The 227,408-nt window shown below is 38.2% G+C and overlaps 2 protein-coding genes across 3 annotated transcripts; one reads left to right on the top strand and one right to left on the bottom strand.

Moving 5' to 3' along the window:
• The first annotated feature begins 90,098 nt into the window (after positions 1-90,098).
• Positions 90,099-109,003, top strand: CSRP2 (cysteine and glycine rich protein 2). The gene is made up of 6 exons (XM_036080847.2): positions 90,099-90,255; positions 100,407-100,519; positions 103,383-103,551; positions 106,791-106,920; positions 107,584-107,677; positions 108,697-109,003. The coding sequence occupies exons 2-6, from the start codon at positions 100,408-100,410 to the stop codon at positions 108,771-108,773; spliced, it is 582 nt and encodes a 193-aa protein (XP_035936740.1). The 5' UTR covers positions 90,099-90,255; position 100,407; the 3' UTR covers positions 108,774-109,003.
• A 5,053-nt stretch (positions 109,004-114,056) lies between these two features.
• On the bottom strand, positions 114,057-206,342 carry ZDHHC17 (zDHHC palmitoyltransferase 17). Of its 2 annotated transcripts, XM_036080845.2 has the most exons (17): positions 206,163-206,342; positions 180,624-180,727; positions 173,925-174,047; positions 166,177-166,254; positions 165,431-165,575; positions 160,200-160,264; positions 159,389-159,551; positions 152,019-152,144; positions 136,847-136,989; positions 135,021-135,121; positions 127,395-127,519; positions 126,246-126,308; positions 123,445-123,538; positions 122,303-122,386; positions 120,733-120,890; positions 119,731-119,825; positions 114,057-116,961 (listed from the first exon to the last, which is right to left on the bottom strand). In XM_036080845.2, the coding sequence occupies exons 1-17, from the start codon at positions 206,253-206,255 to the stop codon at positions 116,823-116,825; spliced, it is 1,899 nt and encodes a 632-aa protein (XP_035936738.1). In that variant the 5' UTR covers positions 206,256-206,342; the 3' UTR covers positions 114,057-116,822. The 2 variants fall into 2 exon arrangements, with proteins under 2 accessions (XP_035936738.1, XP_077932462.1); XM_078076336.1 differs by lacking the exon at positions 180,624-180,727 and having other exon boundaries at positions 206,163-206,334.
• Between the last annotated feature and the right edge of the window lie 21,066 nt (positions 206,343-227,408).

The raw sequence follows: 227,408 nt of genomic DNA, 5'->3' as shown, positions 1-227,408 counted from the left end.
TCCATCCTTGTTTATCCTGATGAGATGACAGCCTTGGGATCAGCCCAACAACCAGAGAGACCATCTCAAAGGGATGAGCCTCCCTGAGATGTCTGCTGCAGGAGGAGATCTTCAAGACTGGCCTGGTCCTAAATTCTACTTTGTGCTAGAATCTTGGGGTGCAGTGGTTGTATAGTAATCTGCCCAATATGTCAGGTGGGTTAATCTTTTATTTATCCCCTTTCAAGTGCCTTTCCCCCTTTGACATACCCCACCAGTGCCACAGATCTTCAGGGTGGTCAGTTGTAGGTATCCTCCCAAAGTAAAAATCCCCTCCTTCTACGTAGCAACCTCACTGGTTAATGTTTAAGTATTTCTACTTTGCTCTACTTTAATATTTCTTATAATAGGCTAAATAGCACAATAAACAGGAGGGCTGATTATTCCTAATTCAATCTTGCCCTTTTTCTTTATTTTCAAATATCCAGCAAAATGCCTTTGGCTTCTCTTGGGTCTAGTCACCATGGTCATAACCAGGCTTCCAAGTTCATGAAAACCTTCTATAATATGTTAAATTGCACTCCAGTGCACTGTTTTTTATTTGACTAAATTGGCTCTACTTGGTTACAGCTGTATGACAGTTACAGTATTTCCTGGAATAACTTCAACATTTACTTTATTGCAAAATACTACAAACCACATTGTGTTCACAGTAACCTTCAGCTAGCACTTCAACTCCAGTGTGCCAGGCACCCCTAAACTTTTTCCTTCTTTTCTTCTTTTTTTTATTTTTTTATTTTTAAAGATTTTATTTATTTGACAGAGAGAAACACAGCGAGAGAGGGAACACAAGCAGGGGGAGTGGGAGAGGGAGAAGCAGGCTTCCCGCGGAGCAGGGAGCCCAATGCGGGGCTCGATCCCAGGACCCTGGGACCATGACCTGAGCCGAAGGCAGACGCTTAACGACTGAGCCACCCAGGCGCCCCTTCCTTCTTTTCTTCTATTGGGATATTCTTCAATATCTGAGTGCAAAGGAAAAGTAGAAGTTATTCAAAGAAGTAGATATAATTCTTTAGAAATTGTTCATTTTTTTCTGAACCACCATTAAATCAAAGTTACTGGAATCTCTACCAAAGTTCAAAGGAATTTGATAGGTAGCTATATATAGTTCTCTCTTTTTTAGCAATTTCTCAGTGCTAGAGATCAGGAGTTGGCAAGCTAACTTTGCCTCAGCAATCCCAGCCTGCAGCCTGTTTTTGTAAATAAAGTTTTATTGAAACACAGCCATGCTCATTTGTTTGTGTATTGCCTATGGTTGCTCTCACAGTACAGCAATAGAGTGATGGCCTGCAAAGCCTAAGATGTTGACTATCTGGTCCTTTACAGAAAAAAAATGTGAACTGAATAAACTAGCATTGGGTTTGAGTAGAGATAAGAAAGTAAGAGAGAGGCGCGCCTGGGTGGCTCAGTGGTTAAGCATTTGTCTTCGGCTCAGCTCATGATCCCAGGGTCCTGGGATCGAGCCCCACATCGGGCTCTCTGTTCAGTGGGAAGCCTGCTCCTCCCTCTCCCACTCCCCCTGCTTGTGTTCCCTCTCTCGCTGTCTCTCTCTGTCAAAATAAATAAATAAAATCTTAAAAAAAAAAGGTAAGAGAGAAAGAATTCTAAAATTCATGCGGGGGTGGATATTAGATAAATGAGAAAGTACATGTTCTCATAATGCTCACATTGCTTACCTTAGCAACAGAAATAGATTTTTCCTTCTAAGAGAAGACTCTTCTTCCTAGCACTTACAGTATTTTGTTTATCGTCATCTCTCTCCATTAGAATGCCAGCTCTGTGAGGTCAGGAACTTATATATCTCCAGTGTGTGTCTGTGAAGCAGGAACATGGGGAGATAGGGTTCATGGCCCGGGTTCAAATTTTGGAACTAGCCTCTACTAGTCATGTACTTTGGGTAAGTTATTCATCTGTCTAAGCCTAACGGGCCTCACCTATGGTGCAGAAGACTGGTGACAGTATATACCCAACACACTGTAGCTGCCGAGACATTATTGTTGGCATGGAAATATGAAACTCTGAAGTACTGTAATTCCAGAGCTCCTGCTCCAGTTTCGGGAGTGTTTAGGGGCAGTGGCGGCTTCACAACTGAGATATATGAAAGTGACCTTTAAAAATAACTTTTCATACCCAGAAATATACAACATAATCAAAATGTCTTTGGCAGATTCATACGAATTCTTAAGGCTCATGAGAACGGATTCATCATTTTCTCTTTGAGAAAGATAAAGGGAAAATTGTTCGGGGCTCCTGGGTGGCTCAGTCGGTTAAGTGTCTGACTCTTGATTTTGGCTCAGGTCATGATCTCAGGGTCGTGAGACTGAGCCCTGCATTGGGTTCCACGCTCAGCACAGAGTCTGCTTGTCCCTCTCCCTCTGCTTCCCCTTGCTCTCTCTCTCTAAAATAAAATCTTTTTTTTTTTTTTAAAGAGAGAAAACTGTTCGATTAAAAGTGGATATTTTAAAATTAGGTAATAACATGACATCCTAGTCAGACAGTGTAGCCAGAACTCAGAAGGGTCTACCTGAGACCAAGAGCTATCAAGAACCAGGGCACCTTCTCCCTTCTCTTCCTCTCTGTCTCTCCTTTCTTCCCCCATCCACCTCTCTCTTTCTGCCTCTTGTCTTTCCATCTCCTTCATGCCAACTTGACTAAAGTTGCAGATTCACTTGTCTCTGCTTTTGCAGGCAGACAATGGTTCCTGAAGTCCTGGCTCCCCATGGCCTCTCCATTGACCTGCCCAACAATAGCCATGTCTCAAAGTGTGATCTGCATCTCAGTCTGATTGCTGAAATGGACATTTCTGGACCCCACCAGAAGTGAAGCACTGGATTCTTCCTTTTTCCCAAGCTCCTCATGATCCTTTTGCCCCTGAAATTTGAGGACCACAAATGAGAATCGTGTTCTAATTCTGAATCACAGGACAGAGAGACTCTGATTGGCCTAGCTAAATATACGCACTGGTCTCTAATCATCTATAGCCAGAAGGGGGCAGAGTCACAGATTCTGTGTGGCCATGGGGACTCATACCTGGAGTAGGACACCATCCTCACAAATAGGAATGGCTTTTGCTAACGTTGCAACTGTCCCTAAACACCTAGGAAGCTGGAGAGTGGACCCTGGAATGCTGCTGTGAGAAAGGTTAACACTTCTAAAATCCTATGTGTCAGGAGGAAGAGTTCAAGAACAATAGGAAGATGGTTTCTCTTACCTCTACCTTTCAGATCTCTCTTGGCAGACTTGAATTCACATCCAGAACCCTAGCTGCAAGGGAGTCTAGGAAATGTAGTTTTAACTTTTCAACCTGTCCAACTGGAAAAATAGAGTTTGGGTGGGGTAATGTATGGCACTAACACAAAGGGCATTCTTTATCATTTGTATAATTTTATAGCATGAAAAGCATCAATTCACCATTTTATCTGTAGATTGTCTCATATTTAGAAGAGGAAAAATAAAGCATATTTAAAAGCATTCTGATATAAAAGTACACTATTAAGATTCTTCAATTTGGCCAATATGCTATTAACCATCAGGTTAAAGACATGCTATTCAAATGTCAGCCAAAAGCCTTCCAACTTCAACACTCAAGTAAAATTGGTCCAAACCTCAACCCTAAATACCAGCCCCCGCACAAGTGTAGAGCCCATCCATAAATTTCTGTGGACTCCACATGGACTTTTATTCCGAATGTCAACTTGACCTTGGGACCCCTACTTTCACATACGTTCTCTCGGTTATATACCTTTTTGATTCAGGTGAGAAATTCAACCCTAATTTCTACAAGATTGCATTCACAAAATAGTAATAAGGTTAATACATTTTACCAACAACAGCACAACACTGCAAACAACTTTGAACAATAGGCATTGTAGTTCTTAAAAGATCCTCTGGCCACTCCAGTCCCATGAGTTTTAATGACCTAGTCTGTATTTGCTTTCAATCATACTTCATCTTGTCAGCCAAATCATCTGTTCTCTAGAGCAGGGGGAAAGCCCTCCTTATCTCACCCAGAATAGCTTAGTCTTTATTAATTGACAGGAATGTATTCATCTTCAAGTAACAGAAATCTAACTACAGAGACTCAAATAGGGGTTAATTATTCTGATATAACAAGGTGTACAGAGGTAGGCCATGCAGGGCTAATATAATTATTCAATGATTATGTCAGTGTCCCAGGTTCTGCCAGTTGTTCTCTTTCACCATGATTAGACATTATAATTTGTTTTCATGCATGTAGTCTGATGGCTACAATATGCTTGTTGCACTTTCAAGCATCAGGGTGTTTTCTAAGTGATTCTAAGGCTCAAAATCAGATCAGTGTTGATTATGGTATCCATTATATATTTTCAAATACCATGAGCCATAATATACACAAAATTTTAGAACTAAAACTGAATTCAAATTTTAATATAAAGTTGCCTGAACATATAACCGACTGACGGTCTACTACAGAGATAACAAAAATTTAAGAAATTATAATAAGAGCTGCTACATCTTGAATGTCTCTGTGTTATGTACCAGATACTGTAATAGGCATTTCACATGCATTATTTTATTAAATCCTCATGACTCATCATTTATCAGATAAAAAGACTGAGTTTCAGAGATGTCAAGTGACTTGCAAAAGGTCACACAAATCCCCCACCTAGTGAGTCTAATTCCAGACTTCATGCTGTACTTTCAGGGCCTTGGAAACTTCCTTCTGTTTTCCACCAAAATTCAAAGGCACCCAAGCCACCGTCCCTGAGGACTTCTAGTATATGTCCGTGCACCGTGATTTTTAACATACATGAAAGAAATTGAATACACTTTATAAATGTTCTACTTCAGGCTATTCTGGTGGTAGTGTAAAAGTTGTTATATTAGTCTTAAAATACATCCACAGCATTTATTTATGATAAGATTGGCTGTGGATCTATTCTTGAACTACATTTCTGTGGCCCAGACATTACACCACAATATTAAGCTATCTCCATTAGAAAGTCCTTTGAAAAAAATTGAGTTTAAGTTCATAAATTATGCAAAAGAGCTGGCTGTGTTTGCAGCTACATGACAAAACTACCTTTCTATAGGACTCCAAAGGGCACCAGGCCAACTGAAAGAACAAAGTCAATCAAAGCTAGACACAGTGTTTAGTTAGTATGCCAGCTTCAGTACTCTTTCTGCACCTTATCCTGTTTCCCCATCCTCATGGATTTCCTTCCTTTGTTTTAGGAATGGTAAGAACCTCCAGTTTCCTTCACTACTTTGCCCTATCAAAACAAGGAAGGATTTATTAAGTGGGTATACGCATTTGTTAAATGGCTGACACATGACATTGCTGAAACACAGTCAAACAAAACATTACCTCATCTAGACATTTGCATTTTTCACATTAAGTTGTAAAGGGAAAGATTTCTTCTAGTAAAGGAAATTGGCATGTGCAAGTACGTAAGGAAATATGGAGAGAGAATGAGCAGAGGGACCCTAATAATAGGTTTTCTTTTGTTAAACCTGAAGGCAAACCTAATGAAATCCTTTTAAGATTTGGAAATGAGAATGAGAGGAATTGGCAGACTTCGCTTTCTTCTCCTTATGCTACCTCTCCCAGAGCAGAAGGTACCAGCATATTGATCACCATCACCATCATCTTCATCATCACTATCATCCTAACGTATGTGTCCCTTTGTCTGCAGTATCTCCTGAGATCTGAGACTATCCCCCACCCCAGCTCTCCTGACTTAGGTCTGCCTTGGTAACACTGAAATAGATAAAAGCTGCCATTTCTATCCACCAATCATGTGCCAGGACTGTGCCCAGTATTTTACAGGCCTGATCTCTCCTCTCCCAGGAGATAGAATTCAGTATTTCCCAAAGTGGGTCTAAAGACAGACTGCATCAAAATGACTTGAGGTGTTTATTTAAAATGCAGATATCTGGACCCTACACAGTTCTACGAAATCACAATCTCTTAGGAATCTTATGCATACTGAATTTGAGGACCAGTTAGATGAAATGATTAGCTCAGTTTTATAGCTCAGAGGAAACAGAAGTTAAGTAACCTACCCAAGGTCACCTGGCTACTAAGTTGTAGGGGTCTGGCTCTATAATCTCTGCCCTAAAATTTTAAGCAGTCCTGCACCTAACACTGCATTACTGAAGATTCTAAGCATTACAGGAACTATTTTCTTCAGACAGCTATCCTACCCCATCCAGGGCCAAATTATGTAATGTTTGAATATATGAACACCACTATCCAGTTGCCTGGGTTCAAATCTTAGCCTCACCCTTTATCAGCTATGTGATCCTTTACTTAACCTTGCTGTATCTCAGTTCCTCTATCTACAAAATGAGGATAATAGTACCTACTACTACAGGAAAAATGCTTAGAACAATGCCTGATATGTTACTCAACGTGTTAGGTAGAAGCATTTCCTGCTTAAGCTTAACTCTAACCTAACCCAACGAAACCCTAACCAGATAGCACCTCTAAGCCAAGGTATATTTTATTCTTTTTTGTTTACTTGACTTTTTTAGTTTATATTTAACTTTTTTAAAAAATGCTACAGCTCTGATCAATCTGATTACAGGAAAGTGTTGCTCTTACATTAATTCTACCCTTGTGATTCTGACTAAGGGGATGATTTGATATTTATAAATTTGGATAATGTCACCATTGAAAAATGATTAATACCCTCAAAAGCCTGACCTTTATGATAGTGTATGCTAGAAATTTGGGAAGAACTTGAAAACATCAAAATACACAAGATAGCCCATTTATTATTGCCTACCAGCATGTCCCAAAAGAAAAAAAAAAAAAGTCCTCTGATGGAACATTTAGACAATGAATATTATTCTTCTTGGTGTCTTCACTTTACTATTCCACTAGACTCTTAGGCTGAATAAATTGATGTAAACAAGATTTAAGAGATTACTAAATTGTGTAGTTAAAGTTTGAGCATGTGAAAAGTTTTAACCACATTAAAGGTAAGATGCCTTAATGCTTTTAGCCAGAAGCATTTGAATGTAAAAGGAAAAAAGGTTTGAAGTTAAATTTCAACTAAAGACTGTCTTTCCTAGTTCCTAACATCACCTGATTTTTCCACATTAGTACAAGAGTTTTCCTGGAGTATGGCAAGGCCAGATTCTTACTTCAGAACCCAGTCATTTCTGCTACTTTAAAAGTTTGACCATAATTATTTAGAGAAAAGTGTTAAGATTATGCCAACTAAGCAACAGCTGGTGGGCTTTCCAATCTCGTGACCAAAACACCATCTTCTCTTCTAACCAACTCATTTTTGTGAAACTTTGCTGTGACCTATTTAAAATAAACTGGGCATGAAGGCAAGCTTTCAAGTTGATTGAGTCTAATCCAATGAATAAACATGAGTTTCATCAAGAGCCACAGTCTTGCTGCTGGATTTACAAGCATCACAGGATAGAACTCTACAAGAACTAAGAATTTCCTAAGGAGATGTTCTACAGTAGAGAGGTAGCCTCCAAGGCCAATCCCTGTACTTCTTTGTAGATCTCTACTACTCTTTAAGCTGTTACCTCACACCTCTTTACCAGTGACCAAGATGACACTAATCAGTGTTTCATATGAAGCAAAATGACATGAACAACTCTGCCTACTTTAAAGCCTAAGGAGGCTAATCTTTTCTTGCTGTCATCACAGCTGTTGACTCTCTAACATCTATTACCTCATATAATCAGCATCAGCCAGTTTGGTAACAGGCATCTAACTTTATCTAACCAATGAGAAGTGAGCAAATATCATGCTGAGGGATTGCAGGGGCCAGTTCTGGTAAAGATGTATCTACTCCTTAAAAAGAAAATTGTATGAGAAAATTCCTCTTCTTCTAGATGTTGTCAAGTCATGAACATCTGAAGATAAAGCTAACAGAATCAGGCAGAGCCCCAAAACCACAGAGAAGCAAAGAAAGTGCCAAGGAATTGATATAATGCACCTGGAGCCCATTCTGGCTTGCACTTTTCATCATATAATGTATTTATTATTGTTTCAGCCAGTTTGAATAAGAGTTGGTCATTGCTTGAAGGTAAAATCTTCCTGATTACAAACTCCTTAGTCTCACAAATTGCTCCAGCTTTGGTTTGCTTATACTCATCCTCTATCTCTATGCTGGGGCAGGAAAACCTAAAGTGTAACTGATCAATTGCTAGAAGCTTAGTGTGGACAAATCTGAGAGAGGAGAACTCAGGCGGGGGAAGGGGGCAGTCAACAGGAGGCCTCCACACTTATGTGAGTTTTACCTTCTGAAACTATACCAGATTCTCAGAGTACATAGCAGAGAAAAATCCGTTCAAGTTTCTGGTAGGGGGAGGGAAAAAGGAATCATTTTTAAATACACAGGAACTACTCTTCTTAAAACTTCTGCACTCAGGAGAAATGACATAAGCAGAACCTAACCTGTTGGAGTATTATTAGAGCCTAACTGACCTGGGGGAAGGGAAATACATAATTCCAACTCTCTCTAGCCTTCCACATGGGAGGAGGGAAGTATTTAACTCTAGCCATTCTGTCCCACCTAAAGGGGGAGGTGGGGGTGGGAAACAACCGAGAAACACTTGCGAAGTTTACAGTCCAGAGGCATAGGTTCACTAAAAGACCTACCTAATCACAGCACTACAGAACACTTCTCCTTCCCCCATGTCTCACAGCCATATTACTAAAAGCCTATTTATAGCAGTTCCTTTTACCTGGTACAAGCCCATCTATCAAGAAAATTTTACAAGGCATACTAAAAGGCAAAAAACAGTTTGAAGAAACAGAAAAAGCATCAAAAGCAGACTCAGGTAGGTATTTATGGCAAGTATTTATAATTATTGGACTGGGAATTTAAAACAACTGATTAATATGCTAAGGGCTTTAATGAATGGAGCAGACAACATGCAAAAACAGATGAGCAATGGTAAACAGAGAGATAGAAATTCAAGCAAACAAGCAAACAAAACAAAATGCTAGAGATTTAAAAAAAACATAAATGAGGAATGCTTTGGATGGACTTACTAGTTGAGTAGACAAAGCTGAAGAAAAGATCTTTAATCTTGAGAATATTTCAATAGAAACCTCCAAAACTGAGAAGCAAATAGAAAAACAAACTAAAAAAGAAAAGAAAAAAGAAAAAAAAAAACAGGACATACAAGATCTGTGGGACATGGCTACAAAAAAGTACAACATATGTGTAATGGGAATACCACAGGAGAAGAAAAAAGAAAGGAACAGAAGAAATGTTTGAACAATAATGACTGAGAATTTTCCCAAATTAATGGCAGACACCAAAGCACAGGTCCAGGAAGCTCAGAGAAGAAAAGACAGGATAAAAAAAAAGACAAGAAAAAAGAACAAACAAAAAAGGTACACCTAGGCATATGAAACTATAGAAAATCAATGATAAAAAAAATCCTGAAAGAAGACAAACAAAACATTTTACCTATAGAAAAGCAAAGGTAAGAATTACATCCAAATTCCCGTCCAAAACCATGCAAGCAAGAGTGGAATGAAACATTTAAAGAATTGAGATGAAAAAATAAAAAGCACTAACATAGAATTCTGTACTCCGTGAAATTATCCTTCATAAGTGAAGGAGCAATGAAGACTTTCTCGGACAAATAAAATTGAGGGAATTTGTTACCAGTAGACTTGCCTGACAAGAAATGTTAAAAGAAGTTCTTTACAGAAAAGGAAAACAATATAAGTCAAAAACTTCAGTCTACATAAAGAAAGGAAGAGTACTGAAGAAAGAATAAGTGAAGGTAAAATAAACACATTTATTTTTCTTATTCTTAATTGACATAACAGATAATTAGTTCAAGATAATAAAAATAATGTATTTGATTACATATGCTAAATAAGAATATATATATACACACACACATACTTATGAAATAGAAATTATACAAGTAATTGGGAGGAGGAATAAAGATTATTTTATTATAAGTGTTATCACACTACCCATAAAATGATATAGTGTTATTTGAGGGTGGACTTGGATTAGTTGTAAATGTATATTGCAAACTCTAGGGCAACCACTAAAAAAAGTAAAAACAGAAGTATAACTGATATGCTAAGAAATGAGAAAAAAGCAGAATCACAGAAAATGCTCAAAATCACATAAGGCATAACTAGTGGAAGACAAAGCAGAAACAAAGAACAAAGGCAACAAATAGAAAACAATGACAAATATAGAAGATATTAATGCAATCATATCAATAATCACTTTGAATGTCAGTGATCTAAATTCACCAACTAAAAGACAGAGATTGTCAGGATAGATCAAAAAACAAGACCCAACTGTATGTTGTCTACAAGAAACATACTTTACACAAAAAGACACATATAGATTAAAAATAAATTGATGGGGAAAGATAAACCATGCTAACACTAATCAAAAGAGATCAAGAGTAGCTATATTAACTTCAGACAGAGCAGCCTTCAGAGCAAGGAAAAATTATCAGGGATAAAAAGTGTCATTACATAATGATAAAGGGGTCAATTCTTCAAGAAGACATAATAACCCTTAACATGAATGTACTTAACAACAGAGTGTCAAAATACATGAAGCAAAAACCAACAGAAGTGCAAGGGGAAACAGTTTAATCTACTATTATAGCTGGGGACTCCAACACCACATTATCAGAAATGGACAGATCCAGTGGGCAGAAAATTAGCAAGGACATAGTTGAACTAAACATTAATCAACTTGATATAATGGACATGTACCGACTACTTCTTCATCCAGCGACAGCAAACTACATATTCTTCTCAAGTTCATATAGAACATTCACCAACATAAACCACATTCTGGGCCATAAAACACCCCTTAACAAATATAAAAGAATGGAAATCATATGATGTCTACTCTCAGACCACAATGGTATTAAGCTAAAACAGAAATCAGTTACAGAAAAGATAATCAATAACAGAAAGGCATAATCAATAACAGAAAGATAGTTGGAAAATACCAAAATACTTGGGAATTAAACAAAACATTTCTAAATAACATATAGGTCAATGGAGAAGTCTTAAGAGAAATTTAAAAATATTTTGAACTAAATAGAAAATTAAAATACCAAGTGTTGCTGAGGATGTGGAGTAACAAGAACTCTCATTCACTGCTGGTGGGAATGCAATATCGTACAGCCACTCTGGAAAGGAGTTTGGCAGTTTCTTACAAGACCAAACATACTCTTACCATACAACGCAGCAGTTACACTCCTTGGTAGTTACCCAAAGAAGCTGCAAATGTACAACCACACAAAAACCTGCACATGGATGTTTATAGAAGCTTTGTTCATATTTGCCCAAACTTGGAAGCAACCAAGAACTCCTTCAGTAGATGAATGAATAAACAAAGTGTGATACATTCAGACAATGAAACATTATCCAGTGCCAAAATAAATAAGCTATTAAGCTATTAAAAGACATGGAAGAAACTTAAATGCATATTATTAAGCGAAAGAAGCCAATCTGAAAAGACTTCTGAATACTGTGTGATTCCAATTATATGACATTCTGGAAAAGACAAAATTATGGCAATAGCAAAAAGATCAGTGGTTGCCGGGGTTGGGGGGGAGGAGAGGTGAGATGAATAGGTGGAGCATAGAGGATTTTTAGGGCAGTGAAAATATTCTGTGTGATGGTAGATACATGTCATTATATATTTATCCAAATCCATACGATACACAACACCAGGAAAGAACTATAATATAAACCATGGACTTTGTGTGATGATGATTTATCAGTATAGGTGCATCCAAGGTAATAAATTTTCCAGTCTGGTGGGGAATGTTGATAATAGGAAGTTTGCATGTGTGGGGACAGAAGATATATGGAAAATCTCTGTAGCTTCCACCCAATTTTGTTGTGAATCAAAAACTTCTAAAAATGAAATACATTTTTTAAAAAAATGTTTCTAATACAGGTTTGTAATTCCTTATCCATAATTACAAAATCAAAAGAGCTCTAAAAACTAAAAGTTTTAAAATAGTTTTTCTGTGGCACAATCTGATCTGAATTAACATGAGGCTATTTATGATAACTTCGTGTGAATGTATTTCACTGCAGAAATACTAATGTAATTTGATTTGGGGGTGCTGGAGATGTTAAGATACAGTATATCTACCTTACTTCTCTTTTGAAGTCTAAAGAATTCTGAATTCCAAAATACATCTGACTCCAAGGGTTTCAGAGAAGCAATTATTGGTCTATATCATAATTAGTATTTACTGAAGACTTAAAATATTCTAGGAGCTATTCTAAGCACTTTATATTTGTTAAACCATTTAATCCAATTAGTATAATTGTGGTGGTTCCAAAACTAGGGCATCTCTAAAAGGGTATACAATCCAAGAATGCTTGAAGAAAAAAAGAATACCAATTATTTTGTGTATACCAGGCCTTTGGAGAACTTGGACCAGTGTCTCCAGGACACCTAGCAGAACTTAGGTCTCAAGGATCCACCTTTAGAAAAGATGTGCTTCAGCTCCCCTGTTGCACGTAGGGACAAGTTGCAAAATCTTCAATCTAGATATTCATTGACTGAAGCTCTGAGAAGAAAGGAAAGATCTTTCCCTACACTAGGTCATTTTTTTTTTTTTCAGCAACCAGCAAATATACACTAGGACTATGAAAATCACTTATGGAAAATGAAATTTTATCTGATGAGAGGATTTAACTTTTCCACATTTAACTTTTCCACAGAGTAATGAATAAATATTTATTGGTTTCTAACAATGAATGATTAAGGAAAGAATCTATAATACTGTAATCCCTTTCTTTAGTTATCCACTTCCTGCTGCATAGAACTAAATCAAATCAATGGGAAATTGATTTTTCTGCTAGGCTTGAATAGTAAAATATCACCAGTTAACCTAATCTCCATTATTACTTTCAATGCCTCCATTATGAAGAAAAGAAAGGCTAAATAGGCCTCAATTAGATGACATATCATCATATTACATTGATTACAAGCTTACAAGCTTGACTTCTATAACCCACATGTCCTCTAATTTCAAGAGCTATGCAAATAAAGATAAATTTAAAAGCAACAAAAACAAGAGCCACTCCCCCTTTCTAACATAAAAGATGAGGCAATTTATCATAACTGAGAGAAGAGGCAGTACTGTCCTATTCATCTAATTCTCTAGAACTTTTTGAAAAAAGTTCAAGATGGAATTCATCTTTGTTATATAGTCCTTAATGGTGATTTGTAGAAGTAAAGCTTCTTTTATCTGGGCTCATCAGACTAATTTATGCACAGGAACCATAATGAGACAGAATTTTCACTTAATCCATCTAGATGCAATCTCAAAATTACTGACTATTGACCCTATGCCTCCATTTATTCACTAATTAACTCGCTTGGTATAAACCATATTTCCAGGTTCTGGAAATGTCTATGCAGAAGACAAGGATATCATGTCATTGAATTCAATTCTGGAAAATCATTAAGAGCCTTTGGAAAGCAAAGCAAACGTTTGACCTATTGTCTGAGTTGAATTTTTTCAGAAGCAGACCCGAGATGAGACTTTATGTGCAAGGAAGTGCTCTCAGAAAAACACTGGTAAGGAAGAGGGAGAAGAATAAAGAATAAAAAGAAACCAAGGAGACTTTGATTTCAGCAAATTCCTAGGAGGGCAGTATCTGCCTGATTCCTCAAGAAATTTCTGGAGTATAAGTTATAGCCTCAAAGGTGTTGTGCCCCCAAGACAAGAGACTGGACCTTCATCTCCCAATGAGATCACTCATTAGACAAGCATCACTCACTCTAGGGGATCATAAACTTCCAGGCCCTTCCAGTTCTCTGTGCCTGTGAACAAAGCTGCTCCAATAGCCTGAGGACAGTCCTTTGAGGAAGAGTGGTGGCTCAAGGGTTGAAAGCAAAAGCACATTAAAGCTGTTTCAGAGGTACAGATCTGTGATCCAACAGTCTTGCACAATTCACAGTGCTCACCATAGCACATACCCTCCCCAGTGTCTATCACCCCGCCACCCCATCCCTCCCCGCCCCACTCCAGCACCCTCAGTTTGTTTCCTGAGATTAAGAATTCCTCAAATCAGTGAGATGATATGATACATGTCTTTCTCTGATTGACTTATTTCGCTCAGCATAACATCCTCCAGTTCTATCCACGTCGTTGCAAATGGCAAGATCTCATTCTTTTTTTTTTTTTTTAAAGATTTTATTTATTTATTTGACAGAGAGAGACACAGCGAGAGAAGGAACACAAGCAGGGGGAGTGGAAGAGGGAGAAGCAGGCTTCCCGCAGAGCAGGGAGCCCGATGCGGGGCTCGATCCCAGGACCCTAGGATCATGACCTGAGCCGAAGGCAGACGCTTAACGACTGAGCCACCCAGGCGCCCCTAGATCTCATTCATTTTAAGGCTGCATAATATTCCATTGTATATATATACCACATCTTCTTTATCCATTCATCTGTCGATGGACATCTTGGCTCTTTCCACAGTTTGGCTCTTGTGGACATTGCTGCTGTAAACATCGGGGTGCACGTACCCCTTCGGATTGCTACATTTGTATCTTTGGGGTAAATACCCAGTAGTGCAATTGCTGGATTATATGGTAGCTCTATTTTCAACTTTTTGAGGAAACTCCATACTGTTTTCCAGAGTGGCTGCACCAGCTTGCATTCCCAGATTTGTACCTCTGAAACAAATAATACATTATATGTTAAAAAAAAAAAAAAAAAAGAAGCAGAAGAAGAAGATAGCAGGAGGGGAAGAATGAAGGGGGGAAGTCGGAGGGGGAGATGAACCATGAGAGACGATGGACTCTGAAAAACAAACTGAGGGTTCTAGAGGGGAGGGGGGCAGGGGGATGGGTTAGACTGGTGATGGGTATTAAAGAGGGCAAGTTCTGCATGGAGCACTGGGTGTTACATGCAAACAATGAATCATGGAACACTACATCAAAAACTAATGATGTAATGTATGGTGATTAACATAACATAATAAAAAAAAGCACATTAAAGCTGGAAGAGGGGTGCACAGAAGAACTAAAAGGAGTCTGAGAGTATCTGTGTGAACAGTGGCAATGTCTACTATCAAGATAGGTGGGAAACAACTTGAAAAAACATTTCCCATGTAATTACCCCAAAAAACATGGGTTGAGTGAGGTATAAGTTAGAAAGAGCAAAACCACATTGCTTCTTGCAGAAAGGTATCTAATACAGAGATCTAGGTCTTTACACCACCACTGGAAGACCTGGAAGAGCAGTTGTAGGGTGGGCTTCCAGGAAGAGTTCCCAGTAGGAAGGCCCTACAGGGAAGAGCTTCTAGCTCAACCAGTCAAAAAGCTGAGAAATGAAAACTACAATTGCAGTTGTTGTGCCACGAACACCTCAGCTGCCATCTAGGGAAGTGCTGAGGCAGCTGTCAGTTCTGGAACTGCCCTACACCTGCTAGGTCCACCCCAGCAAAATATGAGTAAATGAATAAATGAATGAATCCAGGGTGGCTCAGTCGTTAAGCATCTGCCTTCAGCTCAGGTCATGATCCCAGGATCCTGGGATCGAGCCCCGTGTCGGGCTCCCTGCTCAGCGGGAAGCCTGCTTCTCCCTCTCCCACTTCCCCTGCTGGTGTTCCCTCTCTCGCTGTGTCTCTGTCAAATAAATAAATAAAATCTTAAAACATTAAAAAATGAATTAATCGATTGATGAAAGTGTTTTGAGGTTTTTTAAATCACCAAAACAGAATATCTTGTAAGATTTCTATGTTTAAATAGGATCAAATCCTGGGAAAATCATCTAATGCTAAATAGAGAAAAATATTTTGCTCTGTGTGGAAAATAAGCAGCTTTGTTTTATAGCAATCTCCTGGTTTGGTTTGGTTTGACTTCACCAGTTTCTCCCAATCCCCAACCCCCACCCCTGGCAATCACCAATTTGTTCTCTGACTCTTTGAACTTGGTTTAAAAAATTTTTTAATTCCACATGTAAGAGAGACCATATGGATGTCTGACTTATTTCACTTAACATAATGCCCTCAAGGTCCATCCATATTGTCACAGATGGGAAGATTTCCTTCTTTTTTATAGCTGAATGATATTAGTGTGTGTGTGTGTGTGTGTGTGTGTGTATGTACCACAATTTCCTGATCCATTCATGCATCAATGGACACTTAGGGTTTTTTTTCCATATCTCGGCTATTGTAAATAATATTGCAACAAACATAAGGCAATGAATATCTTTCCGAGTTAGTGTTATCTTCTTTTTTTTTTTTTTAAGATTTTATTTATTTGACAGAGAGAATGAGAGAGCACAAGCAGGGGGAGGGGGAGTAGCAGGCTCCCTGCTGAGCAGGGAGTCCAATATGGGGCTCGATCCCAGGACCCTGGGATCACAACCTGAGCCAAAGGCAGGTGCTTAACCAGCTGAGCCACCCAGGTGCCCATAATATTATGTTCTTTGATAAACACCCAGAAGTTGAATGCTGGATCATATGGCAGTCCTATTTTTGATTTTTTGAGGAACCTCTACATCGTTTTCCATAGTGGCAGCACCAATTTACCTTCCCACAAACAGTGCGTGAGGCTTCCCTTTTCTCCACATCCTCACCAACACGTTATTTCTTGTCTTTTTGATAATGGCCATTCTAACAGGTGTGAGGTGATATCTCACTGTGGTTTTGATTTACATTTCCCTGATGATTAATAATGTTGAGCATCTTTTCGTGTTGCTCAACCAATTGGTCATCTGTATGTCTTCTTTGGAAAAATGTCTATTCAGATCTTCTGCCACTTTTTAATTGGACTGTGTTTTTGATGGTAAGTTGTAGGAGTTCTTTATATATCTTGGATATTAGCACCTTATCAAATATTTGTAAATATTTTCTCCCATTCACTGGGTTGCTTTTTCATTTTGTTGATGGTTTCCTTCACTGTGCAAAACCTTTTTAGTTGGATGTAGTCACCCTTATTTTTCATTTTGTTGCTTTTGTTTTTGGTGTCAGATTCTCAAAATCATTGCCAAGACCAATGTCAAAGAGAGCTTGTTGCCTACCTATGTTTTCTTCTAGATTTATGGTATCTGCTCCTTTGATTTTTCAGTGCTCTAAGACTATAATTCTGAATGTATCATGGAATCCACCTTGGAGAATGTGCATGCCTTTCATTGTCTTCATCATTGTAGTTGGATAGCTTTTCTCAACTATGTTTCCCAAACTTCTGAGTTCATGATGATGTTCCTGGGAGCTTGTTTAAAAGTGTAGTAGCAATTGCTTCAATCTTTACATATGAAAACCAATTAAAAAAATCCATTTCTTTGCATTTAAAACTTTACAGTTTAAAAGCTTCCAAATATATAGATAATGAGCATGATAGCAATCAGTGATGATCAGACAAGGAAGTTTATTATTCAGCTAAACACTGTTTGCCACCAGAAAAGGTTGGAATGCTAAGGATTTTCATTGGTTCCAATACCAGGATCTCCACATGCTCCAAGGTCTCCTCAGTTCATCATTATGTATCAAATGAGCAGGCTCTAAAATATCCATCTAAAAGATTACTTTCATGAGAAGTTACTGGAAGTGAAAAGATTTTTAGAATTCTAGGAATATTATTTTAAGAAAAATCTATCTTTTTCCAGATTGGATTTAAATGACATCATCTTCTAAAATACTTTCTAAAATTTTGTTCTCATTGAGACATTCTTTATATAACATTATTTCCAATTTTCTTCTTCCTACATTAAACAAACTGATCCCAAATTGACTACAGTTATATTTGCTGCTACAAATAGGTCTAAAAAATACATTTCCTATTAGATTTTACTTCATTATGAGAAATTCATTTATGAATTTGCATTTTTATTAAAATTATACATGCACACAATAGAAATTTAAAAACAAAAAATGCCCAGAAAAAAAATAAATCACCCAAATCTCATTATCCATAAATAACCACAAATAACATTTCAGTGAATGTCTTCCAAAAGAGAAGGATATAATTTTACATAAATGGAATCACGCTGAGAGCATTTTTCACTTGTTTTTTTCCACTCAACACTATGTCACAAACATCTCTCCATGTCAATAAATATTGAGCTACATCAAGTTTAATGGCTTCAGAATTTTATTGCATTTATGTGCAATAACTTACTTAATCAGTCTCCTATTGATAGGTGTCTGGGATGTTTCCAATTTTTGTACATTAAAAACAGATTTATAAGAAACGTTCATATGCCTACATCTTTTCATTCTTATGTGACATCTCCTTAGAGCAAATGCCTAGAAGTGGGAGTGCTGGGTCAGAGTCTGATATTTTATGAGTTGTTAAATAGTGTTCCAGAATGGACTGTGGATTTACAGCATCCTTCCTCCCATTCAGTGCACAACCCTAAAAGTAACTTTAAAAAAATAATTTCATTCCTTGAGGAATCTAGAGACATTTTTCTTTATTTTCCCAGATGCATTTCTCTTTATTAAAAAAAAACCACAGGAGGCTCCAAGAACTGAAATAAATAATTCCCATAAAACTTGTTCTCAAGTTTTAATTCTATGAGAGTTGTAAGATAATGTGTTTAGGTCTCAAGAAAAGTAAAAGTTGATTGTTTTTCTCACTGGCATTTAAAACTGCTGTTACATAGAAAAGATTTAAAGTGTATTCATTCTGAAAATATCCATTTTTCTGTTATTAAAGAAACTGAAAAATGGATATAAAATACGGCAATAGTAATTTTAGAAAAATGTATAAATCACCAGATATTACTATTCAGGACAAAAGCTGCTTTATTAAAGCAAAAAATAGGGAAGAAATTTCCATTTTTAGTGACAAAATTGAAAGTGATTCTGTCATCTCATTTAAGTTTAATTGAGATAGGAATTTTGCTGTATTAAACAAAGACCCTGAAACTTAATAATTCATACAAATTAGAAAGCATAAGCCCAGAGGGTTTGGAATGGGGAAGATCCTATTTGTGGGAAGAGTAAATAAGAAAGCTTTATTTGCCCTCTAGATATGAAAGACAGATTTATCTTCTACTTATAAGACTGACTTAGAGATAAAATTAATGATTGCTCCTCACTGCTGGACTTCTATTAGTGTCACCCAGATCTGATATCTGGTGTATCTGGGGATCCATATTCTCTAGGAAAATGGTTCACAGCCAATGTTGGTGAGGTTTGCAATGTCTCCATTTCTTCTGAAGGCCAAGAGTGAACATGCACACTAATTGACTCTGTGAGGTTTACAGGAAATGGCGCTTTGGCAGAATAATTCTACAAACAGACATCAAAACCATTAATTTATTTTCTTTTACTATAAAAAATTCATAAGCATTCTCTCTCTTCCTTTGCCCTGTTACACATAGCATATGTCATATTTTTACTCTTTATTTTCCTGCTTAAATTAAATTTCTATTATTCATTTCAATATATATTTATTAGAATACCTACTATAGGCCAGAAATAGTTTCAACCACTGAGGATGTAGCAGTCAATATAACACATTCTCTTTCCTAAAGAAGCTTAAATTCTATTGGAGAGGCAGACAATCATCAAATAAACGTGGTGATGTCAGTTTCTCATGGAAAAATAAAGAGGGACAGAGGATAACAAGGAGGGGTGACAGGGAGTGCTACATCAGATACCATGGTCCAGGGGAGCTTCTCTGAAGAGGTGATATTTGAGCAGAGGCCAGGAAATGAGGAGCAAGTCATACAGCTATATGGAGGAAGAGAGTGACGTTCCAGGGAAAGTGGACAGGAGGTAAGATGAGAAGCTGTAGGTGAGTTAAAAGAATTATTCTGACTGCTATGTAGAGGAACGATTTACTGACCTGAAGAAGACTGTTGGATGAGCAGGACTGGAAGAAGAAATCAAGAAATCGAGGGCTTGGGGTTAAATATGTTGAATTTGAGACATCCAGGTGGAGATGTCAAGTAGGCAGTTTGATATACACTTAGGAAGTATATCTATCATACATGGAGAGGTCCAGAGGAGACATCTAAAGAAGTGTATCATAAAATGAATCATTATGCCTCAGGACTGGCTGAATCCTTTTATTACCCCAAATACCCATCAGATGCTTGAATCTCCTCTATAATATTCCTGCCCATTGATTATATAGCCTAATTCAAACCCTTCCAGTAATGGGTAATTCATTATCCCCACCATCATGAAGCAGCCCCCTCCATGCCAAGACAATTTTTTTTTCAATACGTGCCCTCTTTAATACCCATCACCAGGAAGACAATTTTGACCAGTAGAAAATTCTTCTTGATAATAAAAATTAGTCTGTAAATTCTACCCACCAGCCCTAGCTCCATCCCTTAGAAGCCTATAAAAGGTGTCTAGGCAAACTAGCATCTGACAAAAGATAGAGAAAAGACATTTCAACTTTTTGTGAGAAAAAACTATTCAAGTTTTAAATCTACCCTCAATATAGATTTGGCATCTCAAAAAGCGATGATGTTTACAGAGTTCGGTAATTTAGGGAGAGGTTGGACATAGATTCAGAAGATTCGTGCGTCAGCTAGATTTCTGAGATCCCTTCTGAGGTGGAGGTCCTAAATCGGATAGAGTAAATTATTTATAGAATGTTAAGAAAATATATCATAAGCTATATTTAACATTACTTTGGGTGGATGGATCACTCTATCTGGAAGTGTGGTATGCTTACTTGACAAAGCTCAAATCCATATGTTGAACTCTATTTTTATCATTGACAAATTTTGAAGTCAGAAATAATATCAGCAGCCTGGTCCCCTCCAGAGACATAATCTCTTTACGAGCTGTGTTCCAGCAGTAGACATCTGGAGGGAGGAATTAATTCTCCAGCTTGGCTCCTATTTCAAAGTGGTCATTCCTACAGGAAGGGGGAGGAGAGGATTCTGCCTCCTACTGAGGCAACATAGGGCCTTAAAGGGTTAACCTAAATCAAAAGTAAACACACTTCCAATTGGACAAGTGTAAAAAATTATATAGCAAGCTCAATCTTGCACATTTGCACTAAACTATTTCAGCTTTATCTCTAAGTTTAAACTTCAAGTAGTTTATGGTTCATGCCAAAATAATCCATTCGTTCTTTCACAAATTTAACAGAATCAAAGGGAATACAATTTATGTATACCTCCAGAGTTTTAGAAGTTTGCCAAATTCAGAAAAATAGAATTCTAGTTCAAAAGTACAGAAGTAATGGGCCTCAAATAAGTGCTTCAACCTGCTTGTTTTCAGTGGACTATGAAGTGCCTACATTCATTTATTCATTCAGCAAACACTTCCAGAGTTTACTATGGGGTGTTACAGGGCCAGGCACTGAGAAATTCGTTTTCTACCTCATCAAAGGAAAAAATAGGCTGCAGAACAGAATGATGGTGTCAAAAAAAAAAAAAAGAAAAGAAAAGAAAATGAAGAAACTGGTGGCCAAGTAATTATTGATATCAACTCAGAACCATAAAAGGATCATATGCAAGACGATCCAGCCGTGGGAACAGAATACACTATTAGGAGATAATTTTTCCACTATTACAGATGAAATGTAAGCAAACTTGCTCCAGTGTTTTATGTTCTGAAATATGCTGACATTTCTTTTTTCTAATGTTACATTTTATGCAACACTCACATGGCACCAGGGGAGCTGGTTATTTTAAAATGTAAATAGGTATTTATACACTTGCAGCCCTACATCTTATTCTGGATTCATAAAAGGCTCAGTCTGAAAAGTACTTAGCCAGGTGATAAAATAATTTCAATTTTTATCTGCACATAATTTCTTCCTCTTTAAATACAGGTTTTAAACCAAAGTGGGAATGGGAGAGAAGACTGATGGGAATCATAAGGTGATGTTGCTCTCACAGTTTGGAAAGCACAGCAGCTATTGCAGCAAATTCCACCCCCCCCCACCCCTTGTACACCCTAAATCTACAAGTCCTGGCAAGGCTTCAGACTGAGTCACAATCCCTTTGGCGAATCAGAAGGTCATGTGGCCCCAATAACCGCATAATTGCCCTGTATGGAGATACTTGGGTTTTTTGAACTACCAGTATCAGAAATAGGTATAATTTTTTAAATTTCATTTTTATCCACAGGGAAAAGAGAAGCAATCAAAGACAACAGAAAGAATTTAAAGGAGGGTTTTGTTTATCCTGGGACTTCAAAAGAGAAACCTGAAGAAAACATTTCAAAGGCATCCTTGCCAGGAAGTCAACCTTTGTCCAGAAGGCTGAGGGAAGAGGGCCTCTGTGTTGGTCCTTATCAAAATATACTATCCTTGTTGACAAAATCCCCATGAGGCCATAGCTTGAATTATGTCCTCACTGGACCCCTACACACCCAACCAAAAAAGGGAAGAGGAAGGAACATTAATAATGGCTCTCTGGATTTGGGATTTCATCTCTTTTTTTTGTTTAAGCCCCAGAACACTTTATCAAAAGAAATCATGCCAGGAAGTTCAAATTGTAAAACAAATAAAAGGACATATGTAGAGGTCCTTTCCACCTCGAAGATGGTAGTGAGAGGGAGGGCCTAGGTAGCTGACTTTGTACTTGTTCCCACCCTCTGAGTTGTCTCTTAAAAATAATCATCCTCCAAGGAAGCCAAGGGGACAGGACGCAGGCCCCAATGCAAACTCAAACACAGCAACTCTGCCTTTGTCTGCTTTATGTATTTACATTTTGGATTAAGACAGCATTTGTTATATACAACTGATGAATCACTGAACTCTGCCTCTGAAACTAATAATATGCTGTATGTTAATTAATTTAAATAAAATTTTTACAATTTTTAAAAATATAATCATCCTCATTATTTTAATTTAGATCAGATAGGCAAGGTTTCCCCCATTTTGCTACATGTGATGTCAAACTAATCACAATGTCCAGGTTAGTTCTGATTTTAGCCCAGAGCATGACAGATTTGTTCTCTGGTGCAGCAAATAAAAGTGGGACAAAATTACAGTTAGATTTCTTGACTGAAAACTATATGAACACATTGTGCTTTAAGTGACAAAAAAAAGGTGGAAGAAAGGGTTCTTTCCCACTAAACTAGCATAGTAAGTTGATTCTGGAGACATTAAGTTCATGACTTCTGGAATCCTAATGCCTTGGTTGGAATCCAGCCTCTCTACTTGCTATCTGTATAAAATTGTTAACCCTTTCACAGACCATTATAGCCATCTAGAAAACGTGGATGGTAACAGTGCTCACCTCAAAGAGCTATTATGAGCGTTAAATGAGTAAGTGCTCAACAAATTGCAGTTACTACTATGAACAAATGGTCATGTCGCACTCTGCCCCAGGGGTATGGCACCAGTATAAGTGGTGATTCAGCTCTAGCACAACAACTGGTATGGAGATGGCTCTGATGAATAATAGACAACTTTGGCACAGAAACTGCAAGAACCAAAACTCTGACAGCCTCCTGGCCTCCCACCCACCATCAGACCCTCTGCTTCCACCGCAGCAGGATGCAGTGCTTGATGGTGGGGATTCTAGTGGTAGTGAAGAACTCCTTCATACAGCTTTGAGGGCACTAGAGGCCTCTTGACTCAGGCAAGGCAAGGTGTCTGAGACAGTCAAGAGTTCCGTATGTTGAAAGAACAGCAAGATGACCAGTGTGGCTACAGTGAACAAAGAAAGATGGAAGGAGGTGAAGCAAGAGAGTCAACAGGACCAGATCATAGGGTCTTATAGACTCTTCTACAAATTTTGGCTTTTTTTCTGAATGAGATCAAAAGCCACTGCAGGAATCTGAGAAGCGCAAAATCATTAGCTTGGTTGAAGTAAAGGTCTCAGATAAGATGAAGCCAATTGGGCCATCAGTGCTATGGACCAGGTATCCATACAAGGCCAAATGAAATAGATATGCTTTGATCTTGTTAGTCAAGCAAACTACGAACAGGTTACTCATTGTAATCTCAAGGTAGATTTTACAGGTATTTTATAGTACTCAAACTGATGGTAGGAATCATTAGAAGTATCTAGATAATTGTCACACTTCCTTTAGATGCTATGTTGCTATAATCTTATTTACTGAGTTATTGAGTTGTGAAATACAGGTTAAGCATAATAGCCACAAAGTCTAGTTCAAATCTGAAGCAACTAGCAGTTGGTGTTATATCATCTGTGGGACACTGAAAGTGCTAATCCACAATGGAATAGTCCACATTTTATGAAATCAGAAACAAGGCAAAACTCAAATATGTTAGGAAACATTCAGTGACAACCACTCCCAAAACAGAGATTACGTATATGTACCTCAAATTTATAATAGGCTCAAGCCCTCTGAAAGACAGGGTGCCTCACCACAGTAAATATCTGCTGAATAAGCTTTATTTTCATTTTAATGTAACGTGTCAGCATTTCCTATTCTCTGGATCTCAAGCCAATCCCATCAATCATCTTTAAGGCTAGCTCTGTCATAAACACCCCAGTGAGCTAAGGTAATATTTTCCAAGAACAGGCAGTTACATGCCCCTTTACTCTCTTTGTTGTAGGAATCTGTTCCAATATCTGGTCACTCCACCCAAGAGATGACCTACAGAGTAAATGCTCAGTTGAGGATTAATATATCTGGAATATTCACAGCACCTCATGTGTTAAAACATCAAGTGAAACATCTATAAAAGTGCTTATTTCGATTAGAACATTGTTATTTCTTCATAGTAGTTTCTAACCAATAACAATAGGAGTCATGGAATTAGGCTTTTCAAAACTGAGGCTTCAAGGTTATCTGACCTGCTGCCTTCCTGGATAAGGAAATCAAAGTCCAAAGAGGTTGGGGAATTTCTCCTGGGTTACCAAGCAAGTGAGTTGAAAACTACAACTATAATTCATATTCCATGACTTTTAGCTCAGGGTCTCTTCCACCTCATATGCTTCCTCCCAAGCTGTGTGAATCAGTTAAGGTTCTATGGTAGCAAGCAACAGAAACAATCTTGGCAGAAATAAGTACAAAGGGAAAGATTAGTTGAAGGGATACAGGGGGCCTACAAATTGGAAGGAAGAGATGAAAAACCAGTCTTGAAATAGAACCAGGTGACTCTTGGGCGCAGGAACTGCTGTCAACCTTGCCCAGATGGTGCCATTGCCATTCAGAAGCTCCAATACTTTATTTCAACTTTGTATAATTGAATGATTATGCAAAGTTGCATGAGACTCTAATAATATCATGTGCCTACCCCTTGGTGGTTCTTGAGTAATAAGAAAAAAGGTCTGATAGAAGGAACCTACAGGAATCACGTTATAGTCCATAATGGCAGTACAAATACCTGGGTTTACCACCATACTGAGACAGTACATGATAGAAAGTATTAAGTCCCCTAAATACAATAATAGTGTAAGTAGGAAGGGGTATTGGTGCCGAGTGGTCAACAACTGATAAATATCTACTACAAAGTGAAATACATACATGACAGCTTGCACAACCTAAAAAATTTGATAGTTAAGCACAATGTTCTTCTAAGTTGATAAAATTATATATCAATTCTATGAGTGAGATGAATAGTCCAGGAGTGATTTATTGGCTGATACTATGCTGAATTACAAATACGGTTAAAACACTTAAATTGCTTAATTTTCATAACTCTAGGGCATAAATGGAAGAAATATTGGTAAATTTATAGCCTTTGTTAACTATTTCAACTACTTAAGAGAATTTAGTCACTGCTAACATCTCAAAACAGTAACTGTTTCGAAGATTTACTGATAAAATTAGTAATAGATGGTTGCCTAGAAGTGAGTAGATGTGGAATTATAATGGTCTGTGGAGGGAGTTAATTCATAAAACAAGTGGACTTGTTCTTAGCTGTCAAGATACCTGTTTGATTGCTAAAAATTCCATTAATGTTACTATGATTCAATTCAGTAAATTTTTATTGAGTCCTGACTTTTTGGCAGACATTAATACAACTTGGAATAAAGCCTGATCCTTGCCCTCAAAACTATGATACATTTGTGGTAAAGGCAAAGAAAGAATAAATGATAGAAATGTATTTCACCACTTTCATGGGTAAGTGGGAAAGTTCCAGGTTTTATCTATAGCAACCACTGCCCCTTTGGGGGCAAATGTTCACAGTCCCTACTGCAGCACTTCCAAAGGTCCTGAGATTTTGAGATGGTGGTTGGCTCACTTGGATCAATTGACTGGCTATTGAGCAAAGTCTTGTGCAGATGGATATCACTCAGGCAGATGATCAATAAGTGATTTGCTGGTTCTGACTATTTGGAGGGAGAGTCTCTTCCTTATTCCTAGTGTTTCCTTTAATGTCGAGAGAAGCACAATTGATATAACTCTGGGAGAATAAAGTGGGCATGCTCATATCATCTTTCTTTTCCCTCTTGGGAGCAAACCTGCTTACCAGGATGAGTAATGGTAGTTGCCGAAAACCTCATGGGACATCCCACTATCTCCCAGAGGGAGAGCCTGCCTTCATCGAGCATTGCCTATGGGGAAAGGAGGTACATCTATCTCATCTGGGGTTCTGTAACCCATAATCTATATCTCCAAACTAGGATTTATCAATAAGAAGGGTGATACTGTGGCCCTTGCTTGCTACTTCCTGGTTTTCCTTCTGAATTTGTTCAGGCATATCCCACAACTCCAGATCCCATCTGTCTCTGCCTCCCACCAGGTTATATTCCCTCATCTCCACCTCTTCTCCACATTAACAGACCCCAGTACTAATGAGGAAAACAGTTAAGGTGATATGCAATCCACACTGGAATGAACCACCTAAGGCTGCTAACTCAGCTCTCACGTGATTCCCTGGTACTGGTGCCAAACAGCACTCACTCTAGTAGATGGTCAAGTGTGGGCAAGCTTTCTCTGGAGACTAACTCCAGACTTGTGTGTGTGAACTCTCCAGACCTGGTCCCTCATCCTAGATCCCACTATCTCTGTTTCCCACTAGGCTATGCCTCTCCATCTTCCCTCTGTCCCCGACACTCCAGCTCAGGGAATCCTGGTTATTAGTGAGCTCTTCTCTAACTCATCACTTCCATCAAATCTCTCATCTCAACATGGGTACTTCTTATTCCCACAATGCCCAGGCTTTGGAACTCAAAGGTCAACAATCAACTTCTTTTTTGTCTCTGTAGGTCCACTCTATCACCCCTTTCAGACATAAATTGTTTAGCTGGACAAGGCGGGTGGGGCAGAGAATAAATATGGGAAACAAAAAGCTGATTTGAAAATATTGTTCTACTCCACAGGTAACTAAGCAATTACAACATGGTGTCAAAACAAGAGTAGTAAGCACAGAGCACCACACTAATGCAAATGAAGGCCAGATAATTCAGCACAAGGGCATCAAGAAAGGCTTCGGAGAAGACAGCACTCCTGGTCAGGCTTGAAATTGTCAGAATAGAACTGAGTTCTTACAAAGATCTATGCTTTTGTGTGTTTGTGTTGTGGGATTTTAAAAATTTGCTTGTTTACTTTTACTTTTTTTTTTTTTTTTTAAGAGAGAGAGAGGGAGGATGGGAAAGAGGGAGAAAAAGAATCTTAAGAAGTCTCCACGCCAGCACAGAGACCGATGTCAGGCTCAATCTCACAATCCTCAGATCATGACCTGGACTGAAATCAAGAGTCAGACGCTTAACCAACTGAGCCACCCGGTGCCCCTTGTTTACTTTTGATTTAGGAAAATTCAAATGAAAGTAGAAAAATAGTACAATAGCCCATTATCAAGAGCATTAACTACCAACTCATGGCCAATCCTATTTCATTTAAACCATCTCCCCTTGGCCAAATTATTTTGAAGCAAATTACAAACGGTGAAGATTTCTAAAATATTATTTCCATACCATCACCACACATAAAAAACCATTGATAATTTTTAACATTGTTAATAACCAATCAACATTCAGATTTCCCCAATTATATCCCTTAAAAACAAAAAAACAAAACAGTTGCTATTCAAATTGGACTCCAAACAAGGAGATTCATACATTGTTTTTGTTTGATATTTATTGTCTCCTTTCATCTATAGTTTCCCCCTTTTTTCCCTTGCAATTCATGTGTCAAAGAAACCAGATTGTTTGTCCTATAGAGTTTCTCACATTCTGAATTTTGACGAATAAATCCCCATGGTGTCTTTTTATATATTCCGCTTTCCCTTCTATTCATTATAAATTAGTTAGACCTAAAGTTGATTTGACAAAATTTTGATTTTTTGACAAAAATATTGTATAGGTGGTATTGTAGACTTCCAATAGGACTCACCTAATTTTTTATTGCCTCTCTGAGATTAGCAACCATTAAAGATGATTGCTCACATTATTTCATTAAAGGTTCATATTTGCGTTCTAGAGGTTTATAACAAAACCCACAAAGAGAATTCATGCTTCTCAGTGATTGGGGGGCTGGAGGAATAGTATTTATTACCCTACATTCTCTAGCACTCAGGCTAGAGTCAAGGGAGTGAGGAAGAGACCACACAAGCTTCACCAGCTGGTTTGAAACCAGGCTTTCCGATGTTTCAGGGTACACTAAAAAATCTCACATAACAGCAGGATTGGGACACCCAAAGATCAATGCCCAAATTGAAAATAGAGGGATTTAAATGCAGGTTCCTGAGCAGTTCTACCATGAACCTGAGTTTTCTAGAATCCTGATATCATTTCCTTTGTGTTCCCTATTCAATCACATTTCCTTAGTTTCACTGTAAGAACAATTCATTCCATTTCTAACAATTCTCATTTTCTTCCTTATATCGCACAGATTCCCCTTCCCTGGATGACATTCTCCTTGTCATACATAAAAAAAAAATCAGTTAGATTCATGTATACACAGTCCTGTCAAGAAAAAAAAAAAATCACTAAACATGAAAAGCAAAGACCATACTATGAAACAAAAGAAGCGAAGCCTCTATTTTCCTACCCAGGACATCTGCAAGTAGTTAAGGTGTTATAATAATTCTTTTTCTTTGTGCATCAACTGCTAAGCCACCTGTTAACTTTTCAATACTACTCACTTCACAATGCAGGCTGAGCATTTACACTAAATGAAGAATTGCTCCCAAGACAAGCTCTTTTTAAAATAAGGCTTTGGCTGGATTCATTTCTTATCTAACAAGCAGTAATGAAAAGCAACATTTTTATCTCATTTGTTTCCTAGGTCCTACAAAAAGAAAAGATTTCTTATTTTCTATATACCATATTGAAGGCAAAAATTCAAATGAGATAATCACAATTCTTTAATTGCCCCAGGAATATTAGGATTAGTATTGGGGGAGGTGGGGTGGCAATTGTGAAAGACAGATTTGACCATCATAAATATGAACACCATATGACGTGCTTAAATTCATAGCTTGGCAGTAAACTTACAATGTGTCACACTTCAAAGAAGCCTAGATATGTTTTCAAGTGCAATCTTTTTTTAAAGTTTTAATTTAAATTCCAGTTGGTTGCCATGCAGTGTCAAGTGCAATCTTTAACACTTTCTGTTCTCTTTCAAATTTTGTCACTGTTTCTGAATATGCTTATTTAAGAATGAAAGTCATTACAGCCTTTCGTTTCAGAAATGGGCACAGAAAATAGTGCCATACATGATCACTAACTACTGCCTATTCAAGATGATTTAACACAACTTCTAAGGCCACAAAAAATAAGAAATGAGGGAAAAAAGAGAAAGCAATGAAAATGTAAAACAGAGGTGGGAATGAAGCTAGTCCACAAAAGGTACACCTACTTCCCAGGAGGCTACCGCCTGTGTGTGAAGATTTTTCTAAGATTCAAAGACATTACTGAATAAAGTAAAGTGGGATTAAATTCATGCGGATATTTCTACTGAGGCCTTCACCCTGTCATAACTTTCTCCTACCCTTTCATCTGTTCTATGACTTTAAAACTTTTAGGTTAAAAACAAATGTCATTAAAAGCAGCACAAAACAGCCATAATTTTATCAATTTCAGGTCATCAATGCCTCCAGATTTCTTTAGAAATAATCTACTAATCCTATAGCAAGTACAACTACCAAAGATCATAGTAGGTCCTTTGAACCTTTCTTAGCCCTTTGAAGAGTTTCTAAAAATCAGAGTGGATTATTTCAATCATTTTTTCCTCATTTCAGCATGGAAAATTCTCTGCATCACATTCTGATGCCATCAGTCTTGGAAAGTGTATGACCTAAGAGTGCCCTCAGCAGCTGAAAAGTCATCCATCCATTCTTTTTTTATTCATTCATAAATTTTTCGATTTAACAGATACATATTGAGTATATCTATGCTCTAGAAGTGGCAATGGGTACGGCGAGGAAGGACGGGCCAAGACATGTTCTGTCTTTAAGGAGTGAGGCAAACTGAAGACCTAATCTCAACTCTCTTTCCTCCCTCAAGCTTGGTGTTGCCCTTTGCCACAGTCCACACCAGTGAGATTTAAACAACAACAACAAACTGGAAAAGCTTTCTTGATGAAATGAAAGACTTAATTAAAGCAGAGATTTGGCTCTGCAAAGAGTGAGCTGCTGAACCAATGCCAACAGCTGGGTTCTTTCATCTTAACATTTTGCAGATAAGGAAAACAACCTCTGTTTAAGCACCTTGAGTCAAATTTTCTGTTCCTTGCAGCTGAAAGCATTCCTAACTAAATCAATGAATTCACAGTCAATTTGAAAATTAGACACGGTTAACCATAAAAGACAAAAAGAAGAAAATGCTATTATACAGGCTTCAACAAAATATTATTAGCTTTGAGGAATAAAAATCATTTTTATCTAGGAAATAATTAAGGAAGAAGTGATAGATGGAAGAAGTGATAGATGGAAGAAAAAATGGGGAGAAAGGGGGGAAAAGGTGAAGATTTTTGCTGTTGCATATATTTATTTGTCCCAGCAAAACTGCTTTAGAAATTATTTGAGGCAAGGCCTTCTTATCAAAGCTCAGACAACAGAATTGTCATCCTGCAGGACCCCATAATGTGGCCCTGGGGTAAGGATATTAGGGAGAGAGAACAATGAGGAACAAATATTTGTGGACAGAGTTGGGGTGGCTGCACTGTGAATCATAATTTGGGGGAGAAGAGAATTTTTGGAAGTTTTGATAAATGTTGAATAATGAGATTACTCCTTTATTTCTTTCCTTTCTTTTTTAGACACTTCAGTAATGATTTGTATTATTTCTTAGGATTTTTGAAGTAGATATACGTTCCACTGAATAAAATACTATACAAAGCAGAAACTTCAGGCAATTTAAGAAGGGCAAGAATATTCAAGTTTCACATGCATTATTGTTTTTCATCATTACAACTACTCTAGGAAAAAGGTATTATTTTTTTTTAAACATGAGGAACTGAGGCTCAAGAGACTAATGTATTTGCCCCAGCTTTTACTTTTAGAGAGTTGTACGGTGAAAACTGAATAAACTTTGCCCATTTCCAAAGTCTTTTCTCTTTCTACTATACTATGTGGCCTGGAAAAAAGAGAAGTGGAGAAAAATAGGAAAGAGATACAAACAGGGCTGAGAAAAAAAAAAAAGCCTTAGGAATTTTCCTGAAATTTCATAATGTGTAACTACAAGCCACAAGAAAGTTTTGTTGCTCTGTGTAGTGTAAGGCAAAAAACAAACAAACAAGCCACACAGTTTTTTTGTTAGGTGAAAGGTAACTACACTTCTAACTATCTGGGTGACCTTGGAGAATAAACTTAACATCTCTGAGTCTCAGTTTTCTCATCTGTAAGATGAGTTCCTATGAAGATACAATGAGAGAATGCCTATCAAGTATATAGCTACAGTGTCTGGCATGTTTTAAGTTTCAAAACTGTTAGCTATTGCTATCATCATGATGACTCTAATTTTTTCTCTTTCCTTGCCCCAATCAATGCTTGACTATGAGTGAGAATTTGTTTCATTCCTCTTCTGTTTTTTTTTTAAAGATTTTATTTATTTGTCAGATTGAGAGAGAGAGAAAAAAACACATGAGTAGGGGGAGCGGCGGGCAGAGGGAGAAGCAGGCTCCCTGTTAAGTAAGGAGCCCAATGCGGGACTCGATCCCAGGACCCTGGGATCATGACCTGAGCCAAAAGCAGAAGCTTAACTGACTGAGTCACCCAGGTGCCCCTCCTTTTCTGTTCTTTAAGATTTGTTTCCAAGAGGTCAAAAAAAAAGAAACGAGAGGTGCCTACAGGCAATGGAAAGAGGTCTTCAGAAGGAAAGTCTGCAACATGGATGATCTTGGACCATCACCAAGATCAGCAGGACTTTACTCCATGGCCCGTAAACAACATTCACACCACCCCTACGTGGGGTGAGGCTTCAGGAGTGCCAAGCAGCCAGTCTTCTGTGGTGGGAAGGGAAGTCTTCATGCAGGGCGACTTAAAGCAACACCAGAAGGTCACAAAGGAAAGGGTCTCCCACTCTCTAAGAAAGATGAAATCAGATCATTTACTCCTTTACTTGATGTTTAAAACACTCAATTTTTTAAAAAGCATATGGACTTGCCATGATTTTTTTTTTTTTTTTGCCTGCTGCTACACCTGAAACATTTCCCTAAAAATGTCTAAGCTGGATTTTCTAAAAAGGTCTAAAGATACTTTTTTCCTTAAAATTGCCTAAACTTGCAACAGTTGTAAATAAACCTTTTTTTGGAATCCTAGGAATTCTTACAACATGAATATAGCTGTAGTTAATGGTTTATAGACTGTTGAATAACTAGACCAAAAAGGCCCACTTAAGCAAGCACTGGGCCCAGGAGGGGGAACTGTTGAAGGCACATGCACGGCTTCATCTATCCAGGCTGGGAAAAGGGCCCGAATAAAGTAACTGGAGCCTGAGAGGAAATCCTCAGTGAGTGAAATAGGAGATACAAAGACTCCTGAGAAGAAGATCAGGCTGTTTGAGTGCCTCTGGGCTCCAAGTAAGACTGTGGGGAGCAGGGTGCCTGGGTGGGTCAGTTGGTTAAGCGACTGCCTTCGGCTCAGGTCATGATCCTGGAGTGCCGGGATCGAGTCCCGCATCGGGCTCCCTGCTCAGCAGGGAGTCTGCTTCTCCCTCTGACCCTCCCCCCCCCATGCTCTCTCTATCTCATTCTCTCTCTCAAATAAATAAATAAAATCTTTAAAAAAAAAAAAAAGACTGTGGGGAGCAGACCACCAGTGACAGAAGTAACTACTGGCCACTCATGTTATCTAGCCTTTGATGTGTCCTACTTCTGACCATTGTCCGGTCTTCCCATTTTCTTTCTCACCCTCGGTTTCAGTCTCGAGTCTGGCACTGGAAACTCCACACAGCATGAACACAGCAGTTTATGAATGTAGAAGGACTGCTGACATCAGATAGGATTTCAGAGCTGGAAAGGCCTTGGGGAAGGTTGACTAGATCAGCAGTCTCTTCACTTGGATGCTGAGGCAAAAACCAGGAGTGCCACCCTCCAGCTGTGGGACAGATGGAGAACCAGGAAAACTGGCTGGAAAGGAGAGTCAGAGAAGGAGAAAGAAGTCAGAGGAAGAACAAGAATAGAAAGTGGAGGGGAGTGGCCGCTATAGTTGCCAGTAGACTTTCTCATAGCATCTGTGACTCAGAGTCTGGTCTCCCCCCACGCCCCACCGCCCCCGGCTAGACTTACCCATGCTGTTCCATAGGAGACTGGCTATTAGGGATACAAAAGAAAAACATCAGTTGGAGGGAATCTCAGTCTACCCTTCTTTGAGTCCTACATCCCCAGTGAGTTCTTTGATAACAGATCAAATCCTCCAAGATTCTCAGCCTAGACTTAGGTGACACACATGTGCTGAAGGAAAAAAAAAAAAAGCAAAGCAGAGAAGGGAGATAAGAAGCATTTGGGGGTGGAAGGGGGATGTCATTTTAGATAAGGGGACCAGGGAAGGCTTACTCAGGGATCTCTGAGAAAAGAATGTGAAGAAAGGAGCCATGGAGATGACTGAAAGAAGAGCATGCAGGAAGAAGAACTAGCCAGCATAATGGTCATAGAGGAGGGGACAGGGAAGGTGCAGGAGGCCAGTGGAACTGCATGGAACAACCAAGAGTAAGGCTGGAATACGGTGAGACCAGAGAGGCAACCCAATCACAAACACTTCGTGGAACATGGGGTAGGTTTTGGCTTTTACTCTGGGTAAAATGAGAAGCCACTAGAAAGTTTTGAGCAGAGGAGCGACAAGATCTGACTCAAGTTTCAACAGGATCATTTGCCAGTTGTGACTTAGAATAGACTGAACACAGAGAAGGATGGAAATAGGGAGACTGGTCAGGGATCTATTACAATAATACAGGCAAGAGAGATAATGGCTTTAGTAATCAACATCTCTGTGTGTCTTCTTCCTCATCTATAAAACAGGCCAAGTAATGTTCACTTGTTTTGGATAGTCAGTGAGATGGTGCATTAATAGATGTAAAGCCCTTATGTCAGCGTGTGGCATACAGCAAATATGCAAGGGATAGTTATTAAATGGTCTTGAATCTGTCAATTAGCCCCATGTTATGGATATAGAAAATGAAGCTCAGAGAACTTAAATGACTTGTCTAAAGTCACAGAATCTTGAACATGTTAAGAACTTGAACATGAGGGGCACCTGGGTGGCTCAGTCGGTTGAGCGTCTGCCTTCGGCTCAGGTCCTGATCCCAGGGTCCTGGGATCGAGCCCCACATCGGGCTCCCTGCTCAGTGAGGAGCCTGCTTCTCCCCTGGTGTGTGCTCTCTCATCTCTCTCTCAAATAAATAAAATATTTTAATTAAAAAAAAAAGAACTTGAACATGAGACTTAGGTCTGTGTGCTTTATGGTATGACAATTTGCAGCTACTTTCAGGGAATAACCCACTCAACCTCATTCTAGCCACTAGTGATTGCTCTGACGCTGTCCATCAGATTAATTGGTCACTTAACAAGGTCCTTAGCAAACCCTGGGCCACAGAACAAGTAGGTTTGATTGGGAGAGGTTCAGAGCATAGGTCCCTCCTCTGAGAGCAGGCCTACTCTGAGAATTTAGATAGTGTAGCCATGAGATACTTTAGAAAGAAGGTAAAAAAAAAAAAAAGGAAAAGAAAGAAACGTAGAAAGAAGATGAAACACATGGGCATGTAGGAAAAGCAAAAGAAGAAAAAGTAAAGAAAGAGAAGACTGAATCTTTAGGAGTAAATTTTACCTTCTTCAAAATTCTGTTCAGGGCTGTCCCTGCCTTCCTTTCTGTGTTCTGTCATCTTCTTGAATGTGTTTGCTGTTGATCTGCTCCAAGTTTTCCACATCTGGTTAGCATCAATACCATGTTGATGGCCAATAATATCGGGAAACCATTACGGGGCAGGAGAAACACAGAAGGAAGTATACCTAAAATTACGGCCAATTAAAGAACATGATCATTGTACTTGGGAGCCAATTAAGAATGCAGAGGGATTTCTCCTTGGAATGAGTAATTCATGTTAATATTTTACCAGGAACAGAAGACATTCTTTTCCTTTCAAATCCATCTTCCTTCAAAGGAAAGAGGGCTCTGATTTTTTTTTCAGTGTTCTGAAAAAAACTAAAAACTAGACTAACAGAATTATTCTTAATATAGATGAGCCATCCTTGTGCTGTGAAATATCACAACTTTGTAATTTCTGCTGGCACCTACATGAGCATGCAACCTCCTCTTCATTAGAGAGCTTGATGCATGCTTATATTCATTAACAAAGGTAATCCTGGCTTAATTAGCATCCAAATTTATATGTCCTCTCTTGTAGAGATAAGCCCTCAGAAATTAATAAAAATGTCTTCTAATTTATGCAAATCACCATAATCAGATTTGTCGTTAATTTTATGTGCATTAAGTTTCTATTTAGAAAATGAAGAGTGCCTGGCCAAGGCCAGAACACACACAAATCCAAGCCAGACAAAGAAAACCTTGTTCTAATAAAAATGTGTGGAGTGGGGGTGCTGCACACAGGGATAAGACCTTTTATTAATTTGATAGCATATGAAACTAACAAGACCATTTTCAAGTTATTTCATTTCTTCTCCAGTTAAATTGAATCTGAAAGCTAGAGTCAGACACCTGGGGATGGTAAAAATGTCAGAGGATGTGCCAAAAAGCGAAGCCAGCATTAGTATGGGCAAGATCATTTCAGTTGGACTAAGAAAATTAAAATAGGAACACCCCCTGAAGAACCTTGACACCTAAAGAAGTACAAGAATCATAGTAACGGACATGTAATCATTTTGCCTTCTTCCTTAATGGACTATTAGATAATATCTTCCAAATCTTGACCAATAAAGGAGCAGCCATGCTTTCAAAAAATGATTTGCTTTGGTAAATATAATTAGGGGATTTGAGCAGGGAGCCCCAAACATCCAGACCAATTTTAATTTTGGTAACAGAGGCAATGGCTCTCCAAGGACCTCGCCTCTTAGCAGTTACATCTGCTCACCAAATTGACAATGCAGCAGGGATTTGTTGTAATTTGTTTTCTTTGGACTACATCAAAAATCTATAAAACATTCATGGCATGGTGTCAGCAACAATAACCATATAAATACCTACCAGTTATTCTGGTGAGAATGTAAAGTTTCAAGTAAAAGACTGCCTTTTTCCATGGTACTTACAGTACGCTAATATCTGTAAATCTAAAACATATTCTCATACACTACTTGTCTAAGCAGGTCTGGGAAATCACATCTGTGCTATAGGGAAGCCCCAAGTGGAATAAGTTAGAATGAACAGGCAGGAGGAGGAAAATACATTTTGTTCATTGAGCCTGATGATGAATATCAACCATTCCATCTTGTTCTCAAAGACTATCAAGTATCTAAGAATTATTAAGAACAAAATATTCTCATTTTCTTTTCCATTTGACCAGGAGTTTGTATTAACTTGACAGCCTACTCTACCAAGTTTGGAAAAATAATTAAATTTAGTTCAATAATATTTAAAATAATTTGCACATATAAATGTTAACTTTTCAATCCTCTGTTATGGTCATCTGTTTTATATTTTTAAACCCAGAAGAAGGATAATTAAGTGGAGCTTAATTTAAAGCATATAGCTGGAAAAATCTTACTTCTCTGAATTGTAATGAGAGAAATCAAGAAAATTATTTCAACCAAATCCAAACAATATTCCCTAGGACCATTTCACCAAACAGCTCCCAGAAGTGTCATTTACATCATTAGGTGTGAAAATGGCACCCCCTTGAGTTGTGCAGTGTACAGCCTCTGCAGTCCTAGATGGTGGCTCAGATTTCCCCTAGTCAACTACTGTCAGAATGCAGACTTCATGATCCAATTCCCAAGTCTCCACTCCACATTGTGCAAGGCAAAAGCTTCATTCAGAGACTACCTGCCATTATAAAGTCAAATTAGTCATTTGTTTCATTTTGCCAGATATGATCTATCCCAGTTCCCACCTATGAATAAGAATAATAAATGAGGGTAATGCATTGACCCATTAATGTTTGAGAAACTACTATTTGCTAAGCACTCTGTTATTTTAGTTAATCCTCACAATAAATCTGTGTAATATTATTATCACCATCTCTGTGGGATGATTCAGTTAATAAATTAGAATATGGATTTAAATCCAGATCTATTTAATCCCAAAGTACATGCTATTTCCCTTACATGATTTTACCAGGCTGCTTTTGTAAAAGCAGGCTTTGATAAATGGCTCTGGGAAACTCCCCAAAATGTGATGATCAATTGTCAATGTGAAAAAGAGTTTCAAGGTATTGTCTAGATTTCCTAGGGAAAATGGTGATGCAGTTATTACGAAGTCTATGGAAAATCCCCCAATGGAGATATTGCACAAAGGATAGAATGAACTGAATGCAAATCAGCTGGCACAGAGAATTAGAGGGGTGCGAGAACTATGCAAAGTTATGCAGACTTGGATATGCTAAGTCTGGAATGTGAGAAAATGCAGATTGAAGGCATGAGCTATTATATGAATCTATGACCAAGAGGAAGTGGACCAAGACTAAGGGAATCAATAACGGAGGTTCAGGGGCAATAAAAGTACCATTTAATAAGTACATTAAGAACTTGGCTAAAAGAAAATGAATGGAAACAGGGTTTCACAGGGGCTAGGAGGAGCATTCCAGAGAAATCCTGAGCTAATTGATTCAGGACCTACAACCAGAGGAGGCCCCAAAAGAAAAGTTCTGATTCCTTAACGAGACTTCGGGCCACAGCTGGACGTGGGAGGAAAGGGTCATTCTTTCCTGAAGGACGATGCTGTGTGTTGTTAAAAGATAAACTGAGGTATTAAAACTTCTAAGAATTTATTGAGCAAAAATCAATTCCACTGGGGCAGAACCCAACAGGAAATGGTTAAGAGCATGCTACCAACAGGAGCCACAGGGAAGACAGAGAGAAGTTGTGGAAGCAAAGAAAGGAAATTATTGGATTGGCTATAGATTAAAGCCTTGTTGGCTGTCAGTGATTGGTCGTCCTTAGGGTTTTGATTTCATAACCTCGAAGCAATTACAGACTCAGATTTTTGGTTTGCTTATTTAGGCTGCCAAATATTACAGCCAGCTCAGTCTAATGGCCCCCTTGTTTAATTAATATAACAGTCTTCCCAAATCCCATTTCCTTTTCTCCTGGCTCACAGCTGGACTACTTTCCACATCTCTCTGGCAGTAACAGGTAGCCTAGGTGGTTACATTTGGCCAATGGAAGGAGATTGAATGGAATGGATGGGTGAATGGAAAGAGGATGAAATGGTTAAGATACATGTATGTCAGAACCAAATTTCTAGATGTAGGCAGAGCCACAAATGGAGAAGCGTAGGTCCCTAAATGAGCACATGGAAGTCAATGAATCAGAAATACACATTGCATTATGACATGAGCAAGAAATAAACTTGTATGACCATAAGCCACTGAGAATATGGAGTTTCTTTCTCACAACTGGTAGTGTTACCCTAATACAGGCTACTACAAACGGCTTATAGCCTAGAGAAAGGCTGTGTAGACTGACAAAGTAATGTGTCTCTGAAACCATTTAATGCTTTAAAAGTTGGCCAAGTCCACTGAACAAAGTGAATTTCATCCCACTCAATTCCACCAACCCAACTCTATGGGGAGTCATTTCTGAGCTGAAAATGAAATGGTGAAAAGCAGCCAGTCACACGGAGTTCAGGGGAAGGGGGACACTGCAAGAACAAAAGCCCTGAGGTGAGAAACAAGCTTCGAGAAGAAAGCCACTATTGCTACAGTATGGGGAAGGAGATGGAGGGGAGGTGGGAAAGGTGGACATGGCAAGTCATGGAGGCCCTTGTAGGCCATGCTCTGGAGTTGAGATTTTCTTTTTAAATTTATTCTAAATACAATAGGAAGCAATTAGAAGTGTTTTTTTTAATATTCTAGATTTTAGACTTAGTGTAATGGGATTTAGTTTCGTTGTATAGGATTAGATGCATTCCATGTCTCTACAGGAAATTAAGTTGTACTTTGAACTGAATGAATGGATGAAGAAAAGGAAATTTCCCTGATTTTTTTTTTTTTTTAAGACTTTATTTATTTATTTGACAGAGAGAGAGACAGCTAGAGAGGGAACACAAGCAGGGGGAGTGGGAGAGGGAGAAGCAGGCTTCCCGCTGAGCAGGGAGCCTGATGCGGGGCTCGATCCCAGGACCCTGGGATCATGACCTGAGCCGAAGGCAGACGCTTAACGACTGAGCCACCCAGGCGCCCCATGGAAATTTCCCTGATTTTAAGGTGGGGGGAAGAAGGTCAAGATGGAAAACTCATACACACACACTTTTATCTTAGGTGGCAGTGATTTTGAACTTGACATCTCCAGGGGATGGCATGAAGACATTTGCCATGTTTGTCAATGCCACTATTGTTCCCTGTATTAAAACAACAGCAACAACAACAACAAAAAATCATTAGTCAGATATTGAAAAGTACGTACTATGGGGAATTTGTTCCTAGACTTTCTCAGGGTCACCCTGCAACTCCTTTCATATCACTATTCTTTCCTTTGGAGTGTTATTTTTTTTTTTTTTTTAAGATTTTATTTATTTTTCAACAGAGAGAGAGACAACAAGGGAGGGAACAGAAGCAGGGGGAGTGGGAGAAGGAAAAGCAGGCTTCCCGCTGAGCAGGGAGCCCAATGTGGGACTCGATCCCGGGACCCTGGGATCATGACCTGAGCCGAAGGCAGATGCTTGACGACTGAGCCATCCAGGTGCCCATCCTTTAGAGTGTTATTTTAAAAAGAAAATTCAGAAGCCCTGAAGTTTGTGTGGATGGATGTGAAATACCAGTGTATTTTAAATTGCAAATTTAGAAAAACAAGGTATTTGAGTCCAACAGAAAAATATATTTGTGCCACTCTCCTTTCTTACCAGTCTAATGATTTCGAATGCCAAGGTTATAAGCTTCCCATGGATGGCTCTTAGGGTCAGTTTTCTGCAGCATTTCTTCCTGCATGAGAGAACTGTGATGTAGACATTCATATGCCAACTTATGATCCTGAATTACTAGTGAGTGCACCTGCCGAAATTAGCTTATCACTTTATTCAGTGGTAATCTGAGCTGGGGATGTTTGGTTCAATGTTCTTTGTTGCTTTTGTTTAGACTATAGACATAATGCTTGCATTAAAACTTGAATCAGCAACTACTTCTTTTCCTGTGTAATTTTTTTTAAGATTTTATTTATTTATTTAACAGAGAGAGACACAGCGAGAGAGGGAACACAAGCAGGGGGAATGGGAGAGGGAGAAGCAGACTTCCCGCGGAGCAGGTAGCCCGATGCAGGGCTCGATCCCAGGACCCTGGGACCATGACCTGAGCCGAAGGCAGACGCTTAACGACTGAGCCACCCAGACGCCCCTTTTCCTGTGTAATTGAAACTATGGTGAATAATCAAGTCTGCCTCCGTAATCTAATATTTGTTTGGCTCCATAAAGTTCTGTCATTATGAGGTGATGGGAAAGATTTCTCTTTAATTTGCATGTAAGTGTAAATGAGTGTGTGCTCTCCATTAACATACCTAAACAGCCAAATATCTTGAAAAAATACCAGTGACACTAGCTGATCAACCTATTTCCCAGAGACACCAAGCCACAGTGACTAAGACTCAGGTAGCAGGAACAGAAAGTCTCATTGTAAGCCGATGATTGTCCCCACCGACTTAGCGGCTTTGCGACAGGAAGCAAACTCAGCAGCATAGACCATCCACCTAATATGCTTACTGCATAGCCTGGAAATTTGGCTTACTGCCAGCAGCGCCAGACCCAGAAACCAGAGGTGGGTCTCAGACCATCCAGAGCACTGAGAATGAAAACAGACATCTGAAATGGTTTTTCATATGCTAGGATTACATGTTTACACGGGTGTACATTTATACAATGTGGTTTGTACATTTATAACTATGACTTTACTAGCAGCCCTATTGTCTGGAGCCTAACACACAGGAGACAGAATTATCACCAGAATGTCTTTGTTATAAATTTTCCTAGGACTAACCAAGGTCTGAGAGAGCTGTGAATCAACCCCTGTCAAGAAAGGGGCACCATGCCACTCTACAGCAATTTTCTACACAGTAGGATCGATCATTTAATGCATGTTGAAGGACAGGCTCTCCTAGGTGCCTCTAAAATGTACGTTTTGAAAGGAAAACTTATAAAACCACAAGATTCTTCAAAGCATGCCCCAGTAAATATCCTGCAATACATTTTCCTTTTGGTCCTTGCCCAGTAAGAGCGAAACTCGGGATTCCTGGGTGGCACAGTTGGTTGGGCCAGGGGCTCTTGGTTTCCACATGGTCATGATCTCGGGGCGGTGAGATCAAGCCCCAAGTGGGCTCCGTGCTCAGCACACACTCTGCTTGGGATTCTCTGTCCCTCTCCCTCTGCCCCCCCCCCCCCCGTGTGCGCCAACATGCGTGCAAGCTCTAAGTAAACAAATCTTTAAAAAAAGAAGAGTGAAACTCAAACTTCTTTCAAATTTTTCCAATATCTGCCATTTTTCCTGTTTTGTTCTCTTCAGAATTAAATCACCTCGAAGAAATACGTATTTTAACTCAATATCTACAGCAAATTACCCTACCAAAGAGAAGTGCAAACCATTTGAAAAGACATGCTTCCAAGATATTTATCCTTAATACAATTTATATTTCCTGCAAAAATATATATGGTCCCTATTGCTGCTTTTGGAAATGTGAATAATTTGATTAATATAAAAGAATTTGAAAAAGGAGTCTGGAAGTCTTGATTATTAATTACACCTATCACAAAGTGAATTCTCTCTAATGACTTATTAACTACTGAAGTTAGCCCAAAATGAATTCCTGTAGAAATTGGGTAAACTTACATGGTAAATTACTATTCTGTATAAACTAGATAAATTATCCCTAGGTTGTGTACATGCCCCAATAAATTACACCAAGAAAGCAGCAAGGAAAATAATGTAAATCATCACATTCAACATGGGATTTTGATTTTCATATTTTAATCTAAGGGAGATGATAAACAAAAAAATCTTTTAAAAATTACACTGGGTTTTCATGTAAGTACATCTAATAATTTATTCTATTGAGGGAATGTAGTTTCTTATGTAAGTTTCTAAAAATTCTCTTCATTATCTGAGAATAAAACTTTCCAGCATGAAAAATATAGCCTTTTATTCAAACATTTTTGTGTTTTCCAATTTTCTAATTAGGAAAATGAAGTCTGATTCCATTTACTAAATTTTAAAGAATTGTTTTAAAACCTATTTAAAATGATGTCTATAGCAGATAAAGGGCTAGTATCCAAAATCTATAAAGAACTCATCAAACTCAACACCCAAAGAATAATCCAGTCAAGAAATGGGCAGAAGACATGAACAGACATTTCTCCAAAGAAGACATACAAATGACCAACAGACACATGAAGAGATGTTCAACATCACTCGGCATCAAGGAAATACAGATCAAAACCACAATGAGATACCACTTCACACCAGTCAGAATGGCTAAAATTAACAATTCAGGAAACAAAAGATGTTGGCAAGGATGTGGAGAAAGGGGAACCCTCCTACACTGTTGGTGGGAATGCAAGCTGGTGCAGCCACTCTGGAAAACAGTATGGAGCTTCCTCAAAAAAGTTGAAAATAGAGCTACCCTATGACCCAGCAATTGCACTACTGGGTATTTACCCCAAAGATACAAATGTAGTGATCCAAAGGGGCACCTGCACCCCAATGTTTATAGCAGCAATGTCCACAATAGCCAAACTATGGAAAGAGCCCAGATGTCCATCGACAGATGAATGGATAAAGATGTGGTGTGTATATATATACAATGGAATATTATGCTGCCATCAAAAAATGAAATCTTGTCATTTGCAATGATGTGGATGGAACTAGAGGGTATTATGCTGAGCGAAGTAAGTCAATCAGAGAAAGACAATTATCATATGATCTCATTAATATGTGGAATTTAAGAAACCAAATGGAGGACCATAGGGGAAGAGAGGAAAAAATAAAACAAGACGAGACCAGAGAGGGAGATAAACCATAAGAGACCCTTAATCACAGGAAACAAACTGAGGGTTACTGGAGGGGAGGTGGGTGGGGGGAATGGGGTAACTGGATGATGGACATTAAGGAGGGCATGTGATGTAATGAGCACTGGGTATTATATAAAACTGAGGAATCACAGACCTGTACCTCTTAATTGAATTTAAATTAAAAAAAGATTAAAAAAATAAAAAATAAAATGATGTCTAAATTTGTAGGGAAAGTTAAAGATATTCTGAATGATGGTTTTCTTCTTTTATCAAAAGAACAAAAAAACCGAAAACAAAACAAAACAAAAAAGTTTTTTATACCATGCTAACAAAGTACTTTGCCCACACTATTCATGTGCTATAGAATTTCTTATTGAAAAATTTGCTCTGGTGACAGACAATGCAAAGCAGTGCTATAGACATGCTTCCTACAGATCAAATATCATCAGGATTTATTGTGAAAAAGTATCTATAAATTTGCTTGTCTGCACATTCATTGAATGATTAAAAGAGCCTATCACAGAGATGAAGGAAAGCTTAGGTTATGTAAAGCTATGAATAATAAGGTCCTGAAGTGACAATTAAATTTTAAGCATTCCAAGGCTAAGTTTCACTGTGAAAATAAAATTAAATAAATAAGTGAATTTATCTTGTCAATTATAAAGGTTCTAAATGTTGATTATTTTCTGTCCAACAAAATTTACAGGATTCCTGGGAGGATTAAAATCATCATTAATGTGACCTACCCTTTTTACTTTGGAAGGTGTTAAATGAACACTAAGCTGTCATTATATGTCCCTAATTTCCTCCCCAAATTATTATATCTTCCTTAAAGTGGAATTCGCCAGGAGAAGTTTGGTGGCACTGATTGACCATGTGCAAGTCCACATAAGCCCCCGGTAGTCAGTTTCTACCCAGGCGGAACAGAGAAGCACGGCTCTACCATGCTGACACATGCGCTGTCACTTGCCAAATGAGATCATGAAGGTGAGTCCATTTTGAAAAATCAGTATTAAAATAAAACCAATTATGAATAAATGATGGTTGCATTCGCCCTCTTGATTGAAATAAATCTGGTCCACAGCCTGTGTTGTACGGCCCTCAAGCTGTGAATGGTCCTTACATTTTTAAACTCTAAAAAAAAAAAAAAAAAAAAAAAAGAAGAAAAAGAAAAGAAAGGAAAGAAAAACATGCTACATGGAGGTACCTGGGTGGCTCAGTCAGTTAAGCGTCTGACTGTTGATTTTGGCTCAGGTCATGATCTCAGGGTTGTGAGTCCAAGCCTCGAGTTGGGCTCTATCCTGGGTGTGAAGCCTACTTAAAAATATAAAACAAAATAAAATAAAAATAAAATATATACTACCTGGCTCTTTATAGAAAAGATTTGCAACCTATGATCTAGATACAACAATTACAAAGTTGTTTCCTCAATTTAATAAAGGTGCTAAATAAGTGTGCACTAATGGGTAATTGAAATCTTAACTTTTAATACCTTACAGGGGTATATTTCATGTGCAATAAACCGTACATATTTAAAGTATATGATATAGGAGTTTTCCAATGAAGTTATCATCCTAATCAAGGTATTAAACCCAGTTCTATCCGCTCCACAAGTTTCTTCTTGCTTCCTTGAAATTCATCCCTCCCTCCAGCCCTTCCCTCAGAAAACTACTGATTTATGCTATGATATGTTAATTTGTATTTTATATAAATAAAATCATAGCACAAATTTTTCATCTGGCTTCTTTCACTCAGCATAATTTTGAGATTCATCTATTTGTGGTGTGTATTTCTTTTTTTTTTTCCATTTTATTGCTGAGTAGGATTCCGCTCTGTGGATAAAGCAGAGTTGGTTTACCCATTCACCTTTTGATGGACACTTTTCTCAGGTAAATACATAGAAGCAAAATTTCTCAGTAATATGATAACTACATGCTTAATTTTATAAGAAAATGCCAAACTGTTTTCTAAAATACTTGTACCACTTTACATTCCCTACAGCAAACCCTGCCCCACACCCTTAACACTTGCTATTGTCTTTTTTTTTTTTTTTTGTAAGCTGTTTGGTATGTTATCTCATTGTAGTGCTAATTTGCATTTTCCTAGTGACTGATAAAAAGTCTTTGACCAAACTCCAGTCAGGCTTCTCTGAGCCCTTTCTTGACTAGGCCTCAAACTTGAGTAGACTCTCAGCATAAATGCCTTTGTCCACCTCACCCTAAGAGGTTTGACCAAACACTAGCTTAATCTCTAACATCTCAAGGCCTCATCCCTAGGATGACCTCAGCCCCGCCTTAAGATGGTAATAGGCAGATAGGCCCCTAAAATCTCCTCTTAGAGCAGTTACTTTAGAAACTTTTCTATATATATATATAAATCTTTTCTCTGCCCTTTGAGATATAAATCTATCACCCAAAATGTTTTCTCAAGGACCTGGGAGCCATTTCTTTGAAATGCAAACATTCAGTGCCTGTGGGAAGTTAAGAGCCCGACTTCGCTGGGCTCCTTGCTCAAAATATATTACTGCCTCTTGTTGAAAAGATACAAGAAACCTCTCTTTCAGATAAGCGCCGATGAACAAACCCGGATGGCCTGGTCACGTTAACTAACACCCTCTTACGCATTTCTGTAATTTCTACTTCTGTGACTCTACTTAAGCCCCCACTGTTCTCCTGCCCCCATCCCCCCACTCTCCCTTTAAAACACTCCATTACTGCTCCACAAATCAATGTTGACTTCAAATCACACAGGAACTCTTTTCCCTATTGCAATAGAATTACCAAATAAATCTGTTCTCACCACATTAACTAGTATCTGGCTTTGTTTATTTTGACACTAACAACATTGAGTATTTTTTTACGTGCTATAAGCACACACCTTTTTTTGTGAAGTGCCTGTTAAGATCTTGGTCCTTTATTATTGCCTTCTTATTATTAAGTGCTAAGATTCTTCACATATTCTGAATACAAGTCATCTTTCTCACACACACACACACACACCATATATAGGATATCTGCCCTCTGTGGCATGCCTTTCATTTTCTTCATGGTATCTTTTTCAGAACAAAAGTTTTAATTATGATGAAATTTAATTTATACATTTTTCTTTTATGATTTCATATTAGTCAGCATTCTCCAGATAAACAGAACCAACAGGGTGTGTGTGTGTGTGTGTGTGTGTGTGTGTGTGTGTGTAGAGATATAGATATGGATAGACGTATCTAACCAACAGGATATTTATGTAGATACAGATATAGATAAATATATGGAATCACAGGATGTGTCCCATTGGTTCTATATATCCATATACACATACATCTTGTTGGTTCTATATTTTCTATGTCTATATACCTACATCCCTATCTATATATTTAGATCTATAGATAGATCTATATTTATATGTAGATATATAGGCATAAATTTTATTTTAAGGACTTGACTCCCTCAATTGTGGAGGCTTGAAAAATCCAAAATCTGTAGGGAAGAAAGTAAAATACAAGGTATCTTTAAAAAGTTTAACAGTTATACCAAGTCAGTCAGGTCAAAGTGAATTAATTGGGTGACACGCATAGGTATTTATAATCAGTCTGACTCTATGAAGTTTGCTTTTCTGGAATCTGCACACACGGAGATAAATTAGCCTCTGCTCCCTCATCACCTGACCAAACTCACATTTGGCTGACGACTGACAGCCAAGTCGAGGCATGGGGGACGGGGGGAAGAGAGAGGGACCTGAGGGTTATGATATTTAATGGAGATGCTACATGGCCTTGGATAGAGGCAACAGAAAGTTAAACGTGAAGGAATGAGGAGGAAGGAGCTTTCTATCTGGTGGCATCCAGAGCCCATTTCATCACATAAACACCTCAAGCACATTAACCACTGGCACTACATGAAAGCCCTAGTTTCATTCCTTCAAATAATAGGAGAAAAGGAAAAGTAAGTAACTTCTGGGAAGAAATCCAAAAAGTACATTTCATAAGAGGACTATTTTCTCAAATCATAACCTTAGATATTCCAGAAAAGGAAAATTAATCAAAGACACATCCTTTCAAAATACTTGAAAAGATCTGAGCTGCACAAATGTGGATCATGTGGGTGGTTTTCCTCCTTGAACAGTGGGTCAGTGTTCAACACAGCAGAGTCATCCTGATGGAAATGCAATTCAGTGTTAATAAAATAGAATTTTCTTCCCATGTAATATTGGCTGTCAGCACATACAGGTGAAATATCACTGGACTAGGACACTTTGCATCACGGGTTTAGTTCTAGTTGTGCTATAGATCTAGAGCGAGCTACTGAAGGAGGACGAAACATTTGAATGCCTCTCCAGCCCCCATTCTTAGCTAATCCCTCCACAAGATTCAGGTTACCTTAATAAATTGAGAATAATAAAAACTCGCGAGAGGTTTTTAATAAAGAATAAAAACAGAACTCCTTGGGAGGTAGGTATTAGTATTTCTACTTTATTGACGAGAAATTTTCAGGTAAGCGATTTCCCAAAGCTACACAGCTCATAATGAATCCAGGAGTAGAACCCAAGTCTAATTTCCAAGCTGTGTTGTACAAATTAGATTATTTTTCTTAACACACTCATCCAATTAGCCATTCATTAAAACTCCTATATTCCAAGACTTATGCCAGGGGATAAAGATGTAAGGATGAATTAGACATAAATCCTTGCCCCATAACCCTTGCCCCTTAGGGAGCTCACCATCTAATAAAGAAGCATGAATAAATATAAACCGTGGGTCACTGGTTCTTACCCACATCTACAATTATACCAACAAAGATTCTTGCAAAGTTATCTCCTAAGATCAAGTATTTCTTTGCTTTTTCTTTTTTTTAGAGAGAGAGCGCAAGAGAGAGAGCCAGATGTGTGGCTGGATCTCACAACTCTGAAATTATGACCTGAGCCGAAATCAAGAGTCAGAAGCTTAACTGACTGAGCCACCCAGGTGCCCCAAGATCAAGTATTTCTAAGGCTCTCACAAGTCTTCTAAATAAATCTTATTAGTTCCTGCAGATTTGAGAAATAGTGACCAATGGTCTACAATGACGAAAGGTACTGTTTGACTTGAATGGTGTTGAGCTGCACAGTTATTTTTAATTTGAATTCATTGCTAGCTACTTTTCCCTGAAAATATTGATTTTGAGCTTTCTGGAAAATGTAGACCATACTGGGTTCCACATTCCCACATGGCAGTTAATAGGCTGGAACCAAGTAGTAGTTGCCGATATTGACAAGGTACTTGGTTCCAGTTTTACAATGACCTACCTCTCCTGTTTCACGGACTTAACCTACTTTATTCATTTATATTACTTGCCTGGCCAACAGCCAAATTTTCCTCTCCTCCAGCCCTGACCTTCTCAACTGGTTAGTGCTATATGGAGCTCTAAAACTCTTAGGGATTCCACTGAGTCCCACAAGAGACTTCTCCAGCAGGAGGATCTCAGAAAGATTCTGTGGTCAAATGAAGAGAACATGCTCATTTTTGTGCTGTGCTCTCCAGAAGGAGTAAAAACAACAACAACAACAACAAATACCGTTTTTGCAGAAAATTATTTTTCACTCACATCTCATAGGATTCATATATATGTTGTAAAAATCACAACCTCCGCGGACATAGGCTGGAGGAGGAGACCTCCCAAGCTAAAATGTGACCTTGAGAAGGGGGGCCACCCAGCTGCCACTGGCATGTCTGAGGAGGATTGGTAAGCCCCTGTTGTACTCGGGTGAAGTGCTATTACTTCGACACAGAATAGCGAGCAAACAGAGAAGCAAGTCCCTTTTCTCTTCTGAATTCCCATTTCCCCCTAGGGCTTTCTCTCAGCAGAGCAGACTCCCAGCCCCAGGGTCACAAAGTGTACAGAACACAGATTCGGAGGTGAGGGGCAAGAGCCTAAAAATCATCACATGGTCCTCAGATTGCTCTGCTTTATAACAACTGAGGCTTTGTTATAGGATAACTTACTATTCTTGGCTTTTCTTCCCTCAAGTTCTCTCCCAGAATGGATAAGGGACTGAAGACCAAACACATTTCCAGAAGATCTGCCGCCCCAGATTATCAGACTTGTCTGACTCTCAAAGTACAAACAACCAAATCTCAGGTGGGAGACCCTGCTACACAAGTAATTATAATGTGTGATTAATATTAATCGCAAGTAGATATAGCATGCAGCAGTGACGAACTCAAAGAAGGAGCAACATTTGACCAGCATCTTGAAGGACAGTTAGGGGTCTATCAGAGGAAGAGGGGAAGAGTCTTGTGGGTGAATGAAGCAACCCCCTTCCACTTTTCCCTCCAAGAAGAGCGCATGACCGTGTTGCTGTACATAACCATCGAGCTGTGGTGCACAGCCCGCCTTCATGTTGCCTGGGATGCTCTCCCGTCATCTGCCTCCGGTCGGCTTTCAGATCATCCCTGAGATGTCACCACCTCAAGGAATGTGTCCTGACCCCACACATAGGATGAACCACCCCTCTTTGGGAGTGTTTCTATGGCTCCCACCATTATACTATCCTGCATGTCATAATCATTTGCTTTAATTCTGTCTTCCCTGATCAGCAATGAACCTTTTTGAGGAAAAATTTTAATTTTTAATGACTTCTAGGCTTGACAATTGCTGGCTTTCAGTAAAGTCAGGATTTTGTCAAGTGTTTCACATGCCAAGTTAAGAGTTTGACTTTTTTCCTATGGGGAAAGGGAAATTTTTCTCTCTCCCCCTCTCATCCCTCCTTCCATTCTCCCTACCCAGCCCCCCAAATGGGATAATATAAAAACTTTCAGCAAGAAAAAAAAGTCAGTCCAAAATGCCAATGTTTATTCATATGGCCTTTACAATCTTTAATAATTTATTTAACATTATTTGTTAAAGGAAAAATCTATTATGTGACTCTTCTCTGAAATCCTTTAGCAAAAGCCCAGCCTTTACTTCTCTTGTGCATAGCCCTGTCCAATCTCACTGTTAGTTCCCACCATCTTCTCTCAAAAGCCCCCAGATCCTGCTGTTTTCCCCCTTCCCAAGAAGGTGACAGGAACCTCCCAGTTCTCCTTAAAGTCTCAGCCCATCCACAGCTGCAGGGTCTTCCTTGGTTGGTCCCAGTACAGAGCACATGTCAGAAGGGACAGGAATGCTCACAGGAGATACCTGTTCACCAAATCCCTGATGAACTATGCCCTTGTTCTGTGCTGCTTAGGGCCGTAGCCTTCCAGGGGCCCAGAGAACCGTATCAAAAAGGGGCTACCAGCAAGAAATGCAACAATAAAAATAATGGGATATTTTTGAAAACGGAGGTAAATATGTGAAAAGATCTTTAAAACATAATTTGCACTTAATGAGTTAAGAGTCAGGGGTGCACTCTTGTTAATGGTCCGACTAAATCACTATCTTTGAGAGGAGTTCATGTAGCACTTTGGAAGAGGCACGAACATTTTCCAGCCTTTTAATGGTATGCAGAAAAAAAAGAAATTAGGCAGGTAAATGGTGGAGATAATGGGCCTTCATCTCCTTAGGGGCTCATCTACACCAAGAGAAGTCTAGAATTTCCATTTTAGCCAGGCACTGATCTATTTCGTACTTAACATTCATTTGTAGGGTTCCTACTTCTAAAAAGGCTTACTATAAAAAAAGTGCATTTAAACAGACCTTTTTCACTACGCCCAGATGTCTGCTTAATTTTGCCTTCTCCCCATGGACTGGCAGACTGCTATTCATTTTATTTTAAAAAAATAACTACAAAGGAATTCATGGGTCCTCTAATAAGTAAAAATAAATCACAGGTATATAAAGAAAAACTTAAAGTCTGCCTCTCACCCATTCCAACCCCTGTTGTGTTAACAGCCTGATGGGTGTCCTTCAACACCTACAGTTCCTGGGAGTGGACACCAGTGTGACCACTTTGGAAGGCAATTTGGTAATATCCATAAAATCTGAAATGCACAAACTCTTTAATTCAGCAATTCCACCTCTCAGAATTTGAGAGGTGGAATTGAACATACAGGCTAGTCTCTGTAGTACTGTTTATTGCAGCAACAGTTCAGAAACAGCTTAAAAGTCTGATTAATTACAATGCCTCCCAGGAACCGAATGCTCTAGAGCTCTAAAACATGACCAAGTAGACAGATACAAAATAAAAAACCAATGTCCAGAATAATGGGTATGGCATGTTCCTGTTTGAAATTTATTATATTTTTTTTCACTGTGTACTTGATACACAGAGAATATTTCTGGGAAGATACATAAGTAAACTTCACAGAGGCTGCCCCTAAAAGGTAGAGTGTGGGCGACTAGTGATTTACAACAAGAGGCAGGCTTGCTTCATTCCATTCCTTTTGGCAGCATTTGACTTTTTTACTGTATGGATTTAGTCATTTTTCAATAAAAGAAAAAAGAAAAAATTTGATGATCTGATGAATGAAAATTACACCCCTTTTTGACTTTGAATTCCTCTGACAAAAAGGGAGGTTGACCACTTTTTTACTATGTTTCCTGGTCATTTGATTCTTTCTATGAAATGCTTATTTTTATCTTTTGTCCATTCAAAGAAATTAACTTATTAATTTTAGTAGCTCTCTGAATATAGGATATATTAACCACTTATATATTTTACAAATATTTTTTCCTGGTCTGTAATTTTCTTTTTATATTGTCCATAATGACTTTGGTCCTTTAGAACTTGCATATATAACATATGTTAATATATATATTTTACATACACACATATGTGTACATAAATAATTCCGTATTTTTCTTTATTTCCCCTCTTGATTAAGGCCTCTTTCAACCAAAAGTTATAAAAATGCTGTTCTTACTATTTATAGCTTTAATCCATCTAGAATTTTTTTTTTTTATTATGTGACAAACATTCTATTCCAAGTGGATAGCTGGTGCTGTTTTTTAAAAAGTCCTTTTCCCCTCAATGAATAGAAATGCCAACCATCATATATTAACTGTCCATGTATGCTAGATAGCCTTACTTTACTCCCTCAGGTTCATTCTCTGCCCAGCCCCGCATCCCAGGGAACTACCCCCTAGGGTCTGCATCACCCAGGGCCCCTTGCTTCCTGATTTTATATCCTCTTTGGCCAATGGGAGACACTGGCAAGAGATTAGAGAGAGAGGCTGGAATATTTCTTCCCTGATCCTTTCTTGTTTGGTCACCAAAGCGCCTCAAACTTCCTGTTGGCCCCCTTATTTTACCTGTACCTGTAAAAATAGTCCTCTAAATTCTGTTTCTAGTCTCTTTTGAGTATACCTTCTGTTTTTTTAAATTATTTTATTTTATTTTATTTTATTTTATTTTATTTGACAGCGAGAGAGGGAACACAAGCAGGGGGAGTGGGAGAGGGAGAAGCAGGCTTCCCGCTGAGCAGGGAGCCCGATGTGGGGCTCGATCCCAGGACCCTGGGATCACGACCTGAGCCGAAGGCAGGCGCTTAACGACTGAGCCACCCAGGCGCCCCTACCTTCTGTTTTTAGACACTGCTTTTCTTGTGCCTGTTTTATGCAGTTTGATTATGGCAGTTTGAATGTATTTTAATGCACACCTGATTTTCAACGCTTTCAATATTTTCTTAGAAATTTTAACATGTTTGTTCTTCCACATGAAATAATTAAAATAATCTGGTCAATTAGAAAAAATTTAGCTTCTGATTAAATGTACACTAAATTTGGACACCCACTGGGTAGAGTTTATCAATCTTATGATGCAGATATTCCCATTATTGGATATGGTACTACTCAGAATTTTCAAATGCCTATTACAAATCTTAATATGCACAAAACAGGTCAAACTAATTATTGCCCTTTCAAAATTTGTTTTTACTGTTTAATTCCCTCTCACTAATGGTATTCACACTGCCACACATGCTCAACACCAGTATCATTTTCACTTCTTATTCCCCACAATCAAATGATTGCCAAGTTCTGCTAATGCTAACTGCAACATACCAAATTCTTTCCTCATCCATTTCAAAACTACAGATTCAAGTTCAATCTATTTTTCACACTGCCTCCAGAATTAGAGTTTTAAAATACAGTTGTGAAAAGGTCATTCTTTTGCTGAAAACTTTCAGTGGTTCCAGTGTAATAAAAAATCAGACATTTTTTTTATATTCCTGCCCCGATCTACCTTTCTGGTCTTTTTTCTTCCACTCCTCCCCACCCCCAAACACATACCACACACCCCACACACACCATGCTGAACCATACAGGTTTAGTTGTAGTTTCCCAGATATCCTTTTTCTTTTCTGTCTTTGAAAATGTTCTAGTCCTGGGGTGCCTAGGTGGCTCAGTTGTTAAGCGTCTGCCATCAGTTCAGGTCATGATCCCAGGGTTCTGCGATCGAGCCCCACATCGGGCTCTCTGCTCAGCAGGAAGTCTGCTTCTCCCTCTGCCCTTCTCCCCTCGTATGCATGTGCTCTCTCTCTTGCAAAAAGAAATAAAATCTTTTAAAAAAAAGAAAAAAGAAAATGCTCTCATCCTGCACTGTTCAGTATCGTGGCCACTAGCCACATGTGGCTGTTAAGCTGTAAATATAAAACATACACTGGGGGCGCCTGGGTGGCTCAGTTGGTTAAACGACTGCCTTCCGCTCAGGTCATGATCCTGGAGTCCCGGGATCGAGTCCTGCATCGGGCTCCCTGCTCGGCAGGGAGTCTGCTTCTCCCTCTGACCCTCCCCCCTCTCATGTGCTGTCTTTCTCATTCTCTCTCTCTCAAATAAATAAATAAAATCTTTTAAAAAATAAAATATACACTGGATTTTAAATACTTTGCACCAAAAGGTAATGCCAAATATCACAATGTTTTATTAAAAATGATTACATGTTGATCATATAGATGGTATAGTGGAAACAATAATATAGTGGGTATATTGGGTTGGGTTAAAATGTATTATTAAAATTTATTTTATCAATTTCTTTTTACTTTTAAAATGTGGCTACTAGAAAATGTGAAATTTCCTATGTGGCTTGCATTATGTTTCTATTGGATATCACTGGTGTAGTGTATGTTTTTCTCCTTCTGATAAGATCTCATATGTGCTTAAAATCCTACTTCAGATGTCACCTCCTCTGTGAAGCCTTTCTAGCTCTGCTACTCCAGGTAAAATTAAGCATTTCCATCTACGTCCCTATAATACTTTGCACATACCTCTATCACAGCACTCCCTAACTATAATGTAATTATTTGTTTATATGTCTGTCTTTACCATTTTTAAAATCTTTGTGTTCTTTGTTTCCTTATTCTCCAAATAGGCTTAGTGCTCATCATTTTGTGATGGTTAACTGGGAGGAAGAAGTAGTTCTAGCAAAAACCAGGACCAAAGACAATCACTAAAAATAATCACAAGATTTCCCCCTAAGCTTCTTGCATACAAGACAGGAAAGGAAAATGTCATTTTATATAATAAGAGAAAGCTTTTCATTTGTCAGGAAACCAAACTTTTTCCTAGCACTAACTCCAGGAGGGATTTATTGCATGAAACCTTATATGAAACATTGAGCCACACATTACGTCAGGTCTTTAATGAGGGGACTACAGATAATACAGAAAATTTCCTTATATGGCCATTTCTTATATCAACCAACACTACAAGCAGACAGCATAATATTATAGCTTGGACAAAAGCAGGTATTTTATAAACTAGAGTAAGATAGTCTAAACTGAGCTTTCTAGTGATCTCACTTGATAAGGAGAAAGAATCTAGAAAACACAGTTGGGATTTTTTTAATCCACTCTGACAATCTTCATCTTTTAGTGGGAATGTGAATTATAATTAAAGTTATTGGTGTCATTGGGTTCAAATCTCATACTGTTTGTTTTCTATTCATCCTGTTTGCTCTTTGTTCCTTAATTCTTTTCTTCTTTTGGATCAACTGTTTTTATGATTCCATTTTTCTCCTCTTTTAACTTTTTAGTTATGCATTATCTTTCTTTTCATGATTAACCTCTGAATAGGTAAAATTTATAATGGTTTTAAAATATATGTTGACAAAAGACATTTAAACATAAGAACATAGAAAAATTCAGAGAAAAAGAATTGGGAAAGATATAACAGATACACACTAACCAGAAGAAAGTTGGTGCAGCTATATTAATATCATATTAATGTGATTTTAAGACAAAAATATGACATGACAAAGACAATTTATCTAAAGATAGAATAATCCTGAGCATATAGTTAGCTAACATGGCTAAAATATATGCTAAAATATTGACACAATTATAAGAAATTTATAAATCCATAATCATAGTAGATGATTTTAACATCCCTTACAGCAATTTACAGATAGAGCAAACCTGAAGTAGTAAGAATATTAAGGATTTAAACAAAATAATGGTGAAACTTGATCTAATGGAAACATGTATATGAATCCTGAACCCAATTTTCCAAACACAAATATTTATAAAATCCAACTTTATACTAAGTCATAAAGCAAATCTCAATACTACCCAAAAAAAAAAAAAAAATCAGCATGATACATTATCTAGTCACATGTCATTAAAACTAGAACATATTAAGAAAAATATAACTTCCCAAAACACCTACATTTGAAAATTAAAAAATATAATTGTAAGGAGTCTGTGGATCAAGAATTAAGTCAAAATGGAGGGTCTCTGGGTGGCTCAGTTGGTTAAACTTTTGTCTTCAGCTCAGGTAATGATCCCAGGATTCTGGGATCAAGCCCTGCGTCAGACTCCCTGTTCTGTAGGGAGCCTGCTTCTCCCTTTCCCTCTGCTGCTCCCCGTGCTTGTGCTCTCTCTCTCTCAAATAAATAAAAATATTTTTTTAAAAAAAGAAATCAAAATGGAAATGGGAGAACACTTTAAAACTGAACAGGAGAATATTATATATTAAAACCTATGGGATGAGGGCGCCTGGGTGGCTCAGCTGGTTAAGCGACTGCCTTCGGCTCAGGTCATGATCCCGGGGTCCTGGGATTGAGTCCCACATTGGGCTCCCCACTCTGCGGGGAGCCTGCTTCTCCCTCTCCCACTCCCCCTGCTTGTGTCCCTCTCTCGCTGTGTCTCTCTCTGTCAAATAAATAAATAAAATCTTTTAAAAAATAAATAAATAAATAAAACCTATGGGATGAAGCTAAAGTAGGTTTTAACATAGAAGTGATTAAAAACAAGCACAAAGGAAAAAAGCCAAGGGGTGTACAGAAAAGGAAATGTGTATTATTAGTTTTAATTCTTTGGGGTCATAAAAGATCTAAAAACCAATATAAACTTAAATATTGAATTTTTCAGCTCATTTTACAGTCAAGTCCAGAGATAGACAGGTCTTTAGGTTTAGACTCAACAAGGGTTTAAATTATCTATTATCGTGACCCAAATTTGACCCTATTTCTCTCTGAATTCCACTCTCCATGTTAGTTTCCTTATTATCAGACTTCCCTCCTAGGGCAACATGTCTGAAGACAGTATCTTCCTAACTATACTCTGTAGCAAAAGGGAAAGGATCTCCAATCAAGTAACCATGGCCCAGGGAATGGGATGCTCTGGATGGCAGAGCTTCCTCTTTGTTTCGAGAAGGTAACACCATTGGTAGCACATTAACCAAATTAAGTTAAAGACGTTAAAGATGACTGGTGAATGGGTGCTCTAGGGCAAAAAGGAACAGATGTGTACTATACCACAACTTCAGAAAAATGTTTTATTTTTAATAGGACTTCAACACTATGAGCTCACCAAGATGAGTTAATTGCCAAATGTTCCTTAACATAACAAAATAAACTTGATCTAACACATGGCAAGAGTCCATACTGTATGATCCACCTGAATGTTACAGGCCATTGCCAGAAGGGATTATTTGAGTTTGGGCAAATTTAATACTGATTTGTTCTTTTTGACTGATATCAGCCAACAGGTTCAACAACTTCTGAAGATCAATTCCTAAGCCTGTTGCTCCTTTCAGGTAGGTCTTTAATAAACCAACTACTACAAGGCTCTGTATACAGTTAACTCTGTGTTCATTTGTAGCAGAAATATTTAAGTGTTGACTAGGTTCTAGACATTTCATTTACTGCTAGGGAAACAAGCCAACCACAAAGACCCTGACCCCCTGCCTTCCTGGAACTGACAGTAGTGAGCCTAAGAGGAGAAAACATTCTCAACTGCTACACTCAAGTATAATTGTTCAAGTGTGTGAGTAGCATTTATACCCCTTTTAAGCATTTTGCACTGCAGATTTCACAGGTCATTAATCGGGCCAAGTGAAGAGAACATTCTGTTCTTGTGGCAACATTCCCTGGACACTGGGAACAGGTCACTAGCATTGAGACAGAGCTTTGGATGGAAGAACAAGAGGGGCTGGAACACTTTGCCCAGCCTATAATCTAGACCCCCGTTCCCCTCCCAACAATTTGGTGGACTTCTACAGGTAGAGGGTTTGGAGGAAGGGAGCAGAATAGAAGAAAGGCTCAGAAGCATAAAAAGAGAAACAGAAACTTAGGGAAGAGTGGGGGAGGAGGGGGGAAGTAGGTGAGACAGGTTGAACCGTGCCTTCTGGGGTATGAACAAATATTGGTCCCCTGCTCTGTCAACACTTGTTTATAGTTCTGGGAAAGAGGCCTCCTCTCAAGGATTTGGTGGCTTTACTTCACATAATATTCAAAACTTTGAACAAAAACACTATAGACTAAAGAGCCAGAAAACTAATTTTATGCCATCCTGACTTCATTACGGCAGAGAATAATTGATTCCATATAAAACTGAATGATATATTCATGTCCTACCTCTTAGCTAAAACTGTTCGGTTTAAATTTCACTTACATACTTGGCTAACAAAGTGGTATTTTATTGCAAAACAAAGGAAACAAGATCAAAATGCAAATTCAAATGGGTGGAAACTATGCATTTTCCAACAATGAGAATAATTATGTATACAACATCTTAAGCTAGTCTTCAAAGAATGTAGGCAGTGATTGACAAAGTATTTCTACCAGTAAACAAAAGGTCTCTTTTGAATAAAGGCAACAGCATCCGTAATTTACATGTCTTGCTGAATAAAAATAATTATGTTTCAAAAAGCACTTTTAATAAAGAAATCAAAGAGTATCATACCAATGTTAGGAGTACAGTTTGAGTATCTTTCCAAATAAAAAAATTAGAAGTTTTAAATTTCTGCTTAAAATTGTTTGAAAGCCAGGAGAAAGAACTGGGAGAACTGGTTGCATTCATGGTATCCCCAGTTGGGATAGCTTTCCACATGCAAAGCTTGGTTGTACCTGAGGGTAAAGCAGATCAAGTCACTCTTTTGCAGAAAAATTCGTGTTTCCCCCATAAACATCAAGTCCAGATGGTGCCCTTAATGGTCCTACTAGATCTGGCCTTGCTTCCCTACCTCATCTGCTAGGAGTCTGCCCATGACCACTGCCCTCCAGCCATGCTGGCTCCATGTTACTTCCAGACCAGTCATGGTTTTTCCATTTGTCCTTGTCTTTAATTAGAACCTCTTCTCTCAGGTTTCTCCATGGCTCTCCCCATCCTTCAAGTCTATTCAAGTGAGGCCATTCTTGACATTTTCTTTAAAATTGCAAACTTCGGGGCGCCTGGGTACCGCTGTCAGTTAAGTGTCCAAAGCTTGGTTTCAGCGCAGGTCCTGATCTCAGGGTCGTGAGATCTAGCCCTGTATCTGGCTCACGCTCAACACAGAATCTGTTTAGGATTTTCTCTCCCTTACCTCTGCCCCTCCTGCTCTCGTGCGCTCTAAAATAAAATGTTTTTTTATTTTTTTTATTTTTTATTTCTTTTAAAGATTTTATTTATTTATTTGACAGAGAGAGACATAGCGAGAGAGGGAACACAAGCAGGGGGAGTAGGAGAGGGAGAAGCAGGCTTCCCTGCGGTGCAGGGAGCCCGATGCAGGGCTCGATCCCAGGACCCTAGGATCACGACCTGAGCAGAAGGCAGACGCTTAACGACTGAGCCACCCAGGCGCCCCAATAAAATGTTTTTTAAAAGTTTTTATTTATTTGTCAGAGAGACAGAGAAAGAGAGCACAAGCTGGGGGAGCAGCAGGCTCCCTGCCCAGCAAGGAGCCCGATGCGGGACTCGATTCCAGGACCCTGAGATCATGACCTGAGCCAAAGGCAGACACCGAACTGACTGAGCCACCCGGGCATTCCTAAAATAAATAAATCTTAAAAAAAAAAAAATGCAAACCTCCTCCCACATCCACCTCCTCCCCTGCTTTATTTCTCTCCATAATATTTCTCCTGTGAGCACTACAAAGGCAGGAATTCCTGTGTTTTGTTTCCTATTATTCTGTGCCTGGCACAGAGCAAGCACTCAATGAATATTTGTTGAATGACATGGGATTGCCAGCACGGTTAGGGGTCTAGTTATTCACCAAGTAAAAGAACATCTCCAAGCACTGTACTTAATTAATAGTTAGAATCTGGGTTCTCTTGAAATCAGAGCCTGAGACAAAGGCATACATGTACGTAGTCTATTTGCAAAGTGGTGCCAGGCATCAGGACTGAAGGACAGAGGAGTGAAATAAACAAGAGTTAGTGAAAGGAGGAGGGACAAAAGTCAATACACAAGACTAACTGATAAAGGGGGACAATACACTGCAACCAGGTAGTGTTAGATCAGCAAGGAGAGGTGGTCATAAACCTTGTTGTGGCAGGTCTGAAGAGAGCGGGTGGGGTTGAGGTTAGACAGTGTCACAAAGCCAGGCTGGGCGGTGGAGACGGAGTTGTTCTTTGTTAACTCATCTCTGATTTGGGGGCTGGCGAAATTGCTCAGAAAGGCCCACTTGTCAAGGCCGGCTTCATGGGCACGTAATCTGCACCTTCGCACAGAGCCACACTTGGCTCACTGTTCTGTCCTGCCGCCTTAAAACTTGGACCGTTTTATTCTTGAACGTGGGTTTCAAAGCAAAGTCTAACGAGCCAGCGGAGCACGAGCAGAGAAAGCGGGCAGCCACGTGTGCAAGCGGTTGTGGTGCGCACGCGCGAGGGCTCAGGTCCGCGAGGGCTCAGGTCCACGAGCACAGCTGCGTCAGCCAGTCCGGGGTGCAGGGCCTGAGGGGCGGCGGGGCTGGGAGCTGGGCCCACACGGGCAATGGCAGCAGGAGCCGCAGGAGAGAGAAGGGGCTTGGGTGGAAGGCCAGCTCGCTCATCTGTCCCCAGGGTCTGTCCCTACCCTATCTGCACAAATATTAACTCTCCCTCTGGCTGGACTGATGCGATCATAGCTGCCCGTACTCAGGCAGTAAACTTGGTAAGTTATTACAAAACAGAAGTGTATACTTGGACATGGAAATAAAGCCTATCAGGGAATTATTGTAATTATTCACAGATTTTAGAAACTGCTGTAATATTGTCAAGCAAGTATCTACAGGCTTAAAAATGGAAATAATTTAAAGATGATCACAGTCAATGAAAAAGACCACTATTTTCCTATGAACCTTTGGCTGAACCCAATATTAACAAGGGAAACAATTTTTAAATTGTTTTGTTCTTATAACTGAAGAAACACAATAGTATAATTGAGTATTTAACAATATATAGATCTTAAAGTCTCTTTCAGTTTCTTGAATGACTTCCTCCTCCCCAAATCATGGGAAATTCCAGAGGAAAAATTAAAATGCCATTGTATAAATTTACATTTAAAACAAAATTCAGATTTACACAAAACTTATTTGTATGACTTTTTTAGAAAAACTGTTCCAAGAATCCTCAATTCTAGATGTAGTGAAATTTATTTGTTTGTTTATTTTAAAGATTTATTTATTTATTTGACAGAGAGACAGCTAGAGAGGGAACACAAGCAGGGGGAGTGGAAGAGGGAGAAGCAGGTTTCCTGCCAAGCAGGGAGCCTGATGCAGGGCTCGATCCCAGGACCCCAGGATCATGACCTGAGCTGAAGGCAGACGCTTAATGACTGAGCCACCCAGGTGCCCCTAGAAATAAAATATCTTTAAAGAAAGCTTTACATTTTAGTACTTTTAATGGTCCCTTTCTCTCCTTTTTGAAAAAAAAAGGACCCACATTTTCACTTTGCACTGGACCCTATACATTATGCAGCTGGCCCTGATGGTCATTTGAATCTGGACAGTAATTTGAAACAAAAGGAGATCCTTTCACTAGGAAGAAAATTACAAGTGTGGCAGGTAAGGAGAAACCAGCATCTGGCAGTGGTCCTTTCTGTTTATCTTTTCAGTAATAAAAGATGACTAACTGATAGGAGGGGGAACTCTTTTAATACACATCTTGTGAAGCCAAACTCAAGATATCTTGAAGAAAAAAAATAAAACAGGGGTCACCTGGGTGGATCAGTCTGTTGAGCGCCTGACTCTTGGTTTCCACTCCCGTCATGATCTGACGGTTGGGAGGAGCCCTGTGTTGGGCTCCGAGCTCAGCGGGAGTCGGCTTGAGATTCTTTCGCCCCGACTGCGCCCCCCCACCCCGCCTTGTGCACGCACCCTAATAAATCTTTTTAAAAAACTAAAAAATGAATTAAACAGGAAGTTAAAGTCAAGAATGCATCTGGAAAAGTTTGTCAGTCCCTCCCTATAAAAACCCTGTTATTTTGGCAAGACTAGGGTTAAAGACAAAGCAACAACAACAACAAAAAGATGTGGGGCGCCTGGGTGGCTCAGTTGGTTAAGCGTCTGCCTTCAGGTCATGATTGTGGAGTCCCAGGATCCAGCCCAGCGTGGGGCTCCCTGCTCCGCGGGGAGTCTGCTTCTCCCTCTGGCCTCCCAGTGCTGCTGCTGCTCCTTCTCTCTCGCTCGCTCGCTCTCAAATAAATAAATAAAATCTTAAAAAAAAGAAAAGATGAAATGGCACACTAGAGAGCTACACTGAATATAAACCAAGTGGCAGAATACATATTACAGATAATGAGGATGTTGACAAGAGTAGCCAGTTTCTCACATCAAAAAGGGGCTCCTATGATCTAAGATCCAGGGATCCTTTCGTGTGGCCCAAGACAGAAAGGACCTGGTAGCTGGCACAGAAGGAGGGGATACAAACGGTTATTTTCCTCAAGTATTAAAATGCCAGCTGGTTTGGCCACAGTCACGGCTCCCTTGTTAACGTCAGCACGTAGAGAGCATGGTCAAAAGGCAAACTGGGAGTTAGGGCTCACGGCCGGCCACTCATTACCTACACAACATGGCGAATTTAGCCTTTCTCTGTCCTACTGTGAAAACTGAAAGAATGACACATCATCTTCCCACTCACAGACCGTATAGAGGTATCACGTATGTGAAAGTACCTTGGGAAAAATAAAAAGTAGTAGTCAGAGCCTTAAATTATACATTCTAGTGCTTAGAGGAGTGGTTTCATGTCCAACAAGAACAGTTTCCCATGACTTTAGAAAGACTAATTTCAGGGCAGTGTTCACCAGTCACAAGCACTATCTGCTTAAGTGTTCCTGAAAAGCCAGCTATCAAATGCTGAAAAGCAAAAACCCCAGTAATTACTGAGTTGTCCCCCTCAAGCCGCTCCTAAACGGATCATGGTCACGATAAACAGCTAACAACATAGAAGTGGTTGACCACTGGGAAACTGCAGGTGTGAATGAAATCTGGATTCGAGTCCAAAATAAATACCGAATTGTTTAAAAATAGCTGCAGGATTTCGTAAACACTAAAGCACAAACACACAAAACTCTTGAAGTTTTTGGGTATACTGTGATAAACAAGACAAAAATATCCTGTATTTTAAAATCAGACATGAGCTTTCCCCGAGTTCTAAGTCCTTAGCAAAGTGTCCTTATCCGTAGAATTGAAATGGAACTGTGGAAACTGCACAGTTATATAACATTGTATATATTTCTAGATCTTCCGAGATTCAGTTTAATCATTTGTAAAATAGGGTAATGATTTCTACCCTGCCTGTGGCATGGTTGCTTTAAAAGGACCAAATGTGAAAAGGTCTTTAAAACTGTAAGTGTCTTTACAGTGAGACAGATTCTTTTCATAGTTCTATTTCAGTTTTCACTATGGTCCTTGGTTCTTGAATTTGGTCTGGAAAGAGCCAGAGGTGGTGAGCAGGAGGGAATCTAAAGAATTCTTTATTTAAGGCCACAATCAGTAATAAAAGGACAGAACCCTCTTTGTTCAAAATGAGGCAAAAAGAGAGGGAGGGTCTAGACTGAGATTTTATTCACTTCTCTGTGAAGGAAGTCTGCTAATGGTCCATTCTATACCAAATCAAAACAGGTAAGAAAGCCAAGGATAATTTGGCCATTCTTTCCCACCTGACCCCCTCCATCCACAACCAGTATTATCTGCCAGTTCCTACCCCTACTCACATCTTCATTCTTTGATAAATGTTCTTAGTCTCAAAGTAGTATGCCAATGCTGCTTTAAGCCAGATAGTCTAGCAATTGCTGCCCTTTCTACATAGAAATTATGGGGTTGCCTAAGAAACTCAAAGTTTGAGTGTTTTATTTGGGGCAGGTGTTATGGGCTCACCACCTCTCTATGACTCTCTCCCTTTCCTTCCTCCACCAAGGTCAGGGATCATCCAAAAGGACAAATTAGCCTGGCCCTCATATTCACTAAAATCTGAAATATAGACTTTACATATTATCCCCAGGAGAACTTATACTTATAGTCGTCTTTGGAGGTGGGGCGTTACATTAGAAGAAATGATTTCTCAAATGTAAACCTTTACAATAAACATGATTTTGTTTGGGCATTTTTAAAGGTGGTGGGCGTTTCAAGAAATGGAACTAGCTCAGGCAATTTCAACCCTCAAAAGGTCCTGAATAGGATGGAGAACTCTGGCTTCTAGTTATTTGACCTTGGATATATTTCTATACTTTGGAGACCCAGTTTAATCGTTTGTAAAATGCGATGGTAATTCCTACCCCCTGCCTATTGCATGGTGCTGTTAACGGGACCAAATATGGGAATGCTTTGGAAATTGTGAGCAGCTTTATAGTGAAGTCAAAGTCAAAACATGTGGCATGGGGCTAGTGCCTCCTTTGGCCAGCTGTGTGACCTTGGCCAGGTCACTAACCCACATTGTAAAAACAAGGGCATGCCCAGGTGGGCTTTAATCCCTGCCAGCTATCAAATTCTCTGATGTTAAAAAATACAGAATTACCACCACCACTTCCTTTTCACCTTTGGTAGCTGCTATGTTTATAACAAAAGGGGCTAACATAAACAGGCCTTTTTGATTATTAATTTTATTGTAGGGAATTAAAAGAGTTTTCCATTAACAATCGTCAGGAAACTGAACAGAGGGGGGAGCTGAAAGGATAGTAGCAAGTTTATCAGGAAATGGCATATTGGCAAGTCAGAGGCTAAGCAAATTAAGAGATTCTTTATGCTTCCAGCCACTGTGGATTGCAGGTGACTCATCTTAACACTCTTCAGAACTAGTCAACTGTAGCCAGCCTCTATTACTGTATGTAATTCAAAGCATCTAACACAAAAGGAAATGAAAGCTGAAAGGAGGTAGGGGAAGAAGGTCAGCAACAGTGACTTTGGTCTATAAATGCTTTGCAAATAATAAGCAACAAAGAAAAAAGGAATCTCTGCTTTTGATAGATAATGACTAGAATAAAGCAAGAGATGAAAGTATAAAAATGGATTTCTAAAATTCTTCTATCTTCATCAAAACCTCTTAAGCAAATAATTCCACCAGTTTCCCCTCAAAGAGATATGAATGCAATGTTCCTGGGTTCTCCTCTCGTTCCTCACCTTACACCCTGTCTTTCAATGCTTTTTCTATCTCAAAAGTCACTCTTACCACCATTCCATGATTTCTTCCATAGCCATGGATTAGTCTTAATTCTTTATGGATAGATATGGTCATTAAATAATATATATTAGCTATGCAGAGCATACAAAAAACAGTATTCCAGGCAATGCTATTAACTAATACAGAATTGTTCAATCTTGTGATCATTTTTATCACTAATTCCAGTAATGACTAACATGACTAATGTCCAATCAATGGCCAATGATTTTATCTCTGGGGGTTGCTATCATTCTCATCAAGGCTAGATCCCAAGGACACTTGCCCCTATAAATCCACCATTGTCTCTGCTTGAAACATAGTGGAGGCCAGTATGGCTGAGTATCAATCACATCCATGTTTTGTTTGAATGACACAGTATTTTAAAATTGAGCAAACATTAAGAAGTATATAGACACTTAATAAAAGACATGATTTTGGCTTTGCTTAAAAAAAAAAAAAGAAGAAGATCTGGCAACAATGGGAACCCTGTATTCCCTCTGTTCTGCCCCTCCCTCCCTCCCATTCTCTTTAAAAACACGAGTGCATTTCATTTATTTAGATTTCCTGCCTGACCCCATTGGGACAGGAGTTTTCTACCCCACATCACAAGACACTGGTAGTGTGTCTTTGTTTGGATTTCCTTTATTTACATTATATTTGAAAAGGTTTTCCTGCTTCTGAGTTTTTGTCTTAAGTCAATACAGTATGACCACCTTAGTAGTAAAAAGGCTAGAAAGACATTCTCTAAACATATATAGTGATATAAATAGAGAAGTTACAGAATGAAGGCTTTAGAAGAATTGTGAATAGAAAAAATATATAAGAATTAAGAAAAAAGGAAATTTCATCAATACACTCAGAAATCCAAAACTTGCTAAAATGAATCATGGCTTAAGACAACCTGAATCTCATTAGACTTCTAACTTTGAGGAAGTAAGGTTATGGTGATCCGTCAAAATATTGATTTAAAAAATTGTGTGCTCACGTAACTGTTATATACTATAAACCAGTTAATGCCGGAGATAAAACCACCCCAAATGAGGGTCTGGGTTGTGGATCAAGAGTTCTTAAACTTGGAATCACCTTGGAAGTTTTAAAAAATTACTGTTGTCTAAATCCACTCCAAATCCACTCCAAGCGTTTAGGATTTAATTGGTGTGCACTGTGGCCTGGACATTGGGATTTTTAAAAGTTCCCCATGTGATTCTAAAATGCGACACAATTTTAGAAACACTGCTGGACATTACTTCAGCTATAATTAAATATTAGGGCAGGGCTATTGCTTCTTAAAGCCAATCATAGTTCTTGAGAGTAAAGTAAATCACTTGCTTGTCTCTACAGCTGGAGGGAAGAGGATCTGCATGTAACTCTTCCAAAAGGTATATGCTGTCCTTAAACTAAGGCTCTGAGAGAATAGCAGGCCACACGACAAATCTTATCACAAAGGAAAATCTTATCTGATCCATCAAGGGAACCTCTACAGTTCTACTTGAACTTGAAGCAGTTAATTCCTGGACTGAGCCGTGATACCCTCATTGGTAAAAATAGAAACTATAATCCTTCCCTTTGAAAGTTGTTCTAAAGATTAAACAAGATAATGTATATGAAGCAATCAGTTCTTAATAAGTGGTAACTTTTTTTTTTTTTAAAGATTTTTAAGTAATCTCTACCCCAACGTAGCGCTCGAACTCATGACCCCAAGATCAAGAGTCACATGCTCTACCAACTGAGCCAGCCAGGTGCCCCAATAAGTAGTAACTTTTTTAAAATCCAAAATTCAGTGATTATAGTTTTTCCTCAAAGCTGTAGTCAATAATTCTAACTAATATTAATCTCTCCCCTTCCTTACAGCAATCCAACTTTGAATTCTTCATTTTGTATTGTTCTCTAATTGTTCGATGAATGTGGCCTTGCTGGATAGACAAAAATTATTTGAGAGAAAGGGAAATTAGAGCATTTATCAGCAATGATAAAACCTGCTTGCTTCTCACACAATATAACATGGTAAGTTGAGAGACTGGATCCTCAACTTGTTAGAAAAAACTGGCTATGAATTTTAAAGTGATAGCCAGAAAACTAATGGGTCAGCATCTGGGGAGGGCGTTGTGGAATAGCAGTTTCCTTTTTAAAGGTAGAATAACCGAGGGGTGCCTGGGTGGCTCAGATGGTTAAGCATCTGCCTTTGACTCAGGTCATGATCTCAGCGTCTTCTTAGGATGGAGCCCCGCATTGGTCTCCCTGCTCAGCGGAGAGTTTGCTTCTCCCTCTCCCTCTCCCTCTGCCTCTCCCCTCTACTCATGCTTTCTCTTTCTCTCGCTCAGATGAATAAATCTTTAAAAATAAGTAAATACAGAATAACCCATATTGTATTACTTTTCCACTGCAGCTGTAACAAATTACCACTAACTTAACACTAATTTATTATCTTACAGTTCGGTGTGTTATGAAACATACAGTAGTAGACCTCCACAAAATGTGCGGCTTTGGCATATTGGTTATTTTGAGCTGTAGGCACTTGAAAAAGAGCAGATGTAGGAAGAGGCTCTCTCTGAACTCCCCTTATCTCCCCTTCCTCCAAAAGGAACTCAATTGTTACAAATCCCCTTCCCTGGAGTTTCATTAACCAGGGAAGACCAATTCTTATCTTGGTTGTGTAGAGGAGTGTAGAGGAGACTAGAGGTCAACACCATCCCCGGCCAGACTTTGTCACAAACTATCACACCTACCATTTTAGCTTTCTAAAGGCCCATTTATCTTTCACAAAAATCATTTACCCTCCCCTAAGAGGTATACATCCCCCCTTCCTTTCCCTATTAAGATGGTATTAAATCCCAAATTAAAGCTATCTCTTTGAGTTACTCACCTGGGCATCTGGCCTATATACATGAGGTATGCATGTTAATAAACTTCTGGTTTTTTCTCTCTTGTTAATCTATCTTTTAGTACACAGAGGCTCAGCTATGAACTCAGGAACGTAGAGGGAATATTATTTTTCCTCCCTACGGTTAGAAATAGGACATGGATCCCAATGGGCTAAGATTAAGGTGCTGGCAGAATGCATTGCTCTCCGGGAGCTCAAGAAGAGAACCCTTTACTTGCCTTTTCCAGCCTCTAGAGTCTGCTGTCCTTCACTCCCAACTCCCTGCTCCATCTTCAAAGTCAGCAGTGTGAAGCAGAGTCCTTCGTGTGACCAGCTCTCTGGTTCTCTTTCCACAGTCACCTCTCCCTTTGACCGTGATACTTCCGCCTCTCTCCCACTTTTGAAGACCCTTATGATTAAAATAGATCCACCTGGATAACCCAGAGTAATCTCCCTATTTTAAGGTTAGCTGACCAGTAATGTATTCCGACTGCTCCCTAATTCCCCTTGACTGTAGGACACAATGTATTCCCAAAGCAACAAATTACGGAAAGAGAGGTCTCACTAGACTGCCAATTACGTTGCAATCAGTGATCGTTTTCTCTCTCAACTTAGTCAAAATGGACTGTTATCCCAATTCCAGGGACGAGAATGTGGACATCTTTTGGGGTTATTCAACCTATCACATTTTCAACTGACCATGAGAAGCTAATTAAGATCAAGAGTTTGTAAACAAGTAGGGCCTGACACAGGACAGATTAAGATAGTCACTGACCAAGTCGTGCATTCGCAGGCCCTCACACTGCCCCCCCCCCACACCTGATCCATGGCCGACATTGCTCATCGACTAGGCATCATTGTTACCTGGGGATCCTTCTCCACAGGGCATGCTGGGTCCTCTCCAGAACAGTCAATCCGAGCTGGCACAGAAACTGAAATCTCTTTTCTGTCCTAAATCTGAACAATTGTAGTGGCAAGAGAGACTCTCTCTCAGGGCCTTTTTTGGCATAAGGTGATAATCCTATGGTTTTAAATTGGCAGATGAAATGAATCCCAGCTGAGCTAAATAAAGAGATTACAAGAAGACGGGAACTAATTAATTCAAACCTTGACAGAAATCTGTGTTTCTATGATACCTGTAGAGAATCCATACAATAACTAAGAAAATCTGTACTTATTACTGCCCCTGCCTATACAACACAAAGCCTTCTCTTGAGACTTATTATAATGCCTCTTTTTTCCCAAGAAGATATATTGCTTATAAAAAGATTTGAATATATGTTTATGTGTATTTGAAAGCTTTTATTATTCTAAATAGAATGCCATGACCTTTTACAAGTCATTATATAAGTAATCCATGATCATGGTAGAGAATTTAGGAAAAACAAGAAAACCATACATAATTCTATCTGCCAGAAATAAATTTTGGTGCTCACTCTGTCCAATGTGTTTACATTCATTCATTCAACATAATTTTAGTGAGCCTCCCTGCTTGGCATTATTCTAGGCTTTAAGGGTACAGCATGAGAAAAAAACAACAATAACAACAATAACACAGACAAAATCTATGCCCTCAATGAGTTCAATTATGTACCAAGAAAAAAACCAAAAACCAAAAAACAAAAACAAACAAAAAACCCAAACCAATTTCTTCATACTGTTTGTAATTGGCTTTTTCTATTTGCTAGTTTTTTAAAAATACCCCTCTAATTTTGTCAGGCTTTTGTAGTTTTCCAGTAGTCTTGACTGCACCGAAAGATAAGATGATCACAGATGGCGACACGATTGGCAGTCCTTTCCATTGTCTGATGCTATGTCTTCAGAAGGAAACCTCCCAGAAAAGAGAGAATGCCGTAAATTCTCTTTTCACCACGAAAGACCACTTGGCAAACTGAAAAGAACCTCATTCTATCTTGTTCTAGTTATCTATTGTTGCATAATGTGTAGTCCCTTAAAACAACAACAATCATTTTATTATTATTGACACTCACAAGTCTGAAGGTTTACTTGGCTGGGGGTGGGTGGGTAATTCTCTCTTGGAGTATTTTTTCTTATGCAGTCTAACAGTTTTTGGTACTGAAGTCATCTTGAAGGTTTCTTTTTTTTTTTTTTTAAGGTTTTATTCATTTATTTATTTGAGAGAGAGAGAGGATGAGCAGGGAAGCGGCCTGGGCAGAGGGAGCTCAAAGTGGGACTCAATCCTAGGACCGCAGGATCATGACCTGAGCCGAAGGCAGTCGCCCAACCAGCTGAGCCACCCAGGCGCCCCCATCTTGAAAGTTTCTTTATTCATATAGCCCATGAATTTTGGCTATTGGCAGGAATGTCAGTCAAAGTTGTAATCTGAACACCCACACACAGCCTCGGTCTGTGGCCTGGGCTTCTTCACACATGGTGATTGGGTTCCAAGATCAAGTGACCCAAAAGCACCAGGCAGGAACTATCTTGATTTTTATGCCTAAGCTTCAGAAATCACATAGGGTCTCTTCTACCATAGTCACAGGCCCATCAGATTCAAGGGGAGGAAAGACAGATGCCACCTCTTGGTAGGAGCAGTATCAACATCATGTTGTAAGGGGTGGGATATATTGTGGTGACCATCTTTGGAAAACACAATCTGCCACATATCTCAACCTCCTCAAGCCTTTAATCTGCATGGTTAAAATCGGGGACAGCAAACTTCGAGAGCCACTGTAAGCTTAAGAGAAAAGTTCTATCACTATCCAGACTTTCTAAAAAATACATCTCAAAGATTCATTTTAGTAGGAAAGAACTGATAATTGAATAATGAACTATTCTAATTCCCCCTATATTTATCACATGGATTCACATTTTAAAGTATCGAGAAAAAATAAAAAAAAAAAACTTGGTCAAATTTTTTTCCTCTTTACTTTACAAAACTTGCTTTGAGAGTGTGACACCTAAAGAAACAATCTTCCCTATGTATGAAGCATGGGAAGAACCATGAACTAATTTCGGCATCCAAGGCTATTAAAATGATAATGTAAATTAAGGAGTGCTTAAGTGTAATATTAAGAAGGCTATTAAATGAGCTCTAGACATCTGTGGGATCTCTATGTATATCATTGGGACAGTCTAAACACATTAACTCACAAGGTTACTCTTACCAAAAATTCCACATAAGAATTTAGAGAAACTTTAAAATAAATGCTTGCTAAAACAAATCAACATTTTGCCATTTTCCGTCAACACTTGATGAGCACCTATGAACTATCTGGTACAAACAAATGCTATGTGCTCATGGTATACTAGCTATTAAGGGTATACATTAGGACATACATATTTAAGATATAAGTAAGATTTAAATGATTGACACCTCATCACTTTAATAGCACAAATGAAATCCTATTATAATAAACAGCATTATCAAGAAAGATTCCACAGTGCAGATATATAAATATCATAGCAGAATACCCACAACATCAGTGTGCTATTGATCTGATCACAATGCACTCTTCCTGTTGAACAGCAAATGCTTTTTCATGTCTCTCTCTAAAAAAAATGAGTCACCTTATAGTTTCATAATTGTTTCCTGTAGAAGGGAGAGACAAGCTGGATGGTAGGTGAAAGGCACACATTTCTTTTGTCCTGATGTCAAAGAAGCACTCACTTCTTCCTATGTTGTACAAATTCTCAAATTCTCACTCCAGACTTTCACATAAAGGAGGAAACATTTCCCTCTTTCTAGTCCAGTCTTTCTTGTTAATTCACCACAAAGTGAATGCTAATTGTTTCTTTCAGACCTGTTTTCTAACCATGAGTTCATTACAACGAAAATTACGGTTTTGAAATTTTTTATATTCTCTAGGGCTCATTATAATGCGAGTCAACGCCCACAATTTCCAGAAACATCATGCATTAATTGATAAAATCAACCTAAGAAATCTGAGATTCCTCTGCATTAACTTAATGGGTCATTTCACCTAAGGAGGGGCGGGGGAGAAGGAACCCATGCTCGAAGACTATCAGAAACTAGCAAAGGAAAGCCCTGTTTTGCTCTCCGTTTGTTCTTTGTTTCTGAGGCTCTGGTTTGGCTTGGGTGTGGTCTTGCAGGAGAAGAGGAATGCTTCCACTCACCAGCATTGTCCTGACAAAAAAGATGGCCTGGGCAAAACCACATTTTCCTGGAATCACAGCCTTTTCTCCCCACTACTAAAGACGGTTTAGGGAACTCACACCATCCGTCTTTTCCAGAAAACTGTTTACTTTGTTGAATCATATACAATACTTAAACAGGGAGAGGAAATGATGGAAACTTTTCTTCCTGGTCTTGGAATAGACTCAGTGTTTGCATGACTCCGTGAGTGGGGATTGGAATCACTCGTGGACCTTTTAGGGTCTTCACCGGATATTCATTTCTTTGTCGTTTATAAGTGACAATTTAAAATAATCTAGAAATATCGCTTGTGTAACTTGAACTTTTGCCTTACCTTTTGATACCGTAACTGCTACAGAGTTCCACTTGTTTTTCTCTAGATATTGCAAATGCATAAACTATATGATAATGATATGTTAACCACTATTCTTTTTTAAGTCTTCTACACAAGCTTAGGCCTACTCAGGTCAGAGAAGCATGCATGAAGTAGAAGTTGTCATCCCTTCTGATAATGTAGAAGAGTGGAGAGGTAAGTAAGGTAGTGATGATTGCCTGATTCATTCCCAGTTTTTGAAATCTGTCATAAACACCAAGGTTTCACTTCATAGGCATTAAATATATGTGTCTGGGAAATCAACTTACAAAGACTGAGTTACTTCTTTTCACGATGGGCACTGTAATCCCTTGCTCTGGTTTGAATTTATATCTTTTTCCTGTACTTGTTCATTCATTCTGCCAACATTCGTGGAGCACCTTATATATGCCAAGCCTTGTGCATTAGTCTGAAAGCTCAAGACAAGTGAGAAAAAAAGAAAAATTATATATAAGATTTTTATATTTATAAATATAAATAATTTTATATATTTTATTTACATTTTATATTTTTATATCTTATATATAAATAACTTTATCTAAAAGCATATATAAATTTTATAAATTTTTGTGTAAATATATAAAAAGATTTTCTATATATATATATAAGGATATATATAAGATTTTATATATATATAATTATATAAATATATAACAAAGAAAAAAAAAATATATTATATCCTGGCCCTTAGAGAGCTTAAATCCAGCAGGGAAACAGACAATAACCAGTCACAAAGATGCACTTAATCATTTACCCAACAAATGTTACAGACAGCATACAAGGTGGTAGGGATACAGTAGAGAACAAAAAAGGCCCAGACCCTGCCCTTATGAGGTATAGTCATGGAGACAGGCCTTAATAAAATGTAACACGGATATATAAGTTGAATGCTGTATAATTTAGAACTTTTTCAGTTCCAAGTGGCCAAAAACTCAACTCATACTGCCATAAGCAAAAAAAGAAAATGGGGAGGTATCTATGGGTTCATGCAGTTAAAAAGCTGAGGGCTAGTTGAGGCATGGGGTGGTGAAGGGGCTCCAACAATGTTACCAGGACCTGGTGTCTCCTTACTTCAGCCAGTTCATCTATGGCTCAGTTTCATTCCCATGTTCAAATCCAGTAGTAAAAGAACTGTTTCTCTTCTTCTGGCAAATACCCTGGGCATGACTCTCACTAGTTCAAAAGAGAACTCATGCACACTCCCTATACCCATCCTGGCCAGGGGAATGCGGTATTCTGATTGGCCAGGCCCAAGTCATATGCTCCTCCTTAGACTTGGAGGTAGAACCTAGAGAAGGCTGTGGATTGAGAGTGGGGAAGAGAGTTGGTGCTCAGAAGAAATCGGGTATGCCTTACCAAAAGGGGGGAATGGACATTGGCAGTCAAAGCACACTAGCCACTATACACCCCGTGTGGTCCAGCCTCTCTGTGCCTTCCTATTCCTGGAGACAAATGGAGGTAACCAAAATTCCACTAAAAGCAATTTCTATCCTTAATGGTGCCTCTCAATGATGGTCAAAGGGGATTCAATTCATAGCCACAGACACACATCTTGATATTCTGTTGTCCTTCTCCTCTCACTCTCAGTATCTCGCATGTCCCATGATGTCCTAGTGTCCTTCTGCCAGCCTAGTATCCAGTCCCCACCAAAATTCCTCCCAAGTCCCCCTCACATCCCTGCTGTCCTTCCCTCATTTCGTGCCTTGACTCTCTTTGCCCAAGTCCACTATTATATTACCTCTAGTACTTTTTTCTCCAGCCTGCCTCCTCTAGGCTTACCTGTTTTTCAAGTATTCCCTCCACTGATTACCCCAACCTGCATAATAAAGTTCAGACGTTTCCTTAAAAGGTCGGGGGGAGGGGGTGGCTGGGACTATTTTAATCTGGACAAAAGACTGGACTATTTTAATCTGATGAGCTGAAAAATACAGATATTCATCATTTTTTTCTTCCATCTCTGCCATCCAAATAATCATACTCCACCATATATAATTTCAAAATGTGATAAGAAGCTGGGATGGGGGGGCCCCTAGGTGGCTCAGTCAGTTAAGTATCTGCCTTTGGCTCAGGTCATGATCCCAGGGTCCCAGGATTAAGCCCCGCATTGGACTCCCTGCTAAATGGGGAGTCTTCTTCTCCCTTTGCCTCTCCCCTGGCTTGTGTTCTCTCCCTCACTCACTCTCTCTCTCTCATAAATAAATAAAATCTTAAAAAAAAAAAAATCTGAGATGGGGGTAAGGTGAACAGTGAAGCGCTTTTGAATTGAGATCTAAAGGATGAGCAAGAATGAACAAAGTGGGGGCACCTGGGTGGCTCAGCCGCTTAAGCGGCTGCCTTCGGCTCAGGTCATGATCCCAGGGTCCTGGGATTGAGCCCCGCGCCAGGCTCCCTGCTCCGCGGGGAGCCTGCTTCTCCCTCTCCCTCTGCCTGCTGCTCTGCCTATCTGTACTTTCTATCTCTCTGTCAAATAAATAAAATCTTTTAAAAAAAAAAGGATGAACGACGTGAATCGGTTTGGCGGATGAAAAAGTGTTCTGGGAAGGAGACACTTCCTTGGACAGCCTGGAGGGAAACAGGAACTGAAAAGCAGCAGGTATAATCAGAGCGAGGGAAGAATGACACAGAGGAGGCCGAGGGCAGCAGATACCAGTGACCAAACAAGAGAGTTGGCTCAAAAGGCCTGCAGAGTTTCCTTGAGTCTCAGGGGAACAAAAGAAAGTCCTTTTAATAGCTTTCCTCAGGCCCAGCCTTGTGAGGAAGAAATCCCTTTTGAGCCCTCCACGCCTGGATTGTTACCCTATAGCAATCTGAGTTACGTAAATCTCTGTGAAGCAAGAAATGAAAAGTGCCTTCAGCACAGTGTCTCTTGGCTAAACTTGTTAGACATCTCTTTGTGATATGCTTAAGTTCAAAAAGGAATCACTGCCAAGATCATTTTGCTGTTTGTTACAACCACGATTAGTTCAACTTTCTAATCTTTCACTGCACAACTTTTTGAGAGAAATTTAATGCTGATAGGAGATAAAACTTATTTATTTGCCTAAGACTATATGCAAAAATAAAAAAAAATCTTGTTTGCATGTCCAGGTATTTACTGATATGGTTGGTTTTAAATCTATCATCTTGCAATTTGTTTTTTTTTTTGCCCCACCTGTTATTTGTTCTCTTTTTTTTATTTTTTATTTTTTTGCTCTCTTTTGGGTTATATATTTTTATTATTCCATTTTATTTCCTTTGGTGACTTGTTAGCTATAACTATTTTATTTTGTGTTAGTGTTTGCTTTAGGGTTTATAGTGTACATCCTTAATCTATTACAGTCAACTTTCAGTGATAATATACCACTTCACATAGAGTATGAAAACCTTACAATAGCATACTTCATTTTCCTACCTCCAGGCTTTTGTGCTATTATTGTCATACATTTGACATTTGATTTCTACATTATAAACCCTACAGTACCTTGTATATGTTGCATTTTTTTTCTGTTAAACAGTTATCTTTTTAAGCATATTTTTTTTAAAAAGGCCAAGGTGGGAGGTGGAGTATTTTATATTTACTTATCTTTGTACTATTTCCAGTTTTCTTCATTCCTTAGTACCTCCAGATTTCTTTCTAATATCATTTTCCTTCTGCCTGAAGGACTTCTTTTAAAAATTGATTTTGGTTCAGTCTGTTGTTGTGATGAATTCTTTTACCTTTTATATTCCTGACAGAAACTTTACTTAACCTTCATTTTGAAAGGAATTTTTCAGTATTGCTCCACTGTCCTGCAACTTACATTGTTTCCCATAAGAAATATGCTGCCATTCTTACCTCTGTGTCCACCCCCCACCCCAAACCTCCCCCACATATTCTTGGCACTTTTCCCTGACAGCTTTTAAAATGATCTCGTTATCACTGATTTTAAGCAGTTCAATTATGATATGCCTTGGTATTATTTTCATATTTCTTGCTCTTAGACTTTGCTGAATTTCTTGGATTTGTAGATTGGTCTTCATGAAATTTGGAAAATGTCTGGTCATTATTTTTTCAAATATTCTCTCTGTCCCTCTCTTTCAGGAGCTCTAAGCACATGTATCAGGTCATGTGAAGTTGTTCCACAGTTCATGAATGCTCTACTCATTTTTTCTTCAGTCTTTTTTTCTCTGAGTTTCATTTTGGATAATTTCTGTTGCTGTGTCTTTAAGTTATTTAATTTTTTATTCTGTTGAGTCTAATACATTGCAGTTTTCATCTTAGGCATTGTATCTTTTATCTTGCAAAGTTAAATTTGAGCCTTTTTAATATTTTCCATGTCTTAACATACTCAAGCATTTCTCTACTTTATTATCATATTAACCTACGGAATATAGTTATTACTGTTTTAATGTCCTTATTTACTGATTTTATTGTCTATGTCATTTATGGATCTTCGTCTTCTTCTTTTTTCAGAGACAGGCAGGTTGGGGAGAGGCAGAGGGAGAGAGAGAATCTTAAGCAGGCTCCATGCCAGCGTGGAGCTGACATGGGGCTCGATCTCACAACCCTGAGATCATGACCTGAGCTGAAATCAAGAGTTGGATGCTTAACCAACTGAGCCCCCCAGGCACCCCTGGATCTGTTTCTATTAATGATTTTTTTCTCTTCATTATGGATTGTATTATATACCAGTCATTGTTAAGTTCTCTGATCAATATTCTAGAGTGTTGTTCTGGGACACAGTTATGTTATTTGGAAATAGTTTGATCCTTTCAAGACTTTTAAGTTTTATTAGTCAGGACCAGAACAGCCTTTAGTTGAGAGCCAACTTTGCCCCACTACTGAGGCAATACTCTCTGGGTATTCTACCAGTACTCTGTGAATTAGAAGGTTCTTCCTCCAGATGGTGGGAGCACAACCTATCCCCAGTCCTGTGTGAACTGTAGGGATTGTTTCCTCTGCTCCATTTGGGCAGATCTTTCCCTCAGGTAGTTTCCTCACACTCAAGCTCTGATCAGCAATCAGCAAAGGACTTGAGGGGAGCCCTCTGCAGCTCTCTGGATCTTCTTTCTGTGACTTTTACCTGGAAACTCTCTTTAAGCTGGAGCAGTGATAGGGATCATTTCATTTGTTGTCCATTTCTCAAGGATGACCATCCTGAGCTGCCTGATGTCCCACATCTGAGAACCATTGTTTCATACATTTTGTCCAGTTTTTCAGTTGTTTCAGTTAGGAGGATAAATCTAGTCCCTGTTACCCCTTCTGAGCTGAAAGCAGATGTCTTAAACTGTGTTAAACTGATGGTTCTCAAACTTCAGTGTGTGTCCGAATTAACTGGAAGGCTTGTTAAAACACAGATTGCTTGACCTCCCCGAGAGTTTCTAAGTAAGTAAGTGTGGGACCTGAAAATTTGCATTTCTAATAAGTTCTCAGTTGATGCTGAAGCTTCTGGTCCAGGGACTACACTTTGAGAAGTACTGTGTTAAACTATTCAACTAAGAACATACGGATGTTCATCTCTGAATCAGTAACACAGTGTGAACACATTGATAATCAAGGCAAAGCTTGTCAGTCACAGGAAAACAATAATAAGTAAATATATTCATTCGGAGACACATATATCAAGAACTAAAAAAAACTGTTCATGTCCTCTGATCTCATAAATCCAGGAAATAACCTTCATAGAAACCATGTGGATCAATCTTTCCCAAACAATATTCCTTAGAACATTAGTAATCTGTGAGTTGTTAATAGGTTCTTTGTGAAAGGTTTCTATGGTTAAAAAGGGTTAGGAATCTGTAATATGTTAATGTACTTTATGAATTATCCAAGAGAAAGATAGAATATGAAGGGTTTCCCAGACTTATTTGACCACAAAACCGTTTTATTTTGCAAAACACGCATTAGCAACTTGAACTCTAATGCTCCTTGGAAACCAGTTTCGGAAATACTGGAGCAGACCCTTGGCATTTGTAAACTTACCATTTTCAGAGTTAGCAACTGGTCAGAAGATATTCCATTGCCATAGTAATCTGGGATTCTGCTGAAGCAAGATGGAGCCTGGGGAGTGAGTTACCCAGCTCATGAATGAGCTCAGCCCACTGTCCACAACACAAACCCTAATGTGGCTTTCTAGTTTGCTGCTCTTCAGGCAGTAGATTTTACGGTAATAAAAATCTTTGACTTGTGAAAGTGGCCCTGAGGAAAATGTCAGCTGTTGGTTTTGGCAATGGAAAGAAGTTATTAGGAAAAAAAAAAAGGAGGTGGAGATGGAGGTGATCTTAGAAAGAGGGTCTTAGCAAGAAAATAGATACATTTTAAAGGTGGTCTCCTAAATTTGGCAGGGACTTGAATCTGTATGCAAATGAGCTCATTCTGTAACCTACATGGAAACCATAAAAAATGATTCATGAACTGTTTTAATGAGACACAAAACTTAGCAAGATAAAACATTACACATGTAATTGCTGACAGAAATGTAATTCAAGAGAAAGCCAGAAGCCGGGACAGGTGTTTTGGTGAAGTCACGTGAGGTGAAGACACTTAAACAGTAAATAAAATTTGTTTCTAGATTTTAAAGAGAAGCTTCTCTTTGCATATTATGATGCAAGAAGGGAGGTGTGGCCTTAGCTGACCACATTCCAAGGAAGTGAAATATATTTCATCCTAAGCTAAAGACCTCACAGAAGAAAATATCTGGGAAATAAATCTCGTGGCTCAGCACATGGCAGAAAGCTGTAGAGGAAAAAAGTGCTGCTAATCACCGTGATTCTTTTACAAAACCTGAACTCAAGTTCTCCTATTAACCCATTCATACCCTGCTTAGGCATATTCTCCCGTAATTTGACCAATGTTACCCAGTATCTACTCAGGGCCAGGTGGTATGATAGTTACTGGGGTTTTGAATGTAAAGAAGGCCGTGCCCCACCTGCCAGGAGCTCAGAGCAGTCACCTGACTTCCCGCCTCTTCTCCCAAGGGTGGAGGCCTTGTGACCTGTTGTAGACTGACCTTCTGTAGCTGTGTTGCAACAGCGACTCCTGTTAAACTGTCAACTCCACAGGGCAGGTGTTTGGTCTGTCTTGCTCATCTTCATATTGTACAGAATTCATACTTACTGAGTAAATGAATATTCCTTAGAATAAAGTTTGAAAACAGTCTAGATACAGGCATACCTCATTTATCGCGCTTTGCTTTATAGCGCTTTGTAGATATACATTGTGGTTTTTACAAACTGAAGGTTTGTGGCAACCCTGCTTTCAGCAAGCCTATCAGCGCCATGTTTCCAACAGCATTTGCTCACTTCATGTCTCTGTGTCACATTTTGGTGATTCGCACAATATTTGAAACTTTTTTATTATTATTATATTTGTTATGGCGATCTGTGATCACCACTCGCTGAGAGCTCAAATGATGTTTAGCATTTTTTAGCAACAGACTATTTTTAAATTAAGGTATGAACAATTTTTTAGACATGAAATCCAAGAATTAAATAATGTCAAGGGGAAAAACAAATAAAATAGAGTCATAGCAATTGTATTAGTTACCTAAAGTATCCCATACTTTGCCTCCTCCAGGTGTAGGCTCCAGCTTTCCCCTGAGTTTGGCATGGCTTTTCCCTGCCTATGTCTGTTGACATCCTATCCCTTTAAGGCTCCATTGAAACACCACATCCTCCCTGGAGTATGAAGACTTCCACGTCCCTTCCTCCTCAGAATTAACCTGCTAGAAGATGCTGCTAATTCTCACCCAAATACCTCTAGCTTTACCTTCAGTGTCCACAGGTGCACTTCCAACGGCTAGAAGCAGCATGTCTGTGTTTGAGAATCTCCTCCAAACCGGGAGAAGGCTGCTCTGCCCAGGCTCAGCGGGCCGGAAGTGCTAACGAAGTAACTCGTTCTAGAGAGCCTCTGCTCCAAGACCGATGGAGGCTGTTTTAGTGTGCTCAGCTTGCCATAATCAAATATCATGGACTACTAGGTGGCTTAAGCACAGAAATTTATTTCTCATAGTTGTGGAGGCTGGGAAGTCCAAAATCAAGAGGCCAGCTGCTTTGGTTCCCAGTGAGGCTCTCTTCTTGGTTTGGGTCAGTAGTCTCTTGCTGTGTCCTTAACATGAGGGAGAGAGAGAGCAAGCTCTCTGGTGTCTCTTCCTGTAAGGGCACTAATCCTGTCATGACCTCATCTAAACTTAATTACCTCCCAAAGGCCCTATGTCCCAATACCATCGCATCGGGGATTAAGATTTCAACATATGGGACACCTGGGTGGCTCAGTCCGTTAAGCGTCTGCCTTTGGCTCAGGTCATGATCCCGGGGTCCTGGGTTCAAGTCCCACATCGGGCTCCTTGCTCAGCGGGAGCCTGCTTCTCCCTCTGCCGGCCGCTCCCCCTGCTTGTGTGTGCTCTCTCTCTCTCCGATAAATAAATAAAATCTTTAAAAAAAAAAAAAGATTTCAACATAGGAACTTTGGAAAAAACAACACTCAATCCATAACACTGGTGAATAAGCACCTCATTTCCTTTGTAACTTGGGTGGAACAACTCTGAGGTTGTGTTCGTATCATTTCCTGGTTTCCCCAGGAGGTTAAGCTCCCGTTGCCCACAGTGGTGACTGGCTTGATAAGGCATTTTATGTCTGCTACCCTCTCTTCTCTGTCTCACTTGCCCATTCACCTTCCTTCCTATACCTTCAAAAGAAAAGTCCCTATTCTTGCATCCTTGTATCAGGGCCTGCTCCCCATCTGGGCTCCAGTGTTCCCGTGTTGTAATATGTCTCACATTATGCTCTTTAATGCAGGGTTTTATGAACATCTAGACTCTCATAACTAAACCATAAACTCTTTTGAAAAGAGAAATTTCTTTAAATGCAGTTCCCCCCAAAGCCTAACAAAGTACCTTGCATATAGCAGGTGCTTTAAAAATACCAGATTAAGTAATTACATTAATCAAACTAAGGATTTTTATAAGAAAGGCGCTATAGCCTTCTAACACCGAAATGGTTCACAGCATTTTCTGTAGCACTATATAAATCAAATTATTTAAGCGCCTTTTTATGAATCATAATTATTGATTTAGAAATCTCATAAGCTGTTCCAAGTTCAAAATGAATCCTCAAGTTTAAGCAATAGATTAAATATATTTTAATATTTTCTGGTTGAAAAACTCGGCACTCACTGAGGGAGTCATAGGAGATAAGATTTGAATTGAGTCCCTATTTCTTAACACAGCATTCAAAGACCCACGTGTCCATCCACCCCTCCCCTCCCTTACCAGCTTTATCTCTCCTATTTCACCGCTGCTCTGGGCACAGTTGTGTGATCTTCATGCAAATGACCTCCAGTCAGGTTTATCTTTGTTAACAAAACTGCATAATACCACAGATCTCACGTCCTAAGAAAACTTACCGTTGCTTTAAAATGGAAAAAAGATATATGCTATGAGGAGAAAAAAAACAACTCCTCCAGATAATAATGCTTCCTCAGACCCCACTTTGCTTCCCTGTCATTACCAAATTGTCTATGAGTCTTCATTAAGAAACTGATTCAAAGCTAGAGATTTGTTAACATGATTTGAATTGAAGTAATGTTGTTATGCCCTTCGACGTTATTTCCAAGGTCTAATTCTGTGGCCTGTGTCTTGAAGACAGACATAGACATCTACAAGACACAGAGAGGCAGGGACCTCACCTGTACGTCATGCAGAATCACAGGAACATAAACAATAAGCAACACTTTTTTTGAGTAATAATACAAGGAATACTCATTCATGGTGGAGATACCGGTCGATACAGAGAAGTGAATAGTTACACTTCTGATCAAAGCAAAACACTAACGTTTTAGTGAATACCCTTTCAGACTTTTTATATACTATTTTATACACATCTACAAGAGGCCCGCTCTTTTTGCGCTCAGCGATGTAACGCGATGCGGCCGACACTGCACACAGGCTTACGGAACACCCACTCACACTTCTGACACGGCTTCCTGTACTCCAGAGGCTAGAAAGCTAAACATTTCCAAAACTCCCTTGCAGCTTGGGTTCCACGTGTAACCAAATTTTCATCAAGCCCTGATGGTAGATACACACCCTGAAAACGTATATGGAAGGCAAGTGAGTAACATGAGGTGACGACCATGGTCAGGGACAGCATATCTCCCAGTAGCTGAAGCAGAAAGCCCATTCTCAGACTCTGGCAGAATAGATACTGAGAGGCAGTCCTGGGCAGCAGAGGGGTCTTGTTAAAACTGCACCATGCTGGGGTCAGGCACGGATTCTGGCTCCTACTGCATTGTTTGCTTTCCTGCTTCTCTTGGAAATTCTGTTATCTGCAACTATCTGCCACCTAACTACATGTGAACACCCTTCCACGTCAAAAAAATACATGACTATAATATCATATCATTGCTGCTAGTAGAATCATAGAATTCAGAGCTAAAGGGTCTGTGGTGATCAGCTAGACTTAGAGGAAAATTAAGCTCAAAAAAGTTAAATAACTCACCCATTTCCTCGGGTGGATAGAGGTGGAAGGAAGACCACATGCTTGTTTCCCACGCTGTGTCAAGAATTTATTCCATCCTTGTGCCCCAAAAAGGTAATGGGACAAAAATGGATGTGCCCAAATTAAACTTTGGTGTTTCCACTCTGTCGAACGTGCTCATGCAACATGTGGCAGGCTTGAGCTCAAAGAAGATAGAGTGTGTTGGCTTTTTCATGCACTTGCTTCCTCTCTACACCCACCTCCATTTCTACCCCACCCAGCCCCAGCACATGTCCCGTCCCCAGACCTGCTCCCCAGGTTGAGACCAACGAGGCTTATTCGTGGTGCCACTTCTTGTCATAGCCTTCACACCAGCCAGCTACGGCGTAGAGCATGTCCGCACACTGCAAAGCTTCATGTTTGGTTTGCCTGAATGAAGACTTGCCCCCAAGGAGCTCACAGTCCTTAGTGCTAGCAGGCAGAATTATTGTTTTGCTCTTCTTGTATGAGAGGAAAGACTCATCGGTGAAAGGCCCCATGCGGTAAGGGGAAAGAGTGTGAGGTTTGGATCCAGACTGGATTTGAGTCCGAGCTCTGCCACTTCCTATGTGGCTGTGAGACAAGTTGTTCACTTTCCATGAGTCTCACTTTACTCATCTGTAAAATGGAAAAGAAGATACTGATCTTTTCTTTCTTTTTTTTTTTTTTAAAGACTCCATTTATTTATTTGACAGAGAGAGAGATAGCAAGAGCAGGAACACAAGCAAGGGGAGTGGGAGAGGGAGAAGCAGGCTTCCTGCGGAGCAGGGAGCCCGATGCGGGGCTGGATCCCAGGACCCTGGGATCATGACCTGAGCTGAAGGCAGACCTTAATGACTGAGCCACCCTGGCGCCCTGAAAGATACTGATCTTAAAAGGCTGTTGTTTGGACCAGAAGAAATATTCCTATAATGTTTGACATGCAAGGTTTCATTCAGCAAATGATTATTGTTCAGCAAATGGTTTAGCAAATGGTTATTGTTACTGGGGTTGCTGGATACGCTGTCAGCTTGAAGAACGGCCTATGGTGTGTACTTGGGCTCTTCCTCATTTATGGTTTTACAGCCGAATTTGGACAGGAGACGAAGATCCCTCCAGCATAGCCCAGTGCCCTTTCACGAAGGACTCAGATAGCTTTACAAGTCCATGTAAACATATAGAGTTGAGCTCATACCCAGCCCTTAACAGGCCAGGGGAGTTCGGTTCTGCTTCAGCATGTCAAGTCTTCTGTTGAAGTGAACACAGGGACAAATAAATCAAAAACTTGAGTCTTTTAACACATGGCATTATTTAAGAATTAGCAATGGGAATTGGGTATTCCCACAATCTTTTTTGGAATGGGGTAGGTCAATAATATTTAAAGTAAAATCTAAGTCAGCTTTCCTTATAAACATAGAAATACAGAATTTATAGGAGCTTTTTTAAAAGTATTAACCTTTTGTCTATAGCTCAACACTTCTCTTAATGAGGTGCGAGATGCAGAAACATGACAGTTTTTATTTTCTTTTAGAAGAGAAGTTTCATTTTACAAATGACTTTCAATCCCATATGTGACCATTACAGAAAAAGCCTGGCGGCAAATGCCATAAATAATCAAGTGCCTATCAATTATAGCAATTGTGCATTGTTTCCAAAACGCTATTAACCTTCTTTACATCACTTCCCAAAAAAGTATTATATATGTATATATATTATGTATATACACATATATGTACATATATATGTATATATATGTATACGTATGAATGATGTTTTAAGTGGAAATTTTTATGAGATTTTCCTCTCATGCTTTGTTCAGTGATCAAAATATATGGAAATCTTGTTTAACTACATTTGAAATAAACTATACACCCAAATGCTAATTTTTAAATCCCAAATTAGACTAATTTACTTAGACTTTTTCTGAATGGGGGAAAAAAACCAAAATTCTTCAATAAACCCTACTGCAAATTTTATAAAATTTTCCTTGAAATTTGGTGGATAACTATACATTCATTTTTATGTAATCTGTAGCAAAAAAAAAATTCTGTTAAAAGTTAGAGTATTTATATTTTACTTTCCTGGAAGTGTCTGGTGTTTCTTATCACAAGTGAGATAATATAAAATTATTTAATACATCCCTAGTGTGCTCTGTTCTTCATGGTAAAATTTTTGGAGGGAAGAAATAAGTTTCCTAGTGATTGTGACTTTGAGAATTTATTCTCATCAGAACAATATCTTAAGACAGAAGTTAATATTTGTGGGAAACTTCAGAAGTGTGACCTTTCTTAGAAAATTCCATTCTGTGCATGTATACACAATCATATACTTATTCAATGTTGTCCTATAACCAAGAGGTCAAGTAGCGTAAGAACTGGAAAATGGTAATTGATTTGGCGGCTGGGACCCTCTCTGGCCACAGTGAGAGGCTCAGGGTCCCTCACGAGAGTGTAAAGTGTCAGCCAGGCATTTCAAGGCTGAACAAGCCTGTAGAATTTCCTTCCAAGCTCACCCGTGTTTTTGTTGTCGGGAGGCTTCAGCTCTCTGCAGCTGCTGGCTGGAGGCCTCTGTTCTTCACCATGGGGGCCCTTCAAGGCCACTTGAGTGTCCTCCTGACATGGCAGCTGGCTTCCCAAGAGCAAGTGATGAGAGAAAGAGACAGAGACACAGAGACAGAGATAGAAGGTAGTGAGAGGGATGAAAGAGAACGAAGTCGCCATGCCCTTTTTTACTTAGTCTTAGAATCACACACTTATTCTGTTTTCTAGAAGCAAGACACTAAACCCAGCACACGCTCCAGGGGAGGGGAAGGAAATTCCACCTGATGGAGGGAGGAGTATCACAGAATTTGTGGACATAGTTTTAAACCACCACAATCAATCGGAAGTCCTGATTGCAGGTAACAGAAAATCTATCTCAAAATAAAATTAAAAAAAAAAAAAAATGAAATAAACAACAGTGGGGATTCATTTGCTCCCAAAACGAAAAGATCCTGCAGGTAGACAAACTTCATGAGCCCTTTGTTCAGAGCTCGGCTCCATTTCTCTGCCCTCTCTGTGTTGAATCATTCTCAGGTGGGCTTCCTACCAGCAAAAATGATTGCAGCAACTCTGGGCCTCATGTATGCACACAGAACTTTCCAGAACATGTAAGCATGGCTCTGTGTCAGCATCCCCCAGAGTTCAGAGATTCACTCTGATAGGATGGGTTTAGGTCACACATGACCCCCACCCCCTATCCAAACCAGGGCTGGAAGGCCTTGATGGGCTCCAATAGTCCATCCCTGAACCAGGGCTTATGGAGGCATATCCCTGAAACCACACAGACGCCACACAGAGACCTGGGCCTCTGGGAAAGAGGAACAGATGCTCGAGAGGCCACCTCGAGTACCTACTACGAAAGTCAGGGAAGTTTTGCCAGCTTTTTAAGATATTTTAAAGATAACAGCAGCTTTGTAATGTGAGAGCAAAGGAAGCTGTAGAGACTGAGGAATTGAAGAGCAAGAGAATGTAACTAAGAATGCTAAAAAATGGGATCAAAGGCACCCTCGGAGTGGATATTCTTGGTAAGGGGTTGGAGAACAACCTCTTCCTCTGACATCATCGGGGACAGCAAGTATAAACATGGGAGAAAACACAGCCGGTTAGAGGAGGCAGGCTGAGCATATGTTGGCTGTGGTTGGGAATGTGAATGAAGGAGGGGAGGTCACCAACTGAACATAAGGGAGAAAAGTGAAACAGGGCATTCACGAGGTTGAGAGAAGGTGGATGGAACAGACCATCTTGGAGATTAAGAGTAACCATATTTCTCATACTTGTCCAACTAGGAAAACTCTGCTGTAATAAGAAAGCATAAGCTTAGCTGGAAAAGCTAGAAAGCTCTGAGAGGAAAGAAAACATCAGTAATCCTGTAACAGAAGTGATAGCACTGAAGGAAATAGTTTTTTTGTTTGTTTATTTGTTTGTGGGTTGTTTTTTTTTTGAGAGAGAGAGAGTGTGAGGGGGAGGAGGGGCACAGGGAGAGAATCTTGAATCTTGAATCTTGACTCTTGACATGGGGTTTGATCTCAAGACCCTGAGATCATGACCTGAGCTGAAATCAAGAGTTGGATGCTTAACCGACTGAGCCACCCAGGTGCCCCGGATATTGTATTTTTTGGAGAAAGAAGGGTAAGAAATAATGCAAGTTATAATGAAGTAGGAGTTTCAAATAAGTTTCGAAAAAAGCAACTATGACAAATATCAAGAATAAGATACTCTAATCTACCCTTCAAAATTTAAGCATATGTAACTTACATGATTCTTTTCTCTGACAGAAAATGCATCACAGACTATTAGGCTTGAGTATGAGTAATTTTTAATTCCTACCACTGCTGCTAAATCTTGGCTAAGAAATAAGATGGAACAGCTGCTTCTTTATTATTATTATTATTATTATTATTATTATTATTATCATTAAGCATGTAGATTAGCAAAGTGAGGATTTATATTTTCCTTTATTTCACATATACTAAAAAATTCCTCTTCACTGTAGCCTAGCTGGCTTCTGGGAAGGAATCCTTGCCCTAAAATAAAACAAAGAGGCTCTATGTTTATATTCACACTCATCTGGTTCAGAGTTTTGTTAAGAAAAAGTAGCATGAAATAAAAATAATAAAAATATTTGAAAAATCTGAACTTGAGCACAAGGTCATGAAGAAAAGCAACCTTGGTTCAACTTGCCTTAGGATAGTGACCTTGATGAAAAACTTTCATTTGAAATTGTTTAATGGGTTCCAGAGAATGAAAGAGCTGTTACAAGTATAATGTGCATGTCTTGGGAAAAAGAAACCTCCTGCTGGACACATTTAACCTTTAATTTTGCCTCTTATAAGACTGAAGGGGTCAAACAGACTAGGGCCATATGGAATTCAGAAGGGCTTATTCTTCTCCCACTAGCTCTTCCCCAGGCACACAATTTACTTTCTACTAGAAGGCTCTTAATTATTTTAGAAACACTTAATACTGTCTTACTACCAAACCTTTCAGTAGACAACATAAGATGAATGCTCAGCAAAACACAGTTTCTATTTCTTTCTCAAGGCAGAAAAGGACATCGAGATAGCTTTGCTTAACATAACAACCTACATTTATTGAGAATTTACCACGAGCCAGACACGCATTTTATATACATAATCTGATTTAATCCTCCAAACAATCCTACGAGTTGTGTAGTATCATCATCTCACAGATAAAGAAAAAAGATGTGAAGAAGTCAAGCATTGGGCCAAGCTCCCAGAGCTCCTAGGTGGCAGGGCTGTATGTTGAAACCACATCAGTTTGTTTCCAAAGCTCATACTCTTTCTTTTGGCACCATTCTCTCTAATCATCCGAAATAATTTCTTAATATTTACAAGGAAAAGAGTCAACAGTTTAAAGAAATGTTTAAAGGGAAATAAAATACTTGTTAAAATGTTAATAATTAAATACAAATACAGATTTATTCAAAATCAAATCTTGTACTTTATCCCCAGACTCACTGTAAAATACGCTGAGACAAATACATTCAGGATCAGAGAGCAGAAATACTTCTAGGTTAGAAGTAAGCCAAACTTCAAAGGATAGAATGAGGCTGTGAAATTTAGGGACAACGTGAGCCTCAGAAAGCAAACAGGTCAGGTCCTGAAGACATCAAGAACCCAAGGGTAGGGGAGAATGGACCAATGGTTTGCTGAAAATCAGCACAGCAGTGACGTGCACAGAGTTTCATTCAGTAGAAACACTACAGAAACCTGTGCAAGAAAAAATAAGTATTGTAAGCAACAGAGTTAGAGTGAATGTAGAATCTGAGAACAGAACCGGCCCGTCAGCCCCAGGAGTCCTGTCACTTTTACATTAGCCGATATCATGAAGATATGGATTGCCCATATTTAGAAAAGCTCACAGCAGGCAGGAATACTTCCAGACTCCTGCCACAGTATCAGGACATGTCAGTCACCACTATGTGTTTTTGCACAGTACTTGGTGAGCAGAGACTATAAGGCTGCTATTCTAATGAGTTTAGCCTGGATTAGCCCCAGCATAGTATCAAGTGCTGCAAGTTGTCCTGCAGATGTGGTTCTCAACCGATGCCCTCGGCCCTCTCCCCACGAGGGCATCTGGCAAGGTCAAATTTTGTTTTTGATGATTACAAAGTGGAGGGAAGGGTAATATTGGCATCTGGTGGGGGGAGGCCCCCACGACAAAGAATTACCCAGCCCAAAATGTCAAGTGTCCAGGTTGAGAAGCTCTGCATTTGTGGTTGGAGGAATAGTTTCAGTAACAGCCTTTTTCCAGCTCCCCATTCTCCCATGTATCAATTCTTAGGGATCGTGGCTTCTGGCGCAGATGTCATCAGTAGGCCTAGAATGTGAACCAGATAGAGCCGGCATTGTTCTTTTCATCTCAAACAATAAATCATCCTGCAGCTCAGGTATGAGGTCCCCTGCGTGGTCACTGACATCCTTGGACTCTTCGGTGCCCTGGTTTCTTCTGGCTGGGTTTAGGTTTCTTCCCCCTCGGCAGCGTGTGCCCTCGCGGTGGGAAAAGCGAAACACTTGGGGAATGAGGCGTTTTCGTAACGTCATTTATTTAGTCTAGATGAGATATTTTGCTCTTTAAGAACAGGAAGGTTGCGGATTCCCAGAAGCTGGAAATGGGAGCAGAGACTATTTGTCCACTGGGGAAGTTAATCACGTGAGTTTACTTATAAGGATAAGGCAAGGGAGAGGGTGGCGGAAAGCCCCGATTCGGCCGATTCTCTACTTGTGGGAGCCTCCTCGACCTTGGACTGTTCCCTCCTGAAGGAGAACTGGCGTCCGCGATGGGAATGATACGTTTCAGGGCGGCGGGGGCTATTCCCCGACAGGACAGTCTCCGGGCTCGGTCTCTCTGTAGGTTAAGGAAGTCTCCTTTTTCAACTGCTAATCCTTCTGGAAACTGCCGGGTCCCGTGGGGAGGGAGGAGGGGTAGGGCCGGCGGGAGGGTCTCGGGACGTGGGAAGATGCCAGGCGGGCGGGAAACAGCAGGAAGAGGCGGGATTCTGCCCTTTGTCTCTCGGTCCCTAGCCCGAAGCTGAGCCCCGAGCGGCCCCCGCTCCAGACGCCCCCAGCCCTCCCGAGCGAGTCCAGGAATCCGCCGGGCGGGGCGGGGGCGGGGCTCACAGGCCACGCCCACCGGGGAGTCTTTAAAAGGTGCGGGCGCTCGCTTCGTCGGTGTTCCGGGACTGCCAGCGGGCTCTCTCTGGTGTGGCTCTGCTATCTCCGCCGGCGGTGCGTGGTCTGCCTCCGACTCGAGTGAGTAGTGGCGGGGGGGGTGGGGGGGTAGGGGGGCGCCTCCGCGTACCGAGGGGGAGGGAGGTTCCACAGTCTCCCGGGGTCCTCAGGACGTCCTGCTGGTGGTCCCCCATCTCCTCTGACATCCCCTTGCCAATCTCCACTTGCCGCCCCCCGCCATCCTCCTCACCCCTGCGCCCCGGTCCCCAAACCCCCCTCCACACACCTGTCCGGCTCCCCACAGCCGCCCCGGCCCTGTCCGTCCTCGGATCCCAGGCCCCTAGGGCAGATAAATACTCGCGCGTGACCTCCCTACGGGTTGCTCCGTACCGGTTTCTCTGGGAGAGAGGCGGGGCCGAGAGTTTCGCGTTGCTGCTAATCCGCTTTTTAGTAGCTTTGGGCCCCCTCCTCCAGCAGCCGGTTCTCTCTCCGCGAAGTGGAGGGCGGGATCCGAGTCTCGGGGTCTCCTCTGCCCGGAGTGTGCTGCTCTGAGGGCGACCTTACCAGGGGCTGGTTGGGGGTTCTGGGAGTGAGGTGGGGGCTTCCACAGCCCGCTGAGCCCAGAATCCTTCCCCTGCTGCGGTACAGAGCTTCTGGCATCCCCATTGTTTGGTGGTCTCTGCCCACCAAGCACTGAACCTTAAATGTTGAAGAACGGCAGTGAAACATCAGGTCGATCACTCCCAGCTTTTTCCGGAACTTTCTACTATTCAGGTACAAACAGGAAAGCCAGAATGCTTGGTTGTGAAATTCTGCAACAGGTCCTGAAAATCACATCCTGAGTTCCAAAGCTCCACGTAGGCAGCCCCTGGGGGGAGGGGGTTTTCTAAGCGGGGAGACACTCAACCTTCCTCCCCCTTCCCCAAGCCCGGACGTTTGTTGAAGGATATTTGTTTAAATAGTTACCCAAAATGTTCAACCTGTTTTATTTGCAGGCTGCAGGCTAAGCACATTTTCACTTTATATGTGCTTTCAATATAGAAAATCTTGTAATTTGGGGTAGAAGTTTTTTAACTCAGGCAGTAAAAGCGGTCTCGTTAGTCCTTTTCTAATTAACCTGTTTTCAAGCTCTACTTAGGAAATGCCAAGAATTCAAATAGGACAACCACAAATTTGGCTATAATTTGACTCAGATTTTTCAGGAAAGAGATGGACGATGGATTCTAAAAATGAATCACGTAATTTCAAAACTACATACCAAACCATAACTGATTTTATGAAGTCCACCCTGGTCCACCCTCACTATCCCTGGTCATTGTTCTCTCAGGTTGACTGCTGCTAGTACTTGATCAGTATTTCTCAGTGTTCTTTCTACTCTGGATTCTAGTTTTCTTTACTCTTTTAGAGTGAAATTACAAGAGGCAGGATCTGCATCTCATCAGTCTTTGAGACTCACAGTATTTGCCTGGGTGCCTTAAACACAGCTGGACCAGAGCCAGTATTGGTTAATTGAATGAAGAAAGGAAGGAGTAAGGTTGCAATTGTGGGGGACAAATATTTCATTGGACTCAGGCAATAGATAACATTAGCAGGTTTGATCTAAGGTTTTGATTATAGATTTTTAACAAATTCCTTCAAATGTATTCAAATACTGATTGATACAAATACTGATATGCTAAATACTGTGATAAAGGCAATACTCATTGGAGGTCTGATGAAATTGCCAAATAACTTGGATTTGGGGGAAATTGTATTTTATACTAAAAACAATTTTGTACTAAATACAATACAATAAAATACAGTTTTATACTAAAACAGCAAGAATGTTGGCATAGCATAGAGGGAACGGCAATAAATGAGGAGCTTTAGAAGCCTAGCTCCAGCCTCAGCATTGCCACTACATGGCCACGGAAATGAGGGCCTCTGATTTGGCTTCTCTGCCAAGAATGAGGTAAATCAAATGAGCTGTGGAGAGCCAGCCTCCTAGGGGTTGGTGTCATGGCCTGGTGAAAAGGACAGGAGTCCCCCCGGTCTCTTGCAGCTCCAGCACCCATTGGTTTGATGACCTTGGGCAAGTTACTTTGCTCTCTGGCCTCTGTTACCTCATCTTATAAAATGGATGTAATAGCATGTACACCAGGGTTGTCATAAGGCATATTGATCTTGATCCTTGAACAAAGCCCAGCGCAGCCAGGGAGAGATTCCTTGTCATTAGACACTATGGTGAACTTTGTTGAATCTATGGGGCAATGGCTCTCAGTGGAAGCCTGAACTGAACAGTACCTACTGGCCTCGCCTGAGAGCAGGTTTCTTCCCTTTGCAGATATTCACAGGTTTCCTCCAGGTGCTGTGTCATTTCCTGGGCTGGTATTTGCATGGCGGCCCTGGGGTCCTGTTGGGTGAGGATCTCTAGACTCCCTTGGGGCCTTGATTACCCGGGAAGGTGATACTTAACTGTTTTTGTGTGGTGAACCCTCTGGCCATCCGGTGAAACGTCTGAACCCTTTCTCAAAATGTTTTTAAGTGCATAAAATAAAGTCCGCGGTACCAAGTTCACCAGTTCCCATTATTCCAAGGAAACTGTGGTCCCACTTTAAGAACCCTGACTTGGAGTTTTCTCAGACTAGATTGTGGAGGAACCTGGCACAAGTTCTGATTGTTAAAAAATTTTAAGTTTTGGTGTAAGTCAAGGGGAAGAACCAATAGAATTACACTGTGAATCATTTGCAGAGGATATCAGGTTCCTTGCTTTTTTGTTTACTATCTCGTTGTGCCAACAGTACTACTAATTGTCCTTCACTAATAAAAAGAGGACAGATGCCAGGTAATAAATACATTAGGGCCAAATAGCTTCCCGGTTCACTATAGGAAAGAAGGTTTCATGGTGACTTCACAGTACTTCTGAAAGAGGAAAGTAAAGAGAGAATCGGATCCTTACGTAGTACAAGAAATGCCCAATTTAAAAAGAACCTGCGCCAGAGCCAGAGAAGTCAGTACTATATTTGTGTTGCCAACAGTGGTTTAGCAAAACATCAATGAAACAGGGGCACCTGGGTGGCTCAGCCGTTGGGCGTCTGCCTTCGGCTCGGGTCGTGATTCCAGGGTCCTGGGATCGGGCCCCGCATCGGGCTCCCTGCTCCGCGGGAGGCCTGCTTCTCCCTCTCCCACTCCCCCTTTTTGTGTTCCCTCTCTCGCTGTGTCTCTCTCTGTCAAATAAATAAAATCTTAAAAAAAAAAAAAAAACAATGAAACAAACTCTGTAGCTTATTTGAATTTTATTGGTGTTGATTTTTAAATTGAATTGGTAATTTTGTTTTGGTTTCACAGTTACGAGCCACTCGATGTCTCTATACCTCAGCTTCTCCACCCATAAAATGGGTGTAACGATAACGTCTCCCTTCGTCGTGATAAAGGTTAAATGTTAGTATAAGTAAACTACTTAATATAAGTAACACATATAGTAAGCTTTATATAAGTATTTGTAATTATTATTACCTACCACGTGGCAAGCAGTATTCTAAATGCTTTCCATATATTGTTTAATCTCAGAACTAGTTTATGATATGAATAAGCATTATCTCCATTTCTAAAATGAGAAAACTAGCAGATCAAATAACCAACATCAGATCATTTGGCAAATAAGCAGTAGTCTTGGCATATAAATCTCAGTCTGAGTCCATGTAAAAATCACACAAACGTTAAATTGTTTGAATAATTAAATATCTTGCAGTTCACACAGATTGTGGATTGCTATGGCAGATGCTGGGGGTCATGGTGAACACATTTTTAGCCTAGTTGCACTCTAATTGCAATATGTGATTTGGCAAGTAGTATCCAAATCTGTGTCAAGGATTTTGCTGTACCCCACATTGAAGACAAAAGTGGAAAGAGGAAATAGAATTAGTAATTAATGGTGAGGCTGAGGTGAACACAGGAGAACTTACTGGAGAGAAGGAGGGATTCCTCTGTAGTGAGGATGGACTTAGGGAGGCAGAGAGGAGGGGTAGAGAGCTTTGTGGTTGAGAGTAGCAGACACTCACTCACTGGTAGCTGGATCCATGAAGACTGGTCAGAGAGGAAGGCATTCCCGTGTACAAGGAATTCGGTAACTCGAGGACTGATTGATCATTCTCAGGTGATCGGAGATGGTCTCAACCCTTCCATCAGATATGGGAGTTTGGGGGACAGCTTGTGGTTCTGGAGTCAAACAGGAGTGAGTGGAGCCCGGATCTGCATGTCTAGAGGTCAGTGACCTCAGCGGGTCACCTAACGCCTGAACTTCTGGTAGCCAGATTCAGGCCCCGCAGTGCTGCTGAAGGAAAAGGAAGCCAGCATTTGTGGAGTACCGGCGCTCTGCCAGGTACCTCAGACGTTATCTCATTGAATCCTCCAACCACCCGATGAGAGACCGTTGTCGTCTGTTTCCAAGTATGTATAGCAAGGAAGTTGAGATTAAGGAACTTGGCCAAGATCACAGAGCTGCTGACTGACTTTCAACCTTATACCTAAGTTCCACGCTCTTTCTCTTACACGAGGAATGTCTTAAATCTGGCACACGCACCGCAGCTTCCGTGGCAGACGTTCGTAATCATAGCCATCTTTAATGCGGCATCTTGATGGAACTTCAGAATCTTTTCGAATATAGTTCCAGGAGCCCACTATCAGTAAATCTCCAAGATGAACCGGTTCCTGCCATCCCTGTACAAGTAGCCCCTGCAGACGTTCGAATCCCTTTCTACATGCCTCTGGGTCATGCGTTCTATGGTAGCGCCATTATTTGTTTCCATCGTTCTGCCACCAAAGCAGAATTCCCTGAGGAACTGGCCCCCTTCCTTATAACCAACCATTTCAGCCTCAGTGCCTAACCCAGGAAATGGCTTATGAAATGCTGGATGAATACACTTATGTGAAATCTTCAGACAGGAAAGCATTGTACAGTGTTTCTTAGCTGCCCCTACCCTAGAAGAATTACTTGCAATACAGAAAAGAAGTTAGGATTTAGCTGGATGAGGGAGGGCAGAAAGTCAGTTTCCCTGATGGGGAGGGATTTAGAGGTATCATGAAGGAATGGCTATATGAGATGAGTGGGAGATGAGGATTGGTAACAAAACATTTTACCTTGAGTATATCATTATACATTGAGTGCCTCCTATAAGCATGTTTTCATCTCATTCTCTCAATAACTCTATAAGAAAGGCACATTATCCTCATTTTACATATGAAGGAAATGAGACTGTGTTGACTTCAAAATCCATGCTCTTAATTCACCCTTAGGCTGAGCTGTCTTGAAGATTTGGCTTTAGTAGAAGGAGCCAAATGGAACATGGAGCTGCTCACTAAGACATGAAGTCTATCCTTGGTTCAGTGGTATTCACTTAGATACGGGAAGTAGACTAACCAGATAGTTCGGTTAAGTAGAAGGAAGCATTTTTAGAATGGGCATTGAGTAAAGCTTAATTTCCAATTAACTACAACTCTCAAACTCTGTTAAAAATCATTGTAATTTGGGACAACGCTACTAACTACATATTCTTTCACTAGTGACCCCTCTGGATGTGTCTCAAGATGAAACTGGTTTATAATAAATCTCCCTTTTGGGAAATTGGATTCTAGCCAGGATCTAGGGTAATAACAAAACCCTGGATGTAGTAATAAAATGTCAAAGCTTCTGGAAGTATTTAGAATCTGGGTTTATAGACGGATTCACTCCAAACCTCTAATATCAGAGCAAAAAACTTACACTGCAAGTGGCGACATGTAGACTCTAGACTCATGGATTCAAGACACTTAGATTCTAAAATAAGATGCTAAATGCAGAACAGGTGGTGTGAGAACGATCCATGTGGTCACTCTGTGGCTCTTGTTGATTATCTAGAGAATGAGGTAACTTTACCACAAGGGGACTCAGATTTAGATGATAGTCATTTTCTCCTAGGGGTAAGTCTTAGGAAATTCTGGGTGGTGTCTTTGCCTGGGGAGAAGCAGCAAAGAGAAACTGCATATAGGTGTTCAGATGTAAACCAAGCTTTTTAATCTAACACAGCGGATAAATCCTAGCGTTAGAACTCTTTCAGACATCGAAAAACAAAGAACAGACGGAGAAACAGAGAATAAGCCTGTGTTTGGCCTCTTTCGCGTGGTATGTGCAAAGTGAGATTTCATTCCTCCTCTCACTATTCTGTAAATTAATGCATAGGATTGGGCAAAGGCATGCAGCCCAGATTGCTCAGTGCAAATGCAGTTTGCTACGATTAACGTCAGCCGCTGGGGAGTAGTGCAGCCAAAGGCCTGTAGGAACCGCGAAGCTTTAGAATTTTGTTCTGTGCATAGCCGTGCCCAGAGTGACAGAAATGGAAGATCGTCACACTTCCTCCTGCCAAATTCAGGAAACGTCCATTGGGGTTCACCCTAAAAGTGTAAATTTGAACTTCATTTCTTTGGTACCACAAATGGAACTATCATCACACTTACAGTGTGTTTGAATGTCTCCAAAGAAGGTTTATGAGTGACTCATCAGCTAAGTTTTTTCTTTACTGTGTTTGTGGCTCTGAGCTACGCTCTTCTATAGTGGGTTTCCTTACTGGAGTACTTATAGCAGGATGGACAATATGAGAGGCCCCTTCCATTTTCAAGCTCACAGTTACTAGATGTCTGCCAAAACATTTGCTCACCTTCTTATATCTTCACAATATCTCCATTGGGTAGAGAGAGCTACCTTTCCCTGTTTTACAGATGAGAAAACTAAGCCCAAGTTTGCAGAACCATCTTAACAGTGATGTTAACCCAGATCTACCCAAACCAACCTTCCTCCCTCCCTTCCTCCCTCCCTTCTTTCCATGCTGAAATATTTCAGACACACAAAATAGAGAATCCTATAAGGAACACCCAACTACTCAGTATCCAACATAAAAAATAAAGCATAACTCCAGCTGAAGCTTTGTGAGGATGCTCTTTCTATTATACCGTTTGCTTGGACCACAGAAAGGGTTATGCAGAAATCCTTACGAAAGCCTTGAAACTGGATGGAACTTTTAAAATGTTAATGACTTGGAAATTTTACTTAGAATCCAAAAATGTGACAAAGAGAAGTAGACCAGTGCTACCTTTGTGTTGATCAGCATAAGATCGGACTGAGAACTGTACAGACAGGTTGAAAAAGGGAGAGTTCTTTAAAACAATAGAAGTTATCTTGACATGTGCCAAGTACTCTGGTAGATGGTGGGGAAGACAGAGATGTGGTCCCCACCCTAGAGGGGAAAAGACTTAACACAGAAGGCTGCATGTTGTAGCATTTTGATGGGTATCTCCTGAAAAGTGACTCATTTGGCTCGTGTGGCACGGGCAGTGGAAATCTGACTTGACTTATAAGAAGTGAATTTAAGTAACTGAATTACATAAAATTACATAAAAAATCATTTTTTAAAATCCCTTTTTAAAAATCCAAGCTGCTTTTTAATGGAGAATAACATAAAGTGATGAGTTTGTTTTTGAAAAATGTGCTTTTAAATGCTATTCAAAGATAACCCAAGAGGGCATTAGTCTGGATGGAAATCTGGTACCTTACTGGTGATAGCACCAAAGCAAGTATGTGTGAAAATGTAAAATACACGTTGATAATAACTAGTACACTTTCTCATATGATGAGAAATGCCTTGACAATCACAAAGTATTTCCAAAGCCAGCCGGGCTGTTGATGCTTGGGATCCAATTTTAAGTAATCGTAAGGTCATTACCTGCGGGCCTGGATTTGGTTTTAGGTTTCCTCTGGAATCACGAGGGTACTTCCAGCAGATGTCTGTGGCCTCTATGAGCATTCCAGAACTCTGGTAACTTTGGAGCCGTGGGGCAAAGTCCATGTTACTAAATGCACTCCAGACTCCAGCCAGTGGAAGGCCTTTGGAGCCAGGGCTTTGTGGCTGAGGTTCTACAGTTAGGCTTAAATTTCACTGTGGAGTTAAACAATGGAGCACCTGTCTCCAGGGAAGGGAATAACAGATTTATGCAACTACTAAAGGAAAGCTTGCAGATCTCTTCCCTTGTTGCTAGTTATTGATCCTCTATGGATGCCTTCACAGTAGCCGGTGACATTGGTGGACCCTTGGAATTACCCTGGTCCTGTCTGAATAAGAAGGAGGCGTTTTGCAAGCTGAGGCCAACAGTTTAGTGATATCTAGTCCTATCGGTCAGGTCTCTTTATATGTGTTTGTTTCAAGGAACAGGAGCTCCATCTCCAAATGACTCGAAAAGGCAATTTATTGGCTCTCATAGCACCCAGGATAAGACAAGATGCAGCTGAAAAGTGTCTAAGCCCACTCTCTCCATCTCTTTTCTTCTGTGCTGGCTTCATTCTTAGGTTCTTTTCTTACAATGGCTAGACAGCTGCTAGCACCTCCACCCCTGCATCCACACGGTCCTAAACCAAAGCCCCTGGGCTTAACTTTCCCTGACCTGCCTTAGGGTCATGTGACCATTCCCACATCAATCACTGTGATGGAGGGTGGGGGCCGCAGTGACCTAATTGCCATGACCGAGTCACACGCCTAGCCCTGGAGTTGAGGGTAGAGTCAATACCCTTTAAACAAGTGTTTCTCAAACTATCTGGTAGAGGACCATTTTTTGTTTTGTTTTAATTTCCAAGTGCAGATTGATTCTCTGATTCTATGCTATTCAACAAGATGAGTCCACTGATCATGCTCTTGATTGTTGGGGCATAAAATTGTTTAAAGTTTCTAAATTCTCACCTGAATTTCATCTTGAATTGGTACCAGGAGTGGTGGACCATCACAAGGAGACCACATTTTAATAAAGACTGCCCTAAAGCGTATGGACCTAGAAAGAGACGGTTGCTTCCCCGTGGTGTGACCAGAAGAGGGTCAAGAGAATGCCGTACATCCAGAAATGTGCCCAACACAATGACTGATTCTGTACAACTTGCTTTTAGAAAACCCTCATCTCCGTGTTCAGGGAGTCATTGGGTTCTGGATCATTTAAATGCTATAGGATAGGCAGGAGGATGGGAATTTACCACCTTCCTTTTTAAGGACTGAAGATTCTTCAATGGATTGCGAAGCAGCCCTCCTTTTGCCTTATTTAGCTAGCCACGGCCGAGTTAGGAAGGAGGTCTCTGTTTCTCATCCAGCTACGTCCTACAGAGGCATGCATCTCATCCAAGGACACTTCACCACCAAGGGCTGCCAATACCACTCACAAGAGAGGTCTGAAAATGATGGTGCGGAAGAAAGGAATTCTTTCCCTGTGTGTTTAGACACCTCTCAGGGCAGGGCAGACAAAACACACCGTCCTTGAAGGACTGCAGAGACAGCCGACTGTGCACATGGCCTTGCCGAAGTAGGCATTTTAAACGGTGCCCAGGTGGGCCAGTTCATTGGGGAGGGAGATTAGAACACGTTGGCCCCACATCCTAGCAAGATAGCAGGATTTCGACTTGGAGCTGTCCCACAGAGGCGGGCCACGGCGCTCAGACGGTCTCGCCAGACCCTTCACGTCGCCGGGGAGGGAACTTGGTAGCGCCTTGTGTACGGACTGACAGGCCTATCAAAGGGGGGCCAACAACCCCTGGCTGGGCTGGGGGCCTGGGGATTAGTGAAGCAGAGGAACCTAAATCGTAGCCATCTGGAGGGCTGTCTGTTGTGGTTACAGCAAGGCTGCATGCACGCAGCTGCAGAGGCAGACCCAGCTGCTGATGCTGTAATCTTGCATGACTCCAGCGGACAAACAGAAGACTAGTTCTTGCAGAGCAGCTCGACACTTTCTTCCTCCCTCGAAAGTGTCACAGCTTGTGTACGGTATACGTTAAGAACCCGGTAGTGTTACAGTGAGTTAAACGGGCAATAAAAACCTCTCCCCCGAGTGTGTATTCTTCAGCGGAGTTTTCCGAACCCATCATTAAGATGGGGGTGCGGGGTGGGGGGGACGCCAGTGTTCTCTTCCCACTCCCACTCTCCTTTCTTAGCTCCCGGGACGCTGGTGGCCTCGTCTGGGTTGTGCCGGGCGACCTGTACCGTTCTGAACGCAGCTCCTTTGTCCTGCAGGAGAGCGCTTGTGCCCACAAGCCCGAGCTCGCTAATGGAGCTGCAGTTAGAGGCGGCGGGCCTCTCCAGAGGTGGTCAGAGCAGTGCCTAAAGGAACAGAATCTGCCGCTGGCCCCCTGGGAGCGTGGCAGGCGTCTCGTAGGGTGCGGGGACATTCTCACGAATCCTTTATTCCTTCAGGATGCCCGTCTGGGGAGGTGGCAACAAGTGCGGGGCCTGTGGGAGGACCGTGTACCACGCGGAGGAGGTGCAGTGTGACGGGAGAAGCTTCCACCGCTGCTGCTTTCTGTGCAGTAAGTAGCTCCCGGGGCTCGACCTCTCACGGAACGCGTGTGTCCATAACAAGCCTCCATTTACCTATTTAACCAGACACCGTGCTGATGTTAACGAAGATCATATTGGAAGCGCCGGCGGGTTTTGCCTGCCTGTCCCGGACAGCGTGAAGGCTCAGCGTGGCGGCACGGACGGCGGGGGTGACCGGCCCCACGAGGCCTTGCCGTGTCCCCATCGCTCCTAGCCTCCACTGGGCCCTCACTGGATTTTACTTGTTCTCCCTTCTGTCTCCCCTGCTTGGCGAAGAGCTCAGTGTCGATTTTAGCCTGGCGCTGGGCCCAGCTTCTGGCACAGGGTAAGGGCTGGGCTCTGATTTCTGAATCAGCAGGTCACTCCTCATCCCCCCACCCCCCCAGCTTTCTCCTCCTGGCGGGGCCCCTTCTCTTTGAAACCTCCTCGCTTGTTTCTTGGCACACCACGACTCGTTGAAATCAAAGGTCTAGAAGTGAAATTCCCATCTTCTCTGGTAGTGAAAATTCAGTTATTTCTGGTTATTGATATCCTAATTGAGGGAAGGGAACGTAGGGTATGAAAATCCCATCAAGGCAAGTTGGGAATTACTACTGTTTCTTTCTTTCTTTTTTTTTTTTTTTAAAGATTTTATTTGTTTTTTGACCGAAGGAGACACAGTGAGAGAGGGAACACAAGCAGGGGGAGTGGGAGAGGGAGAAGCAGGCCTCCCACTGAGCAGGGAGCCCGATGCGGGGCTCGATCCCAGGACCCTGGGATCACGACCTGAGCCGAAGGCAGACGCTTAACGACTGAGCCACCCAGGCGCCCCGTGGGAATTACTACTGTTTCTAGATGGGAAATTATCAGCGTCTGATAGGACGGGCAGGAGGGCATGAAGCACATGCGTGTTCGCTGACAGACACAGAAGGAAACACGGGCCCCCTCCCCCTGCGTGCCCTCTCTAGTGACAACTCGGCCTTCAGTTGCAAGCAGGAGAGAAGCCGCTTCGGAAAGCTCTTCGCTAAGCATCATCTTCTGACTCAAAGGACAAAATTTTCTTTGATGAGCGATTTGTTAATGTGAGGAACCCACCCGTACGTGCAGACATATCTGTAGTCCTGTACAGTGAGGATTATTGCTAGAAACTGCTCGCATTAAGTGTGCTTAGTTGTCCTTTTCCCTCTAGGCACCAGCGCTCGACAGGGCGGGAGCTTGTTACAGTGTAGCTGTTTTGCAGGCAACTAGAAACAGACAACAGACAGTCGCAGTTACAAAGAATAAAAATATAACATGTTTACTGTGTAGGCCCCCATAATAGCTACCATGTCTCAGATCTGGTTTAAGCAGTTTTTCTCTTAGAAGTTACTTTTTTGTTTGTTGGGGTTTTTTTTTAGGAATCTGTTTTTCAGCAGGTTTGAAACCGAGAGTATGTGAACAAAGAATACAGATACTTGAGAAATTGTTCTTAGCTTCATCTACATTAAGCCAGGATAGTCTCTCCACCGCAATAAAGTCACTGTTTACTTAATGTCCACTTCTTTACTGGCGATTTTACTACTACTTCTGAGTATTGGTCTCTGCTGACTAAAGCCTGTTATGGATATAATTCGGAGCAGTTGGCAAACCTAGGAGAATTTTACTGTAGAGAGATGAGGACAGAAGGAAGGAAGGATAGTAAGACGGTAAAGTTTTCATGAACTTGCTTTGGTTAATAGATATGTGGCCTTTGAAACAGTTTTTGTATTTTTGCGTATTCTGTTGAGGGTGTTTGTTCTTTAGCAATGTATGCTTTTAGGTGAACGGTGTCTCCCAGCAAATGTATTTCAGTTCTTGAGCCTCAACAGCAAGGTTCCAGAGCAGATGACATCATTCTCTTCTACCAGAGAAGACGATAGTCTTAACAGAAACTGTAATTTTAACTATTTTAGTCGCCTTTCCCTGCCCCCGTCTTTCTGTCCTTCCTTTCTTGCTCCTTGCATTTTCCCCCCACCCTTTGAAATAGGAGGGAAACAATCCCCTTGTGTCCTAATCTTGGATCTCCAGCTGCCCAGCTGCGCTACCAGCAAGTTCCCTCATAGTTTCCTTTTTTTCTCAAGCTTAAGTGAAGTTTTAGAAAGTGAAATAATGTCTGGGTAAAACATGATGACATTTGGCAGTTTTATGAAGTGGGATACGTGGAAATGTCTTGTGGCAAGAAAACCATCAAGAAAGAATGTGTTCTCTTTGGGGACAGAAGGGAAACACAAATGCAGACTTCAAACCACTTTACAATTTTCAGACATACTCATCACTGCTGGAGAAGCCAGTGGCGAGATGAAAAAATAATGCTTTTTCCCTTCTAGGCTTGTGATGAAAACTACAATTCTGGATTGAAAGCCGTTTTTATGCCCGGGGTGCTCTTTAGGGGAGGAGGGGTGCAGAGCCAACTCCCACAGGGCACTCAGCCACCCTTTGGTTCTTTGTTAGGTTGTGATTTCGCAATACTAGGAAGAGGTGGAAAAGATTGTGTTGAGGGTTGGGAGCAACATGTTAATTGTGTTCCTTTTGTTCACGTTAATTATAGCCATCTCCGAACTTCTCTCCCTCCTCTCAGAGAGGCCAAGCCTATAGAAAAGGTTGAGGCTTCGGGCTGTTAAAATTCTGGTATGTTTCTGAAACAACGATCCCATCTGTGGAGAAGGGCAAATCGTCCTCAGCTGTAGCTGACCCAGTCCAGATGCCGTCCCTGGTGTCTGGGAAACCGCGGGAGAAACAGGGATGTGAGAGAGCCTATGCCTTTACCATTTGTACACCATGTGTCAGGGCCACCATTGTTCTAAGGAAAAAGGCATCTCTGGCACGTTTCTAAAGGTCTAACTTATTCCCCCTCAGTGGTTTGCAGGAAAAATTTAGATAGCACAACAGTGGCAATTCATGATGAGGAGATCTACTGCAAATCCTGCTATGGAAAGAAGTATGGGCCCAAAGGCTACGGTTACGGCCAGGGCGCCGGCACGCTCAGCATGGACCGGGGCGAGAGGCTGGGCATCAAGCCAGAGAGGTGAGTTAGGACCCTGTTTGCTACCTTCAGAGAAGAGTCATAACAATTAATGTTCTTGGTGAACAGGAGTCTGGGACAGAACAGATGTTTAGCTTAAAATAATTGAACACAAGATTATTCCAATTTTCTAGTATAAATGAGTAACTATTCTTCAAGCTTGAAATGGACAGTTTGGGACCTAACAAAATTCTTATTGATTATTCCAGTGATTTCTAGCCTTGATTTTGTAGCATTCTTCGGTGTATCATTTTGAGTCATGTTCTCAAAAGCACATGGTTTACATTGACTTCCATCTCAGTGTTTTAGAGATCAGATGTAATGAAATCAAATGATACAGAAACGTAGTATCTGAATCATGAGACGCATTTCTCAGGTGCAATTAAGCAGTCAATGAAAAGTCCTCAGTCACTCCTCCCATGTAAGAATATTTCACCAAGCAATGACTTTTCTCTAACTTACAAATTCTTATTTAAAAATGGAAATTATTTCCTGTTTTTGATTGTTCGAGAGATCAGTATTAAATTTTAAAAGGTTCCAGTACCAAAATAGCAAAGTGCTAACTCTGTTCAACTTTACTTAGTATTTCATGTTCAGGCTACATAATTTTTTCATTTTCATTTCATAATTTCCTCTTAATTCCTATTTTTGGCCCAATAATTCCATCTGAACTTCACATTTTTCACATCCATTTTATACTGAAGAGGCCCAAACCGGTATAATTTTCCAGTAAGATGGCCTTTTGTTGGACAAGACCATTCATCCTGCCCTGTGACCTGGCCACCATGCAATATTAACACGTTACCTCATAAAATCCTCACAACAACCTGACAAGGTAGGGTCTCCCATCTTACTCAACAAACTTAGACAATGAAAATGAAGTGATCTGCCTATAGTCATATTGCTAGTTAATCGTAGAGCCTGGAAATTAACCTAGTGTTAACTCCAGACCTTACAATCCTAAACACGGTGCATTATGGTATGCCTGAAATAATTTGTGTCTATTGTCTGCTGAACATTTATGTTCCTTTTATAGTCCTTACAGTAACTCTGAGTTTAGATATTTTGTCTATATTTTATAGACAGGACACTAAGGCTCAGGGCACACAGTTAAGTGACACAGCCAGGATTTGACTCCATGTCCATTTGGCTCCCACACCTGTGCTCTTTCCACTGCAGTGAGGCCCACCTGTCTGTTCTTTGGTTTTTTCCCACGCTCGGAGTTTCTGCGTCATGCTGCCTCGTGTACAAGGGCTGACTCATTCAACGCTGTGCGCCATCACTTGTGGGAGCCCAGCTTACCTTGGTCTTTGTTGAAGTTCATTGTTCTTGTTCTGCTCTCCTTTTCCAGCTTGTTAAAATCCACTCTTGTTTTCTAAGGTTTTATTTCAAATCTTTCAAAACACATATATCTATATCCCTTCCCCCAGACGAAACCAAATTCATCCATAATCCCAAAAGTCAGTCAGTGATTGTGGCCATAGTTTCAGAGTCACAAAGACCAGTGGACCCTCCTCTTGACCTCCTGACCTCCTCCTGCTTCTCCACCTTCTCTCAATAATTGACAAGCCCTCTGTGCTGGCCTGTCGATCTGTGCCCTTGTCTCTTCCCCATCGTAGCCTGGCCACATACTAGGACCAGATGTAGACTTCCCTTTCCAGAAGCCTCTCTTAGTGATTGAATTCTGGGAGTGCCCGTGGTCTGGAGCACCCTGTGGGACATGGTAATGATAACATATGTGGACCATATATCTTCACAGGGATCTCCCGGGGAGACAGCATTGCATGGGCAGGAACATTTCGTTGGGGCAGAACTGCTTTTTTTTTCAGTTCAGACTCACCAATTTACTATTTCTCTAGCTCTCCAACAAGTTATGTAATATCTTAGCCCCTATTTCTTCATTTGTCATGAGGTTAAACAATTATCCACACCCTGTGATGTTATTAGCAGGGAGGTGGGAGAGGATCTCCATTAAGTTCTTATTTTAACATAATGTGTTGGAAATTTTTCCAGGGAAACTCCTAACTCCAAATGTTGGGTATCATTGTGAATAGCTTTTGAAGATCACTCTTAAAAGAAAGGAAATACAGTCGGTTGTAGAGATTTTTTTTAAAAATATGCATACGTTAGGGACAATTGGAAACACCAATATTGTGAGTCAGTAATGCACTTGTATTTGTTGCTTAGAATAAAATTTCCAGTGGCCGCAGCAAACATGATTCAAAAAATGTATATGAAACCCCTCACGTGGATGTGTAGCAAACTGTGAGATGGCCCAAACATGGATACAGTGGAGATGAATAAATGGAAGATATAGGTGAAGAGTTTGAATACATTGTTTCATGAAAAGGCAGTATTTCTAAATTAACATTTTATTTTAAATATGTATGTAACTTAAACTATAATCAGGAAAAAAAACGTTTTTCCAATGGGAAAAAGGGGGCACTTGTATCATTTGCCGAGCTGTTGTCCTCTTATCTGCTCAACTGACCTGTAAGATTTGAGGGGTCTTTAAATCTCAGAGCCCACAACACTGTTCTGCAGAGTAGATACACCTACATACTGAAGGGGGAAAACATTAGAGAAAGCGAGGAAAACAGTTTACCCAGTGACTTGTAAATAAGTGACAAAAATAACTATCCAGAGAAAAAGTAAACATCATACAGTAATAGGCAAACTTTCTAAAATATTTTTCCATGAAGAAAGCAGTTTATTCACACTTTCCCCTACTTAAGATATATTAGGAAATTAATCTGTAAATCATGCTTAACTTTCTTAATGACTACCTAAGGCCACTGACCTGTCTGCAGAAACTTTTAACTGCTTAGGTTAACAGTGATTTTTCAAACTCTGGTGAAGTAAAAAAAACTAGCTGTGATTCCAGTGGTAATATGAACAGTACTATGAATATAAGGTAAAAATATGTCCACTGTAGGTTTTTATAAAGCAAAGCATAATTGTTTAGTGGAAGGCAAGCACTGGGGATTCAATAAATTCTGAGTTTAGACTCAGATACTTAAGTTTGGGGCCTCGTCTGTCTTTTGGGGCAGAAATGAGCCCATAAATAGGTTAAAGTACCAGCTGACCAGCACCTGAGACTCAGTCCTTTCTTTGACCTGTAAGAAGGCCGCTGGCTATGGGACAGTTGAGCAGTGAAGTCCCTGCTTCCCGTGGCATCTGCCTTGTGGGCTAAAAGATTGCCTTCGGTAAATCTTGCCTAATTTTTTCCCCCTTTCTACAAGTGCTCAACCTCACAGGCCTACAACAAATCCAAACACTTCTAAATTTGCTCAGAAATACGGAGGCGCTGAGAAGTGTTCCAGATGTGGGGATTCTGTGTATGCTGCTGAGAAGATAATTGGAGCTGGAAAGGTAAAGTGCTATCTTGAGTTAGTAGCCGCGAATGACTGCTCTCCGCTCCCTTTCTCCCTTGTCCCCTTCCTGTCCCCTTCAGGTACTCTCTATATAAATAAATAAATGCCTTGGATTCACATTTTTCTTAGATTGCTTCTGAATCATTAAGTTTTTGAAGTGATGCCCTTACTTGACAAATCACATCTATGTTTGAAAGAAACTTGTTTTCATAAGGTTCCTGAAGGTTGTTACGGTTAACACACCTGGACTCTGTGGGTTATTCCAGGTAGTGGGAAACCAGGGTCAGGACACCCAATGCTCATTCGTTGTGTGCATTTGAGAAAGTTACTGAACCACTTCACCTCTTTGAGCTGCAACTGTTCTCAGCCATCAAAGGAGCACGCTGTGCTTGCGGCAAGGTCTGAGACCACTCTTGGGGAAACAGCCCTTGCGTGGTAGGGCTCCCAGCCCATGTCTTCTGTGAACGAGGTTTGAACTCGGCCCTTTTGCAGGTGGCTAGGAACATAGGTATGGGGAGGTCCAGTTCCAGGCTTTTTGTTGGAGCAGAAGCACAGCAGTCAGGAGCTCGCGCTGGCTTGATCTTCGTGAGCCGCTTGCTGCAGCGTCTAAACTGTACTGCAAGAAACCGACCTCTCAAACTGAACTCAGTTTCTCTTCCAGCCCTGGCACAAAAACTGTTTCCGGTGTGCCAAGTGTGGGAAGAGTCTTGAATCCACAACCCTGACTGAGAAAGAAGGTGAAATCTATTGTAAAGGTAAAATGAATTTCTGTTATTACTGTCCATCTGAATATCTCACACTGGTTATTGGTTAAGGAAATGTCACCAGCATTAAAAAGAAAAGATACTCTGACAGTGGGGAAAGGTGGGGTTACCACTGGCTATTTGAAAATAGCAGGAAGGGAAAAATGAAGGGGGGGAAATCGGAGGGGGAGATGAACCATGAGAGACGATGGACTCTGAGAAACAAACTGAGGGTTCTAGATGGGAGAGGGGGTGCGGGGATGGGTCAGCCTGGTGATGCGTATTAAAGAGGGCACATACTGCATGGAGCACTGGGTGTTATATGCAAAAAATCATGGAACACTACATCAAAAACTAATGATGTAATGTATGGTGACTAACATAATAATAAAAAAATAAGAAAGTAAAGGATCTAGAGATGCTTAGAACAGAGAACCACAGAACAATTTGAGATGATGCAATAAAGTTAAGTTCTGGTCATTTCAGATTCCCCAACAAATAAGACAAAAAAACCTCAATATAAAGAGTCTTCTTTCAAATTTATGTTTTCAGCAAAGCATATGAATATATGAAGGTAATAGACAAATATGTCACTTGCCCGGCCCGATTTTTATGCTTATAACTCAGGTGGGACCAGGAGCTGAATACTGTGGCATCAGAATGTTTGGACTTGCCTTTGCAGCTCTAAGATATTTACTACATGGCTCATTTTATTTTAAAGATTTTATTTGAGAGAGAGAGAGCACAAGCAGGGCACAGCAGAGGGAGAAGGAGACTCCCCACTGGGCAGGAAGTCCGACGTGGGGCTCAATCTTAGGACCCTGAGATCATGACCTGAGCCAAAGGCAGCTTCTTAACTAACTGAGCCACCCAGGTGCCCCTATATCGCCCATTTTAGATCTTCAATAGGTTGAACTCTTTTGGGCATGGCAAACTTTTTTTTAACTTAGAGGGGTTTGTTGTTTCGTGGGTCTTAAGCAATGCTAGCAAAGCTTAATGGTCTTCTACTAATTCTTCCTTTTCTTTTATAGGATGCTATGCAAAGAACTTTGGACCCAAGGGATTTGGCTATGGCCAAGGAGCAGGAGCCCTCGTTCATGCTCAGTAAAGTGTAAGCCCAGAACCAAGATCGCACACTGAGAACCTCTACATCCTCTAGGCACAGATAATCTACCACTAAACTACTGTGAAATTCTGCCAGCACTTAAGTACTGTCTGTTGTCCCGTACGTGGAGAGGCTGGCTGACTCGTAGGAAGAGAGCACGGTGTCCTTTTGCTTTATTCATCAGCATTTTCAAGAATTGTTTCTTTTACATTTTAAATAAAACTTCAGCTTGATTTGGTGGTTCAGCATCTTTTCAATTTACCTTTTGGAGAAGCTGCTGTGATTTCAGTCAGTGGAAAATCATTTTAGGTCCCTACCTGCACGTTAGTGGTTAAAGAGAGTCCACCCCATTAAACAGTTGACTTACTAGGCTAATGTATACGTTACGGCTCTTGGAAAAGATCTCTTTTAACCTGGGAAGTATGCCTCAAGAATGGGGGTTGCTAGGCAACGGGTTCTAGCTCTTCAGAGATGGCATTCAGCAGCATCTCCCGCCTGCCTGCCTGCCCTCCCCACTCTGGCTGGTGGTTACTCCTCTCTTTAAAGTATGGCTCCTAGACCACCTGCATTAGAATCACCTGGGAGTATTAAAAGGCGGACTCCTAGACCGTACAGAAGCAGACTCTCTAGAAGTGGGGCCATAGAAGCCCTTCTAACAAGCTCCTCAGAAAGGCACAATGACCCAGGGTGGTAAGCACGCTGTTAAACAAAACACTGAGAAATTCTTTTGATTCATCTAAATCTAAAGATTATTACAAACAGCTACCTATGGACAACTTCAGAATCTGAGGCTTGGTATGACTTAGACTCCATTCTGATCTGATAGATGGTAACTTACTAAATCCTGGAAACTGAAGTGCTTTTCTCAAAAATTTCAATCCTGCATAAGTTGCAAAGAATGTCGCGCTGTCCTGGCACATTTAGCTGGCTCAGGTAGAAAAGGAGTGTTAAGTATACACAGAGTATTTTTATTATTTCCCCAGAAACTCTTAGTTCTTTATCCAAGACTCAATCCAAACTTTTATTTTTCAGGGGTATGGTGTGAAATTGGTCTGTAAATGTGTACTGGTAAAACTGAACCAGCATGATCAATGAGCACATACGAATCTTTCCCAAAGCCTATTTTAACATACTATATTGCTTATTTTGAAAAGCTACAGGGTGTGCTATGTAGGACATTAAAAACATAAGCAGAAACTTAGTGGGAAGAAGTCAATCTTGAGGATGTACTAAGTGAAAGAATTCATGCATCAGCCTTCAGCACCTCATATAGGTCTTATAAGGCAAGTTCCACTGTGGCAGAGGGGAAGGCCTTTTTGTTAAGAAGACTGGGGAAGTTAATCAGCAATAAATGGAGATAGGCTGAATTGAAGAAGAGTTATGGAGTAACTTCTAATTCTCTATGTGGTAGTTTTAAAACCTGGACATGAAGACTAATTCCCCGCCCCACCCCCCACCCCCCGGAATAAAGGCCAACCTTAGTGACTCATTTTTAACTAGCACAATATGATGGACAAGACTAGGTTAGAAAAGACAGTACAGCTTTTGCCTGCCTTTTTCCCTTTAGATGCTTACTCTTGGAACTCAGCCACCATGTTTTGAGGAAGCCCAAACCACACGAAGAGGCTACATGTAGAAATTATAGCCATAGCTTTGGCTGAGATCTCTCCCATTAGCCAGCATCAGCTGACATGAGTAAGCAAGGCTGCAGGTTATTCCAGTCCCCAGTTTTTGAACCATCCCAGCTGACACCCAAGTGGAACAAAGCACGCTATTCCTATTGAGTTCTGACCAAACTAGAGATTTGTGAATAAAAATACTGTTTTAAGCCACTAAATTTTTGAGTGGTTCATTAGGTAGCTATAGATAACCAAAATGTATATATTAAACTGTTCCCCACGCAGAACCAACATTTCCCATACCTACCAAGTTTCCAAAATCAGAGATACACATAGATATCTGAGAGGAAAACACTCTAAATGCCAGGTGCTTAGTCATTTGAGATTTCTACCCAAAAAACAATTGAGACATCCACTCATAATTAAAATTATTCTTAAATTGGGAGCCATGACACAACACCTCCAAAACTGTAAAATTAGTTACCAGTGGTTCCAGGAGTGGAAAAGGGAATTTGGCTTTGAGTAGACTGCTCTGGGAGGAATCACTTTCAACATCTGGATGTAAGTCAATAGGGTAGCCCCAAAGTAATCCAAATGTGATATTAAAGTGCTGTATGGAAATATATACTTTTATTTTTAAAACAACCCATTTGGGATTGTTTTTAGCCCCTTGTGCTGGTTTGGTATATTTGAGGAGGACTGCTGGCAACTCTAGTTCCAAAAAGTTCTTCAAGATCAGTTAAGTTTAGCAAGTACTGCTATCAATCCATATCGATACATACACATACACACACACCCCCCCATGTATGTCACACACCAGCATACTGAAGGCTTTGAGAGCCTGTGGTTGAGAAGTCTGCTTTAACTTGAGAGTCTTACACCAAATTAGTTGTCCATGGAACCACTAACATCTTAAGGAAGCACTGGGAAATGTTGGTCTGGACCACTCGTTCTCAAACTGTTTAATCTCAGGATGCCTTTACATTCTGAAATTATTGAGGACCCCAAGGAGCTTTTGCTTATGACCAATTACATCTACCAATATTTTCCATATTAGAAATTAAAACAAAAATTTAAAAAACATATTAACTCAGACTTCTACTTAAAGCAAAGTGAAAACAACAGGGGCCAGATTTACCCTCTCACTTGAAACAACCAAAACCACAAATTACATGGAAAAAATATGGTTTTCAGGCACTGGACAACAGGCAACAAAGAACAGTTATGGGGAAAATGAGATTAGTCTTAGGATTAGCGAAGTGACTGCTTTGGGAGTTTCTAGGGTATAGCTGGAGTGCAAAGAGGGAGAACACAGGTGGGGTTGGAAGGCATTCCGAGTTGAGACTGAGCCGAGTCCAGAGGGACCAAGGCAACTAGGGTTCAAGGGACTGGAAAGAGCTGCACAGAAAACTCCACAAACATGCACACTATGACCCAACCCCCACTTTGCAAGTCTTCAGCCGAGTGCTGATAGTGCATACATGTAAGGTAACTATCCAAGACCAGAGAAAAAACCAACTGAAAGACTTAGAACACAGACTGGTGCTCATCTGGAGCTGGGAAGAGTCCCTGTTCATTCCCACCAGTGAGATGAGGAAACACGATTCATGGGGCTTTAGATGGAGCACATAGGTCTTACTTGCCTCAACAATGGGGAATCATTAACCCAAACTGAACACTGCTCTGGTCCTACCTAACAAATCTTGCTTAGCAATAAAACCTGAAAGGATTGAAGCTTCTAAACAACTCCATCCCAGAACAAAGTTCTGCACTTTTTGTACGAATATAAAAATATCCAGCACCTAGTTCATAGTGTCTGGAATCCAATCAAAAATTATTAGTCATGCCAAGAAGCAAGCAAATACGATCCATAATAATGAAGAAAAATCAAAACCAACCTAACCTGACCTAGATGTGAAATTGGTAGGTAAGGATATTAAAAGTTAATTGTAAGTATACTCCATATCTCCAAAAAAGTAGAGATACAGAAGATATAAAAAATGGTCTAAATCAAACACTGTAGGTGAAAACATTATATAATGTCAGAGATGAAAAATACACTGAATGGTATTGACAACAGACTAAACAATATAAGTGAAAAAGTTTAAATGAACTTAAAGACATAAAAATGATCCGAAGTAAACACTGGGACAAAAGAATTTAAAAGATGAACTGATCAGTGAGCTGGAGGACAATCCCAAGTGGCCTAATATATGTGTAACTGGAGTTTCCTGAAAAGCAGGGGGGCAGGGAAGGAAAAATATTTGAAGACATAATGACTGAAATTTTTCCAAATTTGATGAAAAACTGTAAACCTACAGATCCAAGCAGCACCAGCAGCAATGAGGCTTTCTGATGCTTTGAATGGAAACAGTTCCTCCTTCTGAGTACTAGAAATACTGCTATCTATTAAAAAGTATTTTTCAACCCAAATAAATGTCTGATGATAGATATTCTTGTAAAATTTATCTGAGTAAAAAATTCATACTCCAAAGGCAAAAAGTTTACTAAAAGGCACATCTGGTTTCCTGGCGCTTGTGACCTAGCTGACCTAGATCAAGGAACATTTTGAATATTCTACTTGGAATTACAGACTTTTCTATTTTATACAACACATAAAGATATTTAATAAATAACTCTTATACCAACAACTTTATGGAACTGAAGATTTACTTTTTGACAAGAAGCTAAGACTTCTTGTCCTGATATGTATCACTTGTTTCCAGTTATCTCTATAAACTCTTAGAACCAAATATCCTTATCATAGGTTAGGTACAATCTACCAACTGGAAAGGGCTAAGGAGGAAGAAAGTACCTGCAATGAAAACTGATGGATTGCTGTAGAATCTGCTTCATTTTTACACTTGTTCAAAATATTGTTACTTGAGTTCTATACAGCTCTGTAGGCATCACTTTAAATATCATAAAATAATTATGAAATGAGTATCAGTCCAATCTGAAAATATTTAATACCACTGGGTTCTCAGTTAAACCGTAACCAATCCTCTGAACAGGCAGGAAAGAGTCCCTTCACAAATTTTGCTTTTTAAATTCCCCAATAAAGAAGTTGTCATGCACAGCTTTTCAAGTAACTGAGATCAATGTTCGATAGGTTTCCTTTTCCAAAATTTCACCACGGTGTCTTTAGACAATACTTATATTTAAAACTTGGAGAGTCATACAATCCCTGAGCATTCTAATTACTCTATGGAATCCAAAATTCTTTTTTTTTTTTTTTAAGATCTTATTTATTTATTCATAAGAGACAGAGACAGAGAGAGAGAGGCAGAGGGAGAAGCAGGATCCCCGCTGAGCAGGGAGCCCGATGGGGGACTCGATCCCAGCATTCTGGGATCATGACCTGAGCCGAAGGCAGACGCTTAACCATCTGAGCCACCCAGGTACCCTGGAATCCAAAATTCTCAAAGAAAAATTTATTCCTTTTATTTAAAAAGTATTAATTATATACACATACATACACACAGAATTGGATATTTTGAAAGAATGCTACCACCTTTTACTTTTGCTAATTTCTAGTCCTGCCATGTGAATCCTAGTTGACCCAGATAAAAATACACAGAATAATCTTTTCATATCACAGGTACCACTGCCAGTGTTTCATCAATTTCTTGAAGTGAACTGAGCGAAATAACAAACAAGCACACACTTAAGAGTCAATATTTATTCTGATTAATATTTTACAAAATTTTGACAGATTTAATTTATGTAAGGAGAGCTAATTTATTAAACACTTTACAGGTTTTTCTTTCCATAGAGTAACATGGTAAGTAGCAAAATAATACTTGGCACAGTTATAAATAAAGAAAATATAAAATAAAAATACCCATAGCTTAAGTATAATGATGCTGTTTTATGCCTATTAGTATTTCAAACAAACTCCTGGGAACAACAAAAAATATGAAGAAAAAAAAAACCTCCAAAGAAGTAATTCATTGAACGTTCAGGGCTGAGAAATAAGTTCCTATTTGCTAAAAGTATCCCATTAAGCTGATATGAACTATTCCCAGAAGGGTCACCTTCATACCAACTTGAGAACCGGGTTAAGCTGGTTCCACACACAAGACTTACAAAATAAGTAAACAGACGGCACAGTGCGCTGCTGCATAGTCGGCTCCCGACCATCCGACCGTCCCTAAGGTACGGATTGCACCGGTACTGTGAGATGGTTAGTACTAAAGCACTGACATTGCTAATATGTTCCATGTACTTAGAGATCTAGAGGATTTTTTCTATTTAACTGAAAGACATCTCTTTTGCACTGAAAAGAATATTGTACCACAAAGAAAGAACATGGTAACAACACTCTCATCCAAACTCTGAGAATACCACCATTGTATTCGACTGTTAATAAAAATGTATTCAATAAAAATTGCAACTGAGTCTTCATGTGAAGTGGCTCAAAATACAAAAAAATTAAAAGAAATTCTAGCCTTTTATAAATAACTTTGAATTTAAAAATTATCTAAAATTTCCCCCAATTAGTAGTCAAAACTAGCAGAGACATTTGTAAAGTTAACCAATTTTTTACATTCTATGACAAAATGGCACAATGCTATTGCCACCCCACACCCATCTCTTCCCTTTTCAAAAATAAAGTACATATGCCAATTTTCTAATATTAAAACACTCAAATACACTAAAGGTAATCTTTTTGAAGTGTGACTTATGGTCAAAGAAACTACTATATAAAAATGGTACTTGGAAATACTGAACATCAACTATATACATTTTCACTGCTCCTCTTACTAAGGCAAGGGGCGGGTATACCACTAGATTGCTTTAATACCTTTAATCTGCATTTTACAGAGAATACGAATTTTACCAAGCATCAGACATGCAGTGAACTTGCAGGGTATAATGCCTATTAACAGCAATATTGAACATCACTAGAAGCTCATTAGTTATCTCCCTTTTCTTTTTGGTTGGATAAAATGAAATGAGCAGCTTTAAATACACTAACACATAGAGACACAAAGAGAAAACTATTTGATAAATTATTTATATACAGATACACAATCTTTACACTGGTCTAGGATCTGTCAGCAGTCTGACCACCCTTCTCCCACCCTCCCCCAAGCCCATTCCCTCTCACAGGTTTGCCACAGGTTGCTCGAACCACAGTTTGCTACAGCACTTAAGAGGACTAAACCAAGTCTCACTCTGTAAACAATATTTATGGAAGCAGTGACTAATAGTTCACCGTGAGAGTATGGAAATGCTGCAACAAAAATTGATCAGTGCATCACATTTAACAATAAGAAAATCTTTCTGAAATTGTTTCAGACAGCATTAACAAATTTTAAAACATTCAATACTGGGAAAATTGAAATAATCTTGAGGATTAAATTCTTTCTGATAGGTCACTTTTTAAAAACCAGAATATACCATTAGCTTTTCTTTTATTCACATGTGCTATATGTACAGAGATCATGCTCCATCTTTAGCTAAACTCCATTATTTTGTCTACAATTTATTTTGCAGCTCAGAATTCTAGAAGTATATCCATTTATCTCTATTACTGAGAATTTTGCATTAACTTATTTGTTCTGCCTTGAAATTACCTCAACTCTTAAAAATTGGACTGTTTGCACATCAAATTAAATTCTAATTTAAGCTTTACTGGATAGTATGTGCTAGTATACATTCTATGAGGTGTATCATGCACTTAGTAGGGCTTTTAAGTTTGAACAAAATAACATGACTTCCTATACTCATGCAAGTGCTTTATTATCAGACCATAAAACCTCAGAGCAAGGTTACTACAAATTATTTCACTGAACTAGAAATATATCAGCTGATATATTGCAACAGCTGATGGCAATAAAATATTGTTAGCACATATTTTTGTGAACATTATTTTCTTGTGCCCTTGAAGACATATTACAGTAGAATCCTAATAAAACCACATGATTTTTATCACAGTATTTACATGTACATTCTAAAATGTACATAATACTAGCCTGAATCAATTTAAGACAACTCTCTTGGAATTAAATGCAATAGTCATAGTAGATTGCATCATAAAATTTAGCTGTATACCATAAATTTAGTGTTAGCTAGAATCGAACATTTCTGATCAGTATACCATGTCTGTCACCAGAATAAGTTCACTCTTTATTCATGAAAAATGTTATGAGAACAAAACCAAAAAGTTGAGTATGTTGTGAATTCCCACATTAAGAACCATTAAAATTCCTTTTATGATCTTTATTCTTCCCAGAAGTGGCAGTGTGCTCTGTCCATGTTTACTTTTGTTAATAAAAGTGTTGGAAAAAAGACTGTAAAATTCACTGTTAGCCCTACATATAGCATGCTATTGTTCAAAAAATGTGGATTCGAGTGTGAGAGAGACACGGACAGACACAATTTTCAGGCACCACTCAGCAATATGCTTCATAGGATAAAGATGTTGCTACACGAGCTGGTACCCAGATCCTGATATTTGGTCATATTCTATTGTATACTGCCTGGTCCAGTCCACGATAACAGGACGAAAGAGGCCACAGCATCGAAATTCAAAGAAGTCTATAATATTCCTTACACATCCATGGCTAAAACACCCCCCCAACAAAAAGAAAAAGAAAAAGTCTATTAGTACAATAATTTAATATATGAATTTAATATAATTTTGGTGTTAAATGTATTTTTTTCTAAACTTAAAAACTCAGCTTACTTGCCAGAAAGAACCTGTTTATAACTCTATAAAATATATATGCAATCGTGTTTCTTCACAGCTCTGCCAACACTAATTTTTCTTCTCTCTTTTGCTAATTTAATGGGTTACACAATGATATTTTAAAGTTATTCAAATCTGCATTTCTTTCATTCCTGTGTCATATGTAATTTTTGATAAAACCTTTCCTTGATGGGTGGCTCTTTGGCAAGGAGACAAACTACATCCAAAATTGAGAAAGTAAAACAAAATAATTATAAATAGCATGAAGCTGGCAATGTATCTAAAAGTAACAATTTAAGAAAAGGTATGTCAAGGATAAGTTCAGGGAATTTTAGGACTTCAAGAACATCTCTGGAAAAGCAGTCACAGTTTTACATTTTATATAATAACTATGCCTATGGGAGAATTCTCAAAATTACCCAACTGACTCCTTTATTTTTGCTTTTATTTAAAAGTTTGTATGCTTTCCAGAAGCATGCAAATAACTAATAGCATTACAAAAGCTTGAAGGTAGTAGGCAAGTAGCTTGATTAAAACTCAAAAGTTTTAAATATTTCATTATTTCATTAGGAAGCTACTACTCAGCATCAAACAAAATGTAAGATTAAATATATATATTTAAAATATGAATGAATAGGACAATCTCTTCAATAAAAGGTGTTGGGAAAACTGGGCAGCCAAGTGCAAGAAAATGAAACTGGACCACTATTCTACACCACACACAAAAATTAATTCAAAATGGATTCAAGACTTGAATGCAAGATTCAAAACCACAGAGCTGTTAGAAGAAAACCTGTGGTAAGCTCCTTGACAGGGGTCCTGGCGGTGAAATTTTTAATATGACACCAAAAACAAAGGCAACAAATGCAAAATAAACAAGTCAGACTATATCAAAATAGAAAGCTTCTGTACAGAAACCATCAACAAAATGAAAAGGCAGCCTACTGAATGGGAAAGAATTTGTGCAGATCATATATCCAATAAGGGATTAATATCCAAAATATATAAAGAACTCATACAACTCAAAAAAACTCAATTAGACAATGGGCAGAAGATGTGAATAGACATTTTTCCAAAGACATACAGATGGCCAACAGATACATGAAAAGATGCTCAATATCACTAATCTTCAAGGAAATGCAAATCAAACTCAAAATGAGATAGCACCTCATACCTGTTAGAATGGCTATTATCAAAAAGACAAAAAATAACAGGTGTTGGTGAGGATGTGGAGAAAAGGGAACCTTGTGCACTACTGGTGGGAGGGTAAACTGGTGCAGCCACTAGGAAAACAGTAAGAAGTCCTCAAAAAAATTAAAGATGGTACTACAGTATCATCCAGCAATTCCAATTCTAGGTATTTATCCAAAAAAAAAAAAAAAAAAACGCTCAAAAAATAAAAAAAGGAACAAACAGAAAAACGCACTCTAACTCGAAAAGATACATGCACTGCACGTTCACTTCAGCATTATTTACAACAGCCAAGACATGGAAACAACCTAAGCGTCCATCAATGGATCAATGGGTAAAGAAAATGTGGTATGTATGTGTATGTGTACACACATACACACACACGAACACACAGAGAGAGACTACTATTCAGCCATAAAAAGGAAATCTTGTCATTTGTTACAACAGGGATCGACTTTGAGGGCATTATGCTAAGTGAAATAAATTAGAAAGATAAAGACAAAAACCATATAATCTAACTTATATATGGAATCTTAACAAAGAAGCAAAACCAAACTCATAGACACAGAGAATAGATTGGTGGTTGCCAGAGGCTGAGGGTTGGGTGTGGGTGAAATGGGTGAAGGGAGTCAAAAAGTACAAGTTTATAAAATTAATAAGTCATGGGGATATAATGAACAGCACTGTGACTATTATTAGTACTACTCTGTTGCATACTTGAAAACTGCCAAGACACATCTTAAAAGTTCTCATCACAAGAAAAAAAAATTCTTTGACTATGGTTGGTGACAAATGTTAATCAGATTTATCATGTGGGTCATTTTGCAATATACACAAATACCGAATCATTATGCTGTACATCTGAAATTAATATAATGTTGTATGTCAATTATACCTCAATTTAAAAAAGGAAAAATAAATCCGTGTTTGGAAATTTTTGTGTCATGCAGAGGGCAAATAAAATAATTCGAACTGAAAAGTAGCTGCCCTAGAGTCTAGAAAATTTCCCTAAATATGAATTTCAATTGACTGTATTTTTAAAATCATATTTTAATTCTGTGGATACATTCATTTATCAACAAAAATTTGTAGAAACTTATGGCAATATTAAAGCTGTATTGTTAATGTATAATAATACATGTTTACACTAAATGTTAGTAGGTCAATAGAGTTTGGATTGTGCAACTAAGAAAAAAGAATGTCATAAATTTATATATAGTTAATGTGATGAATTTTAAAGTTATAGTAAACTAACCAATGCTATGTCTGGCAGAAATCTTAGAATTCAGTAGGATTTATAAGCTATTTTACATTATTGCTAAGCAAAAGAAATATTCCCTGTTTCATATCCTATTGACATACTTAAAGATGGTATTTCTCTTTGATGTATTCACTAGATATTTGCTAAGTTATATGCCAAAATAAAATACTAAATTTATAAACATGTACGTACTTGAATGGGCTTTCAATAGATGTTGTTGTGACTTTAAAGTGCTTGTATCTTCTGGCATTCATTCTTTCATTTGTAGTAATACCTAAACATGATATCTAAAAGGTAAGAGAAAGCAAACCATTAACTCTCTCTGATGTAAAATAAGTATTAATGTAAAATAAGTTAATTCTCAAGAGGACCAGGATGGAGAAAAAAATGATGAAGTTTGTTTTTGCTTTTCCATTAGGAGATCATCAAGCTAGTTTACATGATATCACTTTGAACTCTTGTGAAAAGTAGCCAGTTAAACAGGACAAATGTTTAAAAAACAGGTTATCTGGCATTGTGCATGGGGAGAGATGGACATTATGTACACAGACCACCTCTCCATCAGTCCCTTAAAAATTGAGCTTTTAAAAAAATCCTTAATTAAAAAAAGGTTCCTGAATAAATACTGATATTTGTAGGTAATAAAACATTACTAATAAACACAAAACTAATGGCATCATCGATCTAAGCTCACACCTATATCCAACTGGATATATCTGAATCAGAAACAACAGAAATAAGTTCTGTCAAAAGTAGTACTGAAAATTCAGGGGTGCCTGGGTGGCTCAGTCAGTTAAATGTCTGCCTTTGGCTCAGGTCATGAGCTCAGGATCCTGGGATCGAGCCCCACATGGGGCGGGGAGCCCGCTTCTCCTTCTCCCTCTCCCCCCTGCTTGTGCTCTCTGTCAAATAAAATTTTAAAAGAAAAAAAGAAAATTCATAATGTAAGAACAAAGTTCATATCAAAATGAGAGGAGGAAGGGAAGTGGGAGGTAGAAATGAAAAAAAGAAAGGAAGAGTAAAGGAAACATAAAGAAAGAATAAAGGAAGAGTAAGTAAAGTAAATTGAAAATTTTAATCCTTGAAAAGCAGAAGTGGTTAGAAACAGAATGCATGATTATCTCTTCACAAGGAATGAAGTGCTACGAGGCTTCAGTTAGCGCCCTGAAGAACCGATCCTGTACCTGAACTTACCTGGTACATCTGACACATGAGTAACACAGCCACCCACATGAAATGAAAAACACTGTTCAGAAACATCCAAAACATCCAAGGTGAACATGTAGCAATTTGAGTAATATATGTCCAAAATCCATCCTTGGTGTAAGTGGTCTCACAGTGGAGTCCCCAGTCTAAAACGAGAACAGAAGGTTCACATTTACTCAGTAATCATCCAACCACTTCACAAAGGCATCTGCAGCAGGCACCACTTAGAAGCCATGATCCAAAAGTCTACATTTAGCCAATGACTTTGAATGCAAATTTTTTATACTCTTAAATAACCCCATAATTAGTGAAAAATTAGTATATAATTAGTGAAAAAACACAGCAAAGACAGAAATGGAAAAAGCACCAGCCAATCTTAAAAAAAATACTACTGTACTTTAACAATACACAGTTTTTATCTGGATTGGTCTTGCATACATACGATAGTTAACATTACCTCTATACAATATAATATATGTATATAAGTGAAAATTTTTGGGGTGGTGGGTACGTATAACACAACAAGATCACCTTGGTGAGGGAGGGCTTTTTCCAAAACAAAAATCTCTTCTTTTAGAGCTGCTGCCATAAAAAACTGTTGTTAGTGGGAACTACAGTTGTTAGCGGGAACTACAGTTGTTAGCGAGAACTTCGGCTGTTAGCGGGAACTACGGCTGTTAGCGGGAACTTCGGCTGTTAGCGGGAACTACGGCTGTTAGTGGGAACTACAGCTGTTAGCGGGAACTACTGTTGTTAGCAGGCCCATGTTCTCCCTCAGGTTTGTTGGGCCAGAAACTAACTCAAGATCTGTGACCAAATCTTTCTCTCTCTTAATCTGTATTTGAGAAAGTAGCCTTTTTCATCAGGGCAATAACAGACATTATTTTTAATATGTCTGAAAACAGGAGGACTAGGAAATCATCCTTCCACAACTTATTTTTAAGCCAGGATTTAATACATATTTATGCTAAGTACCACCAAGCCCTGAAGCATAGTAACTAATACCTTCATTTAAACTCTTCATGAGAATCACGTTCTCAATGCAATAAAAACCCATCATTGCCCTTATACCCATATGATCAAGTGAATGACAACTTATTCCTAAAAACGTATCTTCTAACACCTTTTAATATTCTCTAATAGGCAATAATTACACCTTACTTTTTGAAATATTTCAAGTTCTGTGCGAAGTTAACTGCATTTTCCCAGCTGTTTGATACTAAAGAGCAACTAGCATCGTCACAAAATCTGTAAGCTACTAGAGTAAAGCAAGCATGTGATGTGAAAAATGTTGGTGTATTTTACCCAGAAGCATTTCAAAGCCTATTAAACCATCAAAGGACACACATATTAAAACACAGCTAACTGATAATTCTGTTGCTTATACTGTATGTTGAACACATTTATAGTTCTACATCTGTTCTTTTCTTTATGCTTCATTGCAATAAGGTGCCCCAAACCATAATTTTTAGTTTTGTCATTATCATATTTTGTTAATATGGTAAGCTAAAGTACACAAACATTTGTTTTAAGAAAGTAAAAAGCTAACTGTACTCACAAGAAATACAACCATAAATCATCCAGCAGATCATAAAAAGCAAGAAGAATAGGTAGCCCATAAAGTATCTATGGTTGCCTGCACCTAAAGAACAACACAGAAGCAATTTTTTCAGCTAAGAAAAAACAACTGGAAATGCGCCTTTTGGGGATGGGGGTAAAGGAATGCCATGAATGACACAATTTGGACAATAATGATATACATTATTTATTTTACAAAATGTTCTTCAGGAAAATAAATGTTTTAATAAAAGTCTTAAAATAAGGGCGCCTGGGTGGCTCAGTCAGTTAAGCTTCTGCCTTCGGCTCAGATCATGATCTCAGGGTCCTGGAATTGAGTCCCACATCGGGCTCCCTGCTTCTCCCTCTCCCCGCCCCCACTTGTGCTCTCTCTCTCTCTCAAATAAAAAAATCTTTTTAAAAAGAAGTCTTAAAATAAGAATGTTTATAATTACAAAGATGTGATGACTGCATGACATTGATTCTGAAGTTAAGTCTCAATGAACCAAATGAATCACAACTTTTGAGTTTTAACCTACTGTTTGCTTTGTGAGGTTTAAAATAACCTATTTTATCTTTACTTTTATAAACTTTATAATCCAACTTTTTAAAGGCTTCTCCCCAACGGTCATGCAATCTCTGCAATGTTTCCCTGTTGTCACCTCATAAAAACCCAGGGCCATCTCTCAGACCACTTAGTTCACCTCCTCAGACCACATCACTCTTGAACACTGAGGTATATAGTTTTTATCTGTCGTTCCTCTCTGCTTCTGTACACAACATCCTTCCAAATATTTTTACTGCCTTAACTTTTTCCACTTTAACTAAAAAGCAATACTGTCTCTGCATCCTTATCGATTCCACTATTATCCAATAAAGAAAATAGGAAAGAATAGGCACCAGAAAGAATTGATAGAGAAGTATCAATCTTTTCTAGACACTGATTTTATAACTTTTCCCCCCCCTTTCTCACAACTGAGTTGCTGTTTGTCAACCAGAAGATTAACTGGGGGGCAGAGGGGAGCAGGGCTATAGTAGAGTGTAGGAATGAAGTTTCTACCATCTACTTTAATACTGTACTTCATTAGTTATCTAGAATAACTTAAATGAACAATGCACTTAGAAATTATTAATAAAACTTACCTACACAGTTACCCACCCATGGGCAATGATGATCAAATTTTGCTATGCAGCGGTTGCACACACCACAATGTTTGGACCTCACTGGTTTCCGTATCTGTTAACAAGCATTTTAAAAGATTATGAAAGGCACTACACTGAAGAAAGGAAAGCTGAACACTGATTTTCTCAAAATACAATTATGAAGAAAACAAAACTGTATTTCCAGAGGCATAAAATAAAACAAAAACCACTACTGTTTTGTTAAATGAGATTTTAACTGCAACAAAAAAGATAAAAAGGATAAGGCTACTGTGGAATATAAACGCCTAAGAGTGGGGTAGAACCATCACTTTAAAAAAATAATTAAGACTCAAAGACCAATTTGCTGTTATGATGAATGGTACTATATTTAATTCACATCCCTCAAGTTTCTGACTAATAAAAACATCACTCTCCAGACTTCTAAATGAAAAGTTACTGTGATTAATGGTCATGATACTGGTTCTTGTTTAACGAAATGAAATTGTTCCTTAGTAAAAGGAAGGCCAAATTAGAAGTGAATAAAAGCAGCTTTTAAAATTCAAAATCATTAATAAAATGTCTTCCCAAAGTTAACAAATCCAACAAAAACCAGTAAGTGTACACACACCTTTCTTTTTCAGTGGCTCCTGAAATCTCAGATTAAGGTACAACATCTCTGCTGAACTTCATGACCCATCTAAGAAAGTACACCATGCTTAGCAAATTTAGGTAGTCCCTATTACTTCAAAAACATAAAATATATTCATTATTCAGCTCCTGACAGGCAATAAAGAATTCATGTTTATGATGCCTTACTGTTTTAGGTGTTGTGAAATGTTTCACTCTATATTACTCTGAATCAGCCAAGTGAATAAAGAACTCATTATTGATCTTTGAAGGGCTGCTAGTCCTAATGCTGGATACATGACAAGAGCTAGTTATTAACCCATGCCAGAAACAAAATTTATAACATCCTTCATTGGTGTTTCAGAAAAGCATTATCATTTCTCCACCAGTTTGCGTAAGGTTATGTATCATTCTGAGGCACTAAGAAGAAGCACAGGTTGACTATGCAGTCCTTACATGTACTAAAATGATCTGTGGGCTCTTTATAAAGGGTCACTTATTCTTTACCACAGATATGAAACTACATCTATTTAGGAGAAAGAAGACGGATGTATTAAACAAATTTTATCCCCACTTCCAACCCTCAGCTATACTTGCCCTTTGGGCAATACTTGTCAGTGAATTCTAAACAAAGACTGACACAAGGCTCCTGAACATGATAGGCTCCTCGGTTCACTTACAGAGTAATTCATTTTTAGGAAATTCTGATTTACATGTGGCTTCTTAGGGACCTGTCTTTTTATCAAAGGAAAGGATACCCATATAATGACAAATACCTCTGCCAATTTGAATTTTTTTATAATTGGATATGCTCTTTTCTTTACAACACCAAATTATCTATCCAGAAGTACACGGCTTACAATAATATAATAAAACATTTATGCTAGAATGATAAAAAGTCTTGTTCTTGCCATCGGATATTTATTTAACAATGAAACCATACTGAGTGACTCTATAAAGAATTTGTTTGCCACATGGCAAACATATCAGCAATGCATACTTGGCTTTGTGGAATGGAGTAATATGTCCAGAGAACAGGAGAATATAAAAATGTTCTGAACATTAAGGTGCCAGTCCTGTAAATTAACCATTGTAAAGCACAGAAACAAAAACCTTTTTAAAGAATGCTTGAAAATTCAAAAGAATCTAGTCAGCACCTTAAAGTTGCTACCAAAAGTAAAGCACTATACATTTTGAGTATTCAAAATTGTAACTGTTTGGTTAAGGAATGGAATGTCAGGTGGAACAACTTAAAGAATCTGTAGAGTTAGAGCTCCATTTCAAAGACTTATTCCAGGATCCCAAACTAAGTCAATTCTCTTGTTGTTATTGACATGTTAAGACATTAGTTCAGTGACAGTGTGTAACTTAAAAGTATAAAAGGACATTTAGTTTCATGGATGATTTAGGGATTATTTCCATTTCCATGTAGGAAAACATGGTTTAACACTGTGGCAACCTATATATTTTTTCAAGAATTATAAAAATTAGCAGAAAATAATTAAAACACAAAACAGTATTATTCTGTAGAAATTTGATACCTATAATAATAACACAAATAATGTATTACTATACCTGATTCCATAAGTAAATGCTATTTAATTTCATTTATATCTTTATGTCCTGAAGATGACAACTTTTAATATCAATGATAAAATAGTGCTCAAAGTTCCATAAATCCTCTAAGACAAAGAGATAACTACTCAAACCGAACCATTTTAGAGGCCATGCTGTCTTAAGTTAGCTAACAGATTTTCCCAATGTGACCTCTAAATATAAGAATAAATTTTTTCTTAAGATACCTAGGAAAACAATATTAGGGAAGCATAATAAACCTTTGATTTTTTAATATTTTATTACTTAGTTTTTTCTTTGTTGAGTTATATTAAAAAAGAAAAACAGATTAAGGATGAATACGAATGAATGGTACCTTGAATCAGAAGTACAGTCAAGGTCTACCATCGGGGGGAACAAGCACATTGGGAGGAGACATCTTTTTACCATCTTTCTCCTTACACTATGATCTAAAAGGAATGTCGCCACGGAAGGGGGGAGGGAGTGGGGAGGGCACGAAATGTGCTCAGCAGAAGAAACTGTTCTGTTCCCCACCCCTTCTATGCTATGCCATTGCTATGCGAAGAGGAGAGAGGGAAGAATAAAGAAAAAAATACTACCAAACAGGTACTGCAGAATATACTGAGGTCCAGACTTCCTGTCTCTGCAAGTTCAACTATTGTCTGTGAATTAAAAAAATATATATATATTTTATTCAAAACTCAACAATGTTCACCAACTATAGTGCCATCAATATGAATCAATAAACATGATGTTCATTTTTAATTAACCAATACTTTCTGCTCAGAATAAAATCTTTTATTTATTTACTTCTGCTATTATATTATAATATGAATATAGAAATTTTATTTCTTGGGTATATGAAAATGCAACTCTAAACTTAGGGGAATACTCCTCTGAGAACAAAACTAAGTTACCTACCCTAAGAACTGGTCTGTATAGGTTTTGATGACTAAGACATGAAAATAAACTTAAGTTCAGTAAAGAACTTAATCTTCAGAACTGGATTATGACTAAGAAAACCTAGCAAACCAATTAGCAGTAATGTCTGAAGAATACTGTAAACATAAGGATAGCAATCTCTATGCGGGCTAGAAAAGGGGGGATTAGACCCTAAGAACTTGCTACTGTTTTAGTTTATTGTGGACAGTAATAATTCATCAGGATTTGTTTTGTTTTCAGAGAAGATAAAATAGCTCTTAACATAGTTTAACTGCCTCCAGTCTAATCTAATTCTCTACTTCTAGGACACCTTCGGATTGTAAATTTGGTTTCCTAAAGTACCTGGGCTTTAGATAAGGGATGCCCTGGATTTTACATATATATACACACACACATATATTTGTTATTGAACACACACATAAATATACATATGTTATTGAAACATAGTATCTGAACTATCAACCAGTTTACTGACCTTCTAGTTACACAGTCATTTAATAAACATTTACTGAATTCATATTATCTGCTGAGGGTTTTCAGAGATGTTTAAAATGCTGTACTCATCCCTCAAAGCAGTCACAATTCTTATACAGGAGAGAAACATGAAATTTTAAAATGTCATGAAAGTGTAAGGATAGGCATTCAGGAGTACCAAGGGTGAGCAACAACTATGCAGAATCTCAATTTGGTTTGAAACTTCTTTATGTTCTAAAAGATAGTTTCTTTCTTTGTACTCTAATATCTGGTATAAATACTGATAATTTGGCAATTAAACACATACGACTAGTTAGATTCTATCTTGCTACCTTTTTCTTTTGTTCTTCTGTAGCTTTAATAATCCCTGGATCTGATTTCCAAGATTTTCCAAAATTGTAGAAAAGTGCAACACTATTGGCAAGGAATGGAAGATGGATAAATAAAAAGTTGAGATGTGCCTGAAGTTAAGGAATCTAAAGAAGCAATGATAAATGAGTTACTATCATAGTTAAACTTATAATCTGTAAAATTTTACCACACACAAACACACACACACACACACAGGGAACACCAACCAAGAAAAAAATACAAGTTGATTTATCTATTATTACATCAAAATAAATATGCTTCTAAATTATATTCATAACTGAATATAAAAAGTAAAAATGTGATTTCTTTACAAACTTTAAATCATGTAGGATAAGCTTTCTGACACTTTAAAAAAGTCAATAATGCATTAAAAATTCAGTGAATACATTATTTTTAAATGATCATTATTTCTCCTGATCAAAAATGAAGGGACTTCTCATGTTCAAAGTTATTAACATATTACTTTATCTATATGCATTAAAGTCTTTATATTAATCTACCACTTAACATATCATACCCAGGTATTTAAAAGACTGCTTTTAAATTCTCTCCATTGCCTTTCTGAATACATTCAAATTGACCCTAATTTTAGAAAAGTATTCATAAACTTGCTCTAAACAGAAGTTTCTATGTTTACATTTTTTCTACCTAATGAAGATATAAGAAATGTACTAGGCTTTATAAATATAAATGAGGAATCAAAAACTACTTAACACTAAGAAAAATAATGTTGCTAGAGCAACACATTTCTGAGGCACAAAATATCTGAAATACTCAAATACTATTTTCAAGATTTTATGCAGGTACAAGTATCAACAGCTAAAAATCTCTTGAGAATAAAGCTGGGTAAATGTACATGCAAAGAATACTGAACTCTGGTATTTTTCAGGAGCAGGACCTTTATACACTGTAAGTTTCAAAAGGTGCTAACATGTAAATAGCTCAGGCTCTTAAAGCCTGGATTAAATTTGCAAGAGGGCTAAACAGCAGCTCAAGAAATGACTACAGATTTAAAAGGGATAGGATATTCAAGAATTAAATATCAGATGAACTTACAGAATTTCTTTGCTTGATCTTTAAAGGTAAAGAGATTAGATATCTCTAAATGGTAGTTTGAACTTAGCTTTAGTAATAGGTCACACCAGTTAATTTTTTAAATTTACAAACAAAAATTTACAAACTCTCCACAAATGGCATGGTTGTTTTTTGTAAAGGTTTAAAACAACCATTTTTTCCCCTATAAAATCAGAAAATACTAAAAAGTATAAAGGCAAAAACACCTCCACAACCCAGGGACAATTCCTTTTATACTTGGTATTCTGCATTTTTAATAATTGAGATCATAGTGTTTTTATGAACATCAGTAAAACAACACCTATTAATCAACTATATGCCATTTAATCTGCACAAAAACTCTATCCCCATGTTACAGATGACAAACCTGAGACAGAAGTTAACTAAGTAGCCCAAAGTTGCAGACTAAATTAAAGGTAGAGCAGGTATTAAAATCCAGGCTCTTTTTACCTGTGCTATTCTGCCTCTCCAACGCACTCAGCAGAAGATACTGGGTCCTTAGATATTATGAGAACAATATCTTTGGGTATGACCATACTTAAGGCTTGATGTATATTTTTATACTGTCAGATTATTTCCAGAAAGATACACCAACTTAAAATTCCACTAACATCACATACTGCTTGACTACTACATTTTCATCAGCTTTGAGCAAAGAAAAGAGTTGTCAATTTTAGAAGCAAAAGAAACCTTATTTTATTGTCTTAATTTGTATTTGTTTTTATGTTTAAATAGTCCTCCAATTAGATAAAGAAGTATGTGTCATCAATGTTTTCATTTAAATGTTTATGGAATCCTTTTTTACATTTAACTCTTTAATCTACTTGGATGTTATTTTGATGCTTGCTGTGAACTGCAGCTCTAACTTACCATAATACCCAACAAAACAAAACAAAAATAGCAAATCAAATGAATCAACTGTCTGCAAAATACCAGCAACAACTTCAGAAAGGGGACAAGCCACACTATACCATAAAGTTCAACTGGAGGTCAAGAAAAGACAACTCTGGTAAGGCAAGCTGCCTGGGGTAGTTCTTAATCCCACCTCCACTTGTATAAACAGTATGGAAAATGCAGATGAGAAGATAAAGTCAGAATTCTCATCAGTCCCACCTGGCCCTCTGCTGTGGACTGAATCATGTCCCACTCCCTAACCCCCCCACCCAAATTCATATGAAGCTCTAACCTCTAATGTGACTATTTCTGGAAATAGAGTCTCTAGGTGGTAATTAAGGTTAAATGAGGTCATAAGGGTAGGACCCTAATCCAACAGGATTGTGACTGTGTAAGATTTAAGAGGAAGAAAGAAATCTCACTCTCTCCCCCTGCTATGTGGGATACAGGGAGGAGGTGGCTGTAGGCCAGGAAAAGAATCCTCACCTGAACGTTATCATGCTGGCATCCTTATCCAGAACTGTGAGAAAATCAATTTCTTTGTGTAAGCTAACCAGTCTATGTTACTTAGTAATGGCAAAGATCTAAACATCAAATTGTTCTTCAACTTAAATAGAATTTCAGTCAAAATTGCATTAGGCTTTTCATGGAACCTAAAAAGCTGATTCTAAAAAATCTGAACAGAAGAACAAAGTGCCAAAAAAGCTAAAATATTCCTGAGAAACAAAGAAGCTGGAAAACTTGGCCTACCAGATATCATGATTTAAGACTAAAGCTTTAGTGGGGAGGTGGGGCGGGGGGGGGGGGAGGATGGGTGAAATAGGAGAAAGGGATCAAGAGTACACTTATGATAAGCACTGTGTAATATATAGAATTATTGAATCATATTGTACACCTACAACTGATGTAACACTGTATGTTATCTGTACTAGAAGAAAAGGAGGAAGGGGAGGAAGGAAGTTAGGAAATTAAGAAGTTAGGAAGGAAGGACGCAAGGAAGGAAGGAGAAAGCTACAGTAATAAAATAGTACTGACACAGCAGAGATCAATTAACTGAATAGAGTACAGGAAAACTGATAAATATCAAGGTTGATACTGCAACTGAGTGAGGAAAGGGTATGCTGGAGTAATGAGTTCCCTAATAAGCAAAAAAGAAGATAGACAAGCCCACCCGCAAATCATTCATTATACACAGTACTCAAATACGCATGAATTAAGAAATAAATTAGAGATTATCTTTAATGACTTCAGAAACACCTGCATGTGCACATGCACACACACACACACACACACAAATGATATACAAGAATATTTACAGCAATACTTTCAGAATTCACAGAAGTAGTGACTGGATACCTGAAGACAGGTATTAAAAAGCTTAGAGAATATTATAAGAAAACTAGAAAAGATACAAAAAAAACAAAACAAAAAAAACCCTGAAGAAGCCCTAACAGTAAACGGCAGGAAAAAATGCTTAAGAGGAAAATGTATAGGAGAAGATGGTGAAAATGATAATTTAGCAATGTCTTCATTTTTATATACATAATCATCCCAGCTTCCAGAAGTTCTTTATATCCATCTTTAGTTTAAGCTTAATTCAACTTAAAACCTGACTAAAAACTAGTTTATTTTTAGACATAAAATTTCTAATAGCCTAACATCAATATTTTTTCACTTATTACATCTTAAGTATAAGCCCACATTAAATCTTAGAAAAGCATTGTATTGGCTATTTTATCCCATACTACACATAGCTAATTGATAACAACTATTCCCCATTCAGGATGGATACTCAGGTTGTTTCCACTTTTTCCCTACTATAAATAGTACTATGGCAAACAACTTCGTAAATAAATTTTAGATCTTATCTCTGATGATTTATTTATGAATGACTCAGGGTATTTTTAAAGCTTTTTCTACATGTTGCTTTTCAGGAAGGTTTAAAAACTTAAAATTATGTTCAGAGTATAAAATTAGACATTTGAAGATACACTGTTATCAGATCAAAAAGCTGGGCAAGACTCTTGATAATTACCTATCTATGTGACTTTGGGCAAGACATACAACTTCTCTGAACCTCAACGCTTCCATCAGTTAGAAAACAGGATTAGGATTTATGTGGTTTGTTTTTCTAATCTCAAAGAATTGCTTTGAGAACCAAGTCAAACAACAGATCTGAAAGAACTATAAACCAAAAAGCACTGAATAAATGTAAGGTATATACGAGATGATAATTATTTAATGAACAGTAGAAAAGAATAAGAACTTACTTGTTAGGACAAATAATTTATATCAATATAAAATTCATTACACCACAAAACACATAAGTTGGGTATCCTATTATGAGAAACTAAAATGAAGTTTATACAGTTGATCCTCATGCCTACTTGCTAAAATTTATTTGTAACCCCAAAATCAATACTCACGGTGCTTTTACAGTCATCCATGGATATATGCAAAGTAGCAAAAACTATGAGTCACCCTATGTACACAATGCCAGCCGAACTGAACAAGGCAACAGTCAGCCTACTTGTCCTAGCTCTCATACTGTAAACAAGTATCTTTTCATGGTCTATTCTGTGTCACACGTTTTGCCTATTTGTGCTTTTTGTTGGCAATTTTGCTATTTAAAATGGTCTCCTAGGGTAGTGCTGAAGTGTTATCTTAATGTTCCTAAACACAAGAGGGCTGTGATGTGCCTTACAGAGAAAATAGGTGTGTTAGATACGCTTTGTTCAGGCACGGGTTATAATGCAAGCTGGCTTTGAGTTCAATGTCAATCAATCAATGATAAATATTAAATCTGATATTTATACAGAAACACATAGAAAACCAAGGTTATGTACTGATTGGCTGACAAAAATGTTATGACCAGAGGTTTGCATTTCTTTTTCTCCTAGGAGCAACAGGTTTAGTATTTGCTAATTCAATGTTTGCAGCAACTTCATAGAACATAATTACCACATATAATGAAAATTGACTGTAACTCTATTTTTCACAACTGGTCTAATCAGTTTTAATTACATACGTAGTCGTGAGTTGCATGAGGAAAGTGGTAGAATCAACAGCAAAGAGGATGAGGTCAACAAGTGAGACAGTCCCTGACAAGAGCTGCCATTTTTAACTCCATTATCTTAATCATTATCTTATATCATGAACCTTATGACTCTTTCCTGTCTAACATCCTTTGTGCTTCCATTATAAATTATTCTGGGCTCTTTCTGTTCCCTTCCTATATAGGTTTCCTGAGCTCTTATCTCTGGCCTCAAAGTTTAATACTGAAAACAAAAAAATATAGCTCTAAAATCACATACGGCATAGAGATCTGGTTCTTTTATAACATAGAAAAGTGTAAAGCTTTTTTTTATTATCAGAATTTAAAGTTATTTGTGATTTCATTCCACATTCCATGAGCAGCATACACACATACGAATAAAAGAAATCGTAAATGCACACTTAAAGCCTATGTGGACACAATGATCCAAAAAGTCATGCATAAGATAGTAACACACACTTATTTAACATTTTTTACATGTCAGGTGTGTCCTAAGTTTAAATTCATCTTCTCAAGAATTCTGTGAGACAGTACTATGATCATCACTCCTTTACAGACAAGTATAAAAACTTGGTATTCTCATACTACAATTTTTATTTGAAAAATTAAATACATGCAATTTGTTCAGTGCATCTAAAAAATGAACTATATGCCAATCTATTCTAAAGGCATAATTATTCAAATAGGGCAAGTTAAATTGCTTGATTGTGCTGACCTTCCTTTCAAAATCTACTTCTTACATTCTCAACTCGCTTTGGAAACTTGCATAGCTATTTTATTCTATCTCCAAATAAGGAAGAAAGAAAAGGAAAAAATTCAAGTCAGACTACATAAAAACTCTCTGGCATGAAGTTTTCATTATTTGTAATTTACTAATTTTCCTGCTTTTCTCCATTTATATGCACAATAGATTAAGAGAACAGCAACAGTCTAAAATTATTTTGAGATGTGAATCTGACTTTTTTCATGATATAAAATTTACTGTCCAATTTAGGAAACAAAATGAGAAAATATGTCTGGAATACTAATGTCATTTCAGAGGTCAGTGCTTTTTATAAATTTAAAATAGATGAGGTAACAAAAATAAGCAGATCTGTTCTACCTAGACTAAACGTTCCAATAAGACAAATTCTAATGTTTAATAAATCCTTGAAGAACAATTTTTATGTCAAAGTTTAGTACAAGGCAGAATGAGCTAGCAAAAACTGCCACATGGAAATATTTCAAAAGAAACTTATGCTAAGGAAATATTTTTTAAGCACTATACTTTCTGAAAGTAATCATATAATGATATAAAAATATAAGAATGACAAGTATAGCCACAATTCTGTGCCTGTCTCAAAATAAGCATTTTTGTTTTTCAATACTTTTTGTTTAAAACACAAGACAATAAGAAGAACACAGTGCTATAACATGCAAGACTGTGAAGTGAAACTAGGTATTAATTAAAATTGTTCAGAACAGTCATAAGTCAACAAAAACTGTATTCCATTTAAAACCTATCATATTTTTTATGGTAATGTTTTAAAAAATGATTTATTAACAGACATTTGTGAAACATGTGCCTTTATTTTAATAAAACAGACTGTCTTACTGATAGAGCTTCATCTACACAAAAATATCCAAAAGTTGACATTGGTCTTATTTCTTTGATACACACACATGCACACACACATGTTTACAGTTTCAAATTATTACTTTTTAAAAGCACACTACACCGAAATAATCAGCAAATATTTGAAGATACAGTACTGCATGCTTTTCATAATGCAAAAGAGAAAATTAACTGTTACCAACCACAACAAAATAAAAGGTTGTGATATTAAGAAAATATTTAGAGAAAATAGTTTGATACTAAAACATGAAAATCACAGTTTAGTAAAAAAGGTTTCAAATAGGTGTTGTTGAATCAGACTAGTGTGTGTTTCTATCCCAGCCTCATCAGGGACTAGCTATGTGGCCTTGGGCAAGGATAACAGCTTAGCCTATTTAAGCTTAAATTTTCTCATCTATAAAATGTGGAGATAAAAATATTAATATATAGAATGTGTACTAAATGAGTACAAATGAGTATTTAAGAAAATGCCCTTTAAACACTCAATAAATAGGGGCACCTGGGTGGCTCAGTCGTTAGGCGTCTGCCTTCAGCTCAGGTCATGATCCCAGGGTCCTGGGATCGAGCCCCACATCGGGCTCCCCGCTCCGCGGGAAGCCTGCTTCTCCCTCTCCCATTCCCCCTGCTTGTGTTCCCTCTCTCGCTATGTCTTTCTCTCTGTCAAATAAATAAATAAAATCTTTAAAAAAAAAAAAAAAAAACTCAATAAATAATAGCTACTATTATTACTGATGTAGTCATTAAAAGCAGCTTTCAAAAGCGAACTATTAAATATGAAAGATTTTAAAACAATATTTACTTTGGTTCACAATTAGTATTTTCCTAGAAATACTGTTTTACTGCAGCAAATCATAAGTAGTTCAATCCTAATGTTAAATCATTATAAAACATTCATTTAAGTAACAAACAAAAATTGCTTTAGATATGACCTTTATAACCAAAGGATATCATTCCAAAACCAGAAGAACCACGTTACATACATCCAGAATTTGGTTGCCAAATATATTCCAAGGGGCAATGCACTATGCATTGAATGATCAAAAAAGGATCTGCAAAATACAAGTTTTCATAAAATTTGAGCTCTATGTTTCTTTATAAAAATGAATAATTATTTAAATGAAAATTATACACATTCCACATAGTAAACTCTGGTTTAACCAAAATCCAGAAATCCAGGATGCTTAAATACCAAGACCATTTTTCATGGTAATCAATAACAAATGAGGGCACAGCTGAATCAGTCAGCAAGATTCTGAAGCTCCTAATTTGCCGAGAAATGGAATTCTATTCTATTCTATGTACTTTTCAACCTCAGAATTTCAGTCTATTCCCATTCTCTTAAATCAATAAATCACTTTAGTATATTTAGTAACTCTATCACTCAGCATATTATTCACCAAAGACACATTATAATTTTGACAAACAAGTACAAAGCAATCCTCAAGTTTTTATGTTTCATTATTTCTCCTTACCTACACACTCTTGTTAAGCTTTTAGTACAGCTTTTCAAATAGAATGAACTGGCCAATGTAATGGAACTGAAGGTCATGATGTACAGAATTTAGAACTGGGGGAAAAATATGTATTAATGAATTTTATTAAACATAAGCAGGATCAACTATCCATGTAGGCTAAGTAGGAAGTCTTCCTATTTATGGGATCCCTTGGAGCTCCTAGACACACTACAATGAGATTCATTACCTAGAATTAAGCCTCTTCCTGACAGTTAACACATTAGTGTATTACCAGTCATCCTCATCTCTGTGAATTATTTTCACAACTCCTTTTTTTTTGAAATTCACGTGAAAACAAAGTACTAAAGAAATGGAGATTATGTGGAAAGTTCTAGATCATAGACTACTGCCTAGGTTTGCTGAATGAGCAACTTAAAGGAATGAGATCTAAGGATAGGAAGAAAGGGAAAGATCACAATGTTTTAAAGAAAAATGAGGGAGGAGAAAATACAAAGGCTGAGCCTTACTGCGTATGTTCAGACTCTCTCTACCTTAGTACTAAAATCAAACCTCTTTCTTGCATATTGTTTATGACCAAAGAAAATATAATTCCTATGGAAAGGTAAGCTCAACCATTATAATTACCTAGAAATACACAATATGTATATTGCAGTTAGAGTTGAACGAACTCAAGTCTACTTCTACTGAAATGTTTTAAAATTGTATTTTAGCCTTAAAAATTATATGTTAGACTTTGGTCAATGAAAGTACCTGGGGAATTTCAACATTTCAGTTTGTTTCCTACAGTTATGGGTCTCTCATGGTTTGTCTCCCTCTCTGATTTCTTCCTATTCAGTTTTCCCTCCCTTCCCCTATGATCCTCTGTGCTGTTTCTTATATTCCACATATGAGTGAACCATATGATAATTGTCTTTCTCTGATTGACTTGGGGTTGCTGGAGCGGAGGTGGGGGGGGGATGGGGTAACTGGGTGATGGGCATTAAGGAGGGCATGTGATGTGATGAGCACTGGGTGTTATATGCAACTGATGTATTATTGAACTCTACATCTGAAACTAATGATGTACTATATGTTGGCTAATTGAATTTAAAGAAAAAAAAGAAAAAAAAAGAATTTCAACATTAAAAAACTTAAAAGATTTCAGATATAAATCTACCAAAATTCTTTAACATTAAATTAAAATGAAACATATTACCTAAAGGCAGTGTTCTAAACATACAAAACATTAATTTTACATAGCAGGGTCCAAATTATATCCTTTCCTGCAGTTAAAAATATGGTTAAAAACAACATACTTACTTTGAAAGAAATTGTACTGTAGCCCAAACGCCACCATACATTAGCCCTTTAATGAGCCAAGAATCAATATTTAGGTCTGCTATAAACCCAACCAGCCAAATAACTAGGAATGGAGTTCCTAGCATTACTTTCTGCCGAAATTCCTGTACCAAAAAAAAAAAAAAAAGAAATTAGTTAGAAAGTTTGTGTGTTTCAAGTAATCTGAATATGAACCATTGTTATCTTTGTGAAAACATGCAACAGAGAGTGAAATTCATTCATTCAAATACGCCTACTATGCACAGGTACTATTCAAGGTGCTAGTCTCAGTCTTCTACAGACAGGCATTAAATAGACAATTTAAAAGTACTTCAGTAAAATTGTGGAAAATGAGAATCTAAGTTATAGGAGAGGATCTAGATACTCAGATATAGAAGACAGCAGTACCCCCCTGCCAACGCATGGATAAACTAGAGAATAGTTCATGATGATACTACCCCTCTAACAGGGCCATTGATAACTAGAGAGATAAGAACCAGAACGACTTGAAGTTCTAAGAGCTACATCAGATAAAGAAACCTGAGGATGCTTAGCCTGAAGAAAACATTTTGAATGATACATATAAACAGTAAACTAAAATCTTAAAATGAGATAGAAAATAAAAATCAAACAATCTACAGGGTCCCACAGTCCAAAGAATGAAGATTATGTGCCTCTAAACACATATCAAAGCACAGTGCTTAATACTCTGGAGGTAGTTCCATTTCATTGTTGTACTGATCTAGTTGTTACAAAGTCTGTACTTTGTAGGTTGTTAGAAAACCTATCTCTATCTACTTCCTTATAACATCTATCACAGTTATATCTTCAGAACAACACAAAGTAAAGTCTACTGCCTCCTCCACATAGCAGCCCCTCACAAACTGACAGGCAGCTATCAAGTCTCTGGAGGTACCTTAAGTAACAGAACAATGGAAGATCTTCCAGCTGTGATCTAACAAAGCTCAGAGTATAAACATTACTTTTCTCCCTATTTACCTTTCTGAAGGCTAAGATACTACATTTTTTTAGCGCCCCTTTTATACTGCTGGCTTTCAGCGAAATACTTTTTCATATAAGTGGCCATGTCTTTCCCAACTTAACCACTGTAATTCATTTTCTGAATGCTGCCTAATTTTAACTTGAAAAATAATTAAACATAACTTCAGAGTTTAATTTTACGCTGTAGTAAACTAACTAACCCTGCTGATCTGTTTTTTTCATCTCAAGTACGCATGAATTTTGTATCAAGACATTAGAAAAGATTTATAACTGGGAGGACAAAGTGTATGGTAAAGGGTGGGTATTGGTGGGAGAGAAGGCAGATAGGTCATTGGAAAAGTATTTTCTAAAATTATCTGTAATTTGCCTTGTTTTTAGTTAAGATGCTTGTTCTCCCTCAGCAACAGCCACATTTTTTCATTATTAAAAATAAAGATACAATTTACATATAGTAAAATTCACCCTCTTTTGGGCAGAGTTCTCTGATTTTTGATTAACATACACTGTTTTGTCAGCACGAAAATCAAGACACAGAACAGTTCTATCAAGTCCTGAAATATCCTGTGCTCCCAGTCCCAGCCCCTAACAAACACTAATCTCTACCCCTGTATTTTTTACTTTGCAGAAATGTCTTATAAATGGAATCATACTGATGCAGTCTTTTAAGTCTGGCTTCTTTCACTCAGACAATGCATTTGACATTCACTCATGCTGTTGTGTGTATCAGCAGTTTGTTCCTTTTTAATGCTAACTAGTATTCTATTATAGGATGTATCACAGTTTATTTACTCATCTCCAGCTAAAGGATTAGGGTTGTTTCCAAATTTGAAGACTGTGAATAAAGCCATTATAAACATTTGCATACAGGTTTTTGTGTGAACATAGTTCATTTCACTTGGATAAATACCTATGTGTGGGCTTCTGGAGTGGTTTTTTTTTTTTTTTTTTCAAAATATTATTTAACATATGGTATTTATGATACCATAAAGATGTTTAAAAAAAAGAGATGTAACGGTGATGTGCTGCTTTTGTAGATATGAAAAATCTATTTTTTCTTGAATTTCATTATGGAAATTTTCAAATATATAGTAAGTTTGAAAGAATTTTATAGTAATTTGCATTTCCCTAATGACTAATGATGTTGAACAGTTTTTCATGTGCTTATCTGCCATTTTTATAACTTTTTGGTGAAATATCTCATCTTTAACCCATTTTTCTAACTGGGTTGTTTGACTTTTTCACTGTTAGTTGTGAAAAATTCTTCATACATTCTGGAAACTAGTCCTTTATTGGGATATACGGCTAGCAAATATTTTCTCCCAGTCTGCAGTTTGTCTTTTCATCCTAATTAACAGAGTCTCTCATTGGACAAAAGTTTTTCATTTTGATGAAGTCTAACTGATTAGTTTTTACCTTCCTGGATCATACATTTCATGTCAAGTTTCTTTGTATAGCCCTAGATTCTGATGATTTGTTTTTTCCTAAAAGTTTTATAGTTTTACATTTAAGTCTGTGAATCATTTTGAGTTAACTTTTTTATACAGTGTGAGGTTTGAGTAGAGGTTTATTTATTATTTTTTTGCTTATGCAGGTCCAAATGTTCCAACATCATTTGTTGAAAAGGCTGTTTCTCTTCCATTGAATTACATTTGCACTTCTGTATGTCAGTAGGCATATATCTCTGTGGTTCTATTGCTGGGTTCTCTATTTTGTTCCAGTGATCTAGGAATTTGTTCCTCCAATACCACACATTCTTGATTACTGTAGCTACATGGCAGATCCTAAAATTGCACAGGATGATTTTTTTTTTCAAAATTGTTTTAGCTATTCTTGATCTATTGCCTTTCCATATAAATTTTAGAATGATCTTGGCTATACAGACAAATCTTACCAGAATTTTTATTTAATTGCATTAAATTTGTATAACAATTTGGGCACTATGTTGAGTCTTCCATTTCATGAACACAGCATGTCTCTCCATTTATGTAGATCATCTTTGATTTCTTTCATTGACATTTAAAAAATTTTCAGTATACAAGTAACTTTACATGTCTGGTTAGATTTACACCTAAGTATTCTGATTTTTTTTGAGCAACTGTAAGTAATATTGTAGTAATTTTGGTGTCCACATGTTTATTACAAGTATATAGAAATAAAATAAAATATCCTGTGACTTGCTAAACTCATTTATTAGGTCTAGGAGTTTATCTTGTAGATCCCTTGGGATACAGACAATCACGTCAACCACAAATAGGGACAATTTTATTATTTTTTCCTTTCTGAACTATATGCCTTTTAACTTCCTTTTCTGGCTTTATTTCACTAGCTAGAACTTCCAGCATTTAGGGTCTCTGAGTGGTCGGGACTTGCAGCACTAAGTTGAATAGAACAGTAAAAGGGATATCCTTGCCTTCTTTTTTTTTAAGATTTTATGTATTTATTTGAGAGAGAGACACACAGTGAGAGAGGGAACACAAGTGAGGGAGAGGGAGAAGCAGGCTTCCCGCCAAGCAGGGAGCTTGACGTGGGGCTCGATCCCAGGACCCCGGGATCATGACTCGAGACAAAGGCAGACACTTAACAACTGAGCCACCTAGGCGGCCCAACCTTGTTCTTGACCTTAGAGGGAAATCACTCAGTCTTTCACCATAAAGTATGATGTTAGTTGAAGGTTTTAGAAATGCTCTTTATAAAGTTCAGGAAATTCTCCTCTATTCCTATTTTTCTGAGAGTTTTACCATAAATGGATACTGATCTTTATCAAATGCTTTTTTCTGCATGGATATAATCATGAGATTTTTCTTTGTTAATATGGTAGATTACACTAAATAATTCTGAATATTTAAATGAGCCTTGCATTCTTGTAATAAGCCCAATTTGGTCATAGTGCATAATTCCTTTTATGTAATGATGATTTCTATTTGTTAATATTTTGTTAAAAATTTTAAGTGTACAGTTGACCCTGAATAACAGGGGTTAGGGGTGCCAACCCCTTGCAATCAAAAACCTGCATATAACTTGACTCCCCCAAAATTTAACTACTAATAGCCTACTATTTTGACTGGAAGCCTTGGCAATAACACTAACAGTTGACTGAACATATTTTGTATGTTATATGTATTATATACTGTAGTCTTATAGTAAAACTAGAGAAAAGGAAATGTTATTAAGAAAATCATAAGGAAGAGAAAATACATTTCAATACTGTATTTACCAAATACAAACCTGTGTCTTCAAGGGTCAACTGTATATTCATGAGGGATATTTGTTTATAGTCCTTTGTTTTGTACTGTCTTTGTGTCGGTTTGGTATCAGGGTAACTAACACATACTGTTTCCAATCTGTTACTTACCTATATAAGCAATTTGCCAATATTCTTACACATGAAGTGAGTTTCTTATAGACAGTATATAGTTGCGTCATGCTTTATAATGCACAGAGCCAATAACTGTCTTTTTCTTGGTATATTAGAGTATTTTAATTTAATGTGATTATTGACATGTTAGGTCTATCATTTTATTTTTTGTTTTCTTCTTATGTTTTAGTTTCTCTGCTTTTTCCTGCCTTCTTGTGGGTAACTGGAAAGCTTTTTAGAATTCTATTTTATCTATAGTGTTTTCCAGTTTATCCCTCTGTAGAGCTTTTTTAGTGGTTACTCTAAATATTATACAAACATAACTTACCACACTGGTGTCATTTTACCAGTTCAAATGAAGTGTAGAAACCTTACCTGCCTTTATGTCCCTCTACCCTCCCGTTTATATTATAAATTGCCTCACATATATACCTACATTTAGAGACACATCAAACAATATTATAATTTTTGTTCCAACTGCCAAGCATAATTTGGAAGGCATAAGATGAGAAGTCTACTGCATTTACCCATAAACTTGTTTACTATGATCTGACGTTCCAAGATTTTTCCTTTTATCGTTTCCTCTGTGTTTAGCGAACATCTCTTAGACATTCTTCTAGGGTAGGTCTGCTGGCAACAAATTCTCTTAATTTTCCTTTATCTGAGAATGTATTGATTTCCCCTTCATTCTTGAAAGATATTTTTACTGGATACTGGATTCTGGGTTGACAGTTCTTTCCATTCAGCACTTGCAAAATGTGCCAGTTTCTTCTGGCTTCTCTGGTTTCTGATGAGAAATTCACTGTCATTTGGACTGTTTCACTCCCACTGGTAAAGGGATTTCAAGAATTTTATTGTTTTTTGGTTTCCACAAGTTTGACTATGTGTTCAGGCAGAATTTGAGTTTATTCTGTTTAGGGTATGTTCCACTTCTTAATCTGGAGGTTGGTCTTTTGTCAAATTTGGGGATTTCATGGGCCACTGTATCTTTTGGGTACTTTTTTAGCTCCACCCTCCCTCTCCTCTTTTTCTGGAATACTAATCATATCAACGTTAGATACTCTGTTATAACCCTTAGGCTCGTTCATTTTTTTTTTTTCAATTTATTTCCTTTTGTTGTTCAGAATGTCTAATTTTTATTGTTCTAGCTTCAGGGTGACTGATTCTTTCCTCTGTCCCCTCTAATCTGCTGTTGAGCCCATTCACTGAGTTTTGTAAATTTTATTCTAATTTTCAGTTTTAAAATTCCCATTTGGTTCTTCCGTATATTCTATTTCTGTATTTCATAACCTCACTGCTGAGACTACTTTTCATTTCTTTCAAGCATGTTCATAATTACTCATTGAAGCCTTTTCATAGTGGCCATTTAAAATCTTTTGTCAGATAATTCTAATATTTCTGTCATCATTTTGTTGGCATCTATTTGATTCTCATTTCATCAGTTTCACATTGTCTTGGTCCCTGGTATGATGAGAGATTTTCATCTGAAAACTGGACATTTGGGGTATAATGAAACACTGGATCTTATTCAAACCTTTTCTTTTAGATGGATTCCTCTGCTGTAGCTTGGCAGAATGAGGGGAGTGAAGCACCTACTCATTACTGCCAGGTGGGGTGGAAGTTCAGATCTCAACTTGGACTTTAATGACACCTGAGGAGGGGACTCCTCATTACTGCTGGGCAAAGGTGGAACTTCCAGCTCCCCATTATACCTCTACTGATACCTCCCTGGCTGGGAAGGTTAGGAGTGCCTCATTATTGTGTCCTATGTGGTCTTCCCTCATAGAGCAGGGGATGGGACCTCACTAATAGCCAGTGAGGATAAAAGTCCCAAATCCCTATTTAACTTCTCTGAAACCACCCCAGGAAAGAAGTTGGGGCACCTCATTACAGCCTGGTAAGGGTGGAAGTCTAGGCCTTTGCTGGTGTGATTCAAGGTGGGGCCACAGTTTTTTCTGCAATATTTGGCTGTGGTAGAAAGTTATCTTCTAAAAGCCTCTATCTTGCTAAGCTGTCTCTTTTGTGGTTCTTTGGCCAGAGAGCAGGATTTTGTTGGAGCCCTTTTTGTCTGTATCCATTTGTGATTCTAGGTTGTTGGCTTTGTCGGCTCTGTTTTTGGGATATATGAGGCAAAAAAGGGAATATATTTTTCAGGTCCTGAGCTACCTAGCCACTCTGCCTTCTTCTTTCCATCTCCCAGAATTTTCCTACATTTGTTTTGTACATAATGTCCAAGTTTTTCAGTTGTGCTTAGAGTGGACGAATAGGAAAAGTACAGCTACTCCATCTTTCCAGATTTATTTTCACATGATCAATAAACAATATTAAAGAAGACAATATGTGAGATTTCCAGTTAACAAAAGGGATTGTGGGTTTTTAAGTGTTGAAAAATACAATTTAGAGATTTCCTTCTAACTTATTATTAAGCATTTATTTAGGAGGCACTCTCTCTCTCCTTCTGCTCCTCCCCCATGTCTAAAATCTTCTAACCTTAAAAATCCAAGCACTTTAAAAATAGTTTTCTAAAATTAAGATTCCCTCCACATCTACGTACTAGCACTGTCCAAAAATATTTTTCCCCCATTGGGATGACTTATTTTTAGTAAAATACTATTGAATCCTAGGTGTGACTATTTCTTGTTTAGTTTTAAATACAGAACATACCTTACAGATTAGCAAATTAAGTCATGTTTATGATTTAAATATTTCAAATGAGATGAAAAGAGAATAGCCTATATAATTACAAATACTTAATTTCAAAAAGCACCCAACCACTGTATATTTTTATTTAGTAATCTTTTTAAAAAATGTAATATAGAGAAAAGATGGAGGAGGAGTAGGGGACCCTATTCCAACCGGTCCCCTGAAATGAGCTGGATATCTATCGGACCACTCTGAACACCCACGAAATCAGCCTGAGATATAAGAAGATATCTCTGGATCTCTACAGAGTATCACAGGTGGTTGGTTTCAAGGTATGAAGCAGGGAGCTGTGATTCCCCAGGCAGATATTTGATGATAAACGAAAGGGGGAGGGAGCCATGGGGATCCAGCACTGCCGGTGAGCAATAGCCTCCCGCACTGGGGACGGGGCACAGATTCGCAGACCAGTAGTGGCGGGGAAAGGACTTTAGGGCAGCCCCCGGGACTGAAACCTGGAGCAGCGGGGCCACGCACGTAAACTGGGGGTGGCTGGTGGTTTTAGAAACACAAAGAGCAGAGACGTTCCCCCCCGAGCCCCAAACTGGAGGCGAGGACTGGGAGCCCTGTTGAGGGGCACAACCCAGGACGCTGCAGTTTATAGCAGCACAGACAGAAACTGAGATAGTGTGGCCTGGAGAGCTCACTGAAGAACAGACTGCGATCTCTCTGCTCTGAGGCAGAGGGCTGGAAAAGATCTCTTCTGCTCTGACTCTCGGAAGAGACACTTCGGAAAGCCGCCAGGGAAAGCCTCCAGAGAACAAAAGCCCCCAAAACCGTTTTTCACTGAGCCCATCCCCCCACAGGGGGCAGGGCAACTCTAGCCAAACAGGGTTGCCTGAGTAACAGCGCGGCAAGCCCCCTCACCCCCCCGAAAACAGGCTGGGAGAACAAGAGGCCAGCAACCCTAAGGTCCCTAGAAAACAGGTGCATCTTGCTTGGGTTGTGGTCAATAATTTGGATTCTGTACATTCCGTCAACCACCCCTCAACAGAATGACTAGGAGGAGGAACCCCCAAAACAGTAAAGACTCAGAGACTGTGACTTCTGCCACAGATTTAAAAATGGATACAGATATAACCAAGATGTCGGAAATGGACTTCAGGGTAGCAGTTATGAAGACAATAGCTAGAATGGAGAAATCGATTAATGGCAACATAGTCTCTAAGGGCAGAAATGAAAGCTGAACTGGCAGAACTTAAAAATGCTATCAATGAGATCCAATCCAATCTAGATACTCTAACAGCTAGGGTAAGCGAGGCAGAACGAATTAATGATCTAGAAGGCAAATTGATAGAAAAGAAGGAAAAAGAGGTGGCCAGGGAGAAACAACTCAAAATCCATGAAAACAGAATCAGAGAAATAAGTGACACTATGAAACGTTCCAATGTCAGAATTACTGGGATCCCTAAGGAGGTGGAGAGAGAGAGAGAGGACTAGAAGATATATTTGAGCAAATTGTAGCTGAGAACTTCCCTAATCTGGGGAATGAAACAAACATTCATGTCCTAGAGGCAGAGAGGACACCTCCCAAGACCAAGGAAAACAGGCCAACGCCCCGGCATGTAATAGTAAAACTCGCAAATCTTAGAACCAAGGAAACTACCTTAAGGGCAGTCAGGGGGAAGAGATTCCTTACGTACAGAGGGAGGATCATCAGAATAACGTCACACCTATTCACAGAGACTTGGCAAGCCAAAAAGGGCTGGCAAGACATATTCAGGGTATTAAATGAGAAGAACATGCATCCAAGGATACTTTATCTGGCAAGGCTGTCATTTAGAATGGATGGAGAGATGCAGAGCTTCCAGGACCAGCAGAAACTGAAAGAATATGTGACCACTAAGCCAACCCTGCAAGAAATATTAAGAGGGGTTCTATATAAGGAGAAAGACCCCAAGAGTGATACAGAACAGAAATTTACAGAGACATCGTATAGAAACAAGGACTTCACAAGCAACATGATGACAATAAATTCGTATCTTTCAATAATCACTCTCAATGTGAACGGCCTAAATGCTACTGTAAAACGGCACAGGGTTGCAGACTGGATAAAAAGACAGGAACCATCCATATGCTGTCTATAAGAGATTCATTTTGAACCTAAAGATACACCCAGACTGAAAGTGAAGGGATGGAGATCCATCTTCCATCCCAGCAGACCTCAAAAGAAAGCTGGGGTAGCAATTCTTATATCAGACAAATTAGATTTTAAGCTAAAGACTGTAGTTAGAGACACAGAAGGACAGTATATCATTCTTTTTTTTAAAAAAAAAAAGATTTTATTTATTTATTTGACAGAGAGAGATAGCAAGAGCAGGAACACAAGCAGGGGGAGTGGGAGAGGGAGAAGCAGACCTCCCGCCGAGCAGGAAGCCGGATGCAGCGCTTGATCCCAGGACCCTGAGATCATGACCTGAGCCGAAGGCAGAGGCTTAACAACTGAGCCACCCAGGTGCCCCAGACACTGTATCATTTTTAAAGAGTCTATCCAACAAGAAGATCTAACAATTGTAAATATCTAGGCCCCCGACATGGGAGCAGCCATCTACATAAGCCAACTGTTAACCAAAATAAAGAGTCATATTGATAATAATACGTTAATTGTAGGAGACCTCAATACTCCACTATCAGCAACAAACAGATCATCTAAGCAGAAAATCAACAAAAAAACAAGAGCTTTGAATGACACACTGGACCAGATGGACCTCATAAATATATACAGAACATTCCAACCTAAAACAACAGAATACTAATTCTTCTTGAGTGCACATGGAACTTTCTCCAGAATAGACCACATACTGGGTCACAAATCAGGTCTCAACCGATACCAAATGACTGAGATTATTCCCTGCATATTCTCAAACCATAATGCTTTGAAACTGGAACTCAATCACAAGAAAAAATTTGGAAGAAATTCAAACACTTGGAAGCTAAAGACCACTCTGCTCAAGAATGTTTGGGTGAACCAGGACATCAAAGAAGAACTTAAACAATTCATGGAAACCAATGAGAACGAAAACACATCGGTCTAAAACCTATGGGATACTGCAAAGGTGGTCCTAAGGGGGAAATACATAGCCATCTAAGCCTCACTCAAAAAAACAGAAAAATCCCAAATTCACCAACTAACTTTATACTTTAAAGAACTAGAGAAAAAGCAACAAATGATGCCTAAGCAACACATTAGAAGAGAAATAATTAAGATTAGAGCAGAGATCAATGAATTAGAAACCAGAAACACAGTAGATCAGATCAATGAAACTAGAAGCTGGTTCTTTGAAAGAATTAATAAGATCGATAAACCACTGGCCAGACTTATCCAAAAGAAAAGAGAAAAGACCCAAATTAATGAAATTATGAATGAAAGGGGAGCGATCACGACTAACACCAAGGAAATAGAAACAATTATTAGAAATTATTATCAACAACTATATTGCCAATAAATTAAGCAAGCTGGAAGAAATGGATGCCTTCCTGGAAACTTACAAACTACCAAGACTGAAACAGGAAGAAATTGACAACCTGAATAGGCCAGTAACCAGTAACGAGATTGAAGCAGTGATCAAAAACCTCCCAAAAAACAAGAGTCCAGGGCCTGATGGATTCCCTGGGGAATTCTACTAAACATTCAAGAAAGAAATAATACCTATTCTCCTGAAGCTGTTTCAAAAAATAGAAACAGAAGGAAAGCTTCCAGACTCATTCTATGAGGCCAGCGTTACCTTAATCCCCAAACCAGGCAAAGACCCCATCAAAAAGAAGAATTTCAGACTGATATCCTTGATGAATATGGATTCCAAAATTCTCAACAAAATCCTAGCTAATAGGATCCAACAATACATTAAAAAAGATAATCCACCACGACCAAGTGGGATTTATCCCCAGGATGCAAGGGTGGTTCAACATTCGCAAATCAATGTGATAGAACACATTAATAAGAGGAGAGAGAAGAACCATATGGTCCTCTCAATTGATGCAGAAAAAGCATTTGACAAAATACAGCATCCTTTCCTGATTAAAACTCTTCAGAGTATAGGGATAGAGGGAACATTCCTCAAGTTCATAAAATCCATCTATGAAAAACCCAAGCGAATATCATCCTCAATGGGGAAAAGATGAGAGCCTTTCCCTTAAGATCAGGAATACATCAAGGATGCCTACTCTCGCCACTACTGTTCAACATAGTACTGGAAGTCCTAGCAACAGCAATCAGACAACAAAAAGAAATAAAAGGCATTCAAATTGGCAAAGAAGAAGTCTAACTCTCTCTCTTTGCAGATGACATGATACTTTATGTAGAAAATCCAAAAGACTCCACCCCCAAATTACCAGAACTCATACAGCTATTCAGTAATGTGGCAGGATACAAAATCAATGCACAGAAATCAGCTGCTTTCTTATAGACTAACAATAACTGTAGAAAGAGAAATTAGAGAAACGATTCAATCTACAATAGCACCATAAACCATAAGATACCTCAGAATAAACCTAACCAAAGAGGTAAAGGATCTATACTCTAGGAACTGCAGAACACTCCATGAAAGAAATTGAAGAAGACACAAAAAGATGGAAAAACATTCCATGCTCATGGACCGGAAAAATAAACATTGTTAAAATGTCTATGCTACCCAGGGCAATCTATACCTTCTACACCATCCCGATCAAAATTCCAATGACATTTTTCAAAGTGCTGGAACAAACAATCCTAAAATTTGTATGGAATCAGAAAAGACCCCGAATCGCCAAGGAAATGTTAAAAAAGAAAAACAAAGCTGGGAGCATCACGCTGCCCGATTTCAAGCTATATTACAAAGCAGTGATCACCAAGACAGCATGGTACTGGCACAAAAACAGACATATAGACCAGTCGAACAGAATAGAGAGCTCAGATATGGACCCTCAACTCTATGGTCAAATAATCTTCGACAAAGCAGGAAAAAATATGCAATGGAAAAAAGACAGTCTCTTGAATAAATGGTGCTGGGAAAATTGGACAGCCACGTGCAGAAGAATGAAACTTGACCATTCTCTAACACCACACACAGAGATAAACTCAAAATGGATGAAAGACCTCAATGTGAGACAGGAATCCATCAAAATCCTAGAGGAGAACATAGGCAGTAACCTCTTCAACATCAGGCACAGCAACTTCTTTGAAGATACATCTCCAAAGGCAAGCAAAAAAAAGCAAAAATGAACTTTTGGGACTTCATCAAGATAAAAAGCTTCTGCACAGCAAAGGAAACAGTCAACAAAACAAAGAGGCAACCCACAGAATGGGAGAAGATTTTTGCAAATGACACTACAGACAAAGCGCTGATTTCCAAGATCTATAAAGAACTTCTCAAACTCAACACCCAAAAAACAAATAATCAAGTCAAAAAATGGGCAGAAGACATGAACAGAAACTTCTCAAAAGAAGACGTACAAATGGCTAACAGACACATGAAAAAATGTTCATCATTATTAGCCATCAGGGAAATTCAAATCAAAACCACATTGAGATACCACCTTACACCAGTTAGAATGGCAAAAATTGACAAGTCAAGAAACAACAAATGTTGGAGAGGTTGTGGAGAAAGGGGAACCCTCTTACACTGTTGGTGGGAATGCAAGTTGGTACAGCCACTTTGGAAAAGTGTGGAAGTTCCTCAAAAAATTAAAAATAGAGCTACCCTATACCCAGAAATTGCACTACTGGGTATTTACCCCAAAGACACAGATGTAGTGAAAAGAAGGGCCACATGCACCCCAATGTTCACAGCAGCAATGTCCACAATAGCCAAACTCTAGAAAGAGCCGAGATGCCCTTCAACAGATGAATGAATAAAGAAGATGTGGTCCATATATACAATGGAATATTACTCAGCCATCAGAAAGGATGAATACCCAACATTTGCATCAACATGGGTGGAACTGGAGGATATCATGCTAAGTGAAATAAGTCAAGTAGAGAAAGTCAATTATCATATGGTTTCACTTATTTGTGGAACATAAGGAATAGCATGGAGGACATTAGGAGAAGGAAGGGAAAAATGAAGGGGGGGGAATCGGAGGGAGAGATGAACCATGAGAAACTATGGACTCTGAGAAACAAACTGAGGGTTTTAGAGGGAAGGGGGTGGGGGGATGGGTTAGCCCAGTGATGGGCATCAAGGAGGGCACGTACCACATGGTGACTGACATAATAAAATAAAATAAAATTTAAAAAAATAAAAAAAATAAAAATGTAATATATTTAAAAATACTAATGCAAAAAACACCAAAACAAAAAACAAAGGAATACTCGACTTCTGAACTGATCACAATAATATACACATGTTAATAAAATTGTGCTAAACTCTTTAATGAAGTTCTCTTTTATTTTTTTATTATTTTTTAAAGATTTATTTTACTTTAGAGAGAGAAAGAATGAGTAGGAGGGGCAGAGGGAGAAAGAATCCCAAGCAGACTCCACACTGAGTGCAGAGCCCCACACAGACTGCGATCATAACCCAAGCTGAAACCAAGAGTTGGATGCTCAACTGACTGCACCACCCAGGCACCCCTGAAGCTCTCTTTTTTAAAAGAAATTGTATCCAAACACATAAACGTGACACATAGTTCATATTGCTATAATAAGTAACTATATATTATTAAACATCTAGAATTTACAAAGTCATTTTTATCTGACAATGTATTTTTTAAAAAATCCTTTAGAATATTGACACTAAACAAAATGAAAGTATAAATATTATGGGACTTTCCAAAGTAATACAAGACATTTTTGTTATAAGCTTAGTTATTATGAGACATCAGCCTTTGTTCACTGTGTTGAGAAAAACTGCTTTAAATCCTAGAGGACAGAGCAAAATTAATGAAAATAAAAAAATAAACCATTTTCTATGTTATATCTAATAGTAAAATGAAAGTTAACACAATGTGCAAAAACTGCTCATTATTCTCAACTATGGGTTTGAAAACAGGCAAGTTTTTTTTTAAGATTTTATTTATTTGACAGAAAGAAAGAGAGTGAGCACAAGAGGGGGTGGAGAGGAAGAGGAAGAAGCAGACTCCCTGCTTAGCAGAGAGCTCAACACAGGGCTCGATCCCAGGACCCTGGGATCATGACCTGAGCCAAAGGCAGATGCTTAGCTGACTGAGCCACCCAGGCGCCTCAAAAGGCAAGTTTATACACTATAAATCTAACTCTTCTCATGTCGAAGTAATGACCAGTGGTTTCAACGCACTAAGGGAGTCTGAACTATAAATGAGACATTTTCTCACGTTTCCCTTTGTCCAAATCTTGTCATTTTGTCCTGCTAACACATACATCATTAACTTTAAATAAAAAGTAGTACCACTAGAACAGACTGAATAAAAAGGTACTGAAGGCTTAATGCCATTCGACTTGTGATTATTGACGAATTAGCCAAATACCTTGTCAATTATTTAAGTATTATAAAAGAAACTGCCAGATGATTTTTCCTTTTTAAAGGAAAGAAATTTTTAAGGAATATAGACCCCTCTTTGGGGGAAATATTCTTAGTTTTGAAATGATATTATTATAACTAGGCAATTGAACCAACAATTATACAGTTTAACCTTGACGGTATACGGAAGATCTAAAACAGGCTTTCCATAGAGAAGTGAAGAATGTAAGTTTCTCTCACTCTAAAAAAAGTTGCAACATATCACAAAAGAATGGGAAGCCTGAATTAATTAAAGTTGCGAGCAGTTTAAAAAGATATGTATTAGGACTACAATTTTTCATAATTTATTACCATATTAATAAATGCACTTAAACAAGAAGGACTTATTATCTATTACTTAATAACAAAGGCCAGCTGAATCAATGAACCAAAATTTATGTTAGCTTATGGAGATTTAAACAATTTCACACATAACCATCCTTCCTAATTATCAAACTACCTAGTAGGCAGAGCCCTGAAAAACTCTGCTATCCAACTTCATTTTGTCCTGGGTAATATAGTATTTTAAAAATTACACTGGCCAATGGCAAAACTAAAAGCTAAAAATGCTCAGCTAAGAAAGTATGCCTATGAATTTTACTTAAAAAGATTATATACTGAAAATCTTCAATCATGAATTTACCTTATCAGCTTTCAGCTTTCTAAGGAAGGATGGATTGTCATATCCTTTTGCTTGTCTCGCCTCTTGCAAATGGTTGATCATCCACACGTTTTTTCTCTGCTTTGCCAAATCAAGTGCTGATTCGCCCTGATAAGCAGAAAAAATTCACATTAAAAATAAAAGAAAAAGTAAAATATTTTAGTTACTAACTTTTAAAGTACTCCCACAAAAATAAATTGAACAATTAGTTCATTAACATTGTTTGACACTGGGCAAAGTCAAATACTAAAAGAGTCTAAATTTTTACATATTATTATTATGCTTTCCCATTCAAGGTACAATCAGTAAATGTATTTACTCATCTTATTCTATAGATTCTATTTCTGGTTGCGTTTTGACTTATATTAAAGTAAATCAAAAAGTAGGTATTTTAGCACCTGCTGGATCAGAGGCTATCATTCAGTTTATCAGGTATTTCATATCCTTTAAGGGTTTTATTAGTAATACTTATTACTACAAAACATCCTACTATAATATAAAATTGCCAGAAACCTCTCAGTTTAATTTCAGTAATGACAAAGGTCTGAAGACAACAGGGAAGAAAAAGAAAAGTCAACTTCTATTTCTACTACTGTTGTACTGGCATTCTGATCATCTTAAATTCATTCACCCATCCAGAAATTTCCAAAGAGAATTCTGAGAACAGTAACAAAAAATAGTGAAACTCAAGTTATGGACCTACAGCTCCCTTTAATCTCAAGAAGAATGCCAAAGAGTGTAAGTGAACAGAACTAAAGTGTTTTAAAGAAAGAAAGAAGACATAAGTGCCCCCAATTCTAGATCCACGCTTCTTTTTGCCATTATTAATTTAAAATCTTATTCCTCATTAGTCAGACACCTACATTTCTATTTATTTAATATTCTCTACTATTTATCTACTTCTTTAAATAGAAAAGCAAAATGAAAAATTCTGTGTGCCAAAATTTTAAGAATGTATGGATGAATATTCAAAATCAGTTAATAAAAAAGGAAAATATTGAAATTTTATTTTGAAAAACTGAATAAAAAAAAATAAGCCTTGGAGTGCCTTACTTATGAGGGACGATTATTATCAAGTATAAAGTACACTTTATTTAAAAGAAAAACACTAAAAAACAAAAAGCAAACAACAAAATAAGCACGGCACTACCACCAATAGCAACAACTGTAACAACACAACAATAACAACAAAAAGCCCAACCAATCCTTTAATAAAAGGTCAACAGTATTTAATAAGGAATGGGTTAATCTAGGTGAGTCTTCCACAAATAGGGATATTAACTGTAAAATCTCTCCTTACCTATTCAAAACTTCTACCACCTAAGTTGTAAGAACCAGCTAATTAATCCAAACTATAAAGATTACCTGAATAAAAGCAATCCCTTGGGTAACAATTCCCAGAGAATATCCTGCTGTTGCCTCGGTCCAGCTGAGCATCCCTTCCACTAGAGGGCCATGTGACACCTAAGGATTGCCTAGATAAAAAGATGGAGGGAGCTTTAAGAAATCTTCCAACTACTACTCCTCTAGTCTTCTGACTGCTTTTGTATAGTTCTTTTATTCAGCTGGTAAAATAAACAAGCAATTAATTTAAAGAATGACACTAAAGCCCGGGTGCTGAATTAAGTCTATATTTGATTACTCCATGTGTCAGCCAAAATAGTAAATGATAGTAACAAGAGCAATAACAACAAGAATCATGGAGTATTTACAGACTATGTAACTAGTAATAAAAGAAATTTTTCAAAGGTTTTGGTGAGATAAACATAATGGAAGGTGGAGGGTGGAAGATAACTTTTTGCATGAGATCGAATTTCATTATTAAAACTAAGGAAAATTCTTTCTCGGAGACCATTTAGGTCGGGTACTTAAGAGGTAAAGAAAACCATTTTTAGAAAAAAGTTTCTTACCTCATTTCAAGAAACCATGTAAGAGTCTTTTAATCTATTAACAAAGCTCAGTAATTTTACAGCCTGCACAAACTAAATTATGTTGATAATTTTTAGAAAGAAAAAACTAGAAGTGCTTGGGCAGCACTCAGAGATTAATTGTTCTCCCAAAATTCAATTCATCTAAATTTATCGTATAACCAAAACATGTGGAAGGGAGTACAATACTATTTTTTAAAAATTCACAAATGAGAGCTACCATAAAAAGGGATTACTGCATAGGTCATTAAAAAAAAAAAAAAATTCTTAGTATCCCAAGTCACTTTTCCTTCCCTTACTGTTATCACTTCACAAGACTTGGATTTATTCCATGTAACTATTATCTGGGGCCATGGTTCTTAAATTCTTTTGAGTCATACTTGATGAAAGCCATTGACCTTCTCCCCCAAAAGTACTGATACAAGTAATTTCTATGTAACAATTTATGGGCCCACCCCCTAACCAAAATTCACTGGTAGGTCCCAGATTAAGAATTTCTAATCTAAGGTATAGGGCCATTCCTGTTCCTTCTAAGGATCAAAATAATTATTTTGAAGTAATCTTATTTTGGGAAAAAAAATCATTTATTTATATATTAAAAGAATTGAATTCCTTACTCAAATAACTAACATACAAGGGTAAATATCTAATATAAAGACAGATTTCTAAGAAACAAGTTTAATCTTATTTAGCAAATAGCTATTTTAGAAGAAAAAGGATCAACTAACAGTTGTATAACTATAACACAAAGTATAATTTTTCATATTCTTTGAAGAATGCCACTTTTACTCCTCTTACAGCCATATCCAGATTTGCAGACCACATCTTTGTTATAATTCATGATTATCAACTAGACTCTCTTTCTTAACACTTAAAATGAAAAATGGAAAAATATACAGGCATAGATAAACTTTGTCAAATTCCTGGACAAAGAATCTAGGTTGTTTTTAATTAATGAATTTTTCCCTTTTGAAATTCACAGCAATTTAAATTTACTTAATTAGCCTGCCATTCCACATAGCTAAAAGGCACTACACCTCAAATTACATATGACTAAAATAGAACCAATTCCTATCACCCTCGCCCCAAGAAAGTCTTCCTTCAGTCTTCACAACCTCAATATATATCACAAGACATTTATTTATTCAGTCATCAAGACTTCCTTTCGCCCTCATATCTAATCTACTCTACACTATCATTTCCAAATCCATTCATTTCTCTCCATCTCTACTCCTACAACCGTAGGCTAAACTAACATCACCTGCCTGATTTATTACAATGGCCTAACTGATTTTCAACCATCCCCTCCATTTTCTTAATTCTTCAATGCATTCTCCATCAGGAACCAAAGTAGTCTTTTAAAAATATTTAAAACACAAAGATTACAAAGCCAGCCTACGCAAATCCTTCCAACTGCTTCTCATGACTGAGAATATAATTAAAGTTCTTATCATGGCCTTGCGTGATCTGGCACCTGGCTCTCTCAGTGACTTCACTCCTTTGCTCACTGCACTCAGTCCAGACTGTCATTTTCTGCACCTCTAACATGGCAAGCTTGCTCCTGGCCTTGGGACTTGCACTTGCAGGCTTCTCTACACGGAAAGTTTTTTCCCACATTATCTTTGTATAACTGATCCCTTCTTCATCAGACAAGTCTCAAAGCAAATGTCATCTCCTCAGAGGTATTCAGAAGTCGCTCACAGCCCTCATCACTGTACCACAGGTGCCTGTGTGCATGCACACGCATGTTTTAATTAATTTAATGTCTATTTCCTTAATACAATGTAAATTCTGAGAGAATATGGACTTCATCTGTCTTGAACACCTTGACTCCCCAGCACTAATATTTGTTGAATGAATGAATGAATAAATGGTTTCCATTAGAAGGTGGTGACTAGACCGCAGCATATCAGGAATGCCAGATTCCATTAGAAAAAACAGCTGATACTTATTTCATCTTTTAACTTCCATAAAAAGTGCATTTAAAAAAAAAATCTACTTTTCCACCAGTGTGGATAAAAAGATTATTTTTACTCTGAAAGTATAAATATTCCCTGAGGAACTGAAGCAACTCCTTAGACTTTATTTCCTTTAAAAATAATGTCACTCCAAATAAGTCAGAGGAAGATAAATACCATATGATCTCACTTGTACGTGGAATCTAAAAAACAAAACAAAACAAAACAAAACCAAGCTCACTAATACAGAGAACAGAATAGTGGTTGCCAGAAGCAGGGGTCAGGGGTGGGTGAAATGAGTGAAGGGAGTTGAAACATACAAACTTTCTAGTTTTAAAATAAGTTAAGTTCTGGGGATGTAATGTACAGCATGGTTACTATAGTTAATACTACTCTATTGTATATCTGAAAGTTCCTAAGAGAGTAAACCCTGAGGGTTCCTGTCATAAGGAAAAAGGACATTTTGTGACTATGTAATGGTGACAATGCTGACTGGACCTGCTGTGGCGGTCATCCCACAACATGTTCAAATCATTATGTTGTATACCTAGAACTAGCATAATGATGCATGCCAACTATACCTCAATTTAAAAAATAAAATAAAATAAATTTAAAAAATAAAATAATAATGATGATGATGATGACAATGATGATGATGTCACTCCAGAAGCTACCAGAGAATTACATTTAAAATAACTTCCTTTGGGGGGCGCCTGGATGGCTCAGTCGGTTAAGTGTCCAACTCTTGATTTTGGTTCAGGTCATGATCTCAGGCTCATGGGATCGAGCCCCGAGTACAAAGCCATGCTCAGTGAGGAGTCCACTTGAGATTCTCTCTCTCCCTCTCCCTCTGTGCCTCACCCCCCCCCACATGCTCACCCGTGCTCTCTCTCCCAAGAAAAAAAAAAGGTTCTACATGCACAATAATTATATGACATTGTAGCTCTGGAAGGTATTCACATGAACCACACTAGTTAGGAAAGCTACATTCGAGGGGCACCTGGGTGGCTCAGTCAGTTAAGCGCCTGCCTTTGGCTCAGGTCATGATCCCAGGGTCCTGGGATTGAGCCCCGCATCAGGCTCCCCACTCAGCAGGCGGTCTGCTTATCCCTCTCCCTCTGCCCCTCCCCCTGCTCATGAGTGCTCTCTTTCTCAAAGTAAGTAAATAAAAAGCTACATTGGAGCTTATCCTATCTTGGTACCAAATAATTCATGCACCTGAACCTACAAAATACTAAAAATATAAGGTTCAAACCATATAAATCATCTCAAATATCTCTCTTATCATTACATTTCTGTTGAAATTCATTATAGGTTATTTCTTCTGCTAAGTCTAATAAAAGTTTATGCAATGGTTAATGTGAAGTTCACTATTTATTTGAAAAGACATTAAATTTACAAACTGCACTTCAAATACCTAAAGATCATGATCCAAGTGAAGTTACGTAAATTCTATATGGATAGAAAAGATATTTTTAAATGGTCTAAAAATACATACTACTAGCTTCAAATTTCAGAACTGTATAGTCATATTGTCACAATTTTTAGCATTCTTGTAATTTCAATATATTGCTGTGGCTCTTGGCAGTCTAGGGAGACTCAATATTTGCCACAGTAAAACTGGTTCTACCTTTTCAATAATATTAATGCCAAATATTCTGAAATATATTCCTGGGGCATGATCATTTTAGGAATGGTTGTCTGGTACCAAAGAGAAGAAAAATAATGCTCTAAAGCAATTCAGTTATAAAACAGAAGGTAAGCTCCCTAATTTTTTCTTATGGGGATCTTGGTTAGCCTTAGTCAAACTCATTCTTTCTTATCCTTTAGGCCTTGAGGTTGGCCTAATTTACTAATTACAGTGTTGTGAACTTTTCTGAGCTTCCTATTTAAAAACATTTGGAAAAGCAAATGTTTCTATCTATAATTTTGGAAGTGGCAGACAGGTATACTAGCAGAGTCATGAAAACTAGCTTAGAGGTAAAGTTCATGACTACATAAATCTTCATTCAGTCTGTCAACAAATATTTAGAGTGCCCATCATGTGTCAGGCACTATGGTATATTGACTTTCCTCTTTTCGTATTTACTGGTAGACATTAGGCCACTCTGATCACTTTGGGTGGAGACAAAAGGACTCGAAAATTTTTTTTTAAAGATTTTATTTATTTATTTGACAGAGAGCACAAGAGAGCACAAGCAGGGGGAACAGTAGAGGGAGAGGAAGAAGCAGGCTCCCCACCAAGCAGGTAGCCTGATGCGGGGCTCGATCCCAGGACCCTGGGATCATGACCTAAGCCGAAGGCCGACGCTTAACCATCTGAGCCACCCAGGCACCCCAGGACTCGAAATTTTAAAAAGAAAGAAAAGATATGGATTTCTCAATTTCTTATGGTTTCCAACAAGGTATTTGATATTTACTTTTAACTAAATATTTTTAATTAAACTCATTTTTAAAAATTGGTTAAAATTTTAAATACATTAGGCTCCATATAGCTAGTCTAAGCTGTATTATTTTCGGTAGCTCAAGCTCAAAGTAATCGAATACAGAAAGAACTATTCATTGGAACATAAATAGATGCCCTGATCCAGCAGGAGATAACCTACTTTTTGACTGCCATTTCGGATTATTATGTGGCTCAAATCTCTTTCAAATTTAATTAGCACATATCCCTTAGAAATTTAAGAAACATGACTCAGAAAATACTATGGTTTATAGTCAAAATTAAAGAACATTTGTCAAAGGGCACGAAGTTATTTATGAATTCACATTACTGAAAGATGATACTTAAAAGTTGAAAGTCATTTCATAGAAAGAGTTCCTGAAAGACGTGGTGGATCCTGAAGCTTTAAAAATGAGAATGCTTAAAATTTAAAACTACCAATAGAATTTTCTTTGAAGTACTCATAAAATGTCTACAAATTTCTAAATGGTTCAGAGTGTAAATGTTAATTGTGTTTTGTTCTTAGATAATTTTGTATACTTTTCCTGGATTAGTCCAACATCTGAGGGAGGTGGGGACTTTCCTATAAACATCATAAAGCTGTCTATCATATTTAAAGGTCTTGACCTTTAAAATAAAACAATAACCAGTCAAAGAATTACTAAAATTATTATGCATAATGTAGTTTAACTACAAACTTGTGATTCTCTGTACTGACCTTCTTAAAGAAACCAGAAAACTATTCCATTCAGCTATAAAGATAGGGATTATATAATTTAATTTTCAAAAGTCAGTAAGAATTCACTAATGAAAAGGCCATCAAAATCTGAAAATTACTTCAATACTGAAAGACAAAAGTAAATAAATCATTCTTTCCAAAGAAATTCTCACATGGAAGCAAAGGGTTGAGCTTAAATAAGAGGTTTCTTCCATTTTTGACAGGCTGTGAAAAAAACCTATTTTTTACTGAGGAATTAAGATCTTAACATTTCACATAGCATAATCAATACAGGATATTTTTACCTTGATGTTCTGGGCATCAACATTAGCCCCAGCTTCCAGAAGAAGACTAATGACTGTGGTATTCCCTGCTAGTACTGCCCAATGCAGAGCAGTGTTTTTGTGATACTTGTCACCAAGGTTAACTGAAACATTGAATGTTAAAAGCAATCTAGTTGGATCCACACTGAAAAGGAAAAAAAAAAAAAACAACAACAACAACCCTAATTTCAATTATAGAAATCATTACAGACACTAAACTGATTGTGGTTGCATTTGCATTCCATCTTGGAACACTTCTAATCTAACCTATACTCAACCTTATAATCAGTACTGAGAGAACATTCTAATATGAAGTATTAAGTATGTGCAACACCATATAAAGTATGGCCCCTCAAAAGAGGGCATACTTGGTCCTGACATTTTCTAATTTTGATTAGGGAGTAAGGTCATTAATATCTATATAATTAAACAATTAAATTTTTAAGTTTAAATCTGGATTATTCCAAAAACGTTTTCAGGTGACTTACTAATTAATATATTAAACCTGCCAGTATACAAATAACATGAAAAAAATAGTTCTTAAAAATATGGTAACATCTTTCATTCTTAAAAATTGCTAAAAGAGGAATAGATTAAGAATACTACAATTACCAAGGTCAAGATAAGCACAGAGATTCAAATATTCAAAGAGGTAATTTATTATATACTATGTACTCATAATAAGAATTTTAAATATTAACAAACAGAACATTAACTGCTTTTCCTCATTATTTATTTTACATTTTAATATGCTGAAAATGATCTGAATAAATATTTTATAATGATTACATACCTATGTGTTCTATAAGCTGCCCACATTAAAGGTGTCATTCCATTCTGATCCATCATATCTACATCCTGATAGAATAAAAAGAAAAAAGTCAGACAGTAAAAATTTCTAAGTTCCTACCAAATTTACTCAGAAAAATCTAATTTACATATCACAAGAGAAGCCAATATAACACTCCTCAATCAAGGCTGATTTATGAAAAATTTTTTTAACTTTTTAAAATAAAACTATTGTCACTAAATATTTTAATTAATGGGCATGTATTTAATTGACTATACATTAAATATGTATTTAATTAACACACATTTATAGATTTCCTTTTTCAGATGCCTTAATCACCCTTTCAATGTTTTGCATTTAAAGACCTTGACCTACTCTTCATCTTTCATCCACAGAGGATAAGTTAAATGATTTAAGTCTGTGAAAAACTGATTTATACTAATTCATGGTAAGAGGGAATAATGAAACCCTGTTTATTTCTAGGCATTTCAAAACAAAGAATAAAAAGACGTATCTTTTCAATAAACTCAAAAAAGTCTGTTTGCTTTTTATTGTTATGCACGTACATTTTTAGAGACAAATAATTCTGTAAAATTTGTGGTGATAAAGCAATTCTCTGCCTTACTCCCCACTATTTTCACCTCTTTTAGCCCTCCACATCTTAAAATAAGATGCTTGAATTACTACTTTCTGATTTTTCAGTTTTAGGCATTATCTTCTGAGACTCTTCAGTATGCAAAATGAGAATTTCTCTCTTTACTCTTCCTGAGCCATCACAAATAATGCACCTCTCTATTCTTCCAAGAGATCTATTGTATTTTTGGTTCTATAAATGTTTGATATTTATATTATTATAAATGTATATGAATGCTATTCCCAGCAAAATAGTGTAGTAAACCATGATTATTTTTCTTCTCCTACCCAACTTTTTGCTTTCCTATGGCACTTCCCCCTGGCTTTCCTTAGTTTTTTTAACACATTACAATTAAAACTACCATCTAGTCAACCAAAACTCTTCCCTAGTTATCTAAATCTCCTTTCAAGACATCCTGATGCATCAGGGATTCTATCAGTTTCACTTCCCTAAAATTATCTCTCCTAACTCCAATCTGGACTAATTATCCTACATGCCTGAGACATCTATCTCATTAACTAGGAGTTCTTTGACGATTGAACTTATATTAAATTCATCTTTGTATTCCCAGGGCCCAGCAGAGTAAATGATCAAAAACCATTTGCTAAGTGAAAAGACATGTTTATCTACCTACTCGTTTGGGAAAGGCATAGGCTTTAGAATAAGACAGACATGGTTTTGAATTCTTAGCTGTGCCACTTAACAGCTATAAGACTGGCAAAATTACTTTAATTCTCTATGCTTCGACTTCCTCATCTAAAAATGCAAATATAAATAATGGCTTCATAAGATCCCTGTGATGATCAAATGGAATAATGTGTGTAAAGCACCTAGTCCACAGCCTAGAACATAAGAGACATTCAATAGATAATAAGTTTCCTCTTCTTCCCTTCCCTATCACCCATTCCTGGATTATATAAAGGCAGCAGTTCTAATCCAAGTTGTGTTATCTATCTAACACACCAGTCAGTGCAGAGAGGACAGAGTTATAGTGAGTACACTGCAAAACACTCTATACTTCTATACAGCAGTTCTCTGTGAGCCACTATTACCAATGGGAATACGTCTCAAATGTGAACATTAGCCAAGTGTACTGAAGCAGAAAAAATGCTGAGAACCAGTACATTAGACAAACTAGAACACACATCCTTGGACATCATTAGATTTAGTCCCTCATCATGAATACCGTAATCAAAAGTTATACCTTATCCATTATAAATCCATTTACAGATTTACGTTAACTTTGGTTGGGAACATCTTATGTAACCTCACTCAGTATTTCCAATATACACATTGATTTTTTTTTTCAATAAAAATCTTTAAGAAAATCTCAGAAATGAGAAGCTTCCTCGTTCTTTACATGAGTCAAGTACTAACTATTTTACTTCCTTCAGGGTCCTAATTTTAAGAGAGCCCAACTAAATTTGATGTCCAATTAAAACAAACACGTAAATTCTTGTTTTAGTTTCTTCTTCCTTCTTAGTTGTTTTTTCATATCTTTTTAAAAAAGTGATGGTATTAAAAAATATCAATAAGTAAAATTAAAAATGTAAAATAATGCCACATCTCTAGAGTACTAAAAGAAAAATGAAATTCAACCTTTTCTTTCTTTGGGTCGGGGTTTAAAACTTGGTACTTCTTTTCCAAGTTCAGCCTGGACGTATGGGTATTCTCTATTAGGAAGAATTAACAAGCCCAGATCAAAAGCTTATGGGGATTCCATGATCAACAGGGCTCCATAACTTAGCATTTTCCCTTTTCTCCTGAAAATCATCCAAAAGAATTGGTAGTGAGCACTACATATATTTCAACAGTATAACTAAAATGAAACAAATGTGAAGAACAGAATGACAAACTAAATGGAAATGTTATATGCCCTAAGAATGTAAAACTGATACAATTAACAAAAAATGGAGAAAATGGAAAAGGTTGAAAAGAAAATATAAGTACCTAATCTGTAATAGCTATGAGTCAAAGAATATTAAATATTAAAGCTGAAAAATCAAGTAATAGAAATGTAGTTATACCTATCAGAACAAAGTTAACACTAAAAAAAACAATATTATAGACTAAAGTCAGTGAAAGACAGGGAAGAGAAAGAAAAAGAGAAAGAAAAAATAAAAACATACTAATTTTATTATTACTTATAATTGGGAACTAATCAAAACTAGCAAGATTTGAGCAAACATCTGATTGAAATAAGACAGAAAGAGAACTGTGTGACTAAGGAAAGGATTTACCAAGCAGATAAGATCAAGCACAAAGGCCCAAAGACAACAGCATGGCTCTTCAAGGAACAGCAGGAAGACTGGTGTGTCAAAGCAGCGTAAGGGGGAGATGACAAAAGATGGGCCCGTGAGGTATCTCAGACTAGATTACACATGGTTCTGTAGTGCTTCTGTAGGGAAGGACTTTGGACTCCATTCAAAGTATGATGTGATGAATACTAGAGGAGTTTCTTTTATAATTAGTGTATACATGGAAAAAATTCTGGGAAAATAATATACTAAACTGTTAAAGAAAGTGATCTCTGGGGGGGAGGGGTAAGGGTAGAGGTGGAGTTTCATTTTCTAAGTCATACTCTTCTCTTACGTTCGACTATTTTACAATAAGCATGTTAGTTTTGTAGTAAAAAAAAAAACAAAGACAAAAACAAACTTACTCATAAAAAAGAAAACCAATTGCCAGACATTTATTATCATCGTGCATTTATTATACAAAAGGTACTGTGACAGGTAGAAATCCCTGTGCCATAAGAATTTTATAGCCAACATCCTATACCAGAGTTAAAAAAGATTACTGAAACATCCAAACCCCAAAACCAATAAGCTAACAAAAAGACAAAAAACTTATACCACTTCTCTTACCCAGTTAAAAAAACAAAAGAAACAGTGAACGCATATTGTAAATTTTACCTGCAAAATAAAAGGCCACTAACAACACTATCATGTGTTACAGCACCATCTACTGCTCCAAACCCCAGTCTAAAAGAAACTTGGGAGAACGAAAGTAATCTCCTGTGGCAGCTAGTATCCAAACATGGCCACCAACAAACCTCACCTGCTGCTCTACCCATCTGTTCCCACAATGAACGTGAACTGGCCCAGTTACTTGCTTTAACTGACAGAATGGAGCAGAAATGTTGCTGTGCCAGTTCAAGACATAAGACTTATAAAAGGCAGACTGCTGGGGCGCCTGGGTGGCTCAGTTGTTAAGCGTCTGCCTTTAGCTCAGGTCATGATCTCAGGGTCCTGGGATCGAGCCCTGCATTGGGCTCCCCGCTCAGCGGGAAGCCTGCTTCTCCCTCTCCCACTCCCCCTGCTTGTGTTCCCTCTCTCGCTGTGTCTCTGTCAAATAAATAAAATCTTAAAAAAAAAAAAAAGGCAGACTGCTTCTGCTTTTGTTCCTTTGGGAGCTCCCACCACGGAAGAAGTCTACTTCCCTGCTTAGAAAGACAATGTGCAGGGGTACCATGGAGAAGGAATTCTAAGACTATGGAGTAAAAGAGAGGACTTGCTATCTCAGCACTCCAACTGAACCCAGCCTTTTACATTCCTATTAAGGCATAAGGTATGAGTGAGCCATCCTCCATTCCAGTCAAGCCCCCAGATAACTGTAACCCCCAGCCATTATCACAAGGTAAAGAACCACCCAGCCAAGCCCAGTCAAGCTAAGGTAATAAATGGTTGATACTGTTCTAAAGCCATTAGATTTTGGGGGGAGTCTGTAAACACCGTAATAGGTAATAACCCCCCTCTTCCAGCAATTAGCCAGTCTGTGCCTCTTACACTATAATGCACAACACACAACTGTCATTGTGTGGCACTGCCAACAACAAGTATCTTAAAGTATTTATAAAATAAATACTACTCAAACTCCAAATCTGCGTAAAATTTAAAATAAATACGTTAACAGCAATGAATTAAAATCATTTATCTTACTCTTATGATGAGATCCTTAGCCATAAAGCTAATGTTTAAGTATAACCAGAGAAAACACATGAAAGAAAAACTGAGTGACATTAATTTCAACAAAATACATTTATGACAAAAACATGGCATATATAGACTGGTACCTGTTTAATGTGATTATAGTCAGTACACACTCATGAAGAATCAGGAAGAAGCACTTAAATCATGAGAAGTTTTCTGACATGAAGAAGCAGCATTATTTTATGCAGCAGAAAATGAGAAACTGATCCTAAAGAATTTATCCCCCACTCTGAGAAGTAACTTAATAGAGAAAATAACCAGCAAAATGTTCAAATAAGCTTAAATGAATTCAGATTATATTCAAAAGATGTAAGTAAGGGGAAAAAAAGATACCTAAATTTTCTTACTTTCTGGGATTCATCTCTATCATTCTCAGAAATAAAAGATACAACTTAATGGATCATTACCTGGTTCTTGAATATCTTATTTTTAACTTAACTATATTTATTACCTCAATCTCAAACTAACTATATTATCTGTTCTCTTCATCCATCAGAAAATACTATTTAAATATCATCAGGTTGTTACACTTGTAACACCAATGATATTAGGCATTTAAACCATGAAGAACATCTGATTAAAATCCACACCATTGTGATTTTTTTTACCTGTCCTTTTGCTATGAGATAAGCAACAATTGAGGTATGTCCAAACTGAGCAGCCAGATGAATACAGCTACATCCTTCTCCATCAATTAATGAAGGATCTGCACCATATTTCATTAGTTGCACAACCATAGATAGATGACCTTGTCTAAAACATAAAAGAATAAACACTTAAATATATAATGTTATTTCAAACAGGATCTCCTGGAAAGATCTTTCTTAAATAGGGCAATGGTAGAAAAGATTACACAATTTTTTTTTAATTTCTTAAAATAGGTATATGTCAAGACATGCTTAGGATTTTATGGTTCTTAAGTCTCAACTGAAATAAGAGTCTTTTAAATTTTATAAAGATACTTATAACTTCTTTAAATATGTAACAAATAGTTACTATATTCTATTAATCCTATTCAAATATAATCTTAATTGTCCCATGAACTGGGCAACTTCTTTAATTGTAAATATATAGAGGCTGCGTAAGTATTACATTTACAAATCCAAAGTTTAACTCAATCGTAAACTAACTGGATTAATATCAGCATGGTGAATTCCCTAAAGACACTTTGGGACAATAAACTTTGCTGCCAATGCAGGTCACACTGTGTAGCAATATATTAGTATACTGTTGATATTAACTATTAGCATAAGTTTTCTCATTCATTTTAGCATATCATTAAAAAAGGAAAAGTTGTTTAGTTATAGACTAATAAAGGAACCAAAAGAAAAAAAATCCAGAAGCAAATTTAAACCTTGTGGCCCAGTGCAATGGAGTGGAATTTAGGTCTCCTCCAAGTTGATCCACAATAGCACCTTTCGAAATATAGTATCTATAAGACAAAATTTTAAATAATTTAGACAACTTTCATTTTCAATTTTAAGAAATTATGTAAAAAATAAAGAAAAAAATGTTTTCCATTGTAGACCTCATGCTAGTTTATGCCTTTGATGATAAACAATCTTTTGTGATCTTTAAAAAATATATTTAGTAGAATTTTATATCAAACACATTACTCCTTTGTTCTAGAAGTAAAAGGAAAGTAATTTTTTTTGAAGTTACAAAAAAGAATAGTAATGCCAATAACAATCATATAAAGAAGAAGGCAGTCAGAGAACCACAAAGACTTGGATCAGAGCGCAGCAGCAGATAGAAAGTTGTAGAATAGGCCACTTAGTCTACTATAGGGAGAAGCTCAGCTTTATGAGCTTTACTTTCCTCCCAAAATTACTGTAGATTAAATCAAACAATATATGTACAAGACTTATAAATTTTAAGTATAACACAGAGGTTCTTTACAATGCCTTGTTATACCTTTAAAGCTGTGTTGCTTTAAAAAGGAAGAACCACCTCATTGTTTAATATATTAACATAATAACATCTGATATCCTCTGAAATGAACAGGACCTAGCTGCTTACCATAATGTTTACTTTGGATTGATCAATGAATGAATCTTGAATATAAATGATTTCAAGCCTTTGATGTCAAATGCTTGATGGTGAATATTACTGAGATTCTTAAACTGTTCTAAGTGATTACTGCTTCAGATCACTAATGCATTTACTTCTAATGTATATAGTTTTAAACATTTAATATACTCATACTTACATGCCTGATGCAGAAATTTATTGCTTTATGTATCTGTTAAATTGGTGTTTTTAAAGCATTATGTAACAAAGGGCCAAACTCCACTCCATCATGTAAAATAGTTTAAAGTAACGTAACAAAATATTTCCAGACTAAAATATTTCCAGTCCAAAATATCAAAGACATTAGTCTGAACACAAACATTTAACTATTCCTAAATTCTTTCTTAAGGAACTTGGTAGACATTATATAATAGTTGAAAATGGTTTTTTGAGCCCAAAGAGAAGTATAGCTCAGCCAAAGAACAACTTTGATAAGAGCTGCGATGTTTTTTTAAGGCAATTTTATTACCTTCTCTATAGTCAACATATTTGTTCCTGAGTTATTTTTACTCACATTTCAAATCTTTGCTAGGGCTATAGTAATGAATGATTTCCAGACTGGTTCTAAAGTACAACTTTTTTTTTTTTTACCCCCACAGGGATAGGAGAATTTTTTTTTCCGCAAACTAAAGAACAACTTCTATCACCTTTTCATTGTAAACTACTGGAAGGGAAGTACTAAATTTTTACAACATGTTATTCTTTATAGCTGTAAGACCCTAGCTCAAAACCACACAATTCTGAAATGATCATGTAATTCTTATTTTTAAACTCAAGCCTCCCTGCATACTACAAGGTTATCAAGGAATGTTCCTGTAGGTACCAATTAGTGATCCCTAGGTTTTGAGACCAGATCATCAATGAACAAGAGATATCAACAAGTATTTGAAAGATGAAAAGTAAATAGTTAAAACTCAAATGTCTCCAGAGGGGGACACCATTGAGAAGCAAACCAGAATATATTATAAAACCCTAGAAAGACTAAGGGACTAAAGGTAATTGTTACCTCTGTAGAATGCAATGAAAAAACTAGAGTATAAACAGAAACATTGGTTCAAAGTTAATAAAAATTGCTGAAAAAACTGTTGTTTTGTAACTTATGTTCTCACTGAAAGTTCAGTATTTAGCATCACAAACAGGCATTTTAGTGACACTGAAACAAGCAGCTGACGCTGCTAGACAAGTATTTCTTTGTGTACTGTAATGTTCAATCTTAAAATGTGACGACTCAAAATTTTAATATTATTGTAATAATAACTCAAACTCTTCAAGTTCAGATTCATTCTTATGTCCCTAAGCTTCATTGTATGATGATGATTTCTGGCTCCAGCCTCAGGCTCACACTGATTTCAACACTCAACCATTCGGCATTTGCTGAAAAGTGTATTCAGTGTACCTTTACCAGAGAAATTTGAGACTCATGGAATTAAATCAGAGAACCATATGAGACACTATACTGAAAATAGCTATTCAATAAAGTTTACACTCTAAACAACAACTACAACCCCCGGCTCCTCTCCTTGTTCAGGTCAGCTGGCAGACATAACTGAACTCCTTCCCACAAAGAGATCAGAAGATTTTTCTCTAAGAGACACTGAACAACCCCAGAGAAAAATTTCTAGAAACAGATATTTGGGAGGTTCCTGTTATGATCTAAGTTCTACAACTTCCAATCAGCTTTGTTATGTCTCTCCTAAATATGACCAAATAATTGAGGAAAGTTTCAAATATGGAAGGAGACCAAATAAAGAAGCCTAACATAAACAGATAACAGAGAAGAAAAAAGAAACAAAACAAAAATTACAATTAATATCCTCCAAAAAGTAAGAGAAGATAATATACTCATGATATGAAGAACAAAATATTTTCTTAAAAGGGGGGGTGCAGAAATCAAGGGAAAAAATGCTTGAAAATTGAAAATGAAATAGATAAAATTAGAAATTCAAAGAAAGGATTAGAAGATAAATTACATAAATTAAGAAAATCTCCCCAAAGTACAACAGCTATACTAGGAGATAAAAATTACTTGGTATATGAGGTGCCCGGGTGGCTCAGTCAGTTGAGCATCCTACTCTTGATTTCAGCTCAGGTCATGATCTCAGGGTTGTGAGATCAAGCCCCACGTGGGGGTCCAACACTCAGTGCAGAGTCTGCTTGGCATTCCCTCTCTGCCCGTCCCCACCCGCCCACCCCCACTCACGCTCTCTACCTCTCTCTAAAATAAATAAATAAAATGGAAAAAAAAAGTACTTGGGATGATGATAAGAAAAAGAATCAATCTGGTTGGTTTCAGTATCTGAGTTCCTGGGGGGAAAACAGAGAAAACGAAAGTGAGGCACTCTTGAGGGCACCATGCAAGAACAACTCCCTAATCCAAAAAAGCAAGTTTCCAGAAAAAGTGGCCATTTAATGGCCATAAACTGGATTTAAAGTAAGTCAATAAATAAATTAAATAAATAAATAAATAAATAAATAAATAAAGCAAGCAAGCAAGCAAGCCAGGCAGCCAGCCAGCCATATCAGTGCACAATAACGTGAGCTTTCACAAAGTCAGGGATAAAGAAAAAAAAAATGTAATGTTCCCAGGGAAGAAGAATAAGCCACACATACAATGTGTTCTCACAAAATTTTAAACTCAATGTTTTAACAAAGCCCCATATTCCTTAATAAAGCTTTGACTTGAAATCAAACTGAAATCAAGTATTATTAGTTACTCTTGAAGAAGAATCCTAAGGTAATAAGAGATTATTGAAGACAAGAGCTTGAGATAATCTTTTCTATTTTATTATATTGGGGGAAAAGCTGAGAAATAAAGACTTTCACTTGAAAACATTAGAAATACAAACAATCCAGGCTAAGGTGAAGGTCTCCTCCTTTCCATATTATACTTACTTTATACCTTATCATCATGAAAGTGACCCAACTACTTTGTTTGCAGTAAGTCCCTTTAATATACCCTGATGGAACATAACTGTTAGAAGAGACACTTCTCCATGGATCCCTCACATTCCCATATGTCTTGCTAGGTATATGAGTAGAATGCAAGGCCCTGACCACTTTTACACAGGTCATTCTCCGAGTTGTGTTTGTATCAAACAACCTTGAGAGATGAGGTAATGTCTCCCTCTGGAACAAAGAGCAAGCTTGCTCTTATTATAAAAGCACTGAATTCCCCAAGATGCAATACAAACCCACTATGTGTGCTGTATCCATCTGGATAACCTCAAGCCACTCCCACAGGACCTAGGAGTATGAGGGTCCTATGCAAATATGATGTTCATACTGTTTGCTGTGCTATGGATATGCTATAACTTTTAAGCAGGGGTGTAATTCCAGAGTCAGCAGAAAAAGTAACCTTGAGGCTATGAATACCAGTTGTTATTGGAAACTGCCTTTACTCACCATGTTTGTCTTAGGAAAGTAACTTGCTAGATTATGCATTGTGAAAAATTAAGTTTACCTACCTGAAGATATAATATGCACAGAACCGATTATTAACCCACTCCACAATTACTGACTTTCTTCTATAACCTCACTAGTTCACAAGTGGCTTGGGACATTTGTAAGGCAGGCAGTATCAAGTCTTTTTGTCTGTATTTCTCACTTCAGACTTCCCTCTTTATTTTTAAACACAAGACAAATGGAAATTTTTTAACCAACAGGATCTCAATAGTAATATACAAATTAAGAAAATAATAAGGTAATGCTTCAAAATTCTGAGAAAACTATTTTTAATCTGTAAGTCCATGCTCAGCCAAATCACCAATAAGGTGTAAGGGCAGAAATGATAGTAACTTCAAAACACTTACCTCCCAAGTGCTCTGTCTCTCTCAGAAAGCTATCAGAAATTGTGCTCTACTAAAACTACTAAAACCAGGTAGCAACCCAAAAGAGACAAAAACCTGAGATCCAGGAAACTGAGACCAATACTGAAGCAAAGGGATTTCCCAGAATAATGGCAAAGTCTCACGATAATGGCTGCATAGTAGCTCTAAAGAGCAAACAATCTGGGTTGGAGCAGAAAAGTGGAGAATTCAGGAATGATTTCCTCTATCCCCCACCTCCAAAAACGGAACAGATAAATTAGCTGATACTGTTTGCATACAGAGGGATTTTATACTTCTAAGAGTATGGGAAGAATTAGTTACAACATATGGAAAGTTTTAAAAATGAAATAACTGTTACTTCAGGCAAAAATCAAAATTCCACAAGGAGAAAACAGATAATCACAGAACACTTCGGTACTTAGCACTGAGAATTTATATACAACAACTTAAACTTTGCATGGCGATTTAACTAAAACTATAGTAGAGGATGGAAGAATTATTAGTGGTGAGGAGATCTAGGACATCTAGTTATCCCAAAAATAGAAAGTCAAAATATAATAAGTGATAAATCAAGAAATAACAGCATAAAAGCTGGCAATATTTATTAAAATTCAAAATTCAGCTTTCTAACTTTTTTACTCCTATAAATTTTACAGATATATATAAACATAGCAAAATGATATGTGACCAAGATAACAATTACACCAGTGGTTGTTAACGGTAAAAACACCAAAATCAATCTAAATGTCCATCAACAGGAAAACCATTAAATAAATTAAACCCATATAATTGAACATTATATAGCTGTTTAAAAAGAATGATGCAACTCTTATTTGTACTGACAATGAGAAATCTTGAAGGTATATATTTAAATGAAAAAGCAGAAAAAATGTTTGCTGTCATTTTTTTCTAGATAAATGTAGCAACATAAATATATAAAATAAAGAGTAAATACTGAAAGAAACAGCTCAAGGGCTAAAAATAGTTATTTCTGGGCTACAGGACCGAGAGGGTGGGGAGGGACTGCCATTTTCCATTGTAAGCCTTTAAGTACATTACTATTTGAGTTTTCAAAGTGTTTATACACAATTTTGATTAAAATAACACTAACTGAAAAACAGAGGTTGAGAAGGTTAGATCATTTGAATCAACTCTCCCATTAAAGAAAACTAAAAAAGGTCAATGAAATCTAAGAAACATTTCCTAAAAAGTAAAACCTAAGGAGATTAAGAGCATTAACCAGGCCAAGATTCAGGAGAGGGTTAAAATTTGGAGAAGTTAGAAAACCACTTGGGCACCACCTGCCCTAGAGATAATTTGCTGATACAGAAGAGTTGGCTAAGAAGCAAGCTAAACAGGCAAAGCAAAACAAAGGTTGGGACCCCAAAAGGTTATACTGTAGCAGTAATTATGAACCAGAAGTAAACCTGGGTCTAGCCTGGTCTTCAGCCACCTGAGAAATCCAGAAAATCTAAAGCCTTGAAATTAAATTAAAGGTGGGCCTAGCAGAAACAAAAGGAAATCTCATCTTAGGCCTCAAATTATTCAACAAATAATTTTCAAACACAACGTCTAGTACATATTTAAAGATAATCAGGCACAGGAAGGAACAACATTAACAGATACAGATTATCTTCTCAGATACAATTATAAAGTAACTATATTTACTATATTCAAGTATACAAGACAAGACTGAAAATTTCAGCCACAGATGATTTAAGTAATACAGGTTTGAAAAAGATAAATGATAAAAATTCTAGAACTGGAAAATAAAATTAGGAACACATTGAAGAGATTTAACAGCAGATTATACATAGAATAAATGAACTGGAAGGTAAGTCAGAAGTTTCCAGAATGAAGCACACCAAAGGACAGTACATACAAAAGAGAAGAGACACAGAGTATACAATGAAAAGGTCAAAGAGACATTTAACTGTAGTTCCAGAAGGAGAGCAAAAAAAAGAATGGGGTAGAAGCAATAGTTGAAGAAATAATAGTTGAGATTTTTCCCAGAACTGATGAAAACATCAATCCAAAGAATTAAGAATTCCTTGCAATCTCATTCAGGGTAAATAAAAAGAAATCCACACCTACTTACATCATCATGAAACTGCAGAAAACCAGAAACAAAGAGAAAAATCTTAAAAGCAGACAGGAAAAAAAAAAAAAAGCCTTCAAAAGCACAATATTTAGACTGATTTCTCAATAGTAACAGAAGCCAGAAAACAGAGGAATGTTATTTTCAATGAGTAAAACACAAAAATAAAACAAACAAAAACTGCCAACCTAGATTTCTATACCATGTGAAAATTTCTTTCACAAATGAAGATGAAATAAAAACATTTTCTGACAAACAAAAACAGAATTAGACATCAGGAGACCCATTATCAAAGGCAGAGGGAAGGTCAGACAGACAAGAATAAAAAAGAACAAATAAAATGGAGATATGCTCTCTGAAGAAAGTGATTACCTGCTTAACCTTCCTTTAGTATTCAAAAGGGCAATTTCTTTTCCCTAGCCTTAATATCCTAGTTGTCTCTAGACTCTGTATGCTGTACTTAAGTGCATATCTGCAGCTAGTTTATTTCAGATTCATGTCTTCATCTGAAGAACTTATGTCCAAATTGTCAGAGACTGCTAAACTAGATTTACTAAGACTTCCTATTACCCTGACTCTTGCTTATCTAACTACCTCTTATTAATACTAAGCAAGCAGATTAGCAGTAAGTAACAAAAATCATTTACACTTAATATGTATTCATCACTTATGCTGGCATGAATACTTAAAACAGATTATTATTACCTATTATTTTGGTAACCCCTCTTTTCTTTTGTAGCTTTTTCCCCACAGAATTCACATTTTGAATGTGAGCTGCAAATTACACTGCTGAAATCCTGATTCCAACTTTTATTAGCTGCATGTCATCGGTAACATATTTAATCTATTTATGCTTCAGTTTCCACATCAGGAGGACAGCAATTATTATTTCAAGAATTAAAATTAAAGGAAAGATACATGAAAAAGCACTCAGCACAACACCTTGTACAAATGCGTATTCAATATATGTTAAAAACAATTTTCAGGGAAAAAAGGTACACAGAAACTACATTTTAAAAGCAATGAATTTTAGAAAGTATTAACTTTTATAATTATTTGTAATAATTTTATAATAAATAATTACTTTAAAATACAGAAAACACATACTTGACTAAATCTATTCTGTTATTGATGGCAGCCCAATGGAGGAGTGTAACATTTTCTTTGTCTGGTTGCCGTACATCATAACCTGCTTCCACCAATTCTCGGCAGCGTTCATATATTCCGTATCTGGGAAAGAAAGAAAATATGAGATCGTTACTACTATTTGACAAAAAATTTAAAGCTGAAAGTAACATTTCCAGAAAAAAATACTGCTCCATTTTGATACCTGGAAATTATTTTTTTTTATTTATTTGTCAGAGAGAGAGAGAGAGAGAGAGCACAAGAAGGGGCAGCTGCAGGCAGAGGGAGTAGCAGGCTCCCTGCTGAGCAAGGAGCCCAATGTGAGACTCGATCCCAGGACCCTGGGATCATGACCTGAGCCAAAGGCAGGTGCTTGACTGAGCCACCCAGGTGTCCTGATACCTGGAAACTAAAATGGACTTCTCAAGGTAAAATGTTACTTTAAAAATATCAATATTCCGGGGCAACTGGGTGGCTCTGTCAGTTAAGCGTGTGCCTTCGGCTCAGGTCATGATCCCAGGGTCCTGGAATCGAGTCCCACATCGGGCTCCCTGCTCAGTGCGGAGCCTGCTTCTCCCTCTCCCTCTGCTCTCCCACTCGTGCTCTCTCTCTCTCTCACTCTATCTCAAGTAAATAAATAAAATTTTTTAAAAAAATCAATATTCCAACAGCTTTTACTAATCCAGTTAGTAAATTTTTTAGTTTTAAAGGTCTCATCTATAAGAATGCAATATCTCATCAGTTGGAAGAGAAAAGGATACCAGAAATAAAATGTCTAGCGATTGCTTGTTTTTACTAATATCACCACTTATTCCACAAAACACTTAAGGCTGCTTATAAAAATAATAAAATTATGTTAAAAAATATTAAATCACACACACACAAAGAAACATGTTACAAGAGCTTATCAATGATTTTAAAAATGAAAAGAAGGATGCTTCCCAAGCTTCAGGATTCTTTGTTTACAAATTTAGCTTTGATATTCCTGAGGGCAAATGAAAAAGGATGTGTGGGGACGGGAAGCAGGGTGGGTAGGGGAAGAGTCCTGTGAGTTCAAGCCAATGAGGCAGAAGAGAAAGTATACTGGGAGAGTTCTAGGAAAGATGATTTTATTTGATAAAGAAGAAAGGCACTTGTGAAGAGCCTGATCCTTTCCTCCCTTTCAGCTTTTGATCACTGTGTGGCAACATAAAGTTTTTAAGCTTTTTACTATGGAAAATTTCAAGCATAAGCAAAAATGGAGAGAGCAGTACAATAAACCTCCAAGAATCCGTCATGGAGCCTCAAGAACCATCAACTTTATTCTAAACAAAATATATGGTCCTTGGAAATATGAGACACAAAAACAAACTTAAATGAGCTTTGACTATATTTGTAATTTCTCAGAGTGGTCTCCAAAATGGGGAAGGCACACCAAAGGGTGGGGCTGGGGGACATAATGGGACTTTAGAAGCAAATATTAAAACATACCTGTACTCATGGTGTAGTTAATAAACTAAGCTTCACACAGCCTGCACACTGCTGCCCTCACGGGCTGTGTACTATGTGCGCACACACGCACACACACATGCACAAGGCAATCAACCTATGGCAAGAGCAAGAGTTCCATGATTCACAGGAGATGACGGTGGTACCTTAAGTTCTTTGTTCTTTTTCAGAAAGCTGCCTACATGTGCCTAGTGAAGTGAACTAGACGTATTACCTTAAAGAGCAGAATCTACCTCATACTTTAAATGAGAGAAGTGACAAGTGACCACAAAAATCATTTTTTAAAACTTTATGTATGTATGTAATCTCTACACCCAACGTGGGGCTTGAACTCACAACCTCGAGATTAAGAGTTGCACAATCCTCTGACTAAGCCAGCCAGGTGCCCCAAAAATCTTTTTAACCATACAAAGAAGTGAACTGCATTTTCCCTTTAACAAAAGAGAAAAGTATATCAAATTTACTGCCTTTTGGGGGGGCAAGGGCTTGGAGTGGTAGTGATGGCAAATGAATACACAGTATACTATCAACCATATATTCTTAAAATGGGTAAAGACAGTCTGTTCCCCTTCAAGGCAAAGGGGTATTGTAGACACAGTGAGAAAGTAACTACTTTTACTTCAGAAAAAAACTTGCTATAAAGAGAGTATTTTTTAAAAACTGTATGCTGGGAAATGTTTACATCATTATATAATGTAGTTTCTGAAAGATCTAAATATATCACCTATAAAAACCTCATGTGAATGCACTAAAATATTTTGAAACAATCTTGTTAACACCTGCAAACCCATTTATTATAATTATAAAAATACTAAAACCTGAATAGTTTGCAAGAATACAAGGTAAAGTTCAGTAAAATATTTGCCTAGTGAGTAATGCTGAAAAAGTAATTACTATGACTTAGTAAATGCAGCATATGCTGTAATTCTCCCATCATGTAATTATGTATTTTTGTGAGGTTATCTTTTTTCCAGCAAAAGAAAATCATTACAACAAAGTAACCAAGTAAAAAAAAATTTAGGATCAGATTCTGTATCATTATAATATGAAATATTAAACCATCTAAAATAATAATGAAAAGTATATCTAATTACACTACCCTCACTATAAATAAGATTTATGAAAGATATTAAAGACCTAAAGAAATATATATACCAATTTCCCCCAGATTGATCTGCAAATTCAATGAAATTCTAATTAAAATCACAAATGAGTATCTCACGAACTTCTCAAGTAGAACCTAAAATTCATTTGTGAGAGTAAAAAGCCAAAAATAGCTACGACAACTGTGAAGACTAAGAAACGATTAAAACAATGTGGTACTATACAAGATGAAACAAATGAAAGAGTATTTAGAAATGGACCAGAGTGACGTCAGCATCAGAGTAGAATAAGACATCCATCGTTTTGTCCCCCTTCCAACAACAGTAATTTGGCATCTAGTCATGGACAAAAGTGCCTCTGTGGGAGTTGTAGGATCCAGTACCACACTCAAAGGGAGCTGAGAAGTCTCAGCCACCCACGTGTTGGGTAATAGGCATACAGACTTCAGCCCAGCCATGGATCCTGCAGTGGCCCATGAACTGGTTCCAGTCCTTCTTGACAGTGGTCTGGGAACCCTGTACAACACTGTCTTAGACAACCACCCACAGATGAGAAAACCATTGTGGAAGTCCAGGTTTCCAGAGGAGATGTTCTACCACATTATTGCAGAAAAGAAATACAAGTTTTGACACAATGAATAGGAGTACCAAATAGTGAGCTACATGACTGAGGGGCGGGGGGTGAGAAGGGGCTAGGAGAGCAGCAAGACAGGATTCTGGAGAACATTAAGGGGATACAAATCCCACTAACTTCTTTGTGAACTCCATCAAAATACATAAAGAATTTTACAAATCAATTACAAAAAGACAAAAGAACTCAAATGTTTGCTCAGGAAGAAACCCAAATGGCCAATAAACATAGGAAATACATTCAACACCATTTGTAATCAGAGAAAGACCAATCAAAACAGAAAACCATTTCACAACCATTAAATTGACAACAATTATTAGTGTGACAAAACTAGGAGTTAGCAAGAAGTAGTCAAAGAAGAACTCATTTCCTGCAGGTGCAAGTACAAAGTGGTACAGCCATTTTGGAAATCAATTTGGCAATAGTTGGTAAAGTTGAAAGAACATACTGAAGCCAGAAATTCCACTTGAGGAGAACTCTTGTTTATGTACATAGGAAAACAGGAAAAAGGACATTCATTGACGCAAAGTTTGTTATAATAAAAAAGTACTGTAGAAACAATTTTACGTGTCCCTCAGTAAGGAATAATAGAATAATACAAAGCAGTTAAACAATAAACTAGGTCCTTATTTGTCAACACTGATAAATCACAAAAGCTATAGTTTTTTTATTTAAAAAAAAAAAAACAAGCTGTAAAGTGATATGCAGAGTAGAATACAATTTATATAAATTTTAGGCACATATTACAATGACATATTTTGTTTGTAGATGTTTGTAGAAATAAATGTACAGGAATGTTCATGAGAATGATTCACAGCAGTTTCAAGAGAGCTTTCCTTAGGGAGAATGAAGAGAGCACATTGAGCAACCTGTAGCAATTACAGCAAAATGTTAGTAGCATCTGCTTAATCTGACAGTTATAGTCTTCTCTATACTGTAGAATTGAAATGTTTCTTAATTTAAAAAAGTGTTTTTAAAGGTAGAAATTACAGACAGCATACTTTTCAAGAAATAAAATAGAAGAGTATGTGAAGTATAAAGAAAGGTGGTTATTTTTTTCTTAAGATCAAAGATACTGGAGTCTATTTGCTGATGGAAATGATGCATTTGGGTGAGACAGATTAATCCCAAATGAGTGAAAGGAGATATCAAAAGGAGCAGTCTCAAAAGGAAAGATGAATGTAATGCAGTGTAATTTGTTTGCTAAATACAGGTGGCACGATGTGCTCTGATTTTCGACTATACATAACATTCAAGAAAGTAAGAGGGCCACCAGTGAAGTAAGGACCTCCAAAAGTTTGTCCTTCCACAAAAGTAATGAAAAAACTGCCAGAAAGTGTCAAAATCAACTTTTTCAGAACTCTGGGAATTAACAAAAGGCGTCCAGCAATCCAAGGAGCATTCAGTGAAAAAAACAGCTGAATTTCAGTAAGAACAGAGAACTTTGTGGTACTTTAACATACCATAGTACCAGCCTCTCTGCTTGAAAAAATGTTTGTATTCCTGGTACTAGTGTCACCAGCTAGACCCCAAGACCTGACCTCTTATTGCCCACCTGCTTGAACTCACTGACCTTTGTCCCACATTTTTCCTTAAGCTCTTCTTTCCAGCTATCTCAACTCAGGCAAATGGAAACCGAAACCCCCCTCAAGTGATAGCGACTGCCCTGACAAGACCACTAGCTGGCCCACACCACCCAGACCAGTTCGATTCTAACCCCCGAACTGCATGGATGGACTATGGAGTAACCTCTAGAATGACTGACAACTACCTTTATTCATTATAATACTAAAATCTCCGCCCAAAGAGGAGCACAAGCCTCATTTACATAACATACAATGTATGCACAGGCATGTTTCCTTTTCCTTAAGGCAAGTGTGCAACCTTATACCCACCTCTACATGCAATGACAAGAATCCCTTTTAAAATATTCATTCATCATAACCCTACATAAAAGGAACCCATCCAAACTTGCTCAGGGAGTCACAGCTTTGCAAGTTATTCCCCATGATCTCCTCACTTGCTGCAAATAATGTTTACTTGTGCAACAACTCCACCTGGTGTATCTGTGACTCACCAAGAAGTGAACTCACATTGGTTTGGTTACACTAGTAACTAGTAACCAGAGTTCTCTCAAAGCCTCATTCCAAAAGAGAAGTCATTATTTGACCTGTCTGGTGGTTCCCAGACAGGGAAGAGTCCACTCGAAAGGTTCATCTATTGAACCTCACTTAAACTCATTAAAAGCTTCACCTTGGGGGTTGTTTGTCAAATGTTTTAACATCACAGCTGCTTAAGAGGATGGGTGACAGTTGGGTCCAACAAGAGACAAAGCAAAAAGCTTAAAAGCAAAAGCTGAGGAATAAGATATTCATAGGGGCTTTGAAAAGCTCAGACATATCCCTGGAAATCTAGAAGGCCATACACAAGCTTAAGGTCGTGTGCACATGTTCAACAAAGACCGAGGAAGGCCCGAAGCTCTCAGGTCTAATTGACCTTGAGGTTCTGGGCAAGCAAAAAGCGAAGGCTAAGGCTCTAGTAAGCTGCCTGGCAGAGTGCTAAGTGTCCTAACATACACACACACACACACACACACACACACACACAGTTCCTCAACAAAGATCAGGCCTACTGGTTGTAGGGATTTAAGAAGTTTCTGTCCAGTTATTTACTGACCACTACCTAACTGAGCAGAGGCTTCAGTGGCCACACCATGACAAAAATACAGACTTTACAGAATTAGTTTAGAAATGGTATAAATAACAACAAACCCCAGGAGAATCTGATAGAAAAACTATCACCTCAGGGGCGCCTGGGTGGCTCAGTCGGTTAAGCATCTGCCTTTAGCTCAGGTTATGATCTCAGGGTCCTGGGATCAAGCCCTGCATTGGGCTCCCTGCTCAGTGGAGAGTCTGCTTCCCATTCTCCTTCTCTCTCAGTGCTCTCTCTCCCTCTCTTGCTCTCTCTCAAATAAATAAAATCTTTTTAAAAAAAACTATCACCTCATAGAATTTGAATAGTCCGGTTTTCAATAAAAAAAAATTACAAGACATGCAAAGGAACAAGAAAGTATAACCCATTGGGGGGGAGCAATTAATAAACTGTCCCTGAGGAATCCCAGACATTGGACTGACTAGAGAAAGACTTTAATCAGCTATGTTAAATCTGTACAAAGAGCGGGACGCCTGGGTGGCTCAGTCGGTTAAGCGGCTGCCTTTGAGTCCCACATCAGGCTCCTTGCTCAGCAGGGAGCCTGCTTCTCCCTCTCTCTCCCTCTGCTTGTGCTCTCTCTGTCAAATAAATAAAATATTAAAAAAAAAATCTGTACAAAGAGCTAAAGTATGAGAACAATGTCTCACCAAATAAAGAATTACCAATAAAGAGAAATAAATGCATGTGCTCATATTTCACTTGAAATACAGATGTCAAAGAAGAAAACAACTACAACAAAAAACTTACTGTGTAGCCTTGACTATGTCCCATGTGCTGTAATCATCAATATGAGTTTTCCGTCCAAGAGGTTCACCATATCCATGGTTATAATGGCTTTGGGGTTTGATTTCCTGTTAAAGAGTAAATCACACAAAGGCAAAAGTTCAGAAGAGAGGTACAGAAAACGTTTCAATATTTTACTACCATTTTTGCACTGTTTGAAGAATGTTTACTATTGAAATTAAGTTTTACCTTATTCTGAAGACTGTACTCTTCAGAGAAAAAGCATGTTCAATAGATCTACCCCTTGTGCACACTCTCAAAACAGAAAAGCTATGAGACTAGAAATTAGTGGCAAATCTGAAACAAATTTATCTTTAGCTCCATAGAATTCTTACTTCATCAACTCTCATTCTCTCAGACCAATTTTTTTTATTCCAGCATAACCCCTACCTTTAACACTCTATTTTTTATTTTAAAATATATTTTGAGTACAACTGACATGCAATATTACATTAGTTTCAGGTATACAACACAGTGATTCAACAACACTTTTTTTTTTTAAAGATTTTATTTATTTATTTGACAGAGAGAGACAGCGAGAGAGGGAACACAAGCAGGGGGAGTGGGAGAGGGAGAAGCAGGCTTCCTGCCAAGCAGGGAGCCCAATGCGGGGCTCAATCCCAGGACCCCGAGATCATGACCTGAGCCGAAGGCAGTTGCTTAACCAACTGAGCCACCCAGGCACCCCAACACTCTAAACTCTACTTTAACACCTAGCACTCTACTTTAAAACCTTCATCACATGCCAAATAAACTCTAAGGTGGTAAAGAAACAAACCAATGGAGATTATTCTTTTATTATTTTCAGATACTATCTTTCCTTATACTCCTTTATGCTGAGGGCTTGTTAAACATCTACCATTAGGTGAGTAAGGAACAATGGGGCAGCTCTGATAAAATGTAAATCCACTTAAATAGTTCTAAAAAGGTCAACACTCTTAATTTTAAACTTTTACAGAATATTACATCCACTCAAAGCTCGTATGCTGTGTGTAATTTTCTATTTAAAATACAAAATTCGTTACGCATGGTCAGCTCCCTCAATATAACACAGCACTAAGATACAATTATTTTTCCTTTATATGACAACAGAAAACTAAGCATGTTTGGCCTGCTACACATAAAGCACTATATGGTGTACTGCAACCTCAGGCCAGGACACGGTAAGGCCAATACAAAGTTTAAGAGGTTGCCAAAAAATTCAGTAATCAAGATAGAAACTGCCCACGTATGGATAAAGAAGATGTGGTATATCAGCCATAAAAAAAGAATGAAACCTTGCCATTTGCAGGAACATGGATGGATAGAGAGTATAATGCTAAGTGAAATAAGTCAGTCAGAGAAAGACAAATATCGTATGATTTCACTCATATGTACAATTTAAGAAACAAAACAAAGAAAAAGAGACAAACTGAAAAACAGACTCTTAACTACAGAGAAAAACCGATGGTTACCAGATGGGTGAAATAGACAAAGGGGATTAAAGAGTACACTTATCATGATGAACACTGAATAATATAGAGAATTGCTGAATCACTATATTGTACACCTGAAAGTAATGTAACACTGTATGTTAACTATACTAGAATTTTTTTAAATATATTTTAATGGGTTCTGTTTTAAAAATCAAAGCCAAGGGATGCCTAGGTGGCTCAGGTGGTTAAGCTATTGCCTTCGGCTCAGGTTGTGATCCTGGGATCCTGGGATGGAGCCCCACCTCTTGGCTCTCCCTCTCCCTCTGTCCCTCCCCTCTGCTCATGCACTAGCTCTCTCTCTTTCAAATAAATAAATAAAATCTTTAAAAAAGAATAAAAAAGCCAACGCAAAAAAAAAAAAAAAAAATCCCAAACATCAACCTTTTAAATACAGACAGCATCAGTACTGTTGATTTTTCCTTTTGCACCAGGCTCCACTGTGGCTCGGAGCAGCACTGCAAACATATACCAAATACAGTCACTTGCCTTTTACAGTCCAGAGAGGAAGGACAAAGTAGGTAAGAAACTTAAGTCACATACTAGAAGAACCTTCCAATAATAAGTTAAAACCTAAACAAAGACAACATAAGGTCTAAAAAGTAGTAACTTTAAAACCTATTTCAATTTGAAAATCTGTTAGGGCAAACTGCTATTCTTATTTACTAAGGACAAACATTTTGCTTTTACAGACAAAAAAACAAATATTCATAAAATACAAAATAAATCTCTTTTTAAGGCTTACTATCCTAATGTTTCCATGCGACTTTAATTCCATTTTTATCCCCAAAAACCTCACTCATTGTACAAAATGATTAAGTTGTACTCTCAGTTTCTCCACAGACCATTCTGCCTCAGTGACATTGCCAAATGTTCTAGAAATGACTTTTTTCTTCCAGTTACATTTTTAAATTAAATCTGTTTTATCCATCTATAAAGTTTTTGTTTTTACTTTTTGGTAAAAGAAACTAGACTTTTTTTTTAAGATTTTATTTATTCATTTGACAGAGAGAGCTCGCGCACAAGCAAGGGGAGAAGCAGGCAGAGGGAGAGGGAGAAGCAGGCTCCCCACTGAGCAGGGAGCCTGATAGGGAATCAATCCTGACCTGAGCTGAAGGCAGACCCTTAACCAACTGAGCCATCCAGGCACCCCAAGAAACTTGACTTTTATTTATTTATTTATTTTTAAGATTTTATTTATTTATTTGACAGAGAGATAGAGAGCACAAGCAGGGGAAACAGGAGAGTGAGAGGGAGAAGCAGGCTCCCCGCTGAGCAGGGAGCCCGACGTGGGGCTCGATCCTAGGACCCCAGGATCACGACCTGAGCCAAAGGCAGCTGCTTAACTGGCTGAGCCACCCAGATGCCCCAGAAACTTGATTTTTAAAAGATAACTTTAATATATCCCTACAGTAATTCCAGAGAGGTAAAGTTATTCCCACTAAAAGGCAGAAGTAATGATGTTAAAGCAAATCTCCAGCCTATTTCATTTCCAAAAAAAAAAAAAAAAAATTATAATACGGATTTTGAATTATCTTTTTCACTTTTAAACAGACTGGAAACTGATTCATCTATAGAAATAGTACCCCATCACTGTGACAAATGACAACACTCTCTATTAAGATAATCATCACTATCATTAGGCCTAGGAATAACAATTGTAATTTTTTAATTTCAAAAACATAAAGAAAGACGATGGACTCTGAACAAAACAAACTGAGGGTTCTAGAGGGGAGGGGGGTGGGAGGATGGGTTAGCCTGGTGATGGGTATTAAAGAGGGCACATTCTGCACGGAGCACTGGGTGTTATGCACAATGAATCATGGAACACTACATCAAAAACTAATGATGTAATGTATGGTGATTAACATAACAATAAAAATTTTAAAAAACAAAGAAATACACTGTATTCATGTAAATAAGTATATCTTCAATAAATGTACAGATAATATTAACTTTTAATTACAAATTTGCTATTACATATCAGATACATTTTCAACACATAAATATTTAATGATAATTTTAAATTGTATAATTTTTCCTTGATTTTTATGGGAACCAAGAAGCAACTTAATTGATACTTGCCAAGAAAAGTAATATGAATTTAAAAATACATATGTAGATCACTGTAACTTTTAAGAAAGCAGTAAATCCATTAGAAGCAGCTTGGTGTAATAGAAAAAGTCCTTGACTGGGAGGCTACTGAATTCAAAGTCTGCCACCTTCTTATCTAGGTTATACCCAGGGAGGCAATTCACTACTATAGGATTCAGGTCCCTTATTTGTAAAAAGAGAAGGATAAATAAGACAAGGACACAGTTCCTCTGAGGTGCCTCAAGGACCAACAACAGGGTGTCCAAGAGCTCTAAGGCTTAAGCCCTACTCTCAATTCATTTACTTCTTAAACAAAGGCCTGTGTGATTTATCCTATCTTTAGATACTGAGGTTTTACATAAGATTAATTGAAAAAAAGATGCAGCTGCTTTTTTTAAAAAAAAGTTCAAAAACTACTAGATTACCAGTCCTCCAAGATGCCTTCTAAGGCTAACACACAATGATTTTCTATATTGGAGTAAAGAAAGTACAGCCATAGGAAGATCCTTAAAGTTATACCTAGTTAACGGCCAAAGGTTTTGTTTTGTTTTGATTTTTAAAGATTTTATTTATTTATTTGACAGAGAGAAAGAGCACAAGCAGGGCGAGAGCAGCAGAGGGAGAGAGAGAAGCCAGCTCCCTGCTGAGCAGGGAGCCTGATGCAGGGCTCGATCCCGGGACCCTGGGATCATGACCTGAGCTGAAGGCAGACGCTTAACCGACTGAGCCACCCAGGCGCCCCAACAACCAAAGGTTTTTACAGTCCTAGTAGTTGTTGAAGAGAACGGAAGGAAGGAGAAAGCATCTCCAAAATCTAAAGCTAAAGTAGTAGACAAGAATGAGAAGAGCTGGAATAAGCTCAGCAGCTGCACACTGTTGCAAAGGGAAATCAACATGACGGTACTTAAACTTATACAGCAGGTATAGGCAAATGTTGGCTGGTATATCAAGATGACAGATGCCATAATACATGTTCTTTCACATGCTCCAGTGGAATATAACCAATCAACTAGTTACCAAGTGTCCATACGCAATCTAGTTAACTTTTTTTTAGAATGCTAGACCTATTAAATCTTTAGTTTACATTTATTTTTATTTTTAAAAAAGAGGGACGCAGCATTGACCAAAGAATCCTCTATGGCCCAGTGCTTATTATGTTTATTAATTAGCAACTGAATACAGATGTTTTATAAGTGCTCCAGCAGAAAAGGTTCTCTAAGAACTGATTCGATGGTAGAGTATTTCTGAAAGAATAAATGTGCAAGAAGAGTAAGCTCAGGAATATTCAGGAAAAAAAAGCGTAAGGGAAGAGATTTGCCCTACCACTGACTACAATATATTAGGAAGGAAACATATGCAAAAATAGGAGCAATGCAGTAATAAACAGGGCAATGGAATAGAGCTTGAAGAATGAGAATTAGAATCAGGAGGGAAAGATGTATTATTCAATAAATGGTATAAATGGACAAATAGCTAGCCATTCGGGATAAAAAAAAAAAAAATTTAGCAATCTCCAACATAAAGGCTGATATGCTTGCAGGAAAGATGTTAACAAATATAGCCAAAGATACAGTTTCCTTAATGGCAGATGATACTGAAATGTGTTTGAAAATAACAGCGCCACACAAAACAGAATTCAGGGCAGCATGAATGGAGGCTTCCCAGGTCAGCCACACTCCCATAAGAACATACAGATGCCTATGTGAGAAAAGGATAGGGTTCTCCTCGTGAGAGAAGGATGCATCTTCCTGTTCTTGGGGAATGTGTGCCCCTCCTGGACTCTCCTGACTGTCCTGGAAACTCTGGCCAAATACCAAGTCTAAGTAACTTGTTCAAAAGGCTCTAGGATTTTCTTCAATGTTTACTACAGGACAAGGTAAATTGCAGGTCAATTTCCCAGGCTTCCCAGAAATGTGACTATCTCCTGGCAGGACCAGGCTCCAGCCTACCTATTCCCACCTCACTCTTCATACATATGAGGTAACTTCCAGCCAGACCAAAGACTTAAATATAAGAATACTGGCAATAACAGTCCTAATGTAAGCAAAACAAAACAAAACAAAGCTCTAAGAAAAGCATGAATAACATCACATTTGACAAAATGGGAAAAGGATATGAAGATAATTCAAAGGGGGCAAAATATAATTGTCAGAGAGAGAGAGCACACATGCACATGCAAAAGAGATGAAAAAGACACCACAATTCCAAGTTAATTAAATAAATGCATTCCCAAACCCTCCCTCCAAAAAGAGGGAGAAATCAATTTAACAACATTCTAGGACACAAACATGTTACCCACAAGGCACATGTTACCTGCCTATCTCTGGTGCATAGCCCACATTACACAGAGAATTAGCAAGCCAGCAGGGATGAACTATATGCTTATGATTTGCACTGTGTAAATGTCTGCTGTCAGGTATCACTCTAATAAGGCAGACTCTGAATCAAGAAGTTAAATGTACTTAATTATATAATTTTGAGTCGTTCAAATTTAATTCCGTTAAATGTATGAGATAAAATTAGAGCACCATAAAGGGTTACTGACAAGAAGAAAGGAAAGGAAAAAAGGTCTATGCATACTTGACTTATTTTTAAGTCCCAGCTAAAACTGACAAGCCAAATGTGAGAACTTAAAACCTGAGGTAGTGATGAACTAGATTCTATGTATTCCATAAGGATTTTTTAAAAAAGGAATATCAATTATATATAACAAAAAGACAGCATAAGCATAAAACAAATACCAAGGGAACAATAAATAAGGAAAAGCAGTAGCCATCACATGATTATAAAAGGATTTAAAAAGTGTATTTAGTTAATACTGCCAGCAGATGGCACTACACTCAAGCCATAATGCTTTCTAACTTTTTTTGATGCTCTCTCTTTAAGGGAAGTTAGACAAAAATGATTTGATTATAAAATGGAAAGATTAAGAATCAATTTTTTCAGTAAGCAACAGGTCCCATATATTACATATTCGGCTGCAGTTCCAGATCGCTGCCTAACACTACATGATTGCTGCTTCTAATAGAGAGTCCAACCTGACTCACAGGTTCTCATACTGGAGTAATACCACCACTGCCTCAATCCAAACTATCAAATTAATCTTGCTAGCTTCCAACAAATTTTAGAGTAGGAAAATGTTCATCATCACCTTCTAGCTTCTTTAAAAACTGGTTTCCACTTCATTTCCTTCTAGGATTAATCCACGCATATACAGATATTTGTAACAATATACATAAATTTGGCATACATTTTTTTTCTTTCCACAGGCATTTGATGAACAAATGCCTATATGTACATTTTTCTCTATCTCCTTAAAAATAAACTTTATTTTTAGGATTTTTATTTAGGATAGTGTAAGATTTACAAAAACAATGCAGAGTTCTCATATTCTGCACACCCAGTTTCCTCTAGCATTAAGATCCAACATTAGCACCGCACAACATTAGTACCGCATATTTGTTGCAATTAATGAACTAATACTGATACATTATTAACTGAAGTCTATACTTTATTCACATTTCCTTAGTTTTTACATAATATCCTTTTTCTGTTCCAGGATCCCATCTATGACATCACACCACATTTTAAGTTGTCATGGCTTCCTAAGCTCCGCTTGGCTATAACAATTTCTCAGACAGCCCCTTGTTTTAATGACCTTGACAGTTTTTTTTGAAGAGAGGTAGTCAGGTATTTTGCAGAATGACCCTCAACTGGGATTTGTCTGATTTTTTTTCATTATTAGTCTAGAGTTATGTGTTTTTAGGAGAAAGTGTTGTTTTCTAATTTAACCTAATTTTTACAATTTCTTTGAACACTGCTATAACAATCTTTATTTGTCCAAATATCTTCATGTAGTCTGTAATCATAGTACTCATTTTATATTCTTCCATTTTACATTTCTTCATACCATTATAGGTAGTTTTTATAAGTAATGCTTTATTTTTAAATATTTAAAAATATTTAATTAAATATTTTGCCACTGCAAAATATTTAATTAAACATTTCCCAATCACTGAAAATTTAGGTTATTCTTACATTTCCTAACTAAACTCAGATGTTATTTCTTAGGCATTCCATTCTTTGTCTTCTAACAATCTCTTCACCACTGAACATAAACTATGACAAGTCAAGAAGCCTATCTTAAATCATTTGTGCACTCTCAGTGCTTAGCACAAACAGCCTGGCATAGTATTTAGTTCCCTTAAAGGAAATTACAAAACAAATGGATGGATTTTCCCCACTACTAAAAAAATACTACCTTTAACTCATTTAATATTTCTTCTTTTTAACTGGAATAAACTTCCTAAAGAGGAATTCTTAAAGAGAATGAGTATTTTTATGGTTCTTGATACAATATGTAAATTGTTTTGCAAAAGGATTATACTTATAATCCCACCAGCATCGTATAATTAACCATTTCTCCATAAATTCACTAGAACTACTCTTATTTGCATTGAATTCTTCCCCTAATTTAAATAAAGTAAATAATACTTGATGTATTATTTAATACTGGGTGCCTGGATGGCTCAGTCGGTTAAGCATCTGCCTTAGGCTCGGGTCATGATTGGGTCCTGGGATGGAGCCCCATGTCAGGCTTCTTGCTCAGTGGGGAGTCTGCTTCTCCCTCTGCCTCTGCCCCTCCCACTCTCTCCAGGCACCACCCCCCACACCCCCACCCTCCCACCCCTGCTCATGCACCTGCTTTTTCACTCTCTCAAATAAATAAAATCTTAAAAAAAAATACTTGATATTTTAACCCTTAATATATTTTCCTATTCTATGTCATCTTTTGAGAATTGCCTGTTCTTATCCTTTGGCCATTTTATTCTATTTGAGGCCTGAAATTTGTTTGTTTAATAGATTTGAATCAGATTTTCACATATTGAGAAGATCAGATATTAACCTTTTTCATACTGATCTAAACACTTCTGTTGTATTTTTTGAGTTATTTATCCTTTCAATATATTTCAAGAATTATACTTTTTATACTCACATACAATCTTTTTCTTGGGCTTTTTGGTCTTGACTTTTACATTTAAATGCTACTGCAATCATTAGTGCTACCCATTAAATATTTCCAGTTCTCTTCCCAAGCACATAGCAGGATTATACACCATGGCCCCTTGCAAGTTAAGTGAGTCCAAGTGACTTTTTTTTTTTTTAACTAATATAATATGAATAAAACAGACATGTTGCTTTCAGAGAACAGGTTTTAAGAGCCAGTATGCAATTCCTCATTCTCTTTCCCTCTACCATGGAAAATGGCAATATTCCAGAGAGTAATCAGTCCAAGTCCCAAAGCAGCCACTATCCGACCCACAATGCATGTGTACTGCACACTGACATGTAAGCCACTAAGACTTTAGCGTGGCTACTCCAGAAAAACCTAGCTTAATCTGACTAAAACAACTCTGAGAATTATTTTGGTAAAGAGTATGCAATGGAGAGCTACCTAAAGCATTTTCATTGTATTTTGGAGCTTGATATCCAGGATAACCTCCACATCTCAAGACCTTTAATGTAATAACTAGTATACAGGAGTACTGCTAATGTTCAAATGTATCTTGTATCTGGACACATGGTTAAAAATATTAATTTGTTTTTTGATGATTTCTTTGAGTAGCCTAAGAATACAAGTATTCCAAACATTTACTCCTCCAAGTAAATGTGGTCTTTCACTTCCATGGCATATGACATTGGCAAAAACATCAAATGCAATATTGGGGAAAAAATGATGACAGTACATCCTTATTTCCTTACCTTTTTTTTTCCACTTTAAAAAGGCAATGCCTTTATTGTTTCTCCATTATATATAAAGTTGTTAAATAGTATTCAAATACATTCCAGAGAATGAGTAACATTGTACTTGGATATAAATACCCAGCCAACCACCACACCCTTTCACTATAAAATATGTCCAATTTCATATTTCACTTGAGATTAACTCTCAATTTTATCCTCCAACTATAGGATTCTGAATAGCCTTCTTTTACTATTATCTCCTACTTGGCCTGAAAATCTTATGGAAGTCTCTCTCTACTTCTCTGCTTCCTGACCTTAACATACAGCCAACTCTTCTTAACCAGCAGCCCAAGCTCAAGTGCTGGCCACATTACCAACTTGGCACCCAAAAGCTAGGGCAGACACAAAATGTCCCATCTGTGGCAAATCTGAGGAAGTACCTTTGAAGCACTCTTAAGTTTTGTTTTTTAAATGTATGAGTCAAGTGCACGTGTACAGTAAGTTTTAAATTTAATTACCAAATTGCAAATATGATGTCAAATAAACACTGAAAATCCTAAAAGAAGAAATGCAAAAATCCCATCTTCAATTGAGAATAAAGGCATTTATTAGGCATCCAGTTCAGAAGGCAATAGATAATCAGGGAGTTCTGAGCAAGGAAATTACAGATTAGATATACAATTTTAAAAGATAATCTAATGATGTTTTTCCTCCTCACCATCTCCACAATATATTCTCCCACCTTCCTGTATAATTTATTAAAAGGCATTTCTAACTAGCAAAATGTTCACACTAAATCGCATTCAAGGCCCCCAAATTTCAGGTGCAATTAATTAGCTATCAAGTCTTACTACTTCTTTTCTCAAAACAAATCCATCACTTCTTTTTTGTCTTGCCTCTACAATATCTTCTCAAATGGTCTAACCACCTTGCTCTTCCAATCACTCCCCTGCTTAAAATCCTTATAATCCTGTAAACAGAGTAAAGCAGTAACATTTCAGTAAGCATGCAAAATTGCATGAACTGGCCCCAACTTACTTTTTCCAGCTTTAGTATCCACCATTTCCTTCTAAGCATCCTAAATGTTTATGTATAACAGCCATCCCAAGAAGTCTTGTATATTAAAAACCTCAGGGTCCTTTCACTCATGTTAGCTATTCCACTTAGAAGGCACACCCCATCTCAGATCTGGCAAACTTTTACAAATCCTTCAATTCACAATTCAAATGTCACCACAGCCTTCCTTGTTTCCCTCAGGAAGAGTCAACAATCCAGTTTTCTGTGTTCCCAATGCTCTGCAAACAAATAATTACAGTACTGCGTGATGGTGTATTAGTTTCCCATTACAGCTATAATAAGTTACCACAAACTTAGTGGCTTAAAACAACACAAATATATTATCTTATAGTTCTGGAGGTCAGAAGTCCAAAATCAAACATCAGTATCAGAAGGTGTCAGCAGGGCCACACTCCCTCAGGAAGTACTAGGGCAGAAGCCATTCTTTGCCTCTTCCAGCTCTGGTAGATTCCAGCATTCCTTGGCTTGTGGCAGTATCACTCCAATATTCCAGGCCCACATCTCCAAATCTCTCCAGTCTGCTTCATATAACCTTCTGTGCATGTGTGTTCAAATCTCCCTCTGCCTCCCTTTTATAAGGACACATATGATTGTAATTAGAGTCCACCTGGCTATCCAAGATAACCTCCCCATCTCAACACCCTTAATTTAATTATCTCTGCAAAGACTCTTTTCCATTAATAATGTAACATAGGTTCCAGGGATTAAGATTTGATCTTTGGGGGCCCATCATTCTGCCTACCACAGGACAGGAATAAAGATAGAAAAATGAGAAGTAAAGAGGCAAGTTCATATTATATAAGCTGGTGCTGACTGTAGTTTTCTCTTGGCTATCAAATACCTCAATCATTGGTGATAATGTGGCTCTCTTCTGTGGAGCATTTTGAGAATTCTGAAATTCACCCCATGGAGATAAACAATAACTCTCTCCTTGACCAAACTTTGGTCAGAGTCCTCTGAAGTCTCTTCTCAACTAGGCCTCGACCTTGTCCTCCCATATCCTTACTGGGACTGCACAGTCCAGCTTTAGCAGCTCAGAGAGAAATTCCCATCCTTGATTTCTGATCATCCTGACCTGCTTTCAGCAAAAGTCCTATTAAGTCAGTTCAGCAAGAATCCCCCTATCCTTAATGTCTCCTCTTAGTATTTCCATCCACTGACCCCCTCATTCTGCTTATTGGCTATAAATCCCCAATTGTACTTGCTATATTCAGAACTGAACCCAGTTCTATTCTTAGGGGCTTCTTCTCCCCCTATTGCAATAGTTCCTGAATGAAATTAATTTTTACCACTTTAACTACTGTCCAGCTCTGGTTTTCTTTGACAGAATCTCTGTAACATCCTCTGCTGTAGAAGAGGCATTCTCCAGCTCACTTCTAAAAACTCCTCCTCAGCTCTTATGCTACCGGTATAACCCTGGAGTTGCTTATACCAAGCAGGTAACTATCTTTTGGTAAGTTTCTTTCATGGTGGCTCTAGCCTAACTAGCCTCTAAAGTGTCCACCTGGTCCAAAGGAAACAACTCAACATCACTACACAAACAGAGGAAGCCCTCTCTTCTGGCTTTTCCACTACAGGACTATTTTATGTATCCCTTACCTTTATGCTTCCCCAGGAAAGCAGCAGCGGCCCCCAGTCCCTGGGCCTTCAATAACTGCAGGGGACCCAAATCACACTTCTCCATGAATTCTCTAACACTCCACTAAGACAGCATCCCAGCAGGCATCCATCCATAGACACATTTTCCCTCCTGAAAAGTCCCCCAGTCTTTCAAAGAAATTGTTTGCAACCCACATAGAGGACAATACAAACACTACAGCATTCCCTTTTGGATTAATAACCCTTCAAAGAACCCTTCCTCTCAATTAAGTCTCCCTTTATTTTGTATAAGCTGGAGGTAACACAGTTCCAGGACAAATCATGGCCATTTCCCAGCAAGTTCAGCATCTCTGTTTACACCGCAGGGATCCTTTGTCAGCTACTGTCCTCAGCTTTGAGCTCCGGGAAAAATGCTTAGATGACACAAAAAAAAGTCCCACTTAATATCCTGTTACACAAAAGTATATCATAAATTACTTATTCTTTCTTACCTAGTATTTTTCACTTAACATTATGTTTCTGAGATTTTTCTGTGCTGATACATGTAGTTCAATGCAACTCCTAGATGGTACTCTGTTATATGAATAAACCACATCCAGTTTCCTACTGAGACTTTTTGCTACTATAAACCATACTACAATGAACAATCTTATACAGATCTCACCTGTAAAAGTTTCTCTAGGGTAAGCACCTAGTAATAGAACTTTTGGATAAAAAGATTTTAGTATCTTCAACTTCCCTACCATTAAATTGCTTTCTAAGGTGGTAGTACCAATTTAAACTCTCACTAGTAATGTCTGAGTTTTCCTTTCACTATATTTAGATTTACCAGACTTAATTTTGAGGAAATATGATGGGTACCAAATTACACCTTGTTTTAATCTGCATTTCCCTGAAGCAAAGAAAATTTATCCAGGAGAAATCAACTCTATCAATGCTGATGAAAACTCAAGAAGGCTAAGGACCACATGCTGACCACTGGATTTAGCAATCTAGATGCTGCTTTACTTTGACAAGGTGGGGCACATGCCAGGCTGGATTGATTAAAGAAAATTTGGGAAAGAAAGGAACTGGGAACAGCAAATATAAGTAACTCTTCTGAGGAGTTTTGCTAGAAAGAAGAGCAAAGAAATAGGGCAGAAGACAGAAGGTAAGTGGGATCAAAGAAAATATGGTTTGATTTTGGGATTTTTTTTTTTTTTTAGGATGGGAGAAATGATCGTTAGTAGATATAATCTGATAAAGCCAAAAACTGATGATGGAGGAGTGTGAGAACTGCTGGAGAGATGCCGTAAGTCAGCCTGAGAGAATAGAAATTAGTGTAACCAAACATATACAGTACTTTTATGTTGAAAACCACAAAACACTGATGAAAGAAATCAAAGAAGATCTAAAAAAACAGACAGACATACCATATTCATGGATTGGAAGACTTAATATGGTAAAGATGTCAATTCTCCCCATACTGATATATAAGCTTAATGCAATTCCTATTAAAATCCTAGCAAGATTTTTTTGTAGATATAGACAAGATTAATTTAAAATTTATATGGGAAGGCAAATAAAGTAGTTAAATAACTTTTTAAAAAATGAATAAAGAAAGCAGGTACTCATTTTCAAGACCTATTATATAGCTACAGTAATCAAGATGGTATACTATTGGCTGAGAGACAGACACATAGATCAATGAAGCAGAACACAGAACCCAGAAATAAGCAAACACAAATATGCTCAACTGATCTCTGACAACAATGTAAAAGCAATTCAATGGCGGAAAGATAAGCTTTTCAACAAATGGTACTGAAGCTGCTAGACATTTACAGGCCACAAAAAGTCCAAAACACAAAAAACCTCAACCTAATTCTCACACTTTATGCAAAAAATAACTGATCCTGAACTTCAGTGTTACCTGTGAAACTATAACTGTAAAAAAGAAAAAGAAAATCTTTGAGATCTATGGCTAGGGAAGGAGAATCTTAAGAATTAAAAAAATACAGCCCATAAAGGTAAAAACTTATAAACTGGACCTCATGAAACTTTAAACTTATGCCATGAGAAAGATCCTACTGAGGCTGAAAAGACAAGCTGATAGACTGGGAGAAAATATCTGCAAGCCAAGACAAAGAACTAGTGTCTAGGATATATTAAAAACTCAACAGTAAAATAAAAAATCAATTGAAAAAAAGTGGCAAAAGGCATTGTTATGGGCTGAACTGTGTTCCCCAAAAGCCATTTGTTGGAGCCAAGATGCCAGTACCTCAGAATGTTACGGTATTGGGAACGAAGCCCTTTAAAGGGGGAATTAAGTTTAAATGAGGTCGCCAGGGTGAGTCCCAGTCCAATCTGACTGGTGTCCTTAAAGGAAAAGGATATCTGGACACAGATACCAGGGGCACTGTGAGCACAGAAAAAAAAACCATGTGAGGACACAGCAAGAGGGCAGCCATTTATAAGCCAAAGAGTGGGACCTCAAAAGAAACCAAACCGGCTAATACCTTGATCTTAGACTTCCATCCTCCAGAACAATGAAAAAATAAATTTCCATTACTTAAGCCACCTCGTGTGTGGTATTTCTATGCTCTAGCAAACTAATACAAAGAGACATTTCACCCAAAAGGATATAAAGATGGCAAATAAGCACATGAAAACATAGTATTAGGGAAATACAAATTAATACCACAATGACTTATCATCATCTACTATTCAAATGGTCTAAAATCAGAAAGTATCAATACCAAATGCTGGTGAAAATGCAGAGATCAGATTACTCATACACTGCTGACTGAAATGTAAAATGTACAACCACTCTGGAAACAGCTTGAGAGTTTCTTGAAAACACTGACATACAACTACCATATAACCCAGTAATTGCGCTCCTGGGCATTTATTCCAGAGAAATGAAATCTTTTTTCTTAAGATTTATTTATTATTTTAGAGACAGAACATGTGCATGGGGAGGAGGGGCAGAGGGAGAGGGAGAGAATCTTAAGCAGACTCCATGCCCAGGGCAGAGCCCAACTGGGGCTCAATCTCAAGACCCCAAGATCACGACCTGAGCTGAAATCCAGAGTCAGACACTTAACTGACTGGACCACCCAGGTGCCCCATAAGAACTTATTTTTACTTTACCTGTACACAAATGGTTAAAGAAGCTTCATTTATAATAACCAAAACTGGAAACAATCCAGATATCCTTCAATAGGTAAATGGTTAAGCAAACTGTAGTATATCCATATACTACCCAGTAATAAAAAGGAACAAACTAATGACTGACTGCTACAACCAGATGAATCTCCAGAGAATTATGCTGATTGAAAAAAAGCCAATCCCATAAGGTTACATACCACTATGATTCCATTTAAATAACATTCTTAAAATTAGAAAACTATAGAAATGGATAACAGATTAGCATGGTATACAAGGGCAATACGAAGGATCTCTGTGGTATGAAATGTTCCATATCTTTACTGATTCACTATCAATCTCCTGGTTTTGATATTATACTATAATTTTGCAAGGTGTTACCACTGGGGGAACCTGGGTAAAGGGTACATGAGATCTCTTTGTACTTTTTCTTACAACTGCATGTGAATCTAAACTATCCCAAAATAAAAAGTTTAACTTAAAAATTATCAACTTAAAAATGTTAAATTTGCACAATTTATCATAAATAAAATATGCCTTAACAAAAAGAGTTATGCAGTAGAAAACATTTTTAAAAGGCATACATAAAAAGCCATCCAGATCAGTGTTGTCCAACAGAACTTTCTGCAATCAGATTTATTTGAGAGAGAGAGAGAGAGCATGAGAGGGGAGAGGGTCAGAGGGAAAGGCAGACTCCCCGCTGAGAAGGGAGCCCGATGTGGGATTCTGACAGAGCTTTTCAATTATATAGTCAAAAATAATTTGTGTTTTGACCTATTAAATTATATGGCAGAATATATATGAGGATTACGGGTTTGGAGTCAGAGAGAGAGTTTAGGTTAATATAAGCTGCCAACTACTAATGACGTGAACCCAAATAAACTACTTCACCCCTCCGACTCTGCTTCCTAATCTGTAAACAGTTCAATAATACCTGCTTTGCAGAACTGTAAAAAGTAAATGAGCAGAATACTGAAATAACTTCAAAATGTCCTTCAGTAGGTGAATGAATAACTAAACTATGGTGCACCCACACAATGGAACATTATTCAGCATTAAAAAGATGAGCTGTTGAGTCATGAAAAAACATGGAGGAAACTTAAATGCATATTACTAAGAAGCCAATCTGAAAAGGCTACATACTATATGATTCCAATTACATGACATTATGGTAAAGGCAAAACTATGGAAACAGTAAAAAGATCAGTAGTTGCCAGAGTTACAGGGAGGGAGGGATGAATATAGATGGAGCACAGAGGATTTTTAGGGCAGTGAAACTATTCTGTATACTACTGTAACAATGGATATATGTCATTATACATTTGTCAAAACCCAAAGAATATATACCAAAAGTGAACCCTAATGTAATGTATGAACTTTGGGTGATAATGATGTGTCAATGTAGGTTCATAACAAATGTTACTCTGATGCAGGGGAAGGTGGTGCAGGTGCGGGGACAACAAGTATATGGGAAATCTTTATACTTTCTGCTCAGTTTTGCTGTGAACTCAAAACTGATCTAAAAAATAGAGCCTATTAAAAAAAACTTCAAGAATTTTTTAAAAAGTAAATGAGGGCATTTGCAATCAACAGCTAACCAGTGCCTGGCAAATAACAGTCAATCAACTTCATGACTGTATTATCACTTTCACATTGCGCTGCACTATAAAAAAGGAGCAATTGAGTTCAAGCAGTTTAAACCTGGATTCTAATTCAGTTCTGCCACTAACCAACAAGTAACTTTCTCTATGCCTCCATTTCCTCATTTGTAAAATAGGTATAAAAAAGTGTGAGAATTAAATGAATGAATATATATGCAAAACTGTTCAGGATAGTGACTAGCTCATAGTTATAATTTGATAAATGTTAGCAATTACCATTATTGTTATCAAACCAAAGAAATAACATGAAAAGCATACAGTACAATGTCTCATGCATTAAATGTCAAATCAGCTTCCTTCCTCCTCCTGTAGTAAAACTTTTCCCACATATCAAGTATGTATCAATGAATGGAGAACAAAATATGAGAGAGTTTTATAAGAATCATCTCTGGAACTTTTTCAAAATATACATACCACAAATCCACATACTAAATTAGAAACTTTAAGAGGTGTGCATGGAAATAGATGTATTCTAACAAAGTTCTCCGTAAGATTCTAATACACACACACACACACACACACACATATATTCTTAGTTCACCCAACCCATCTCCCACACAAATCCAGTTCTGATAAAGTTATTGAATATCAGTGACTAATGGGATTCCATGCACTGAAACATATATTTTAATATAAATTTCTTGGAGTTTCTATGTATTGTCCCAATAAGGGGCTGACAAATACACCCACAGGTCAAATCTGGCTCACTACCTGGTTTTACATATAAAGTTTTATAGGAACACGGCACACCCAATCATTTCCATATTGTCTTTGGCTGCTCTCATACAACCACCACAGGGCTAAGTAATTGCTACAGAGACTATATGGCCCACAAACTTGAAAATATTTACTACGTGGCGTTTACAGAGAGTTTCCCAACTCCTGGTCCAGATTATTCATACAAAACGCTATTCAGTAACTCTATTAGAACATTTGGCATTAAGAATGAGTTCAATGTAATTACAACATCTCTTAAAGCATGTAAAAAACTAGATGACAAAACAAAGCAAATAAACAGTTCTTTCACTTAAGAACATAGAGGACAGAAATAATTTTGCCTGCTAGCGTTCCTTCTTTAAGGAAACTGTTCTCCCCCCAAGTCCAACCAAGAGATCTTAGCAAATCAGAGGCCCTATTTCATGGTCATAAGAGCGGAAACAACCTAAATAAGGAAAACGCAGTGCCACTTCCCATCGTGGAATAAGGGAAGACACGCAGTCCCTCTCTAATGGTTAGTTAAAATTTGAGATATATGGGGGAAAAAAAGTCAGCATCCATGTCGCCACTATAGAGAGGAAAGAAGCTCCTCTACCTTAGGAGAAAATAGAGCTGAAATGCAGAGATGAGACTAGATAGAAAACAGAGTCTTGGTGACATTCTCGGCTCAAGTTCCAGGTATCCTTGAGCCCAAATGCATCCCTGCCATCCTAAGTTAGGGTTATGTAAATCAGTAACTTCCCTTTTTTGCCCAAGTAAGTTTTAAAAGGGTTTGTAATTCAAGGATTCTTTTTTTTTTTTTTTTTTTTAAAGATTTTATTTATTTATTTGAGAGAGAGAGAATGAGAGACAGAGAGCATGAGAGGGAGGAGGGTCAGAGGGAGAAGCAGACTCCCTGCCTGATGCGGGACTCGATCCTGGGACTTCAGGATCATGACCTGAGCCGAAGGCAGTCACTTAAGCAACTGAGCCACCCAGGCACCCTGTAATTCAAGGATTCTAACACAACAAGCAACTTCTCTCTTTAGCTCACGGAAGGGTTTATTTTTTTCGTTTTTCATGAAAAGAGGCATAGTTTTGCTCATCCCTCATTAAATCCTTCGTAAGTTAACAAATGTTGGTAATACAGAAACTTATTTTTAAAAAATTGAGAAGGGTAGGGGTGCCGGGGTGGCTCAGTCAGTTTATTATCTGCCTTCGGCTCAGGTCATGATCTCAGCGTCCTGGGATGGAGCCTCCCCACATTGGGTTCCCTGCTCAGCAGAGAGTCTGCTTTTCCCTCTCCCTCTGCACCTCCCTGCTTCATGCATGCGCTCTCTCAAATAAAATCTTTTTAAAAAATTTGACAAGGGTACAGTACAGTAACATCTCAATCAGTAGTTACTATTTTTCACTTGACTTTTCCTAGTATTAAAGAACTGATTTTTAGGGCGCCTGGGTGGCTCAGTTGGTTAAGCGACTGCCTTCGTCTCAGGTCATGATCCCGGAGTCCCGGGATCGAGTCCCACATCGGGCTCCCTGCTCAGCGGGGAGTCTGCTTCTCCCTCTAACCCTACCCCCTCTTGGGCTCTCTCTCTCACTCTCTCTCTCTCTCTCAAATAAATAAAAAATCTTTAAAAAAAAAAACTGATTTTTAAAAATATAACCTATTTAACATATATGCAAAAAAAAAAAAAACCCATACTTCAGGGAAACTTATCCCCCTCATCTCATTCTCCTCAATAATAATCATTGATAATCAGAAAGACAAGCTTAAGACATTATAATACTGTGATTTACCAAAGATTCTAATTTAGTGCTTATTAACCCTAGAAAATGCAATAATCATATGACAAATTTTCACCAACAATTAAAACAAAAGCAAAAAATAATATCCCTTTATAACTCAGGAAATTAAGTTCTTTGCAATATCTCCTTTACTGAAAGCTGAAGTTTCACCACACTTTCAAATTAGCTGCCTGTGTAGTTCTATTTTAAGGATATTTTAATAGAAGATATTATCCTACCACTGGAAAATTATTATACTGGATGAAAATTTTATTTGTGTATTTTATAAATACAGTATCACCTTGAATCAATTTTTCAAACTCCAAAGTTTAAAGTATTTGATATTTAATTTTAAATTACCTATCTGTACTAGAATCTAATTACAAAATAATACGAGAGTTAGATGATGCTGTGAAAGAGCATTTCACATAACCCTGATATTGAAATGCTTTTTGGATTATGTGGTTGTAAGAGGTTCTGTTAAAAAGCACACTGTATCAAGATGCCTTAACTAACAAATCCTAACTACCCTAACATAACCTTAGGATACTCTCTAAAGGAAAAGAGGTTTGCCATGGGTTTTTAATTTTTAACAAAATTTTAACCAGCTCACTTTTGTCTACTGTGAGGGATCTGAAGGCCTACAGTTAATCTTTTGTCATTTTGCAATGCCTTATTTTATATTCCCCATTACTTTGTGGCCTATCAAAGCATCAAGATCATACTTAGATGTTCAATAAACTCTCCTCATAACAAAGCACACATTTTTAAGAAAATTTAAGAAAATTAAAATCAAAATAAGAAAAAAGCTAATAATAAAGTCCTCTGCCCATCCTCTCCTCAATCCCCAATTTTAATTATCTTAGCTACTTAGTTGCCTCCATATCCAGTTTATGCATACTACTTTGCTTGAGAATTACTAACTTCTTACCACAACATTAATACTAACATGTATTGTGTTACTAAGCGCCAGACTCAACTTTATATATATTATCTAACTTAACCTTGACAACAACTTCATGAGGTAGGTGCTATTATACTCCCATTTTAGTCTGGAAAATTAGGACACAGTTCAGTAATTTGCCCAGGGTCACATAGCTAGTAAGTGGCAACACTAGGATTTAAACTCAAGCAGCCACACTTTTAATCTATATCTTCTTAAATCTACCCACTCCACAGTCCATTCTTAATAAATACTTTTGGGATGATGGTCTCAAACTAAATCAAAATAATGAGCAAAATTAAACAAAGAAGTCAAAACTGTTAAGTAGCATTTCTAACAGCCAAATATAATTTTTTGGTTTACAGGTCAGTAGTTTTCAACTTTGGCTTTTGCCACAATCTATGATGTCACCAATTAGTTGCATTTTCATTTTATATCTATTGATTCAGTGGTTACTAGGCTTAAGGTACAGTATTTTTAAATCTAAATTACAACTACATGACCTATAGCATTCTTCCTGAATAAAAAAAGGCATCAGATTCTAAAGACTTCCAGAAAGACATGTTTTAAAGGTAAAGAGTATGCCAGTAACCTATCAGAAGAAGAAAAACAATTTTCAAAGGAATTTTCTATCTATTTTCTGAAAGCAAATGATTTATTTATGTGTATACATGTATATCTCTAATTATAGAGCAAAAATAGTAATGGAAAAAGGCAAAATCATTTTCACTAAAGAAAAAGTTCAAAAAAGAGATTTTATAAAATCTGATGGCAAGAGAAGTAGTAATACTTTGGCTTCACGTTTTTTTGTTCTGGTTTGGTTTTTTAAAGATTTTATTCATTTATTTGACTGAGAGAGACACAGCGAGAGAAGGAACACAAGCAGGGGCAGTGGGAGAGGGAGAAGCAGGCTTCCCGCGGAGCAGTGAGCCCGATGCGGGGCTCAATCCCAGGATCCTGGGATCATGACCTGAGCTGAAGGCAGACGCTTAACAGCTGAGCCACCCAGGTGCCCTTGACTTAACGTTTTAAACAAAGGAAAAAGGGCGCCTGGGTGGCTCAGTTGGTTAAGCGACTGCCTTCGGCTCAGGTCATGATCCTGGAGTCCCAGGATTGAGTCCCGCATCGGGCTCCCTGCTCGGCAGGGAGTCTGCTTCTCCCTCTGACCCTCCTCCCTCTCATGCTCTCTGTCTCTCATTCTCTCTCTCTCAAATAAATAAATAAAATCTTTAAAAAAATAAAAATAAAAAAAATAAACAAAGGAAAAACAATGAGACATGAATATGGACAAAATTAATGTGAAGCAAAAAATGTTGCTATTTTAAAAAAGAGAGAAACTAGAGAGAAGGCAGTAACAGAAGTTTTGAAATTGATTAAAAAGGGAAGCAAACAAGAGATGAAAGCCCTAGATAATCTAGGCAATCCAGTTCAAAGCTCTGAGTCAGATCTTGCTGAAACAGAGAGCCCCTATAATAATACTCTGGCAAAAGGAGGTATTGTGGCCTCATTCAATGAAAGAGCTAGGACGGCTTACTGAGGATATACTAGTGGATGAAACGGAAGAGTGGTGATAGCAAGTCAGCTGGATTGTAGACCAACATATGGTCTCTATCTCCCTGCTGAAGTCATTCTTCTAACCATTCGAGGGGACAGAAATCTGACACTGCTTATAGGCTAATCAATTCAGCACTTATTTGGCTTCTGTTAAGTGTTTCACATATGTATATATTCCCAACTAGATCATTAACTTCTGGAGAGCAGAAGCTATCCTATCCTAGCTATTTTATTTTCACCCATATAACCTAGCACAGTACTATGCATATAGTAGATGCTCAAACCTACAATCACAACATTAGGGTTAAAAGAAATCTTAAGAGATCTAGTCTAGCCTCTTTCTTTTTATCTGAGATCAGGACCTGAGCTGAGATAAAGAGTCGGACGCTTAACCAACTGAGCCACTCAGGTACCCCTAGCCTATCTCAAAAGCAAAGAAACTAAGAGTAGTTAAATGTCCAATAGCCTAAAGTCACAGAGGTAGGATTAACATCCCTAATCCCATGATAATCAGTTCATCTTTTTCCAAATAGCCTCTAATTTCTTCCATTATGATAAAATGAATAATCACCTACTTCATCAGAAAACAAAGTAATAGCACCAGTATTCACTACATGCTAGGACTTTCAGAAGGCCAGATCTGCTTGGCAGCCTATGTGCCTTGGTCTGGGATGACTGCTTTATAAACATTATATAAACATTTATAAACATTATTTTTTTTACTTAATACAATAAATACTCTAAGAGGTATTAACCCAATTTTACAAATGTAAATTGACCATGATAACAGCAAGTGGCAGAACCCAGATTCCGTTTGTCACCAGTGGCTCTTAACCGCTATCCTATACCACCTCTCGTTGAATTTAACACAAAAATCCCAAAGTCTCAAGAGTCCAGCACAGTACCTGACCCAAACAAAATAAAGAAATGTTTAAAAGACTGACTAAATGGATGGGTCATTTAATTAATTAAAAAGTAAGGTTCTCTCACAGTAAATACCTCTAAAAAGAAGGTTTCACTGTTCATCTAATTACATAATCCCCTGAGAAAGGGTTTAATAGTGAGCAGTTTGCATACTAACAGAAGATTTAAAGAATGGCTAATTTCCTTATCCTACAAATAATTCATCTGTTCAACAAATATTAAGTGAGAAACTATTTTTGTGTCAGTGTTAAATTCGAAGATAAGTAAAATAAAACTTTTTCCTACAAGATTCTATTCCATAAATTAAAACCCACACAAGTCTCTAAACTACTTACCAAAATCAAAATACATGTGGTACATCTCCCTCCTTCTTTGGTAGAGGAAAAAGAAATAACATTAAATGAACACCTACAATGTGCCAGTTCTTAATCCTCAACATACAGTCTCGCTTAATCCCTTACAGCTAACTAAACTGGGCCACATCTCCATTTCTGATGAACAAATTTGGGCTTTAAAAGATTAAGTACTTGTCTCAGGTTCCTTAGCTAATTACTACAAATTACAGAATTGGAACCTAAGTCTGTCTGACCAAAAGTCTATGTTCTCTCCTAAAAGGAGTTAAAAGTATTATTTTATTTGCTCACCAAAGCGTAGAATGGGTTTCTTTCCAAGGGAGACTGAAAACACTGCTTATTTTAACAACAAAAAAAGAATACATTATCACAATCCTCACAATAGCCTATTAGTTATTATCATTTCATACTATTACTATAAACGATGAAGCTAGAACTCAGAGAAGTAGCTTGCCCAAGAACATACTGCAAGGAAGCAGAACTTTACCAGATCTGCACCAGGTGTGCATGCAACACTAACCACAGTAATAATGCAGAAAGACCTTAGCTCTTATAATTCTAAGCTTAAGATGCAAAACATCTAAATTAATCAGACCTTGTGTTTGCTAGGTGAAAAAGAATGGTAGGGGCGCCTGCGTTGCTCAGTCATTGGGGGTCTGTCTTCAGCTCAGGTCATGATCCCATGGTCCTGGGATTGAGCCCTACATCCGGCTCCCTGCTTAGCGGGAAGCCTGCTTCTCCCTTTCCCACTCCCCCTGCTCATGTTCCCTCTCTGGCTGTGTCTCTCTCTGACACAAGAAAGAAAGAAAAAGAATGGTAGATATCACTTATATCAACTTCCACTTTCAATGATAAGCCTATCTTCTAATAATATTCTTTAAATAGCAACCTGAAGACTGGTCTCTAAATTTCAAGCCTACAGGCCATTTCATTATTATAAGCAATATCTCTCTGGATTTGTTACCAGTTAAAATTATTCCTAAAATACCAAACAATGTATTATTTCACAAAGCAAAGGTTTGTTAAAAGAACAGTATGTTAAAATACATAAAATCAACATTTAAGTATTTGAAACTTTCACAGAAATAGATGAATAGAAATATTCCTTAGCAATATTTTCAATGCATCATCTGAAAATTTTATTTCTTGGCATATTTTTAAGGCCTAAGTGTGAACTAAAAGAAAGGATGCGTCCAATGCCAGTTCTAAAAATGGTACTACCTTGGTCACAAAAATATTTAGTTTTACTGTACAGTTCTGTTTCTCCGAAATCCAGAGGAGCCTTTTCTATTGAGAGTGGCTCAGGCATATTCCTAAGGAACAGTCCCATCTGTTTCTGGTAAACCAAAGTGATGAATAAGAGGGTGGTTGAGTATTAATATACAGCATGTTTAAGTGTGCGTCTTTATTTACATTTTACTAAATAATAAAAGCATGCTTTAACCCAAAATTCAGAAATAAGCAGAATCATTCTACTGCAAAGTAACCAGGTAGAGACTTCCATGTTTGTTCCCCCCACTACAACACAAAGGTTGTCTTCTTCCCTTAGCCTCATAAAAACTACAGGAGTTCTTCAGGAAGCTTTGCCACTGCCTGATCCGCACCTAAGTGTGGATCATTAAAAACTTGAATGTATCACAAATTACTTCCAGTACTGAACTAGCACTAGCTCAGCTATAAACTAAGAGGTAAACAAGTACAGAATGTGACTGATCCTGGAGCGGGGCACTGTTTACTTACATGGGAAGATACTCATGTTGTGATGGGAAACGTGTTGCACTGTCCTCCCCTGGCTCCAAAAAACAAACAAACAAAACAAAAAAAAAGGTACTTTGACAAGCTAGTGTAATCGGGGGTCTATTCCCAAAAGTTCTGACCTCTCTCTTTAATCGCTTAAAGACAGACGCTCAAATAAGGACACAAGGTGCCCGAGGTGCTGCCTGTGGCATAACCTGGAAGGACACCACTTTATCCAAAAACTGTGTTCTCCCCCCACAGTGATGAGCTAAATGGGAGGAACAGATACTGTCATTCACCCTAGCGAAGCAAAAGAGAAGAAATCAAAACCAGACGCGCTCCCTCCTCGCCCCCGAGAAGCTTGGAGCAGGACTAGGGGCGTAAGTTGCGGTTCCAAACCAGCACCAGGCCCCCGTTGCCTGTGCACCCGCGAGCAGCGTGGCGACAGAGCAGAACCATCAACATCTCCACCTCTGTCCTCTAGGCACAGCCAGGGACTGCGTCCCAGAGCCCGCCCCGACCAGGCCCGCCCCGCTATCTCCACCCCGTTATCCGCTCGCAGCTGCGCTCGGGCCTGGATTTGCCTCCCCGCCCTCCCCAACTTCGGCACGTTCCACTACCCCGACACGGTTAGGCCACAGCCCTCCGCAAGTCGGGGGGGGAGGGGAAAGGTCGGGGCCCGAAGGGCGAGGAATGCGCTCGGTGCGGTCCCTCACCTCTGGATGGAGAAGGGGCACGCAGCCCGCTTCGGTATCGTACTCATCCGGGCCGTCCGCCATCTTGGTATTAAATCCCTCCTCCCGCTGCATGCCGGGAGAAAGCGTTTCACCCTCGCGGGGTTCGGGCGCGGCGGAGGGCACGCGCGAGGGCGAGCTCGAGCCCCGCCGGAGGCAATGCGGCCGCCTCCTCCGCCTCCTTCCCCTCCCCCCGTGCCGCCCCCTTTTGCCCCCACCCCACTCTGAGGGGGGGGGGGGGTCCCTGCGCGCGTGCGCGCGAGCCGGGCCGGCCCCGAGCGGGAGCGCGCTCTGCTGCACTGCGCCGGGCCAGACTGGCGGAAGGCTCTGGGCGTGGGCAGCGCGGCCCGGGGGCGGGCCCCGGGCACGAGGCAGATGTGCGCCACTGTCCGCTCGAGGGAGGCGGTCGAGGGACGACTCGGTAACGTGGGAAACCTGGCCGCCCGGTGGGAGCAAGACGAAGCTGCGGCACCGCGTAGCGGAGAACTGGGGGCTTCGGGCTGCCGAGGCGGCGCACGCCCGCGAGCACCTTGTCCGCCTCCGAGACCCCCGGGACTCCTTCCCAGAGACCGGGGCGGAACCTTCACCCGGCTCCAGGTACAAGGCTTTGGGCTTTTAGGCTTGAATCCAGACGTGCATCGCTCCTGAAGACTACGGACGCGCCCCCTTCCTCCACACTCAAAAAGATCATCCCGCAATTTATGCCTCCGGGGGGCGCCCGGAAAAACATGGGTGAAGCTTGAGGCTTCCTTCTAGAGAAGCCTTTTTTAAATGACCCAACCTGCCTTCGTTGATCTTGAATTAACTGAATTAACAGTAACTACATAAAAAATTTACACCCTCAAAGCCCACACACCCCCATCTGTAACCCAGGAATGCAGAGCGGGAGTCATTTAAACTGAATTCGCTGAAATTCGAACCCGATAAAATGACTAAAGCCATTTTTAAACGGATATTAGGGCTCTATGATGGGGGTGGGGGGAATTCCTTCCTAGAAATGTGCTGATGGAACAATTACAGAAAAGATGTATCTCTGCTTTTAGCTATTAAGAACTGTAAATCTAAACTGCTCAGAGAAAGATTTAGGAGACATCACGAAACATGCCTATTAGAGATTCTGATACTAACCTGTTTCCTGTTAAAGCCAAATCAGCCAAGACCACCGGGAAGAAGCCTGCCATCTGATAAGGTCAGATTTATGTGTAAATCAGGAGGAAGGGCACTCCAGAGGAAGCGTGGAGACCACGGGAAAAGGGAGGATGAAGTGTCTTTTGTAAGGTTTAGGTTCCCGCCAAAGGGAGTCAGGAGGTCTAGGGAGAGCGAGTACCAGTTCTGGATTGGACGCTATTTGTGAGGTGGGATTAGGAAAAGCAGGGATTAACTGGGGATTGGATGCTATCATGAGGAGAGGACCGTTCACTAATTGGGTGCACCCAGTAATAAATAAAAATAGCTGCATAGCTAATAATAGCTAGCTATTAGCTATTAAAGAACTAGATATTAGCTAGAGATTAGCTATTAAATAGCTAGAGAGCTAATAAATAGCCTTGGCATCATTGGTAAGAGAGCAATATCACTCAGATAGGTGGATACAGCTTTTTACAGCTGCTGCATGGCCGTGGGAAGAACAAGATTCTCTGTTAACTGCAGCTGGTGTATCTGTCTGTCCTCCCAGCACTGCTGCTTTTTCTCCTTTCAGTCTGAGCTGATTTTAATTCTTTGGGTCCTAGCCCAAACGAAAAATTTTGGTTTGACTCTTTCACTCAGCATGCAGGACTAGACAGAATTAGGGTTCTCCCTTTGGCGCTCCAAACTGCTTTTAGATGCATTTTAACATGGACAGAAGTAATTTTCACTTCAACAATTCAATTTTCATCTTGCTCCCCCTTACCCTATGTCATACATTTACTGGAAATAGAAGATGGGAGTAAAGAAAAGAAACAGTTGGGAGATGGGGTAAAGAAGATACTGAATTGTGGGGGAGTGACATAAAGACAAGTATAAATAACAGGAAAGAATGTTTCACCGGTGCCCATATATTAGGAACATTGGGGTGTATGAGTTCTCAAAAAATGGAGATGTTTAGCCTTCCCAGAGATCACTGCTGTATGACTGAAAACAATAGTTATTAAATTAAGAAAGAAAGAAATCAGGAGTAAGAGCAGCCATTCTTGGGAAAATATGTTGAAGCTGAGGCTTGGGTGAGGTTCAATATGGACCGAAATGAACCCTATAGATATAGTCAGAGTCCATCTCGGTAATTGCATAGTTCTTATCTACATGCAGATTTGAGCCAATATATTCAGGGTACTGGGAAGGACAGCCAAGAAAGTAGACATGTCAATGGATAAATTGGCAAAAGAATACCATAGAATTAGGGAGATATGCAGAATAATTGCTGAAAGAGAATAAAATACAAAGAGAAGATGGACCTTGTTAGAGAAGAATTATGAAATGGATTTAGAAACAGAGAGGAATGGGGAATTATTGTATAGATGTGGCTTCATATGTAATTTCAGAGAGTACTAGAGCTAAAGACATCATTAGAGGTCATCCAGTTCTAGTCAAACTAACATTTCACAAATAGGGAAATGATAATTGGGGAATTTAAGAAACCTGCTTAAAGTCATAAAACTAGGTAGCAGCAGAATCATGTCTAGGAGCCTTCTAACTCTTCCCCATCTACTGTTCTTGGTTCTACCCCACATTTTTTCTGTTGCAATTATCCTCAGTGAATTATTATTTAGTCTATTTAATACTTTATTAAACGCTTTTTCTGTGAAATGCTAGAATTAGTAACCACAACAAAGATAATTTTTAAGATACCATACAGATTATTTGACTTAGCTAAATGCTGTTCCTTAGTTATAGTCCTTTGAAATCTAATGAGATCCACTGATTGTAAGATTTTCCTATAAGCCGTTTCATAAAGTTCTGTATCTCATTAGAATTGTGGACTCTAGAACCAAATAAGATACTACCTACTTAAAACTTGGATGGGGCAAGGTATTGGTATTTTAACACAGAAAAGCAAGGACATATAGCAATACTCTATAATCTTATTTTAAATGAAATGAGAACAATATTTTTGCACTCTTCTGTAGGAATCACTGATGTAAATAAAATTAAGCAGGAGAATTAAAGGAAACATGTGGAACTTGACATGTGTGATAGTCAACTGCTAAGCCAACAATTCTCATCTCCTGGTATTCACGCTTTTGGGTAGTGCCCTCCCACACTGAATAGGGCTGATATGCATAACCAATAAGATATTGCAGAAAAATTTTGTGTGACTTTGGAAGCTGGATCATCAAAGGCATTGTGGATTCTGTCTCATTTTCTCTTGGATTATCAACTCTCGGGGATCTAGCTGCCATGTCATGAAGACACTCATGCAGCCCCTATGGAGAGGTCCACATGGCAAGGAAGTGGAGCCTCCTGCCAACAGCCAGCATTGACTTGGCAGGCATGTGAATGAGCCACCTTAATAGGAGATCTTCTAGCCCTAGTCAAGCCTTCAGATGATTGCAACACCAGCTGACATTTTTACTATAAGCTCATGAGAGACCCTGATCCAGAACCACCCACCTAAACTGCACCATGATTCCTCAACCACTAAAATTGTGTAAAATATTAAGTGTTTATTTTTCTGAGCTGCTGAATTTTGGGATAACTTATATTATATTATATTATTATTATATTATATATATTCTATTTATTATACAGCAGTAGTAGATAATCAGTATGTAAAGCCTGAAACCCTGAAATCATTTACAGAGTTATGTGTTTATAAGAATACAGCAGGATCAAAACATCCAATTTGATTTAAAAGAACTGTTCAATTTTTTCCTAAGTTTTAGTCCCTTAAAAGGAATATATAACTGAATTTGGGGGTTTGTTTTTTGTTTTTTGAGTAGGCCCCACGCCCAGTGTGGGGCTTGAACTCTTGACCCTGAGGTCAAGACCTGAGCTTAGATCAAGAGTCAGACTCAACCTATGAACCCACCCAGGTTCCCCTGTTGTTATTTTTGGTGGGGGAGAGAGAAGTGTGGCATGCAAATTCTTCCTTTCCAGGGAATGTTTAAAAACTGAGCTGGTCACATCCCTAAAGAGAATGGAATCAGTTCTAGTAACTTGGGGTCAGCCCTCAAGGACCGTCAATGTGAAAGATAATGGAACTTTGTGTTGAAAAATAATGAGGATTTGAAATAACAATGTAATTTTGAAGGGGGAACAAAGAGAAAGGATTGTCCAGGTAGCAAGAGTATGGAGTGCTAGATCTGAATTTGTCTAAGAAAATATCCTGCTGCCAGGAAATGGGGAGTTGTGGGGAGTGAGTGCACTCATAGAAGACGGGAAGAGTCCCCTGTGAAGGCATGTTGAGTGCCCAGGAGCCTCATGAATCAGAGCCCTTTGCAAGAGCCATTCTGTACATGGAAGCAAATTTTTCTTGTTAGGCACCAGGGCTCCACCATTTTACTACTCCTTAGGAATAACAAGGTATGGCCATGCCAGGCAGTGCCACTAAGTTTTATTTTACTCTTTGTCTTTTGACCCTCCACCCTCTGCAATGTTCCTGGGCACCTCTAAGCCCAAAAAGATCATATGAGTACCTGCCAGTGGGGAGATAGGAAGAGTAAGAAAGGCTCAAGTGAACAAGCCTGAGACTAAGACAGTAATCAATGAAAGCCCTTACATGCATATGCACTTTTTTTTTCTGGAGAATCTATAGCTTTCATCAGATTTTCAAGTGGGTATATGATCCAAAAAAGGTTGTTCATATCTAGGAACATTTAAAATGTAAAATCTCCATTGTTTTAGAAGTACTGCTCCCTTTTACATAAATGAAAATTTATATTGGGCATTTTTACTATATTATTATATTATTTACATGATATTAACTTACATGAGTGATTTGTAAATGACAGTCTCCATGAGGACAAGAATACCAATCATATACGTAATACTTAGCATATTGCTTTCTCAAAGTAGTTATTCCATAATTATGTTACATGAATAGATAATAAATGAAGAAAAAAAAGAAAGCATATATGAGCCTTGGTAGGAATAAAATTCCACATAATCTATTTCTCATAGTAGGGAAAAGATGCATTTATACCAACTTTGTTAGGATTCAGGTGTACTATGTTTTGGTTTAAAATAGAAAATGAACCGGAGTGTGCTGGTTAATCTGCATTACCCCTTCTCCCTACTACCCCCACCCCCATCCCAATCCATTATTTGCTCTTTTCTGCCTTATGCTCTAGCAAATTGATCACCAAGGACTGCATGTCCTGCGCTATCTGGCCAAGTTGGCTGCTGTTTGGGTTTGGCTGACGGGAGGCACTGGTGTAAGAAATAGCTCGGAGTATTTCTTCCTACCGCTTCCCGCTTTGACAAACCATCTCTGTCAGCAGTTTCATCCCTCTGAGACTACAGTGCCTACCTGGTGGTCCCTCTTCTACAGTTCCAGCTGGCAGCTCTTCTTGCTCCCTTCACCCTGCCCATATCACTGTATGTAGTACTTTCACTAACACTTCTTCCTTTGGGTCATGTGGAGGCAATTCTATTTCCTGGAAGGGCTCTGACTGATGATACACATTCTAGGTACCAGTCATTATTCTAAATCCTTCATGCACATGATCCCATTTAATGCTCATATGAAGCCTAAGAAGTAAGTACTGTAAATATCTCCCTTTTACAGGTAAATTGACCCTTTACAGTGAATTAATATGATGGCTACATGGGATTCTGTAGGATATCTACATATTAGGTAGTTTGCAAACAATTAATGATGCGTCGTCAGGCCCTGAAATCAAATATGTAGACAAAAGGTAATAAGCTATTAGGTTGATATATGCTAGTTAATTATGTTATCATGACTGGATAGAAAGATACACCTCTGTTGCCATAAAATTACCTCTTTGATCCAATGTCAAATACACTATTCCTTAGCTTTTCTCTGACAATTCAACAATCCCAGAAAACTTTTTGTCATTGACTATCTACATAGTACTTAAAATTAGTCACAACTTTAAGAGGAAATGAAGTTAATTCTTATTAAAAATACATCTTTTATGTTGCTACCATTAGGGAATGAAAGCAGTTGAGAGAAGCTTTGTGTCATAGCCCTCTGTTTGAATCGGGAAATATGGAAAAGTCAAAACATGTTTTCGGTGATCTTCCACATCTTTCCCACATCTCTGCCCACCCTCTGCTTGCACCCTATATGCTGCCATATTGTTAATGTCATTTATGTTTTTCAGAATGACTGCTGGACTACAGATCAAACCCATGCCAGGAACAAATTGGGTATTCTTCACGCTTTGTCTTAAAAAAAGAAAAGGGCTTTGGTTGTTGCCATGCATGAAGGAAATGGCCACAACTATGACATCCACTCTCTTGTCACCCAGATTCTAGAACAGGATACTCATGTTTCAGACATGTTTAACTTAGTAATGGAAAAGGCGACAGTTGTGTTAATAGGGCCTTGACTCACTATGCTGGACCCCTGTCAAGGCTCCTGTTTAAGAGAACATTAAAAGACATAAACTTTTATAGCAGGACTTCATTAGGATAGTATGAATGTATGGTAGCTATTGTAGAAGTAGGCTGTGACCAGGCCACACCCATAATGTCCCCCAGCATTGCTGTCCCTGACCTCTTCCCCAGGCTTCTGGCCCATCATTGGAGAGAGATATCCTGAATGATTTTTGCCTCCTATGGCTATAAGAACCAGGGACCAGAGGCTTTTCTCTCATTATCTTATTTATACCTAAGAATCAAACAGAGTTGGAAATCTGACTACAGTTGGCTCAACAGCTTTATCTCATTTAGGAAACAGTTTAGTAAATCAAACATTCTTCTATCCAGATTTTCCAGGCTAGTCAGACCACCTGGGTTTGAATCCCAATTCTACCATCTTAATTCTGTGACCTGAGAAAAGTTACATACAGTGTCTGGCTATAACATGTGTACATGGTAGCCATGTCATTTCTTTTCATCTTGCTCAGGCTTGGATAGTCTGACAGAGATTCTCTTTGCTGTAATATGGTGTGAATGATGTTTTTACTTCCTTGCCTTCATCTCTGAGTCCAGTTTGGCTTCCACTCAGTTTCTGTTAGCAGACTATTTCATCTTCTGTTTACTTTTCCGTACCTCAAGGAAATGGTAAGAAGGAGAGATAAGCTCTGAAAGATAAAATTTGCGTTAGAAAACTCGGGCCATACTCTCTTTGCTGAGTGTTTGTCCTAGCTGAGAATTATATCTTAATCCCATTAAAAAAAAAAATCTTAAGACATCAGATAGTCTCCCCATTTTAGTGAGTAGCCCTTTTTTAGGGTCAGACCCATAGTTCACTTTCCCCATATCACCAGCCTTTCTTTCAGCTATTTCTAGTAATGTACAGTGAGAAAATGAAAAATGTAAGGAGATCCATTAGGTTTATTACTCTACAAATTTGGGGATATCCGTGCTAATCTCATAATTTGGTACTTGTTTCAGAATGTTACATTTCTTTGTGTATCTGAAAGTTTTTTTATTTTTCTTGTTTTAACTTTAGGGTATGCCCCTTTCATTTTTTGGTTGTTGAACTGGTGAATTTTCTAGACCTTTTTTGGGGGGAGGGGGGCAGGTATTAAGGAGAAAAAGTCTGTTGTGCACTTTTAGTTGGCCACCTGGACTTTTGAAAAATCCCCAGCCCATGAGAGTTTTCCTCCATACCCAGTCAACTTTTGATATGCTGATATAATCAGATACTCTAGAGAATATTCCCCTATCACTGAACCTGGAGAGTCCCCTTAACTCCTCCACCCCTCATTGCTGAGGTTGGGTTCTAACTAGTTACCTCCTTGATTGCATGGTTTTTCCTACTTTCATTCTCTGAGATTAATCTCAAATTCAGCTTTTGGGATACTTGCTGTTAAACTAGTCCATCAAAAGAAGGCACTGGAAACCACAGATTTCCAAGCATACATACACATAATTTTGCATAAATATCAAAGGGTTCAAGACTCCCTGAGCAAGGACCCCCTGCACCCAGCTCCCAGCTCATCAGGGAGTCTGTCTTGCCCTCTCCCTCTGCCCCTTCCCCCTACTTGTGCTCTCTCACTCTATCTCAAATAAATAAAATCTTAAAAAAAAAAAAAAAAAAAGAAACTGAACACTGGTTCTGGCTTTACAGCTAATTAACTGGATGATTTTTGTCACTTTAATTTCTCAGCCTCAGTTTCGTCATCTGTAAAATGAAGGGGCTTGGAATAGGTGCTCTCTACACTCTCTTTCATCTTTATGATTCTAATGATAATACCATGCTACACACAGATGATAATTTCCTTTTAAACTGTCACAATGAAAAGTCCACAGTGTGTGTAATTAACCTCTGTTCTGTTCTGTTTGTAAGTTTTTACTATCAGAAATTTCTTCCTGATTGCTATCCTAAATCCCTCATGCTATAGGTCTTCTTTTTATTTTATCTTCTCGGTATTCTTAATATTCTCTTTTATCTTCCTTACCCAAATCATTCCCAGACAGGTAAGTCTCACTAGTGAAACTTAAGGAAGGACTTCCATTACTAAGTACCCTTTTTCCCACTTTTAAATCATTAACACACATGGTAATTGAGACAAGACACAGTTGTAACACCAAAAGGCAATCCATTAGATATTCTGTCTCTCAGAAAGATAAGAGGAGCTAAACTGTTGTAGTTGCAGTATCTGTTATTCTCTGCTCTTCCCTTCTAGATTATACTTTTCTAAGCTTCACTCAGAGAGAAGGTGGCATAGATAAAGATACCACATTAAGAGAATAAAATAGAAGTGAAATAATTTATCTGAATCTAAGGCCTTACTACATTTTACGCATCAGCATCAAGTTGCTACATCTCCAGAATCCTGCAGAATCCTATTCACAATACTTGCTTATCTAGACATTAACAATTTTCTATTTTTTAATCAGCTTTTCAATTTGAAAAGTAGTAATTGCCCATCCTTTAAAACATTTAAATAATAAGGTAATACCTACAATTGAAATTAAGTCTCTTTTTCCTCCCCATTCATCCCAATAACACTTCCGAGAGTTAATCATAATTAATCATAGTTTTCCCCAAATTTTAATGTATATACCTATATATGCTTAAGATGACATCCTGGGGCACCTGGGTGGCTCAGTCGTTAAGCGTCTGCCTTCGGCTCAGGACATGATCCCAGGGTCCTGGGATCGAGCCCCGCATCGGGCTCCCTGCTCAGCAGGAAGCCTGCTTCTCTCCCACTTCCCCTGCTTGTGTTCCCTCTCTCGCTGTGTCTCTCTCTGTCAAATAAATAAAATAATAATAAAAAAAGATGACATCCTAACTGTGCAAACTGTTCCATACCTTGCTTTTTTCCACTTAAGAATTTGACTTGGATATCCTTCCACTGCAGCATTTATAGTTCTAATGGCTTAAGTAGTATTCTCCTGGGTCCTTTAGTATCAGAATATTTTTGGCTTCAAGTAACAGAAAACTTGACTAAAAGTAGCTTATATGATAAGGACCTTTATTGTTTCTTACAACAAGAAGTCTAGAGTCAAGTTAATTCAACACGAGTAATTTCATGAAGATTCAAATATTTTCCAGGTTAATTCCACAGCTCATTAATATCATGAAGATTCAGATTCTTTCTACTCTGCTGTTCTCAGTAAAAAGGCAAGAAGCCTCATGGTCGCAACATGGTTACAGCAGCTGTAGGCATTACTCATCACATAGCAGTATCTACAGGCAATAAAAGTACTGTTCCTTCTCATGGGCCTCTTTTTTAAATCAAGGAAAGCTTGTAGCATACCATCCCTCAAGTTGCATTGGTCAAGATGCAACTACCTGTCCATGCTAAAGCCAAACTTTGGCAAAGGAAATTAGACCACCCTGGTTAACTTATAGAAAGGGTTGACAAGCTGTGGCTTATGAGCAACTCTGACTCATTGCCTGTTTTTGTATAGGCCACAGACTATGGGTTTTACATTCTTAAATAGTTGCAAAAAATCAAAAGAAAGATAATACTTTGTGAAACAGAAAAATTAAGTGACTTCCGGGGAAAATGGCAGAGTAGGAAGGTCCTAGGCTCACCTCGTCCCATGGATACAACTAGATAATATCCACATCAGTATAAATAACCCAGAAAATGATCTGAAGACTGGCAGAAGACTCTCCTAGCTAAATGTAAAGAAGAGGCCACATCAAAGAGGATAGGAAGAGCAGAGACACAATCAGGAGTCAAACAGACACACAGGACTGTCCACAGGAGGGAAGGATGCTGCAGGCATGGAGAAGGGTGAGGAGCAGACCTCACCCCAGCCATGGGGGACCTGCGCTGGGAAGATGAATTCCCATAACATTTGGCTTTAAAAACCTGAGGGGCCTAACCTTGCAAGTTCTTGCAATTAGTGGGGCTTTACACCTGGAACTTTAAGACCTGAGAGAGCTGAGAGGGTTATAGAAAACTGAGTCCCTGCCCTTAAAAAGACAACACAATAAATAGCCCCATGAAGATATAGCATAGAAGCAACAGTTTGAAAAATGCCTGGGATATATGGGAGGAAGATATATTTACTAATCTCAGAGCCTGTGCTGGAGGGGCAGGGATCTTTGAGAGACTTCACCAAGAACAAAAGAGCCGGAGGGCCCCATTTCCCTCCCCTGCTCTCCAGCCTAGATACACCGATACCTGAGGGAAATAGCACAGCCCAAACACTCTCCACCTAGCTTCCTAACAGCATGCCCTGCCCCCATACTCTTATGCCGGCCTGCCCCCTCCAGTCTGGCCTCAGCCATTTTCCTGAACTACTGAGGTCCCCTCCTGCACTGGACTAGCACACCCCGCCCCCAAGTTCTCCTGCAGACCCATCCCCTTCAATACACAAGGCAGGTGTCCATCCAAAGCAGCAGCACAAACATGGCAGTGTGCAAACAGTCATGACGGGCTAGCACCACCCCAAAGTGGTTCTGTACCAGGAAGATGGAAGAAAACCACACACACTAGTTCAACTGGGGCCCTAGCAGTGGGCAGGGGGCAGACATCTGGTCTGATTGCAGCTCCAACCACCAACAAAAGCTTCTCGGGGATAACACAGGGAGAGCACCCTGCAGTTTGGTGCTACCATAGCTCTGGAAATCCTGGGTCTGACTCAACTTAAGCCTAAGGTGGCCCCAGACTGGGCCACTAACACTACAGGGACCAAACCCTGCCCACAACAGTCAAAAAAAGCCATTGCAGATGACTGGACTAAAGGCAAACGTGGCTCAGCCACAACAATAGAGTGCACACAGCACACACAGGAGACACCCCTGAAGTGCCAGTTTCTGGTGCCCAGAGGATGTTGCTCTTCAAGGCACCATAGGGCCTCTTCTTCATAAGACCACTACTTTCAAAAACAGGAGATGTAGCTGATGTTCCTAACACATAAAAAAAAGAGAGTTACACAAAATGAGAACACAGGGAATAAATCCCAAATTAAAGACAAAAAGCACTGCAAGAGAGCTAAACAAAACAGAGGTAAGTAATATGCCTGGTAGAGAATTTAAAGTAATGTTAATAAAGATACACACTGGCTTGGATAAAAGAATGGAAGACCTTGGGGCGCCTGGGTGGCTCAGTCGGTTGAGCCTTCGGCTCAGGTCATGATCCCAGGGTCCTGGGATCGGGCCCCGCGTCAGGCTCCCTGCTCAGTGAGAGCCTGCTTTTCCCTCTCCCTCTGCCTGCCGCTCTGCCTCCTTGTGCTCTCTCTCTGTCTCTCTGTCAAATAAATAAAATCTTAAAAAAAAAAAAAAAGAATGGAGGACCTCAGTCAGATCCTCAACAAAGAGAAAGCATAAAAAAGAACCAATCACAGATGAAGAACTCAATAACTGAAATAAAAATACTCTAGAAGGAAAAAAATACACTAGAGGGAATCAAGAGTAGACCAGAGGAAGCAGAAGAATGGATCACCAAACTGGAGGACAGAGTAATGGAAAGCAATCAAGCTGAACAGGAGAGAGAAAAAAAATATGAAATGAAAACAGACTTAGGGAACTCAGTGACACCATTAAGCATAATAACATTTGCATTATAGAGATCCCACAAGGACAAGAGAGAAGAGGGCAGAAAATTTATTTGAAGAAGTAATAGCTGAAAACTTCCCAAATCTGGGGAAGGATACAAATCTAGAGTCAGGAGGCACAGAGAGCCCCCAGCAAAATCAACTCAAGGAGGTCCATACCAAGACAAATAGTCATTAAAATGGCAAAGAGTAGTAATAAAGAAAGATTTTTTAAAGCAGCAAGAGAAAACAGTTACAAGGAAAACCCTATATGTCTATCAGCTGATTTTTCATCAGGCACTTTGCAGGCCAGAAGAGAATGACATGATATACTCACAGTGTTTAAAGAAAGTAACCTGAAACCAAGAATACTCTATCCAGCAAGGCTATCATTCAAATATAAAATGAACTAGTTTCCCAAACAAACAAAAGTTAAAGGAATTCATCACTACTAAACCAGCCTTACAAGAAATGTTAAAGGGGACTCTGAGTGGAAAGGATAGACCATAAGCAGGAGTAAGAAAAGTAGGGAGCACAAAAGCAGTAAAACTAAGTATAACTATAAAAATCTGTCAAGGGATTCATAAAATAAAACGATGTAAAGTATGATACTGTATACTTAAAACATGGAGGGGGAGAGGACTCAAAATTTAGTGCTTTTAGAATGGGTTCAAACTTAAGCAACCATCAACTTAATACAGACTGCTCTATCTTCAGATGTTATATATAAACAATGGTAACCACAAATCAAAAACTGTTAATAGGTATCCAAAAAATAAAGAGAAAGGAATCCAAGTATATCACTACAGAAAGCCAGCAAACTGTGAGATAAGAGAACAAGGTAAGAAAGGAACAGAAAATAACTAGAAAAACAACCATAAAATAAGTAACAAAACGGCAACAAGTACATACTTATCAATAATTACTTTGAATGTAAATGGGCTAAATACTCCAACCAAAAGGCATAGGGTGACAGAATGAATAAAAAAGCAAGACCCATCTATATGCTGCCTATAAGAGACTCATTTCAGACCTAAAAACACATGCAAATTGAAAGTGAAGGGATGGAAAAGCATTTATCATGCCAATGGAAGTGAAAAGAAAGCTGGGGTAGCAATACTTATATGAGACAAAATAACTTTAAAACAAAGACTGTAACAAGAGACAAGAACACTACATAATCATAAAAGGAACAATCCAGCAAAAAGCTATAACAACTATAAATATTTATGCATCCAACACAGGAACACTCAAATACATGAAGCAGCTTAAAACCAACATAAAAGAAGTCATTGATAGTAATACAATAATAATAGGAAATGTTAACACTCGAGTTACTAAAATGGTTAGATCATCCAAACAGAAAATCAACAAGGAAACAAGGGCTTTGAATGACACTTGGGCCAGATGGATCTAACAGATATATTCAGAACATTCCATCCTAAAACAGCAGAATACACATTCTTTTCAAGTGCACATGGAACATTCTACAAAATAGATCACATGTTAGGCCACAGAACAAGTCTCAACAAATTCAAAAAGACTGAGGTCATACCTTGCATCTTTTCTGACCACAATGCTATGAGACTAGAAATCAACCAGAAGAAAAAATCTGGAAAGAACACAAATATATAGAGTTAAATAACATGCTACTAAACAATGAATGGGTCAACCAAGAAATCAAAGAGGAAATTAAAAAATATATGGAGATAAATGAAAATACAACAGTCCAAAATCTTTGGGATGCAGCAAAAGCTGTTCTAAGAGCGAAGTTTATAGTAATACAGTCCTCCCTCAAGACGCAAGAAAAATCTCAAATAAACAACCTAACCTTACATCTAAAGGAGCAGAATAAGAACAAAAAAACTCAAAGCCAGTAGAAGGAAGGAGATAATAAAGATTAGAGCAGAAATAAATGAAATAGAAACTATAAAAGCAATAGAACAGATCAATGAAACCAGGAGCTGGTTTGCTGACAGGATCAACAAGATTGATAAACCTTTAGCCACACTCGTTAAAAAGAGAGAGAGAAAGAGGTTGAGAGAGAGAGGACTCAAACAAAATCAGAAATAAAAGAGGAGAAATAACAACTGACACCACAGAAATATAAACCATGTCAAGAGAATGTTATGAAAAATTATATGTCAACAAACTGGACAACCTAGAAGAAATAGATAAATTCCTAAAAACACATAATCTCTCAAAACTGAATCAGGAAGAAAGGGAGATTTTAAACAGACTAATTACCAGCAATGAAATTGAATCAGTAATTTAAATCTCCCAACAAACAAAAGTCCAGGACCAGATGGCTCCGTAAGTGAATTCTACAAACATTTAAAGAAGAGTTACTACCTATTCTCAAACTATTCCAAAAAATAGAAGGAAAGCTTCCAAATTCATTCTGAGACCAGCATTACCCTGATACCAAAACCAGATAAAAACACTACAAAAAAAGAGAACTACAAGCCAATATTTCTGATGCACATAGATGCAAAAATCCTTAACAAACTGAATCCAACAATACACTAAAGAAAATCATTCACCACAAACAAGTGGGATTTATTCCTGGGATGCAAAATTGTTCAACATTTGCAAGTCAATCAACATGATACGTCACACCAACAAGAGAAAAGATAAAAACCAAATGATCATTTCAATAGATGCAGAAAAAGTATTTGACCAAGTACTACATCCATTCATGATAAAACACCCCAAAAAAAGTAGGTTTAGAGGGAACATAGCTCAACATAATAAAGGCCACATATGAAAAACCCACAGCTAACATCATACTCAATGGTGAAAAACTGAGAGCTTTCCCCTTAAGGTCAGGAACAATGCAAGGATGTCCACTCTCACCACTTTTATTCAACATAATACTGGAAGTCCTAGGCACAGCAATCAGACAAGAAAAAGAAATAAAAGGCATCCAAACTGGTAAGGAGGAAGTAAAACTTTCACTGTTTGCAGATGATATTATACTATATATAGAAAACCTGAAAGACTCCGCCAAAAAACTACTAGAACTGATAAATGAATTCAGTAAGGTCACAGGATACAAAATCAATATGCAGAAATCTGTTGCATTTCTATACACTAATAATGAAGGGGCAGAAAGAGAAATTAAGAAAACAGTCTCATTTACAATTTCATTAAAAATAATAAAATACGGGGCACCTGGTTGCTCAGCTGGTTAAGCGTCTGCCTTCAGCTCAGGTCATGATCTCAGGGTCCTGGGATCAAGCCCCACATCGGGCTCCCAGCTCAGCAGGGGTCTGCTTCTCCCTCTCCCTCTGCCTCTGCCTCTCCTGCTGTGTTCTCTCTCTCAAATGTATAAATAAAATCTTAAAAAAAAAAATAATAAAATACTTAGGAATAAACTTAACCAAGGAGATGAAAGACCTGTACTCTGACCTGTAAAATACTGATGAAAGAAATTGAAGATGACACAAAGAAATGGAAAGATATTCCATGCTCATGGATTGGAAGAATAATATTGTTAAAATGTCCATGCTACCCAAAGCAACCTACAGATTCAATGCAACTCCTATCAAAATACCAACAGCATGGACTGGAACAAATAATCTTAAAATTTGTATGGAACCACAAAAAACCCTGAATAGCCTAAGCAATCTTGAAAAAGAAGAACAAAACTACAGATATCACAATTCCAGATTTCAAGATATACTACAAAACTGTAGTAATCAAAACAGTATGGTACTGGCACAAAAATAGACACATAGATCAACAGAACAGAATAGAGAGCCCAGAAATAAACCCACATTTATATGGTCTATTAATCTATAACAAGGGAGGCAAGACTATGCAACAGGAAAAAGTCTCTTCAACAAATGGTGCTGGGAAAACTGGATAGCTACATGTAAAAAAATGAAATTGGACCACTTTCTTACACCATACACAAAAATAAAGTCAAAATGGATTACTTAATCAAAAACTAATGATGTAATGTATGGTGATTAACATAACATAAAAAAAAAAGTTCAAAATGGATTACTTAAATGTGAGACCTGAAGCCATAAAAATCCTAGAAGAGGGGATCCTGGGTGGCTCAGTCGGTTGAGTGTCTGACTCTTGGTTTTGGCTCAGGTCATGACCTCAGGGTTGTGGGATTGAGCCCTGCATCAGGCTCTGCACTCAGTGTGGAGTCTGCTTGAGATTCTCTCTCCCTCCCTCTGCCCCCTCCCCCTGATCTCTCTCTTTCTCTCTCTCTAAAATAAAATAGATGAATAAAATCTTTCCCAAAAAAATCCTAAAAGAGAGTACAGGCAGTAATTTCTCTGACATCGGCCACTGCAACATTTTTCTAGATATGTCTCCTGCGGCAAGGGAAATAAAAGCAAAAATAAACTGTTGGGACTACATCAAAATAAGAAGCCTCCACACAGTGAAGGAACCAATCAATAAGACAGAAAAACAACCTACTGATTGGGAGAAGGTATTTGTTAATGACATATCAGATAAGGGGTTAATATTCAAAGTATATTAAGAGCTTACACAACTCAACACCAAAAACCAAATAATCCAATTAAGAAATGGGCAGAAGACATGAACAGACATTTCTCCAAAGAAGACATACAGATAACTTACAGACACACAAAAAGATACTAAAAAATCACTAATCATCAGGGAAATGTAAATCAAAACCACAATGAGATATCACCTCACACCTGTCAGGATGGCTAAAATAAAAAACACAAGAAATAGCAAATGTTGGCAAGGATGTGGAGAAAAAGGAACCCTTGTGCACTGTTGGTGAGAATGCAAATTGGTGTAGTCACTGTGAAAAACAGTATGGAGTTTCCTTTAAAAAATTAAAAATAGAATTACCATATGATATAGTAATTCCACTACTGGGTATTTACCCAAAGAATACAAGAACACTAATTTGAAAAGATATATGCACCCCTATGTTTATTGCAGCATTATTTACAATAGCCAAATTATGGAAGCAGCCCAAGCGTCCATCAATAGATGAATGGATAAAGAAGTGATATATATATATATATATATATATATATATATATATATATACACACACACACACACACACATATACACACACACCATGGAATATTACTCAACCATAGAATGAAATCTTGCCATTTACCACAACATGGATGGATCTAGAGAGTATAACACTAAGTGAAATAAGTCAATCAGAGAAAGACAACTACCATATGATTTTACTCATATGTGGAATTCAAGAAAAACAGAAAAAGAGACAAAAAAAAAAACCCAGACTCTTAACTATAGAGAACAACCTGATGATTACCAGAGGGGAGGTGGATGGGAGGATGGGTGAAACAGGTGAAAGGGATTAAGAGTACACTTGTCATGATGAGCACTGAGTAACGTACACAATTGTTGAATCACTATATTGTACACTTGAAACTAATATAACACTGTATGTTAATTATACTGGAATTAAAATTTTATAACAGTTTTTTTAAAAATTAAGTGAAATTCAAAGTTCAATATTATAAAGTTTAGTATTCTTAAAGACTGCCTTCACATTACAACAGTATTGTTGAGTAGTTGAAACAGACCATCTGTGTGTCAGCAAGCAGTTACTAATTCTGCCCTCTCAGAAGCTCTCTGGCAAGGCAAAGCCCTCTTGCCTGTAAAGGTAATTAGATCAATAATGTACCTCTGCACTGATTTTTTCTTATCCTGTTTTACTTCTAGTCCTCTACCTCCAACTTTTTTTCCCTGGGATCATGTCCCAAACTAAGTGAATATGAATGTGAACTTTGTCTCAGGCTCTTCTTTTTAGAAAACCCCAGCAAAGAAAACAAAGTAAGATGGAGCCCAATGCAGGGCTCATTCCATGACCCTGAGATTACGACCTGAGCAGAAACCAAGAGTTGAATGCTTAACTGACTGCACCACCCAGGCACCCCAACGTCGGCTCAACTGGGTATGAAGTGGGCAGAACAGATGTCTGATATACTCCACTCTGTGTATTACTCAGATCTGCTAGTAGCCTGCCTTATATGTAGTGTACCAGAGAGCCTTCAAGGTGGTAGCCGACAGCAATGCCCACAAAGGATTTGATACAGGAGTGTTAGAGAGACAAGCACTATTCCCTTACAAGCCGTAACTGATCTCAAGGCCATAATTAACATTCTTCCTCTCTCTCTTCCACCACTCTGCTTTACCTAGGTTGTTTACCAGGTGGGTTATCCACTTCTTAATCTTGGAGGGGCTAAAGCCCTTAGTTGCTTTAGCCTGATTGGGTAAAGGCTGTTGCATTTGTCCATTTATGGTTATCATTGGGTGTGGAAGCACCTCGCTACTCACCTTATCAGTGTAGCATGATGTTCTATAGAATGTCAACTTGATCAATGTCCTTGTGGACTACACGTATTGTGATAGACAGCATGAAAATTAACATAGCTTTGGGGCAAGAGAGTGAATATGTTCTGCTCTCCTTCCCACATAAATGGTAACCACTTTTGCTTCTTTTACTGACAGGGATTGAGAAGAACCTATTCACTAGAGCAATAACTATGTACTAGGTGCCAAAAGCTGTGTGGTTATATTCTATCAAATATACCATATCTGGCACAGCAGCTGTGCTTGGGCTCTTCTTAGGCTAAGTTTATAGTAGTCCACCATAACTTTCTACTATGGTTTTTGCAGTGGCCAAACAGGCTAAATTGGCGAGGTGAATAGGGATATGATGACTACCAACACCTATGCATCCCTTAAGTCTTTGATGGTGGCACTAGTCTCTATATTTCCTCTGAGGAGGAAATATATTCCTGTATTCCTTCTGATGCACTATCTTAGCCAGGGAGAATGTGCAGTTTCAGGGGCTTCCACTGGTCCTTCCTCTTATAATAATTTTTACTGCACAGGACAAGAAACCAAAGTGAAGGTTCTGCTAGTTTCTGAGTATATCCATTCCAAACATTCATTTGGAAACCAGGGATATAAGCAAAAGTGGGTCTGTGACTCCATGGGACCACTGTGAGAGGAACCTGAGCTAGCTGGTTTCCATGAGCTCCCACTTACCTGAAAGCTATGATAGTGCTTCTAGCTTTCTGGTATTTAGTGTCAGCTCAGAACCTGTATCCAACAAGCCTTGAAATGCCTAAACGCTTCCCTTTTCTCAATGTACAATTTCCCCATAAATGGGCATATGTCCTTTTGGAGAATAATTGGGAGAATATGTAGTATATATACTTGTTTTAGTATTGGTGAGTCTTTACTCAGCATCCCCTTCAAATGATGAGCTTTAAGTCTGAGAACTTGCTTAATCTGTAAAGTGGGTGAGAGCTTGCAACTTTTCATTGAGCTAGCTGGCATCAGCCTTCTGTTCACCAGTTGTTCACTGTTTCTGATTATACATATATGTCAAGTAACACCCTAGTGGACACTCATTTAACTTGCCCTGAGGAACACAGTGGTCTATTAATCATTATCACAGAGCGCTGTGGGTGAAGACCTTCTAGTTGCCACTGTGGCCTTGCAGTCCATTATTATAATTATGTAAACTTTCCTTCTGTCAGTCATGTGCTCCATCTGGCCTCTGCTATTTTGGATTTTTATCAGTCTAATTGATATTGGGGAGCCCAGTTCCACAGCAGCATCTCTTACTGTCAACTACAGTGAATAGCTATGACTGAGCTTTTCAAAGATGCCAATGCTACCCTCATTGCTGTATTTCTTACTGCCTTGGAGATGGGTATGTCTTCTGGGCCCTTACAAGGAACATAGTCAGATGGTAGATTCTCAGGTCTCGTTTTTTAAATTTATTCCAACCTCCCTAAGACTTCTGACACCTTCTTTAAGGCAGTTAAGGCACTTCTAGAATCTCTCCTTCATTTCCTATAGCCCTTCATTCTATCTAAACTTTAGAGAACCATCCTAGCAATATATTACGACTAGCTCCATGTATCCTTGCTATGTCATGAGAGTATTTTTCAATGTCAATAAATTCTCTCCTGTCCACCTTTATATTCTGCCCTCCTTGGCCCAACACTTTAAAAATTCATTCCTATACCTGTATCCTCAGTCCTTTCAGGTAAAATATTAACCAAGTCTTAACATTCTTTGTTTAATTATATGCTATTGCCTCATCTGAGGTTTTTGTAGTGTCTCCAGAAAACGGGAGGGTATTCTCAAGTTAGGCTAATACAGAGTTCAGAACAATCTGGGGGTTTGAATTTCTCAGGCTTGTCCACCTACATGCTACAGTAGCAAGTCTTAGGGTTCCTTTCTTTCCGTACCAAGGCCCTTCTTTAGCATAGAGGACTTGTCAAGGCAGTGCATTCAGTCTCCTTGTAGCTATACTACCTTATTGATCAATCTCGGATCTGATTATCAGCACAGTTTCCTCTATGGGTGCAAAACATAAGCATGTCTTTAAATACTGCTTTGGAGGCTTTCTGATTTTCACAGCCTGTCTTGAATTGAAGGTTGGTAACTTGAGTCTGTTTTTGTTTTTTTTTTTAAAGTCTTCAAAAGCCCTTAACAAAAGTGAGTCAATCCACAGGTCTTATAAATACTGTCTTGAAAAGATGCTCAACATCACTAATCATCAGGGAAATGCAAATCAAAACCACAATGAGATATCACTTCACACCTGTCAGAATGGTTAAAGTCAAAAACACAAGAAATAGTGAGTGTTGGCGAGGAATGCAAATTGGTATGGCCACTATGGAAAACAGTATGTGGGTTCCTCAAAAAATCAAAAATAGAATTGCCATATGATACAGTAATTACACTACTGGATATTTACCCCTCCAAAAAATGAAAACACTAATTCGAAGAGATTTATGCAACACAGATGGAACTTAGAAGATATAATGCTAAATGAAATAAGCCAGTCTGAGAAAGACAAATACCATATGATTTCACTTATATGTGGAATTTAAGAAACAAAACAAAACAGACTCTTAAATATAGAAAACAAACGGGTGGTTGCCAGAGGGGAGGTGGGTAGGAGGTTGGGGAAAGCAGATAAAGGGGATTAAGAGTACAGGTACCCTGATGAGTACTGAGAAATGTATAGAATTGTTGAATCATTATATTGTACACCTGAAACTAATATAACACTGTATGTTAATTATACTCGAATAAAAAAAAGTACCACTGTCTTTAAACTGTTCAAGGAACATTCCCAGTCCATAAGCAAATGCTTGACTTTCCATC

The sequence above is a fragment of the Halichoerus grypus genome, chromosome 6 (assembly GCF_964656455.1).
Source record: "Halichoerus grypus chromosome 6, mHalGry1.hap1.1, whole genome shotgun sequence".
Lineage (NCBI taxonomy): Eukaryota > Metazoa > Chordata > Mammalia > Carnivora > Phocidae > Halichoerus > Halichoerus grypus.
The sequence above is the reverse complement of the archived record's forward strand: the minus strand, read 5'-3'. Positions and strand labels throughout refer to the sequence as shown.

What these genes read in the sequence shown, in the direction of transcription:
- CSRP2 (XM_036080847.2), top strand. Translation starts at nt 100,408, where the DNA reads ATGCCCGTCTGGGGAGGTGGCAACAAGTGCGGGGCCTGTGGGAGGACC. An exon ending in CCGCTGCTGCTTTCTGTGCA is followed by an intron (nt 100,520 to 103,382) that starts GTAAGTAGCTCC and finishes ATTCCCCCTCAG; the next exon opens with TGGTTTGCAGGAAAAATTTA. An exon ending in AGATAATTGGAGCTGGAAAG is followed by an intron (nt 106,921 to 107,583) that starts GTAAAGTGCTAT and finishes TTTCTCTTCCAG; the next exon opens with CCCTGGCACAAAAACTGTTT.
- ZDHHC17 (XM_036080845.2), bottom strand. Translation starts at nt 206,255, where the DNA reads ATGCAGCGGGAGGAGGGATTTAATACCAAGATGGCGGACGGCCCGGAT. An exon ending in CCATTGCACTGGGCCACAAG is followed by an intron (nt 165,576 to 166,176) that starts GTTTAAATTTGC and finishes TTTATGTTTTAG; the next exon opens with ACAAGGTCATCTATCTATGG. An exon ending in ATCTCATAGCAAAAGGACAG is followed by an intron (nt 160,265 to 165,430) that starts GTAAAAAAAATC and finishes TTATTCTATCAG; the next exon opens with GATGTAGATATGATGGATCA.